At 37.1% G+C, this 288,358-nt stretch overlaps 1 protein-coding gene and 1 long non-coding RNA gene across 3 annotated transcripts; one reads left to right on the top strand and one right to left on the bottom strand.

The window, feature by feature from the left end:
• Positions 1 to 72,254: 72,254 nt before the first annotated feature.
• NECTIN3 (nectin cell adhesion molecule 3) lies at positions 72,255 to 191,622 on the bottom strand. Of its 2 annotated transcripts, XM_032478812.1 has the most exons (9): positions 191,020 to 191,622; positions 151,512 to 151,853; positions 144,753 to 145,049; positions 141,540 to 141,657; positions 137,638 to 137,789; positions 120,338 to 120,476; positions 118,124 to 118,208; positions 81,034 to 81,096; positions 72,255 to 80,222 (listed from the first exon to the last, which is right to left on the bottom strand). In XM_032478812.1, the coding sequence occupies exons 1-9, from the start codon at positions 191,180 to 191,182 to the stop codon at positions 80,043 to 80,045; spliced, it is 1,539 nt and encodes a 512-aa protein (XP_032334703.1). In that variant the 5' UTR covers positions 191,183 to 191,622; the 3' UTR covers positions 72,255 to 80,042. The 2 variants fall into 2 exon arrangements, with proteins under 2 accessions (XP_032334703.1, XP_032334696.1); XM_032478805.1 differs by lacking the exons at positions 72,255 to 80,222; positions 81,034 to 81,096; positions 118,124 to 118,208; positions 120,338 to 120,476 and adding an exon at positions 130,139 to 131,957 and having other exon boundaries at positions 191,020 to 191,606.
• Positions 191,623 to 191,699: 77 nt separating this feature from the next.
• On the top strand, positions 191,700 to 202,924 carry LOC106730669. The gene is made up of 4 exons (XR_004319560.1): positions 191,700 to 191,772; positions 197,327 to 197,443; positions 197,847 to 197,969; positions 202,624 to 202,924. It is a non-coding gene; the product is annotated as an uncharacterized LOC106730669 (long non-coding RNA).
• Positions 202,925 to 288,358: the final 85,434 nt, after the last annotated feature.

Raw genomic sequence — 288,358 nt, 5'->3', positions numbered from 1 at the left:
ATATTCAAAATATATAAACAGTTCATACAACTCAATAAAACAAATAAACAAACAAAAACCTGATTTTAAAAAAAGGGCAAAAAACCTGAACTGGTATTTTCCCAAAGAAGACATACAGGCAGCCAACAGGCACATGAAAAGATGCTAAACATCCCTAATCATCAGACAAATACAAGTCAAAACCACAATCAGGTATCACCTCACACCTGTCAGTATGGCTATCATCAAAAAGACCATAAGTACCAAATGTTGGAGAGGATGTGGAGAAAAGAGAACCCTAGTACACTGTTGGTGGGAATGTAAATTGGTGCAGTGACTGTGGAAAGCGGTATGAAGCTTCCTCAAAAAAGTAAAAATATAACTACCATATGACCCTGCAGTTCCATTCCTGGGTCTGTATCTGAAGAGTACAAAAACACTAGTTTGAAAAGATACATGCACCCCAATGTTCATAGCAGCATTATTTAGAATAGTGAAGATACAGAAGCAACTAAGTGTCCATCAACAAACAAACAGATAAAAAAGATGTGGTACACACACACACACACACACACACACACACACACAGGAATACTACTCAGCCATAAAAAAGAATGAAATTATCCCATTTGCAATAACATGGATGGACTTGGAGGGTATTGATGCTTAGCAAAATAAGTCAGAGAAAGACAAATATGGTATGTTATCACTTATATGTGGCATCTAAAAAATAAAACAAACTAGTGAATATAACAAAAAAGAAACAGACTCAGATACAGAGAACTAGTGGTTAACAATGGGCCAAGGGGGAAAGTGCAAAGAAATCAGAGTGCAAGGAGAAATGAAGAGGGAGCCAGTCATGGGAGTCACAGGAAGGGAGCACATCTGGTAGGGACTGAGAGAAAGACAGCAGCTTGGAAGGCATTCAAGTTCCCAGGGCTTGCCCCAGGATCATTTCTGGTGCTAGGGAGCAACAGCAGAATCAGGGTGGGAATACACCGCCTGCCTCATTTACCTGGTACACTCCGTAACCCTCATAGAGGCCCTAGCCAGTTCAGCTCTACTCAAGATTCTTACACAGCGTATGTCACTCAAAAATATGTATTAAATATCTATTATGTATCAGGCCCTGTACCACATTCTACAAATGCAAGGGTGAATGAACTAGACGTAGTTTTTGCCCTAATGGAGCTTACATCTAGTGCAGTGATTCTTAACCATGACCGCACATTAATATCACCAGCAGGGCTACTTTAAAATGCCAGTGCCTGGGCCTCATCACCAGAGATTCTGATACAGCTGGCATCAAATGCAGCCCTAGCGTCAGTGTTTTCTAGCTGATGTTAATATGTAGTCAGGGTTGAGAACCACTGCTTTAATCCACTGAATGAAAAGAAAAGAAACAGGTGCACACCAGTGCTTCCAAATTTGAACTAAAAAGTAACAACAACAACAAAAACAGAAAAATAAAAATCTAAACAATGGCCCGATCCAAAACTATGATTTCACCTTTGTATCCCAGTCTGAATCAACACTCACATCTAGAATGTCACTGATACCACATCTCTGGGATGGATGGTACATCTTTTTGCTGATCAGTTGGGATTACAAGCTGTATGTGTCACTTATGTTGCATTTGATGGCACAACTAGAAGTGTCTTGCATATGTCAACAGATATCAGGGCAACCTACCAAGGGTCTAAACTGCTCCAGCTGCAAACTGGCAGCGCCTTGGGTTTTTGGCTCCTGACACTGTCAACAGTAAATCAGCCTTTCTCTGTGAATTCCTGACTCAAGTGCCCACAGTATTTAATTAGTGTTTCAATTATCATTTAAATGTTTGCACATCAAGTTCAATAAAGATCAGACGGATGAATTTTTGAGACAGTGGCTGTGTCATCAATGATTTCCCCAGAGATCGCTTATTTGAAGGTTAACAATTCAAGCAGAGGGCCTTAAAAAGTTGTTAATTGGTGTAAAAACTTTTTCAGCTGCAGAAACCTGCACTGTGATCAAGTGACTAGCTCCTTTGATCTTAATGAACTAAGATGTTTTTCACGCCTCACGGAGCTGGTTGGGCCCTACACTGCAGTTACCAAGAGCACAGAGGTCATCTCCTTCTGAACAATTTTTCATATCAGCTAAATTGTAGTCGCCCTGCACATAATTAGCCATAGGATTACCAGAACAACTGTATCGGCTGGAATGTTTTTAAAATCATGCAGATAATAAAATCTGAATGGAAATGATTTGGAGTGAAGAAGCCAGCTTTATCTCACTATCAGAAGATGAAAGACAGATGGAGGACACCTGTAATCAGATTGGCTGTTCATGTTACCTATTTTTTGCTTAAGGGGTAATAACACTGCTTATAATCAAAAGAAATGTGGGGGAGACAGAAGGGAGGGAGGAGAAGGGAAACTTAAACGGCATCCCTGTCCACAACACTTCATTAGAACTAAACTGTCTTTCCGTGCTATACAGACCAGGTGAGCACATGTCAAGACCTCAACCCACGCTGAGGGAGATACAGCTAGATCTTCATGTAATTCTGAGTTTCCTTGCCTACAGGCCTAAGCGGGGTTTTGGTTAGTTTTCAACTTGGGTTCAGTATGGAGAAGAGAATGTTTAATAATCCACTCAAAATGAGATAAAAGATTTCAAAAAGTGGGAAATCCCAGAACGAAGGTAGGTTACCTAGAAATCCCTCAAAATGGAATCTCTTATATTTTTGCACAGCTTCAGGTCCCATCTTCTAAGTGTCCAACGATTAAGGAGGGAAAAGAAACCACATAATGTGTTTCAATCCCCCGTGAGTCATGTCTCCAAAACTAGGATTCACCCTTCTGTTACTAAGACATCTCAACATGTAATATTTTAGAAATCTTTCCAGGACTCTTCTAGGACTTAACCACTCAGTTTGCGGTGGCGGTGGTGACTCTTTATTTCCCCAAAGGAATCTGCCTGGTCTCTAATGCTGGCTTTTCTCAGCCAGGGACCCATATTCTTAATCGTTTGTATCACGTTACCTCTTTAATACTCCATCCATCAGAAGACAGAATTGGACAGGATCTTGAAATTGGAAGCAACCTCGTGCATCATCAAGGCCAATTTCCTTATTTTGTACTACCACTAATGCTAAAAGTGGCTGGTTGAGTCTACCAAGGCCAAATACTCTTTGGGGAAGCAATGACTGAGAGCTCCAGCTCTACGGAGTCCTATACTGGTTTAGATTCCAGCACCAGCACCTACGGATTGTGGGGCCCTGGGCAAGCTAGTTCACCTTTCTGAGCCTCAGTTTTCACATCTGTTTAAACAGAAATAGGAACAGTACTCTCCTTTTAGAAATGTGAAAAGAATCAAATGAGATAACGTATGAAAAGCAGCCCAATGTCTGACACGGTGAGCACTTGATAAATGGCGACTATTGCAATTATTGACAGAACCCAGACTAGAACCAAAGTTTCTGACTTCCAGTCCAAAGTTCATTCCTTTTTATCACATTGGACAACTTTTTCGGTTGTTAGAGCTCTACCATCCAAATTCTAGTCCTTCTTGCTCTAGAAAGAAATATATTTCCTTTCCTCTGTATTGTATTTCCTTCACTCCCATGAAGAAGTGAGTTAAGAAATTATTATTCCTTCAGGATGGCTCTTTCCAAGCATCTCAATAGAAGCAAAATCAAGTGTGGGGTTACTTCCCTGAAGGAGACAAAACCACGCTTGTTATTTCTAGCTGCACTGCAGTAATGCGACATTGGTGTACCTTCCCCCTCTAACTTGTTGCCTGTTTTCTTCCTGACCACAGTTAGCCATAGTTGGTACCTCTGCCTCCAAGAGCATCTATTTCATAAATTAATTAAGCTCTCTGAAAAGGCAACCGACACCCAGGGTACAGAAAGGTGTTACAAAATGAAGTGGCAAGGCCATTCTGCCTCCTCCTGAAAAAGCGACATTGCCATTCCAAAAGGTTATTCTTGGGACCATTCATTTAGAAACTACAACCACACCTTCATAATAAAGAAGACAAAACAAAACACTAAGCCCACCGCTATCCTTAATTACGTTGTCAGAAAGAATAGCTTCTGAAGTGTGTCAAGCATGAAAAGCTGTTAAGGTGGAACATTGTCAATTTTCGACCCTGGTTTATAGAAAATGAGTTTTCCTCTTCTGATCTGCGTCGCAGTGAGTAACCGCCACCTTTGACTCACCAACCATGCGCTGGTGGGAAGACAGTGCAGGGACCGTCGGCTGGCTCAGCTGTCACAAAGGCTTTCAGGGAAGCTCAGTGTTGTGTTACTATGGAAAACACTGAGGGAGCCAGCTCACACCACTGTCAACGCTCGGAAATAAAGACAGAAATGATCTGAGAAAACCATACTCCCAATTCTGTCAACTTGGAAGGAAAAAATAGCATAAAACTCAAACTTCAACTTTGAGATCTTTGTATCTTGGAATCTACCTGATTCCCCATTGAATGAGCTGGAAAATTATACCTCTGGAGGTTAAAGCAAAACCAAAAGAAACTTTAGAAGCCACGTTAGAATCCATGTGCCCTCTCACACCTTAGATTTCCCTGACATCTGCTCCCTTTTCTAGCTGGTTATCACATTCTGCTGCCTTCTTGTCCACATTTCTCAGAGCTGCCTGTTCCTCTCCTGGCTACCAAACATCATAGGCAAAATTCTTCAACAGTCACATCTCAATTATTTCAATAGTCTCTTTGTTGGCCTTCTTTGCAACCACTGTCTTTATGACCCAAAGCATCTTGCATTTTGCCACAGGATTAATCTTCCCTGAGTCATAGTTTTCATCACATCTTGCCTGTTTGCAAAAACACAATGGTTCTTATTTCATGCAGGTATTCACATCCCTCCCATCTTTGAATACACACAGCCCCAGTCCCAGGGCACATTCATTTTACCATGTCTGGAATTTGCCTCCTTCCTTCTTCCAAGCTATTTGTTGCCCTGTTTTCTGATGCAAAATTACCTTTCTTCATCTTCCATCCAAATATTACACTTTACTTCTTTGGTGGGAAAGTGACTTCAGCCACTTCAATATCCACCACTTCATTTTTGACTTCAGCTACTTTTCAGGAATTTTTTCTCCTCTAAAAGTATTCCACTCCTTTACCCCTCTGTCTCTTGGTTGTTCTACCCCTGCTTCCTCTCCGGAATGTGCAAGTTCTCCCAAAGTTTCCTTTCCCCCACAACTTTGTTCCTAAGCACAACCAGCCTCCTGGAGTAGCATGAAACATGCACAGGAGTGGAATACGGGGAAAAGCACAGGAGAGAGATTTCAAAGAGACTTCTGTTTTCAGCAATATCGTTACATACACAGGAAACCTAAAAATTCTGGGCAATATGTAAAAAACTTGTTTTTTTAATGCATGGTTAAAATGTGGGAAAGTAAGAGATGTCCTTAGAGGTGAGAATAAAAAAGAAATTTCAAATCTAGAAATAGACTATCAGAATTTATCATCTAGATATTAAAAATTAACATTTGTCTTTTTCCAATCCTGATGGATTATAACTTGGCTTTGGCAGACCATGAGGATGCCACTTGAGGTGGGAATGCAGATCGGGGACATCGGTATCAAGCAAGGCCCCTGCAAGTTTCTGTAGGTAAACTAGGGAAAAAACTGCCTCACAGAGAGAAGCGGTAGGATATTTATCCACCTTGGCCTTGGCTCTGGGAAAAGGGGAGAAGAGAAAATGATTCCTCTGAAATCTTAACCACAACTCTGCTGTCACACAAATTTAGGGCTAAAATGCACACTGATTGTAGGACTCAAAAAAACCACATGCTGAAAATTTAGTCTAAAACAGGCATTGGCAAGCCATGGTCCATGACCAGATCCAGTCTGCCATCTGCTTTTGCACAGTCCATGAGCTAAAGTGGCTTTTGCATGTTTGAATGGTTGAAAGAAAATCAAAAGAAGATAATATTTCACGATATATGAATATTATATAAAATTCAAATTTCAGTCTCCAATAAAGTTTCACTGGAGCATAGTCATGCCCATTTGTCTGCACACTGACTATACATCCTTCCAGTCTACGACGGCAGAACTGAGTCATTGTCACAGGGACTACACAGCCCACAATGCCTAAAATATTTACCCTCTGGCCCCTGACAGCAAAAGTTTGCTGTCCCCTGGTTTAAAGTGATTTCAAGTTGGCAGAAGCCAACACTAATGCTCTCTGGTTAAGCAAACTTGAAACACAAACCTCAAGGGAAAGTTATAAGGAATACAAGCTCGCAATTGTTTTAGGAAAAGCAGTCACTGACATTTAAGGAATAAGGTCGCATGGGTGACAACAGAAATAACTAATTAGAGAATTCTACCTACAAAGTATGTAGATACCTAAATTATCAGACACAGAATATAAACTATGTTTTCATCACATTTACCTATGTCCATCTGGGAGTCTCTGTCCAGTCATGTTTCTGTATGTATTTGTTTGTTTATTCATCTATTTTTTTACTTCCTGATTACTTTCTTTATAGAAGGTGATTGGTGGTAGTTCTTTTTTGTTTTCTACATACATTATAAATGCCATTCCATTTATAGAGCATGATATTTAGGGCTTAATTTTAAACTTTGTTTAAAATAGATCCTGGGGGCACTTTAGCACCTAGGCACAAATCCATCACTGGCATTCCATCTACTCAGAATTCAACTGCCCATAAGAGAACTGGGAAACTGGTCTGCTGGAGCACTTACCACTGAGAAGTTTTAGAATCAGCAGTGACTCCTAACCAGGACAAGTTCACAACTTGTGATCACTGAATTGAGAAATCTTCTATACACTTGACCTTCAAATAGGTCAGCCACCTGCAGACACCAACCCATGCTAGCTGAGGCTGTGAGTCATGCTCTTTGCCCAGATCATTGAAGACTCACTCAACTCAAATGTAAGGCCTTGTAAAGAGAGGCCTTCCTTAGCACTCCTTTTAAACAACCCCTACATACACATGTTGTTTTTCCACATTCTCCTATTTAATTGTCTTCAAGGTACTTCACATTACCCAAATATTACTTCAGATAGTCATTGTCTATCTCTCCCTTCTAGAATGTAGGTTACATAATAAAGGAATGCTTCTTTGTCACACACACATCACTCTTGTATACTTGTATCCCTAGGACCAAAAAAGTACCTGGCCTATGGGTATTCTTCACATTTGGCTAATTAATGGTACCTTGCCTGAAAAGATGCATGCAGACAGATCCATCCTTTGCTTGAGACAGGAGAAATTATAGAGGTTTTTGTTTGTTTGTTTTTGTCTCTCTGTAAAAGCCAGTGACCTCTGGTTTACTTTCATCTCTGCCTAAGAATGCAGGATGGCTGTGTCACACCAGACTCCAGATTTCATTTATTTTCAGCACCAAAAACCCAGAGAGAAGAGTTTATAAGTTTGGGGGTTCAACTGCTCTTTAATAGTGAACTCTGTCCTTTAAACCTGCACTCTCTCCAGTCGGCTGGTCAGAGCAACAATTATGCGGCCACACCCTCAGCTAAAGAGACAAACGACAATGAGCTAACCCCCCTGCCTCTCCCACAGTCAGAGGGCCGAGCTCCTTTTCTCAGTGGGGTCAGCATTCACCAGAGTGCAGCCCCGGAGAGTCTATCCTTGTTGGAATTAAACTGGTCTCAATCCTGGTGATTATTTCTCTGTCCTGGAGAATAAAGACACATATATATTTGTTATCCAATTACCACACAGTTACTATTGCTGTGTAACTATCTATTCCAAAATGTTGTTGCTTAAAACAACCTCCGTTTTATTACACACACAGATTAGTTAAGTACTGATGGGATGTCTTGCCTCTGTTCCACCAAGTCTGGCACCTCGTCTGAGAAGACTCACAGCCTAGGGGTGACTGGATGGCTGGGGCTGGAATCCTCTGGGGGGCGCCTTCACTCACTTAGCTGGTGCCTGGACTGCACTGATCTGTGGTCTGTCTATGCGACTTGACTTCCTCAGAGCACGGTGCCCTCAGGGTTGTCAGACTTCTTACACAGTGACTCAGGGCTCCAAAACAGAGCACTGCAGTGAACGTGGCAGAGCTGCCTCACCTCTCACTAGCCCAGCTCAGCAGCCACAGCATCACCACCCCTCACGCCAGTGGTCCAAGCAGGCCCTCCTTGTCCAGGGGAGGAGACACAGACCTGAGCTCTCAACGGAAGGGGTGCCAAAGAACTTGCAGCCAGTTGAAAAAAAAAAACAAAACTGCTACACTCTCTTTTCCTCTTAAACTTACTCCTCTCTCCACATAGCCCAGTGTATCTACCACTGAGGCTGAAAACTATTTCTCTCGCTAACAACCCATTTAAGTTTGGGTAACTCATCTTTTGTTACCTCACCTGCAGAATAAAAGGGTTGGACTTGACGATCTTTAGTTCTCCTCCTTTCAGCTTTTACCTTACATGCTTCTGCTGTTGCAGTGTGTTGAATAGTGTCATCCAAAAATTCACGTCCACCTGGAACCTCAGAACATGACCTTTTTTGGAAATAGTGTCTTTGTAGATGTAGTTAGTTAAGAACCTCGTGATTAAATCATCCTAGATTTAGGGTGGGCTCAAACACAATGACAAGTGTCCTTATAAGGAGATGACCCAGAAGGATGCAGAGATGAAGGCCATGTGAAGATGGAGGCAGACTAGAGTTATGCTACCCCAAGCCAAGAAAGCCCTGGAGCCAGGAGAAACTGAAAGAAGCAAGGAAGGTGTCTGCCTCAGAGCCTTCAGAGGAGGCAAGTCCCGGCCGACACCTTGATTTCAGACTTCTAGCCTCCAGAACTGCCTGAGAATAAATTTATGTTGTTTTTAGCCACCAAGTTGGTGGTAATTTCTTATGACAGCTCTAGGAAATGAATACAGTTACCTTCTTCCATCTCTTCCTCCCCGAAATCAAGCCTCATAGTTACCTCAGGTAAAAGCTCTTCCCTCCTCCCCACTCCCGACCTGCCCCACAGCAACGAGTGGCTCCGTGAGCACAGAACAAGATGTGAGTTTAAAGAGCAGAGGCGCTGGGGGTGGGGGGTACGCCGGTCATCTGAAGCCTTAGTGCCCGCATGTCACCTTTGAACTGCTTTGTTGTGGTTGTTGTTGACCTTGGGCATGAGCAAAAAGTGAGGCTGAGGCTGAGGAGAAGTCCTAGTTGTGCAAGACACAGACGTGCTCTAATGCAGGCTCCGGGCAGGGATGCAGGGAGCACAGGAAAATGTGTACGTTGTGTCCACTGTCAGTGCTACTCCTGGAGAAAAGAAACCCCGTATGGCACAACTGCAAGCGAACGTTCAAGATCTGTGTTCTCAAGACACGGAAGGGAGAAAGGGTGGACTGTGCAGAATGATGAAGCCAAAGCAATGCAAGCGCTTTTCTTAAAAAAAAAGAAATTGTCTTCGAAGCTGGGAAAACAAGAAATAAAAAGAAATAAATTTAATGAGGGCATAAACAATCTACAAGTAAACCATGAAAGTGCAAACGATTCGACTGTGCACATTTTGACTTCTGAGGACTTTGCAAGCTGCCGAAGGCTGTCCGCTTCTTCCCAGCTTAAAAGATGCTTTCATTCCTTCCTCTTGACTCTAATGCAGCTCTCTCCCCACCCCTACAACTGCTGAGTCCAGAAATGTGCAGCACGCTCACAGGAGGGCTCCCCTTCTCTCTCCCATACCTCATTTAAATTTCTAATTCTCCAAAGACTGAAAAAAATAGATGCCTCTAGACAAGCTGAACTCAGAAAGTCAAAGTGAATAGCAATAAGGGGTTCAATTACAGAGCACACACTCCCCTTATCTGGCTGACAAACACGCTCCTGTAATTTGAGTTCCTGCCCTCATTTTACTTTGAAAGTGATTAGAAGGCCTTAACATATTTTGAAAGAAAGTATCGTCCCTATATTCTTCACAGACCACAAGCTAAGCTAGCCTGCAAGAAGAAATTTTATTTCAAAGAAAGATTAGAGAGAGCCTTTTCAAATGCTATCAAAGCTGATGCTAAGATGTGAACGGGACAGCTAATCAGATGTTTCGAATATAGAGCCTTGCATCATTAAGAGGGTATTTTTTTTTCATTTGTGGGCAAATCATTTTTGAGTAGACTGTGAGGAAAAAGAACGTATGTAATAAGGACATTAATTTTTACTTTACAAGGCAGAGGCTCACCAGGGGAGCATCAAATGAGCTGAGCTGTTTATCAAGGGTCTTCCAGTGAAAAGCAGCCCAGGAGGCCGGCGGGCACAGCAGGCAGGCCAGTGAGCGCGGAGGCACTGCTCACAGCCCTTGTGGAAGCTGCAGAGATTAAACCTTTTTGTTCTTGCATTGTGGCCTGGTTGACTTTGCACCAGGTCGAAGCAATGATCTGTATAATTGCAAACCCTCCCCTATTACCAGAGCCTGTCACTTCAGAAAGCAATGCCTGGGCGCCGAGCCAGGTTTTGGTTTCACCTTAGTTTTCAGGATACTCTATATTGATAAAAGGAAATATATTATGGTGCATAAAGGGGGGAGGGGGGAGCAGGCAATGAGAGGGAGAGAGAGAAAGGGAGAGAGGGAGGAGGGAAAGGATGGGACAGAAAACGATAGGGAAAGAAAGAGAACAAAAACTGGGAGAGGAGGTTGGGCAAGAAGGTGGTCTGTGAGGGGGTAAAATTGTTTTAAAAAACAGCATTATCTGTGTTTGCCCGTTTGAGAAAAAGCAGTATGTGGAGGTACAGCAGATGTCCTTCCAACCAAGAGGGAAAATGGCAAAAAAGACCACCGCTGTCTCGGCATGCTCTGCTGTGCCTGTTCTGGATAACTGTCACCCTTGTTCTTAAGGTTTGCACTCAAAGAACAATTGTCATCCTAAATCACTCATCATTTATTATTTAAGTTAATAAGTAAGTGCACAGAAAACACTGCAGTGTGGGAAGGTACAATTCAAATTGTGATGGAGGCCGAGGACATGAGAGAATGACATGGTGGGATGTGATCAGAACTCCACTGAGTCATTCTGGGGGCTCATTTCTTCTGAGAAGTATTCATAAAAATCTCTAATAGAAAAAAAAAATAGCCTATCGTTCCTAGAAACTCAAATCTTCTCATAGGCTGCTGCCATCCTTCCCCTTGAGAAACACTGATCCATCTTCCCCTTAATTTTTTTGTCCCAGGCTGTTAGTTGGTCCACAATGAATGGCAGGAATAATCAGGTGATCAATACTGGTTAGTCTGTAGTAACAGGGAAAGTTTTCACAGTTACAGGCCTGGGGAAGAAGCAATAATACAATTGCCCTTCTCACTGGCAGGTGAGCCACTCAAGGAATGGCACACCAAATTTCGTTACATTCTTTCCTCTGCATCTTCACAAACACTTGAGTGGACAAGCTCTCCCCTCCGTATCCTCTGCAGAATCTCCTGGTGACCAGGTAACGTCTTCCACCCCTCAGTATCACAATTTTCTCTGTAATAGCTCCTTTCTGTTCTCAAAGTGCATTCACATATATTAGCTTACTTGGTCTTCTCACCATTCTGCTTTCTCTAGGTGAAGAAAGCCTCAGAAAAAATAAGTGGTTTGCTCAATATTGCATGCCAAGAAGGGATTTGGGACCAGAAATCCAGGTTTCTCAAATTATAGAAGAAACAGACCTGCCTAGCTACTCTGAAAACACCATTTTCGGCTGCATACTGGGCCTAAGTAAATAAATAAATAAGTTTTAATCTACAAAAGATAAGTAGGGAATGTAGTTGAAGGTAAATCTCCTGGCCCTAGGTAATAAAGCCAAACGAAGAAGAGCAGGTTAGGAATCATTAGCAGCAGAATCTCTATTTATGCTAAAACAAAACAAAACAAATCTTGGTGTCATTGTTTTTAAATTGATGGAGGGAATGAAAAAAGGAGACAGACCTTGTCTCACAACCTCCTAGCCTCACAAATGAAATTAATCAGTGCACACTTTGGTGGCTGAAATTACCTTAAGGCTAGGGACAATATATTAGTGTTTTCTAAGTTATGTCCATCGTAATTAAAGACGATTATGTGGTTATGCTTGATAAATGGGGAACAAAGCAATTATAGCTTTTATGTCCCCATTCCTATGATCTATGAAAATTAGATAATTAATAGCTTTCTGCAAGAAAGAGCCTACCCCTCATTGGCACTTACTCCTACTCACCTAAGCAAACCCCCTCAGCATTACTTAACTTTCTCCCCATCCACCTGAAACCACTGTTTCATGTATTCTCCTTCTGCTGTTGCAAACTGAAATATGCTTTTTCATCAGTACTTCAGTCAGCACACCTACTACAATATTTATTGGGAATATATCATGTTAGGTACCAAGAGTACAACCGCGATCAAGGCATCGAAAGTAATCATTCCTACTATGAGTATGGAGAAGAATATACCTGTTTTTATTTAATAGCAAAATGGCTGACTTAAATCCAACCATTTTATTTTTTACTGAAATATAGTTGATGTATAATATTGTTAAGTTCAGGTGTCCTAATAGTGATTTGACATTTGCATATGTTATGAAATGATCACCACGATAAATCTAGTAATCATCTGTCTCCATATAAAATTATTACAATATCATTGACCAAATTCCATATGCTGTATATTACTTCCCTGGGTCTTTTTTATTTTATAACCGAAGTTTGTATCTCTTAATCTCCCTCACCTGTTTCACCCCTTTCCCTCCCACCTTTGGCAACCACACTTTGTTCTCTGTATCTATGAACCTGCTTTAATTTTGTTTTGTTTGTTTCGTTTTTTAGATTCTACATATAAGTAAGATCATGCCCTTTATCTGTCTGACTTGTTTCATTTAGCATGATACCTTCTGGATCTATCCATGTTCTAACAAAAGGAAAGAATTATTTTTCTTTATCGCTGAGTAATATTAAATATTGCACATCGTCTTTTCCATTCATCTATCAATGGGTACTTACGCTGCTTCTATATGTTGGCTATTGGAAATAATGCTTCAATGAACATTGTTGTGCATGAATCCTTTAGAATTAGTGTTTTTGTTTTCTACAGGTAAATATCCATAGTGAAATTGCTGGGTTATGTAGCAGTCTGATTTTTAATTTTTTGAGGAACCTCCTTACCATTTTCCACAGTGGCTTCACCAATTTACATTCCCAAGAACAGTGCATGGAAGCTTCCTTTTCTCTACATCCTTGCAAACACTCGTTATTTGTTGTCTTTTCCAAAATAGCCATTTTGATAAGTATGATGGAGCATCTTACTATGGTTTTCATTTGCATTTCCCTGATTATTAGCGATGTTGATACTCTTTTCCTGTGTCAGTGGGCTACCTGTATGTCATCTTTGGTAAAATGTCTATTCAGATCCTTTGCCCACTTTTAATTAGGTTGTATTTTTTTTCTTGATGTTGAGCTGTAGTTCTTTGTATTTTTTTGATATTAAACCCTTCTCAAATATATCATTTGCAATATCTTATCCCATTCATTAGGTGGCCTTTTCATTTTGTGGATAGTTTTCTTTGCTGTGCAAAAGCTTTTTAGTTTAATGTAGTCTTATTTGTTTATTTTTTGCTTTTGTTTCTCTTACCTTAGGAGATACATCTAAAAAAAAATATTACTAAGACCCATGTCAAAGACTGTAATGCCTGTGTTTTTCTTCTAGTTTTATGGTTTCTGGTCTCACATTTAAGTTTATAATCCCTTTTATTTTTGAATATGGGTAAGGAAATGTTCTAATTTCATTTTTTTACGTGTAGCTGTCCAGTTTTCCTAGCACCACTTACTGAGGAGACTGCTATTTCTCCACTGTATAATGTTGCCTCTTTTGTCTTAGATTAATTGACCATAAATGTGTGGACTTATTTCTGGGCTCTCTATTCTTTTCCATTGATCTATGTGTCTGTTTTTGTTCTAGTATCATACTGCTTTGATTACTGCAGTCTGAAGTCAGGGAGTGTGATTCCTCCAGCTCTGTTCTTTCTCAAGATTGTTTTAGCTATTTGAGGTCTTTTGTGTTTCCATACCAATTTTAGAATTATTTGTTCTAGTTCTGTGAAATATGCCACTAGAATTTTGATAGAAATTATCTTGAATCTGTAGATTGCCTTGGGTAGCATGAACATTTTAATTAGTTCTTCTAATGCATGAGCATGGTACATCTTTTCATTTGTTTGTGCCATCTTCAATTTCTTTCATCAATGTCTTATACTTTTCGGAGTACTAGTCTTCCACCTCTTTGGTTGGATTTATTCCTAGATACTTTATTCTTTTTGTTGCAATTGTAAATGTGATTTTTTTTCTTACTGATAGCTCATTACTAATGTATAGAAATGCAACATATTTCTATTTATTAGTTTTCTACCCTGCAGGTTCAGTGAATTTGTAAGTTAGTTCTATAGTTTTTTGGTAGTGTCTTTAGAATTTTTTGTAGATAGTACCATGTCATCTGCAAATAGCAATAGTTTTACTTCTTCCTTTCCAATTTGGATTTCCTTTATTCTTTTCCTTATTTGATTGCTGTAACTAAGACTTCTAATACTATGTTGAATAAAAGTGGTGATAGTGGGCATACTTGTCTTGTTCTTGATCTTAGAGGAAATGCTTTCAGCTTTTCACTACTGAGTATGATGCTCACTGTGGGTTTGTCACATATAACCTTTATTATGCTGAGGTATGCTTCCTCTATACCCACTTTGTTGAGAGTTTTTATCATAAATGGATGTTGAATTTTGTCAAGCATTTTTGCATTTGTTGAGATAATCATTTTTCTTCTTCAAATTATTAATGTAGTGTATTACATTGACTGATTTGCAGATATTGAACCATCCTTGCATCTATGGGAAAAATTCTATTTGATCATGTTGTGTGACTCTTTTAACATATTGCTGAATTCAGTGTGCTAATATTTTGTTGAGGATTTTTGCTTTTATGTTTATTGGTGATACTGGCCTGTAGTGTGTGTGTGTGTGTGTGTGTGTGTGTGTGTAGGGGGAGGTGTCTTTGGTTTTGATATCAGAGTGATGCTGACCTCATAGAATGAATTTAAAAACACTCCTTTCTTTTCAATTTTTGGAATAGTTTGAGAAGAGTTGTTAACTCTTCTTTAAATGTTTTGTAAAAATTTACCTTTGAAGCTGTCTGGCTCTGGACTTATGTTTGTTGGGAGTTTTTTAATACTGATTCAATTTCATTACTATTAATTGGTCTATTCGTATTTTGTATATCTTCCTGGTTCAGTCTTGGGAGGTTGTATGTTTCTAGGAGTTTATTCATTTCTCTTGGGTTTTTCATTTTAGTGGAATGTAATTGTTCATAGTATTCTCTTATGATCCTTTGTACTTTTATGGTGTCAGTAGTGACTTCTCTTTAATTTCTGATTTTATTTAGACCCACTCTCTTGTTTTCTTGATGACTGTAGCTAAAGGTTTATAATTTTGTTTATCTTTTCAAACAACCAGTTCTTGCTTTCATTGCCATCTTCTTTTTTGCCTCTATTTCATTTATTTCACACTCATCTATATTATTTACTTCTACTGAATTTGGGTTTTGTATATTCTTCTTTTTCTAGTTCTTGTAGTTGTAACATTAGATAGTTTATTTGAGGTTTTTCTTATTTCCTGAGGTAGGCCTCTATTGCTATAAACTTCTCTCCTATACCTGTTTTTGCTGTGTCCCATAGATTTTGGAATGTTATGTTTGCATTTTCATTTATCTCCAGGTATTTTTTGACTTCCTCAATGACCCATTTTGTTAGGAGTCTCCTGTTTAGACTCCACATATGTTTATGTTTTTTCTGAGTTTTTTTTTTTAGTTGATTTCTCATACCATTTGTAGTCTCATAACATTGTAGGTGGAAAAGATACTTGATAGAATTTTAATCTTCTTAAATTTACTGAGACTTGTTTGATATATCCTGGAGAATGTTCCACATGTACTTGAAAGGAAGGTGTATTCTGCTGTCTCGGGGTAGAATGTTCTGTATACAGCTACTAAGTCCATCTGGTCTAAACTGCTGTTTAAGGCCAATGTTTCTTTATTGATTTTCTGTCTAGATGATCTGTCCATTAATATGTGGAATGTTAAAGTTTCCTACTATTATTGTGTTACTGTCAATAGCTCCTTTTGTCTGTTAATGTTTGCTTTAAATATTTAGCTACTCTTATAATAGATACATATATATTTACAGTTGTTATATCTTCTTGGATTGATCTCTATCATTATGTAATGTCATTCTTTGTCTCCTGTAACAGTTTTTGTTTTAAAGTCTATTTTGTCTGATATAAGTATCGCTACCCCAGCTTTCTTTTCACATCTATTTATATGGAATATCTTTTTCCATCCCCTCACTTTCAGTCTATATGTATCTTTAGATGTGAAGTGAATTCCTTCTAGGCAGCATATATGGATCTCATTTTTTAATCCATTCAGCCACTTTTTGTGCTTTGATTGGAGAATTAATCCATTTATATTTAAGGTAAGTATTGATAGGTATATATTTATTACCATTTTACTCACTGTGTTCTGGTTTTATATTTCTTCCCTGTTCCTTTTTTCTGCTTTTGAACTCATCCCTTTTTTAATTACTATCTTTAGTGTTATGTTTGGATTCATTTCTCTCCTTTTTTTTTTTTTTTTATCTGTTACAGTCTTCTGGTTTGTGGTTACTTTGAGGCTCATATACAACAAACTATATAAGTATCTATTTTAAGTCAATGATCTCTTATGCTCATATACTTTCTAATAGTCCTACATTTTCACTCACCCTGCTCTATGTTTTTGATACCATATTTTATATCTTTCTACTTTGTATATCCCTTAACTACTTATTGTGGATATAGATTACTTTTTTTTTTAGTCTTTCTACTAGTTTTATAAGTGACTGATCTTCTATCTTTAATGTATGTTTGCCTTTACCAATGGGATTTTTCCTTCCATAATTTTTATACTTCTAGTTGTGGCCTTTTCTATTCCACTTAGAAAAGTCTTTAATGTTTCTTGTAATGCTGGTTTAGCAGTGATGAACTCTCTTAACTTTTGCTTGTTTATAACACTCTACCACTTCAATTCTGATTGATAAGTTTGCTGGGTAGAGCCTTCTCAGTTGTAGGTTCTTTCATTTCTTTGAGTATATTGTGCCACTCCTTTCTAGTTGGAAGTTTTTGCTGAAAAGTCAGCTGATAGTTTTATGGGTGCATCTTTGTTATGTAACTAGTTGCTTTTCTCTTGCTGCTTTTAATATTCTCTCCTTATCTTTAATTTTTGCCATTTTAATTATAATGTGTCCTGGTATGGACTTCTTTGGGTTCATCTTGTTTGGGACTCTCTGTACTTCCTGGACCTGGATGTATGTTTATTTTCCTAGGTTAGGAAAGTTTTCAGCTATTATTTCTTTGTATATATGTCTGCCCCTTCCTCTCTCTTCTCTTTCTTGGACCATATATGCAAATGTTAGTATGTTTAATCCCTTATGCCATCCTTATTAAAAAAAAAAAAAAAACTTTTCATTTTTCTCTTCAGCCTGGGTGATTTCCTCTACTCTGTCTTCCAGATCACTTATCTGTCTTCTGTATCAGCTAATCTGTTGTTGATTCCCTCTAATGTATTTTCATTTTAAGTATTGTATTCTTCAGCTCTGATTGTTTTTTATATTTTCTAATTCTTTGTTGAAGTTCTCACTGTGTTCATCCATTCTTCTCCTGAGATTGATGAGCATTTTTATGATCATTAACTTGAACTCTTTATGGGTAGATTGCTTATCCCCACTTTGTTCAGTTCTGTCTCTGAAGTTTTATTTTGTTCCTTCAGTTGGGGCATAGTCCTCTGTCTCCTCATTTTGCCTAATTCTCTATGTTTATTTCTACATACTAGGTAGGTTTGTTGCTTGTCTTAATCTTAGAGAAGTGGCCTTATGTAGGAGACCAATGGGAACCAGCAGTACACTCCCCTCTGGTGACCAGTGCTAGATGCTCCAGGAGTGTCCCCTGTGTGGGCTGTATGCACTCTTCTGTTTTGGGCTGCTGATAATTGTGGATGAACTGATAGGCAAGGCTGGCCCTACCCTGGCTGGCTATGAGTCTCTGCCTCACATGGCTGCTGCAGGCATGCTGGCAGGTGAGGATGGCTCCCTACACAGCTGGCTGTGTGACCTGATGGCAACTAACTGCTGCTGGCCCATTGGTCAGTGGAACAGGACTCTGGTGTTAATAGGATAGAGGAAGGATTCCAAAGTGGCACTTGCCAGTACAAGTGTCAATGTAGCAGAACAAAATTCCAAAAATGACTACTACCAGTATTTCCATCCTCAGGGGGAACTCAGTTGTCTCCTGTCTCTCTGGGAGGCTCTTCAAGATCACCAAGTGGGTCTGACTCACACACCTTTCAAAGTACTGTCTCAAAGTGCAGCACTGAGGGTTTTTTTGTATGCTCTTTAAGAATGGATCTCTGTTTCCTGTAGCCATCCAGCTCTCCTGAACATAAGCCCCACTCATTTTCAAAGTCCAACTTTCTGGGGACTTATCTTCCTGGTGCAGGACCCCAGGCTGGGAAATTAGATGTGCAACTGGGAAGGATCCACATCAGGAAAGATCTCTGCAGTTGTGCTATCCCTCCCACTTGTGGGTTACCAATCCAGCGGCATGGTTCTTGACTAGAGTGTGTCTCTGCCACCAGCAACTCCCCTGCCCTGTCTCATTGTGACCCTTCTTTATATCTTTAGTTGTGGAAAATCTTTTCTGCCAGTCTTCAGGTCATTCTTATAGACAGTCGCTCTGTAAGTAGTTGTAATTTTGGCACGCCTTTTAGAAGGATCTTGGGGTCTTCCTACTCCATCATCTTGATCTCCCTATTTTTTATTTTTTTTAATCCATCTGCAAATGGCTATGCTCCAGGTTCAATAAAGAGTAGATACGGTGACTCTGTCAGAAGTACCACCATAAACCCTTTCCTACCCTTTATCCTCCCAAGAAGAGGAGTCAATGCTTAGAAAGTGCAAAATCTGGCAAGATTAAACATATAGGAACCCTAATTATAAGTACATAAATAAGATAGATGATGTGGAATAAAATCGCAAACTGTATAAAGTAGGTATTTGTATCTGTTGGCAGACTTCAGCTTCCTAGCAGTGTACCACAGATTGCACTTTATAGTTTTCATTCTGTCAACAGATTTTTTTTTCTGGATAGTAAGTAAATACATTGATCTGTTACCAATAATAACCCTATGGATTATTAGAACATTTTCTTCCAAGTTGTAGTCCCTTTGAAGTTTATTGCTGGTAATTTACTACAGCACATTTAGCAGAGCAAGGGAAGATGGGGTTAAGTCAGACTCACAAAAACACCCATATTTCAAACATCAAGGATGCTCTGGAACTTCTTATTATATTAACTGACTCAATAGCCTATGTGGTTCAGTAGCTATCTCATTTATTCCCCCATTTTTACTCCTCTAAATTTTATCTGCTTCTAAAAGGGATATTATATGATTTAAATACATATACTTAAAATTAAGGTTAAAGAAACAATTTAGGGGAGAAAGAATAATTTTATCCACATGTAGAATGAGATCATTACATCAATTAAACACTTATTTTATCTCCCAGCTTCCTAGTAGTCAAGGCTAATATTAACTATAATACTATACAATTATATTAAAAGGAAGGCCACAATTTCACCTGGGGGGACAGTTTCATGACACTAAATTCCTGGACAATGATTTTCTACTCCACGTCATATATAAAACAGTAAGCACAATGAAAAATAACGATTTTGGAGGTGATCATGAAATATTCTTCAGATAGTTCCTCCCTATATCAAAATTTAATAAAAACCCAACAACATAAAAAAAGCCTGACATGAATATACCTTTGTGGGAAGTTAAGACAGCATTCCAAGTATACAGCATCCTGATGATTGTATTTTTATAAGGATAGAGTTTGAAAAACCTAGACAAGTGAATAGGTACCTCTTAGCCTCTCTTTTAACCATAATTTGTCAGCTATACTTTGAGTGGATGCTTTATAGGGGCCACTTCAAGACAGATCTTTTAAACGTGTCTAAAATGCTGATTTTTTTTGTGCTGTTGACTGGTAACAGTGCTGTAGATATGAGGTGGATTTTTGCTAAATAAAATATTGGTGAGATTCCCTAATGTTTATTATAAGACAAAACTAACTTTCATACCCCTGCTCCTCTGGTGCCACAACCAGAATGAGCTATCCATGGTCAAGAGAGTGATTTAGCTCACCTACTACACTGAGCACTATCAAGAAAAAAAATTTACAATTTTAGTTTTAACACAGTATGTATTAAGCCTCAAGTCTTTGTCAATAATCCATTTGTTTTCTGAAAGACCAATTAGCTCAAAGTTACAGTCAGAGAATTGGAATCTTAAAATTGTAAAATACTCCTTCAGTGTTGGAATATGAACACATCCAGTGACAGGTAACTCACTACTAAATGAGACAGCTTGTCTAGCTTTTAAAACACTCTAAATGTGAGCATGTACATTTTATATAATGCTCTCCTATACAATTTACTTCTGCCTAACTTCTGTCTACAATCCTTTCTTCTGCCCTCTGATGCATGCAGGATATGCATGAAAAACAGGAAACATTCATTTCAAACCACTGCTATACGGGACTTTTAATTATGCCATGATCTTTGCCCATAGTGATGGGTAGTGCACGTATATCATTTCAACACAGAAAGCTCACAGCACGATTGCTTCTTGTGGTGTTAATAGTATAATTACGTTATTTTTCTCAATTGACTTAACATTTCTCTTCTTCCCATCTGTGGTGAGAACTTAATCCAAATGTTTTGTGAACCTGCCCTTCCTACAGTTTCTAAGGCCAGTGCTTTTCACTGTGTGCTTCCACCCCATCCTAGACGATGACTGGTTGGAATATGGATAAACATCTTAACCAGAGGCTACCAATTCATGACCTGAGGCCTTTGGCTTGCTTAGAGGAACTGGCCCCAAAAGATATTCTCTCTTTGAAGACGTATGTTAGCTGAACCTATTGTGGTAACCACTCCACGATACATGCTGTATGCCTTAAACTTACATGGTTATGGGTGTCATTTCTTGATAAAACTTGAAAATATTAATTAATTATTTTTTAAGGACCCTTAAATACAAAATACTGCTAGTCAACGGTGAACATTAGAGCAGGAAGATCGTGACTACTGGAGGATGTCTAAACAATTCAAGCAGCCACAGAGACGCCGGTAATGAGGTAAAACAGTACTTAAAGAAGGGAGGATAGAGAGGGCGTGCGGAGGAGGACTGGGCTGGTCGTTCATCAGGGCCTGACCAATGTAGAAAGCAGTTTTGATACCTGGTGACTTTTGCTACCAGAAGGCCTACTTACAGTGGTTCACATCCTCAGATCCCTATGTGAGCTCTGTACCCTGGCAATGCCCTCCCACCTTTACCTGATCTGATCTGACTGGGTCTCTGTTGCTTAAAAATGAGATAGCCCCGACTGAAGAGGAATGAAATTCAAACATCTCAAAGGTGCAGCTAGAGAATCTAAGTCACAGGATGAGATTTGAGCTAAGAACACAGAGAGCTATGTGCAGCACTGGCAACTGAAATCCTCCCATCTAAGTTCCATTTCATATGGGCTAATTTCAATGACAGAGATTGTTATATATACTTTTATGCATAAAAGAGCAGATAGCTGATTAAAACAGATCAACCATGACTCCACTCTGCCAATGTGGCTCAGAGAGCAAGTATACGCATACAAAGAATTAAGTGTCCTTTGCACCATAGATTGTCATCAGGAACTTGGGTCTGCTTCACATTAAGATGCTGGTCCAACATGCAACTTGCCCCAGTTCCACACTCCTGATAAGCAGGAGTTCAGACTGATGTTGGAAAGCCCCATTCCACATGAACAAAGCAAATCAAAGAGTTGATGGACACCTACTCGGGGATCCTCCTTACACACCTCTCATCTTTGGATGTGTTGGAATTCTAGGAGGAGAGGTTATGTCCAATTGAGGGACAGTGGGGCAAATGAGGGACAGGACTGGTTATGGCTGCTGTGAGGGGAAGATATAGATGACATTTGAGAACCACTGGATTGGAACATGATTCATAGAATTTTCCAAAAGGGAGCAAGTACCTCATAGCACACAATTTTACACCATGCAGTATATAATCATTTTCCAGCTCCTTCTCCATTCTATTACAGACTTTCAATGACTCATTCTTGACATATGTTGTATTGTTCTGGACACCAGTTATTTTGAAAAACAGTATGGAATAAAATGCTCTCTCATCATTCCATATTCCTACGAGATGTTGGTAATTTCATTTGGCTTGTAGTATTTCTCTTTTTTTGGTTCATAAAATATGCCATTCACTGAAGCTCCAAGATAATCATGCATGAAAATAAAAACATCAGAAAGCAAAAATCTATGTCACAAAATTCCCATTTTCTGTCTGCCCAGGGGAGGCTGTCTATTGAGAATTAGAGTGAGAAGCAAGGAGGGAGAGAGGAAAGACAAGGCCTCCATAGTTAAAGTGATTTCTAACAGGTACAGGATATCAAAAAAAATGGCAGAAATTACATTCAGCAAAACCAAAGCAAAAAGGCAGAGCAAAATGAATCACAGAAATGTCTGCTCAGAATCTGAATATTAAAATACTGCTCTGAATAGAACAGATATGATTCCCAATTGAACAATGAGCTGAAATCCAGGAAGCTTTCAAAAATAAATAAAAGGTAATCACAGTGAAGAATAAAGATAAGTGCACCTTCTCATTTACATGAGCGGACAGGAGTTCCACAGACACCTGCTTATTAAAGTGGATTGCTAAAAAGACTGCAAGGAGCAAAATGAAATGGATCATAAAGTTGCTCATTTTAATGCTATGTTCTATCAATGAAAATGTATTTTCGAATTAAGATATTACATGCAAGATGAAATCTCCCCGACATCTGAGTGATCATAGACCTGAGACTGATTCTGAAATAGCCAACAATCTATTGTTTGGGGCAAAGTGAATCTTTGTCTAAGTGACAGATCCATCATTATAATTCAAGGGCTTGTTAGGAGATCTTTGTATATCCCCCCTTATTGACAATCACTATTCTTACCTTGTCCAGATAACTGTGGCTCTGCCTCATTGCTGTAGAGTGGTTGATTTGACTATGAAGTTCCTTATCTATACACACAGGATATAAGCCCTACCTCTGATGAGCTTTCATATCTGTGAATAAGTTATTTATTGCTATATAACAAACTATTCCAAAACACAGGGACATAAAACAACTTACTGGCTTGTGATTCTGCAGTTTGGGTTGGGCTCAGCTGGCCAGTTCTTTTGCTCATATTGCCTGAGATCACCCATGGTTGCTGGACAAGAGGTGGATGGTCTAAAATGGCCTTATTCAACTAGATCTGCAGCCCCTTGGTTCTCTTCCACATGACCTTCCCATGCTCCTTACATGGAGGCAGCAGCCTTCCAAGAGAGAGCACCCCAATACTCAAGTATGTGTTAAGCCTCTTTTTGTGTCATGTTTTGGGCGGGGCAATTAGATATTTATTTATTTATTTATTTAATGGAGGTATTGCGGATTGAAACCAGGACATCATGCATGCTAAGGGCACAGTCTACCACTGAGCTATATCCTCCCCACCAGTTTGTGTCATTTTTCACTGAGGTTCCACTGGCCAAAATCACATAGCTGTTCACACAGCCAAACCCAGAATCAAAGTGGGAGGAAAACAACACAAAGTCCTGAAATTCCAGAAGTCATGATTCACTCGGGGCTGTTAGTGTAATGATATACTAAAACTCCCATTTGAGGCTGAGCATAGAATAAAGTTCAACTTCTCAGCCCAGCATTAATAGCCCTACACATTCCTATCCCAATCACCTTTCCTTTTGTCCTCCCACAGAAATGTTACAGTAGCAAAAACAACCATGTGCTTCAACTTGAAGACAAATTTGCATACCATATCCAGAATTCTCTTTTTCTGTTGCTGAAATATGCTCTTATGGTCTCCACTCTCTCCATCCAGCTCCTTCCATCTACCAAGAATCCTGGCCATCCTTCAAGGTCCAAGTTATATAGGTGGACCCTTCCGTGAACACTCCTGTCACTGTCCTCACAAATGGACATTTCTCCCTCCTCTAAACTTAGTATCAAGGGGGCACAGTGTAGTGAAAATGACTCAGGCTTTGGAATCAGGTGTATTGGGTTTCAAACCTCAGCTCTTCCAATTAGTAGCTTGTGATTATGGTTATGTAAGTTGAAATTCCTGTTTTGCTCTTTATCCTCTTATTTTGAGAATATCTCTCATTAGAATGTGAATCTTTAAAGACATAAAAGGGTATTGACCTCATTTTATTGCCCAAGCCTACCTCTCTGTCCCACCAATGTCAACCGTTCATTCAGTGTTTGTTAGTTGAAGGCAGGGAAAGAGGAAAGAAGGAAAAGTACAGAGGGAAGGATGCTTGGTATTCACTTCACTTCCTAAAGCAAAGGACACTGAGTGTAGTACCTCTCTTTGTGAAGGGGGACATTAACGATCACTGCCTGATAACTATCGAAATTGCTCAGCTGCCAAGACATATTAAGTGTCATTGTATGAAAACTTTTTTTGAACCACAGTAAGTTTCTATATGATAAGTAAAAACATCATGGATTCATAGACCTAGAATAGATGCTAAGAAGTTGATTAACCTAGCTTCTCCCTTCAGGCAGAACTGCACCCAATTCGTGAAGACAAAGATGAGGTTTTCCTTAGCACTGAAGGGACATAAAGATTCTGCTGAGAGGAGGCGTGGCAGGCACATCACCTGGACAGACTCCCACTGCTGAGACACTGTGAGGAGGATGCTGATGGTGGACATATACTTTCTAGTACGTCATCATTAAAACTGCTCACATTTTGCCCAGTCACAGGGATGTATGTATCAGTCTGGTTTGGAGCAGTGCTAGAAAGTTACTGGGGAGATGATGGGAAGCAATGAAGCTGAGAGGCAGGGAAACTTAGGACAATGTGATTTGAGTTGGAGGGAGGGAGACTTGGGTAAATGATTTAAAATGCCGCCAACAGAAGAAAGTTGTCACAACCAAATTTTCATTTCTATGTGGACTTCCAAATATCCTGATCTTACACAGAACTATGTAAAATTTTCTTAGGATATCAATTGATGCAGAAAGACAAATACTACATGGTGTCACTTACGTGTGGAATCTTAAAAAAATTCCAAATTACAAAAACAGAATAAAAAAGTGGTCTTCAGGGGCTGGGGAGTAAAGGAAGTAGAGAGAGGTTGGGAAATGGGTACAAACTTTCAGTTACAGAACAAATAAGGTCTGAGAATCTTATGTATAATGTGGTAGCTGTAGTTGATAATACTGTATGTATAACTGAAATTTGCTAAGAGAGTAGAACTTGAATGTCTTACCTAAAAAGAAAACAAAATATGGAAGTGATGGATATGTGAGTTAACTCAATGGTGGGTATCCTTTCACAATACATGCATATATAAAATCATCTGTTGTACACTCTAAATATCTTACAATTTTATTTGTCACTTATACCTCAATAAAGCTAAAAAAAACAAAAACAAAAAAATCAATCTTTAAAACATTTCAATATTCCTTATTACAAAGGTCTTCAGAAAGATATGAAGAAAATTAACTTCAAGAAAGCCTCTCTGAGATTTAAAGCTCAAATAAATTATTCAACTAGAACATTAGAGCTGATAATTTTGTCAAATATACCTCAATAAAGCTGAAAAAAAATCATTGCCAAAGCCAATGTCATGAAACTTCCCCTCTATATTTTCTTATAAGTATTTCACAGCTTTAGGTCTTACATGTAGGTGTTTAATTCACTTTGAGTTAATTTTTATATGTTGTATAAAGTAAGTGTCCAACTTCCTTCCTTTCATGTGGCTATCCAGTTCCCAACACCATTTGTTCTCTTCTTCGGCAGACTTAAGACCCCTGTTGAAGATTGCTTTACAGTATGCATGGGGCGTTAGATCTGGGCTCTCTATTCTGCTCCATTTGTTGATATGTATGTCTTTATGTCATACTGTTTTGATTACTGTAGTTTTGTAACAGGTTTTCAAATCAGGAAATGTGAGACTTCCAACTGTGTTTTTCTTTTTCAAGATTGTTTTGGCTATTTGGGGACCCTCAAGAGTCCATACAAATTCCAGAAAAAAATACCATTGAGATTTTTACAGGGATTACATTGAATCTATAGGCTGCTTTGGGTAGTATGGACATTTTAACAATATTAAGTCTTCCAATCCATAAGCATGGGATGTCCTTCCATTTATTTGTATCTTCTTTTAATTTCTTTCAGCAATATTTTACACTTTTTAATGTATAAATCTTTTACTTTAAATTTATTCATAAGCATTTTTTAAATGGTATTGTAAATGGGATTGCTTTCTTAATTTTTATGTTCATTGTTAGTACACAGAAATGCATCTGACTTTTCTATTTATCCTGCAACTTTGTTGAATTCATTTATTAATTCTAACAGGTTTCTTGTGGAATTTTTAGGGTTTTCTACATAAAGAGTATATCATCTGCAAACAGAGATAATTTAACTTCTTCCTTTGCACTTTAGATGACTTTTACTTCCTTTTCTAGACTAACTGCTCTGGTTAGGACTGCTTGTACCATGTTAACTAAAGCAGTGAGAGTGAGCATTCTTGCCTTGTTCCTGATCTTAGAGGAAAAGCTTTCAGTTTTTCCCCACTGGAAATGATATTAACTGTGGGCTTGTCAGAGATGGCCTTTATTATACTGAGGTGGTTTCTATTCCTGGTTGAGTGTTCTTATCATGACAGGGGGTTGAATTTCGTCAATTGCTTTTTCTGCATCATTTGAAATGATCATGTGGATTTTATGCTTCATTCTGCAAATGTGGTATATCACGCTGATATATGTTTGTATGTTGAGCCTTCTTGCATTCCAGGAATAAATCCCACTTTATCATGGAGTATAATCTATTAAATGTCTTACTGAATTTGGTTTGCTATAATTATGTTGAGGATTTTTACATTAACATTCATCAAGGATATTAGTCTGTAGCTTTCCTTTCTTGTAGTATCTTTGTCTGGCTTTGGTATCAGGGTCAGGGTAATATTGGCCTCATAAAATGAGTTTGGAAGTAGTCCCTCTCTTCTAATTTTTTGGAAGAATTTTAGGCAGACTGATGTTAATTGTTCCTTAAATGTTTGGTAGAATTCTCTAGTGAAGCCATCTGATGCTGGGTTTTTCTTTGTTGGCAGGTTTTTGATTACTTATTCATAATCCTTACTGATTGTACGTCTGTTCAGATTTTTTATTTCTCCATGATTCATTCTTGGAAGGTTATAAATTTCTGGGAATTTATCCATTTCTTCTAAGTTTTCTAATTTGTTGGCATATAATTGTTCATAGTTTCCCCCATGACATCAATTATAATGTCTACTCTTTCATTTTTGATTTTAGCTAAGTCTTCTCTTTTTTTCTTAATCTAGCTATGGGTTTGTCAATTTTATTAATCTTTTCAAAAAACAACTTTTAGTTTTGTTAACTTTTTCTATTATTTTCCTACTGCTTTTAATTTACACTCTAACTTTTATTATTTCCCTCATTATGCTAACTTTGGATTTAGTTCATCTTCTTCTAGTTCCTTGAAGTATAAAATTAGATTGTTGATTTGAGATCTTTCTTCTTTTTTAATGGATTTATTTACCACTATCAACTTACTTCTTTTTACTGCTTTCACTGTATCCCGCACATTTTGATATCTGTGTTTTTATTTTCATTCATCTTAAGATATTTTCTAACTTCCCCTGTGATTTCTTCTTTAACTGACTGGCTGTTTAAGAGTGTGTTGTTTAATTCCTACAGAATTGTGGCTTTTCCAGTTTTCCTTCCTCTATTGAATACTTTCTTTCTACTGTGGTCAGAAAAAATACTTGGTATTATATAGTTTGACTTTTAAAAGCTAGTCCCCAAAAATTACATAGTGCATGATTCCATTTATATAGACCCCCCCCCCTTTTCTTAGGGGAAGAGGTAATCAGGTTTATTTATTTACTTATTTTTTTAAGTGAAGGTACTGGGATTGAGCCCAGGACACTGTGCATGCTAGGCAGGCACTCTACCACTAAGCTATCCCCTCCCCCTTATATAGCCTTCTTGAAAAGACAAAATTATACAAATAGAGAGCAGATTAGTAGTTGCCAGGAGTTAGGGATGAAGGTGAAAAGGAAGTGAGTGTGGTTATAAAAGGGTAGCAGGAGGAATCCCTGTAATGGAACTGCTTTGTATCTTGACTGTATCAATGTCAATATCCTGGTTGTGATGCTGTAGTACAGTTTGCAAGACATCACTGGGGAAATTAGGTAAATGATATACAGGATCTTCTCTGTATTATTTCTTATAATTGCATGTGAATCTACCATCATTTCAAATTAAAGGTTTAATTGAAAAATCTCTAGGAAGGCAAGCATAGTAGTTCAGAGTACAGAGTTTATTGTCAGATAAAACAAGATTCCAGTTCCAATTCCACCATTAGCAGTTCTTTGACTTTGGCCAATGTCTTAACCTCCCTGAACCAGAAGCCCTTTGTCTTTCATTTAGGGTTAGTAATAGCACCCATCCCATAGGGATAGGCAAGGGTTCAATGAATTAAGGCATAGAAAGTCTTATCCCAGAACCAGGCACATGGTAAGTACTCAATAGAATGCCACTCCTAATTATTACTGCATACTTCCTCTCTCTCTCAATATAGCCCATAGTCAGCAAGCACCATTTTAGGGACACGGGAGAAATAACAAGATAGAAAGATAGGAAGACTTGTGTTTTTACACTGAAGTTGAGCAAAAATTTAGTGTGAATATCTTAGATGCATAAATTATAATGAGACACAAATGCAGTTGTAATTAAACTAAGCAATTTTATGAACTAGAAACAAAGTCACTGCCCAGGTTTATGTATCCTCTTTTTCTTTTTTTATGAAACAGAGAACCAATTAAACAGCCTGAGTAGAAGCCTGAATTAGCACTAAAAGAGGCACAAAAGTGATAAAGATAATTCCTTGCTAGTTTCCCAAACTGCTAGCAATAATAAGCAAAATCAATTAAAGTTTTCCTAAGATGAACTTTTCTGTTCATTGGAAAGAAATTTCTGAGATATTCACACTTATATGAATTGAATTCCCCAGGTTTTAGTGTTGTCTTCCTTTAAGAAGTATTCCTTTCAAAATCAGAAGAGGCTGTAAGGTACTAATGGCAAGTGAATCCTTTCTTTTCCAGAATAGTAGTGGATGAGGATAAACAGGCAACTGAAGTCCCTTGACAAAAATGTAAATCTGTTTTAGCAACTCTTTTTGTCTGAAAGCAGCTAACCATCAACCAAATGAACTGATCAGCATTTGCATGCTCAATATGTCCGATCACCAACTGCTAAAATGGGAGAAAAGGAAACACTCTAGGTCAGGATAAAACTTGAACAGTCTGTAGAGTTGAGGATACCATGCATCCTTTTTACTCTAAATCATCATGGATTCTAGAATTCATAGACCATGAAAATTGAACTATGAAATAGAGAACAAAAGAACTCTGCGTAACAGGGAGAATATGATTTTCTTAATGAGGTTTTTACTTTGTGAAAATGAATCTACTACCCTGGCAAAATAGACAGAACACGTACACTGAAATCAAACAAACTGTAGTCAAAACCCAAGCTCCACCAATTACTAGTTTTGTGACTTCAGACGAGTTATTAACCTCTTTGAGCTGCAGGTTTTTCATCTGTAAAACTGGGTCAAAGTAGCTGTCTTGCTAGTGGCTCTGCAACCAAATGAGAGCACGTGGATTACACTGCCTACCTCAGTGCCTGGCTCACAGCAGGAGCTGAGAATAGGGTTAGATCCCTTCTCTCTTTGCTCTTGTATCTTTTGCTTCTCTTGTTATTGTGTCTTATTGTTGGTTTCAAGTTACTTCCCACTTCTGATTATGAAACTGTTCCTTAAGGACCAAACTCTGACTTTTCACAGCAATATTGATGGAAGATGTGGCACCTATCAAGTCTGGATATTCCAGTTCCAGGTTATGACTAATAAGTAAATTCTTCTGAATCAACTGCAATCCACATATGCTAAATAAAGTTCACATAACATTCATTCTTTGGAATATTAAAATGGAGAAAGAAATAGGTAAAGGGAATAGAGTTTGGAGACTGAGCTCAAATCCAATGACAGGGGGCACTTCATAGATCCATAGGTTCATTTCCATAATCTTGCAAAGTGAGTGGTCTCACCCAACACCTTAAGTGAAGGCCCTTGACTCATGCAGAGAAGCTTAAAGATCTGCTTCTAACCCAGTTTCAGCCACCGAAAATTCAGGAAACAGGATAATGGGAAAGTGGTTGTGTCTTTGAAAGAAAGAAGTCAGGTGGGTCTCCCAGGGGCCAAGAAGCAGGAATGTGGGTTTAAGCCAAGGTTGGAGGCTCCTTTGATTACTCATCTGTTATGCCTTCACTTCACTTATGCCTTAACTTTTTCCTAATTGAATAGAAGCAAGGTACCATTGTAGGATGTATTCTGACATGAAAAATGCTAATAATAATGTGCATGAAATAATACTGGATCAGAAAACTGATCCTTTTATAAGGTTCTGGTTATCCATTCTGGTATATATGACAGATTGTCACAATTAACGTCCCCAACGAATGACACCTTCCTGTGTCCACTTCTCTTCACAATGTGGCCCGCCACTCCTCCTATCAAGAAGTAGAATCAACTTTCCTGTCATTTGAATGTGAGCTGGGCCAACTGAATGTAGTGAAGTAATAGCGTGTGACACCAAGGCTAAGCCTGAAGACACCTTGCAGTTTGTGGAGAAGCCCCATCGAGAGCCAACACCAACCATCAGACAAGCAAATGAGGTCATCTAGGAATGGCTCAGTCCCAAGCTCATCAACCAACTCTCCGAGAACATGTGAAGGAGTTCAGCCAACACTAGAGGAGCAAAAAGAGTTTCCAGCTGAGTCTAGTCCTAGGATACTGTGATTCATAATAAGAAATATATGTTTGGTCTTGCCCCATGTTTCTGGTAGAAGCTCCTAAAACTCTTGGAATTTCCTAAGTGATAAGAGTAACAAAGGTGTTATTTGTTATGTTAATGATGTTACTTTGGAACTGCACTTAAGGATGGAGGCTGGGTGCCAGGAGAACCAACCATGCTGGTTAGAGGATCCCACCCCCCTGACCTCCCAGGAGGGGAAAAGGGCTGGAGGTTGAATCAATTTCCAATGGCCAATGATTTAATCAATTAAGCCTATATAATGAAGCCTCCAGAAAAACCCAAAAGGATGAGGCTTAGAGAGCTTCCGGGTTGGTGAACACATGACGGTGGGGAGGGTGGCGCACTTTCAGAGAGGGCAGGGAAGCTCTGTGCCCCTTTCCCCACACCTTACCCTATGCGTCTCTTCTAGCTGCCTGTTCCTGAGATATATATCCTTTTATAACAAACCTGTAATTCAGTAAATAAAATGTTTCTCTGAGGTCTGTGAGCTACTCTAGCAAATCAATCAAACCCAAGTAGGGGATCGTTGAAAGCTTCAACCCATCCCTCAGAAAACAGGTGACAACCTGGACTTGTGACTGGCATCTGAAGGGGGCTGCAGCCTTACAGAACTGAGTCTTTAACTAGTGGCACACAATGCTATCTCCAGGGAGACAGTGTCAGAATTGAGTTGAATCATAGGACAGCCAGCTAGTGTCCGAGACTTGCTCAGTGGTGTGGGGAAAAAACCCACACATTGTAAACGGGGGCAGAATCATAAGCCCAAATTGCCCACGTACGGAATTGTGACCAAATACTCAGCTATAGTTTTAAGCTACTAATTTCTGGCTTGGTTTCTTACCCAGTAACAGATAACCGGCACACTGAGTTAAAGGACCTAGTAAACGTCTAATACAAAATTAAAGTGAAGCACAGAAAACCAGTCACCCCCACCTCCCATTTTTGCTATATCCAGCTGCCTTTTCTTCATTCTTTTTTTTTTTTTCCTTGATATTTCTGCAACGTTTAAGATGATTAACTCTCCTTTTTTTGAGACGCCTCCTTGATTTTCCCCACTGCTTTCTTGGGCACCCCCTACCTCACAGGCTCCTTCTCCTCCCCCTCACCTTCGACAGCTTCTTTTCCTCTAGATTCTCAGCATCCCAGCTCCTGACTCTCTGCTCTTCTCTCCCTGTCTCACCCCACTGGTAAACTCACTCACTCATATGGCTTTATCCTCAGAATTATCTCCTCAATTCTGAAGACATACAAGTGTTTACCTCCAGCCTTGATCTCTTTGTATCATGGGTTATCAATAAGTGAGTTGCTTTTCATATGGTTTCATATGGAAAATAAAATCCACACATTCACTGTGATTCTCAGAATTATGTATGACAAAACTGAAAAGATCTGAAAATCTCTTAAGGAGTTCTGATTTCAAGAGAGGATTTCCCACCTGATTGTGAAAGTTTGCATATTAAATTCAGGTCAAAATATTTCCCATCCTTGATGAGGAAGCCAAAAAAAAAAAAAAAAAAGTCAACAGGAGTTCAACTCATTGTCAACCCAAAGACACAAGATGAATGAAATATTCAAGGTATTAAATACTCACATGTCATTGCAGCTTAAATATCTTCTTGGGATCCTCACTTAAGTATTCAAGGATGTTTCTACCAGTTCCAAATAGGAATCCACATGTAGCTCTGGGCTTCAAAGAATGAAATAAAACAATAATTTCAATTTTGTAAGTCCTCGGAGTGAAAACAACTGACTGTTGCATGTTCCAATCCCTGCAGACCAATTAAGTTCTTTCAAAGCCCCAGCAAGGGCTTGAAGGTTAATTAAAATGTGCAATTTAGGAAAAAAGAGAAAAACCAAACTGAGAACAGTATATAGGCACATACTCCACCAGCTGCCTGGGAAGCAGCATTTAATGAAGCAGCAGTGAGGCGCGGCACCTCTTCCCCATCTCAGCGCAGACCCCAGGCCGCGGCACGCCGCAGCCTCAGCAGGTGACGCCTGCGACTGTCAGTGAATGGGCGGTCTCTCCGGTCCCCGCTCCCACTCTGCCTCTCCTCTTACACACGGATCCTGCTCTTGGGTGTCTTTATTATCCTTCTGTGCTAAGACTTTCTCCCACAAATAGTAGATCCTTCCCCACTGACCCTCCTCCAAAGCCTCACAGAGAAACTCTTCTCACCTCTCCTGTTCCCCCTCCACACACACTTGCCCACCTATTTTCTGCTTTTCATTTGGCTATTAGCTAATTGCCTGTTAATATGCTAATCCTCTCTGGAAACATCTGCATTTTAACCGAAGGGCCCGAAGGACTTGAAAGCCCATCCAGGGAAAGGGGTAGCCAGCCTCAGAGATGGCCCCAATGATCCCTGCTCCTGGAACGCACGCCCTCTATGGTCCCCTCCCACCTTTTACCGGGGTTGGTCTGGGTGATCAACAGCATATAACAAAAGTGACGGTGTCATTTCCAAAATTAGGTTGTTCCAAAAACCAAAACAAAACCTTCCATCTTAGGTTTTCTCTCTCTCTTTCTCGGTCTCGTATTGGTTGCTCTGGGGGAAACCATAGAGAAGAGCCCTGTGGAGAGGTCTTCGTAGTGAGGAATCGAAGAGCCATGGGACTGAGCTGGGAAGTGCTTCCTTCAGCCCCAGCTAAGCCTCAGAACCTGCAGACTTGATTGCTTGGCTGTAACTTCATGAGAGATACTGATCTAGAGCTACCCAGCTAAGTTGCTCCCAGACTCCTAACCTATAGAAATTGTGAGATAAATATTTTGTTTTTTTAAGCCACTAAGCTTTGGGGTCATTTGTTATGCACCAATAGATAGCTAATACAGAAACTCTGGATCTTGCCCACAGGATGGTGCCACTCGGCAGCACACAGAGATGACTTGCTGATGTAGACTGAGCTGAGCACCCCTTTCTAAGTGTTTCTACTAAGAAAAGAGGAGAGAACACACTTTCAGAAAAGTGTCCTGAGGAGGTGGGTACTGAGAGAGAGTGTTGCTGGGCAAAGTCAGCTGGCACTGGAGAAGGAATGGGGTGATGGCTCAGGAGAGGGTGTCTCCCTTGTCAGGTCAGGCTCTGGAGCCTCCTCTGTTCCACCGTTTCTCTCTTCCTCAGGCCTCAGCCACCATGAGGCTGTACACTGGCCACCTGCCACACTCTGGCAGCCTGCCCACCTCACATTACCTCTCCCAGGGTGTCTATCTCCTTTCTTTAAGGTTTCCTTGGAGGTGATGATACACGTTTGTTCCTTATGCATGAAGTGGGCTTTTGTGTGATGACTCCCAAGTCGTTCGTCAGGAGAAAGAATCCGCGGCTTGTAAAAGACGAAGATGGCAGTCCTTTTTAGTGGACTAACTAGCAGATCACATGGGAAGTTTACTGAAATGTGGACTGCTGTCCTATTCATGCATTCATTCATGTAACATATAGTCACCAAAAGGTTTCCGGCATTGGTACAGGTGCAAGGACACAGAAGTAAATGACTCACATACCCCTGCATGAATGAAACTTATAGCTGAGATTTTGACTCAGGAGATCTGACTCTTCCTTCCGTGGCTCCAACGTGCAGTCAGGCTGGTCAATCCCTGGCCTAATCCAACCTTAGACCCAATAAGGTGACTTCTTTTTTCTATATTCACTTTTTTATTATGCAATATTTGATACTTACTAAAGAATGTAACGTTATAGAATATAATAATAAAATGAATGCCTGTGAAACCACTAATGACTTACATCCTGGAACATCACTCAAACTATGCCATCCACCTTTGCTTTCACCTCTCCCCTTCTCCTGCTTCTGCCAGAGTCTTTCACCTCCTTGGCTGAGTTTATTCCTAAGTATTTTATTCTTTTTGATATTGTAAATGGGATTATTTTCTTAATTTTCTTTTTGGAAATGATGAACTCCTTATTAGTGTATAGAAAGGCAATTGATTTTTTTCATGTTGATTTTGCATCCTGCAGTTTTACTGTATTTGTTTATTATTTCTAACAGGTTAGGACCATTCAGTGATCAAGTGGGGGTTTTTTCCTAGTATGCAAGGATTGCTCAACATATGCAAATTAATTAATAGGATACACCACATTAACAGAAAGAAAACCACATGATCATCTCAATAGATGCAGAAAAAGCATTTGACAAAATTCAACACCATTTCACGATAAAAACTTTCAACTAGGTACAGAAGGAGCTTATCTCAACATGATAAAGGCCATATATGAAAAGTCCACAACTAACATCATGCTAAAAACTAAAAGCTTTTCCATTAAGATCAGGAACAAGATAAGGATACCCACTCTTGCTACCTATATTTAACACAGTACAGGAAGTCCTAGCCACAGCAGTTAGTCAAGAAAAAGAAATTATAACAGATACAAACTGGAAAAGAAGTTATTTCTACTTATAGATGACATGATCTTCTTATGTAAAAAACTTTAGACTCCACACATACACAGGCACACACAAATGTATCAGAACTAATAAACAAATTCAGTAAAGGTTTAGAATACAAAATTAACATACAAAGTCAGTTTCATTTCTATGACTTGCAAGTATACTAGATTAGTGGTAGTGGGCTACTTTGAGTAGTAGAAGGAATCTTTGGATGGAACCTCAGATGAGGAATAGGTTCCTGCCCGCCTATGGAATTTTGCAATTGGTTTGGGGTACAGGTCTTTTCTAATCTTTTGGAGGGAGCTTCAGGTATTTTAAATAAAGCATTGTGTAGTGGAAATAGCATGGACTTCAGAGTCAGGCAGAGCTGAGTTTAAGTTCTCTTCCCACCACTCCAGTTTCTGACTCTGAGAAAGCTAGTTTCTCTCACTGAGTCTTTATTTCTCATCTGTAAAATGAGACTATTAATATTTACTTCACAGATTTGTTGTGAGAATGAGATCTGAGGTGTATATGAATACAGAATGCCTAAAATTTAGTAGAGTTACATAAAATTTAGCTGTGACTGGTGGCAATGGTAGAATAAGCAGTGAACAGTAAAAGCAAAAAGCTTTGTCGCACACCCAAACCCGATGTAAGAATTCTTCCCTCTGAATGCCCAGACTCTGAGACACTCCTCCTTCCCCTAATTTCTCAAAAGTTCTGGATAGAAGAGAGGATGTGAGCATGTCAGTGTAGAAAGACAGTAACAAGGTAACAAGTATATTGACTCCCCATTGTGTTCTTGAACTTGGCCAAACTCACAGTGGCTTCCAAGTGTTTGAGACTGAGAAGCAATATAGCAGAGTTAGAAAAGCATGTTTTGGCACCAAATATTCTCTGCAACTTACTAGTGGTGTTAGGTGGGTAATTCCTCTGACCTGTGGTTTACTCATTTATAAAATGGGAATGATGCCTAGCTCATTATCTTATTGTAAACATACATAAATCACCAGACGCAGTTCTTGGCACCTGGAAAATGCTCACCAAATACTGAGGTCCCTTCTTTCTATTCTCCCATCTGAATAAATCAGAGCAACTCTAATAACTCCCAGAGATTTAGAAAGAACTCCAGGGTTTATTGAATAATTCAAGAAAAAAGAGAGGTATATTATAACCCACTTAGATGTGCCATTGCTTCCCAAGAAAGAAGACATCATTTGTATGCCCTAATTTTTATGTTATTTTTGCTCTACCTCCAGGTAACACTTAAAATACACTGGATTCAAATAAATCTACAAAACTATCCAAAGCACATATGAAGCATATGTAGATTTTTAACTGTTACTTATAGGGAAAGGACTACGTCTATGAAAAAGATTTAGGGATGAAAGGGAACTTAGAGCACATGCAGCTAAATGCACATCCCATATGGAAACCCCACCTGGAACACCTTTTAGAAACAGAATGGTACTGCACTGCCTGGATACAAACCTTAGCTCTGCTCCTAATTAGCTATGTGACCTTGTGCAACAAACTCTCTGAGCCTCTGTCTCCTCATCTCTAAAATGGGAATAACTATAATACCTGACTTTTAGAGTTGTGAGAATTAATCTATATCTATATAATGTATACTATGTAGATATAAAATATACACACATGTCAACAGTACTCACTTACACTAGTGCCTGGTAATGAGTAAATGTGAGTGGTCATTGTCATTTTCAAGTGACCACTGAACCCTAGCTTGAAACTTCAGGAAAACTCAGGAAACTTAGTACTTTACAAGGCAAACCTTCCATTTCTGGTTCTGTCCTCTGGGACAGAATAAAGCAAGGCTATTGTCTATCCAAAGAGGCAGACTTCCCGACACTCAGGGGCAGCTCTGTACTGTGCCTCCTGGCATGAAGGGTTTCCATACCCTTCATTCCCTAACTGCCCTCCTCTAATGGCTCCCCGTTTGCCAGTAATCTTTCTGGAGTGTGTTATGCAGAATTAACTCAGTATTCCAGATGCAGCTAGTAAAATGGGACTAAGATTTCCAACTAACAAAGAGTGACTCTGTACTTTTACCAACATAGAATCCCAATGTGTTATGGTTTTTCGTTTGCTTGCTTTTGTTTTTGTTGTGTGTAATATTATAAGGTCAAGCTTATTTGGTACTAAACATAGGTCTTTATCTCTTGGATTTTACCTTATTAGCTTGATTTCAGTGTTCTATCTGTTCTATCCTAATAATAGCATTTTAAATTCTATTTTTCCCTCTTCAGTTTCAGCTACAAAACTACCAACCAGACAGGAAGCTTTCATCCAAGTCACAGGGAAAAGAGCATTTTCTTAAATTGCTGATAGTAAGAAAGGAGCACTATTACATTCTAGCGCATGGAACAGAGTGAGAAGGTTGGGTATCTTTTGGACCGAATTCACCACTGTCCTGGAGTAATGTAATTTCTGCAAGGAGACAAAAGCCACTGATAACAGCAAAATTAATTATGTAATTAATTAATCACTAGGAAGGGGCCTGGAAAATAAATACCCAGGCTAAAAATCACACTGAGTGAGAAATGACCAATATTAGACACACTATGAGAAAATGTTTTATAGGAGAAAAGTGACTGGATTCCTGAACAGGGTAGGAAAAAAGTTATCCAAAACAGGGTAACTAGGAACATTCAACAGAAACTGCAGTTTGCTCACAATTCCCTGGGCTCTACTAATACAAGCAGGCTCTCTTTCCTAGGAACTTTGGAGGAAAAGACTTTTTTATCTCACAGATAAAGACTTCAGACCACAGGATTTACACCTTCCACACGTGCAAGTAACTAAGAGATACAAATGACATGGATTTCTAAATTTGAGGAAGTTGCTTTAGAATTAAGGAGAATGATTGAAAACGTGTAAACAGAACACAGTAATATGAAACAGAAACAGGAAGTCACAGGAGAAAAAAGGAAAATAGGAAGAAAACCAAAGCATGACTGAGAGCTTGTTCTGTGCTAAGTGCTTTCCATACATGACCTCTTTCATTTCTTCCTGAGATTCTTTAGTGTAAATAATTTTTATAGATGAGAAAACTGATGCTCAATGAGTTTAAGTAATTTTCTCAAGGCATACAGGTAGTCAGAAGCCAAACATAACTCAAACCAGGTTTGTCTGTCTCTAAATTCTGCATTCCTCAGTGCAATACACTGCCTCCTTGGGTTACAATCTATTTGGGGAGAGTAGATGTATACAAATTGAACAAAACAAATTATACCAGAGATCACTAAATTGATAAATTGATCATGGATAATATTCATAACTTCTGTAGCACAGATTCGAAATCGATTTGGAGTTCAAATGCAAAGAAAACCAAAGAAATCGGAAGATTTCAGAGAAGGGAGCTCCATGGAAAGGCTCACCGTGTGTTGCCCCTTCTTGACTCGATGTCGGAAAAGGGTAAGGAAAACAGAAGCCACTTGGGAGGATAAGGAGAGTCATTTCTTAAGAGAATTTGTTAACATCTATTGTGGTCCATGATAAGGAGTGTGAAGGATACAGAAGGAAAAATGACAACTCCAGTGTCATGTGGTACCACTGACAAGGGTCAAAAGGAAGTGAGAGGAAAAGATGCTTTTATGTGAATTCTTTTTAGATTTGTTGAATATAAGGTGATAGTGAATTATAAAAACTAAAATCTCAGTAGAGGAAACAAACCAAAACTGGCAAGAAAATAGGGCTTAGGGGACAGATCTGAGAGGTACTTCAATATTGAGGTAATAACTGAATTTAAAGATCTTACAGATAACAGTTGAGCACAGGACAGGAAACAGCATATTGCTGAAAAGCTATAATTGGAGGATCCAGTGAAAGGTCACCAGAAACCTTGAGTGAGTCTCAGAATAGTGCAGAGTCACCAAAGCCAGAATAGGAGTCGGTCTCAGAGAACTGACTGACTGGCTTCAGTTCTCTACATCCAGCCTTTGCCATGTCCTCCTCAGAAGTGAATGTACTCATGCTGGGTTTACCCACGTGACTTCTTCTGGAAGAGCACGTGGGAAGAAGGGACAGGGTGCCAGCTCCAGGTCTAGGCCTTAAGAAGCCTTACATGTTTCCACTCAGCGTCCTGTGTCTCAGCCATTACCCTGAGAAGAACTTGCCCCAACTTGCTCCCTGATCACAGGAAGAGGCTGAGAGCAACGTGGAGGAGAGCCCCACTGGCTGACCTTCGTGTCCAGCCCAGCCACCCAGCAACCACAGCCTGAAGCAAGAGCCACCAGTGAAACCCATCCTCTATCAGCCAAATCCTAACAACCCACAAAATGTGCCAGCAGTAACATTTGATGGTTGTTTTACATCATTGGGTGTGGGGTCAGTTTGTTATGCAGCTACGGCTAAGCATCAGGATAGCTGACTGTAGCAAATACATCAGAGATGACATAGGAAAAAAAGACTATTGAATTTGGAAACAAGGTAGTCACTAGAGATCTTTAAGAATGAACAATAATGTTTCAGGAAAATTGCAAGTGCAAAAACTAGATTTCAAGGAATAAAAACAGCGGAAAGGGTTAGGAAATGCACTGATAAATAGAGATCACTTAGTTGAGAAGCAGTCAGGTTAAAATAAAAAGGATAATTGTTAGAAGGATATTCAAAGATCACATCCCAATCAAAGAGGCTTGTGCATATTTGGAAGCACAGGGCAGGAGTCTGTGGGGTGGGCGTGGAGGGCAGGAGGGAAGCTGATGATTGTGGAGCATGAGAGCCTCAGTGTGGAGGAAAGGGTCCCCAGGAATCAGAGGGGAACAGGGTACAGCACAGAGCATAAAATTAGTGATTCTGCAGTCACCAAGGAGACATAATGAAGAAAGTGAAGTCAGTTCCTGAATCAAAAGGCCACACATGGAAGGAGTATTTTTTTCAGTGAAATTCTTAGATTGTGTTGACAGTAATTATGGGAGTGTGAGAGAGTATTACATCCTTGTCTATGAAATTTCTGATTTCTTTACATTGACTAGGATTCCGAAGAGTCAAATATCTAACCAAGAGATGTATCCAAAGAGTCCTATAGTGTTTGTGGTAAGAGAAAGAATTTGACACTTTGCATAAAATTCAAGTCCATGGCGTGTCTCAGGGGATTTCTAAGTGATCGGTGGTGATGTCAGACAGGGAAGTGGAAGTTCATGGAGTCACCACTGGGGTGGGGGGAAATGTGCTGTGTGGGTGTGCTGGAAGAGAAATATGACGCTCTGATGCTCTGAGCTGTGACTGGACCACTGCTGGCTAACAAGGGTGGCACTATCTTCATGCTTCTGTGACCCAGGAGTTCATGAGATCTCCTTTCACTGGCCTGACTTCCCAATCTCCAGCCAACTATACGAATGTATCTGTCGGAAGGCTTTTCAAAATGACGTAACAGACTGAAAAAGGCCTCTGAGTAACTCCTAGATGAGGCTGGTTCTATTTTTGAACACTGGTTTGCAGTGATGTGCCCCAAACTAGCTGAGACCAATGTGTCAGAGCAGAACGGAATAGGAGCCATCTTTCCAAGATCTATTCCCGGCCAGGTGCTGCTGACTTGCCAGGAGAGGTAGCAAGGACCATGGCAACCATGCCATCGATAGCAAGTCGTTCTGCCTCATTTCTGCTCTAATGGGGAGGCAGGACAATATTTACCTCGCCTGCTCCGACCCCACTGGAGTATTATCAAGGCTTCCCTCTGGCACAGCACTCCTTTCTGCCCTCCCCTCTCAGGCTGTGTTTGGGCTGTCAGGGAAGAGCTGAGACCTGGATGCTCAGGGACACTGGCCCTTTGGCTGCAGGCACACCTGCAAGCAACTGTAGCCACGGTTAGACCCAGAGCAGGGCCAGGTGGGAGAAGCACACTTGTCTGGGGATGGAGTAGTGCAAGAGGGCGGGGGGAAGCATCTCTTGGGTCTTCCAGTGAAGGAAAAACAAATACACTGCAATTTGAGGACATGAGAATCCAGTCACCTGGCACGCTCCTAGACACTCATTCCAGAGGCACATTTGGAAATGCTACGTGGGGCAAAGAAGAAGCATGTAGGGTGGATCTAGTGACTCCCCCTAGCTAACCCTAGGTTCAGATTTTAAAATTTGCCATTGCCGTATGCCAGGTGGCTTATGATCGGCAGGAATAGACTGTACTCACCACAAATTCCCTAATTCATGAATGAACAATCTCTGCTGGATCTTGTTTGCTGAAAATCAGGCCCTTCCTACCTTTCTAAGCTCTCCTCTGTACTGTGGGGAGGAGAGCTACAGTTCCCAGCCCTGCCAGTGGACCCAGTTAGATTCGGCCAGGGTGAAGCACTCGTGTGAGGTTCTGAGGACAGAAGAGAAGAGCCTGCTATTCCCTAAGTGGCAGCTGCAGACCAGGATGTGGTGTCAGCAGATGACAGACATGGCTGGGGATTCACCTGAGGCTTTTAGGCTTCCTCCTGAGGGGCGCTCACCTCTCCACACAGAAGTCAGCTGAGGCCACGGTGACGGCTTCTTGTAAGCCTGTTCTTGCTGGTTTCTGGGCAGCAGTCTTGCTTGCCTTCACTCTCCCAGCCTCTCAACCTCGGGCTCCAATTATGCCGACTCATGTTCCCTTTATTCAAACTTTTCCTACTTCAGATACCTGGAGCAACTTCTTTTCACTGACCAAACCCCCTGACTGATACACAGTCTGCTTGCTTCTGATTAAAGAATGTTGACAGATATTAGGATCTCTGGGTTCTTGACTCAAACTAAGCCCCAGCAAGCCACATCCTCATCTGAATTGTAAAAGTGTAGAATGAGATGGGAAACTGCTGGTTAGTTTCAAACACATATTGCTGTATACTAAAGAGAAAGCTTTATTTTTTAAAACAATAGAACCTTAACAGGTACCTCACCCAAGAAAATATACAGATGTCAGATAAGCCTGTGAGAAGACGCTCCACATCGTACGTCATCAGGGAAATCCAAATTAAAACAAGACACCACCACACCTATGAGAAAGGGCAAGGTCCAGAACACCGACACCACCAAATGCTGGCAGGGGTGTGGCACAACAGGAACTCTCCTGCGTTGCTGGTGGGAATGCAGAATGGAGCAGCCACTTTGGAAGACAGTTTGATCATTTCTTACAAAACCAAACATATGCCCCAGCAATCTTTAGTATTTACCCAAAGTTGAAAACGTATGTCCACACCAAAATCTGCATACAGACGTTTACAGCAGCTTTATTCATAATTGCCAAAACGTGGAAGCAACCCAGATGTTCTACAGTAGATGAAAGGATAAGCTGCGTTATAACCAGACCATGAAATATTCAGCACTAAAAAGAAATGAGCTATCAAGGCACAAAAAGACATAATAAGTGAAAGAAGCTCATCTGAAAATAATAATAATCATAATCTGTATGATTCCAACTATATGACATTCTGGGAAAGGCAGAAGTACAGAGATAATAAAAAAGATCAATGTGTTGCTGGGGTTGAGGAGAGGAAGGGATGAAGAGGTAAAGCAGAGAAGATTTTTAGGTCAATGAAAATATTCTGTTTGATACTATAATGGTGGATATATCTCTCTATACCCTTTTCCAGGCCCATAGAAGGTACAGCACAAAGAGTGACCTAATACAACTATGGACTCTGGGCAATAACGACACATAAATGAAGGTTCGTCGACTGCAACAGAACTACTATCTGGTGGGCATGCTGATGACGGGGGAGGCTATGCACGTAGGGGGGAGGGGGAAATGGAAATCTCAGAACCTTTTGCTCAGTATTGCTGTGAACCTAAAACTGCCCTAAAAAAATAAATACATTTAAAAACAAATAGAGCATGAGAAAATACAGACACAGAATTCTATCCTCAAAAGCCACACGACACTATACTTCCTACTGGCCAACTACTCCTCAAACACAATCTATTGGCTACTTGGCTTTTGTTTGAAAACACCAGTTTTTGCCATCCTAACAACCTGGTTTATAAAGTGATTATGAGTTCTATACCAAGCTCTTACCAAAATTTTCTGCAAACTGCAAAATAAAGGCTTAGTTCCCCAGATGGCTATAAGATAATGTTGGATTTAAGGAGAGGCAAGAGGCTAAAAAATAATAATAACTTAATGCTGAGAGAGGAAAAGCCTGTAATTTGGCTGAGATGGTATCCCTGGGAAGAATGCCCACTTGATACTGGAGACTGTCTCACTAGCCTGGGCTCCAGCACAAGAATGTGCAAGTCCCCACAGCTGCACTCCTGCTTCTGCCATGCCGAAGGAGACATCAAGACAGAGGCACCCTCCTCCGAGGAGCGCACTTCAGGTCTTAGACACTGTGCACAAATATTGTGCTAAAACAGACTCATCCAAGCCCAGAGATCCCAGCGCAAAAGCAAGCAGCTGAAACCAGCAGCTGAAAGCCAGGGGAGATGGCAAGGAAATGATAAGGAGAGGAAAGGTGGGGAAGGAGGAGAGGGAAGCGGAGGTGGCAGGAGAAGAGGAAAAGGAAAGGGAAAGGAGGATTTAGACGGTCTCCAGCAATACTTAGGGGCTCCGAGAAAGAAAAATCCTCAACAAAATGCTGGGAAACAAAGGGGAGAAAAGATAATCTGAGTTTCATTAACGGACCTCAGCCAGAACCAACATAAAGAGGAATTCCAATCTGACTTTAGAAATATGTTTAACTGAAAGGATGAGAGAGCTTATTAGAGCTTCTATTTGCTGTTTGGTTCAGTTAAACCCTTTCCCCAGTAAGCTTCTCACCTAAAGCCTCACTTTACATCTCAATCTGGATTGGCCACATTTCAAGTGCCTGAGAGTCACCCTGTGGCAAGTGGAGTGGCTTCGGTGTCGCCTCACAAGATTGCTGTGTATGACGAGATAATTTCTGTGAACACACCTTATTAGGTCTATACAGATGGAACTCGTAAGTTTAAAGACCACATGTATCATGCCGGCTATCCTGGGTTCTGTGTCCCTGCAGTACGTCCCCCCAAGATGATGACCTGTGATTGGGACACCACCGCCACATGCGGGCGTATCTGCTGCCACAGTAATGGCCTCAGGGAAAGAGCACAGATCGTGGAGTCAGGACCCACAGGGATGAGTTTTCAACCACATTTTAGCAGCCTGACTTTGGACAAGTTCGGTTTCACTTTTCAGCCTCAGTGTCAAAATATCTCTTCTACATATTCCACAAATAATTGTGAGGATAAATGAAGATAACACATGGGAGTAAACTATTACATATTATAAAATGCTGGATATTGTCATTCTTGTATTTATTAATGAAGCATGCCCTCACATAATTGTTGCTAGGGTACTAGGAACACAGACGATTACAGATCTTTCAAATTTTTAAATAAGTTTCCTATTCATTGCCTCCTCTAGGACAGAACAACTTTAAGGTCTGGTGGGCTGGGCTATGCTGTCAAATGTGATGCTTACAGATGTCCTCTCTGCAGGAGAATGAGCCCCTGTGTGGATCATTTCTGCAGTCGGTAAAGGATGGCCAAGGCAAATTCATATCAGAGCCACGATAAGAACATGGGCTTGGGGTGAGAAAGAGCTGGGACCTGCTACTCGCTCTCTGAATTGTTTTCCTTTTTGAATCTCAACTTCCCCATGTGTGAAATCAGCCACTGCCTAGAACTGTCGTGAGGCTTACCAGGGAAGATGTACTAAAACACTCAGCACTGTAGTTGGCCCAGGGTCCACCCCATTAGCTTGTAACTGCTTCTATCATTATCTCAGGATGGCAGACACCTGACGCATCATCCTGGCAGAGGGAGAAGCTTTGGTGGAGTTCCAAGGTGACCTGACCATTCATCTTGTTTGGGGGGTTTTGTGTGGGGGCTGCTGGCAGGTTTGTTTAGTGGGGACGGGCCCTCGGCTGGCACTCAGCTTGATAACTTTAAGCCATTTAGTCACATCCCACTGGGCAGACTCATTATTTCTAAAGCACTAGAGAAGCAGCTCACAAGACTGATGGCTCCTTCCAGTCCCACCGGCTCCCCAGGGCCTCCCTCACAGCGTCTGGCTTCTCAGGGAGAACCTTTCTGCTTGATCAGCTTGGGCAGACTGAGTCCTGCCTCCTGAGTTCTCATACCCGACAGGCACTCAATGGGTTTATGACAGCAATGGTCATAATTCGCAATGGTCATAATTCTGGTTGGATATTTGTAAGAAGTTCCATCAGCCCAAAGGATCTCAAATTACTTTCTAAAGCTCGCCTCTTGTGAGAAGCCTTTTCTAGGAATGATATAACCTGGGAGACAGTGAGAGCACCAGAGGGGATGGCACAGGGCCAGAGGGGTGACATGTAGCAGGTGTTTACAGCTGCAACTAACTGTGCCTTGGAGGACAGAAGCCTGGATGACCATCGGTTCCAGTTTGCTGGAGACTCAGGGGCTGCCTTGCATGCAGAACTTCTGCTAGATTCCTGAGAAGTCCAAACAAAAGGTCTCATCCTTGGGGGCAAGAAGGTAGAGCAGTGCTTCTCAAACTTCAATGCACATGGAGCCACCTGGGACCCTGATAAAATGCAGGTTCTGATTCAGGAGGTCTGAGGCGGGACCTAAGATTCTTCATGTCTAAGAAGCGCCCAGGGATGTTGATGCTGTCAGTTCATGGACCATACTTGGAATAGCATTAGTGGACCTACAGGAGGTTTGGGAAAGGCCTGGCCTGGTGTCCTGGCCACACTTTTTCCCAGATGTTATTCTTTCAACTTCACTTTCCTCATAGGCTCGACCCCCACCGCCCCAGCAGATAAAACTCATTGTCCAGACTACTCATAATTCTGTGTTCCTGATCCCCTAATCTTCCATCTCCCTGTGCAGCCACTACCCCTCACTGTCTCTTCCCCTCCCTACTTGTGCCAGTGCTCATACTTTCCTGCAGGGGGCCACACACTCGTGCTCAACAAATGCCACTTCCTCTTCCCACTCCTCACACCTTCATCAGTGGTGATTCAGGGTTAGCACAGTTAAACCCCCCTCCTCCTCAACCTTACCCCCTTCACTCTTTTCCAACATAAATGTGGATGACTTGGGTCTGAGTATGCCTAAGGACATTTTCCCACAAATGTTCCCCTCCTTTGTGTAGTATATTCTAGTTGTAGGTTTCCCTACTATGATAGGCAGAAATCTAAGGTGGTCCCAATGTTCTTGCCCCCTGATGTATACACACCAGTACACCTTCTCCCAGTGATTCAACCAAACGCACAACCATGGCTGAGGACATAGCCTGATTCCTCTCTGACCTTCCCTCTTATCATTATTTCCCTCACTTCCCCTATTCTAGCTATACTGGCCTCCTTGCTTTTCCTCAAATACATCAAGCATGTATCTGCCTCAGGACCTTTGCACCTGCTGATCCCTCTGCCTACATCACCTTCTTTCAGATAGCTGCATTACTCCCTTCCTCGTGTCCTGTAGGTCTCCACTGACATTCCTCCTTAGCAATCACATTTATGATGTACATGACTTGCGACATATGATCAGGCCTTCCCTAACCACACTCTTAAAATAGCCACCCTCCAACCCCTTCCCCACTAACACCCATCAACAAACATATACACTCTCTACGCCCCTGCTTTATGGTCTCTCCTTGCATTTTGTCTCTCCCAAGAAGCTATTAACATCTATTCAATTTATCTGTTTGCTTTTTCCTTTGCCTCCCTCCACTGGAGCATAAATTCTGGGAGAGCAGAGAGTTTGTCTATTTGTTCACTGTTATAGTCCCAATGCCCAGTAGAGTGCCTAGCATGTGGAGGCTCTCAGTAAATACTAATAAATAGATGGCTATTTAAATTGTGACATATTGGAATCTTCAATATAAGAAAATATCCAGTTAGCTAGATTAATGCACATTTAAATACAAAAAAAGCATTATGACTTTAAATCCCTTTATAAATGTGCTCTATACTACTTACAACTTGGGCTTATATATTTAAAAATGCCTAGGTGTCTACAAACTCTCACAGTTGCGGGCACACATTTATACACATACACACATGCATACACACATAGAGCTTAAGAAGTACAAATAATATGCACCATAAATGTGTTTTCTGCGGGGAAGGAGTAAATTCTCTGTGAACCGTGAACAGCCTGGCACCCACTGCCTTAGCAAAGAGGCAGAAACTTCTGCAAGGACAGGTGTCCTAGTGACCATGCTTCTTCAAATATCCACCTGACCAACTCAGCGTAATTTGGATGAATTCACCAAATCTCTGCGTCAAGCAGAAAGGCAGAGAACAAAGTGTATTTGTGTCTAAAAGGTGTCTTGACCATTTCAAAATGGCCTTAATTTAGTGTTAATGGTTTAATTTCCAGGTTGCACATCCTCCCTCCTTAAACAGCACTTAGTGTAATTGATGCCGAGGAAAGTGTCCGCAGGGCAGGAACCACATGCTGTTTTACCTGCGCTTAAAGAGGAAAGTGTCATGCCTCTCTGCAGAAACAATGCTGCCTGAAAATAGTGCCGAGTCTCAAATGAGATCTTTGAGAAAAAGCATGAAGTACAAAGTGGGAAAGAGACAAAAAATCATGACTAAGAATTAACGTGAAAATTAAGGTGATTATTTTTTCTTCCTTATATTTTAAGTAATTTCCAAAAATATAGTGGTAGTTACATATTATTTTACAATAACTTATGATACAGTGTTACACTGAAAAAAAGATGTATTATGTGGAAAGTATTCCTAATTTTAGCTGGGGCTTGTCTTTGTCCATTTGGGATGTTATAACAGATAATCATGGACTTAATAGCTTAAATACAGTAAGAATTTATTTCCCACAATTCTGGAGGCTGGGAAGTTCAAGGTCAAGGCACTGGCAGATTTGGTGTCTGGTGAGGGCCAGCTTCCTGGTTCATAAATGGCTGTCCCTGCATTCGGTCCTCATACAAGGGCAGGGGGGAGCTCTGTGGGGTCTCTTTTATAAGGACACTATTCCCATTCATGAGGACTCTTCCCTTATGACCTAACCACCTCCCAAGGGCCTCACCTCCTAATACCATCACAATGCGGGTTAGGCTTCAACATATAAATCTTGGGTGGGACACAGACATCCAGCCTATGGCAGGACTACAAAGAACTATAAGCCTCTGAGGAAGCACACTAAAATGTTAACCCTGGATATTTCTGAACAGAGGGGCTAGCTAAATTTTACCCCTCCCCTGTTTGCTTTTTATTATTTTCTAAATTTTTGACATTGAGTATGTGCTACATTTTTAATTTTTAAAAAGTTGGTTACTTTTCTAAAAATTACTACCATCCTGTTTTTATTTTTCCAGTTTTTTTTTTCCTTATTTTATTTGTCAGTTTGCCTTGGGTTTATTTTAAACAGATTTCATTACCGACTCCTGGCATTATACTAAGTGCAAGTTTTTATCTTGGAGAGGTAAAGGGAGTGTCCCCCTTAAAGTCTCACTTTTTACAAGGAACCTTGCCATCCCACCTTTCCCTAAGACCTCCTCATCGCTCGTGGAAACAGGGCAGGCAAGGGGAGCTGCACTCTTGGCCGTAATACTCATCCGAATGCAGAGCTGAGTGGCCTTGGAGATCAACCAGCCCTCCCTCTCTCACAGTGGAGGAAACAGAGTTTCCAAGAGAGGAAAGGATTTATTTGCTCAAGGTCCCAACATGCTTATGACATGATAACAAACCGAGGTCTAGAATCTCAGAGAGAACCTGTGTTTGCTCCGTTCTATGCTTATTCTTTGGACTCAGATACAGAATCCTAACAAATTCTAAGTACAGAGCATTGTATATCACAGACTCTCAATAAATGAGGGCTGGAAGAATAGAGAAACTAATTTTAAAAGTTTTGAACATTAATGATCAATACTTTACATGGAGAAAAAGAGACTGAAAAAAACCCATCAATTCCCTTAACTTGACAGGAGAAAAGAAAAAGCAGAGACAAAACTACCTTAAAAGTAGAACATCTACCCCTGTCTGCCACCCATGTTGGTATCAAGTATCTGGATCTGTCCCCAGAGAGGAAGCCAAGATGACTCTGATGATGGAAACACACCGGGAGGCCTGCACACATCCTTCTCTGGGTCTAAGAGAACTGGGAAGAAATGTAAAAATGTCTATCTCTTTCTGGTGGTTAAAGAGAAACCCTCATTCAGTGGCCACAAGGGAGCTCCAGTAAGCAGTTGATCAACGAGACTCCGGAACCCAATGGGACATCGCTCATCCGGGCAAAAACCGGAGGAGCCAACACAGGGCAAACTTCAGGTATTAAAGGGAGGTTTAAATGCACCCTGGAGGCAGTAAAAGGAACAGAAAAGAACATTTAGTCCCAAAGATGGGGACAGTTTTAGGAGCAAAGAGAACATTTTCAGGATTTAGTAAGGCGTACTAAGAGTGATGCACAGGCTTCTCCAATGACAAGCTGCACATAAAAAACACGTTTTGCTTTTCTTCTGTCACTCTGCTGTCATTCGAACCGGCTATATTCCCCTCGGCAGCCTGGCTTACTCTGCTAGGCACAGTCATTTCACACAACTCAGTAAACCACACCACTCTCAGAACACGGCAGCTGCCACAGCTGGCGGAAATTTCTCCATCATCCCCATGACGAGGGCTTCCAATGCTAGTTTTCATACTTTCCCATCCAGAGATGCCTTTTCTAAAGATTCCAAATTGTCTTTTTAATCTCAATCTTTTACCCAGGTGAACCATAACACAGATATGATAACCACCGTATACCAGCCATCCTCTCCTGGAAAGCTTTCTCTCTCAATTCTAAGGTTAGGGATTTGAATTTTCTTCATGGGATGAGAAAACAAAAGGTCACAGAAGACAATGAAGTGGCCCCGCTGTCCTGTGTATTATGGGGTGGGGGCAACGGGCAAGATATGCAAGCTCTTCCAACTTCAGTTTACTTAGATGCTTCCCTTTTGGGAGCACAGGCTCCTCTTCAGAAGATCGTCTCTATTTCTTTTCATTTGCTGAAACCATTAACTAGACTTATTAAGTAAAAAGATGGCTTTCCAGACAGAGCTGTTCAGGCTGAAAGGAAATCTATCACAGGCTCTCAGCTTTAGAAAAAGGGCTTACATACAGAAGTCACTTAATATGCAGTCATTAGATTTAAATAATCTGCAGAAGGCAGAATAATGGCCTCCCCAAAGATGTCTATGTTCTAATCCCTGAAATTTGTGGAAATGTAACCTTACATAGCAAAAAGGACTTTGAAAGTGTGGTTAAGGAGCTTGCAGTGGGGAGATGTATTTTCTTGTAGATTCAATATGATCACAAGGGTTCTTACAAGTGAAAGATGGAGGTGGGAAGGTCAGAGTTAAGTTTGAAGATGCTACACTTTTGGCTTTGAGGATAGAGGAAGGGCCCTGAGCCAAGGGACCCAGACAGCCTTTGGAAGACAGAAAAGGCAAAGAAATGGATTCTTTCCTAAAGCCTCCAGAGAGAATGTAGCTCTTCTGACACTTTAATTTTAGCCTGATAAGACCCACTTCAGACTCTGACCTCCAGAGCTCTAAGATACTAAATTTTGTGTTGTTTTAAGCCACTTAGTTTGCGGTAATGTGTTACAGCACTAATAGGAAGTTACTACATAACCCAATTGAAAAGGAACATTTGAGAATTACCCAAATTATCCCTCACCCCTTTCTATAAAGAGAGGATTAATAGACAGGAAAACAATCTCAGAGACTTCTAGTGTGGACTCTTTCACTAGCCTTTTTTAGCAAAACCGTGCCACTGCACACGTGAGCACAAGGAACCGAGACCACCCTCACTCTGGGTAACATGCATTTCACAAAGTCGTATGCAATCAGAACAATCAATTCAAAATTACAGAGCTTTTTGCTCTGCAAATCAGCTCTCTGGCCTTCTAGAGATAATCTAGAGATTATAACAAATTCAAATACCTCAGTAGCACATGAAACAAAGACACAAAGACATTGCCTAATGTATAATTTGGGAGAGAATTTAATGATACATCTGTCTGTTTTGACAAAGCACAGTCTTGAAGTATCTATTTAAAATAAAATCAGCAGATTGGCAGTGATTAAAAATGAAAGGCTATAAAAAGTTTAGGGAAAAAAATGCATTAAAGTCTAATAGCTTTTGGTTTATGTGCCAGCACTATAGTAAATATTTCCAGCACCAAATTTCTCTCTGAAATCTCAGCATTAGCTACTGCAAAAAAAAATACCACCATTAAACACACACCAAAAAAAAAAAATCCATCCTTTTTAAAGATTAAGCAATGAGTCCATCTGGGATCCAGTAAGACTGGGTATGCTTAATGTTTTAAGATATTTTATTGGACATTGCTGAGCATTATCTTTCAAACCAGTAAGGTAGGAAAAATATGCTATTATTTTGTATAAATATTGCTTTGAAATCTTTTTGATACTACACATGTTATTTTGCCTGAGCAATTTATTAAGGAATTCTGAAAGTTTGTGAGTTCAGAATATTTTAAATGATCATTTGGAAATATACTAAATAGCCATATAACATTGATATCTGTTCTCAAAAGCTATAATAGAGTTTACACCTTAAAGCAACAATGTAATGACAATCAGAGACAGCTATTACCAAGACGAACTTTTAAGTAAAATTAGTTATGCAATCACAGGAATTACCAGTGACTGACCCTTGTAAGAACACGAAGAGTAAAAGCTAGTGCGTGTGCAGTAACAGCCTCAGGCTCAGAAGCCCACCCTGAATCACACCCTAGAGTAGACCTCAGTTCCCTCCTGAGATTAATCTTCCCCTGCCTCTGGCTCCAATTATAGTTAATGTCTCTTTAGGTCCCCTGCTTCCTTTTCCTTAGTTTATTGAAATTATTGGAAATTTGCAAGAATCTAGTCCTTACCTCCTAGATCTTTCATCTGGTATAACTTCTCTTCCGCGAGCTTCTTATGCCATGTTGAAGCCTTACATGCAGTGACTCTCCCAAGAACACGGGGACTTCAAAATAATTCTATAGATTTATAAAACTAGTTAATTGTGTAAATGACTAGGATGATTTATGGTATGGAACAGGACTGTGCAAATGTGGGCCTTTAATACCCCTATTATTATAACCACTTCCTTTGGATAAAGTTAGCCAAAGCATCTCCAAGAAGAAAATAAAGAGGAAAGAATATTATCAAGGAAATTATGTTTATTTATTTAATAAATATTTATTTAAAATCTACAATTTTATTGTGCCTTGTGCTAAGTACTGAAAATACAATGGGGGATAAGATGGACATGATTGTGGCCTTTTCCCTTATGGTCTAAAATCACTGGTAGAGCTCCAGCCATCACAGATGCATTCCAGGTATTAGGATGTAGGGAGTCTGCAAGTCTCCTCCCTTTAAGGGAAGAGGTGCCCACAGTGTCCCTTAAATCTCACTGACAAAAACTTAGTTACATATTCACAGTGAGCTATAAAGGAGCTGAGAAAAAATAGATTCTTAGATGTCTGATCTGCCCAGTTTAAAATTACTGTTCTTTCTAAGGAAAGAGAAATGGATCTTCAAAGTTAACAGCATATTCTGACACAGTATTTTTATTTCTTCTATGTAAAAGCATGTAACCTGAATTCAAGCATGGGAAATTCTCCATTTGGTTTGAATATTAATCAAGTGTGACACTATAAGAAAACAGTTTTGTAATCAATAAAGTGCCACATACATGTAAAATGTTATCACTGAAGAGAAAAATCAACTAGCTGTTAATTCAGGAAATTGTTACTTTTAAAATTCAGAGTCTGAAGGACAGACAATGATCAATCCCATAATATACTGACTTTCTTCTGTTAAATTAACAGTTATTTCATTTCAGATATTTATTTAGTTACTAATTCTTGTAGAGTTGTTTCGATTGTTTTTCTTTTTAAGGTATTTATCATTCTCATATAAAACATCTGTCCTCGGGTTTCTTTCTAGGACGCACTGCATACTATTCTAATTTATCAAAATGATTCAGAAATAGATTCACTCATTCAACATTCAGTGAATGCCTACTGTGTAGCAGGCACTGTTCTAGTCCCAAATGATAGAACACACAATAAAAATAAAAAAAAAAACCCAAAAATAAACTTTCAGAGAGCTTACATTCTAGTAGGAGAAGAGAGAAAAAAACAGCGAAGAAAATCTCTTTTTAGCTTTGCAATTTCCGTGAGTGATGCAAAAAACACAGGAAGAGAACCAGTTAATACCCCTTTACTTCTATAATGACAACAAGCATAATTTGACTGTTATATAAAGGTGAGAGAGAGATTGGGAACATTTGCAGGGCTGAATGAATCAGCTGACCAGGAAGCGACTTTTTAGTAAGAAAAGGAAAACCAACTGAGGAAAAGAAAAAAGAAAAAAACTGGCAAATATTAATGAAAGAAATAAATCCCCCCTACCTTGAGACATGCCACAAACGGCTAACAGAAACGGATGACCAACAGCATTTGTCGAGCTTGTCTTACTGAACAGCAGGTAAGGGAACAGCTTGTTTTAAATAAATAAATAAATAAATAAATAAATAAATAAATAAATAAATAAACAAACAAATAAATAAATAAATAAATAAATAAATAAATAAATAAATAAAATTAAATTAAATTAAATTAAATTAAATAAATAAAATAGATAAATAAATAAACCCTCTGCTTCTAACACAACAAAACTGGCTAAAACCGGACAGAACTCATGTGGCTGATCAGAGTCTGCGCAGAATAAACCTGCTCGTCCAATGGGCAGCCTTTTGAGCCACGGCGGGAATTTCCCCTGTGTGTTTCATACCCGCTTGCCCGGAATTTGCACGTGCGACCCCGGGAGAGCCAGGGAGCCTGCCTGCGCCTGCGCGCCTTAAAGTCTGTATCCAGCCGCTCTCTCCCTTTTTCTTTGCTGCGGTGGAACCCGAGCCCTTAAATAGCCACCTCACCTTGCCGTGGGGGCACAGATTGGAGCCTTGCTGTCGGCTTGCGTGGCCGCTCTGCAGCAAAGCCTTTTGTTGCCTCAGAAGCCGTACAGTACTCGTTGGTTTCTACGCGTACAGGGCGGCAAGCCTTTGCTGGGTTACAACCTCCGCACCAACCGACCATGATAGCGCAGATAGAACACATCGCTGTTCTGCTAATGTGGGTGTGGCTTGGGACGATGTCAGTTCGAAACCTCGCGAGTCTCCTGGGTGAAATCTGAAACTGGCTCTGTACACCGCGGAAATCTCCGCACTGCCAGCCGGACTCTTAGAAGTTTACGTGTACCATCCAGATGGTCTCAGTGCCACCTTGCTCTCTCAAGGCTGCATCGTTGAAAATGGCTCTGGCTATGGGAACAGTAGGCAGAATGTAATTCTAAGGACAGAGGAGAATTAAGGAGCCTCCTACAGCCTAGGTCCAGCTCGTTGTCCAACCAGTGGTCACCTCCTCCGACAGATGAGAATGGCTAGAAATGCACTAGCTTCTTTTGCCCTGTGATACCTTAACAGACGAGGGAGCGCACAGGCCAAGTGAGCAGAGGAACGGTCACCCCAGTGCAGAAGGAGGTGAATTCATCCACTCATTCATCCTGCTGCTGGGGCTAGAGGCACAAAATAGACTCAGTCCCTGCCCTCATGAAGTGTCCAGTGTAGTATGGACATTAAATAGGAAAAAAAAAAGAAATGTAAATCCATAAGTCGTATGCAGTACACTGAAGGGTAAGTAAGAACTGTATTGAGAAATTATAACATGTGGTCCTGTGATAAATTAGATGTGAGAGGGGGCAACCCTCCCCCCACACACCCAGTTAGTTTCTTAGTGAAACTAAGACGAAAAGGATGAATAGATACTAGCTGGGGGAAGAGTAGACTATTTCTGGGAAAGCATTAAACATTAGAGGTTACTGGTGAGAAAACAGATTTTAAACACTAAAGTCACTCAAAAACTGGTCCACGTGCTGATGACTCATTTGAATTTTGATGTCTATTGTAAAGCATTTTCCATTAATTAAATTTAAGATCTCCCTAGCGCTGGTGGGCTGTGGCTAGGCTGCACTGGCTCACTAGAGCCTACTGCAAGCATCTCTTTCTGAATCTGCATTTGGTGATGTCAAAATGGTAGCTTGAAATTGGCCACGGTCAGTCTTTACATCATGAAAACTGGCATCCGAGCATTTTTTTTTGTTTCCAGAGAACTTGTTAAACATTTACCAGAACATCACTGCTCTTACGTCAACTAACGGATAGCTAGACAAGAAACACCCAGAGAAAGACAATAAAAAGCAGTAATTTAATTAAGATATCCTAATTAAAAACCTGTTAAAATATTTTGATATTTCTCTAATGGTTTAACATCTTCGTAGAGAAAGGTTATTTTGGGAACAAAATAGAATAATCACACATTTAGTTTGCTGTATCTGTAGTAAGTTGTTTAATAACAATTGTTCTAGAATTTACCTATGTGTGGTAACATCCCTTCTAAAAAGTAAGTCAGTAATTTTTTGAAAACTACAACACATTTCATTGGTTCATATTACATTTTATCTATTCAACTTTAAATTATTCAAAACCTGTTTTCTGACTACTAACAATTGTGCCAAGCTTGGCAAGGGAAATGCTGAAGGAAAACAATCATCCTAAGGCTCAGAGAGTTTTCATTGTAGTTGGAATGAGGCAAAATATTTTAAAAATTGGAAGGATACAAATTTTTTTAACATTTTTTATTGATTTATAATCATTTTACAATGTTGTCAAATTCCAGTGTAGAGCACAGTTTTTCAGTTATACATGAACATATATATATTCATTGTCACATTCCTTTCTCTGTGAGCTACCATAAGATCTTGTATATATTTCCCTGTGCTATACAGTATAATCTTGTTTATCTATTCTACAAATGTTAATGAATGGTAAAATGGAGAGAGCTAAGTACAGACAAAAATAATGAAAGAGGGAAGACGTCACTGAGAACTTGAATTGATTGGGGCTATCAAAAATGCGTGGAATGTCATTTTATTATTATAAGAGTAACCTAACATATTGCTGGTTGGAGTGTTAAATGGTCTAGTCAGTCTAGAAAAGAGTATGGAAGTTACTTATAAAACTAAATATGTACTTAGCTTAAAACTCAGCAATTGCACTCTTGGGCATTTATCCCAGAAGAATGAAAACTTACATTCATCCAAAAAGCTGTACACATATGTTCATAGCAACTTTATTCATAATAACCCCAAACTGGAAAAAAAAAAAAACAAAACTAGTTTGTCTAACCATTTACCCTTCAGTGGAATGAATGACTAAAAAAAAGTGTCGTACATCTACACCGTGAAACACAACTTGGAGCGATCTCAAGGGAATTATGCTGAGTTTAAAAACCAATATCAAAAGGTTACATTCTGTATGATTGAATTCTATTTATATAGCACTCTTGAAATGACAAAAGCATAGAGATGGAGGACAGATTAGTGGTTATGAGAGGTTAGGGAGGGCGGTGGCTGTGGCTGTAAAAGGAGAGAAGGCAGAGCCTTATGATGGAATTGTTTTGTACCTTGACTCTGGTGGTGGTCATATGAGTCTATACTGTGGTAAAACTGTGTGAAGTACAAACGCACGCACACAAATGAGTGCATGTAGAACTGGTGAAGTCTGGCTGAGGCCCATGAACTGTATCACGTCAGTTTCTTGTTTGTCACATTTTACTATTTTTTTCATGATTTTACCACTAAGGGAAACTAGGTGAAAGATACACAGGGAGCCCTCTGTATTGTTTCTTCCAACTACATGTGAATCTGTAATTATCTCAAAATAAAATGTTTATTTAAAAATTATAACATAATAGTAAACAGGAATGAGAAAATGATCTCCATAATGCCACTACACCATTATAAAAATAACGGCCATTTCTTTTATTCTCGTGAGTAGTAATTGGATAAACACACAGAATAGGATGGGTTTTTTTAGAATATCTCAAATAATAATGTATGACTCTAAAAAGACAAACAAAATCAGTCTTATTTATCCTCTGTGCATATGAAGTATGAGGAAAAAACGGCACAAAACTGCACTGTGGACTCAAGTTTCCTTTTTCCAATTATTCTACCTTTGATAAATGTATCATCCTGCCTACATCATCCTTGGCTCTTAAGAGGACTGCAATGTCAGACCATTTAGGGCAGGATACTGTATGAATGGAGTGCTTTTTTTCTTTTCTCTTAATTTTTAAGATACAGAGACAATCAGTAACTTCATAGCAGAGTCAATCCCAGAGTCTTGGCCTGCTATTGTGTTGGAAAGTAAAACTTCAGGCTTACAGTGGCAGTGAAGTATGTTTTTCATGTGATAAGGCACAGACCCATGCATTAATCTGTCTGTTTAGTTACGCTTAGAATCATAGGGCTTGGATCTCCATGTACAATACCCCACCCCCGCAACCCGCCCCACCTTCTTAGCCCCGCCACCACACACACCTACTCAAAACATACACATGTTTTAACTTCTTATGAATGAATGTAGAAAATTAGGTAGAACACAGTGCTGAATCTAAGCCCTACATTTAACATTTGAATGCTCTCTCCTGAGTAGCCCCAGGTAACATCCAAAAGCCACAACTGAATTTTAGATCCAGAGTAAAAGGTTTATGACCATGTTATTCAGACAAACACATGTTGCTGTGAAATACCACTCTGACCAGGCCATCTGTTTATCTGGGCAAATTCATTTTGTACACGGATCTGAAGGATAAATCAGCCACTTTTTTGGCACAACAGAGGCCTACAGAGAAAGCCAAAATCTGTAATTCAGTCTCTGCTCATCACTGGTCAAGCAAGAAGCCCTAATCAGAGCAGAGTGGCAAATGGCTGTTTTGAAACAGCAGGCTATGGTCTCTACTTCTAAAGCCTCTCTTTCTAGAAGGACCTTCAAGTTAGATTAGACAATTATACGTATATCTCTGGTGCTTACATGATCCAACCAGGTAACCAGGTATCATTTTGGGAATGTGAATTACATTGTTTATCCTTCCAGCTATTTTTCATGTTATTGCTTTCAACCAGACGTGTTTAAGATCTTAGGTCAAAATAAAATAGTGTTAACTGATCATTGGTATATTGTTCAATAGACATCTCATGTGGTAAATTTAATAATTATATATTTTTAAAACTAAAAATCTGGAGAGCCAGATAAATTCAGGTATTACATCGTTTGCCTGTACTTCTCCGTGGAAGGAATACAAGTCTGAAACCAAACAAGACACATTTTCAGATGTCCACTCCCTTTCGTGACCAGCTATCACTCGGGCTCGTTACTTCACCTCCCCAAACTTCATCTCTCTAAGTCCGTGTCCTCATTTGTAAAACAGGGGTAAGGAAAACCACCCCTCAGATTTTGTGAGCGTCAGCCCAATAGCTGGCACACAATAGGTGCCGGATAAATTCTCATTCAAATTTCACACTGAGACTTTCGCGGTAACAGATTTCCTTGGGTTGTTGCGAGGAGCGGCCCAGTGAGTGAGTAGGAACTCGATAAACGCTCGTTCTAGTCCTTTACTAAGATTTTGTCTGTAACAGAGTAGAACCACTGAACACGGGCTCCCGTCAGTTCAGGGCAGTGTGTGTGGTGGGGAAGAGTGCAGACCCTGAAGCCAGACTGCCCCGCTGCCAACACCAGCTGCAGCGCCTTCCGCTTATAAATCCTTGGACAAGTTACTTCACTGCCCTATGCAGCGCACCCTCCCCTCTGAAGTGTGGATGGTAATAGGACACTTACCTCATGAGGACTGAATGAGTTCATATAAAGCACTCAGAACAATACTTGGCACATGGCACGTGCTAGACAAGGGTTAACCATCCATATTATTATTACCATGGTTTGTTTGAAAACTTATATTTCATGACCTCTATATATTACTTTCAAAGACCCCCCTTTCCCCCATCAGTCATTTAATTAAACTATTTCTTTTCCATTGTTTTACGTTAAAAAGACCTGGGTAAATCTGGCCCTCTCCTTCCTGCCTCATCAAGTCTTCCTGGGTGACATTACACTTCAAGTGAGGGATCAACAACCTTTATGAGTCTCTCCCAGGAGGGGGAGCTGGCTCTAAGTTTCTTTTGAATGTCTGAAAAAAAGGTGACTTTTTTTTTTTCTGGTAAATCTACCCTCAGGGTTGACATTCTCTAGGGTTCCTTCCTGCATTAAAATTCTGTGAGGAAATCCTTTCCACTCGTGGAGATGATTAGGGAGAAAGAAACAAGTTTATCTAAATCTCCATGGGAAAGAACTGAATAATAAAAATGGAACTTAGACATCCGTACTCCCTCCTCTTCTTCAATGAGGAGACCATTGATATATTTCAAGGCCGTTCTATCACAATAGCTTAAAAAACTTTTTTTGCTCTCCATTTTTATGAAACAGCACATTTAATTATATTAAATTAAAACTTTTGCAACCCAGAATAATAGCAATGATCTCCTTTGCAGACAGAAAGGTAGTGTTGCTGTTCTTCAACAGCAGGACAAGTATTTGGGGTGAATGGATATTGGGGTAATGGATTTGCTCTCTTCCTGAATACTCTTACGTTCTGCTTCTCTTTGACCAGGGTAAGATGTCGCCTCAGTCTGGGAACATGGATTTTCTCCATAATATTGGCACAAAGTGACGCTGCCAGTCTACACCATGAAGCCCTGAGTTTGGTGGTGACAGTTCTGTGCTTTACTGACCAGCCACAGTTTCCAAGACAGCATAAGCCGGAGAGGGCAGGAGTGGCAACTCATCTCCACCAGTTTGGTTGTCTTCTAAATGGAAGGGAACCAAGACAGGGAGCTAGCATTAAAAGCACATCCTAAAGAAGCTGTGGTATATTTATACAATGGAATACTACTCAGACATAAAAAGGAATAAATTAATGCCATTTGCAGCAACATGTATGTACCTGGAGATCGTCATTCCAAGTAAAGTAAGCCAGAAAGAGAAAGAAAAATACCATATGATATCACTCATATGTAGAATCTAAAAAAAGAAGACACTAATGAACTCATCTACAAAACAGAAACAGACTCGTATACATAGCAAACAATCTTATGGTTACCAGGGGAAAGGGATGGAAAGGGATAAATTTGGGAATTTGAGATTTTCAGATGTTAGCCATTATATATAAAAATAGACAAAGAATGATTTTCTTCTGTAAAGCACAGAGAACTATATTCAATAACTTGTAGTAACCTTTAATGAAAAAGAATATGAAAACAAATATATGCATATATATGCATGACTGGGACATTATGCTATACACCAGAAATTGACATTATAACTGACTGTACTTCAATTAAAAAAACCCAAAATCCTGGGATTCTTCTCTTTGTTCCCTGAAAAAAATTCCTACATGCTCATCCTATTTCATATCCTGAGTTACATCACAACATTCATGAGGCATTGGAACCCCCTGGAACTCATGAAAGACAGTCCCCATGTCAAAGAGATCTTTCTCGGCGGTGGAGCTGACCTTCTGCAGAAGTGCTTACCCACCCGGTGAGGTTCTAGGGGCCCTGAGAAGCCCCTCACCTTCAAGTTCCTGCCTTCCTGTCTATTCCCCCTTCAGAACGTTTTACTCAGATTTTTTGCTGAGTAAATACACAGACATAAAATAATCTGTAATTTGAGATAAATTATTCCTGTCTTTCGTTAACCTTTGGAAAAATGAAACTACCACTGAAAAATAGGAAAGGATAGATCTAATTATTTTCCTGCTTATCAAATTTTTCCTGTTTTCAAAGCTTAGCAGTGAAGATACTAAGGCTACTTTAGGACTAAGCTTGGAGATGGCTGCAAACTGCTAGCCTGTTAGATCGTAGGTGGCCAAGTAACTCTGCACAAAATTCTCTTGGAAGCTGGAGCGTCAGGGGAAAGAAAACTCTGCTGCCCACTTAGGCTGGAGTAACCTGACGTGGGCTGGGCGGGAGTCTGAGGAAGGCCCCGCAGATTCTATAGCGTGTCCTCAGGACAGTCAGCCAGGAGTGCAGGGACCATAAGAACCAGATGTGCTGGGACAGCTCAATTTCATGCATTTTTTTCCCCTCAAAAGCAGCATTTTGCTAAATATAACTAAATATGACCTAATTTTTATATTGAAAGACTTTTCCAAGACAAATTGGGGAAAGTGTCCTTATCCCACATGTTCTGGTTTGAGGTTAGGAAAATGCAGCTTTATAGTAAGGAATGCATAAGTCAGAGCTGGACCACTTGGTGACGTGGGAAGAGAGGCACGGCTGAGAGCATGCGGGAGCCGTGGGGGCAGAGCCGTGCACCCCCAGCTAGAACACGGGAGGTAAAGGCGAGGGGTTCACACAGTCAGCCTGCAAGGCCTTCCGACTGGCGCCCGTCTGCGGGAACCGGGAGGACGGTGGGGCCGGGACGCAGCCTCTTACACCGCAGCTGCTCTGTGGCTCCAAACACCAAACCACACGTGCGCCCAGCCCAGCAAGGCGTCTGAGGTGTGCCTGACCCCTCACCAGCGGTCCATCCTCTTCCTCCTCACACAGAAGACTTGAGGGCAGTTTCCCTACGAAGTTACTCAAAGCTGTTTCGAGGAAAACAAGAACAAATTTTAAATAGAAGACACCCAACATTTTAGGAGTTCAAAATTCTCTTCAATCCTCCTACATACTTGCTGAGTTCCTCTGCACTCCCTGTGGTGAACGTCTCCACGGTTCAGGCCGGCACTTCGGCATCCGGGGAGCGCCCAGCACAGGGGGGCCTGACCTGCACGCTCGCCTCTGCTCCGCCGGCAAGATGCGTTGGGGACCCGCCGCTCGGTGAGCTGCTCGCTCTGAGTTCCAGCGTTTTTGCCACGTGAGGTTCATCTCCACAAACACAGATTTATACCATTATGGTTGTCATGCTCAACCCCTTAATTGTTCCTCTTGAACATGAGAAAATATGTTACACACATCAGCTGAGACGCTGAAAGGATGTAATTTCTCCAGCAACGTGACAGGCAATCTCACTGACACCTTCATGTCACTGCTCCACCTGTACGTCCCTCCTCGCAGCGCTGAGGGAGGTCCAGGCAACAGCTCCGGTAGCGAGAAATGTTCGCATTGAACTCAAGGCGAACTACCTATGTGTTTTCAATGCCGTTTTGGGGCTATAAAACTAATACATATTTACTAAAATGTAGAAAATCTGAGAAAACACAAAAACATAAATATAAGATAAAAATCTATTTTAACTGCACAAAGGAGCACTGTTAACGTTTTGGTGTACTTATCCCAGCATTATTTATATAATACGCATATGCACAAATACATTTTACATATCTTCCCACTCGTGACATAATTGACGTTATAGGATAGAGATTTTGAATCTGTTTTCACTCAATTATTATTAATTTGTTCCTATGATGTAAAATATTCTTTGAAAACATTTCAATGGCTGCATAATGGTCCATAGAATGAATATATCATTATCTATTAACTTTCCTCTACTAATACGTTGTTGTATTTTTTTCCAAATATTTGCTCTTTTAAATAATATTCACCTCACACCAGTCAGAATGGCCATCATTCAAAAGTCCACAAAAGATAAATGCTGGAGAGGGTGTGGAGAAAAAGGAATCCTCCTACACTGTTGGGGGGAATGCAGTTTGGTGCAGCCATTATGGAAAACAGTATGGAGAGTCCTCAAAAGACTAAAAATAGACTTACCATATGACCCAGAAATCCTGCTCCTGGGCATATATCCAGAAGGAACCCTAGTTCAAAAAGACACCTGCACCCCAATGTTCATAGTAGTGCTATTTACAATAGCCAAGACATGGAAACAGTCTAAATGTCCACTGGCAGATGACTGGATAAAAAGTTTTGTGGTGTATTTATACAATGGAATACTATTCAGTCATAAAAGATGACAACATAATGCCATTTGCAGCAACATGGATGTCCCTGGAGAATGTCATTCTAAGTGAAGTAAGCCAGAAAAAGAAAGAAAAATACCATATGATATCACTCATATGTGGAATCTAAAAAAGAAAAAAGAAGACGACAAATGAACTTAAATAGAAACAGACTCACAGACATAAAATACAAACTGGTGGTTGCCAGGGGGTAGGGGGGTGGGAAGGGACAGACTGGGAGTTCGAGATTTGTAGATACTGACAAGTATATAAAGAATAGATAGAAAAGTTTGTACTGTATACCACAGGGAAATATATTCAAGATCTTGTAGTAGCTCATGGTGAAAAAGAATTATGAAAACGAATATATGTATATTCATGTATGACTGAAAAATTGTGCTGTACACCAGAAATTGACACAACATTGTAAACTAACTATAAAATAAATAAAATTAAAAAATAATAATTTAAAAAACATCTTGATACATGAATTTTTGTCTGATTGCTTTTGCTATATCTATAGGGTAGATTGCTAAATGGGAAATTATCGAGTCAGAGATGGGCTTTCTTTTCAGACAGATATATTTGTTTATAGTCCTAGAAGCAGTATATGAGAGTATTATTTTATTAGCCTGTATTCAATACTGAGTATTATGATTTAAACATACTTTATTTCCATAAGGGGTGAAAAACAGCCATTTCATTGTTGTTTCAAGCCTCCTAGTGTTTAAGAGGTTTCAGTTTTCTAGGGAAAAAGAAGAGTGGTTGTGTGTAAGGCATATTTTCTTCCCAACATCTATAGTAGTTCTACCCAGAGGGTTGTCCTTTAACTGTCGCAAAGGGAACTGCTTAGTGGTAACCGTGATATTCTCAGTGCAGGGTTTCAAGAAAAACGCGCCAGGCTTTGAGGCCATGCCTTGTGGAATCAACACATAAGAGCACTGGCTGCAGAGAGGAGAGGGAGAAAGGGCAGGTCTGAGAAGCAGCCAGTTCTCAAGCCTGGAGCAGGCCCTGTCAGAGCTGCTGTAGCTGGAGGACTTTGGACCCTGGGAAAGGAGGTGCTGGAAGATAGAAAAGAGTCTTAGGCTATGAAGGTATTGAGACAAATACTGTCTAATGGCTTGTCTTATTGAGAACGTTCCTATTGAGCTGAAAGCCTCGAGGGGATGCTGGGATAGCAGAAATCATTAAATGTGGGTGTCAGATTGAGAGGCTTGCTAGAAATGGAACAAGTCAGACCTTCCCATCAGGCAGGCAGCACACAGTGGCAAGATGTCCATCCGAGAAGGCGGAGTCTGCCATCTGGAGAACAAGATGGCAGCTGTGTCCAAGCAGACAGCACTTGGCATTGGGAGTCCTTGGGCGATCCTTGGTGGGAGTCCCTGACCTCGGTAGGGCGTGGAGAGCTAAATACACTGTCAGCCCAAACGTGAGGCTAGATCTAGGGTTGCAACATGCAAAGACAGACCCCCAGTCCTGAACTGTGGTTCGGGGAAGGACTAGCAAGGGTAAGGGGACCCTGGATGATCTGAGGATCTGACAAGTCAGGTCAGATCCCCGGGGCTAGACATCTAGACAAGAGGCCAGTTTCTAGAGCTGAAAAGCAAGGAACAGGCTGGGCCAAGAGATCCTCAGGAGCTTGGACACCGACTCCATGCATTCTTGTGGCGAGGCCAGGGATTGACCCCAGACTCTGCCTCCAGACAGGTTTGAGAGGTCTCAGCTCTGGGGACCAGTGGACTGAGGTGGTGAGGAGCCAGAAGGGTCATCAGAAAAACAGGCAGAGAGCCCTGGAGGATACCCCAAATGAAACTCAAAATATTGCATTTCATTCTCACCACTCAAGTTCATGCACAACTGATCATTTCAGATGATAAATTGCAAGAAATGTATGGGTGAGGGGGAAAAATGTATTTGAAGAGGCCCAGTGGGAAATGAACAAAAACCTTAACTGTTAAACTAGCCTAAAAAGAACAACACAAGCAACCAAAATGAAGTGCACTGTGAGGCGGGGCTGAAAAGCAGGAGAAGGATTTGTAGGCACGCTTTTTTTTTTTTAAAGCCAGCTTGTAAATCAAAAGCATGAGATTCATGATGACTTTAAAATGGCAAAGGTATTGAACTGATTTTCTTAATCTGTCTTTAATAAGGGAAATGGAACCAAGCAGCCATTTCAATTAGGTGGTAACGTGGAGTTGGCAAAAAGTTCACAGCTGGTAAGAAAGCCTGGAGACTGGATAAACAGCAGCCTGGAGGGTTCTGATGAGAGTCAGTCCTGAAGTGATGCCTGCAAATAACTCACACAATGTGGGAGAAGGGAGGCAGCATGGGCAGGGGCTGGTAAAGGGAAAGGAGGGAGGGAGGGCAGCCAGCTCGGGGGGTGCCCTGCCGCAGGCTAGCTGAGATGGGGATTAGAATAAGCAGTATCTGAAGTGCCCTCATTGCAGGCCCAGAAAGCAGGCATTAAAGCATGTTACCACTCCAGGAGATATGCGTTAGGATAAAGTAGCTAGGAACACGGGGAAGGAGTTGTAGGTGGTGGTCAACATCGTCTTGTTTTCCCATGTGTCTTTTACACATTCAAGACAGTTTGCCAAATTACTCCGAAAGGCATTTTTGGAAGAGCTGTTTTAGTGTCGACGAGCTTATGTCATATTTTGTTCAATCCAGCAAATATTTGCCAAATACCTGTTAGATGCCTCACCTGTTCTGCAGGGGATGGAAGAGGCAAAAAAATATCCTATGCAGTCCTTGCCTTTGTGGAGGTTATGAACTCATGGAGGCACCAAAAACCAAATGAGAACATAGTGCAGAATGATGTAAGCTAAATTGTCGGCATGTAAGATGCAGGCAGCTACGGGCTGGGCCAGAGGACAGAGGTACTCAGGAGGACCACTGATATGAAGGGAGACGTGAAGAGGGGTGCAGCTGAAATGGGCTGTAAGGATGGGGATGATCAAGCCAAAGAAGAAAGTGTGGGCTCTCCTTGCAGAGGTTAGAGCAGCAGGTCGTGTGTGCTGGGGGACTGGCAGGTAAGCTGATGGGAACAGAGAATTCAGCTGGGAAGTGGGATGGGATCAAGTAGGTAGAAAGTATACCAAGTTGCACAGGGTTAGAGTTCTTAAATAAAGAACAGAACATGATTTGGTCAGCAGTGAGTTATTTTGGTGTTCTTGAGTAACAGAGTGACATAAGAAAGGTGGACTTTTAGAAGGAGGTCCAGCCTTGGAGGACGCAGGGAGGATTAGAGCATGGACAGATGGTCAGGGGGCTACGTCTTCAATACAAACATCACTTTTCCTGCCACCACCCTGACCTAAGCCACCACAGCCTCTCAGCTAAATGCTTGAGCTGTTTGCTCTCTGAACTGGACACCCTGCTGAGGTCTTGCCTCCCTTTGGCAGTCAGAGTGATCCTATTCAAATATGATCATAGTATATAACGCCTCTATTGAGAACCCTCTGATGACTCCTAAATCACGCAAGGAGAAGCCTAAGTCCTCATTAATGCCCCAAGGAAGTATTAACTGATCCAGTGCCCACCTCCTATCCCTTCTCAGACCTCATTTTCTACTTTTTCCCCCTTCTCATTGCTATTCCTTGGAATGTGGTGGCCATAGTCCTGCCACAGGACCTTTGCACTTTCAGCTCCCTCTGCCCAGATAGATCTTTCCCCAGATGCATGTCCCTCCACCCTTTTCTACCTTTACTTAAATATTACCTTCTCAGTGAGGTCTTCCCTGGCCATCCCATCTAAAATTTTAAACCCTATGCTCCCAACAATTCCTAATACCTTTCCTAATTTGTTTTTCATTCAGATGTATCATTTTCTAACATACAACTTTTTCCGATTGAACTGTTTACTGTCTCTCTTCCCCTCAGCCCCTCGAGGCAGAGATTTTTGTTTGTTTTGTTCATTGCCATACTCTCAGCACCCAGAGCAGAACTTGATAGGCACTCAAATCACATATATTGAATGAATGGATGGATGAATACTAAATGAATGAATATGGCAGAAAGCTGAGAAGGGCCGCAGGTGTAAAGAGGATGAGAGCTCTGAAAAAGGAGAAATGGGGGTAACTATGGAGAGCCGTACAAGGTGCCAGAGCCTCTTCGTTATCTGAGGAAGAATTAAGGAAATGCCAGTCCTCTCAGCAAAAGCCCTGCTGTCACTCAAAGTGTCTGAAACATGGGCTGATAAGGCTCAGTTTTACAAAGGGTATCATCTTTGAAGCATGATGAACATCTGACTGAGACCCATTAATCATCCTGCTACATGAAAACTCTCAACCTTTTCTTTCCAGGATATTCCTAATGAGGTTTTGAAACATGTCCCTTTTTTTTTTTCTTCTATCTTTAATTCTGCTTGATATTACTGAAAAAAAAAATCCATTTGAATACTGGTCAGAATTCTAAAATCAGTATAATGTTCTATTCACTTCAAGATATCATTTTAAAAATAGCATTTTGAGGTTTCTTATGACAAACATTATAATCCATTTTTTTACAATGAGAAATCTCTCAAAGAACCTCACATATATGGAAATTGAAAATAAGAAAGAATGAAGATATGAGATGAGTGAGATGAAGGAAAGGAACATGAATGTGAGAGTGGGGAAAAAAAGTTCTAGGATAAAAATAAGAAATGAGTGAAGTCAAGTTTTTCCTAAAGTGCCACTATAAAGAAATACTTGTAAGACTAGAGTTGAGGTTAGATCAATGCAAGAATAAGGACACGGGGTTGGGGCAGGGGGCAGGGGGCAGGGTGGGCCTAGAAGCATGGAAAAACCAATGGCCCATGTACTAAGTGAACTTGGAATGCCAGAATGTCCTTGGCAGATTGAGGAGGAAAGAATTAAAAAGCTCAGGGACGTGGACATACCAGAGTAGATAATATTAGATATTATGTGAGGCTTGTAAAGCAACCAAAGGAAGGCCTGGAGGGCATACCGTGTACCAAGGCCACCAGAAATATGCTCACGAGGGGCTTTGGCATCACTAAAATGTCCAGCAATGATGAAAGCACCACAGACGGTAGTAGAATGGTACCCCCGATGATAGACTGCCACACAGTAAAGGCCAAGCGCGCCACTACCTGCAGCAGGCCGGGTGGGTGCAGTTATCCTACATGAGCAGCAAGGCGAGAGCAGCAGCCAAGGGGGCCGGGCCTGCACAGAGTGATGGAGAAAATGTGCAGGGGTCCCGGGACTAGCAGCAGCAGCAGCTCCTGGGAACTTCTTAAAAATGCAACCCTCCCCAGACCGACAGAATCTGAAATTCTGTGGGTGAGGCCTAGGAACCTGAGTTTTAACTAGCTTCCCAGGAGATTCTGATGCAAGCTAAAGTTTGAGGATCTCTGAGTTAACAGAACACAGGTAAATTGGGACAGACTTTGGAAAACAGGACTAGGCCAGGAAACCCAGGAGGTAGGCAGTGAATCATAGCACAAAGCCCTTCACACAGGAGAAAAGGCTTTGTTTTCCCTCGTAGCCAGCAAAACAGAGCAGTTCATAGAGAAGTCACAGATTCATGTCCCTTTGCCCCACACATTTCTACTTAGGAGATCTCAAATGTGGGGAATTTGCGATTTTGAGTTCTGGGCAATGAATAGCTCTGCCCCTTGCTACGCTGAGCAAGGTAACATAATGACCATCTCTGCCCAGGAAAGCAGTGTTTTGCTTTGCTTTGCTTTGCTTTGAGCTGACAAATACAGGTCAAAAGCGTCAATCCCTCACTGTAACTTTGGGCTTTACCATCAGTAGGAAGGGAAGTGTTGAGAAGTGTTGAGGGTTGGGGGCAGGAGATTATGGTCAAGAAGGCTGGGTTATTCTGAAACACAGTTCATGAACTGATGCCAACTTGGAAACATATTAGACTAGAATTTCAAAGGGCCGGCCTGAGATACGAACTACTTATTTTCTGGATGATTTGCCAACTAACTGCTCTAGAGCGTCCTTGCAGCAATTTCATGCGTAGGAGGAATTTCTTTTTTCCTCACTATGTATTTTTTGGTGAAAGCATAAATCTAAAGTTGAGGCTTTTCCCAGAACCTCTGGGGAGAACTGAGGCAAAATACCTGATTGCAAGAGTTCACAATTCTGTGTCTTAACAGGGAAACTAATTTTACCTTTTTTTTTTTTTTTGACTCTTACTTTTGAATTCTTGCACAAACCATCTATTTGTGTGGAATATGTGTGCTCTTCTGTTTACCTGGCCATTTCCTATCCATTCAACACCCAGCTGAAATATATTTTCCAGGACGTTTTCTGGATGGATCAGAATATGGTCCCCTTTGTTGCTCTGACTTTATTCCAATACATTTTTTAGACATTCTAGAGAGTGTGCATGTATACACATTTGTGGAAATGTGGCCATGATTCTTGAGTAATGAAGACTGAGAAAGAGCCAGGCTATTTAGGAGTCTAGTAACACAGTGGGAGAGGGCAGATATCCTCCCTTCTGTTGGTTATGGAGAAGACCGATGATGGCCATGCAGGTGGCAGCTCTGATTTCTGATTACTGTACATCATATGTTTAGGTCAGCAATGTGCTAGAGTCAGCTGGTGCCAATTGTGCATGTCTCTTCCCACTTCAAGTTCAGTGGTGTCATGTCGATAGCCTAAAATTGGCCATGGTGGGAGTATTTATACCGTGGAAATCAGCAAATGTTATGAACCAAGTCTGTCTGGTCTTTTCAGTCCAGCAAGCACATGTCAGTGCCATACCACGGGTATTCTTTTTACTATTCCACGTCTTCCTCTAAACAGCTTATGCTGTCCTCTACGTTCCAGAACAGAGTGTATTTATAACACCACTTTAATGTATTTGCTTACTAATTCTACCCTCTAGGTCAGGGGTTGGCTAACTGTGGGTCAAGTCCAGCCTGCAGTATGAGCTATAAGCCATGAGCTAAAAATGGCTTTACATTTTTAGTGGGTTGTAGAAAAAAAAAACAAACATCATTAGGAATCAGAGAAATTCAAATAAAAAAAGCCATGAGCTAGCACTTCACACCTACTAGGATAGCTGTAACCAAAAAGACAGATAATAACAAGTGTTGGTGAGGATGTGGAGAAACTGGAACCCTCATACACTGTTGGTGGGAATGTAAAATGATGCAGCAGCTTTGGAAAACAGTTTGGCAGTTCCTCAAAGGGTTAGGGCATAGTGTTTCCATCTGATCCCGCAATTCCACTCCTAGGTATATATGGAAGAATATAAACACATATATTCACACAAAGACTTGACCACAAATAATTCATAATTATTTCCCAAAAGTGGAAACAACCCAAATGTCCATTAACTGATGAATGGATAACATGTGGCATATCCATACAACGGAATATTATTTGGCAATGAAAAGAAATGAATGATAGATGCTACAGCATGGTTGAACTTTGAAAACATTATGCTAAGTGAAAGAAGCCTACATGTTATATGATTCCATTTATATATAACGTCCAGAAGGGGAAAAGGCACAGAGACAGAACGGAGACTGGTGTTGCCAGGGACTGAGAAGAGGTAGGGGGAGGGGAGGCAGGGTGCAGATGGGAGTGGGTTTCTTTCTGCAGTGATGAAAATATTCTAAAACTGATTTTGGTGATGATTACACAACTCTGTGTATATTCTAAAAAGCACTAACGTTTACACGTTAAGAGGATATTATGGTATCTCAATACAATTTTGGGGTGTTTTTGTTTTAAAGTGGCTCCCTGATTTTGAGATTTCACATACCAGTAAAGCATCCATCCCTGAAATAAGATACAGGGATCCACTACAGATGCCAACTTTTGATACTTGCCCCACCACCAAGGTAAGGAAACTCTAAGATCCTTAATTTTGTATTGGTATTTCTGGGAAAAGATTTTGTTGGGAGGAGATTGAAACTATTGGCTATGAGGTAAAAAGACTTATCTGAAGAGTTCTTACATTTTTCTCCATTTCCAATTTGCATTACACTATAATATTATGCCCTTTTGGTAACTGAATGATATATTATTAAAGTAGAATTTAGTGCATTTGTGATCTTGAGCAGGTTAATGAATTATATAATGAGTATTATAAATTCAACTTTGTCTTCAAAGAACATTTAGAAAATATTTAGACTGAACTGTGGCCATCCATTCTTAGGGTGGGTTTTATAATACTTAACTAGTGTGTGGTTCTTATTCTGAATGTGATACTTGTTCTGAAATTTAAATAATAAAAATGTTTTATACATTTAAAAAATTTCCAATACGGCTTGAAATTTAAAAGTACTTCTGTTACTATTTTTAAAATCACTTTTTACAAAGGACTCCAGTATAGAAACTTACACTTTCTATAAAAGGTGTTCTTTAAATCTTGAATTTTATAGTCATATAATTAAGTTATTAATTTTTATATGTATTTTAATATTTGATTTACTGACAACAATGAAAATGAAAACCTTTAGTTGATAAAAACTTTATTCAAAACTTGTCAAGAATCATATAGTTCAAAACTACAAAAATAAAAGACAATTTCTGATGACTTAAAAATAAAGAGTATCTAAAAACAACCACATTGACATCTACTATTTATAACACAATTTCAGAATCAAAGCTAATCTTCATATTTCTCTATCTTGCTACATTTGAGCTAGAACCCTCCTCCTCCTTACCCCACTACATTGTTATGTAACCCTTTCAGTTTTAACACTTAAAACACAACTTGGCTATTTTCTGAAAAGCAGGAATATATGCTACTGATCACCTCTTATACAGAAAAATAAAAATAGGTCAAATGACTAGAAACTAATTTTCACTTAAAAAAAGAACAAGTTAGTAAAATGTTTCTTTTGAAAACAACTGGTGGATAAGCATTCTGAATTGAGCTATACAAGAACACATTTCTACTTGAGGATTCTTCAGATTATTTCCTATGCATTTATATAGTACAGGACATTCGCAAAATGCTTTTCACCACTCATTGGTCAGGACTCACGACACCCAGGTGCTGTGAAATAGCAGAATTAACCTCAGTTTACACAGGGAGAACCAAGGCACACGGTGAGAGCTTGCCAGGGCCAAAGTGAGACCTCATTTGGCTTCTGACTTCTTATGTCCAGAGCCAGAAGCTTCTTTTTGGAAGACATGAATTTGTTCAATGATGGAAGTCAGAGCACGCGGGATTTGTCGTGGGAGAATCAATTCTGGCTCTATAGGGAAAAAGTTCAGAGCGTGGATAAGGTAGACAGTACAATTTTAGTATTAAAAGGGTTAATGAGAAAAAAGCTAAAACCAAAGTAAAGACTCTATTCTGATAGAGATCACATTTCAGAAATAAAAATAGCAAAATAGGAATAGGAAAAAATAATAGCTATAGAGTTTCTCATTTCTAAGCCAAGGGGCTTTTATAAAATCACTTTAAAAGTAGGACCTCTCTTGAAGACAACCCTTAAACGTCTTATTTTCCCTCTCCATAGAACCCCTGTGAGGTGGAAAGTACCAGCTTACAGGGGGGAACCCGAGAAGTAAGGAAGTGAAGAGGTTAAGACCACATGGAGAGTGAACAGGCTGGAGCAGATGTTACGCCTTAAAGCACTGGCTTAGAAATAGAAACAGAAGGGAGAGGATAAACAGGAACTTTTCTGGATGGACAAGTGGAATAATCCTCAGATCCAGTAGCAACACCAGCTACTTAACATTTTTTCACAAAGGACTTGGAATTTCAAGTACACAGTGAAACCTAAGATGACAAATGCTCTTCTGGGTATTGAAATGCTCGTTTGAAGGGAATATAGCAACAAGTTCTCATAAGACCATGTGAAAAAACAGAGGCATTACAGCCACAGTGTGGGCAAGTGCAAACTAACGCATTTAGGACAAAACACTGCTGTCTGTAGTTAAATATGATAATGCCGAGCCTTCAGCATGGCTTGTGAGAAGAATTTAACTTAGCCTGATCAATGTGTTAGGGTGGATTAAAAAAAAAAAAGCTGGTCATTTTTGGCAAGAATAATGAAAACCAAAACAATGGTGCCCATGCGTTTGGGAAATCATGTGGAACTTTGGGCTTTATAGACCCACTGTGAGTTATTAAGGGACATTATAAATGTTTGAAGTACATTCCTAACCTCTGCAGGAGACACATAAAACACTCCTTCATGGCTGTCAGACATATTTGTAACAGGATAGGCCACAGTTCTAAGCCAGCGTAGCAAATCTGATGTTCTGGATTCCCAGGGGTGCTTTCCCTCCAGGTCTCCTCTAATCGACTTTCACAGCTCGGTCCCATGCCATGATAATAAACACAACTGGTTTAGGCCATGATACCGAGGGTCCTAGTGAGCCGCAGGAAACCTGATCATAAGAACTTTAAATGGTAAAGCTAGGAAAAATCTCATGAAGGGGACTGTTCAGTCTCCCACCTCCAGATGGGGTAAAAATTTTCAATTCCATTAGTCTATCTCCTTGGGTCCAAATGACATGCTCCCTGTGTAAATCTTGTGCAAGGGGCAACTGTAAACAACACAGTTCTAGGATGGGGGCACTTTAGAGGACACGGTGCTGCCTTCTGAAAACAGTAGGTGGATTAGTATTCTGAACTGAGCTACACAAGAGCACATTTCTACCCGAGGACCCTCCAGATTATTCACCGTGCATTTATATAGTACAGGACATTTGCAAAATGCTTCTCACCACTTATTGGTCAGAAAGAGTCACAGAGATGTTGCTGTTTTCCATAAATACTCACAACACCTTTTCCGCCTCAAACTCAGGCATTTATCCCTACACCTCAAGCTAAAGGTAACAGACATTGGATGTAACTAGAACTTTTTGGTTTCGGGAGGTATGCAATTTGATATATATCATGGCCTTAGCCCCCAAACACTGATTAGAATATTCTGGGGAATGGATCAGTGGAAGGCATTTATTCCCAACCAATGGAATGGAGAATCCTTTTATTTGCCAATGGTGGTTTCCCTTCTCCCTGAGATATACAAGGAACTTCTACATCATGCTCTCAATTGATAACGTTTGATAAAAAGATGTTTAGTGTCATCCGAATTTTTGACATTCTCTTTTATTCTAGTCTACTTGGCTGCAAACTTCCACAATCAAACTGAAAGGTGAATAGATAATAACTAACCTAATAATGGAAATACATTAGAAATAAACCTAATATTTTACATATTTCAGCTGTTAAGGTAAATATGGCTTCTGTTCCCACCACTAACCTTTTTGCAGAGATAATGCTAAAGCAAATATAATAAAATGGGTCTGAAATAGCGGAACGTTTGTAGATGTGAGCGTTCTCCTGTATGTGTGAATTGCAAAAAATTTTTTTTCAACTGTGAATTTTAAGTAGGCTTCTCTCTCCTCTGTCTGTCTGTCTTTCTCTATCACACAAACACACCTCCACCCGTAAGAAGGGAAAGGCTGCCACTAAGGAGAAATGTCAGTGAGACTATTCAGCAGGTGGCTGACATCAGAGCGGTGAACAGACCGTACCCCAGTGCGAGGGTGTGATAACACAAGGAATCCTTAACACATTTTGTTACATGGAGCGTAATTTCAATTATTTTGGCATATGTTAGTTGGTCTTAATATACACCCTAGGAGTGTTTAGTTAACACGTGAAGTTTCCTCTTTGGGACTACACCTTCCACAGTTTGTTAGTATCTGAAAAACTCACTTCAGAGTCACTTCAGATGCTATCACCACAAGAGCTCAGCACCAGAGACTTCGTTAATAAGTGATTAGTTTTGAATCAGTCAAATTAGTGGTGTTAAAGGTATGTGCATTGGCCCCGGTACTGTAGGGCACTCCATCCCTTCCAGGAACAGGGCATACAGCTCTAGTAAGCCCACTAGCCCCATGATGCCTAGATTATTAACCTGTCCTGTGTCTAGAAGTTAAATGGAATCAGGCTGTCTGGCACTGAATCTGCTGGAATATGACTGGATTCACGTCTAATAACCCTTTTGCATAAGATACCGTTGGCTTCTCTAAAAGAATAGACTGAGGACTTCTTCAATCTTATATGACAGACTATTATTACAGAATGCCCGTTCTGGTACCCGCTTGTTTATATACACGAATGACGCAGCAATTGGCTTAAAATCTGATTTCAGTGTAATACACCACCTGGTGAGACTGCGGGGAGGAGGCCTACGGCTCTCGCCCACTCTTACCTAGTAACTGTAAGTGACCAGACTGGCCAAGTCCAGCTTACAACAGTTTTCTTTAATGGAGGAAACACAGAAAACTTTTAGGGGCAATATGATTAATTCAGGTGTAGTTCACAGTTGAGTAGGCTTGCAGACAGCAGTTTCTAGTTTAATGGAAGAACTGGAAGTCCGTGGTCCTCCTAGAAAGTCTGCAAATGGCCCAAGGGCCTTGTCAGGTGAGCATGGGAACAACAGAAGCACAAGGAAGAAGCCTGGGTGGGGCCCTGACATTTCCGCTTCACGCCCTTCCTGCTCTTCTGGCTTCCTACCAAAGCCAGCTTGCTTTCCAGCTGTCCGCTGTAAGAGTGCTACCACGCCTGGGAGTTCAAGAAAGGTGAAACAAACTCAAAAAGGCAATGAGGACATCAAACTGCTAAATTGAGGAAGAGGTGTTAGTTTGTGCCCACTAAGGCTGAACCAACTGGGATGGAGCGGCTTTCATTATATGGTTGGTTATTTTTGCAGAAATGGTTAATCTAATAGATATGGGACTCTTTCTGAGTATTTTGAAAAGTTCAAAAAGTAAGTAAAGGTGAGCATATACAATTGCTTTCCTCTCAGTAAACATCTCTTATGGTTTTCTTCCATGTACCCCCTTAGACCTCTGCTTAAAAACGAAGTCAGGAAAGCCTCTTCCCGTACACCACTCCCCCAGAGCAGACTTGGAAGAAGTAACAGCAAACTGCTGAGTGGTATGATCTGGGGGTGTGCAGAGTAGGAGCCGTTCTGTTCCCACAGGGGCTCCTCGCAAGGGGACAAAACAGAAGTTTGGGTCTAATCAGTGAAATGATTCAGGTAAGGTGCTTGCCCTGGAATCCAGCGCATACTACACCCTCAGTAATGGTAGCTGTTCTCAGTAGTAACCGGTAAATCAAGAGCAACAACTGGTCAGCAGAGTTTAAAAGGCTAAAATCCAGATATGAAGCTCTCCATGTGACAGATGCTTGTTACAGTAAAAGAGATGTCTACCGCTTTCACTTGGCTGTACTCAAATCAGGTTGAACTCAAATTTTCATCTGGCACTTGGTTCTCCCTGAGGACACTATGGTACTCTAAATGCTGGCAAGGGTGCTGGGAGCTCAGGTTGAACACGCAGCAATGGTAGAGTCTTGGGCATCTTCATGTGAAGAGAACTTAACAATTTCCCATGCATCATTACTGTGTTTAACTCTTCCCCCATTTCTGAGAGGCTGACAGGGAAGGTATTATAATCTCTGCTTTAGGAACAGGGGCAACTGATGCCCTAGACAGATTAGAGGACTTGCCTAAGTTTCCATGGCTAGAAAGGGGTGAAGCTGGGACTAGAACCTGTTCTCTGATTTTTGGTATAATGATGTATCTTCTATGCCCCAGGAAACAAGAGGCTTGAAGAAAGGTTCTGTTGCAAATAAAGAATAGCAGTAGGAGACGAGTACACTGCAGGGAAAACTACACAATGAAAAACATAGTGAGCTTTAGACTGTTGTGAAAGAGGAACTAGGAAAGCATTCCCAAAAGATGGATGAAGAAACTGTACTATCTCTATGAGTAAACAAGGCCATAAAATTAATGAGGGGACCAGTTCATTTAGTTTACAGCACATTTCTTTAGTATTTACTAAGTGCATGTTACCGGGAAGCCTAGCACAGGTAAGAATTTTATAGTGCATGCCTCAAAGAGCATGGACTTCTCCAATTTTAGAACATATAAGAAAGCCCGGGATAGGGGGACCCTCACAGAAGAGGCAATAAATCACTGCCATTTAAGAATTAATCTAAATTCCTATCCCATTATGTCAGAGTAATCCTAAATGGTGCAGATGCTCTATTTCAGTGTGCTGTGCAAAGAACCTGGCGATCGGCTACTGCAGCTATAATGCACATTCCCGGAGCTTGGGCTGCCTACAAAACAGGCAGCCAAGGCCGGTGTTTAGGATGGGGTCTGCACACTTCCCCTTGAAACGCAAAGCTGCAACCATAAGTGGATAAGCACTCTGGGGATTTATTTCTGTTTCAGTGTGTTTTAGCAAACCAGTTATGGGGAGAGTATCTAGTATCAGCTGAGGCTTACATCCTTAAGCCTCACTCACTGACCTTTAAGAGTCTATTCCAAATTTAAATGGCCATCGTCAAGTAGTCTAGGCTCCAAATTTAGAGCTCATCAGGTTAATTTTGGATGGTATTTTTTGGTTGAGGGGGCTGGTTGATCAAACCCTTTTAAAGCTCCTTTCTATTCCACTCAGTATTTAGAGAGAACAGATGGGAGGCACCAGGATCACCAATTATATAGCTTCTGTGACCCAAGTAGAGGGGCCAACAGCTATAAAATCTACCAGTTTGTTCAAGAAATAGCATAGCTGACAGAAAGGCAAAGAGGATATTGAACTGGCTGGCTTTTGAGAGAGGTGTCTATATCCTGAGATTTCTTTTCTAGAACTACACTGAGAATGTGAAAAAAAAAATGCAATAGTGGGTTCTTGGTAGGGAGGGTGAAAGACAGGTCAAAGGGCTCTGAAATTCAGTTCTTCCAAATCTCTTTCCCTAGTGCAAATGATCTCTATCTCCCCTAGGTCCAGGGTACACTTTTCTGACACTAATTCAACAACCTGCTTCCCAGCAGGACCCTAGAAACCATCATCAAGGTGTAAGACATTTTTAAAGCTCACTAAAGGAGGCAATGCACCACAGTATCTCCTCCTCTGTAACAGCCAGTATTTATAAAACACCTCCTTATCAAGGAGAGCTCCGACTGGAGTTATCTTTCTATTGGAAAACAATTGCAAGAATCTCTGCACCTTCAGTTACGTTAACTCACTGATGGGATTATAAGTAATAAAGTCAGATGTCCTCTTTCTGTGTTAGCTTGCTAGCAAGGGCAGTAAACTAACTCTGAGGTAGCACAGTGATACAGCAATGATGGTGCCTGGAATTTACCCTTTGATGCCATATAACCATCATCTTTTACAGAACTGTTGGCCACCCAGGTAATTGAAGGGGGGTGGAATTACCACTGCAGAACAACCTGGATAGTTTGTCTGACAAAGCATGGCACCTAAAAAAAAGGAAACAAACATACAAGCAAGAAATAGAGGCAGCACAACATGAATCAAAACATTTCTTTGGTATCCTATGAGAAATCTATGTTAATATTCTATCCCCTTGAAGCTTAAGCTGGAAATGTGTACTATTTTATTTTAGTGCTTTATGTCACTTTCCCCTAATATATGACAAGTCTGCAGTGTTTTTTACATCTGTGACAGACCTATAATCTCCCAGAGCACAGAGTAAAGCAATGCTTTCCTTAAGATGTGCGGGAGGGTGATTGACACCTGCACGTGTACCTGTGCTCGCTCCTCTGCTCTCACCACTATAATTGCTACCTTCAAGCTCAGCAAGGAAAAGTTGGCAAAGGGAAGTGAGAAAACTCCCGACAGATATTGGCAGGCACCAAGGTGTTGCAGGATACACTGGTAAGTCAGTCAATTGTATTATTTGCACTTTAGCATCTCTTCACTCTAATTGTTTACCAGGGAAAGTAGGGGGGGAGGGATCAAGGATCACATGATTAGCACATATGCCATATTAAGGTAGGGTTTTTTTTTTTTTTTTTTTTTTTTTTTTTTTTAGCTTTTCAGACTTTCTACTTGGCTTTAAGAGCATGAGTTATTTCATGGTGATTTTCCAGCAGGCTTTTTATCTGAGGTAGATAAAACATGGACAGCAAGTAGTCTGAAGAATGCAGAGGGTAGCTGAAACCTGGGTGGATAGGATTAGTTTGAAAGAAATTTCAGTAGTGAAAGCCGAGCCTGTCACATACAACACCACAGAAAAGAGGGAAAAGGCTCAAGGCTGTCCACCATTTAGACAGGGCTTTTAGAATTTAATAGGTGGGAACTAGGCTAGTCTGGCCTGTAAAGAGCAGAACTGTGGGAACAATGACCAAGTGAGAGAAGAACCTTGGTTTGTACACAGCTAATCAAGACCAGGCAGACAACAGCAAGAAATATGCATCCCTCGGGACGACAGTGATCACGAAGGAACACATATTACAATAGCCCAAGAGTCTAAAAGCAACCAACAGGCTTGAAGGTTTATACTGCATTTGGTTGTTATTTTGGGGATAAACGGCAAATTTTGCCTCTTTCTTCCAGCCTCTTGTTTGTAAGCAGGTATTGTAATTATATTAAGCATGCCAGGGAAAGCCAAATCCCAACTAAATAATCAGTGAGATGGATTTTGAGCTCCTTTTTCTGCCTGTTTGAGTTATAGATGAACAGGCTGGACTGCCTGAGACCCAGCAAGGTTAATATTCCCAGCTGGGGCCTTTCTGTCTGGAGAATCACGGCTGTCATCCCAGGCAGATGCTCTGCTTTTAAATGAACGTGCCATTGTAGGCCAAATGTTAGTAGTTAAACACCATCATCACAAAAACACACAAAGCTAGAGTCAAGTTCACAAACACAGCTGGTGGTTAAAAAATTCTTAATGGAGGGAAGGAATCCGCTGTTGGCTCCAAGCCATTTATCACCACTTCTGATACACTTAGACCAGGTCTGCTTTATATGAGAATAAAATCATACCTACTGGCCTCAGTTTCTCTCCCCAGTCTAAGAATAAACATTTGTTAGAACACCCATTGGAAAAAGAGGATAGTCACACGTAGTGTTCCCGCGGGTTGATATAGACCCTCTCCGGGTCATGGTTTGGATGATGCTTGCCAGGGCTCTGGTCTTGGTAGCACATCTGATCGTAGAGGGGGTACATCTGCTGAATCCCATCTGCCCCCGCTGGATTCTCATCTTCATAGTCAAATCTCCTGCTATTCAGTCCATTCTAAAAATTCAAACATTGCTTACATTAGCAGAGCAGCTATTTGCATTTTTCCTAGCTCTTGGGTAAAAACAGGCAGAAACAGAATACGTTACAGTCTGTGTCCCTGATTCGTTATTTCACACACTGTTGAATGGCAAGGTAAAGTTCAACAACTTACCATTTTCCAGTCATTTGTTGCTTACGATCCCTGAAAAAGAGTGGTGACATCTCCTAAATAAAAAATGGTGACTAATGGGGACTGTAGTCAGTTTCAAGTTTTGGAATTTGGAATTGGGATCAGTTAAGGTAAACTGAAGAAGAACAAGGTTGTGAACCTCAGGAGTCTCAGCAAGGCTCAAGCTTGGAGTCCATGCATGGGGTAATACAGAGTATTAAATCAAACAACCCAAACAAAACCAAAGGGAGCCACAGGATTCAGCACTGGAGAATTAGGGAGGAGACAGAGAGAAATGATCTGGTATTTGACCATATGTCCAATGCGGGTGAAAATAAGAAATGCTGTCAAAAATAGCCTCCTGTCTTGACCTTTCTTCCTTACTTGACTTTGGGTCCCAGGTGACAGCATAAAATGAACCTCCCCACCCCAATGCCCTATGGTGTCTCTGACCCTCTGTCAGATTATTGGTTTTATAAACTTGATTACTTCTAAGAGGAATAAGCAAGCTCAAGGACTTTACAAAATCACACTACAGATGCTCAGATAGTAGAGGTGAGTAAAATGAAATTTCATGGAAATAAAATGGTATTTGAATAAACATGGTGGCCACCGGCTGGGCGTGGGCAGATTCCACCCGAGGTCTGTGTTACTTACAGAGTGCTGGAGACTGCCAACCTCTCTTTCTTTGAACTGAGTCTGCAGAGGCAAGTGTTCAGTCTGGAGGGAGAAGACAGAAAAAGACTTGTACTTTAAAGCACCAAGCACATGATAAAACAGATCAATCAGGACCACTAAGACTCCTATTTTTAAAAGAGCCAATCAAATCTTGTTAAATGTCTGCCAACTAAGCAAAATGCTCCACATGAGGATGGGAAAAGCAACTAAATTTCTTGAGAGTGTGCCTCCCTTCTGGCTCCAGACTTCTTGTAGAAGGAAGAAAATACACAGAACATCTGCTCCAGGCACTCTCGTGCAAACTGGATTACATCTTACTTGAGGGAGCACTCCACACAGAAAGTGGTTTGGGGTGGTAATGAAAAGTTATCTTTTGTTTTTACCTACGGATGTATACGTGGTCCGCTTTCTCTTCCTGCTGCCACCCCCTCTCCCCCGACCCCATACAGATCATAAAGGGGACTTATCGTTTTCAGACCTCACCCCTAAGAAGAATCTCTCTCAGCTTCCCTTTGGCTTATAAACACATACTTACCCTTCAGCCTCAAGTTCAAATATCATCTCTTTCAGGAAGCATAGCACAAAACCCTCGGGCAGAGAGAGCCGTTCCCCTTTCTGTGCTTTCACAGTTTGTATTACCACGATTATTTGTTTATTTGCTTCTCTCCTCTAGATTGAGGGTACTGGTTGGAGTATTTTACAAACATTATCTCATTTAACCTTTATAATAATTCTGTTAAACCAATGTCTTTATTTTACAGCTGACTAAAACTGAGGCTCAGAGTGGTTAATTAAAATGTCTCCAGTCACACAGCTGGTAAGTGGTAGATGCTTTGTCTGATTCCTAACCCTATATATTTATACCCTCTGCTTCTACTCAGTGCCTGGAAAAATAGATGTTCAATAAATATAAAGGAATGTCTGAAAGTCCCAGCATGTAGGCATATCTATCAACATGTTCTCCCCTTCGCTGTCTTTGCTTCTGCTGTCCTTTTGGTCTGGAAGCTGTGCCACTTAGCCTCTGGCACTTGAAATACTACCCATCTTGGCCTGACTAAAGTCTTTTTTTCCCCCTCCAAGGCTTTTCCACACTATCCATCAAAGTTAATTTCCTCCTACTTTTCCCATTGTTCTTGTTTATATGTCCATTATGGCACACATCATGGCCTGTCTGTTTTATAGTCCCCAGTGTCTGTATCTTTCAACCCCAGTAAACAATGACTCCTTCTTAGCCATCCTCCTCCATCCTCACAGCCTAGTTCCACAATAGTAAGAAGTCATTAGTTAATAACTTTACTGAAATCTCAACTATCAATTCTTATCTCATGTCATATGTCATGTTATCCAAATTACAAGTTACCTGTGGCAAATTCGTTCCCCTGTCATATTCTGCATGATTCTAGGGTGCTCCCACATGCCCAGTTGATGCAGACAGTACACACTGGTCAAAGTCCAAAGCGGGGCCTGATTCATGGACGAGTGACCAGTCACACTGTGCCTTATGCTTAGAAGGTTCCCACTTTGGGGATCAATGTTCCGTGGTTGCCATCTTAGATTTCTTAATCATTTTATTGTGAATTTGTGTTTTGTAAGTGGGCTAATGGGACAATGAGGCGTGTTTCAGGGACTTGGAGCCTCAGCCCAAGGGTGTCCTATCTCTTGCTGCTTATCTTTGATATGATTCTTGGCTGCCACTCCCCGACCTGGTGTCCCAAGCACCCCTGCCCCTCTCCCTGCCCCTGTCCAGTGACTGCTGCTGCCTTCTGCTGTGGCAGGGGCCTGAGCGCTGGTACAGGGAAGTTTGGGGTCAGGAGTGCATGCCCTCTGCATCATGGACCTGGCAGGTGGCTGGAGGACACATCTCATTCACACTCATCTAGGAACCTGGTATCACCATCTTAATATTTAAAATTTTTAAACAAGCCCTGCATTTTCACTTTGCGCTGTGCCTCCCAAATGATGTAGTTGATCCTGGTCCAATGAAAACAGACTTAAAAAAAAAAAACTACCTAAAATTAAAATTAGCATTCTCTTTAGTTTCTTTGCTATTTTAGATGAGTCATGGCTTTATGAGTAATAGTAGCATGGCTACCCTTTTCTCATGGCCTGAGATATCCAATCAGCCACAAGTGAGTGGTACACTTGAAAATATGGGACAAGAAAAGAGAGTTCCTAGGACTGAATAGGAAGAAATGGTACCTGGACACTAGGAATCATCTTCACTTGCACTGACTGGACAATAAGCAAATGCTAGGTCCTTTTCTCTATCCAATATTGTAACCCTTCATCAGCTACACCTCACATGGGCCCATGAATTTGTAATACAATGTTTTATCACATTCTTTATGTAGACAGACTCCACACATCCTAGGGATGACCCTGCGTTAGGGACCAGGGGCTATGGAAAAGCACACTGTGCTTGCTTCTGCATTGTGTGGACATCCAGCTTCTGCAGGATACATGAGGAACTTAATTTAATCTAATGGCGGTTGGGTACGCGTGCTGTCTTTCTGCTAGTCTGTAAACTACCTGAAACGTTGCATATTCTGACTTTTTTAAGAAGTTAATCACCACAGTGTACAGAAAAGTGTCTTGCATGATACCTCACGTATGTGTGGTGCTTAATGTGTAAGTACTAATTAACCTCTAATACTTTAACTGACGGATACATGAAACACATTATCCTATTATTATTGCGTTTCTTCCTAGAAAGCCTTGGGCTACCCTAAGTTTCTAACACATATTTTGATTCCCCTGCTTACATGTACAATCTTGTAGCAATTTCTACTGAGCTACAGCCTATATTCACTTTCCTGATTTACTGAAGTCATGTAGACTTTCATTCCTGACTTTCAGGTGCTAATAAAACTAGTTCTTCAAGTTTTATTACATATTATCTTAATAAATATTTTTACTTTCTCTGACTTGACAAAGAAACCAAAACCTCAACTCTTTACTATGTGTTATATTTTATCCTGTTTCCATGTAGATATTTTTTAAATCCCATAAACAGAGCTTTTAGAGTTACTAAGGCTTATTTTCAGTGATGACAGAACAAAGATTTCAGGTTGCTATTGTCAAGAAGTCTACAATAACCCTGGATACCCCGCTTGCTCTGGCAGTGGAAAAACTTCAAACTAGAGTTCCATCTGGAACCATTATCCCCACTACCAAATTTGAGCCCCGCTGGCCTTCTACATTGTTTGATAATTTTAGTCTCAAAGTGCTCCGTACTTTCTTCCTCAGGACCATGTCTTCCTTGGGCCCAGAATCTTTCATTCAGATTTATAAACCTTAAAAATTGTTCTTTTTAAACACATTCTCCCACCTTTTCATGCTTTTCTCTAACATGCTTCCTCCAATTCCTAGCCCCAACTGATGTCTGCTTCTTCCAGAATGTCCTTAAGCCTGGAGGAAGAAGGACTCCTAACTACTGCAGATCACTCCCACACCTACAAGAACTTCTATAGTGTTCTCTCATCTCTCAGCTCTCTTCTTGTTTTTTTTTTCCCCATGGATTCCTTCCTCCTGGCAAACGTGTACAACCATCTGTCATCTTAAGAGATAAATGAAAAGATAATATCTATTAAAACTTCAATGTCTTAAATTCTAAAGGTCATTAGTCTGGAATCTGGCGTGATACAAGCACATAGTACATTTTCAATAAATTCTTTATAACAGATCATCCTTGATGCAGGAGTTTCTCAGCTACAATATCCAACTGCTTACTTGTGTTCTAGTGACCGTGTTCCCTAATCCACAGAGATGATTTCATGACACTAAAGGAATAACACATGAGGGAATGGCTACCACACATAATTCACAAAATATGGATTCCTCAAGGCATAAGGGATATCACATTCCTATCTATTAAGTATCTCTCTGAAATAATTTAGAAAACATTGCTAAAACTGTGAACCAAAAGTCGATTTTCTATTTTATTAATAGTTGTGAGAGCGGTCTTCCATGTTGTCTGAGCAACAACTATAAAGATTGTGTTTTAATCAAGCAAAATTTACAACAACATTAATTAGGCACTTGTTTAACGAGATACATAATTGTTACTGTTCTCCAGGATAATTACCCGAGCTATTCACATGAATGTCTCTTATTATTATAGGAGACCCTTGGCATTCACAGATTCAACATTGCTGGTTTTAACCATTCATGAGTGGATTTTAAAAGGTTATGAAAGGCTGTAATTTGTAATTTTGTTGAAACGCAAATTTGAATCAGGACTGAGGAGGTTTTTGTCATAGAATAGTCATTTAGCTAGTTAACAAGCTTAGCAACTAACTGCTCGATACCCATCTTCCAATGCATCTTGGTTATTCTCAACTCGTGTATGAGTTCTATAAAAACCAGAGGAATTTAAGATCGTAGGGTTTCTCAAAAGCCTGCAAAGTATCCTCTGTGAATATCAAAGGGATGCTCTATTGTTAATCAGTCTTTTCCTTTTCAATTTAGAAATGTTTCTTTATTAATTTTTAGTTAATTCTTTGGTTAATAGTATCTACAATCAATTATGATCAATGCTACTGTAGATTGTTACTACACATTATACAGATTAAATGCATAAAGTCTATCTGGGTTTTATTTCCAAAGACCTGAGCTTTTATTTGCTTACAAATCCTCTTTCCCAATTTCAGGGAAAGAATGGTACACTTTTATGTTCCATCCATGCACTCCATCCTACAAATCATTTCTTGTTAACACTCTGAGAAGGTGACTGGGAGGTTTCCCCCAGACCTCACATGGTGCCATCACACAGTACACGCTCAGTGAACACTTGCAGATGTAAGTCATCCACACACAGGGTCTGTTCTGACTCCCAGTCTCAGCCAGCAGTCCCCACAAAGGTCTTGGGTGCTAGAGTTATGTTGGGAAACTTGTGCCAACTAGACTAAAAACCTGAGGGTCTGAATTCCTAACTGGAAGGAACGAGGCAGAGTTAGGTCTGGATTAGTTCATGAGAAGAGAGTAAACATCATGAAAATAGGTTCTAGATCCTTAGTACGCAGAAATCTTACAAAGAAAGATGCAGGAGAGGGTCTAAGATTAAAGGAAGAGAAAAACGGGACAAAGAAGTTGGCTCAATAATGTCAACATGGTTAAAACAGACCTCATTAGGCTCTGTTTAGGCAAAAGAATAATTGTAACTTACAAGGACTGATGAAAGAGTCTTCCCTTACTAATAATTTTTAATAATTAATAATAATTTAATAATAACTAATAATAGCTAATTCTTTAATTTCTAGTTTCTACAATCAATTATGATCAATGCAGATTGCCACTACACATTACACAGATTAAATGCATAAAGTCTACCTGGGTTTTATTCCCAAAGACTTGAGCTTTTATTTGCTTACAAATCCTCTTTCCCAATTTCAGGGAAAGAATGGTACACTTCTAATGGTTCAGCCCAGGGCTGAGCATTAATGGTCATTTGCTGTAGGATAATACATTATAACATTAATTTAGAGGGCATTTTCCCTCTTGTTTTATTGTTTGTTTATACCCTTCAGTGATATGGTTAGTACCTTAAAATGCAATGTCCAATCTTCTAATTTATAATATTAAAGACAGCAATGAGGCAATTACAAGCAGAAGTAACCACAGGATGTCCTCCTGGCAAACTTCTCAAGTGTAGGCTTAAATCATGAGACTTATAAGATAAAAGAACATTAGATACTTTATCCAATGAGGTAGCACTGGGTTTTTCTCAAGTAGCCACAGAATTATAACAGCCTAGTTGAAAACGCTGTTTTATCCAAAAAGAAGACAGTGTTCTTATCCTTGGTAAACAAATTTCATTAATTCTACTGAGTATACATTCTAAATTTTAATTTTTCAAAGTAAAATTTGATATGGCACATTTTAAAGAAATTTCTTATCTTGGCTGTGGTCTCACTTAAACCTTACCTCAAAATACACATGAAAGTGATACTTCACCTAAATTGTAATATATGCAAAGTACCTAATTAAGGTAGACAGATGATAAAGCTCATAGAAAATTATTTGCAGGCAAAGGAGACACATACAATACTAAGATGTCCCCAATCATAAATCCTACCCATTTAAAGGATACAAATCAAATGATTTTGCATTCATATGTGCTATTTTCCATAACCAATAAATACCTGCACATTGTAACATCAGAATGCTATGTCATCCTTGTCACAATGGGCATCTTTCCTCTTCAGCTCCTTGCCCTGATGCTGCACCAGATGACCTATGCATACCACTTTATCTCCTAATTTGCCTACAAGGTAAACCTTCAATTCAGAGCTGTCAGTGTATTTTCATCCATGCACAAAAACACCCTTAAAGATGTTAATTGCCTGTTATGTATCAGGTACAGCATTGTACTCCAAGCTACTATGTGCAGAAATATTATCTTATACATGCTAACATAAGAACCAAATGCTAATTTCTCTCTAGAAACTATTAAAATAGACCTTCCCAAATATCATACTTAATCTAACATTTAAGTTCCGTAACTTCTGACACTGGAAAAAGATAATTCTGGTAAGAATTTCTTTGTGGTTAAGTAAGTCATGCTATTCTTAGCAAAAGATAAAAAATGTAAAAAGAGCCTCCTAAAATCTTTACCAGTAAACATATTTTAGATTGTGAAACAAAAGGCAATACACCAAATATAGAACACCACTATTCTTTTACTCCTACCGAATGATGAGATAATACAAGAATCATTTCCCTTACCAATAAACTGATTCTATTGAGCATGTAATTAAAAGGTAGAAAATGAAATATGAATAGGTCTTTATCTGTTTGCTTAATGATTACTATCCCATAAACCATCTAAAGGATCCTTAAATATATTTAATTAATAATTATATGTATTTTTTCCTTGGGGTCTTACATTTAATTGAAGCACATTTTTCATCACTTTCCTGAAAAGAAAAAAGAAATATATATATATAGGTAACATACACTATTTTTTCTTCTAAAGAAAAATAACCTAGTAACAGTAAAGAAGGTGAGATGGAAGAGAAATCGCCTGGCGTGGAAAGCTAATATTAACCCTCAGGGACAGCAATTTTGTAAACACAAAACCAAAGTAGGCAGTTCTGTTTGAATTAGAGAAGTAGCTGTAATCCCAACTTGGCATTTCCCTGAACACAGGCACTGATGCCTTGAGGGACCTGCACAAAAACACCTTGAGCTGGAATCTGCTCATGAGTTAAACACGACCAGAACATGTCAGTGACTGGAACAGAGCTTACAGCACCAGTGGTTCAAGGAGAAGAGTGAACCAGATGACACAAAAGGAGGGGAATCCTTCTGGTGGAGATAATGGTGCTTAGCTAGTTAAAGTCAAGGATCTTTTTAAGTCTTCAATCCACCCTACAGAGTCAGTATTGAGTGTTCAAGATAGGCTCTTACTAGATGCCATTCCTCTATCAGTAAGAAACACTACTTACTATAAAAGTAAATGATAGTTAACATAGCATTTTGTCCTCATGCACACATAATTTAAATGGCCAAACAGAGCTTGGGTAGTTTCTTTTAGCCCCTAGGACAGGCTAACAACTATGAATAACAGGTCATCTACGTAGTCTGGGATTTGTAAATGCCACGGCAACTGACATTCCTTCACTGGATGCTGAAAGGAGTCAGTCTGTTAGGATTTCTTCTATTTAAAACAAAGAACTAAATGTGAACTTTCGGGAAAACAATAGAGTAAACCAAATTAAAAAATACCAACTCAAAAGGCATTTTAAATAATTCAATATTAATGGTATTAAAGATGACATAAGTTATCTACTCCCTGTCCACGCTGGAATGGCTCTAGGCTGTGGGTGACCCTGGCTGGAATCGATCCTATCTCCAGAGGCCTCCTCAGGAGCCATGAGAAGGTGCAACTGAAGCAGCAGCAGCCCTTTCCTCAGTCCTATGCAGCCAGTCAGTTCAGACTCAGTGTGTATGAGAAGTGCCATCACGTCTGGGTTATGTGGCCTGAGATCGGATGGGAATTTTGGTCCTGCTGTCTATGGGAACTGAGCTTTATGGAGATGAGCTTCAGTCTTCTCTAAACAGGCCAGAAATTAATAGTCTGTCCTCTGAAATAACCTCATCATTAGTAATACTCTACCAATGGAAATGCCAAAGAACTATGGGTCCCCCTGCTCTCCAGGAATTTACAACCTTGTTTCATGTGTCTTGTATTCCAAATAGTTAAACACCAAAGCAAGGCAGTTTGAATATAAACCACTTAAAAGTAGAAAGCCTGTCCTACCTTATGCTTTTACTTTTTCTTTTCTACCACAGTACCCGGCACAAGGACTGTAGGTACATAACCACTACTGATGTGATCTGATTATAACGTCAAATCACTACAGGTCCACAATTTCTTACCTGAAAATTTTAGAAAGAGATGTATTTTGGAATTCAGAATTGTTCAGATTTTTGGAAAGGTGACATGTACTTATTTCATGTATTTATAAACATCTCCAGAAGGATCTCGTACAGAACCCCATAGTCAAGCATATAGATTTCTGCAGTGGAAAGATGACCATTCACAATAAGCGAAGAAAGTAATGACTATGTATAACTTCATGAGAGTCAGCAGTTCAGGTCAGGTTTTGGTGCAAAATGAGTTAAAAAGTAAGCTTTAGATGCTTAGAGATTTTTAGAAATGTAGATAACAGATTGTGGACCTATAATTCACATCACAAGAGTGATCAGAGTTTAGAGGCTAGCGCAATCAAGGTAAGCTGCGGAGAGGTGGGGGTTAAACAGTATTGGTGAGAACCCGGGCTTTACCGGTGGGGTGGGAAGAGTCACGTGACCACCCTAAGGAGATGGGGTAGGTATGGGGGAGTCTGAGCACAGAGCACCAGATGGAGAGTTCCTTCAGAGCCACCTGGACCCTAGGTTATGGGAGCAACACAGTGAAAGCAAGCCTGAGAAATATTAATCTGACCAATGATGATGATCGTAATGATGATGGTGAGTGTGGCAAGGTTTTTCAGAGCACAGGAGAATCCAGGATTTAACCAGCAGTAGCAGGGAGAAGAGAAGGGGAAGTAAGAGAAGGTGGAAAACACCAACAGACCTACAGGCTTAAATCAAGTCTGCAGATGCTGCAAGCATGTACAAAAAGAAATAATTAGAGGAAAAAGAATCAATGGAGGCCATATACTTCATTAAAGGTTATTGGGACAGAAGGTATATTTGTCCATGAAAAGGAAAACAGTATGAATAACAGCAGAGATTATTATTATAGATTGAGTTGAATCATCAGAAAAAGCACATTCCATCCAGGAAAACAGAACATAGATTTTTTCAAAGCACAATAAAGGAGAAAGGTATACCCACTCCATTGTAGGAGGGAGTATATTATAGAGGCCAGCTAAGGGGGAGAATTATAGTTCTTAAAGAGAGGACAAAGCCTGTAAAATCCCACAGTGGTGAATGAGCAGCTCATGTTACAACAGTGAAGCAAATGTGAAGTTGCGGTGGAGAGGAGAAGGAACAGGGCTGCTACGCCCCGAAAAAGGTGGGTTACACTTTATGGGCCCCCATAAAAGATTAAAGTGACTTGGAGTTGAATCAAAGAATTCTGACTGAAAGGATCATGCATGATTACAGGGGAAAGAGTCAGAAGAGGTGAAAGCTGTTGGCCTGAAAATGACAAGATGCAACAGAATGGGGAGGGGTTAAATGTTATCACATGGAGGGAAACACTGCTGCGCATGCGAAGATGAGGAGCAGCTGCAGGTTCAGAAATAGCCCTTCCTTGCTCACAGAGATGAAGCATGTTGTGTTAAAGAAGAGTGGCATGCACTTGGAAGAGGAGTCATGTTTTCCTAACAGACTCAGAACGGGTAACACATCAAAGAGAGTAAGCACCATCTGTGTATTCAAGGAAAAGGCATAATGTTTGCTTTTGATTGTAGCCTGTTTTTTTTTTTAATGTTGCATTTCTATGTAAGTTATTTGGAAGAGAAGGGGAAAGGAATATACTCAATATAAGTGGCTTCAAAAGCTGCAAAAATCTTCTATCACTTTTCCTCCAAAGAAGCTCAGAGTACTTTGCTAGAATCTCATTTTCAGTTCCAAAAGGATTTAGAGGATTTCACAGTAAGTCTAGATGCTCCACTGTGTTCACGGAACAAATGAGGTCTCCAACCAATGTGCATGGTGTGTGGCAGATCAAAGACAGACACCAACAGGAAAATTATATTTTCCTGATAACAATTTGTGGATGGAGAATTTTCAATAATTGATCCTAAAGACCCACTTTGATTTTCTCCTTCTAAAATCAGTTTTAAATACCATACCATCTTATATTTAGTATAGTTTGGAGAAATAAAATTTTTTAAAAAGTACATATGGAAATTCAAATTTCTTTTCTGTGAAACAGAATCCATGCTAACTTTAGACCCTTTAAATGTGTAGAAGTCGATGGAAAAAAATCTTTTTTTATTTTCATCCTTCCTCATCTAGACTTTGGCAAGTATCCAAAAGAAAAAGGAGGTGTAACAGCACAAAGTCCTCAACTTATTTTAAAATATCATTATAGTTGAATCTGCATTTAGTTCAAAACAAGAAGAGATGGCTCAGAATATTTAGATGATTAACGCCAGCAAATGCCTGAATGTCTCCCTATTTCGTGAAATGTTGAAAGAAATCTATCTCAAGTATTTGGCTACAAATCTGTGCAACAGACCTTTAACAGGGCAAGCTGGATGATGAAGTGAGTTGTTCTGAGAAAATGCATGTACTTCACATAGCAGCTAAACTTCTTTTCTGAACTTACTAGGAGATGACATATATACATTTCAACTGTTTTTAATTTAAGAGATTTTTCCTTATAAAGTTCTACCCATATGTGCCATGAGGTCATATGATATCCTCCTTATAAATAGCTTTCAAATGGCAATCTGCACTGGAGTACAGTGCTCTGTTCTGTGCAGATGCAAAGGCACCTGATGTGCTGGGAAAGGACGATGAATTACATCGCAGCAGCTGAGCATCTTCCGGGTACAGTCTCAGAGGCTGTGGGAAAACATAGCTGCTAAAGTCTAAGATTGTTCTTAATAACTGATGAATCAGACAGAGCAGACTGGCTTAGCCCCTTTCATCTGAGGAATTCTAAAATGTTAGTGCAAGAAGAGCCTCAAGAATTACCCAGAAACAAATGCCCTCTTTCGCATATGAGGGAATGGAGTTCCAGAGAGGTAAAGGGATTTCCCCAAGGACTCACCCATAACAGAACTGGGACACAAATCCAGATCCACATCTCTTGACTCCCAGGCCAGTGATCTTTCCAATGTTTGCGACAGTGTGGACTCGAGTTAGACTGCCTGGGTTCTGACCTCGGCTCTCATAGCAGGGGACACTGGTGAAGTCATTTAATGCACTGAACTTCAGTTTGCTCACATGAGAGGTGAGGATCGTGCAAGAAAGTGCCTCACAAGGTTGTTATGAGGAGTATGTAAGTTCATACATATAAAGCACTTAGGACAATGCCTTGCGTTTAAGTGCTAAATAAATATAAGATCTAATTAGTTAACATTAACATATACTCTCTCAGTTGGTAGGCAACAGTGAACAGAAGTTAAGAACCCAAACCTAGAAGCCTTTCACTAGAAATAACCTTGGGGAAATTACTTAACCCCCTGAAGCCTTAGTTTCCTCATCTACAGAACAGAGAAAATAGTAGTTCCTACCTGTGAAGGTGACTGTAAGGATTAAATGAGACCCTTCATGTGAAGTGTTTACAACAGTGCCTGGCACACGAGTAGTGCTCAATAAATAATAGATATTTTCACAAACCATAATTCAATGAAAACATAACTTTCTATCACCAACCTATTTCTTCCCTACTTAATACTGTCTCTCCCTCTACCTTTCACCTTTTTCCATCCTTATGCCCAATAAGTAAGAAAAGAGTAGGGAATTTATTTTTCAACATTAAAAGAAGGAAGGAAAAAGTTAAAATGAAGGAGGATTTCATTTAATATATAAATGGCCAGATTTATCCAAACATAACATTGGGTGACAGCTGACACTCTAGAGAGAAGAAAAAGTAGATGCATAAGGACACTGAATTCACCACATACCATTCAGGGCCTTAACCAAATATAGCAATAATTTTGTTAAATGCAGAATAAGCTAGTAAATGAACTAAAAGACATGCTTTCTCTCATATGCTGTCACTGGCAATGTACATTGGTATGAAGTATAAATTTGTGGGCAATAACCATAAAAATAAAAATCCATATACCCATTAATTTCCACTTCTTAGGGATTCATCTAATAACTATGCTTCCAGGTATGTAAAAATTAATAGTTGCAGCTGAATATAAAACTGTTTTCCTAATTCTTAGTTCAAGGTTCTAGGTATCTTTCCAGTACCTAGTCATATGTACCTATCATTGAGGATTTTAATGGAAAACTGATATCGTCACATTAGACCCTATATTCCGGTAACCATGCTGATAATCTATCAATTTTCTACAATACTGCATTTTTACTCACTCTTGGGCAGAGTCTGCTAGGGGACAAAGTGCTCATTGATAATATCACAGTATCATGCTGGATTATGCTTAATGCCAAATATTGATTTTAATTTTGGGGGGTGATAGCAGTAAGATGGTGGAGTAAGAGAGTCAGTCCAGCCTCAACCCCCCAACAAAGATCAACAATGAGACAGCTAATCAAAAACAAAAACATGTCTCAGAGAGCTCAGGAGTCAACTCAGGAACTTTCAGCAAAAAAGCAGAACAAAGAACCCTGAGCATCACTACATGAAAAGGGAAGGAAGAATAATTTCATTTTGCTGCCTCATTCCATCCTGAGCAGGGCCAGGAGTGAACTTCCAGTTAGAAAGAGTTCCCTTTACTGGGAAAGAGAGAGTTGGGTGAACCACCAACTTCTCCAGCCTTTCGGCGCACCACATGAAGGATCTGCCTCGGATACACCCCACGCGGAGACTGGCACAGCTGAGATGTATAGGGATGGCTAGGAACAAGGAGAAAGAGCAGGAGCTGCCAGCATCAGCCACACAGTGGAAGTAACCATGGTTTCCAGTGACCTGCTCTGCAGATGAACCCAGCAGCTTTTGTCACTGAAGAAACCAATGGTCAACACAGCCACCATGAAATCTCTGCAGATTTCACCAGTTTTCATCCCAAAATATTTCCGTTTTCAAACCACTAACCACCTGAGTCTTACCCTATTCCGTCCCCTCTCTGACTCCTCTGTAGTCCAGGATCCTCACTGGCAGCCAGCCCGGACTTCTGTGGCTGCATGGGTGCAAGACATAAGCCTAGACACCCCATGGATAACTCCTACCATGTACACATGCTTGGGCCAGTTGCTCTGGCTATGCACCTGCACACCACCAGCCTAGGCCCATTACTGGCCTCCACTGCCATGTGTGTTCCTGTAGCAAGATCCTGCAATCACAGAAGTACACACTGAGAGCTAAGGCCCTCACAGCTGCTAATGTGCCTACAGTTAGCCCCAGCTGTGGCTGCCTGCCATGGCCCCCACCACTACGTGTGTGTCTACAACCAGTGTCCTCTATGCAGGAATCTGCAGCTGGCCCCTACAGCCTGGCATATGCATATGACTGCCTCTGGCCACCACTGCTGCCTGCCCTGGTCCCTAACTGCTGGACCTGGATGTGCTGCTGAAGATCTCAACAGAGCTGTCCATGGACCACACAGTTGTCAATGCGGTGGACTCAAGTGGACCTTAGCCAAAGAGACATCATGCCCCATCTGACTCAGGGCTACAATATGCCCCAACATTTGGTTCCCTGAAATCAGTGAGCTTGAAGGAAGATCAATTGAAATTATTCAGAGGAGCAAAAAAGAATGAACAGGAACTGAGAACGTCTACAGGACTTGTGGAACACTATTAAGAGAAACAACCTATGCATCACTAGCATCCCAGAAAGAAAAGAAAGGGAGAAAGGGGCAGAAAGCTTATTTAAAGAAATAATGGCTGAGAACTTCCCAAACCTAGGGAGAAATTTGGACATCCAGGTTCCTGAACATAATGGTTCACCCCATAATTTCAATCCAAAATAATTTTCTCTGAGTCACATTATAATAAACTACCTAAAATTAAAAAGAGAATTGTAAAAGCAGTAAGAGAAAATTTTTTTCTCATACAAGGGAACTCCTTGTAATAATGCTGTAAGTGGATTTCTCAGCAGAAATTTTATAGGCCAGGAGAGAGGGAATAATAATATTCAAAGTGCTGAAAGAAAACAAAAGAAATTGCCAACCAAGAATACTTTACCAGCAAAGTTATCCAACTGAAATAAAGGTGAGATAAAACACATAAAAATATACAACACTGGTAAGGATAAGTATATAGTCAGATTTAGAATACTATTGTAATATGATGGTATGTTACCACTTAACTCCAGCAAAAAGGATAAAGGGCAAAAGTATTAAAAAAATTTTAGTTACAATTTCTTAATGGATTCACAACAAAAAAGATGTATATTTTAACTAAAATCATAAGATTAGGAACAAAACAAGAGGGAAATAGGGAGTGGCTGATAGGAGAATACAAAGTTTCAGGTCAGGTCTGAGGAGCTAACATATAATATGGTGGCTATAGTTGATAATACTGAATTGCATAGTTGAAATTTACTAAGAGAATAGAACTTAAGTGTTTACACCAAAAAAAAAAAAAGAAGAAGAAGAAAGTAAAATGTGAGGTGATGGATGTGTTAATTAACTCAGTGGTGGGAATCCTTTTACAATGTATACATGTATCAAATTGTCATAGTGCATACTTTAAATATATTATAATTTTATTTGTCAGTTATACCTCAATAAAGCTGAAAAAATAAATAAAAGCCATGAAGGCAAAAAAAAAAAAATCACCTAAAAAATCCTACCTGAAGATAAAAATATATTTTTTCATTATATACTTATGTATGCTATATATAATTATATATAGATATGGATGTAACTTCAGTATCGGAAGAGCTTTTAAAATTATTTTATTCAACACATTTGTCTACAAGTCAGACCAAGTGATTTCCCAAATATTGTTCTTGAAATATACAGTATCTTAATCATTACAAATTTCTTATTCCATAACTTTTGTCTTCCATTGTGCAGCTAACAAACTTATGAAGCAGTGATGTCCAGTCAAAGTAACCAAGTTACTTATTTGTGTAAGTTACTATTTTTTTAAATTTCACAAGCATGTGTGAAGCAGTCAAATTAGCCCTCTGGGACAACCACAATTTCAAAGGCTTCCTCTGCTCTGCCAATGGCTAGTCAGTCAATTCTTCAAAATAAACAGGAAATATGGGTCAGTTTCAAACATTCTGTCCATAGGTGTATTATTATAATTCTTTTAGGAAAGCCATTTTGAAGAAATCCCTCTCATTCTGTAAGTAATAAAGATGTAACAAATTATGTGAAATTTGTTTTGCTTGAAAAATTTAATTGGCAAAGATACCAGGATATCCATATGGTGGCATCTTTGCCAAATGAACAATGCTAAAAGAATTATCTGCTTCTTGATTGAGGTTAAACTTAGCTGTTTTAATAGTAAAAATTTTGACAATAAAAGATGAAACATGCATAAAATGTCCCATCACTTAAATATTCCTTTGCTTTAAGTCCAGTACCTGACTGTGACCCTATTTGGAAATGGGATCTTTGCTGATGTAGTCAAGTTAGAATGAAGTCATATGGGATTTGGGTGGCCCTTACTCCAATGATTGTTGTCTTTATAAGAGGGGGATTTGGACACAAAGGGAGAACATCATGTGAAGAAGACTACAAGCCAAGAATTGCTGGTAACCACCAGAAGCTAGTGGAATGGTATGAAACAGGTTCTTCTTTAGAGCCTCCAGACACCTTGCACACACACATTGATTTGGGACTTGTGTCTCCAAAACTGTCAGAGGATAAATTTCCATTGTTTAAAGACACCTAGTTTATGGTAACTTGTTAAGGCAACCCTAGGAAACTAACACACATAGTCGGATACCTCTACTTCAGTCACAGTAGTTGTCAGTGGTGGGAATGTGGGGTAAGAAATCCCCTCTGAAGGCTGACTCTCCAAGACTCAGGGCAGTACATGATCGTGTATAGCTCAGAGAAATAAGACCAAAGGACTCCACATGGGAGGTGGCTTCAAGACATAGCATATAAATGTTCAGTTAATATAATTTTATTTGATACAATTAAATATTAAATTTTATGTAAATAATAAAGTGTCATGGTAACTAGACTTCTAAAATGGTAAATGGATGGATACAAGTTTCAGATTCAAAAAAAATAAGTACAAGGAACAACAGACTTTAGATTTCTTTCTTGGAACTATGGTATTTTGCTAATTTTCTAATATTCATTCTAGTTTCATTAACTTGATTTCAAGCCCAATTACTTCTGAAATATAACTACCTTTCCCACTTTGTACTTTTGTACTTAAGTTTCTTTTTTGCTTTACAGACAGTAATTCTTTATTCTTATTGGACTTTTTTTTTTTTAAAGATTTACTTTGATAGTATTCTTAGTTTTTATTTGTTCCACTTCTTCCACTGGGCAATCTTTTCCTGATTTTGAATTATGCCATTTATTCTTACAGATCAGATCCCTTCTATCTGTGTATGAAAAATAAGAAATCCTCTTTCTCAAAATATCTATCCATGTAATTGCAGTCATGACACTACACAGAAAAGAAAACATCATTGTGACATGAAAATAAGCATGAATGAGTGAATTCCTACTGAGACATTTTTTTCTTACTTAATTTTTTCTCATCAGCATTAAAGTCTTTGCCTTCAGTCTCTCATTGGTTATGAAATGTTGTGACTATCCAACAATGTATGGCAACTACAATGCAAATATAATGTAAACAGATTGTAAAGTGACATTACAAGTCTTGCAAAGATTTACATTCCTATATTGATATCTACTGACTTTTAGTTTTATATTTATATCCTTCAAGAGGCTCTGATACAAGAGAACACATAAAGGAAGCAAACTGTATTTTCCAAAAATAGCTGAAACATTACTTCCAGTCACATATGCTTTAACAGAATATAGTTCCCCAGCAGTCCGTGTCACCACCTTACCTCATAACCCTGAATCTTGAGCTGCCATGTAAGAAATCTAGCTGCCCAGAAGCTATGGTGGAGAGTATGCAGAAAGAATGAGAGAGAGGGAGAGAGATCTTTGGGGGCAGGAGTATAAACTGTTCCAACCTCCAACTGTTTTGGAGTCTTCCCACCCCTGCATCAGAGCCTTCAGATGTCTACAGTCCCAGCCACCATCTGACTGAAACTTTGCGAGAAACTCTGAGCAATAACCACCCACTGGCACCTAACTGCTCCTAGAACATGATAGTAATCAAATGATTATTGTCCATTTAAGCCATTAAATTTAAGTAGTTTACTATGCAGCAACAGAAAAGCAACAGATTTTGCTAGCTGGAAATGAGAGGCTGTATAACAAAACCTTAAAACATGTGGCAGTGGCTTTGGGACAAGACTACAGGCAATAGTTGGAAGGGCACTGAAGAGATAATAGAAGCTGGATGACCTTCAAGGAGGCTTTTGGTGTGCATTTAAAGAAAGATTAGGAAAATGCTATTGAAGCTGAAGGAAAGGGAAACTTATAGTATAGCAGGATAAAGTTTAGAAGCACTGCTGCCTGTGATGATGTAGAAAAGAATTATATAAATAATGGAATGGTAGATTTACCTTAGGTGATGTCTAGGCAGCACTCTGTAGGTGCCAGCCAGCTATTTTCTTTTAGCTGTATATGAAAGATTTTTTTTTTAAAGGAATTGTTTAAAATTCTTCATCAACTTACCTTAGGATAAGCAACAAAGTGTGCCTCCACCTCCCAGAAATGGCAAAATTTTGTCAGTTTACAGAGATAGAAACCTTCAGAACCTATGTGGAAATAGATGCTAAGGGTTTTGAATCAGGTAGAAAGAGTATAATGTTGAGCCGAACAAAACATCTTTAATACAGATGTACTAAGTCAAGATTCTTGATTCAGTATATCAAGTGGCTGGCAATAGTAGCTCTAACAGCTTGGTTAGATGACTGAAATCCAGGCCCAAAAGCGGACTACACTAAAGGAAGGTGAAATTCTAGCATTTCCTTGGTATACTATAAAGCAAAGTATCCAAATCTTAAGGAGACCAAATGTTAAGGTGGACTTATCATGTGAGGCCTGTTTAGCGATCACCTAACTGTGCCCTCTGGGAGAGTCCTGAGAACAATCTCTTGACCAATTCTGTATGAAATGCATTCATGAGGGGGGCTCTGGCATCACTGAAGAGCTCTATCTCTGTAAGCCAAGAATGACTAGGTACTGCTGTCAATGAACAGGGCTTCTAAATTAAATGGAGAAAATGGCATCCTAGGATGGCAGAGCCAAGTGGCAGCACTTAACCACTAGAAAAAGGTGGGTGTAGTCCCAGACTAACAACCTTTGGGCACGAATTTTTCTTTGAAAGTCCAAATAAATACCTTCTGAGTATAACACATCCTTCACCATCAGATTGTGTTTGAAAAGCTTTAGAACCCATACATATTTTATTTCCTCCCCACTTCACTTGTATTCTACAACTTCACAGTTTTCCCTACTTTCAGGATTATCAGAGATGCAAGTTCATTCTTTCTCTACTCTTGTTCTCAACAATTGCTTTTCCCTATACCCCATTCTATTTTTTCTCCTAATAGTTTTAATTTCTTAATTATAGATTTTAAAATTAGAAAATATGAGCCCATATTTTGAAAAATCTACACAGTATAAAGCATATAAAGTACAAAGAAAAAAAATGACATAAAAAAGTGTTGATATGGAGCATGGGGAAAATAAGCAGTACAGAGGCATGAATGTTACAATAACTGATTTTGATGATCCAAATAGATCTTGACATCTCATTTACTTATTCTAAGACATATCACTTCGGTTACCTATTTCTTCTCACACCAGCTCAGGGAATTAAAAAAAAATCACAGTTTCTGAATTTTTATTATATTAGTTAAAAAATCTGCAATAGATTGGAATTTTGATCTAAAATAAAAGTTAAATTTAATGGAGAAAAACATAATTAAGTTAAGAAAAATCAATATAACTGAAAGGAAGATGTTTGGATTGAAAGGACAATCCTTTGTGGCAGGCTGTCAAACATACACACACACATGAATGAAAGCAGACCATTTTAACAGATGTACAGATATTAGACGAGAAGAGGTTATAGTCCAAATATATTTGGCACTTACAATCCTGGAATATTGCATTTCATTCCAGAAAACATATTTCATGAGAAATACTAAATTAGAACTTTCTCAGAGGAGAGGGACCAGAGAGGGAAGATAAACTGTATCATACAAGGAATGACTGAAAACCCTGTAAACACTCAAGTTGGTTTTTAAACATACTGAGAGCAAGTCAGAAGAATTTACATATTTGAAAAGCTATCAAACAATTTCTGAAGGGTTGTTGTAAGCATTTGAGGTGTGTAAAAAAAGGATCTGGGGTAAAAGAAATATGTTCTTAATAGCTGCAGCTTAAAAGGCCTAAAAGAATTTTAAGTATTATAGAAATCAGAATCGGGACTAACTAAGTTGAAAGGTAGCAAGATTTCTAATTTTCTAGCAATGTTAATTATCAAAAATAAAATATAATGCCTCGGGAGCTAGTAAAATTGTTAATGCAAGTGTAGCAGGTTAGGTAACCCATAACATCACATCTTTGTTTTTTTAAAAAACTATGTACTGTGGATCAGTGGCAATTAGTACATTATGGGAAAAAAAATACTACCATCAAGAACAGGATTACTCAGTTGCAGAGAACTTTAAAATAAAAATATAAACTTGAGTCACTTCTTACAGCATCCAAAACTGTATTACATATTCGTTATAAGTCCCTGTATACAAGCATTGTAACAGGAAAGAGAGTATACACTCTAAGAACAATTTTGGTATTTGGACTTCAAAGTATATACAGTACTTTGAGACATAAGGACAGAATAATGAAAATTAACCTAGTAGAGCAAAAATGGAAAATAAATTAAAGGATAAGTTGCTTTTATATAAATTAAACAAATACAAAAGTAAGCTTATAAAAAGTGAAGTTCTAATTGGCCATTAGTTTATCTTCTTTGATGAAAAGTCTATACAGTCAGCCTTTCATAACCACAGGCTCCCTATTTGAGGATTCAACGAACTGTGGATCAAAAAAATTTGAAAAAAATTTCCATAGTTTCAAAAAGAAAAACTTGAATTTTTTAACTCTAATAAATCTAGTTTATACTTTTTCCCTTTTCTATTCCATGTTTTTGTGTTCTAGTACGATTAAATTGTTTTGCAAATTGCGTGCGTGCACACACACACACACACACACACACGGTTTTACAATTTTACATGTAGTTTATACCTCAGCAGGAAGTAACCACAGCAAAATTTTTCAACCTTGTCGCTACCTTTTTTGAATACAGCCTGCAATTTTTCAAGTTCTGCTTAAAAGTGAAGCCATTACTTTAACATATTTCTAATGGGGTATTTGTGGTTTCCATGGGAACACATACATCAGTAATAAGGCATTTAAATGATTCAAATACATTTACATGGCATTTCTTTCAATAAACAGGATTGATAGCTTAAATAATTGCTGCCCGACAAACATTTGAAATTGAGATTATTACCTTTGTAAAGCACCAATGAATTTAAAATAGGAATCATTATAAAGCTAAGTATTTCCTTTTAAAGAACTTTAACAATTCTCTTTCTTCCAAAGTTACTTATGTGCATGAAATATTCTGCAGTTAGCAAGTTTTATGTCTCATCTAACATTCACTGTAGTTAAAGGTACTGTAAAGATTTCATTCAAAGTGTATTTTAAGCTTTAGTATGTATGTGAGCAGTCAAACGGTTATAATGGTAAACCAACCATAAAACAATGTATAATTTGCATTTTAAAAAGAAAATCTTTTTATTCTTTAAAAAAAGTTTAAAAACTTTAAATAATTTTTGCTTATGTCAAATTGATTTTTATGAATACTCAATAATATTATATGAAAATGGTAATAGATCTTGAGATTAAACTCAGTGAAAACACGCATAGAATAGTCAGTTACTTCCAGTCTGCTTTTAGTAACTCACTAGCTGACTAATCAATTATTTAGTTAAATATTACACTCAGAATCACACTGAATTATCTGTGTAGGACATTGGTCCCAAGTAACACCGATTATTTTTCAATCTACCATCAGTATTATTTTCTCAGGGGGAAAAAAAAAGGTCAAGAGATAGAACTAGAATGGGCCTTAAAATTCAACTTTATTCCCAATGCAGAAATGCCTCCTCCAGAAATACAACAAAAGACAATAGCTGAGTCCTTTCAACACGGCCAGTTGGGAAACATGTACTAGATATCAACCCCTTTATCAGCAGACCCAACTACTAGAGAGGTCTTCTTTATACTGAGTATTCAAATCTATGTTCCTGTGTCCTTCACCTTCTGGTCCTAGCTCTGTTTTCTAAAACTATAAAGAAAAATTATACTCCCCAAATCAACAGGAAATCATCAAGGAGTTCAGCTCTGTGGAAAAACTAAACAGCAATTATGTAATCACAGAAATACTAAATGAACTGAAGCTGGGCTCTTGAAAACAAGAAACAGACCTAAAAGAATTCACCATAAGAGCTCTTGAGTGTGTTACACATGTATTTGCTCGTAATCAGCATATAAAGGTAAAGAAAGTTGTGCATTTCTGTAAATATGGAAATGATTTTAACCGCTTTGATGATTTCCAAAAAATATTTGTAAGGTAGCCTCAATGATTCAAACTAAAGTAACACTCCAGATAAGGTTCTCCCCCCAACAATGAGTCTTACTAATTCCTCACTAATAAAATACTGTTTAGTCTGATCATAAGTTTAACTTTTCAATTTACATGCCCAAGGAAACACATATGTCACTTTGGGGCTTATTTCTTTTCAGAATCAGATTCCCAAATAGCAAGCAATCAATATATTAACAACACTTAGTCAACAATAGGATAGTTGTTTGCCCTGAATATATTTCTTATTAAGCAAATACCAGTAAAGCAAACAAAGAGTACATAAATTTGAGGGACCAACATCTTGGTTTGAGAATATGTGCCAAAGAATCAACAAAATAAATTTGGAATCATGCCACAACCGAACTTAACCAGTAGTGACAGCATGTCTCTGGGGAAAGAAAGTGGTAACTGTGTCTACTATCCTGCCTAGAAACAGGAAATCGGTACTATGGTAGCTTGGTAACTATGGAAATCCATCTGACAAACTGCCAAGACAGTTTAGGTGAGTCTCAGACTCACAGAAGAAAAATGGAATAATTTAGTGGCACTAGGTCAAACGACTAATGTTAACTCACCCAAGGAAAAGCTAGAGTCAAATCCCTTGGAATGTTTTTTCACCTATTAGATTTTTTTAAATTCTTGATTTTTGGCATTGTAAAGATTTCTAAATCAATAAACATCTTGAATTTAATTTAGTATTTCTAACTGATTTTTAACTTGTAGCACTTAAAAATATATGGCCGGTGTGTTATCATTGAGGTTTTTTTTTTTTTAATAAACCAATGGACTATCTAAAAGGGTTTAAGTTAGTTCATTCAAATATGCTTTCTTCAGATTTAAGAGGTTTCAAACTTAAAATTTTATGTTACTGAAAATGTTCATTCTAACTTCATCTTATTTAAGAAACTGGAATCAATTCAAAGCAAAAGTGTGTGAAGTATTCAGTAAATTTGTCATTAAATGAACTGGTTTTATATTAAGTATCAACTACCCATTTTCTGACTCCTTTCTAAATGTATCCTATGCTGTTTTCTAGTTACTCCATTATTTTATGAAATAGAGAATAAAAATGAAATATTAAACAATACATAGCAAATCATAACATTACAACTCAGGTTACTCTCCACCTCTTCAAGTTCTATAAGATTAATGCCTCCTATTTCACTCTCCAAAGTGACTATCACAGTGATAAGTACTTTTACTACAGTTCACATGGGTATGTTTTATTATAAATTAGATATTCTTCTAATTACCTTAGGAAGATTTTTCAGAGGTTGTGATATATGAGCCATTTTAATTACGGGAGGAAAGTATTTTAAATAGGAATGATCAGAAATGGAGAAAGAGGCTACTAAGAGATTGGAGAAAAGGCCTGGGAGTAGTAGAGAAGTCAGAAGTACAAGGGAAGTCTCTTACAGAAACAGCAGTCTCAAAATTGGGGCGGGTGCACTATTATATACAACCAGACACTGAGGAATGAATATTTGATATCAGGGTCATCCTGGAAATTCTAGGATAAAAGATTCTTGTAACAATCAATATGTCAGGAAGGTTTTGATAATAATTAATAGCCTGACATGGTCTCCCTGCAGTGTTTTCATGTTAACAGGCAGTAACAGATTACTAAATTAATCACTACTAATCCCCATTAATCTCTATTACTATTATTCTCTGACGGTAAGTCAGGCTCTGTGGCAGGCATGGAGGCCTCACTGGCACTGCCCCCAACACAATACGAAAGTAACTGCCTAAAGCAGCGCTCCACTTAGGACAGCTTAATTTAACCAAGGACTCCGTAATGAATCTACTTAAGAAGAGTCTAAAAAACCTCCCTCAGCTTGGCTCACTATAATTCACTGAATGAACACTGTAAGTTTAGACATATTGGTACTTACCTAAAATAACATATTATTTATATTATTCCCTCAAAAGTCCATTTGTGGCCTTTACTGTTTTTTAATTTTTTTTTTATTTTTAACATGTTAAAAAATTCCAAAACAACAATTTGCCAGGACTAAAATTAAGACTAAGTAGCCAAATTCAAAATAAAGTTAGATTGGTAATGTCTATGTAAAATTTAGTTCACAAATAAGAAGTCTATTCTCTGAAAACAATTTAGTGAACATTTAAAATAACTCAGCTCTCTGTCCAGACTGCTCTATACTTAAAAAAAAAAAAAAAAAAGAACTGCTCCCAATAAAGAACATGAAAGCTTTTAAATAAAGAATGCTATTAGGTCCCTTAAAATCTGGAAGGAAATTTCATTGTTCTTAGCTTACTTTGTTTAACTTCAATAGTTCTTTTACTTCTTATTATTTCTGAGTCAATCAACAGTCACCTCTAATCAAGGCTTATAGCTCCCTGATGGCAGTGTGAATTTAACACAGATCTCAAATAAACCACTCAAAATTTAATGTTCTGATTGTGTCTTAAGTATGAATAGTCTAAATTTAATTCTTTAAAACCCTAGGGAAAACACACAATTTATGTGAATTAATGGTTAGAATAATACCTTTTCGCAGGAGTTCCCAAGTAGCATTAAGCAATTAAAAGTTTTTATTTTCCCAAAGTTTAGCATTACATCTGAGTTAATGTTTCAGACTTTACTTTATAGCACCTCATAAACCATGTTAAAGTATTTTGGTAGCAACTTTAAAAAGATGAAGTTCATTTCCAGTTACTGTACATTGACAGTAATTAATTCTTTCGAAATGATAAGATATTATAGATTGGTACCTAATTACACCATCTTATTTAAAAACAACGTTGTACTGGTTATAAAATTTCCAAGTTGTTTAAAACAAAATTTCTAGGTGTTACACAGCCAGAAGGATGAGGTGACACTGCTATAGATTCTGATGTCCTGCTTGTTCCTGCCAAATGCCTGGAATAACCTGCTAGCTTGGGAAATTGTTTTTGTAAAGAATTAATTTCACTATCACTGCAACTCAACAACAATTACTGAGTAGCCTCTGTACAGAGCAGTTCATTAGTTATCAAGGAAGGTTACAAAGGTAGTACCATGGTTTCTGTTTCCAAGGGCTTATAATTAAGAAAATAGGAAAATAGAGGACTCACAAATACACATCTATTAAGTACAAATAATGAGTATATCATTTTTATAATGAATCAGTTCTTATAACTTACTTATAGATTCAATGGAAGAAGATGAGATGTTCTTAACAAAGATAGGACCAAGTGGAATTATACTATAGAAAGTTTTATAAAAGATGTGAATTAGATGTTCTCTCTGGCTCACTCAGAACATCTCAAAAGACCAACATTTAATTCTTTTATTTTAATCATCTACTTTTTTTTTTTCCAGTATTGAGTATTGGTGATTGGGATGAAGCCAGCTCTTTTTTTTTGTTTGTTTTGTTTTTCATTTAATCTGAGTGAAATAATTCAGTCTGTATTAGAAATAGTTCTGAGGGAACTATTTTGCATAACTTTTTTTTTTCTTTCTTAAGATAGTCCTAACTTTCCCACTCAGGCAGTTAAACTACAAATCAGAAACAGTAAGAATCAAGGTCAGAGGATTTCAACTCCTTCCTGAAAAATCACATAATGCACTGATGTTGCTGATACATTAAAAATACTGAAATGCAATTATACCCAGAATCTTTATTGACTAGAAATCATCACTCCAGGATCCCCAGATCAGCACTGGTTTATATGTATACAGTAAGTCTAAAATAAACTTTCTTAGAGTATTTCTATGATTTACTTAAGTCAAAATAACTGAATTTGAATCTTCTTATTATAACAAGATTGCTAATCTCATCTGATGCTACTAAAAATAAGAGTTAACAACATGACTCAAATATTTTTCCTTCATGTACCACTTTCTTAATATCTATATTTCTTGGTGAGATGAGAATTACTTACAGTATTTATATCTCCTGAGGTTACTAGATATTGGAGCAACTCTAGTGACCACGAAAAACTACTGTCTTTGAATTAATTCATTAAATTTACTGTCAATGAAGCTTATATAGGAAAAATAAAATGATGTATCATAAAAGTATATTAACCATATTAATAGAAACAATAATAGGTATTACCACCCCCATTCCAGAGAGAAAGTATGGCATTGCATTGCAATCATATTAACTGGATTTCATCAAAATTAAGAAATTCTGCTCTTCAATAATCACTGTTAAGAGAATGATGAGCAAGTGGAGAGGGTATAGCTCAGTGGTCGTGCGCATGCTTAGCTTGCACAAGGTCCTAGGTTCAATCCCCAGTACCTCAATTAAAAATTATTTTTAAATAAACAAATAAACAAACAAACAAACAAACCTAATTACCTGTCCCCAGCCCCCCTTAAAAGAGAAAGATAAGCAGGAGAATGGGGGAAAATGTTTCTAAATGATATTACCTAACAAAGGACTTGTATCCAAAATGTCTTATACCACTCAGGTTGCTATAACAAACTACCATGGACTAGGTGGTTTAAAGAACAAACATTTATTTCTCACCGTTCTGGAGGCTGGGAAGTCCTAGACTCCTATATGTCTAAGATTTTGGCTCTTGGTGAGGGCACTCTTCCAAATTTACAGTCAGCTATCTTCCTGTTGTAGCCTTACATGGCAGAAAGAGAAATAATCTCTCTCCTGTCTCTTCTTATGAGGGCTCTAATCCCCTCATGAGAGCTCCACTCTGGTGACCTCATCACCCATAAAGGCCCCACTTGTTAAATACCATCACACTAGTGATAGGGTTTCAATGTATGAATCGGAGTGGGGCGGGGGAGGGCAGGGAGAGGGGACACAAACATTCATTCCATAACACAAAAGATATAAAGAACTCTTAATCCAGTAAAAATGAGCAAATGCTTGAAAAGAGACTTCACTAAAGAGGACAAACAGGTGACAAATGAGAAAATGAAAAAAATGTTCCACGTGTTAGTAGCTAGGGGAAAAAGTACAAATTAAAACCATACTGAAATAACCACACACCTATTAATGTCTAAAATTTTAAAGGTCTGAATATAATAAATGGTGGTAAAGGTATGGAGCAACTCATACATTGCTGGTGAAAACATAAATGGTAAAAACACTTAAGATGAATTTGGCATTTTTTTTTATTAACATTTTTAAAGTTATGTTTACCATATGACCCAGCCATTTCAAATGTAGGTGTTTACTCAAGATAAATGAAAGCATATGTTTACACAAAGGCATACATAAATGTCCATAACAGCATTGTTTATAATAGCCTAAAAGTGGAAATAATGCAAATGTCCATCAACAGGTGAATGTATAAACAAAATGTAGTCAATCTACAAGTATGCCTATCTAAAAGGAATGAATTATTGATAAAACAGTATGAAGAAATCTCAAAATTATGTGGAGTGAAAGAAGCAAGACCAAAAAAGAGAACCTACTGTATGATTCTGTTACATAAAATTCAAAAATGTTTATTAAAGTAATATATAGAGACAGAAGGCAAATCAGTAATTGTTTCCCTGGAGATGGGGAGAGGGAGCAGGGGCAGGACAAGAAGGGGAAGATTTCACAGGATTCCCAGAAAACCTTTGAAAGTGGTGAATATGGACATTATGCTGATTGTGGTGATGTTTCTTGGCTATGTGTATATATGTATATGTTTGTGTATATATAAAATACATCAAACACATTTTAAATATGTATAGTTTGTTGTATGCCAATTGTATTTCAGTAAAATTCTTTTTAAAAAAAGAAAAAAAGACATCATCATAGGCATGTATCAATTTGTCCCTAAAATATAATCTCCATAAAGATAATACTTTAAAAAATTCTGTTTCATTAACTATGCATTCCCAATACTGACACATATTAAGTACTCAAAAAATAGCTGTTTGATAAATGAGTAACAGAGAAAAAAACAGAAATATGAATCAAAAATTATGGACTCCATTTTAATTTCATTTCAAGCACAACTAAACTTATAATAAGAGTATCAATGATTTCCAAAAGAAATATATGCTGGGTTTACATGAGTCAAAGTAGTATAAGTTTTACTCTTCTACTGAAATAATTTCACCGCTTTGTCTCTTTAATTTTTTTTTAAGAATTACATAACTTCTTTTTAAATAACAATAATAATAACAGAAAACACAGAGTATTTACTATATGCCAGGCAGTGTTCTAAGGATATAAGATATGGTAATTTATTAATCCTTATAAAACCTTATAAAGTAGGTTTATCTTTTCCTCATTTATAAAATTTATTAGTAAGCGCTTTGATTTAGTAAAAATACTAATCCTTTACACTTCAGATGTTGCACTGATATTTTATTTGAATACATTATTTCAATATTATTTTATGTCATTATTTCATTTAAACTTTGTTGATTACAAAACTTCTTCCCTCCTCCGACCAGAACAAGGTCCTACAATTCTTTCACTACTTGTCTCAGTAACTACCACTACCTATTACCTGAAGGCAATATGCAAGATGAAAACTTTTTTGCTACTCGAGGGCAAAATCATTCTAGAAATATTCAGGATTCAGTTACTAAATATTCCACTTAGTCATACAGTTTCCTCTAATTTGGAATAAAAATGTTAACTCTTGTAGCACCTTCCTCCCTCCTTTCTTCCCAAAGCCCACAACTACTGGTATCTGGTATCTAGAAACATGTTAAAATATTCAGATCCTGGGAGAAAAACAGACCACTGATGATAATTAACAAAAGCAACTTATCTAAAAATATTATTGAAAAAATGGCAGGGATGTATTGGAAAGATAAGTTTTGAGAATAATGAGACTCTATAGAATTATAAAGAGTAGTAGGGTAAATAGGTTTAAGAAAGCCTTGTGCGGGGGTGGGTATTAACTCAAGTAGTAGAGTGCATGCTTAGCGCTCTGCTGGGTTCAATCCCCAGTACCTCCATCTAAAAAAAAAAAAATTAAATAAACCTAATTACCTCCCCCCACCAAAAACAAAAAGAACAAAACAACAACAACAACAAAAAAAACAAAAAACAAAAAACAAACAAAAAAAGTAAATCTTTAAATGAAATATGGTATTATGATATTAAGATACTTGGAGGACATATCTCTAACTCCGTAACTTGATAAAAAGTAGGGCCACCATATGTTTCTAAAACCATACAGTTTGATAACATTTGAGCTCTAGTCATAACATAGTTTCTTAATTTTTTAATCTTCTTATTTTATCATGTAAGTCTATGGGAAAACATGATTCATCTTACTTAACTTTCTATACCACAAATTTAGATACCAAGGAACAATGTACATATAATTCATGCTATATATACATATGAATCAAAACAAAAAATTTTCATATCTACTTATAAAATGCTTAAATAGCACACAAAAGAATGACAGTTTGCAGGAGAAAAATGACCCTTTAACCACTTGAAAAGATGCTGAAACTCACTAATAATGAGATTGCAAAATTGCAATGATATATTTACTACTTTTCACCTATCAGATTACCAATAATTGGGCAGAATACATATGCTTTTCGTGAGAATGTGGAGAAGCAGGTGCTTTCAAGCATCGCTCATAGGAGTGCAAAAAAGTACAATATTTATAGAGGACAATTTGACAATACCCATCAAAATTTTAAACACGTATACTATTTAATGCAGCAAGTTCAAGTCTAAAAATTTCTCCTGCAGATTATACCTGTGTAGATACAAAATATCATATATACAAAGCTATTCACTGTAGCATTATTGGTTTATTAAAATATTTTGACATTACAAACTATATAGTATATACATGTTAGAATCCTGCGTGGATATACAGAAGAGTGAGAATTCTCTCTTTCCCAATAAAGAAAGATCTTCGTATTTTAGGAGGAAACGGCAAGATGTATAACAGAGTATGTATGTTGCCTTTTGTTTGAGAAGAGATAAAATGTGTGTGTATTTCCTTGCCTTATGTTTTATATAAACCATATGAAGACAAAAGAAATTTATACAAGTAATTTTTTGTAGAAGGTAGTGAGGGTAGGATAGGAATGGAAATGATAGTGAGATTTTAGAAAATACCCTTTTATATTATTTTGTGTGTATTATCCACTCAAAAAATGTAAAAACACTCTGCCATGAATATTTATAAAAATTTACTAAAAAATAAGACATATGGTAGTGAATTATTGGGGAAAAATCATAATTTTCCCAGACTGATGAAACATTCCAGTGTAGTAATTCAGGTTTTCAACAGATCTACATTTTACTCTGCTAAAAGGTCACTGACAAAGGAGAGAAAAAGCATGGCAGAAAAATCAGAAACTATAGAAAAATAGAATATAAAACGTAATATTCACTGATAAGCCTAATATACAGATATCACAGCTAACATTTTGGTGTATTATTATAGGGTCTCTTGTTTCTTCTGCTCTTTTTCATACATGATATATTGAAATCTGATACACTGATATTACATAATATTGACATTAAATATACTGAAATATATTATCTGAGAATCAGATATTTTAGAATAAACAATGCAGAAATTTTCAAATCATAGATTGAAAAGAATATAAAGTGGGGCTTTATTCTTTCTTTCACATATTCATTAAAAAAAATTTTATTAGTTACCTACAACGTGCCAAGCTCTGTGTTGTGCCCTGGGACGACAGTACCAAGCAAAGGTCTCTGTCTTCATACTACTTACAGTCTACAGCAGAAGCTCTCTAAGTTTGGGCCTTAGGGCCTCTTTAAACTTTAAAATTTTGAGAACCCAAAGTACTTTTACTTATATGGGTAGTAGCTATATTAAACATTAAAACTAAAATATTTTTAAGATATTTAATTGATTTAAAGATAAACTCATAATATGTTAATATAAACAGCATCTTTTAAATGAAAAATAACCATGTTTTTCAAAACAAAAGTTAGTGAGAAGAGTGGTCTTTTACTGTTTTGGTTTTTTTATTTTTTTACGTTTGTAAATCTTTTTAATATCTGAGTCAAAAAAAGAAAGCTTGATTTTCACATCTGCCACAGCATTCAATCTGTTAAAATATGTTGTTTGGTTGAAATATAGTTAGAAGAAATGGCCTCACACAGATACATGGCTGGAAAAGGGAGGAATATTTTAATAGTCTTTCCAGATAAACAAGTACTGTCAGTTGTTTGTATTGAGTGACAGTTTCACTTCATTGATTTTTGAGAAAATGTCTGCAAAATACTCAAGCCTGAATAATCATAGTTTGGTAGTCATTCTTTTAAGTAAAAGCAGTGTTTGACAAAAAAGGAAATTAGTTCAGCTTGGAATTCAGTCATATACTTTATGCATATATTCCATTTCATCCCACAGATTAATATACACATGTTTACATGTATATAAAAGAAATATTTTAAATAATGAAAACTGTCCTGTGTATTTTAACACCTGAAATAACATTCATAATACATTTTCAAGGTTGTTAAAAATCAAAAATTTACCAAAAAAAATCATCTGACAGATAACTACTTCTGAAAATGTGGACATCAAGGGGGAAGAAAATCTCACGATAGTTGAAGAGATTACAAAGCTTTGTGACATGTCAGCGCAAAAATAACTTCCAAAGCCATATTCCCTACAGTATTGCTTCTTGACTGAAATTCCTGTTAGGTTCCTTAGTAGAGTCAAGTAATGTTATTTATTTCAAATAGTCACTAGTCCTGACTTCCAGAGAATAAATGCTACCTCAGGCTGAAGCAGAGCATTCTAAAAGATTCACATTTACATTCAGATTTTTTCATATTAAAAATAAAACTGTATACATTAAAAATATTTTCCCAGAAAAGCTCCCTGGATCATTTTAGCTGGTTTGGGAAATAGTTCTTCACATCAGAGTATACAACTCTACCAATACAAGGCTAAAAAATAGCATTATACATAGAATGCACAATGTTGTCCAAAGTTTTAATACAAAGAAATTTTATATCAGTGTCCAGTATTTCATGCTGGATTTGAAGCTTAATGAGATTAAAAAAACAGTCCCCTACAACTGTCAGCATTTAGCACTCTGTAAAATCACTGCAAAAATAAATAAATCACAGTGAACAAGGAATAAAAAAGATAACTGTTGTTTTTTGCAAGCGAGTAGATTATATATCTAGAAAATTCAAGAAAATAAACTGAAAATCTATTAGAATGAATAACAAGTTCAAGAAAAAAGCCTAGAAACTTTTAAAAAAACTCAAAGCATTTCTATATGCTAATAACCAACTAGAAAAAGGCACAGAGCATACATCCAGAAGAAACTCTAATTTGAAAAAGATACATGCACCTCAATGTTCATAGCAGCACTATATATAGCCAAGACACGGAAGCAACCTAAATATCCATTGACAGATGACTGGATAAAGAAGTTGTGGCATATATGTATGTCACACACACACACACACACACACACACACACACACACACACACACACACACACACACACACACACACACACAATGGAATACTACTCAGCCATAAAAAAGAATAAAATAAGGCCATTTGTAGTAATATGGATAAATATTGAAGAAGACACAAATGAACTTATTTAAAAAACAGAGACAGACTCACAGCCACAGAAAACAAATTTATGGTTACCAGGGAGGAAAGGGGGTGGGGAAGGATAAACTGGGAGTTCAGGATTTGTAGAAATTATATATAAAATAGATAAACAACAGGGTCCTACTGTATAACACAGGAAACTACATTCATACCTTGTAATAGCCTATAATGAAAAAGAATATGAAAAGGAATATATATATGTATAAATGAATCACTATGCTGTACACCAGAAATTAACATAACTTTGTAAATCGAATATACTTTAATAAAATAGAAATAAAATAAGAAAAAAAAGAGGGAGGTAAAAGCCAAGATTCCGCCCCCCCCAAAAAAAGCCACAGGGGATTAGAGGAAAACCTATAATCAATTAAAATACTCAAAATGCCTTTAATAACTGTAATAAGAAATGTGGAAAACATATACTAAAAAAGACTTTATCTAGTACATAAAAGAACCATAAAGTAGAAGCTTATCTGGTTTCTGGACAGAATTAACATTACAAAGTTGACAAGTCTCACTAAATTAATAAGTTCAGTGAGATTTTTATGGAACCTGGGAAGCCAATTCTAAGGTTGATATGAAAAAAAGCCAAGAAAATTTTGGAAAGGACGAACAGAGATGAGGAAATTTGCTTCACTAAATACCAAATCATACTATAAGACAGTAATTAAAATAGTGTTGTTTTGCTTTAAGGAGAGAAACATAGAACAATATAACAGAATTAAGAGTTCAGAAATACACCTAATATCCATGGGAGTTTATTTTAGGATAAAAATATCTTCAAATCATGGAAAAGGACAGATATTCAATAGTTTTTGGACAACTTGTTATCCTACTGGGGAAAAATTAGGTTATTACCTTATACCATAAGCAAAAATAAGTTTCAGATTAATTAAAATAAAAGAAATTCCATAAAACTATGAGAGTTTTTATATGATTTTTTAAAACACTTCAGATCAGGGGCAGAGGGGGAATGGAGAGGAAGTCTTTTTAGATAATGTATAATTTCCAGAAACTATAAGGAAAAGGACAGTGATTTTGACTACATAAAAACTTAAACTTTCTGTATAAGACACTATAAAGTTAACAAGTAAGAAGCAAATATAAGACAAAAGATTACTGTCCATATCAAAGAGCTGCTAAAAAATTAACAAGCAAAGTTTAAAAAACTGATGAAAAATGATGCAAATAGGTAGTTTACAGAACTACAAAAAGGCAATCAAGTATGAAACCTCTTCCAGGAATCTACAAAGCTTTTAAATGAACTATTTTTCCAGTTTTATCAAACTGACAGAAAAAAAAAGTTCTATTAAACAATATTAAAGAGGGAAATGGATTTTAATATACTATTTATGGGAATATAAATTAATATAGCTAGTTTGGCCAGCAATATGACACCTATTTAAATGTAAAAATATTCACAGTAATTCTATTTCTTTGCATATATTTTATAAATACATGTGCACAAAAAGTACCCTCACTGCACAATTATTGTAATAGGGAAAAAAAGGAAACAACCTCGGAAGATCATTAGGTAATTTGTGGTATATCAACACAATGGAATACTGTCACAGCCATTCCAGAATGAGACAGAGAGACAGTAATAGTTCTAAAACCTGAATATGCATTAGAATTCACCTGGTGAACTAGGCAAAATGCCCACTGTCTCCAACCCCTGGGATTCTGATTCAGTAAACCTGAAACTGTCTTCAAGAATCTTCATTTTCAATAACCCAGGGAATTTTGATAAAGGTGGCAACATTACTCACTCTGAAAAATACTGGTTTGTAACAGAGTGGAAAAAACAATTTTTAGAACAATATGTACTCTGTGACCACATTTATGTTTCTAAAAAATTATCTGTAGATGTAAATGTGGATGATGTACACTTAAAAGTAAACTTGTGAAAAAAAGTCTGGGGGGATATTTAAGTTAGTAACAATGGTGATCTCTGGGGAAGGAAATAATATATTCAGGAACAGGGGGATGAATGAGAATCTTCAACAGTTAACTCTATAATTCTGCAGTATTTGATTTTTCTTTGTACCAAGAATATACTTAATGCATTACCTATAATGTTAAGAAAATAAAACATAATAAAAAGGTAAAAATACATTTTAATGTCATGAGTTCATGTTGTTTCCTAAATGAAGACTCACTTTTGTAGGATTTATCAACTATGAATCTTTGCAATATGGTAATAGTTCCCACTCAAGGAAATCGCCTCTTTGCAAAACCAGGCTTCATTCTCATAATTAGATTTAGAGGGAAAATTCTCAGGTATGAATTTTGGCACTACAACCACAAAAATAATGTGTGAGTAGCAGGAACCAATGTAAGTAGTGAAGAACTGTTTGTTTCTGTGGTTTCCCAAGTGCAGAGCACTGATGGGTAGAAAAGTGGGCTCTCTTCTGTAAAGCCATGGTAGCATTTGGGAGCATGGCCTAGCTCACTAGGCCACAAGACCTGGTTATGAAGGCTGAAGACTAACTGACTTTTAAGTAGGAATTAACCTCATGAGCTTAAAATTGACAAGTTATGTAGTGAAGTGGAACATTATGAAGGCATTTACCATTATAGCATGCTATCATTGCATGAACTAATTAGACAGTAATTACACATGTATAGATCTCTTGGTAATCAGGAAACAGTTCTACGTATTTTGCATTTTGATATCACATCATTAATTAAAACACAATCATATAATTAACATATGACATAATGCATGAATCATAATAAATTATATTACTGTTGGATAATGATTTCAGTGTAAATTATTCCTAAAATCTTTATAGAATTAAGAATTATTTCATCTCCAAGTTTTGACTCTCCTAAGCAGTATGACAGCAACCAGCTCATTCTTAGCAATATGTTATAGACTCAGTTTTACAGCAAGAAGAGGGAAAAAAAAATCAATCATGTTTTTCACCTGCTTAATCTTACAGATGAGGAGAAAATTACAATGTTACTAAATGGTCTATGACTCCCAAAGTCCAATGCTTATTATCCACTGCAGATGCTGCCCATCAATTTCCTTTCTAAAATTTCCATTACTTTTTCATTTCCACCTAGATTTATGCTTGGGATTATGCAATTTGCTCTAATCAACAACGGAGTAATTTTATCACACGCATCAAAACTCCTACTTCCAAAACTGATCCATCCATGAAGACTTCTCTGACTCCAAGAATACTAAAACTTGCAGTTGGTACCACTGTCAAATCATTCAAGAAAAATCATCCCTTTGTGTTCATTTAGCAGTGCCTACATACTATACACATACATATATACACAATCATATTTTAACTAAATTCCAGGACATATGATCTGAGCCCAAAAAATTTTTTCCCATTCATAAGCTTTTGTAAATATTTAAATTGAAAATATTAAATAACAACAAGTGACATAATAAATTGATTTTACAGAGAAGAATAAAATTACATGCAATTACGGTTGTCCTAAAAAGTTACTATAACAATGTTTTTAAAAAATTCCCAAACCTGAATCTAGAAATCCTCTGGTTAGTTACTAGCTTTGGAGAAGGAGGAAGACAGCTATCCTTCTGCAGCAGTTAACAACACCTCTAGCTAAATATTTTGATGACATTTCACACTACTTGTCAAGTTAATTTATTTGCCAAGAGATATGAAGCTATACTCTTTATGTGAAAATAAGAGTTCGGAAAAGATGGCACATCTTCACCCCTAAGACGTGAAACTTGTGTTAAGACGACAAAGTTGGTGCCCACTGTCAGTGAGTGCACATGCCAGGGAATGCTCCTCCCTGCCCCACTCTTGAGCAGTAGATTGGTTATGTGGTCATCCAAGGAACAGAAGCTGAGAGCATCTTAACAGATATATTCTCCCGCAGTTTTTCCACCAAATTAAATAAATTAATTGGTGAGCAAATGATTTGCCTTATTTAAGCTGAAGATACAGCCTTGTTTTAGGAGAAAAATTCTATAGAATATTCCCACAGGTAATAAAACCCCAATATAGGGTTAGAGCCCCAGTAAGCTGAATGGGTGATACAGGGAAAAAAAATAAAAACAAAGCAACTAAAGCTAAGAAAAAAAGTATTCAAACATTCTGATGGCTTAAACTTTCCCAAGCAGAACATATTAATCAAGATATAGAATCCAGGACAGAAGCACTGAATCAATACTTTCACATAAATTACTGTAAACTGATTCCAAAAGAAATAGTAAATTATCATAAATGTAGAATAGGCTTAATAGCCATACCTAGAATTTTAAATTGGAATATAAATCTTTTGTTGCTAAATAAAGGAAGGCTAAAATTTAGACCTTGAGTATACTGAAAAGAAACAAAAATAAAATACATATGCCAAGGAGAAAAACCTCTCCATCATGCATCATACCCTACCACTCAATTTTTCCATCTTCTATTTATATAAAAATGCATAGTTCATAATGAATCTGTATGTCAATAAAACTGTATTAACAGTAAGTCTTTAGACATAGGCTTTTAGTAAAAAATGTGTACCCCTAAGACAGTGTTGATTTGTCTTAGCTACATTGGACATAACTTCTTTTCTTACTAATTTATAGACAAAATTTGATCCCCTAAATGTTTCAGAGAATTGATTATGTGTTATTATGTGATATTTAATACATAATGAACTAGATAATATTTTGAAATAAATCATATACATTGCTTAGTAGTTTTAATTTTACTTCACTTTATTTTAAGTATACTCAGGAACACTTACCTGATATAGAAGATCTTTCTGAGGCAAAGGAGGGGATCGCTCTTCATACACAGGAGGTGGTTTATGTGTGGGTGGAAGGTCGATCCTGCATTAAAAAGTTAAAAAAAATTGCTGCAGTTAGCAAAAAAAAAAAACAAGGGGAGGGGTACAATCAAGGTTCTCCTAAGTTTTGAGGACACTTTCCTCATACTAATATTTATATTAGTGTACTTATTTAATTCAGTTCTTCCATTTCCATTAGCCTATAATAGATGGGACAAAAAAGTAAACTAGTTTTAAAGGTTCCAATGTTTAGGACCAATCTAAGTAATTCATATTTAAAGAAGCAACTCAAATAGAATCATTTTTTTAAAAATTATTATTAAGAAAGTAATCTAGTATATGACCAAGTATTGCATATAAGTATTGCACATTTTTACATGTGACTATGCTTACCAACATTTTAAAGATAGTCAAACGTGTGTAATAGAAAGCACTTTTCTCCAAAGTGTCATAAAAGTGATTTAAAAGACTGTTGTTAAAATAATGATGAAAAATAGTTTATACTATATTTTGGAAATATTCTGTAACAAATTTTCAAAAGCCATGATCACTTTTAGAATATTTATCATGTAAATTAACATTTTCAATCTACAAACCATTATAAATCCTGGCACCTGAAATAAAGAGACCATTACATCCTTAGGGAATGCATTTATTTTTGCCAAAATTACCTAATCCACTAAAAAAAGTATCTTCATATATTTTAAACATTGTTGAGTTACAACAAAAATAGAATTAAACATATCTCATAGCTCTCTGCAATTTAGAAAATAATTTTTATAAACTCTTACTTTTGAAGGTCAGACAACTAATTTTCAGTAATTGAGATTATAAATCAAATAAAAATTTTACCTTTATTAAAAGATAAAGAGAATGAAATCTATAGAGGTCAAAATAATTACAATTTCTCAGTGGTCTAATAACTTTTGGACAGAAAATATTTTAAATGAATAGAATTCAAATAATAAATGAAATGGTTACACGGACATAATTACTAGCCTACTAGTAAATAATGTTTTTGAAATTATAGAAAAACTTGAGATAATTTGGGAACTAAGATGATGTTAACCACAAAGTACTTACTCTTGAAATAGTAAAAAAAAATCTGGTCTTACAGATATTAGAATGAAAGAGTACTTTACAGTCCTTTTATTTAAAGTATTTTCTTTAATGTAGCAAAAACCACAGCAAATTTATAGCTCCAAGGTCCCAAAGGTCATTAAGGTGAGAAAACCAAGGTTCATGGAGGTGATGTGACATTCATAGTCAGACCACTAATTTGATCTTAGAGCTGAGGCTAACACCCAGGTTTCCTTAATCCAAAAAAATTAGTGCTATAACTGGGCCAGATTAGAGAGGCAGAGACATACACAAAGCACTTAGGAAGACAGAGGAAATGCATTTGAGAGCCAGCCTTATAGCCTCATAAAAAACATTAATAACTACACAAGAAATAATGCCATTTGTATAGAACGAAACTGTTCATAAATGACATCATCTTATTCTATTCTTAACACAACAATGTAAGGTAAGCAGGAAAAGTATTATTCACATTTCACAGATGAAGCAACAAAAACCACTGATGGAATTTAGTGAACTGAGACATTGGTCTTTGGATTATACAGCAAAGTGCAATTTCTATTTCCTAATTCCATCTCAATGATTAGGCCCAAAACATTGCTTTCTCTTGAAGAGGCATATTTTATAATTTACCGAAACCAAAATTGTTTATAAGCTTTAAAACTCAATGTATTTAATAACTCTCGGCAGTTGAAAGTTAAGTTATACCTGTACATAAGACAGGCATACACAGTCTGAAGAAGCAAGTAAACTTCTAAGATTCTTTATACCTGTCTTTCAACTACTTCATCGAAGACTTGCATTTTATTCAGAAGGCAGGACAACAAAAGTGTCATTATGTTACCATTTGGAAAGATGTAATATATGGTAGGTTAAAAAAAGGTGTCTAATATATTTGTCTTTAGTAGCCCATTGACACTGTTTGTTTACCAAAATGTAGTTTGATACCTTCTGACAAAACCATGGTCATCTTACAAGACCTAACAGTATCAACTGCTGTCCCTCAGACACTTTTCATACGAGTAACTATAAAGATACAGACTGATGAATACTGAATATTCATAGTTGAATCCAAGCAAAACAGTTACCTACACTTTGTCAAGGTAGGATGGTCTCTTTTTCCGAGGAGTCAGCAACACAGTCACAAAGATGGCAATGATGAAAAGGGCAAGGACAGCTCCAATTACAGCTCCAGCCACAGCTATAGAAGAGGTCTGTTTAAATGGAACATCTGTAAAGTAACAAAAATTAGGTTTTTTAAACAATTTTAAGAAGAGTTCTTGAATCTGTATCCTTTAGTTTCTAAAATGTGCAGACTTGACTAAAATATGTTAGCCAACCGCAAGCTTAGTGAACCCCAAATTTGATTCATTACTTTTAGTAGCATTACACTAACACCCTTATTCTTGGCAAAATGTCGCCTTAGTTCTCCAGCTTTGCTTTTTTAAAGTTTTGAAAAGAGCATACCCAGTTAGACATCAATTAGTGAATCTATGTTCTATAGTCAAAGAATATCTGGAGGAGAAAAGAAGATAAAGGATGAAAACGAAGTTCTTACTCTAAAAGGTGACAAAACAAAAAAAATTTCAGTATTCTTTAATGGAGTTAGCCAACAATATAGACATTTACCATTTTTATTCCATTAAAAGAGATTATATTAAATAAACCAAAAACTTCAAGAAAGGGCAAAATAACAATACTAAAAAACAGAAAATATCCCAGATCTAATAAATGCAATCAAAAAATGACATGGAAAAATTTTAAAGTAGTTTTTAAAGCAGACATTATTAAAACAGTCTTTGTTGCAGATAATTTCCCTTAACTCGCACACATTTAATACAAAGTACACTTAAGACAGTGTTTCATGTAAACAGAAATTCTTCCCTATTTCCTGGCTATAGACACACTGTAACATTTTTGAATACCAATTTCTCTTCCCCTGCCTGCCCCACAAATACTGTAAGAAAGGATTTTTAAAGCATATTTAGCAGTTAGCATTTCACACAATTCTATAAAAAGCTACCCTACTTTATGAACTCCCAAGTGAGGGAATTCACAAAAATTATGTTCAAATATGAGTATTATGGATATGACAAAACTATTAATCCTTATGTGTAAGTTATTATTTTGATAATTTCAGCCATCTTAAATCCAGTAACTAAATTTTGTGGGGTGACCCATCAGTTACAAAGTACCCTCAATATACATGATTTCATTTTATCTTTCTAACCAATAAGAAAGACATTTAAGGTAACATTCTATAAATGAAGATACTGCAGTTCAAAGGTTAAATGCTCTGCCCAAGGTCATTCAATCAATGAATAGGAAAGAACACAGGGTGAAATAAAGCTAGGTTGCGGCAGGATTGAAGCCTCCAACGGTATGCCCCTACTGGGAGAGAATGATTTTTCTCAATGATCACAGTGATCCTTTTGGGTCCCCATCTGGAAATGTAGACCTCTTAGTTTTCAATTAATTGGCATTCACATATACTCTTAAATAATTACAATTACTGTTGGAATCCAGAGGTGGCCTATTTAAATAGAATGAAAGCAATATTGGTTTTGAAATATGTTTCACTTAATATCATAGTATTTCCTAAAAATACATATTTAGAAATATTTTCAAACTGTTTTGATTAAAATGTGAGTCACATAGTATTTTAGATTGCTAAAAAGAATGTTTTATTTTCTTTCCAATAATGAAAAATTCTTTAGAAAACTAATGATCCTGGGTTTGTTTATTAACGGGTCATTTTATTAGTCTCATTCTAGACTAAAAATCTTATACCAATGAGTGCATTTCAATTATCTTTCAAACACTTAATAGAATCTAAAAATATAGTTATTTAAAATAACATAACCCGCTTTATTATTCAGGATGTTATCCCTCATTTGCTAATACTTGTCTGGCTTGTCTTCCTACTCATTTCTCTAACCACAACTAATTCCATTTGAATATGTGCTACATGAGAAAAAGATTTAAAATCCAAGCCAGTCAAATATTACTCTACTCTTATAAATGTAGAAAAGAGATTTGGGATGACTTAGGGCTAATCTTGTCTTCTACACCTTGTCATACACCTTGTCAGTGGCAAAAAGAAAAAATCCCAATGTGTCAAGTGTGTTACCTATTCCATACTAGTTAGTCTAAAGGTTTTCACTTAATGGAATTTTTTCTTTTGCTAAGGAATAAAGTGTCCCTATCATTTTTGCCCAAACATGGAGAATTTAAATTTGAGTGTTATTTTGATGATAATGACAAAGTAAGTATTATATTTATAGTAATACTACTGAAATTTTTTCAAAAACTCAGGTTACTCTTTGAATATAATTAGCCATAATTAATATTCTTCAATGTACAGATCATTATAAATTCATTAAACCTCATAGCTCCTCCAAGAAAGTCTTTCATTTAAACTTAGCAATAATATTCAATTGGTAGTGCTTTGTAAGTAATAAACAACATCAGACTTTTAATATCCTAAGCAATTCCCATCTCTGAATATATACTTTTTTAATATCCTGAGGTAATTCTCAAGTGTAAATAGATACTATTTTTTTAAACATTTAAATTATGGTCTACTTATCCAATTCTGTCCTGTTAGTTTTGTAATTTCTAGCTCTAGAATTCTATAGCTGAGAGTTCACTGTATATATAACCATAATTTTTCCTTCTGTCTTAATTTGAGCATATTTACTTCACCTGGTTCATTTTTATCATTATCTATCCTCTTTTTACACACTTCTTCTTAGTATCAGAACAGGCTAGTAAGTGCTGAAATGAGGAGGTAGAAAAAAGTATAAGCCCATTTACTAACTGGATATCCTACTCTACATAAGTTAAACTATGTTAAATACATATGACATACATTTCATATTTTCTTTTCTGATCTTCTAATTGAGAAGATAAAAAAATATTTAAGAGTATTAAGATTTTAAAGGTATTAATTGGTGATAAACCCTAGTATAAAATGCAAAGAGCTGAAATTTCTTACATTCAAGTCAAAGAATTTTGATGAAAATTGAGAATTTAGCCCCAACATGGCTTCCCCACATCTCTGCCCATATAATCTACACACTCTATATTCCAACAAAACTATTACAAGGAGAAAAAAATTAAGTAAGCAGATGTATAAAAATTTGGCATTTTTAAACATTAAGCAAGTTTACAGAGTGATTGACAGGAAGCAACATTGTATCACCTAAGGAGGTGTTCTACTAAACCTAATTATATGCTTACAAGCAGCAGAAAACAAAAAGACAAAAGCATTAAAATATTTAGCATCAAGGACTGGTGAACGTCTCCTAAAAGAGACGTTCCAGTTATCAGAGCAGCTTATTAACCAATATACATTGGAAATTCACCTCCTGAAACAGAAAAATAGCATCCCTCAACACAACAAAAGTACACTATCCATCATTAAAGATACCATGCCTGTGTCCTGAGGAGAATGATCAAAAATCAGTTACAAATGATGCCAAAAAATTTTCATTACTTCTTGAAAAAATGTAAATATTATAGAAATTGAATTGAAATAAAGTTTTTGTTATTACTCTGATACAAATGAATAAAACGTATGTAAAAGCTATTCAACATGTTCTCACCTAATTCACATCTAAAACTGAGGCATTATAATGTTTTTAAAAGTTAACTTTTCTACACAATAAAATACATGTTTACAGTAATTTGCTAAAATCATTTAAAATGCAGGGGGAGGGTTATAGCTCAAGTGGTAGAGTACAAGCTTAGCATGCATAAGGTCCTGGGTTCAATCCCCAGTACCTCTTCCAAAAATAGGTAAACTTAGTTACCTCCCTCCAAAATAAAATAACTGAATAGTGCAATAAACTAATTAGAATGGGTGAGTATAGAAATCTATAGTCAGTCCCTTTTCATACTTACAAATACCAAGTCCTAAAAATTAATTGAAACATTAAGCTTCATCCCTCTGTTTTTCTTCATTTCCTTCACTGAAACTTCTGTAATACCATCACATGATTCACAGATTAATGTGATACCCTACAAACTTATCTTCTCACCTTATACTTGGGAGTAAATACATGTATTCCCATAATACATATCACTGTATTACCAGTTTTTCCCCACAAATATATCCCACACTTATTTTTCAATAACCTTTTAATACTTATCTTTTCAACATGACATCTAAGCCTTTATATTCATCCATATATTTATCTTACTACTTTTTAATAAAAGTCCTCTACTTGGGTCAGGTCAGTTTCCTCAGCCTCCCATCCAGCAAATTACCAATAGTAACCTAACGTGTGCTAGGGCTTGTGCTAAGTGCTAGGAATGCAAGAATAAATTTTATGCAGTCCCTGTCCTCACAATAGAGAGACAAATCCCTAAAGTAGGGTCAGAGAATCTATAAAATATTTATTTTCCAATGAAGTATAAAAAGAAATTATCAGTAACCTAAAAACAGAGGAGTGAGCATTAAATAAAAATTAATGTTGTATTATAGGACATGGACTGGCACTAGGAACCCTACCTGGTCCATGTGTCAGGTATCTTCTGCCACACAGGGCACCACAATATCCTACGAGAAGTGTGGAGTGGGACAGTTCCAGAATGAAAGTGAAAAGACAGTTCCATCTTTACTTGGTTGTCCCTCTCGGCATAGTCAGTATCTTGTGACACATTGTGACTTATGCAAGCTCAGCTGAATGAACTAAAATCTTACCTAGATTTAACTAAAAGTCAAAGATACACAGGAGGCATGACATGGGTGCTCTGTGTGACAGGTGAACATCTGACACATAGACCAAGTGAGGGTATCAGTGCAAACACGTTATATACCAGCAAGCATTTATTCCTAGTAAATGTCATTCCTGCAAACAACTGAAAGAATGAAGATAGTATCACTAATGTAAGCACAACAACAAAATCCAAGCAAAGGCAATGCAAGTAACTTATTTCTAACACCAAAATTTTACCAGTTACTTTATGAAGTAAAACCATGGCAATCTAATCAGATATGACAAATCACGCCCCCCAAATCAAATACATTCAGAAACCAAATAAAATACAGATTTATATTTACTTTGGTTAACAATAAACCTTACACTAAATGTATCCTGTGCTGAAATAACCTAATGTGAGGGAAGAAGCTATTCTGATTAGCAAGACATTGAAAAACCAAACATCTTGAACATGGAAGACTAGCTCTAAAAACAGGAGTTGGGATGAAAACTATCAAGATCCTCAACAATGTACTTCTTCCATTTAAATTTACATGTTTTCTAAAGTAGCATTAGCTTTCATACCTAAAAATTAGTATCAAAATATACTGAATATGGACTTAAACCTTTGAATCACTGAATCAAACACAAAAAACCAAAATTAAAAAACCAAATGAAGCACATTACATCATGTGGTTTCCTGAAAAATGTTTTAGTGAGGAAAAAGTTAACTTTTTAAATGAAGCATAATCACATTGTTTACCTAAATAATACTGTTGGTGAAAAACATTTAATGTTATTTCATGACTTAAACATTTCTAATTTTTCATGTTTGAGTATCTTATAGTATATATAGCAAACCTCTATAGGAGTACATATAAAATTTATAAACTTACACACATTAGGAATACAAACTAACTGACAGGTAGTCAAGAGTGTTGAAGACCACTGATCTAGACTAGATAAGAACTAGAATGAAATGTGGTTATATTAGATATAAATTGATACAAGAATATGGGCAGCAGTTATTAATTCTAAAGGAAAAAGAAAAGTTTCATAAAGCTATAGTTTGAGCTGGACTTTGATTGAATATGGACTAATTTCCCAGTGTGGCAAAGGGAGGAATTTCAGGTAAAGGGAGCAGCATGGACATAATTATTCAGACATCAAAGCACATGATATAATAAAAGAACAGTTAATAGATCTAGACATTAAATAGGTTCCCTGTTAGAGGGTCTATGCTTTGAGCATCAAATGGCTGCTAATACTGAAAGAAATCATTTACTATGTGCCTTCTGATGAAGGAACATACCACCACTGAAGAAGTAACCTTGTCCCTTCCGCCACAGATTAAACCTTAATCTTATCAAGGTTCTAGATCTCACTGTCAACTTACAGAAAATACAGAGGTATAATTGGCACAATGCAAACTGGAAAACTGCAGGACAAATGAAGCTTTCTTCACCAGATAAACTGCATGGGAAAAAATGAGGATGGGGAAGGGCATACAGAGAACACATAGATTAAAAGAAATTTCAATCAACCAATGTATAGGTATTTGGTAACAGCTAAAATTGGAAAAAAAATTAGAAATTTGAATGATACTTGATATTAAGGAATTACTCATTTTTGGTGTAGTAATGAAACTGTGGTTACTTTTTCTAAATGTTCATCTTTTAGAGCTATATACTGATGTATTTACAGATGAACTAAAAGCAGGAGGGATTATGTGGTAAGAGTTTAAATGAAACAAGACTGCCCAAGAACTGATAACTGAAACAGGTACGTGAATATTAATTTCATTATCCTATCTTACTTTTGCATAATTTTTCATGTTTTTTAAAAAAGGAAGGCCAAGGCCTCTAGATCTCATTACCTCTAGTTTTTAGATCAACCTCTTTTCAAGACTAGGTTTTTCCCGAAGTATTTCTCATAACTGAGACTGTGAAATTAGGTATCATGTCTATACAGAAGTATTATGTGTGAAAGGAAATAAAGCCCTGAATTCTCTAACTTTGAGGATTATTTATACTTTATTCTAATAAACTCACTTTCACTAGGCCTCAGCCGTAGCACTCAGCCAGAATAAACAGCAGCTATAAATTAAGACCAAGTGAAACAAAATACCCAGAAAGTGACTTAAGTTTTAGCCTTCGAAGTTGAAATGAACATGATAAAAAACTGTCATCAAGGTTCAAAGAAAAAAATGACCCCTAAGGATATACACAGCAAAAGCTTTGGAAAGCAATGTTTGGTTTCAAGCTCGCTTCTGATGGATTTTACTCAAAGTAGACAGGTACTTGAAAAAAGTGCAGCTTACTGGAACATAACAGAAGAAAACTGAAAAGTTGGTATATCGTGTACATCATTCCAAAGATTCTTACAGGAATTTTTACTTGGTGTAACAGAAATGAAACCAAACTTAATCCAGTCAAATTATGTGATTTGAAAAAAAAAACTGCTGCTCACTCTAAAATAATTCAAAGTTTAGGAAAAAGTCATAATTTTCAGTGTCAATAGTACAGAAAAGGGAGAAGGTGATTACAAACAGTAAGAAACAATGTCATTCCTAGTCAAGGCAGATCACAAGCAGTAAGTGAAAGACACTAAATGTCAAACTTAAAAACAATCTTATGTGTTAATTCCAAGCTGAAAGCTAATACATAAACATTTGATTTATGTCCAAGTCACAGCAAAACATTTAAAATTTGTTTTAACTGCTAGGGCTACAAAGATAATTCAGACTGTGTAGAATGTTACTCATGATATGTGTATGAGATAGGAATTAAATGGTTAATTAAAAGCAAATTTTATAATGGTTAACATGCCAACTTAGATGCTTCCTTGAACATTACTTAACTATTTAACTGTAACTTTTGCCTGATACACTCTTGTTTGGGAAGAGAATTAAAATAGGCTTCTAATTCCACAAAAACATCATTAATTAAAGGAAACTAGGTAACACACACACACAGTCTCTCTTTCATTCCAGCAAATATGAGGACAAAGATGGTAATCCAGAGCTACAGGCTTATTATAGAAACATGCCTCTAAAGAATTAAAAAACAAACAAACTTTTATTTAAAGATTTGTCACATGGCTATTGGGGCTACCACCTGATAAGCAACTTAGTTAAAAAAAAAAAAAAAAAATCACTGGTACAAATTGAAATTAAATCCAATCCCAATATTCCAAAAATTTGAGAAAGGAGCTCTGCATGGGTGATACATTAACAAGTAAACAGGGAAAACAATTCAATCTGTAAAGCATTCCTGTTAGAATTAAAAATTCAATAGGAGTACTATTTCTTCCTTTCTTATACTTTACATTGATTACTTCCACACATTGACAACTTCTTATTCATATTCTTTGTTTTAGCAGTGTTTACCAAAAGCAAAATCAAACTCAAATCAGATGTTTTTGTTACATTTCTCTCAGTTTTTACACTACACATTATACTTCCTATAGCCCCTTATACTAACATTCAGCCTGGGTTATCAATACAAAACGTTCCTATATATGGCTATCAGAAGCAATACCTATTACTGAAAAACCTTAATGGTTTCTTTAATGTTAAACTTATCAAATAGAAACCTTTCAGGCACATGGTAAAATACAAAATCTTTCAACTAGAAAGTACTTCTCAAATACCACTTTTAAAGTTAAACCCTAGCCTATTAAAGTTTCAATGTATTTTAATAAAAATGTTAAAAGGGGAAAAATAAAGAGTTGCATTCATCTCTATCATATTATTGAAATATTTTAACCAGTGTGAAAGAGACTCTAAAGTGAATACAAAAATGAAAAATCAATTCAAAGCACATAAAGGAAATAAATTAAAACACTGGCCAAAATACAGTAAAACTATTCTTCCATCTTTTCAAAGAAGAGAGTAGGATTTCATCTATACCCATCAATTAGCTGTGCACATCACTGATATTCAAAAATTTAACAAAAATGTTTATTAATATGACCATTTATGTTTACAAACAAGTCTCTATGAACAGTAAACACATAAAGTTCCAATAAACAACAGTGCAATGCTTCAAAAAGTCTTAAGCACTAGTATCAGATTCTTAAAATTCTGAAGTCTTTTAGCTTGCCAAATGGTCTAGATTAAGGATACAGAATATATCAAATACTCCCTTGCAGTTTTTCATGTCACCCTCTACTGCCAAAACCAAAACCAAAAACCAACAAAAACTAAACAAACAAAAGAACCCTAACCACACAATGGCCATAATACAAAAGGAAGACAATAATCACTAAGTAGGTATTTATATTTTAAAAATAGTTTCCGAAATACATTGCTGATCTTAGACTCAAACTGAGATTTATACAGTATTCTAAATGAATTGCTCTTCTCAGATTCATACAGCATTTCAAACCACTGTTCCAAATATGAAACTTTGATTAAAAAATTCACAAATTTACATCTTCCATAGCAAAAGCTTTTAGACTCATCTTTCTTATGGCCGTATCATTGCTGACATTTAAAATAAAAAAATAAAGTCACAGGGTATGGATCAAGAAAGTTTTCCTTCCAACGATTTGGACCAAAGAGTCTTAATATTTGTCTATCAGTGGTTAGTTATATTTAAATCAAATATTTCTAACAAGGTATCAGTGAGCTTAACCGTATCCTTGACTGGTATTTTAGTGTTATACTAAGTGGGAAGAGAAATAAAACAGGTTTCTAACTTCCAAAAAAATGGTTAAAATAAAGCAAATTAGTTTATAACCACGTAGAATAAAGCCTTTACTACTTGCAACATTCTATGAACATGTTAGAACTTTGCTTTATAAAAACATTTTTTGGATCTGACGAGGATCGGGAAGAAGGTGGTTGGAAGGGTGAAAAATAAAAGTACCTACTCTGCCTTTTTAATAACAAAATAATTTATTTAATTTATGATTCTCCTACTTATGTCTACTTGAATTCCCTGGCAAAACACCTAAGGCAATTCTACACAGTTCTTTTTTCAAATGAATCATCAACAGAAAAAAACATTTTCTTTGGGCTTCAAAATAGCTGTCATTACAATTGTATAGGACTCCAATGCAGAAGCAATCTACCTCACAAAAAGATCTACATTTGAAGATTTAGTAACATTCCTTTTTCAAAAGATACACGATTTTTGGAAAGCATATACTTAATTAATTATGTATAAAAAACAAAACAAAAAACCTCATATTTCCAGTTTTAATTGGAAAAACAAAAATCTTGAAACACATACATACATTTAGGAGGAAAAAGGGGATGGTTTGCCAATATCCATCAGCAAATGTTAGTGATTAGTTCTATAATTCAGATTTTTCTTGTTCAGTCTCAAATTTCCAAGTTTACTCTATTTTTTCTATATATTTACCCGCTTGAACATCAATAATAAATGACTAAAACAAGATGATCTACAAAATTCTTTATATAGATTCTTGGCTGAAACATTTGTTTCATTTCTAAAACTGGTACTCCAATGCTTGTTTCCCCATGTTTTTCTATATACTGAAATGCTCTCTCTGTACTATATTTAACTATGTACCATTTTTCCATTATTATTCTTATATTTAGGATATAAAGCATCAAAACAAAACTACCACTTAATGCACCAAAACTCATTTTCACATGGCAATATAAGCATTGTCCTCCAGAGATGAAAAAAACTGTATTATCATGTTTAAAAGGCATGTTTTTATTATTCTTGAATGTATTTCAGACAAAAATATTGATCAGCTAATTATGCTCTTCCACACATCATGTTCACTGAGTTTACTACCACAGGTTTTAGTGCAACAAAATACCTTTGAAAAGCCACTCTACAGTAATTATGGCAAGGCTCATTAAAATGCAGAGGTAAAGATTCCATTTGTATAGAAACTTAGAAAATAATGTTTGAAAAGAAAGGTGTTTCATTAGGCTGGATATTTTTGTATACTAAAAATATAAACATTTCTTGAATTAGTTTTGTAGTCAATTCTGATGTTATATCATTTAGTGGTGATAAATTTTGAGAGGTATTATGTTTAACAAACATTATAATTGAGATTATAGTCTTAGGTAGACATTTAATACACAATGCCAAGGTAGTTTCCTTTTTTTTCTTTTTTTTTTAATTTTTGTACCAAAAAAAGTCATACATTAATGTTGACATTTCTTCTTACCTGTGTGCCTCAGACCAATAAAGTACTCTGCATTAAAATTTAAATCTTGAGACAGTAGTACAGCATTGAAAAAAAAAATTGTAAAGCAGCTCAGATATATTGAACCCAGATTTTACATTTCCATTTGTCAAATTAGAATATAAAAAGTAAGCTTGAAAATCAAGTTGAAAAAGCTTATTCTTCCTCAAGAAAAAGTATGAACAATCTGAAAATGATCAACTAGTATGAATGAAACATTGTACATAGTTAAGTCACATTTAGTGGTTGCTAAACATACCACTCCCTCCTGGAAATTACAGAACCATCTACATGTGAAACTAGGTCATCTTCATTTTCGTCATAATGTTCATCGCTGACGAACTTCATTCCCATTTTTAGATCTTCATAATAATCCATTGGTCTTTCAAATCTATTGAGATTTTCTACATTGTTCCACTGCGTTTTTTCAGGCTCTTCTAAATAGTCTTTCCGTATTAGATTGTTCACTGGATTTTTGTTTTCTTTTTTTACACTGTCTGGGTAAGAATCAAGCTCATCTTGTTGAAGAACATCTATTTGTGATTCTTTTTGCATATCTGATGGTGGAATGTAGTTCTTGGCAAAGTAGTCTCCACGAAACGTCCGCCTTCTCCTATAGCAGAATATTCCAGCCAAAACACTTACAAGTACTATGAAGAGAGCCCCACCCACTACACTAGCAATGATCGTGCCAATTGTGTCATCCTTAATTGTTGCCAAAGTTGACAATGGGAAGGGCAATTTTTTTGGTTCTGTTGCTAGATCCTCGAAGTCAGCAGTTGAGGGATGCCAATGAACTGTAGGCTGAAGGGTGGTAGTAGTAGGAGGATCTGATGGAAACAGTAAAGATAGACAAGACACAGAAAGGCAAAGAATGTCAATGCAGGCTGATTCAGCAGCAAGTTGAAAAGACAGCACAGTTAATGAATATATATTCATAGTAACAATAGTTTTTCATTCTTAATTTAAGATTAGAAGGTAGTGATGCTTATATATTTTTAAAAAATAACAAAACTGACACTTAGTCAGTTACAAATTATGCAAAGGGAATGAAAAATTATGTATGGTGTAAATCCTAAATCATTCTATTACAAGTTTAAGCATGATGTTGCACTCCATGGAATACTTTTTTAAATGAAGATTATTACTTAAGTGTCGCATATAGAGCTGGCTTAAGAATTATCATTACCAAAAATTTAAATCAAATCATTCAAATGTACATTTTCTTAGCCAGTAGTACAAGAAAACAGAAGAATGAAAAAATTAAAGTATGTTTTCTTAATATCCATCTTTACCTAATAGAGTTTATTTTTTATAAGATTTGAACTTATCTTTAAAGAATGAAAAACTATAGATTCTTGTTAAGTGGCCATAGTATAAGCTGTTGGTTTAATAATTCTCTCAAAAATATTTTCCTTAAATAAAGAAAACTCTTCAATTTTTAGAAAGGATATATGTAGTTGATACCATTATTTAGTGATTTAAAACATAAAAAGCATGTGTTTAAACTGTGTTAGCCAGATGGGCTATTATCAAATGAGACTAATAGACAAAGACAAAGTAAAAACATACTATAAACTATAAAGTGTTATAAAAAATGTCATCATCATCTCTATACCCCATAGGTAAGATATCTGAACATTTAGGAAACTGAGGAATTTCAACCACATCTGCAAAATTTAATGTCACATTGCTTTAGGATGGAGTCTCAAAAAAAAAAAGGCAGCTAATATTTTAGAGAGAACATTCTAATGATACTTAAAATTAGATGCAAATGATCCTGTGTATTGCCATTAGATTACAGAGTAAATAGCCATTAATATTAAAAAGCAACTAAACATAAATAGTAAAAATTAAAGATTGGTTAATTATCAATAAAGTGGTATCTGTAGGTCATGTTACACAAAATTCTAGAGTTTGAAGAAAGGATGAATTAAAAATTTTTGAAGTTCTTCATTGATAAAAATAAATGACCCAAATGGTAATCTCCTAGAATTAATTTTTAAATGAGTGGTACTGACAGAGCTTTCAAAAAATGATTGTTAGAAAAATACTAAATCTACATGGGTAAGTTATTCTAAAATTACAAGCTAAAGAAAAATACTTACTGAAACAGGTTTCATCACGGAATGCCATACGTACAGAATGTGGTAAAAATTTAGCAAGTACAGTATAAAATGTAACAAGTACAGTATAACTAATTTCCTATGAGTTTAAATCAATATTAACAGGCAATCCAGTCAAGTACCTTGAAGTGAATATTAGTTATCATATTATATGTAAGTAAGTGAATCAAAGAAGAGTTAATTTGTGAGAACATATTCACTAGCTGACAAATTCAATCTTAAAAAAAATGTTGAATTGTAGGATCATTTCTACTATAAAAGTAGTAAAGACTCATATAATCCAATCTCACAGAACCAGGATATTAAAGAAATAGACTAAAAATTAATCATTTGTAAGATAACTCATATTTTCTGAAGGAAGAAGACTAATGGAAAAGTCAAGTTTTGGGTATTAAATGTCATCTTTACAATGATTCTCAAATAAAAAAAGTATTACAATAAACAAGCAACAGCAAGTTTTAAACAAAAGCACAAATAACCTGCACAAATCACTTGAGTAATAATTTAAAATTCATACATTTCTGTGCACATAAAATTTTTAGTTTTTGATAGCTCTTAATGAAATGGTATTCTTCTCAGGACAGTACATATACACCTGAGAGCTCATATAAGATACATAACTGAACATTTTTACCAAGTATCCTTAAAAAAAAAATCACTGACATTTATTTCTACTTACAATGTTCTTTATTGGAACACAGATGGATGTCTACTATCTAACTGAGATATAACAAATAACGCTTTCAGAAAATTTAACTACAAAAAAAAAAAAAAAAAGAGTAACCAAAAAAATCTGTTTGAAAGTCTTACTTTGCCAGTGGTCCTAGAAACTTTTTAACCTACTGTCCCTTCCTCAACCAGTGTTAAAAATAGCTTAGCCTCACTGTGAATATGATTTTGTGAAAGAGGGACTATTGTTAAACTCTATATTTTGTATTTTAAGCAATGGACATATGACAATGTATATATGACACTTATTCATGCTTTCTAATTCTTGCTCCAAGATAATTACAATGAAAGTCAAAATCTGGATAAGGAGACAGGAGGACAACTTTCTAATCACTAATAGCTACTTATTTATCATGATTTAAAAATCCTTCCCAATAGCATTCCTTATTCAGTCATAATTTTTTTATACTTTACCGAATGTGTGATAAGTAAGTATATGATAAACATAATAAACTAGTAGACTCTGAGTTCTCCACACCCATATGAAGAATTTCTTAAGTTTCTTTTTCAAATTAATGAGCTCTGCCAAATAGGAAAATAAATAGCCCAATAAGACCTTTGTAGCTATAATGCACATTTTAGCCTAATAATTACTATGCTAAAAAATCAAACGCATTTGTTCCTTTTTCTTTTATACTATATACATTGTTTAAATAAACAAAATCTATGAATTTTAAAGTTTAAGGACTGCTAATTTAAGTGGGTCTGATAGTATGTCTAGATACTAAAATCAGTATGATTTGAAATTCAAGGTTAGCATAGGAATATACATTGATCTTTAGGCATGGGAGAACTTAAGTGATACGTGAAAATTTAATTCTCTATTCTCAGAGAAGTAAGAAGTATCAGGGTAAAAACACACCAAAAACTAGAAAAACACAATTCCCACCAGTTGGTTAGTACTGGACAAAGAACCACCACTGTACCACCATGAGTAATAAATGAACTTGAATATCGCAATCTTGAACCTTGAATATTGCATCTTTTATCCAGAAACTTATGCCAATGTGGGAAATGTGGAACTAATTATGAACGATGTCCCACAGAGCTACCACCTCTATTCTGTTTTGGGTGGACCTTTTTAGTCCCCAGTCATAAGTTACATTCCTTTTACATATATTTTAAAAAATCATTTATGAAACTTTATTACTGAGATAAAAATGTCTTCCTAGAAGAAAAAAGGATATCTATAACTTACAATAAAAAGATTAACTTTTTGATCGCTTACTGTGTGAATTATGGCCTTTCACTGTGATAAAAGCCTACTAGTAGGCTTTACTAGTTATTTTGGGAAGGCAATATTGTATCTAGGGTACTTGATATACTCTAAGCTCTTAGAGGAGTTAGCTATACTCAGAACAGTGTACTGTATAAAAGACTCTGGGTAGAAAAATAAAGTCTAATTCTTGATGATTACTTAAAGAAAACCATCTCATATAATGCCATCTTTCCTAGAAGTACCTAGTGGTTATTAACTGTGATTTTTCGTATTTACTTAAAATTTGACTTCCCCTTTTGTAAGAATTAGTAGATGTTGATCAAAAAGTATGTAAAGTTTATCACCAGTGTTACATTAGTTCCCTTGTCAAAAAAAAATTATAGTTACATACAAGCAGATTCTGGATTTTTAATTCTTTCCTGATTGTTTTCTTCTCAAACAAATGTATTCATTCATGCAACAAAAGTTTACTGAACACTCATTGTGTGTTAAACATTGCTGTAGATGGTAGGAATATAGTAGTGATTAAAGAATACAAAAATCCTGCCTTCTAAGGACATATGTTCTAATGGACGTAAAAACAGGCAAGCATATATATAAAATAAAACATGTAGTATGTCACATGGCAATATATACCACTGGTAAGGTTCTGTATACAACATAATAAGAGAGCTCACATCAACTTGTTGATGGATGGGGTATAAGAGGAAAATCAAAATCAAGAATAAATATCAAAGATTTCATACCCTGAGCAAATGGATGGAGCTACAAATAACTAAAAGGACAAAGACTGTTGGAGGAAGAGATTTGGTGGCAAAGGGCAGAAGAAAGATGAGGAACTCAGTTTTGAATGTTAAGTTTTAAATGCATATTATACTTCTCCACAGGGTTAATGATCATTAATAGATAGATGGACACACAAGACAGGGGTACTGGGAAGTGGCCCCAGAATACCAAAGATATAAATTTAGCATATCGCCGAAAGATAAGAATGCCAAAATTGAGACGATATTTTAATGATTACATACTTGTAACACATTGAGCCTAGGATTTACAAATAATATCCCACACCAAATTTTGCAAAACAGAAAGTAAGCAGTCCTTAGGTAACTACATTTTAAATATGTATTTCCTACAGCTTTAAGATTCCTTTTTTTTTTTTCCTTCTTTTAATATAAAAAAGCCTCTTAGGGAAGAAACGAAGACTAATACATGAATATTTAATCTCATTTAGATCTCCACCAAAGCACTGCTGTTGGCAGAGAGGGCTAGAAATGTACATAGCTCTAAGCTTCTTATGAGATTCACGCAAAAAAAATTTGTATCCCTATCATGTGCCAGGCACTAAGTGCTGAGAATACACTGATAAAGCAAACACAAACTGTTTAGATATAAGGGTAAATAAAAGTGAATAAATAAGCATACAACTACAAACTGCGGTAAATGCCATGAGAAAATAATATGGGGAACTGTTCTTAGATTTAGTCACCACAGGACTGAGAATGTAACACAAAAGCAAGCTTAAAATTTCTCTAAAATTGCTAATTTATTTAGTTTTAGATTGTACAGAGATACAAATTTTAACTATCTATTATCTAACTACCATATAAACCTACATTTCTCAAGGTTCTCTTCCTTTTCCCTTTCATTTTCCATTTGTTAGATATGAAGAGTGCTACATTCTTACACTCAGGAAGGAGATGCTTGAAATATTTATATAATTTTTATAAACAAGCATTCCATTGATAATTTATTATTTATAGCCTTACCCAGGAAAAATATATTTTTAGCTTTAACTGTATTTTGTAAATACTCATTATACTCAGTCAAATTAACAAAAACATTCACAGTGGAACAAATGGAATGTGAAAAATCTAAGTTCTTAGTGGCTTAAGGACTGACCATAAAAAACATCTTAAATTTTATTTCATTAGAACATTTTCAGTAGTATTCCTACTTCACCTCTTAATAATCCAATATGGTATAGTCCCATATTGAGTGACAATGATATTTAATAAGAAGGTCATCAAAATTGATATCCCATTTTATTTATCACATTTGTGTGCAGAGTAGCTACCAAAAACTAACAAAAAACTCAATGCTTATTCTTTGTGTAAATATGAAAGAACCTGGAATGGTACACACACTACCTAGAAAAAGAATACTATTTAACCAAAAAAATTCACTATATGCATGGGTCTTAAAATGTATATAAACCTATTGCACAGACATTTTGCCATTTCACTAAATAAAGGAGTGTCATTTTATATATGTATTTCAGTTAAGGTTACTTCATTAGATATCTTTTAGATTATTTGTAAAATCTCACAGTGAGGAATATGTATTTTCACAAGTATAAATTACCATCTAGATCACATAGTATTATTGTTATGACTGTTGTTACAGAAATAATTTTGTGAGTAGATGGTAACTTACCTGAAATGTAGATGATCTTTTGATCACTTCTTTGACCAAGGGAATTGGTCACTTTACAGACATAAACACCAGAATAATTAAAAGTCAGTGGGTGGACAAAATGAAGAGTATTGTCTGAAGCCAGTAAACCATCAGGCCACTGTCCATCCAACCTAGATTAAAAAGTATGAAATTATTTTAAATAGCTTCAGATTCTATTCATTGACAGCTGTTCAAATAAGGTATTACACTTTTGAGATGTCAGTAAAAGAACCAGCATATTTCAAGTAAAATACACTATGAAATGAAAGCATGTAATAAATTATGAATTTTCATTTTAATAAAGATGAAATAATAAAGTCCATTAAGAATATCCATTCTTTCAAAATATCAGTTCATTTAAGTATAGCTAGGCTAACATACTGGAGAGGACATGAGGGAAGAAGAGAAAAAAATTATGTGATTTTAAAGAAATAGAAAATAGAAAATTAGAAATACATATTATCTGAAGACACACCCACATCACTGAAAGAATTAAAATAGTTCTCAGTGAATTGTGGATCTATTCATGATATATCTTATCTACAACTTTCTTAATGAAAAGTCATCTCATTTAAGTACATGATAATGTTATAGCATCCTCTGTAATATATTTAAAGAGCATCCTTTAATACTGAGCAATACTTTATGTGTCATATCCAAAGATGGTTGGTTTCTAAAGCACTAACAAGGGTCTTCTTATAAAATAATTTCATTCGTAAGATGGGCATCTGTGATAATAAAAACCAAGGCACCATTTGGTATCAATAATAACTCTCTTTAAATGGTTTCTATACTCATTTAGCTAAGAGGTCCTGTCTCGTGTTACGTATTACTATAAATAACAACAAGAAAAAAAATCCCACTATAAGAACTCTAGAACCATTCAGTGCAGTGGAACTAAGTATACTGCGGAACATCATTTTTCCAACGTTAGGGTATCTCCTGTAAAAAAAAAAATATTAAAAGTGCTTTTATAGCCCGTAAATTATTTTTTAAGAGGATAAAAAGTGAAGTAAACTCAGGCATCTAACTACTATAGTTTGAGCTAAGCAGATTTTCAAAAAATTCACTCAGCCATCCATTATTTAATTACTAGGAACTTACCATCTACCATACCCTGATCTGCTGTTGTAGCTGAAATGCACAGGTAAATAAGATTTAGTCCTTGTTTTCAGTGATCTGAGTACATTAGTAGGAAATCAACAACTAATTACAAAGGGAACGAGAGCAAAGAATAATAAAAAAGTAGAAGCAAATCAACAATGGAGAACAGAGAGAAGGACTGCTCTGGGATCCCAAGAGCAGTGGGTAAAAGAACAATCAGTAAAATCTTCTACAGTTGCTACGACTTTAATTTAGCATTGAAGGATAAAGGCAATATTCTTACATGAGTTAAGAAACAAAAACAAAAATCCCATACCTTCTTCTTAAGAGGACTCTGGAAAGAAAATTTTTATAAGCATCAGCTTTCAAAAGGTGAACCCTTCTGCTAGAAGTGAATAAGAAATCTATATATCTTACCAATTAGCTCTGTACTTTGGGCCCAAAGTTCTAATCTCTAATTTTGATAAATATAACAATGGCTTATAATTCTTTAAAGTTGTTTATTCAAATAAGCCACAGACAGAGAAACCTAAGTATCATATTAAACTCACAACAAATGACATACTAAACACCTTCTATGTTTATACCTATGTTACATGATTTATATTCACTGTCTGTCTCAACCCTCATAAAAACTCTGAGGTACTATTATCAATGAGGAAACAAAGGATTAGAAAGGCTAAACAACTCTAAAAAGACATCTCCAAGTACAGAAACCAGGATGAGAACTCAGAATTACATGACTTTTAGAAATACCCTATCAGTAAATCTTAACCAATGCCTGCTTCTGCTTTTAAGAAAATATAAATGGAAGGCCTTTCTACTTTCCAAATTATATTATTGCTTAAAGACAACAGATTGCCCAAATACACTGTTTCCTTGCTCCCACAATTAAAAAGCTATTAAAAACCAATGAGGAGAAAGAGAACAGGAGGCAGAATTCATCATTCACAATGTTTCAACAAACTTTTAGAAGACAGAAAACAGATGAAGAAAATATATGCTTTAGGCCAGTATTTCTCAATCAGGAGTGAATTTTTGTCTCCAGGGGACATCTGGCATATCTTCGTACAGTTCTGGTTGTCACAACTGGGAATTGGGGGAGCATGTGCTACTGGCAGTAGTGCAAACGCTGAGAAATGTGAATGAAAATCTCAGACCAGAGATGACACTAAACTTTCTACAGTTCACGGGACTCCCTCCAACAACAAAGATTTATCCAGTTCAAAATGGCAATAGCGCCAAGGTTGAAAAGCTCTGCTTTTGGCTGAAGAAGTGCTTGCAGGAGGCATATGGATAAGAAAGCAGCCAATCTGGTCCAAAAAACCCAAGAAAGACTTGGAACTTGACTTACTGTATTATAGAAGGCCAGAGTGAGGCAGAGGACTAGAAATAAGGAGGTTAGTTGAAAGCTGAAAAAAACAAAACAATAGACTCCTCTCAACTCTGTATAGATACCAGAAATTTATGTTTTAGGCAAAAAGGATGAAGGTTAATTCAATAAATAAATTGAATGGCCAGGAAAAAGAGTACTCCACTCTTCCATAAGTGAGATCTGAAACTTCTCCAGGGAAATAACCTCCTCTCTACCTCATCACTCTAAGTAGAATCTACCAATAAGTACTTCCCACTACAGAGTTTCCACTCAGCATTTTATTTTAAAGCACCACTGTGAAATGACTGGACAACTAAAAAAATTAAAGAATATCTACAAAATGAAAGACCAAACAAAAAACCAAAAGAGCTTGGAGGAAAAAGGAAATAATATGTAAGAAGCAGAAAACGACTCTGCAGAGGAAATAACTCTCGTATCCTTAGTAAGAAGATACTATATCCATAAAATAAGAAAAGGATGCTATAAAAATGAACAGAGAATAAGAAAATGCTCTTAGAAACTGAAAATATGCCAAAAGAAAATTTTCAATCAATGCTGGGGGAGGGTGCAGAATCAAAGAAATCTCAGAAGAATATTAAAAACTGAAAATTATGAAAGAAAGGATGTTTAGTATACAATAAATAGGAATTCCAGTATGAGCAAACAGAAAAGAAAAGGCAGGGGAAATAACAAAAAAGAAAAGAAAAAAGGAAAAGAAAAAGAAAAAGAATCCACAGTTCACAGAAACAAGTCTCTAGATTGAAGGAGGCGATAGTGCAAATTGAGAAATGTGAATGAAAATCTCAGTATAAACAGTTCGAAATTCCACAGATAAAGAGAACTGAGGATATCCAGACAGTAAACTACACAAGTAAAAAAGAAGCAATTATTAGTCTCATGGAAATCGAAGAGCTTTAGAACCAAAAGAAAACAGAATTCCACTATACCACTTAGCTCTTTGCAAATATTTACCTGTCATAGGGAGGCAATGATTACACAGTTTAACTAAATTAGCTTAATTTCATCAGGACTATGAAGGGCAGGAATAAGTATCCGGGTATGTTTATGTGTGAAGGGGTAGATATAAAATTAAATTTTCATCTTGCATAGTAAGAAGTCCATAGACAACATTAAAAATTAGTAAATTAAGAAGCAGCAGTTTAAGACCTATAATGGTAAATACCAGGAGAAATTGCTAAAATTGCTAAAGTATACTCTGAGGAACAGAACTACAGGGGCAGGAAGGTAGGGAGATGTGGGACAGAAGAATATCTAGAAACCCTTTATTTAATTTCCAGCTATTACTATAGTCATGTATTACATTGATAAACACAACTTTAAATATACATTTAAGAATACTTTGACTTTTAAATAATTTCTCTTTAGAAATATCTAACATTACCTGCTCCACACAGACTTGAAGGGTGGTGGATTTGCGTCAGCATTACACTTGAGATTAACACCCTTTCTTCCAACAAACCAGTTTCCATCATAGCCTGTTACTGAAACCTCAGGAGCATCTATAAAATAAATGTATGACAGGATAGATTATCTTTTGTTAATGATAGGTATAATATACAAAAATAAAGCATTAACATAATACACAACTTTAGAAGAACAGAAATGATTTTCCTTCTCTCATTATACATAACCAATAAGGAATACAGTACTCAGTAGGTACTGGTTGACAAAAAAAATGAGTGACTGAATGGACAGTGAACAACAAACACTGGGCAATTATAAGCATGTACAATTCTAGTTACTATGGACACTAAGTGTAAGAATATTCACAAATCTATAATCACCAAAAGCAAAATAAAAGAGTCCTATTATAAAATACGTAAAGAAACATGAACAAAGAAAACACAGTAGTTAATTTGATAATGAGACACAGCATTTAAGTACCAAGTCACTATGTAAAACTGTCTTTAAAGAAATGTTTAATCTGAAAGGAAATATACTCTAAGAGATACCAAGTCAATTACAAAATTAGATTCCTTATATTACAATTAATTAATACCCTTTGGACATACAGAGATGTGACAAACTTTCTAAGGCTATAATTACAACTTAAGTAAATTATCTGAGACCTCAACTGCTCTAAAACATGAACTTTTATCCATTCAATGTACCCAAAGGTCTTTTAGTATATGTGCAATATAATTAGTTAAATGAGCAATTATCCATGTTTACCAGTATTATAAATTTATACCTTCAAACTATAAAATTTAATACTTACCAACCATTCAACTAACATTGTTTAGTACCTAAAAGTGACAGGTACAGTTTTAGATGTTTGGTACACATATAGACTCTGTATTCATAAAATTTATATTCTAATAGTAACAGGGAAGATTTAACTAAAACCTGTTATGAGGGCCAAGAAGGAAAAGAACAGGATGCTAAGAGAGAAGGTAAAGAAATGTTATTTATGCAGGCACAGGGACCCTCCATCTTTCTGTGAGCTACATAGTAAACTAGATAAATACTACATGGCCAGATGGGAAGTTAGGGAGAGGCCAGATCAGTCTCTAATTCTGCAGGATTGACTGTCAAGCACGGTTTACAAAAACATGATAAAAAATTACTCTTTATACTAAGGACAATTACTTCAGTAATTAAAAAAACAAGCTCCTGCTCTGAAACTACCAAGAATTAACAAACATTTTTCTAACTTAATGTTGGTAACTAAAAAATGTTGCTGAAAGAACAGTACAGATATCTGTGAGTTTAACTTCTTTTAAAAGGAGGGGGTAAGTGTTAAAGTATCCCTAAAGAATACCTCTAAAATTTGAGATATGAATTTTGGACATAAGATCTTATCTCCTTAAAGTTTGTTCAATGTTTTATAGGTCCCAATTAAAAATAGGAAAAAAATTACTCTAGGAACACTTTAGGAGCAAGCCAATAAATCTAAGCCATAAGTATAAAGACTCACATCAGAATAAATATTTTTATATATTTAGAATTGCATTCAGGCAAACAAAAAAGTAACAGTACACATAGCTGAAGAAAATTTCAGTCATTATTAGACACAGGGAAGAAAAAATATGTATGAGAAAAATATCAATGGTACTGGGATTTAAATTGTGTAAGAAAAAGGGAAAAGTTAAGAATATGTAAAAGCAACGTAAGAAAAGTATAATGAAAAATTTTAACTGGGTTCTCCAGATTAAGTGAGGAGAAAAGAAGTTACATCAGCCCTCTGTATCCTAGGGTTCAGCATGTGTGGATTGAACCAACTGTGGACGAAAAATATTCAGGAAAAAAAAATTCTAAGAAGTTCAAAAAAGCAAAACTTGAATTTGTTACATACCAGCAACTATTTCCACAGTATTTACATTGAATTTACAACTATTTACATAACATTTACATTGTATTAGGCATTGTTAGTAATCTAGAGATGATTGAAAGTATACAAGAGGATGTGCACAGATTTTATGCAAATACTATGCCATTTTATATAAAAGATTTGTGGGTCCTTGGATTTTGGTATCCACCGAAGTGCTGGAACCAATCTCCTATAGATAAAGAGGGACTACTATGATTGTATCAGCACTCAAGAATACAACGGCAATAACCTTCACATAAGAAAGCTTCTCAAGTTTAACTCTATAAATGCTGGAAAAGATCCTTAGAATTACCTTTAGAAATCATTACAGCAAGTGTAATGAATATGTGTAACTTAAAATTCCACGTATGTCATATCAAAAAACAAAACAGTAACAATGAAAAATACAACATCTCCTTCAAAAACCTGTCTAGATTTATGACCTGTGCATGGATAGAAATGACAGCAGAACCTAAACACATCTCCTTATTTTATCTTTAATCTGCCTAATTTTCATTATCCTTGCTATAAACTACCTGCACACTTTTATTCTCTTGCTGAAAAATTTTAAATGCTACACAAAAAATGTATCTAAAATGAAAAACTTTGCAGAAAAGGGAAAAGTATACACACACATGTATATCCACAAACACACATATACACAAGAGAGTAATCTTAACAAAAGAAATAAAAGCACAAGAATGGCCAGTTTTGAATCTTATCTATAACAATTATTATCCCAATGATGACTTTAAAATATTGTGTTACCTTTATGAGGATCTTATAACATGATCAATAAAATCAGATTAGAAATAATATTGAAAAAATACAGACTTTCAAACTAATTAAAATGCATCTACAACATAAAAGATTTTTGCTGAAAATATCATGGGTAGCATCAATAAAAATCAGTAAGAGCTAAGTTAACTGGATTGGAGAAGCAGCTGTTATTCTCCAAGTATTGCAAATTTTGAGGTATAAATGTCCACAATTTACCTAAGTCCAGCCTATTTTTAAGGTTTAAAAAGGACAAAGTTGAATAATTTTAAGTTGGACAGCAACTTTAAAGTCATTATCCATCTTTACAAACTGAAAAAAAAGTTCTGGTTAAATGAAATTTCCATGAAAATATTTTTTTAATTAAGAAAAAAATGTCAACAAGGAAAATCTGTAAGAGTATCTGAATACTAAATATTCAAACTAAAAACAGTTTGATACAGGATTATGTCAAAGAAAGTTAAAATGCATGACATGTTTAAAAAGCAAATGTTATCGTTTACTTACACTGTATATCTAATATGAAAGAATATCGAATGTCCTTTTCCAAGGCTGGATGTTTGACAACACAAGTAATTCGCCTTCCTCTAGCAAATCTGGTAGGAAAAAGCTTGTATTGGCTGACAATTGTTGCTGTTTCATTTGGAAAAGAAGTCGTAGTGGATTCCATTTCGCCAAGATCACCTTCCCAATCAATATGTGCAACTGGTTTTCCAGTGGCTGCGATACAAATGGCTGCTACTGTTTCATTTCCTCCATCAATTAAAGAATCTGGCCCTTTTATCAGGCTGACAGTGGGTTCAACTGTTTAAATTTAAAAAAAAATGAGTTACTTTTCAATTAAGAGTATATCTACATCCTTCCAAGCCACATCTAACCATATTTCATAAACTTAGAGACAACTGCTTATAAAAAATACACACAGGTAATATCAACACCAAATGGATTCTTACAACAAGAGAAGATCATGAGCCAGGACAAACAAGAAGCCAATAACCATTACAAAGATGGCTCTCTCTGGTAGAGATATACTTTTCTTTACAAAGTGAGTTTTCCCCCAAATTAGTATATAATAAAAATTCTTGTGAATTTGATCATTTCCATTATGAAGTTAAGGGTACTATTACTCTGAAGAGAAAAAAATGAAGCATTTAATATAGAATGCTTCATTTTGCAAGAAATTGTTTAAAACATTTAAAATAGGTACTGTTAAAATATAATGTCACTAATAGTTATGTCTATTGGAATTTACATGCTACCTATCTTTTTTCTAGTATGAAAGCTCCTCAGCAGTGGAAGTAACCTTAATGTTAGACCCTTCAATCTACCTGCCATATATCCTAGCTATCTCCTTACATTTTCAAGCAAATTTTTAGAACTTCTTTCTATATAAATTCTTCAGTACTCACTTCATGAATTCTTTGGCTCAAGCCTAGTTTACTGCATACATTATGTTTTTTATCTGAAAGACTTTTTTCCATTTCCAAGATTCCAGTTGGTTCTTTCAATGTCATCTGTTCTTGATTGCTATCTACATATTTGTTTCATAATATATTTTAAGGGATATCCTCCTTAAGCATTTCCTCTTTTTAAGATGTATTATTATAAAAGTAACAAAAAGAAAAGCGCTTGAAACACATGTAATGAATAATTTACAGCAAATGTTCATGTAACCACCACACATCTTAATAAAAAATATTAGCACCTCCCAAGTCCCTCATATGCCCCATCTTCATAATAACACCCTGCCTGTTCAACTGTGAAACCATTATACTAACCTTTGGAAATAACTTTTTGCTTACTTTTCATGAAAGTTCTACAACTAGCAAGTGCAAACCTAAACAACAATTTCATCTGCTTTTGAACTTTAAATGAATAGAATCAGACACATGTATTGTTTAATGAAATCAGACTATATTTTTTAATATTTTTTCTTTGACTCAATTTTGTGTTCCTGAGATTCATTTATGTGGGGGCATTTAATCTTAGTTGATTACTTTGCAATTCATTTTCTTAACTTTTTACTTTTAGGTCATTTAGATTTGCATGTAATTGTATAAATTATTAGTTTTAACTATTGTATGATTCATTTACTGTTGGACATAGGTGCTATTTCCTGTTTGATACAGTTTTATTGGAAACATTCTTATTGATACTGTGTATTTTGGTATATTTGTACAAAAGTTTCTCTAGTTTTTCCCTTATACTGAAACTGTTATGACTACTTTTACTTTCAACTTTAGCAGATAATGCCAAAAAGCTTCCCAAAGTACCAATTTACTCCCAATCTTAGCACTCCAATTGGTCCAAAACACTCACTACAGGTGATACTGTCAGATTTCTCAATGTTTGCCAATCTTATAAGTAAGTAACAGCATATCATTGGGATCTTATTTTTAATTTCTAAGATTAAGAATGAGGTTAACGATCTTTTCATGTTTTGGGGCCATTTGGAATTTCTTCTGCAAAATAGCTTTTAAAGCCAATTTTTTTTTTCTTATTGATTTGGGAGAAGGGGGCCTTTTCCAATTATATGTGCAAATATCTTTCACCAGTTTAGGGCTTGTATCTTTACCCAATGCTGTGTCTTGATAAGCAGAAGTTTTCATTCAAATCTATAAAACTCATCAGTTCACTGCCTTTATATACAGGCATGCCTTGTTTCACTGCACTTCGCTTTACTGTGCTTCACAGATACTGCGTTACTCACAAATTGAAGGTTTGTGGCAACCATAAGTTGACCAAGTCCATCAGCACCATCTTCCAATAGCATTTGCTTACTTTCTATCTCTGTGTCACATTTTGGTAATTTTCACAATATTTCAAACTTTTTCATTATTATTACGTTTGTTATGACGATCTGTGATCTTTGATGTTACTACTGCAAAAAGATTATAACTGTCTGAAGACTCAGATGATGGTTAGCATTGTTTAACAACAGTTTTCTAAATTAAGGTAGGTACATTTTTTTAGACGTAATGGCATTGCACAGTTAACAGACTACAATACAGTAAAAGCATAATTTTTATAACACTGATAACCAAAAATTCATGTGATGGTTTTACTGTGGTACTCCCTTTATTATAAAATTAGCTTTATTGAGGTGGTCTAGAATTGAACCCATAATACCTCCAACATACACATGTACTAAGAAATACTTCTCTATTTCAAGGGCAAATTAGTATATGAATTTTTTTTTCATGTATAGTTTCCTATTCTCTGCAGAAATTTTATAGATTGACTTATCCCTTCAAATGGCAAGCACTGTTGTTTAATAGTCTGTGTCCAGTAATGCCAACATCTTACGCAGGCCTGTTTCTGTTGTCTTGTTTGTGCCGGCTGCTGCTTGTGGGGTCTTCTTTACCTATATGTCTGATTATTCAAGCAGATGATAAGCCTGTGATTGAATAATTAAGGTAGAAATAATTTGAGGCTTAGAATAAAGGTATCATTCTTTCAGAAAAGATTTGTGTTTTCTTCTGCTAAGCTAGCTCCTGAGAAACACTATCCAGTTCAGGATCTTCCTAATTTCAGACTACTCAAGTGATATAAACCAGGCCCCGAAGTCTGTAAGAAGGCTGGTTTGCTGCTGGTGTACTACAATTCTGAAAATATAAGCCTTTCGGTATCAAGAGAATATAAGAAGGGTTATTAGACATCCTACCTTGAGTAGAATTGCGTTCAGATATTTGTCTCTCTTACTTCTCAGGGATCTCAAAATCTTAGCTCATCTTAGGTGTTTCTTCTGAATTGTCAAATGTCCCCAAGGTTGAATACAGATTTCAGCTTTCAGTGCTAGGCTTATTTCCATGTTTTAGCCTTTTCCTAGATTTTGGCCTAGATATATTCCTCACTACTTTGCTACTTCTTTGAATTTTTCAATGGTGTTTTTTATATTTCATCCCCATCCCCCGCCCCACCATGGGAGAGTTTGTGTGACCAACCTGTGCCATCATTAGAAGCTTTTGTTGGAGAAACTTAAACTATTTCTACTACTTCTAAAAGGAATCAATCTCCTGGTTGTAGAGGTTATTGGCTTTATAAAGTTTCTTTTCTCATATACCTCAACATTTTAGTTAATTTCTCTGTAACCTTTCCTGTCCCCTTCCCTGTCTAGCAGTTCCGCTGTTGCTTCCGCTTAAGATGCTACCTATGCCCTGTATTCTCTGACTGGGAGGAACATGAAGTTTTCCCAGCCCTGTATTAATGCCAGGATTGTTAAGCCTACTTCTTTCTGCTGGTTCTTTCCCCTGCCTCAAAAGTTTCCTCTCACATGTACTAAATTGGTACTAAACCAATTGGTTTATCTGATAAACACTACTACCTAGGTGATCCCTAATTTTATTCAATTTTGATATAAAACTTGACTCTATAGTTTCTAACCGCCTATCTGGGATTTTTTTCTCTATGTATCCTCAAATTCAATAAACGAAATACTGAACTCATCTCATTCTCCCAATCCCCAACATCTGTTTTTCATTCAAACTTGCCCATTTAAATCAATGGTAACAATTTACTCAATCGCCAAGGTTCAAAACTTGTTATTGTTCAAACCTCCCTAGTTTCTTATATCCAGTCAGTTACAAAGTTCTGCTACTTTTTCCTTTGTAATAGTTCCCTTCCTCACTCAAGTGGCAGAAATTAGAAAATTAAGTTCAAGCTTTCATGGCCTCATGGCTAAAGCATTACAATTTCAAGATCTCTTTTCATTTTAATCCATCGAAAACACCAGAATGATCTTCCCAAATCACAACTTTCATCACATTACTCCCTACATCAACTCTATGAATTAGGCACCCCTCTAATCAAGGTGAGAAGACAGTCAAAGCAGTGTTTCTCAAACTTTAATGTGTGTACGTATCACTGGGGAGATCTTCCTAAAATGTAGATCTATTACTCAACAAGTCTTGGAGGGGTCTGTAATTCTATATTGCTAATGAGCTCCCAAACGATGCCATTGCTGCTGGTTCACGAACCATACGTAAAATCGCAAGAATCTGAGAATAACAGAAGGAAGGTGAGAAAGAGCACAAAAGTGTATACCAAGTTTTCATTTCAGTAAAATAAAGCTCAAATTCCCCATCTTAATATTCAGGTCACTTTAAAGCGGTCCTACTCTACCTTTCCAGCCTTTAATTCTTGTATTTTATATTAGTCCTTTCAACAATCAAGAGTATTCAGTGGTCCACCAGAAATACGTGCCAATGTCAGGGAGATATTCTAAGTTGAACAAATGAGGAAAAGTGCTACTAGCAAATAGCGGCTAGAGGCCATGGATGCTGCTATATAGTCTACAATGGACAGTGCAGCTCACCACAACAAAGAATTCCAGCCCAAAATTTCAACAATGCCAATGTTGAAGAAACTCTGCCTTAGTATGTACTGTTTTCTGCCTCCCTGCATTGGCTCACTTACTCTCCTTTTGGCCTACCTAAAACCTACCCACCTTTCAAGGGCTTGCTCAACTATCTTTTTCTACAAAACATGTCTAAACTACCAAATTTACTAACCCATTCCTATACCCTCCTTAAACATTTAGTGTATGACTGCTATATATCAAGAACTCTTACAGGCTTTAGGGATACAAAGTTAAATTTTAAAGTGTAGAGTTGCAGTGTACTACACGTTTATAGTGGAGAGGACATATAATATGCATTATGGTAATTTCTACACTAAAAAGAAGCTCAAGACACAACAGTAAAAGAGTGAAAAAAATCCATCAAATTGCAGAGGAGTAGTAGAAATTTCAAGAATGACTTGGAAAAGGATGTGGTTTGATGAGTAGCAGTTGAGCAGAATGCAGGAGGAGAAAGGGGGAAAGGTGGCAATCCAGGCATAAAGGAAAACACACGTAAAAACATAGGCGGTAACAGACTGCAAGTAATTAATTATGATTAAAAAATCTGAGATGCTGGGAAAAGTAAAGCAAGGAATAGTATAGATGAAGTTAGAAAAGTACACCCAGGTAAAATCATGACTAGTTTAATAGTATAAACATTCTTGAGTTTTATATATAACATTGAGTATTATATTAACTTATGAGAATTACTAAAATTTAAAGCAAAAAAATTTCATTCTCATGAGTTCTCTCTTCCACATGCAAACTATTATTTTCTTGACATTGAATTTTTTGTGACTTTTTTTTACCTTGATGGCTTGCACTTGATTTTTCAGATATTTATGCCTTCCTTGCCTTCCAATCAATTCTCAAAAGTATCAATTTTGTAAACATAAGTTATAGTTCCCCACAGTTCTTAGGGCAGGGTCTTAAACATACAAAGTCCTCAAATATTTAATTTTTATTTTTAAACAGTACTTTTCAACACACAAAAAAAATACAGCAAATTTGAGGAAACAATGCTTTGCTGTACTTCAGAGACCCTGAAATTATGCCATTAAATATTCGGGGCTGTGTGGTTGTTTGGTTCTCTGGAAGCAGACACTGAGATCAAGTGAGGTGTGCAAAAGGCTTATTAGGAAACAACATCCGGGAGAAAAGTAAAGAAGGATAAGTGGGGGTTGGGGGAGCTATCTGCAGATCTGACAAAGTCCCTGACAGGCAAACAGGCAGATTCAGAGCAAAGACTGTCTGTTAAAGGAGCCTCAGCCTGGGTGGAAATGGCTAAGATTGCTATTATTCTTAATTCTTGTTCTAGTATTCCAAAAGTACTCACCAGCTATTCCAAATTGGTTTACCTTTCACTGCAGGTGGCTATCTTAATGCTAATAAGCTCATTCTAAATTCCACCATAAACTTTAATAGTTATCAGACAGGAAAAGGCCAAAGATCAGTCAATGCAAGCAATAGCCCAAGATTCAAACAGCTATGCGAATCCGCAACAGCAGAAATAAAACCTGACTTGAAAAACAAACATGAGATGTCAATGGCTCCAAGGCCACAGTCACTTAAAAAAATGGAAAAGTTTATTTAAAAGTGGTAACTTAATTAAAGGTTGAAAATTTGAGGGAAAACAATTAAAAGTTAAAGAAACTCAGGACTTGATAATATAAATAAAAGAACCTTTCACGAAGAAAAGTAAAACACCTATAAACTATATAGCATTACAGACAGGTAGCTAAAGACAACATTTTGTTTACACTGAGAGTCTAGAATCACAGAATTTTAAGACAGAACGTGAAAAATAATGTTTGAATTTTTATTTAAACCTGCATTTATATATAATTTCAATCATTTTAATTTCTTGAAAATACTTTTAATATAATCCTCACCACTACCGCCAAAACACATGGTTTAAGTATACCTACCTAATACAGTTACAGTTGTAGAGGACTGTGCATTTCCAAGCGGGAATGTAACAGCTTTGCATATGTATTTTCCAGAATCAGAGAATCCTATGTTATGTAGAGTAATTGTTGCATCATTAAGTGAATAGTTTTTAAACAAGACTCTTCCCTGATACTCTCCTTGAACAGAGAATCCATATTGAGGATGATGAACTGCAACAGTCTGTGAACTTTTGCCATGTATCTTCTCCCATGAAATTTGTGTTATAGTTTCATTTACTTCAATTAAACACTTCAACGAAACATTCTTTCCCCAAACTGCTGTGACATGTGGCTCCACGATAATTGGTCCAGCTAAGGCACCTAAGGAAAGAAGAAAAGCATAGTTCTTAAAAATAGAAAAAAAGTTATGCGAACATATTATCAAATTCCCTCCCTTCCTGTCTTCTTTTCTCCCTTCTTCCCCTCCTACAAGTATACACACACACACACACACACACGACTGAATAACAGAGGACGTTCCTAGGGTTGGATTTAAGACCCACAGAATGACTCCTAAATAAATCAAGTAATCATCAATAGTGGGAAAAGCACTAGATTGGGGCAAAATAAAGCTCAGGAGCAGATCCTTCCCCAGTCACGTCTCCAGATAAAATCCTAGCCCTAGTTGTCACCTGTGACTGTAGCCTTGGGAGACTCTGAAACAAAGGACCCAGCTGAGTCATGTCTGGATTCCTGACCCAAAGAAATTGAGAGATAATAAATGTATGCTGTTCTAAAACTACTAGGTTGCAGGGTATTTTGTTATTCAACAATAGACAACTGATGCATTTAGGATGTCAAACCACGTACAATACCAAAGTTATCTTCTTTTGGAGGATTACTCTACCAAAAAACTATGAAACTCTTCATTTTTAAGATAGACCAAATGTCAGAAAACATTAACAAGAAAACCAAAAGCCACATATAAATGTGAAATCAATTTTTTTCCATTTCATGAAGAAAAAACTTTCACAAACAAAAGTTAAAATAAAATAGTATCAAACGTCACCCTTATAATACTGATTTCCTTCCTAAAAGCAGTGGACCAAATCTAAGTAATTTTAAGGGAAACAAGACTAATATTCACTCATACTAAACTCAAGCAATATACTCCTCATTGACAAATATATGAGAACATACATAACAAGTCCATGGAGAGTTTAAAACTCACATATATGTTCTGACAAAATAAATCCTCAAACCAAGAAGTAAACCAGTATAAGCATTTGGATATGGAAACTATATAAATACCTTTAAATTTCAGAGTTATGTTTAATTAATATCATTAGATAAACGCAAAAATTCACAAGGGTATCACCTTAAATGGTTCTAAACAACAACAAAAACTTTACACAATATTATTTTCATTAACCTTTTTGGGAGAAAAAAACATAAATGAATATATTTTAAAAAAAACCCAGATATATAGCTAGGTAAGAAGGAAAACTTTACGATCCAAGAGATGACTAAGGATATTCCAAAAAAAGACTGAAAATTCATACTGACTACTTAACAGCTATGGGGTAAAAAAAAAAAAGTTTTTTTTTAAACTATTCCACTAAAAAAAGTATCAAGTCCAAAAAATTTACCATTCATGCCCTACCATGTGTTCAAGTGTAGATAATTAAGAAGCTTTTAACATTAATCTAAGACATATATAATGTGTAAATATTCTAACGTACTTTAGCAATCTATCATAAACCTAGGACTACACTAGAAAATACACAAATAAAAAAGCAATATATAAATATTAAAAATTTTATACATTATAAAATAATACACAACTCTGTATTTTAAAAAGGACAACGATCAAGCAGAATATTCAAGAATGTAAGAATACTTTCAGACTATTCATCACAGTAAAAGGTCACATCTGAGACTGAAAAGGCATTTAACAAAATTTGGTATGTGTTATTTGATTTAAAAAAAACTAACAAGTGAGAAAAAAGGATTTTTAATAATAAAGTAGATTCTTCTCAAATCAATGGCCATCATAACACTAAAATAAAAAGGAGAGGCATGGTTATTTAAGAAAGATCAAGACAAGATAGTGCACTATCATTATTACCATTCAACAGAGCCTGGAAATTCCTGTGGAATGAGACAAGAAAACAAAACAGGGGAGAATAAATATTAGAAAGAACAAGATAAAATTATTATTTGAAAAACCTATTACTAGAAAAATCTAAGAAGGCAAAGTAAAGGGCTATTAGAACAAATAATGTGGCTGCTTGCAAAACATGAAAAATGTATACAAAATGTATACTCCAACATGTTATAATACATGATAACCTTTACAAATTTAGTGTAGAAAAAGACAATGAATATTTGCAGTATATTAATATTCAAAACATCCATGAATAATGTTAAGAACCTACAGACTTGAGCAACTGACTTGAATTAATGGAAGATATGTCATATTTCTGAGAAGGAAAGCATAATACTACACAGATGTCCAACTTCCCCATGTTAACAAATTGAAAGCAATTGCAGTGAAAACCATGAAAAAATTCTGGAAACTAGAATAAGGACAATATGTTTTAAAATATTACCAAAAAAACCCCACAATGGCACAATAAGGGGGAGGAAAAATACTAAAACAAAAATTATAAAAAGCTTACTAACAGTACCTTAAAATAACTGAAGCATACAAACACACATATAATAATATAGAGTATGTAATATGTTTTATGAGTGGGGAAACAATGAATTAGTCAAGATATGCTGAAAGGACAAGAGCTAAACATTTGGAAATAAATCCCTGCTTTATACTAAACACACACACAAATCCAGATGGACTGGAGATCTAAACGTAAAAAAAATAGCTATATATGCCTCTACATATACTGATAGTAAATTTTTGTATATTCTGGAAGGTAACATTAATTACTCTAAGGAGTGGAATAACTAAGGATTAAAAGAAAGGACTTTTAGTTTTCAATCTGTTCCTCTAGGATGTCAGAATCATTTACAATAAGTAATGTTCATACTAAGAGGAAATTAAAAATAAAAATAGAATCATCCCCCTCAGGTGGAGGCAGAGAAGAGGTAAGTATTACAGACTGAATGTTTGTGTCCCTCCAAAATGTATATGTTAAATACCTGACCTCTAAAGCCATGGTATGTGGAAGTGTGGTAATTAGGTTTATATGATGTCATGAGGGCAAGGGCCACGTGCTGGCATTAGTGTCCTCATAAGAAAAGGAAGAGGCAGTCCAGCTCCCTGTCTCTCTCCACCATGTGAGGACAAAGCAAAAAAGTGGCCATCTTCACTTTAGGAAAGGGTTCTCAACAGGAACCAAATCTGCCTGCACCTTGATCTTGCATTTCTCAAACTCCAGACCTATGAGAAATAAACATCTGCTGTTTAAGCCACCTAGTCTACAGTGTTGTGTTATAGCAATTCCACATAAGATATTAAGTTCCAGAATAAACTGTGAAAGATAGTTTTAATTGTATCTCCTTACAACGTATAAGAATCATGGCTTATGGAGTAACACTACTCAGATGAGACAGAATAGACTTTAAAACATAATCTACAATAAAACAAAGAAAGGTATCATATAACAATAAACAGGTCAATCCAAGAAGAAGATGTAACATTCATAAACATACATGCAACTATTAATATAGGATCATCTAAATATATAAAGCAAAGACTAATAGAGATAAAAGAAGGAACTGACAGTAATACAATAATACTAGGGGACTATAATAGCCCACTTACATCAATGGGTATATCATCCAGACAGAAGATCAATAAGGAAACAGTGGCCTTAAATGACACATTAGACCAGACAGACTTAATATATATCTACAGAATAGATATCTCATTCAAAAATAGCAAAATACACACTCTTTTCAAGTGTACATGGAAACTTCTTCAGGACAGGTCACATGCTAAACCACATAAAAAGTCTCAATAAATTTAAGAAGACTGAAATTATATCAAGCATCTTTTCCAACCACATGATGAAACTAGAAAACAATTACAGAAAGAAAAACAGAAAAATACACAAACACGTAGAGACTAAACAACATGCTACTAAAAAAAAAAGTTCATCAATGAAGAACTCAAAGAAGAAACCAAAAAAATACATCAAGACAAATGAAAACAGAAACACAACTTTCCAAAATCTGTGGGACATAGTAAAAGCAGTTCCAAGAGGGAAGTTGATAGCAATACAAGCCTACCTTCAGATACAAGAAAGATCTTAAATACACAACTTAACTTTCCATCTAAAGGAATTACAAAAAGAATAAAGCCCAAAAGTAGTAGAAGGAAGAAAATAATAAAGGTCAGAGCAGAAATAGAGACCAAAGCAAAATAATAGAAAAGATCAATGAAATCAAGAACTGGTTTAGATGAAACTGATAAGCCTTTAGCCACTCTTCAAAAAAAAAAGGGGGGGGGCAAATAAAATTTGAAATGAAAGAGAAGTTACAACCACTACAATAAAAGTACAACAATCACAAGAGAATATTACAAACACTTGTATGTCAACAAATTGAAGAACCCAGAGGAAACATAAATTCCTACACATTACAGTCTTCTAAGACTGAATCAGGAACAAATACATAGAAAATCGGCACAGACCAATTATCAGTAATGAAAATCAAATCAGTAATCAAAAACTCCAAACAAAAATTCAAGACTAGAAGGCTTCACAGGGTAATTCTATCAAACATTTAAGGAAGAGTTAATATCTATCCTTCTCAAACTATTACAAAAACTGAAGAGGGGGGAAACATTCTGAAACTCATTCTGCAAGTTTCAGGCCAGTGTTACCCTGATACTAATACCAGAAAAAGACACTACAAAAAACAAAACAAAACAAAACAAAACTGTAGGCCAGTATCTCTGATGAATATACATGCAAAATTTCTTAACAAAATATTAGCAGATAGTTCAAAAGACATAAAAAGAATTATACATCATGATCAAGCAGTATTCCAGGAAAGCAAGAATGGTTCAATATCTACAAACCAATGTGATACACCAAACTAAGAAAATGAAGGGTAAAAAGTACATGATCATCTCTACAGACACAGATAAAGCATTTGAAAAAATTTAACATCTATTCACAATAAACTCTCAACAAATTCCGTATAAAGGGGACATACCTCAACAAAATAAAAGTTGTTTACTGACACATCCACATCTAACATCATACTCAATGGTGAAAAGCTAAAGCTTTTCCTTAAGATAAAGGACAAAACAAGCATGCCCACACTTTCACAGGCTGGAAGAATTAATATTATTTAAATATGTGAACTACTCAAAGCAATCTATAGATTCAACGCAATCACTATCAAAATTCCAGCGGCATATTTCACAGAATTAGAACAAATCATCTTAAAACTCATGCAAAACCACAAAAGATCCCTAATAGTCAAAGCAATCTTGAAAAAATTAAACACAACTGGAGGTATTACACTCCTTGACTTCAGACTATATATACTACAAACTACAGTAATCCAAACAGTATGGTATTGAATAAAAACACATGATCAATGGAACAGAAAAGAGAGCCCTGCAAACAACCCACAGAAACATATAGTCAAGTAATCTACAAAAAAGAAGTAAAAAATATACAAAGGGGAAAAGGCAGTCTCTCCAATAAGTGGTGTTGGGAAAACTGGACAAACACAGAAGAATGAAACTAGAATACTTCCTCACACCTTATACAAAAATAAACTCAAGATGAATTTAAGCCCTAAGTATAAGAGCTGAAAACATAAAACTCCTAGAAGAAGTACAGTCTTAGCGATTTTTTTTTGGATCTATCTACTCAGGCAAAGGAAACAAAAGCAAAACTAACAAATGGGACCTAATCAAACTTGAAAGTTTTTGTCACAGTGAAGAAGAACAATTAAAAGACAACCTATTGAATGGGAGAAGATACTTGCAGATGATAGGGCCAATAAGAGGTTAACACAAAAACTATATAAAGAACTCATACAATGCAATATCAAAAAACCAAACACGTCGATTAAAAAATGGGCAGAGAACCTGAATAGGCATTTTTCCAAAGAAGAAACAGATGGCTAACAGGCACATAAAAAGATGCTCAACATCACTATCAAATACAAATGCAAATAAAAACCACATGAAATATCACCTCACACCTGTGAGAATGGCTACCATCCAAAAAACAAGGAATAAGTGTTGATGAGGATGTAGAGAAAAAGGAACCCTAATGCACAGCTGGTGGGAATATAATGGTACAGCCATTATGGAAAACAATATGGAGGTTGCTCAAAATATTAAAAATATAACCACCATATGATTTAGCAATTCCATTCCTGGGTATTATCTGAAAACATAAAAACACTAATTTGAAAAGATATGCACCCCAAATGTTCTTAGCAGCATTATTTACAACAGCCAAGACACAGAAACAGCGTAAGTATCCATCAACAGATGGATAAAGATGATGTCATACACACACACACACACACACACACACACACACTGAAATATTACTCAGGTATAAAAAAGAATAAATTTTTGCCATCTGCAACAACATGGATGGACCTGGTGGGTATTATGCTTAATGAAATAAGTTAAGACAGAGAAAGACAAATACTCTATGGTTTCACTTACATATGAAATCTAAAAATAGGACAGAAGAAGACTCACAGACAGAGAGAACAAATTAGTGGTTACCAGAGAGGAGAGAGGTGTGAGGAGAGACACAATAGGTGAAGGGGTTTAACAGATACAAACAGATTTTAAGTATAAAATAAGTTACAAGGATGTAATGTAAAGCACAGGAAGTATAATCAATATTGTATAATAACTCGGTATGGAATATATCCTATAAAAACATTTAATTAGTATGTAGTGCACCTAAAATTAATATAATGTAACTCAACTATACTTCATTTTTTTTAAAAAAGAGGGGGTTTTTTTGAAAAAAAGAAAAAGAAAGAAGAACCATGGCTTGGTGGGCTACCATTAGTAAAGGGAGTATTTGGAGATAGAAAAAAAAAAAATCTCCACTGAATCAAAAATATATTTAAAATATTCTACATTATTTAAATAGGGAAAGCCACTCTCAGTTTAAGAACAAAGACAGAAAAACCACCATGGAAAAGGTTCATAGATTTGACCAGAAAAACTAACCTCCTAATGAGAGCTTAAGCAGGTATTTTTTAAAAAATCTATAAATGGCTATTTTTAATGTGTTCAATTTTACTAGTAAACAAATATTAATGTTCCTATCAGGTTTTTCTTTATTTGTTTTAACTTTTAGGAGGTTATGAGTGATTTTTTTTAATTCATAATTTTTCTACAGAAATATTCCAAGTAGTTTTTGCTTGCTGAAAAAAAGAAATTTTGGTGTAATTTTTTTGTTTCAACCCTTACCAAACATTTGATCATGGTTTTATCCTACCCCTTGATTACTGATATTTGGCTCTCCCTTAGATTCCATGAGCTTCTAATGACCTATCTACTTGTTTGTGTTTCAGTTAGCCAGAGCAGGTTTCTGTTAATTGCAAACAGGAGTGTTTAATACATTTCCCAACCCTAGATTAAACCCAAATTTAAAAAGCACTTCTGAATATTTTCCCCACAGAATTTTAAAATCATGGAGAAACAGATTTTTCATTGTGGTTCTTGGACCACAATCAATACTAGAATGTCTCACCACTCTAGATCTCCCTAACATTGAGCCTACTTTCTCCTCCTACTTTCCCATATGAAGCTGAATTTGACTGGAGAGCATAAGTGTGCTGGAGAAACAACTGTTTGTTACTAAAGACCTAAATTATTTGAAGTTCTTCAATAATGGTGACATAAGCCTACAATATAAAGAAGCTAAGAACAGCAAAGAACTGAACCTTTCATATATGACAAGACCCCAACTTAGTCATATCTGGACACCTGCACACTTGAGGGGCCAAGGAAAACCACAATAACATACAATGTTCTGTTCCTGCCTTGTGTGTCTATTGGATCTTCAAGTAAGTTTCATAGCTAGTTAATTAAATTGAACTTATTATCCTTTCAAAGAGAAAAGAGACAGAAATGATTGTTTTCCCCTACTTGTGGTTCCCTCCCCCCCCCAGAAATACCACTGCAACCATGAAAAAACAACTCTGGAATTTTCATGTGTATTTGAATAGCCATTCAGTGAAGAGTGCCCAGAGGATAGAAGACATTAGGAAATACATATATTGAACAAGAAGCTTGTGACCACCCCCCAAAAGGAAACATAATGACTCATATAACTTCTATGGATTTTTAAAAAACAAAAATAAATAAAAGATGAGAGTCATATTAGAGATCATATTTAAGAAAAGTGATTGAAATGGAAGTTTGACTAAAATGGCAATAGTTCACTTTCCTCTCCCACTCTGAGCAATGAATCAAGAAGTAAAAGAAGTTACTACAAATCTATCTTTAATACTACCCTTTTTGATATTTTAATGCTATCTTTTACATCTTACTTTCAACCTATAAATGGCAAGCATCTTGGACATTTCAGGCCCCAGGATCTTTCAAATGTCAGGATCTACAAAATAGATACATACAAACATTCTACAAATGAAATATTTATTGTATTATGTGTCCAACTACAAACAATACCTCCAAACATCTCTAAGGTATGGATTATTTCAGACTCCTCAGAATTTAGAATAATTTTTAAAGCAACAACTGAAATAAATATCCATTTACAAGAATATAGTAAAATCAGAGCATAGGTATCCTCAACAATTTCAGTACCCTTAAATACATTTTAGAGGAATCAATTATCACCCAGTGCATTCAGTAATGAGTTTGAATTGTTTTAAACTGATGTTTGCCATGACACCTTTCAAAACGTAACAAAAAAGTCTTTTTAACAATAACCCCAAACAATACTCAAAACAGAAATAAGCATAGAAGAGTACAAAGTGACTAATAAAATACGAAAACTATTTATGAACTTAAAACTCAAATACTAATAAAGTATGAAAGAATCTCTAACTCTGGGATCACAGTAGATCACATATTCTAAGGAAAAAACTGGATCACATATCAAACATGTTTGAGAGTATCCAGGACATTCATTCTATCATTATGTATCAAGTAGGTACTTTGTTCCAGGCACCAGGTACTGGGAATAGTATTGAACAGACGCCCCTGTCCTTATGGGGTTTACATTCTAATTGGAAAGACAGAATTGACAAGAAAACAAAAAGATACCAGATAGATATATCTGTTTTTGTACCAATATCATGTTGTTTTAATTACTGCAGTTCTGTACTATTGTCTAAAGTCTGGAAGGGTTATTCTTTTTCTTCAGTATCGCTTTGGCAATTCTTTTAGACAGGCCAGAAATAAACCCAGACTTTTGGCCAATTCATCTTTGACAAAGGAAGCAAGAATATACAATGGAGTAAAGACAGCCTCTTCAGCAATCGGTGTTGGGAAAACTCAACAGCTGTATGTAAATCAATGAAGTTAGTATACTCCCTTACACCATTACACAAAAATAAATTCAAAATGGCTTAAAGACCTAAACATAAGACAAGATACTATAAACCTCTTAGAAAAAAACATAGGCAAAACATTTGCTGATATAAATCTTAATGTTTTCCTAGGGAAGTCTACCCAGGCAATAGAAATACAAGCAAAGATAAACAAATGGGATCTAGTTAAACTTATAACCTTTTGCACAGCAAAGGAAACCATAAGCAAAACAAAAAGACAACCTACAGAATGAGAGAAAATATTTGCAAATGATGTGATGGACAATGGTTTAATTTCCAGAATATGTAAGTAGCTCAGACAACTTAGTAACAAAACCGAACAAAAAAAAGCCCAATCCAAAAATGGGCAAACCTAAACAAGCAATTCTCCAATGAAGACATGCAATAAGCCAATAAGCATATGAAAAAAATGCTCAATATCACTAATTATCAGAAAAATGCAAGTCAAAACTACAATGAGGTATCACCTCACACTAGTCAGAATGGCCATTATTCAAAAGTTCTCAAACAGTAAGTGCTGGAGAGGGTGTGAAGAAAAGAGAATCCTCCTATAACTGTTGATGGCAATGTAGTTTGGTGCAGCTGTTCGGAAAACAGTATGGAGATTCCTTAACAAACTAAAATTAGACTTACCATATGATCCAGCAAACCCACTCTTGTGCATATACCCAGAGGGAACTGTAATTCAAAAATACACATGTACCCTAATGTTCACAGTAGTACTATTTACAATAGCCAAGACATGGAAACAACCTACATGTCCATCGACAGATGACTGGATAAAAAAGCTGTGGTATATTTATGCAATGGAATACTATTCGGCCATAAAAAATAAAATTATGCCATTTGCAGCAACATCGATATCCCCGGAGACTGTCATTCTAAGTGAAATAAGCCAGAAAGAGAAAGCAAAATACCACATGCTAACTCTCATATGTGAAATCTGAAAAAAGAAAAAAATGAACACATCTACAAAACTGAAACAGATTCACGGACATAGAAAACAATCTTATGGTCAACAGGGGAAAAAGGGGTGGGAAGGGATAAATTCGAAGTGTGAGATTTGCAAATATTAACTACTATATATAAAACAGATAAAAAACAGATTTCTTCTGTATAGCACAGGGAACTACATTCAATATTTTGTAGTAAACTATAATGAAAAAGAATATGAAAATAAATATATGTATAGGTATGACTGAAACATTATGCTATACACCAGAAATTGACACATTGTAACTGTCTATACTTCAATTAAAAAAAAAAATTACAGGAAAACAGTAATGGCAGATACGTAAAGGAATGCTGGGTAATTCTACATCTAAAGAACCCTAACAAAATCTCGAGGAGACACATTAAAATTTCTTATTCTCAGGGAATCCAGGACCTAAGATGAATATAAAGACAAATGGGACTTTGTATATCCATTTTTAGGGAGAGACTAAGATTATTTTTACGAAGGCAGGCACATGAATGTATTAAACAAAGATTATATGTGAGTAGAAGAGAAAAATAAATGCCAGGTTTTGTTAACCAAAAAAAAAAAAAGTATGTGGAGAAACAAAAGACACAGAATAGCCAACACTACTGAAGGAGAACAAAGTCAGAGAAGTGACACCATATTACTTCAAGGCTTACTATAAAGATACAGTAATCAAGACAGTGTGACATTGATGAAAGATCAGACAAACTGATGGAACAAAACAGAGAATCCAGAAACAGAATGTTTTAACTATAGCCAATTGATCTTTGACAAAGAAACAAAGGTAATATAACTGAGCAAATAGTCTTGTCAACAAGTGGTGCTGAACTGGATATCCACATGTAAAACTATAAATCTAGACAAGACTTTACACCCTTCACAAAAATTAACTCAAAACAGATCACAAACCTAAATGTAAAACACAAAACTATAACACTTCCAGGAGATAACACAGGAAAAAAATCTAGATGACCTTGGTATGGTGATGACTTTTTAGATTACAACACAAAAGACATGATATATGAAAGAAATAATGGATAAGGTGGCCATTATCAAAATTAAACATTTCTGCCCTGCAAAAGACATTATATCAAGAGAATGAGAAGACAAGCCACTGACTGGCAGGAAATGTTTGCAAAAGAAATATCTAATAAAAAACCATTATCCAAAATACACAAAGAATTTTTAAAACTCAACAATAAGAAAACAACTCGATTAAAAAATGGCCAAAGACCTTAAACACCTGATCAAAGAAGATATATAGATGGCAAATAAGCATATGAAAAGATGCTCAACATCATATCATTAAGGAATTGTAAATTGAAACAAGAAGATATCATTACACATTATTACAAAGGCCAAAATCCAAGCACTGACACCACCAAATCCTGACAAGGATGTGGAGCAAAAGAAACTCCCATTCACTGCTGGAGGGAAATGGCAAATGGTACAGCCACTCAGCCACTTTGAAAGACAGTTGGGTGGTTTGTTACAAAATGAAATATACTCTTATTGATCCAGCAATTGTGTTCCTTGGTGTTTACCCAAATGAGCAGAAAACATATGCCTACACAGAAGCCTGCATGGAGCTTTATTCATAATTACCAAAACAGAGAAGCAAAGCGTCCTTCAGTAGGTGAATGGATAAATAAATTGTGGTACATCCAGACAATGGAATAGCACTCAGTGCTACAATGAAATGTGCTATCAAGCCACAAAAAGACATGGAGAAACCTTAAATGCATATTGTTAAATTTTAAAAGCCAATATGCAAAGGCTATATATTAAATGATTCCAACTAATATGATATTCTGCAAAAGGCAAAACTATGGAGACAGTAAAAAGATCAGTGGTTATTAAGTGTTAGAGGGGATAGAGAAAAGAATAACTGAAAGAGAATTTTTAAGGCAGTGAAACTACCCTGCATGATATTTTAATGGTGGATACATGTCATTATACACTTGTCAAAACCCACAGACTGTACAACATCAAGAGTGAATCCTAATATTAACTACAGTCTTTGGGTGATTATGATGTTACCAATGCATGTTCAATGATTGTAACAAATATACCACTCTGGTAGGAAAAGTTGGGGCAGGGAGAGTGATACACACATAGACCAGGGGTTATATGGGAACTCTGTACATTCTATCCAGTTTTGCTCTAAAAATTAAAGTCTATTAAAAAATTTAAAGAGAACACTCTTAAATACACTCAGCAATAAAAGGAAATAAACTGATACATGCAACAATGTGTATGAATTTCAAAATAATTATGTTGAAAGAAGACAGAAAAAGAGTACCCAGAGTATGATTCCATTTATATAAAACTCTAGAAAACATAAGCTACTGTTTAGTGACAGAAAGCAGATCAGTGCTTGCCTGGAGGAAGAGGGTTAGTAGGAAGAGATGCGATGGATGGTTTATAGAGGACACAAGGAAACTTTTCAGGGTAATCGATAACATTCACTATCTACATTGTAGTGATGATTTCATAGGTATATACCCATATGAAAACTTATCAAATTGTACACCTTATACCCAAAAAGCTGTTTTATATTTAAAAAAATGAGACTAGGAGAGGGACTGGAGAACATTCAATATATAGGTAACTTTTGTAAGGATTTTTACTATAAAGGCAGGCAAAGAGATCAGAAAGAAGCTCAAGAGAGAGGATAGATTAGGGAGTGTATTTTTTTAATGGGAGATGTTATAATATATTTTTATGTTGACTTAAATGATAAAAAAGAAAAATGTATGAGACATGAGAAAGAAAAACTGTTGAAGTGTTATCTTTAAGAAAAGACAGTATGGGTGAGAACTAGAAGAGATAACTTAGTCCTTTACTGTAGATCAGCTATAGTAGGCAGAGTCTACCAGTACAGATAGGTAGGCTGATAGATATGGTGGTGAAAGTTCTTTTCTGACTACTGCTTTTTGCTCTTTAAAATAGAAAGCAAGGATTTCATACAAAAATAAGAGAAGAAAAGATTCCAGAGGCTTAAAAAGAAAGGTGTGAAACAATTGTGGGGAAACAGTAAATTGACTGAAGCACCAGTACTCAAAGTGAGATCCTAAGAGTACTCAAGACCTTTTCAGGTGGTTAATGAAGTCAAAACTATTTTCACAGTCATACTAAGATGTTATCTGTCTTTTTCATTCTCATTGTGTCATGAGTATATAGTGGATTTCCAGAGGTTACAAAACATGATACTTAGCAAACTGAATGCTGAAGTAGGCATGAAAATCCAGTCATTATCTATTATGACAGATATTAAAGACACGCAAAATAAAAATACAATGCCATTCTTATCACTAATTTTTATAGGAAATACTTGGTTTTCATAAAAATATGTTAATTATAATGGGTTTATCATTTCTGAAGGAATTAAAACATTTTAAATTTCTCAGTTTTAATTTTTAACCAAATAAATATTGACAGAGAGATTGAACCAAGATGGCGAAGTAGCAGGACCATGAACTTGCCTCTCCTTGTAACTACAACAAAACCACAACCATCTTCTCAACAGCCATAGAGAAAAAGACTGGAGTCTAGCAAAAAGGATCTGCTTCAACTGGAACCACAACAGGAAGGTAGGAGGGGTGAGATCATGATATATAGTTGGGCCCCATATCCTCTGGGTGGGCAACCCACAAGCTGAAGAACAATCAAGTCACAGATGAGCTCCCACAGGAGTGAGAGTTCTGAGCCCCACATCAGGCCCCCCAGACCAGGGTTCCGGGAGTGGGAGGAGGAGACCCCAGAACATCTGGTTTTGAAGGCTCTTGGGGCTTAACTTCAGGAGCCCCACAGGACTGGGAGAGATAGAGACTTAACACTCTTGGGAGGTGCACACGGGATCTCGACTGCACCAGGTCCAAGGGCTGCATAGGAACCTGGGCCAGACCAGCCTGCTGGTTTTGGAAGTTCTCCTGAGGAGTTAGGGGACTGCTGCAGGTCACCCAGGGGACATACAAGCTGGTGACAGACATTCTGGGAATGTTCATCTACATGAACTTCCCTGGAGGCTGACATCTTGATTGGATTAATAACACCTAAGACACAGCCCCACCAAACAGCCTGTAGGCTTAAGGGCTGGCAACCCTCAGGCCAAACAATATATTGGGTGGAAACAAAGCTTCATCCATCATCACACTTTCTGAGCCGAAAACACCTCTAGGCAGGGCCCTACCCACCAGAGTTTCAGGCCAAGCTTCACCCAGCAGTGGGCAGACACCGACCCCTCTTATCAGGAAACCAACATAAGCCTATAGCCCAGCCTCATCCACCAGGGGGCAGATAACAGAAATAAGAAAACAATAGCCCCAAGCCTGTGGAAGGAATCCACAAACACAAGCCAGACTACACTAGGAACAGCTTGACCCTGCCCCTTGGGTGATAAGAGAAGAGTGTACTGTTGGGACACATAGGACATCTTCCATAGAGGGCCACTTTTTGAAGGTTGAGAATCATAACTAGTCTATCTAAAAACACAAAGAGAAAGACAGACACAATGAGGCAGCAAAGGAATATCCTCCAGGACAAGACACAAGATAAAATCAAAGAAGAAATAAGTGATGACAAAATAGGCAATTTATCCAAGAAAGAGTTTGAAATGATGATGGTGAAGATGTTCAGAGAACTCAAGAGAAGCATAGATGCACAAAGTGAAGTTTTTAGCAAAGAGCTGGAAAATATAAAGAATACCCAAACAGAGTTGAAGAATAAAATTACCGAAATGAGTAACACATTAGAAGGAACCAAGAATAAGCTAAACGAGGCAGAAGAATGGATTAGTGAGCTAGAAGACAGAATAGTGGAAATCACCATTCCAGAACAGAGAAAAAAAAAAAAAAGAATGAAAATAAATGAAGATAATTTAAGAGAACTCTGGCACAATGCACAGTACAACAATATTCACATTATAGGGGTCCCAGAAAACAAAGAAAGGGAGAAAACAGCTGAGAAAATTTTTGAAGAGATACTAACTGAAAACTTCCTTAACTTGGGAAAGGAAACTCTCATCCAAGTCCAGGAAGCTCAGAGAGTCCCACAAAGGATCAATCCAAAGAGGAATACACCAAGGCACATACTAATCAAATTCACAAAATTAAGGATAAAGAGAGAATATTAAAATCAGCAAGACAAAAGCAACAAATAATATACAAGGGAGCTCCCATTAGGTTAACAGCTGATTTTTCAGCAGAAACCCTTCAGGCCAGAAGGGAGTGGCATGATATATTTAAAGTGCTGAAAGGGAAAAACCTACAGCCAAGAATACTTTATCCAGCAAGGCTATCATTTACACTTGATGGACAAATAAAAAATTTCACAGGTAAACAAAAACTAAAAATTCAGCACCTCCAAATCAGCTTTACAAAAAATATTAAAGGAACTTCTCTAGTCATTAAAGCACAAGAAAAGAGAACAAAAAGAAAGAGAGAGAGAGAGAGAAAGACCTACAAAAACAAACTCAAAACAATTAACAAAATGGCAGTAAGAACATACCTATCAATAATTACCTTAAATGTAAATGGATTAAATGCTCCAACCTTAAGACACAGACTGGCTGAATAGATACAAAAACAAGACCCATATATATGCTGTCTACAAGAGACCCACTCCAGAGCTAGAGACACATGCAGGTTGAAAGTAAGGGGATGGAAAGAGATATTCCATGCAAACGGAAACCAGAAGAAAGCTGGATTAGCAATATTTATATCAGATAAAATAGGTTTTAAAACAAAGACTGTTACAAGAGGCAAAGAAGGGCACTACATAATGCTTAAGGGATCAATCCAAGAAGAGGATATAACAACTGTAAATATATATGCACCCAACACAGGAGCACCTCAACATATATGGCAACTTTTAACAGACACAAAAGGAGAAATTGACAATAACACAATAGTGGGGACCTTCACACCTCACATACACCAATGGACAGATCATTTAGACAGAAAATCAGTAAGGAAATACAGGCCCTGAATAACACATTAGACCAGACGGACCTAATTGATATCTATAGAGCATTCCCCCAAAAAACAAAAGAATAAAATTCAAAAAACAAAATTCTTCTCAGGTGCACATGTAACATTCTCCAGAATCAACTACATGCTGGCCCACAAAGCTAGCCTCAGCAGATTTAATAAAACTGAAATCATACCAAGCAACTTTTCAGACCACAATGCTATTAGGTAAATAATCAACTACAAGAAAAAAACTGCAAAAACTGCAAACACGTGGAGGCTAAACAATATGCTACTACACAATCAGTGGATCATGGAAGAAATCAAAGAGGAAGTCAAAACATACTCTGAGACAAATGAAAATGAAAACACAGCAACCCATAACCTCTGGGATGCAGCAAAAACAGTTCTCAGAAGGAAGTTTATAGCAACACAAGCATACCTCAGAAAACGAGAAAATCTCAAGTAAACAACCTAACCTTACACTTTAGGCAGCTGGAGAAAGAACAAACACACCTCAAAGTTAGCAGGAGAAAAGAAATCATAAAGATTAGAGCAGAAATAAATGAAATAGAGACTTTAAAAACAATAGAAAAGATCAACGAAACTAAAAGCTGGTTCTTTGAAAAGATAAACAAAATTGATAAGCCTTTAGTCAGACTCATCAAGAAAAAAGGGAGAGGGCCCAAATTAACAAAATCAGAAATTAAAAAGGAAAAGTTACAACCGATACCACAGAAATGCAAAGAATCATAAGAGGATACTATGAACAACTATACTCCAACAAAAAGGACAACGCAGAGAAATGGACAATTTCTTAGAAAGGTACAATCTGCCAAGACTAAACCAGGAAGAAATAGACAATATGAATAGACCAATTACCAGTACTGAAATTGAATCAGTAATTAAAAACCTCCCAACAAACAAAAGTCCAGGACCAGATGGCTTCACAGGTGAATTCTACCAAATATTTAGGGAAGGGTTAACACCTATCCTTCTGAAACTATTCTAAAAAAAACTGCAGAGGAAGGAACACTTCCAAACTCATTCTATGAGGCCATAATCACCCTGATACCGAAACCAGCCAAGGATATCATAAAAAAAGAAAATTATAGGCCAATATCATTTATGAATATAGATGCAAAAATCCTCAAGAAAATACCAGCAAATCAACTCCAACAATGCATTAAAAGGATCATACACTATGATCAAGTCAGATTTATCCCAGGGAAGCAGGGATTTTTCCATATACACAAATCAATCAACGTGATACACCACATTAACAAATTGAAGAATAAAAACCATATGATACTCTCAATAGATGCAGAAAAAGCTTTTGATAAAATTCAACACCCATTTATGATCAAAACTCTTCAGAAAGTGGGCACAGACAAACATATCTTAATATAATAAAGGACATATATGACAAACCTACAGCTAACATCATACTTAGTGGGAGAAACCTGAAAGCATTCCCTCTAAGATCAGGAACAAGACAAGGATGCCCACTCTTACCACTTTCATTCAACATAGTTTTGGAAGTCTTAGCCATAGCAACCAGAGAAGAAAAATAAATAAAAGGAATTCAAATTGGAAAACGAAGAAATAAAACTGTCACTGTTTGCAGATGACATGACACTATACATAGAAAACCCTAAAGAAGCAACCAGAAAACTACTAGAACTCATCAATGAATATGGTAAAGTTGCAGGATACAAAATTAATATACAGAAATCAGTTGCATTTCTATACACTAACAATGAAATAGGAGAAAGGGAAATTAAGGAAATGATATCATTTACCATCATGCCAAAAAGAATAAAATACCTGGGAATAAATCTACCCAAGGATGCAAAAGATCTAAATGTCGAAAACTATAAGACACTGATGAAGGAAACTGAAGACAACATAAACAAATGGAAAGATATACCACGTTCTTGGATTGAAAGAATCAATACTGTTAAAATGGTCATACTGCCCAAGGCAATTCACCGATTCAATGCAATCCCTATCAAGTTACTAAAGCCATTCTTCACAGAGCTAGAACAAAAAATGTTAAAATTTGTATGGAAACACAAAAGACCTCGAAAAGCCAAAACAATCTTGAAAAAGAACAATGGAGCTGAGGGAATCATGCTCCCTGACTTCAGACTATACTACAAAGCTACAGTAATCAAAACAGTATGATACTGGCACAAAAACAGACACATAGATCAATGGAACAGGACAGAAAGTCCAGAAATAACCCAACACACGTATGGTCAATTAACCTATGACAAAGAGGGCAAGAATATACAATGGAGAAAAGACAGCCTCTTCAATAAGTGGTGCTGGGAAAACTGGACAGCTACCTGCAAAAGACTAAAATTAGAACATTCTCTAACACCATGTACAAAAATAAACTCAAAATGGATTAAAGACCTAAATGTAAGACCAGATACTATAAAACTCATAGAGGAAAACATAGGCAGAACACTCACAGACATATATCACAGCAATATATTTTCTGAACCAGCTCCTGGAGTATTGGAATTAAAAGCAAAAATAAATAAATGGGATCTAATTAAACTTAAAAGCTTTTGCACAGCTAAGGATACCATCAACAAAACGAAAAGACAGCTTACAGAATGGGAGAAAATATTTGCAAATGATGTGACTAACAAGGGACTAATTTCCAAAATACACAAACAGCTCATACACCTTAATACCAAACAAACAAACAACCCAATCCAAAAATGGGCAGAAGACCTAAACAAGCAATTCTCCAATGAAGATATACAAATGGCCAATAGGCACATGAAAAAATGCTCAGCATCATTAATTGTCAGAGAAATGCAGATCAAAACTACAATGAGATATCACTTTATACCAGCCAGAATGGCCAAAATTGAAAAGTCTACAAATGATAGATTCTGGAGAGGGTGTGGAGAAAAGGGAACCCTCCTACACTGTTGGTGGGAATGTAGATTGGTGCAGCCACTATGGAGGACAGTACGGAGGTTCCTTAAAAATCTGAAAATAGACTTACGAGATACAGCAATCCCACTCCTGGGCATATACCCAGAGAAAAATAAAATTCAAAAAGACACATGCACCCTAATGTTCTTAGCAGCACTATCTACGATATCCAAGACATGGAAACAACCCAAATGTCCATCAAAAGATGACTGGATAAAGAAGATGTGGTACATATATACAATGGAACACTACTTAGCCATAAAAAGAATAAAATAATTCCATTTGCAGCAATACGGATGGACCTGAAGACTGTCATTCAAAGTGAAGTGGGCTGGAAAGAGAAAGAAAAATGCCATATGACATCATTTATATGAAGAATCTAAAAAATAACAATAATAATGACACAAATGAACTAATTATTATTTTGATTTCTTGAATATGTGTAAGCACATCTGACTGTCCCTTATAATTGGCTTACCACATTCTGTTGATTCTTATTTTATACTTGGCTTTATTCCTTTGATAATTATGTAAGTTTAAAAAGCTAAAGATCTAATCTGTTCTTAGAAACAATAATTACTACATACATGAAAACTAAAAAATGTGCAATGTACTATTTATATGTATACTTACATGCAATATAATGTGCATGTGCAGTTGAACTGTAATAATTCTACATAATAAAACTGGAAAAAATTAAATAAATAAATACATACATACATACATACATACATACATACATACATACATACCGACAGATAAGATCCACATTAAGAAAAGCTCACTGCAGTCCTCGATAATTTTTTAGAGTACTAAAAAGTCCCAAGACCAGAGAGTTTGAGAACTGTTAACTAGGAAAATATATGATTTCAGAACAGTACCAAGAGCCACTTGTACATACTAATCTTGAATTACAGTAACAACAAGCAGCATTCGGCTGCTGCCTGAGTGGAGAAATGGAGAAGGCAAGGAGTAAAGATTGGGTGAGAGATTAACCAGGCTAGCAAAATTAAAAGAGAGATGAACAAGCAGTTGATTGATGTGCAGGCAAAGAAATAATTTCAATGGCAGACTACAGACTTTAGTCAAGAAGGAAATAAGGGTTAAAGGATTACAGAAACAAATGTAACTAAACAATTACTGGAATTGAAGTACTAAGCAAAGTGAGGCAGAAAATGTGAGACAATGGAAAAGTCAATCTCTCTGAGACTCAGTTTTCACAATTATAAAATATCTCACTACTTTACAGTTGTTATGTTCTTGAAAACTGTTAAAGAGCTTTCATATACACCATTCATCTGATCCCCATATCCCAGCTCTTCCTCCAAAAAAACCACATGGTGAGGTGCACAGATAATTTTTTTTCCATATGAGCGATCAAAAATCAAAAGGGTTAAAAGACTTACTGCAGGTCATATAAATAGTAAGAGACAGTACCATTTGCCATAGTCCAGAGGATCAGGGAAAGCTTTCCAAGAGGTGGCATATAAGCTATGTCTTGAAGGCTAAGACTTTCATTGGCCAGAAGACCATTCCAGGCTAAGCAAAGATCCAGTATGAGGACAAAATACAGAAATAAAATAAGACTGGAGGGAAGGCTGGGTCCAAAATGGGTAAAAGCCAGTTTCAGAAACGACACAGTAGAGAACTAGAACTGAAGTTTTCTAATTCCCTTCTGGCACAGTGCTTAGCTTTTTCATAGAACAGCACTGTCCCAGCCACTAGTCACATATGGCTATTTAAATTTAAATTAATTAGAATTAAATAAAAGTTACAATTCAGGCTTTTAGTTATACTAGCCACTATTTCAAGTGCTCAATTGCTACATGTGGCTAGTGACTACAGTATGGAAGAGTACAGCTTTATAACATCTGCTTCACTGCAGAAAGTTCTAGCCAGCACAGTTCTAGAATGGAATTCAATCGTTAACTACAGGTCTGAGTTTTCGAGAAAGCTTAAATATATCAACTTCAAAGAGTTAATTTTTTTAAAGTTTAGATTTCTATAATGATTTACATATAACCAGCACAGGAAATAACAGGTTCAAGAGATAACAAACTTCTACTAGAATATTCATATATATTAATACTAAATATAAATTTCATCCCACTGTACATCATCTTTACTTCAGTAGGAATTTCAGTCTTTATAAATTGTTCCTTTTAAAATGTTTCCACCCACTATTCTCAATCACTACCTTTTAATTTCAAATAAACATCTTGATTTAATCAACCTACATAAAAAAAGCTTCTCTTTAGTTGAATCTGCTTCATGCTTATAAGTAGATTACTTCATATTTTCAGAAAAGAAGCACAAAATCTTAGAGTAGGAAGAGAATTTACAGTACATCTGATTTAATCTCATTTTACAGAGACAGTGAAGTGATTTGCCCTTATCATACGGCTAGTGGCAAAACACACAAGAAGCCTCTTGGCTTTGAGAAGTAAACTTTCCAACTCCATCATGCTGAGAATGTTATGAATAAATTCTAAACATTTCAGAGAAAGAAAACGTAGAATGTCTATTAATGGAGATATTCAAAAGCTCAATGATTTTCAAAATAAAAAAGCAGAGGGGGGCTGTAGTTCTTAAGTCAGCACTACTTCCACTAGAAGTGAAACGCGTAGAGAATGGGTATTCATAACAATTACAAGACTTCACTCTCTCCATTCCTATTTCAAATTGTGAAATTGTAACAATTTTTAAACACTAATGAAATTATGAGTTTTAATCATAATAAAACATATTCCCCAAAATACTGTAGTAACTATATTATCTTAGGCCTTACTGTTATTCCAGAAGTAAAATTTATACCCAACAGTAAGCAACTTTCAAACAATGGAATTGTTTTTTAACCATACTAGTGTATTTATTTCTGATCCTTAAATTTACTTTAACCTTATTATTATAACTGACACATAAAATCTAAAGGTCTGCGAACATGTAAATATTCTCAGATGAAGTAGACACTGCAAAGAATTAGTGCTTTGAAAACACTTACCTATTATCAATTCTCATGATAGCCCCCTATAATGAATGTTCCACCTAAAAATTTATATACACATTTATACAACATACATTAATAATCCAAAAATCTCTGTTTTAAAAGAGGCATCTCTAAACAAGTACATGGAGCTTATGGTTCTTCAGTATAATACTTCTCAGACCTAAAAATGAGACTTAAAATTGTTAATGGTAACAGAATGGAATAAAAAAGCAAGAACTTTGGAGCCAGACTAATCTAGATTCAAGAACACACCGATCTCTACATTATTACCAGAGTGACCCTGGGTACTTGAAAGCCTATTTTATCACTTACAAAATGGGGCTACTATTACCTAATTAACAAGGTTAGAGTAAAATTTTTAAGAAAAAATTCAAACATGGGAGCATGTACTGACTAAACCAAAGGAAAATTACTGAAAAAAAACCTGAGATGCAGTTGAAGCTAAACCCTGATTCTATAATGGTGCCAATCTTCATGGTTATATGATTTTTTCTCCTCAAGTCCCTCTAGTAGCTGAGAGGTAAGCATAAAGAATTTGTACAGCTGAACTGATGGAGAGTTAAGATTTTGCAAGGCTGCTATAAATGAAAAATACCGGGGCAAAGGATTAGAAATTACAAGATAAGTCTACGTTGAAAAAATAAGTGAGTTAATATCAACAAAATAAAAGTATAAGTATACATGGCACATAGTAAGAGCTCATTGTAATATTTACTGTATTTCATTCACTGAATATTAAGTACTAAGTATTACAAGGTAGAAAATAGTATAGCCTGAGACTTCCAAGAGCTGAGGATCTAGAAGAGAAAATAAGACATTCAAGGCAATGGATGTATGGTAGAGTGATCATATAATTTGTTACCTAAGCCAAAACATCTTTTAGAGTGAAAGGGAAGCGAAGGAGCATTATTGATAAATATGCCAGAATAACAGTTGTAAGCCTAGACATTCTAAGGCAAAATAGGTTAAATCACCTTTATGAAAGCCACCATAGTTGAGGGTGAAAACTTAGAGATTTGGGAGAAGGAATGAGAGAAGTGTGTACAATGAAAAAAGCTGCATCTAGAAAGTAAAATTTTCTTTCAGCTAAGCCTAAACTAGCCATTCTAATTTTATTTGGTAAATCTGTGGGATAGCAGAATTTAAACTGAATCTTTTTTTTGTTTTTATTTTTTAAAATTGAAGTATAGTCAGTTTACAATGTTGTGTCAATTTCTGGTGTATAGCACAAAGTTTCAGTCATACATGAATTTACATACATTTGTTTTCATAAGCTGAATCTTAGGCAAGGTGAACTGTAGAAGAAGCACAAAAGTAAAAAGATTCACAGAAACATAAAATGCAAGAAAAGTTTGGAGAAGTAAGAAAAATCCAAGTACTGGTAACAACAGAGATGAAGTCAGAAAGGCAAATTCTTAATTCACTTTGTTTGCACATCCATTTTTTTCACTAACACTTATTTATCACCTACCTATATTGACCAGGGGCTTATCCTTCAGGAGCTTAAAAGCTAGTCAGGGAAAGTGTAAATAAGCAAGAGGGGAAAAAAATAAGTAATACTGTAGAGTGAGAATACAGGAAGACAAAAAATTAGCTAGGAAAATTCATCTAGCAAAAGTTCACATATTATAGTGGAAAAAAAATAAAACACAGATGCAGACACAGTAATTAGGAGGTGTGAACCTGTGAATGTGACCTTATTTGGAAAATATATAGGCTCAAATGCATATATAAGAAAAAGAGAAATGCTAAAAATCAATAATCTAACTGTTCTTCTCTAGAAAAAGAAAAAGAATAGAAAATAAACCCTCCCTAAAAGCAGACTACGAAACAGGTAATAATGAAAAAGAAAACAAACAATAAGAGTATCAACCATGAGTCAAAGATGGGTTCTTCAAAAAGTCTAATAACATTGGTAAACTCCTGGCAAGACTGATATAGAAAATAATACCCAAAATACAAATACGAGGAATGAGAATGGGGGCATCACTACAGATCCTCCAGGCACTAAAAAGATAATAAATGAACATCATGAACAACTTCATGTCACTTCATGTCAACTGATGTGAAAGCATGAAACTGACAAATTCTATAAAAACACAATGGCACAAGAAGAAAGAAAATCTAAACAGTAGCATAATTATTTAAAAATTGAACTGTAACTAAAAATTCTTCCCATAAAAAATACTTCAGGCCCAGATGGCTTTACCAACAAATTCCACCAGTTAAAGGAAAAAGAAAATCGTACCCATCTTAAACTCTTACACAAAATAGAAAAAGATGCATTAATTCTCAATTTTTTAATGAATCTAGCATGACCCTGATACCAAAACTTGGCAAGAGCATTATAAGAAAGGAAAATTAAAGGAAGGCCAATTTAACTAATAAATGTAGATGGGGAAGAAAAAACAAAGAAAATAATAGTCAGTTGAATCCAGTAACAGAATAAAGATATATTCATCAAAACTAAACTGGAGTTATTCCAAAAATACAAAGGTGGTTTTTACTGTAATTCACCACTTAAAAAAAAGCTCATAATATCAATTCAAAATTAAGATAAAGCATCTGATAAATTAAACACCATTTATGATAAAAATTCTGAAGCAATCTAAGAACAGAAACAAATTTTCCTAATCTGATAAAAAGAGTTCTATTTAAAAACAAGAAACCTACAGCAAACATCATACTAAATTTTGAAATGTTGAACACTTTTTTACCTCTGAGATTAGGAATGAGACAACAATGCCTGTAGTCACCACTCTAATTCAATATCATAGTGAAGGTCCTAGCCAGTACAACAAGCAAAGGAAAAGAAAAAAAAAAGTATAAGGACTGGAGAGAAATAAGGCTTTAATTATTCACAGATGGCATGACTGTATACATGGGAAATCCAAAAGATTCAACAAAGTATTAGAAATAAATGAAGTTATTTAGCAAGGTCTCTGGATATAAGGTCACAATATCAAAAATCAATTATATTTTTATATGCCTGTGAAAAACTAGTAATATTTTAAAATATCATTTATAATATAAAAAATTACTTGAAATGTATAATTAACTTAGACTAAATTTAATCTAAAATGTATAGTTATGCAAGACATCTACATATAGAAAAAACTAGAAAGTTTAATGGAAAGATAGTAAAGGGAATCTCAGGAAATGGAGAGATAAACCAGGTCATGGATTGCAAGATTTAGTATTATAAAGATGTCAATTTAGCCCCATATGAATTCATATGGATTTAATGCAGTAGCACTAAAAACCCCTGCAGATTTTTTTGAAAATTGATAAACTGCTACTAAAATTTACATGGAAAGGAAAAGGGCCAAGATTAGCTACAATAAACTTAAATAAGTAGGTGGACTTCACTGCACCCAATACCAGGATATATTATACAGCTATAATGAGACATTGTGATATTTATGCAAAAATAGTAAAATGGACCAATGAAACAAAGAAGAGAATACAAAAATAAACCCAGACATATATGGCTACTTGATTTATTATAAAAGCAGTATTGCAAAGCAGAGTCTTTCCCATAAATAGAGAGTAAATGAAAAAAATTTGGACCTTACTTCATAATTACAAAAATAAATTCTAGATGTTATCATATTAAAGGCAAAATAATAAAGTTTCTAGGGAAAAATGTTTTCATGATGGTGTAATAGAGATTTTGTTAATAAGACACAAAGAATTAATCATAAAGAAAAAGACTGGTTTTTTGACTACATGGATAGATTTTAAGGTGTTCGTCTACAAACACTATTAAAACAGTGAAAAGGTCAGAATGGAAGAAGATATTTGCAATACAAACAACTGATGTGTGGTTCACATCCAGCAGCCAAAAACAACTAGAAATCCATAAATGACAATCCAACTAAATAAAAAGGGAAGAGAATTAACAGGTACTTCACAGGAGGATATTCAAATAGTCCATAATCCTTAGATCTCAGCCATCAGAAATATAAATATAAATTACAATCACAATGTTATTTATACCATTACATAATGATCAGAATGGATAAAGGAAAAATACTGATATTACATTGGGCTGGTGAGGCAACAGAGCAACTGAAACTCTTATACGTTACTGGTGGGAATTATAAGTTGTTATAAACACTTCGGAAAACTTTTTCAACAAAAACTTACATAAAATGAACCAGCAATTTCACCAGCAAAAGAGCAGTACAGATGGTCCCCAACTTACAGTGGTTCAACTTTATTTTTTGACTTTATGGTGATGTAAAAGCAACATACATTCAGCAGAAACTGTACTTCAAATCTTGAATTTTGATCTTTTCCTGGGCTACCAATAAGCAGTAGGATACTCTCATGATGCTGAGTAGTGGCAGCAAGCTGCAGCCCCCAATTAGCCAAGCCATCACAAGGGTAAACAACCTATACACTTACAACCATTCTATACCAATACAATCATTCTGTTTTTCACTTTCAGTACAGGAATCAGTAAATTACATGAGATACTCAACACTATATTAAAAACAAACTTTGTGCTAGATGACTAGTCCAATTATAGGCTAATGTAAGTGTTCTGAGCACGTTTAAGATAGGCTAGGCTAAGGTGTGATGTTGTTAGGATAGGTGTCTTAAATTCATTTTGACTTAAGATATTTTCAACTTATCAGGCTATAACCCCCTCGTAAGTTGAGAAAGACTTGTACAATGATGTTCACAGCAGTACTATTCATAAAAGCCTCGAAGTGAAAATAAATCAACTGTCTGCCCAACATTAAAGCTGATAAATTATGGATTAGTTATGGAACAGAATACTGTACAGTGGTGCTAAAAAAAAAAAACTTCTGCTACATACATACAACATGGATGAACCTCACAATATCAGCAAAGAAATACTATATAAAGTTCGAAAACAGGTAAAGCTAACTTATGATGTTAGAAGTCAGAACTGTGGTTATTACTGGGGAAGAGAGGATTCATGATTGGAAAGGAGTGGGAGAGGGGCTTCTGGAGTGCTGTTAAAGATTTATTTCTTGACTAGGGTGATGGTTTCATGGATATGCTCACTTTGTAACATTCATCCAACTGCACATTTACTATTTATAGTTTTCTGTGTGTATGTATACATATGTATAGCTAGCCAGCTAGATAGATACAGAAAGTTTTAATATTTCCTAAATCTGTGTCTCAAGTCTTGTTCAAGCCAGCCCATACTTCACATCTTCAAATGCTATTATTTACCTGGCACTTTGACTTGAATCAAGCCTCAAATCTCACAATTAACATGGTCAAAACCAAAACTATTACCCCTTTGTTATGAGGTGTTGCATCTCCTTTAAAAATATGCTGACGCCCTAACTCCGAGTACCTGTGAATGTGACCTTATTTGGAAATAAGGTCTTTGTAGACGTAATTAAGATGCAAATTAAGATAAGGTCAAACTGGATTAAGGTGGATTTAATCCAATATGATTGCTGTCCTTACTAGAAGAGAAACACACTTAGACAGAAACAGACAGGGAGAACGGCACATGATGACAAAGACAGTGACTGTAGTAAGCAGCTGCAATTCAAAGACCTAGATGCTGGCCACCACTGGAAGTTGGGATGAGGCAAGGAAGGATTGTACCCAGCGTCTTAGACAGATCATGGCCCTGCTGACACCTTGATTTCAGACATCTGGGCTCCAGTACTGTGAGAGAATAAAGTTCTGTTATTGTAAGCCACCCAGTTTGTAGTATTTTGTTATGGCAGCCCTAGGAAACTAACACATCCTTCCATGTAATATCTAATTCTTACCTCAACCTCCCTTTCAGCAATACTTACAGCATTCTTCTATCTGTCTAATGCAAAATATCCAAATGCATGAATTTTTCCCCATTACTCATATCCTGGGATCATCAAGAAGTATTATTTTGCCTTTTTATTATCTCCTGTTTTCAAACTCTTCCCTTTCTTTTCTACCATTATCATCCTCATTCAGGTCTTAACTCTACATTCAGATTAACCTGCTTGTGATAAATCAGTATTCCTTAAATACTACTTTACCTATATCATATTCAAACTTCAGTAACATCACATATTCAAAACCACTCAGTAGCCTAGCTCTAGTCTACCTCTTTCAAAAATAAATATAATTGGTCCCCTAAGACACATTTTATCCTTTTATCAGCTATTTTTTTCAGAGTAACTAGAATAATCTCTGGTAGACACAGTGGTCAATTAAATACTAACAACATCCAATATAAACTTATTACCAGCTCCACATCATCATTCATATTTTACAAGTTCATGTTATGCCAACTCATGGCTTCAATACTGATCCATCATTTTATTCATTCTCAGTTGATGTCTTATTCCATTTTTGCCCAAAGGTTCTACTACTAAGTCTCAGCATCAGCCTGCATTCATTTATTCTCAAAATTTATCATTTAAATCACTAAAGATCAAACTTGTCCGTAACTTCTATCTCTTTTACTTGAAAGTGTCTCTGTACTTGCACGTATTATTTTCTTTTTCCCTGTCTAGTAGAAGGAAGAGCCTCTCATCATTTCTAAGGCTAGCCACTCTCACCTGTGTTCGTAATGTTTCCATTACTTTCTGTTCCTATACCTTGCCATATGAATGTGCTTTTCCCATCTATCCACCTCCCAAAGACAGAGAAGCCTCATCATAAAAAGCAAAAAGCTTTTCTTCAACATTCTGTAGTGGACACCATGGAAAATATATTCTCTTGGGCTATGGCAGTAACAGTATCTACTTTCTAAGAGCAGCAATGCCAATTTAAGAGACAAAGCTATAATACCCTGTGTCTCAAGGGGCAGCGAGCAATGACCTTGACAGTCTGCCCCTAGACATTCTCCTGGCTATGATTCTGGATATTGGTTCTGGATGCCAAGCCTCCTTTGGTTCTTCATTTCCATACCTGAACCACTCAGTATTCTTCAATAAATTTTCTTTTAGCCAAAGTTAAATCTAAAATGTTTGTAATTAAGAACTCTTATTTCTTTCTTAGCTCAGGCTGCTATAGTTAAATACCGCAGTCTGTGTGTTTAAATAACATTTATTTTTCACAGTTCTGGAGGATAGGAAGTCCAAGGTTAGGATGTTAGCATGGCTGGGTTCTGGGAAGAACTCTCTTCCTGGCTTGCAGATGGATACCTTCTTGCTGTATCCTCAACATCACGGAAAAAGGAAGCTCTAGTGTCTCTTCCTCCTCTTACAAGGGCACTAATCCCATTATGGACGTTTCAACCTCAAGACCTCATCTAAATCTAATCGCCTCCCAAAGAACTCTTCCTGATACCATCACATTGGGAGTTAGGGCTTCAACACAGGAATTTTGGGACAACACAGTAAGTCTATAACAACTGATACATTATTCTTTCCCCTCAAATTATTCACTCATCTTCCTCTTTCCCAAGAGCAGACCCTTACACCCTACTACTTCTTCACTATCCCCTTAGTTAGCTTTTTGGAATCTGACTTTTCTCCTAACCACTTTTACTAAATTACTGAGTCATCAATGCACTCCACTTAACTATCAAATGCATTCGTCTATTTATCAATATTTTGTTCCTAGATTATTTCTCCTCTCCCTCCCTCTTATCCAATCAAATTACCTCAGTCTTTAAAATTTTTCCCAGTCTTCTGCCCCAACTACCCCTTCCTCCCTTTTCTCTTCTTCTTCCCTTCCCTTCTCCCTCTCTGCCTCCTCTCTCTCTGAAACAGCTCATGTATTACAAATACTTCAATCCTGATCATTCCCAATTCCACATCCTACCCTCTCATAACAAATTTTCAACTATAGCTCCAAAAAATATGCCCCAGAGACATCAAAATTAAAATGCCTCCAAAAAGTCACTAGATTGACTCATCAATTCTTTAACCGTCCTTTTCTAGTCATTCAAGAGAGAAACCTAAATTCATATCCAACTCTTAGCTCCTCACCCATGATGCTATCCAAACACCACATAATCTACTTCTCACTATCATCCCTCCCTTCAAATTCTTCTGCCAGATTGCCATTTACCTCCACAATCCTCTCTTCCCATGGACAATCACAATGGTTTTCCCTTTCACTTGCTTCTCATATCTCCCATACATCTTTTACACTGCTATCAGAGGTATCTAATATTCTTAAATCACAGACAGACTCAGTAGTTACCTGCTTCCAAAACTTTCTCCCTGCCTGCCATACAAAGTCTCATCTCCTCGGCATCAGCAAAGAATTCAAAAATCTATAATTCCCCTCCATGAAGCTCATGCTTGACCCACATGAAAACATTAATTCCTTCCACAGAGTCCTCAGTCCACTGCTCTTTTCAGCCTGGAATGCCCTCTTTTTTCACTGACCTTCCCTCACAAAAGGAAAACTCTTCCTTCAAGGTTCAGCTAGAAAATTAGCTCTTCAGTTAAGTCTTCCTCCATTCCCAGTTAAACCACTCTTTATTCTGTAATCTCAAGTCACTTTGTACTTCCAATATAAGACAATTCATTTTCCCTTGCATTATTGGTATTTGTATTTGTAAAGCACTTGACTGCCATTCATAAGGATTTCATTTAATTTTCACAGCAATGCTGCAAAGGAGGTATCATTTAGCTAAGTGTATAGGGCATGAAACAGGCAGAAAGTTAAGTAATTGGGTTTAAAATACACACACACACACACACACACACACACACACACACAATTTTCTAATTCCAAATCTGCTAACAGTTAAATTTTAAATTTCTTAAGAGCAAAGACTCCAAGGGACCTAACAGTCCTTTCTGTGGAACAAAATGCTTTGTGTTTTAATATTCTCTTCCTTGTCTGAAATAACCCTGTTTTACCTGTCTGAACTCTCATCCATTCCTGAAGACATAGCTCAGAATTATCATTTCCTCTAATTAGCTTTCCCTGACTCTTCTAGGACTTATCGATCTTTTTTTAGACTGTATCATACTACTTGGTATGTTATTATAAATAACTTTCGTGCATATGTATATATATATATATATATATACACACACACACAAAATCTAACTTGCAGTTAGTCTTACCAATGGGTTTATAAGCTTGGGAGCAGTCACCACGTCTTATTCCACTGGGGTATACTCCATATTGCCTACTACTTGGTTGGTGCTCTATCATCTGTTTACTAATGCTCAGTAGCCCACAGTCCATCCCCTGCTTTAATTTCTAAGCACTGTATTTTTGGCATTACCAGTATAGATCAACTGTTGTGACTAATTAAAATGTTATCACATTTTAAGGGTAAATATTATTCAACTCACTCTTGAAATTTAAAGCTCACACAAAGGTCAAGGAAGTATTTTAATCATCTGAAGGAAGAAAAGTCTAGAGTGACTATTTTAGATGACTGTAGAGGGCAGCAAAGCAACAGTAGTATTCTCAAAGAAAAATAATATATTTTTCTTAGGGAACTTCAGATTTGTTTTTATATTTTAACAGATGCTGTTAGGATTAAAGCTTTTACAAGACAAGAGACTTTTTGACATGCTATATAAAAATTCCACCAGTACATATATGTTTAAATATTTTCACTATCAGTTACAAATATAACAAAAATATATCAATGCCCAGATCCTTTCATACATATATGGAAAAATAAGTTTGATAAACAATGTATGGTTTCAAAATAGCCACCATAATTGCTAACTCTTATGAATCTAAAAATTGACAATGTTTTACACTGAAAAGTGTAAAAATAATCTTTCTTAAATACAGAAAAGAGTGTCAATAGTCTAACTAAAGTGTTATTTCCTGCTAAGAAAGATGTCTTCATTAGTATTACTAATTCTAGCCCTGACTTGCCTTTCTTTTTGTCATTCAAAATCAGTCAACTGTAGGGGCTATACCAGCTTTAAAAGAAAAATAATGAATCTTTGACACTGTACTAGTTAGTGTATAAAAAACAGAAGGTAACAACTTGAAAGAGGAGTATCTTACTGTTATTTCAATATTAAAGTTCATTCTGGTTTTAATTTGGACTAGGTAAATGAAACTGTATCATGACAATATTCATATATTTATAATCTCAGAATTGTTTATAGGGATGAGGTAGCTACGATAAAAGTTGATGTTCAATACAACTGCATTATTTGCATGTTTCCCAAAGCTTTTTTTGATAATTTTTTACCTCTTTTAAATTCAACAAACAGAAATCAGGGATTTAAAGTAACTGCTACAGCAATTAACATACGCAGACTCATGGGTTTAGTGAAAAATGTTATGACTTTCTAGCCCAGTGCCCTTAGTAAGCACAGAACTGTTAGCTATGTACCGTCTCCCATTTGAATCTCTTCAATTAAAGAAAAAAAAATTAAACAAATTGAGACGCTTTAAAAAATTTTTGCGTTTACAATAAAGGAACCAGGGTATCTCTAAGGAAATTTAAATACTAGATAGTTTATTGTCTAATTTAGTCAAATTTAAACTGAAATTATAACCATGAATGATTATCTCTAATCTAAATCAAATTAGAAGGGATTTTGGCATTCATAATGACAAGGACACTTGTGAAAGGAAATCTTAATATAGCCCACAATAGTTATGACTAAATTAAATATAATATTAAGAAGTTTCAAAAACAATGACCTCAGATATTTTAGTAATGACAATCATGTCTATCATGGATAACTCATAGGAAGAATCACTATATGCAATTCATCTTACCATAGTTTTCCAATACTAACTTTTGATTAATATTCTTGTTTTTCCTCTGAAATGGAGCCACAGAAGAGTCAAGCACACTCTTTAACTGCATACAATGTTCTCAAACGCTGAGTTGGAGTCCTAGCTGTACGCACCTTTTTCATATCTGCATCAATTTTTTTCATGTTCTTCCCAGTAACAGCACTGGTATAGCTCCATTACAAAACAAAACAGCTTTCTTAAATTAAACCACTTTATTCCCAAAACTCAAGCCCAGACTGAGACATGTTATGTATAAAGTGAGGTGTCCCACCAAAGCTGCTTAAACCACATATATTCTAGGGTAAATAATATACTGCTGATTTTGCAACACCAAAGAAGAACCACCATATTTCTCCTAGAAGGTCAATTCTGCAAAACCTCAGATTCAAAATGGGTAAGACAATGGAGAATAATGAGACAGAACTAAACAAAGTGAAAAGAACTTTTAGAAAAAGGAAAAACCAATGAAAAACTTCCTCACCAAGCAACATCTTTAAAACTTATCAACCTTTTCCAGTTTACTAAATAAATAAATACTATATATATATATGTATATACATATATATATACATACACACCCCCCACACACACCCATACTCTTCCCCTCTACCCATTTTGGAAGGTAGGAATAGGAACAATGTCAAGATAGGAATATTATCAAGTATACAAGCCTTTCTAAGGATAGAATTCCTATAGTGTCTTCTGTACAATATAAATATAGCTTCTGCAACATAACAGGTTGTTTAATTAGGCTGCAAAAAAGGATCGTTTACTCAAGAATTTCTTAGACCATTAATTAACTAATGTACACCGTGACTTTCCAAGAGGGAGGGGGTTACATGGTTAGTTTTTCCCACTCCTAAATGTATTCAATTATGGTATTTTCTTCCCAAAACATATCTTCTGAGACTAGCATTCTGTTAAACACTTTGGCAAACATTGCTCTAAATCTAAAAGCATGAAAAAATGAATAGAATTTGCTCCAGGGACTAAGGATTTGAAAGATACCTAGGATCAGACAGGAAATGAAGTCAAACTTAGAAGAGTTTTTGTAGTTATTTATTACAGCTATTATTCTGTTTTATTATTTTATTTCAACATGGAAGATGAAATCATAAACCAAGTATTCTCTTGATTTCATTTTGTTCTATAGCAAATTCCTTAAACAGTTATTAAGGGGGGAAAAAAGCAAATGTTTGTAGGGGAGCAAAATCTGCCACTCCAAAACATATCTTTAGTACACAATTATTTCAAGCTGAAAACAATCAAGGCCCAAAAGTCTCAGGAAGAAACTGTGACCTTCCCTCTAACTGCCTAAAAAAATTTAGATAGCAGGGCTGTTCTACAATTAAGCTATCATCAGAGATATCTGCAAAGAGTACAGGCTAACTGTGGTGGGGGAAACTCAGCAGGGCCTAGAGATCAGAGTCCACTCTGCGTCCCATTGTTTCTACAAGGCCCAGAAAACATTTGTTTACCAAACATTTGCTTTTCCACCTTCATGTGAATTATCTTCCTCTCCTCTGAAGTCCCAAATCACTACCCCCAACACTCTCTTTTGTCTTTAAGGGAAGATAGTATTTAAGGTGAGAGTTTTGGCCATTTTGACACGTTAATTTTCCTGGGTCTCTTCCACGTATACATGCTATTAAATTTTGCTTGATTTTCTCCTGTTACTCTGTCTCATGTCAATGTAATTCTTAGACCAGCCAAAAGAATCTAGAAAGGTAGAAAAAAATTTCTTCCTCCCTGACATGTTAAAACCTATATAGTTTAAAAAATTAACATGTGTTGATTCTGTGTATTTGCTATGATACATACAGTGAAGCCTGAGGCAAGGTCTTTACTGCAAAGAGAACACATCACAAAATAACTTTTAATTAAATACTAAACAATGAACATATAGAGTAATTACTTCAGGAAGAAGAAAAGCTGTATATAGACTTACAGGAGACAGGTCTCACTAAAATTTTGAATTCATGACCTATAATTGTCATTTAGGAAAAAACTTAAAGTTCAACCTGGATAATGATTCACAACAAATTTTATTTACATAAATGATTAAACTATATCAGAGTCTATTGTAAAAATAAAAATCATAAGCTTTCTGAAATTCAGGAAAGGATACAGGTTCAGGCTTGAAAGGTAATTTTACATAAAAATATAAAAGGTAATCAAAAGTTATGAAATAAATGGTGCTTAGATTTTTGGATCTGAGTGTCTGGCACACAAAATCATTCCATCACTTACTTAAAAGTTATTCGACTTTATCCTACATTTACATATTAATAGCCATTATTAATTAAGTATCACATCTTTCACAAACCATACAGTCCAGACTGTCACTCTTTACAAGGACTTTAATAGATTACAGAATATGCTATAGCAATATATTTTTAACTCGCTAATTTTTTAAGGAGTAAATTATAAACTGTCAAAATACTCTATTTTTTAACAAGGGTATCACTGACAGGTTCTCTTCAATGATTTTCAAATAATAGGCATAAGCCATAAGTTTTATTCCTTAACTATACAGATGCAAAATGTATATAAGAGCTGCTGAATCATTAAATATATATATAAGCATAAGTGGCATAAACAAGATAAAACAGTAAATATACATACACCTACAAGTATGTAATTGCTCAGCTTTTTCCAATTCCTTTTTCTGACACTATAGCTAAATGCAAAAAAGGGTCTTTTCTGATTGCTTTTAAATTTGGTTCACTTTCCATTTGTATCTGTTTAGGATTCAGAAAGATTCATATGGGCAGTAAGTATTATAGGCTCCGACCTGATACCGCTAGTAACTTGATAAAATAGAAGTGAAACTGTGAATACCTCTTCAACCCCACATTTTCAACTCCACATTTTTCAAATATAACCACTAACATTCTAACTGATCATATGCAACTGCCAAGTCCTAAAATGTATTCTACATCATTAAGGGAAGATTCAACTAGGTTCCATACAATTACACAGTTGAGGTAATTTCACCGTATTCTAACATTCTTAAAATCGGGCATCTGTATATTTACCCAAGGTAAATTTTAAAAATATTTAAAAAGCACTGACTGGGCTATATACATTCAAAGACATAAAGTGCAAATACAACAAGTCAATCAACTTGAAAACTCAACTATTCAGGTCATCAAGGTAGAATTTAAGAACAACAAGTATCAGGTTAGTTGGTTTATAATATGCAATATAATACACGCTAAACATTTGAAGGTATATTTCACGCTCTCTGCTAAGTGTTTTATTCTTTCATTTAATCCTCACAAGAACTCTACAGGCAAACTGATACTATCCTTTTCTGAAAAAGATGAGAAGCCTTAAGTTTACTGAGGTTAAATAACTTACCAATGATTCACACAGCTAGTAAGTGGCAGTCTTTTTTCAGAATCAAATTCCCTATTTAGGCCCTAAATCATAAACTGGGTGAGAGAACACAAACTTATACCACCTACCACAATGTCTAAGTCTCAATAAGAAAATCTGACTCAACTGCTTTTTTTAAAGTAACTTTTTTTCTCGGTTTACACTCATATCTTTACCTAGTAGGTTAGGCATCCCTCTTCTGCGTAACACATAGTACACCTCATACAGACCTCTATCATATAAACACTGAGCTGCCTTATAATCATCTATTTACTTTATGTCTACCATAATGCTGTAAGCTCCTTGAAGCCAGGACTCTGTCTTATTCATGTTTTATGTTCCCAAGTGTCAGGAATATAGGAAGTTCTGAAAGTGCTGTTAAAGGTTCAATTATTAGATCTTTTTTCCTATTATCCTCCAAATATCCATTTAAGATAAAACCTTGTTGAAATGAAAAAAGTTTTAGCTCTCAGAATTTCATATCTAATTTGACACGAGGGTTTTTTTTTTAATAGTAATAAACTTAACATGACAAAAATACTATTTTGTGTTAATAGATACTGTAAAAGTTTAGCATAGTTAGAACCATGTTAAACATAAGCAGTATATCAAAAATAGTAGCAAAAAGAAAAAATAATTTGTATGTTATAAGATAAGCATTCTGATTAACAAATCATCAGAGTCACCTTTTTAAAGCCTACAGTTCTTCTCAACTCTAAAACTAACAACTCAAACATCAGTACATGCCAAACCTTGTAACCAGTACTATGACTGTTAGATCAGAAAACAGGTTACATAGAGAAAATTCTGCTTCCATACTTACGAAGTACCCATAAATCAGGACAACTGTGCCCTACTCAAAGACTGAATTCTAAAATAAAGGTTGATGGAAAAAACTTGTCATAGGGTTCACAAATTAGGGTGTTATAACACTATAAGCCAAAAAAGGAAGCTCTTTAAATGAGCAGTGCACAGCAACACAAACCTAGCGTCTGTCTCTACAACTACAAGCAGAGTTAACTCTAAAAACTTTAATTTACACCTCTTCTAAATCACAGTCCATTTGCCTGTACTGCTTGAATTTTTAGGATTCTAAAATAAAGTATCAAGTCCCTCCAACAGCACATTATTAAAGAGGTTTTTTTAAACTTTTTTCTCCTCCCATGTGAAAACCAATGTGTTCCTTCAAAAAGTAATCAACATTTCACTTACACAATCACTGTGAAATTATTACTCAAATCCTATTTCCTTTTATTACTTGCACATATTCCTTGGCTTAGTCTTCTGTGGGGCTTTGCCTAGCTAGATAAAACTTTATTGGAGGTACAAGTAATATTCTCTTAGTCCTTAACACAATCTAAATCAGGATAGTAAACTATTAACATCCCCTCCCATTTTCCTCTCACCCAATTGTAATCCACAATCCTCTTTAATGAAAAAGAACAGTACACAAATTCAATCTAGAATCTTCCATCAACTTAAAGAAGTAACAGCGTTAGGAACTGTGCAGTGGAACCAAACATCTGGGGAGTGGGACTATAGAAACAATGTAGATTAGATAACATGCCATTTATCATACTGTACTCCATTAATTAGAAAATGTCATTACAGTGCTTGAAACGTGATGGTGATCTGGTAGTGGAAACTGTCAGCCTATAAGGGGCACTCAATCTCTTGAAAACTTTGCCTCCCTCATAACCAACAACCCTGACACACCTACAGGGTACAGGATTCTCTTTCTTCTAAATCAAACCATCCAAGAAATCTGCACACATCTCTCTTTGTAATAAATACTGGTAAAACTTACGGTTTCATTTAAGATTTCATTAAACACTGATCTCTTACAGCAGACTTGTATACCAGTAAAAATACTTAGGTAAACCACTCTTTCAGCAAGCCTAAGTTTTGTTTCTCCACTTTCCTCATCAAGTGAGAGTCATCGAATGAATAATGTCCTGCAGTGTTTAGCTGTTACCAAAAGACAGATCTAGTCCCCAAAGACTAGGGGCCTCATTTTCTCAAACCACGGCCTTCTATTAATGATCACTTACGTCCACTTCTCTTGCATGAGAATGCAATATTTTTTACACGATCCCCAACAAATAGGCTTCTAGTCTTCCCATACCTAGAAACTGATTACAAAGAGACTATCTCCCAAATGTGACGACGCCCCCGCCCCAAACAAAAAGTCTGTAACACAACAAGAAGGAAGAAAGAGACAGGGAAGAGGCGTGGGACTTGTTTTGATCAGAACAGCCGGGGACACAGTCAATGCATTCAGGTATTTAACACATAAATATATCGAAGTCCTGAGCACAAAAAGGGTTTGATAAAATAAACATGGACAGTGTGATAGATGTCCCAAACTAGAAGGCAGCGACCGGCTCGAAGCAAAGAGATCCAGAGGCTGCCAGGGCAGAAAGGGGCCGGAGGACAGAAGGAAACTGACTGGAAAGGATGCTACAGGGTGGGCTAACATGGTGTCTTCTCCAGCGTGTAAGGTGATGAGGGGTGGGTATTCCGAGGGCTTCATTCCGTCGGGGTCTGGTCCCTAAAGGTATCCAGGCTCACAACTTAAGTTTCACCCGGGAAAAAAAGAAGGCGGCAAACGAGCATCCCGGCACCTCAGTCCCCAGCACAGAGGTCCGCGCTTTCAGCTTCCTCCGTGAATGAGGGAGGAAGTAACGGTCCCGGGAGCAAACACGGAGAAGCCCTGATCACCAAGCACTCGGCGTCCGGGCGGAAAGCACCTCCGCCGAACCCCGGCCCGCAGCGTGGAGAGCGGCGCGGCCCCGGGGGAGGGGAGCGGGCGGCCAGCGCCGCACTGGCCGGCCCCGGCCCCGGCCCTTCCCCGGCCTCGCCCCGGGCGCGGCGAAAAGTTTCCAGCCAAAGTCCGCGGCACCCGCTCACGCAGCCAACCGCCGAACACAACCGCCTCCCGCCAGGGAGAGCGGCCCGCGCCTACCGGGCCGCGGCGCCGGGACCCTCGGTCGCGCCTCCCTCAGCCCGCGCCGGCCGCCGAGGTTCACCTACCACAGAGCCGGGAGAAGAACAGCAGCGGGAAAAGCAGCAGCAGCAGCAGTGGCGGTGGCGTCGGGGGCGACAGCAGGAGCCCGGCCCCGGGGGGAGAAGCGGAGGAAAGTTGTGCTTTGCCGCCTCCGGGACACAGCGGAGCCAGCCCCGGGGTCCGCGCCATCCCCCACCCTCCCCCCGGCCCGCTCGCTTGCCCGCCCCCTGGCTTCCCCGGCCCCGCAGCCTCAGGCTCTGGGCGGCGGCAGCAGCGGCCACGGCGCGGCGGCGGCGGCGGCGGCGGCGGCGGCGGAAGGTCCGGTGCGCGCGTCCCCAACTCCCAGTTCTTGAGCCGTCGCCGCCGGCTGACACTCAGCCGAGCGCTCGCGGCTGCCTCGACTCCGCCGTCGCCGACGCCACTGCCGAGGCTGAGGCGGGAGCCGCCCGCCGCCGCCACTCCCCTCCCCCCGGCACCCGCCAGCCTCCCGCCCGCCTCGAACTCCTGGGAACTTGGAACGCACCACCCCGCCCCGCACGGGAGGGGGAAAGGAAGCCGACCCTCAGAGCGGGAGCTGGGACTCGCCCGCCCAGCCCGCGCAACTCGCGCTCCCGTCTGATCCCGGAGTGCAAGCCGCGCTCCTCCCACCCCGCCCTCCCACACACGCTCCTCCCCTTCCCCCCCCCCCCAAAAAAAACCCAAAAAACTCTTCACTCCTCTTTGATAGCCAGGTTTCTTCCAAAGCAGGGTTTTAAAGAGGACTGGAAAATCTGGAATAGGTTAGTAGGCCCCGCCCCTTGCGTTCCTGCCTCGTCCCCCCCTTCCCAGCCTTTCTAATGGTCTCGCCCACTCCGCCCCTCGCGGGTCCACCGCGGCCCCGGCGCAGACTGAGGCGGAGGGCGGCGGGACGTTTCGTGCTCCCGGCTCGCCTCGCCCGAGCGGCGCTCTCCCTCTGGCTGGGACCCGAGGAGAGGGGGTGGGGAAGAGAAGGCAGGATGGGGCTGCCCTTCCGTTGCCCATGCTAAAGGTTCCTGTGTGGGACGCTGGACGTAGCCTAATGGACTAGGCATCTCCCTCCTCGCCGAGGGCTGAAAGGAGAGACTTTCTCCTTCTTCCTGCTTCCCGGGACAGCTGTGATCTCCGAATCCCTCCTTTTTCCCCTCCCCACTTCCCCCAAACCCGCCGAGGCACGTTTGCACAGGCGTTTTTTTTTTCTTGCTCCTTTCTCTGGGAGGGCGGTTTGGTGAAAGGGTCAACAGAGCCGGGCGAGGAGAGGGGCCGCGAAAGATTTGCTTTCTCACTCTTGCTTCTTTGGCCGCGGGGCTGTCTGCTATCCCCGCTGGGCGACCGGCAACAGGAGGCCATGGATTTCCCCCATCGGATCGCCTAGAGTGCGGTGGTGTTTTCCTTTGGTTTTGTTTCATTTGCATGTTCGCACGTGTAATTTTATTTTCATTGCCTGTTTTCTTGTGAACTGATCGCGGAAAAGCGACCTCGGGAAGTAGTAAACATTTGCCCCTAAGAGGAGAGTCTGTGATCCACCACAACCTTCCCTCACCCCGATGTCCCCTCGCCCTGCCCTCTCCATTTGCCTGCCACACACAGTCCTGGTGGTTAACCTTGGAGCTACAATCACCGGCGGTTCTGCTGGGTGGTGGACAGTTTCGACTGTCCCGAGAGGGGCTCCAGTGGAGGCAGAGGACATACGTTCTCAATCCATTAATTTTACGTTGGTTCTGCCATCTCCATCAGATAGCCACAAATGTGCTCCAATAAGAAGAAAGTCGAATAAGGAGCCAGCCGCCGTTAAACTAATGCTTGTCTGCCGCCAAGATTACGCTGTCCTCCCCCTTCAATCGCTAAGGTCTCCCCAGCCTCCACCCACTGGCTAACAAGGTTTTACTCACCTCCAAGACTACACACAATTCTACCCCCTGCCCACCGCTCTTTTTTCTTAACTTCCGCCTCCCAGCCTGTCGTCCAGTGCTCGGTTTAAGTACCTCTTTCCCTCCACCTACTTTTCTCTCCCCTCTCTGCCTGTCTGCCTCTGTCGTCCCCTGTAAACCTGTCTCCTGCAACACTCCTTTCCATCACCTATTCTCAGGATGCACTTATGAATAAACCTTGTCCTGTATCGCTCTGGGAGATGCCCTGATGATGATCATAATTGACGAAATGTAGCCATTGTGACATTCCTCAGCTGTGCTGACACCACCGTTTCCCTTGAGAAAATTTCTTTTCCTATTTTCTCATTCTCTAAACCTAATGTCACAGCTAAATTTAGACAGAGCCCACTGTGCAACGAATAGCTAATTATCTGTTTAGGTAGCACTTTAACACGTTGTTGAGACTCAGTTAAATGTTAAACAACCAAAATTTTAATATCGCTAGCCAGTTTCATTCCCCTAGCCTTTCCCTGGTGGTTCTAATCTCCAGGAAAAAAACAAAAGTAATTTAGCCAATATTTGAAAAGGTGCCAAAAGCTTAATATGGGGGCCATTCATGCAATTGCTACAGAGACCATGAGGGATTAACAGGTTTAGTGCTTCTCAAAAGGATGATATGGAGCCTTAAAGGATACATTTCCTCCATATTCTGAGAATTGGATTAGTTGCAAGCTATGATTATATTCTCTTACCTAAAGTGGAGAGCATGGAAGAGCAGTATTTGTACATGTTATATAAGCATTAAAAGAGCACCATGCTGGTGTTTTTGTGCATACATGCATTATGTTTTAATAATAATAATTTGTGTAGATATAGCCTCTTCAGCCAGAGATGTCAAAGCACATGCTTACTTCCCAGGGAAATTTGCAATTACCATTATCCCTACTTGACAGCTGGAGGAACAGAGGCACAGAGGTTAAGTGCAAATACTACAAGCCTGTGTGGTGGTTTCCCTGCCAGAACCAAGTTCTTACCTTCCAGAAGACACCACTGACCTCTCAAGATTTCTTTTAAAGTTAGAAAACAAATTGACCGAGGTAACTCAAATGTCTACCTTCTAAGTGTCCAATCTCAAACTACTTTCTCCTCAAATGAATACATACCTACCTTAAGCTTTCATATTGGAAATTATTACTAGCTACAGAAAAAGATTTTACATTAGTGTGGTACAACTCATTTTTTTCAAGGACCAGAATTACTGTCGATTTAAAAAAAAAGAAGAAAAAAAACCTTTAACATGAGAGTATTACCAGGTTTTACACCATTTTCAGTCGCCTAACTTTACAGATAAGTTCGTCTTTATTGTTTGAGTGACAAACTGGTTGAAGGAATACTTAATCATAGCTAACTTATTAATACTTCTGGCACTATGGAATCCAAAGTAGGCATGCTTTTTCCAAGGCAAAAAATTATCTGAACAAAAAGCAACATGATTCTAATGCCAATAATGATTTCATTGTTTGGAGTTAAGAGTACTGATGATGTCCATCCCACTTTTTGCCTCAAAGACTGTTGATCAACTACCGAGATTCATGAACTCTTAACTGAAAAACAGAGGTTGACATCTTAATAAAAAAGTGATTATGTACAGTGCCCGGCATTTTATATTTACTCAAATAATCCAGATTAAAAGTTTGAGACTATTAGAATTTCATAGCTGATTCTGAAACAAAAATTATTTTGTAGTAGAGGTAGACTATTATGTACATACTTCAGCTAGTTCTTTTTACCATCAGCAAATTTTTTATAACCCACTGCGTGAGGAAGTATAGCTTTTCCCTTATTGGAAGAGATGAGCAATGCTTTGTGGTATGTTTGAGTTGGTACTCTAGTTGACAATAAGTTGATGTTACCCAGTTAGAATCACAGTCTTCTAAAGCAGAACTATGTAAATAGTTTAAAACAAACTGCAAACCAACAAAAAAGTCCACCCACTTTTATCAAATGCAGCTATTTCCGACTGCAAAGATCTTCCCTCATATATTCATACTGTGTTTTTCCCTCATATTTCCCTTGGGCCCTTGCTCAAATTCAACTTTGTCATTGAGCTCTTCTATGGCACCCCCAGATGAAAGAGCTGCCCCCAACCCCAATCCCTATTCCCCTGACACACAGATTGCTTGATTATCTCTACTGCACTCACTATATCTTTATTTATTGTCTGTTTTCCCTTCACTAGAATGAAAGTTCCACAAGGCTGGACAGGGATCTATTTATTTTTTCACTGTTGAAACCCAACCACCTAAAACAGTATCTACCATATAGCTCCCAGTTTGGATGATTAAATGATAACTACAGTGACATAGCATACTTGAGTGCACCTCTAATGACAGACAAACCCAAGAGAATAATATTAATTTTTTAAGATCTTGATTATATGATCTTGTTGAGTTTTTGAAGCTGGAAGATGGTTACTCTAACTGATCATTGCTTAACATTCAATTTAATTGCTTTTAGTGTTACTTATTAAGCTGTCGTCTCTCTACTCCATATTCACACATACTACTGGGGCTGGGGCTCTGCAAACATGTCTCCTTTGCCAGCTGGCTTCCTAGTAGGTTCTATCAATAGGAGCCCTTGGAGAGAGGATAGAAGGTAAAAGTGGGGGAGAAGACACTTGTTCCTTTCTCCTTGCTTCCTGCTTCTATCAGCATCACTTCAGCAGTAAAAGCCCTTCACCCCATCGTCAGCAGTTGGTTCCAACCTCCCACTTTATACCCCAAGAACTAGACCCATCACAACACCTCAGAGTGACCAGCACCAGCTAGGCTGTGCCCACTTCTCAGAGTTGCAGGCCCTAGTCAGCAGGAACTTTCCTCTGAGCTTCTCAGTTCTAAAAATCCAAACTTTTCCCTTTGTTTCCCCAGCTTTAAGACGGTAATAGCTTCCCACATTACATATCTCTGAATCACTTCAGAGTTCTTTTTTGGGTGGACCCCCCTCCTACCCCTGTGTAACAATACCCTATTATTAAGTTCCCTAGGTAACATGGTATGATTTCTTTTTCCTTGATTGGACCTTGATTGATGCTCTATTTTCAGTGACTATTTCCCAAAACCTTCTTTGTAACAGTTATTTTTCTTTAAGTCAAACTGTTTAAAATCACAGAGTCAACATCAATCTCAATATAAGTAAAAGCAATAAAGCAAATGAGCAAAATTTGTTCTATTTCATTGACAGCAATCCAGGTTAAGCAGAGATGGGTTTGAAATAAGAAAATTTGGAGGTAATTATGTTGGTGTCTTAGTCATATATATATAGTTTTTTTTGGTTGATGTTCCTAATCTAGATAATGGAAAAACAAATAAAATTTTCTAATGTTAGGTAATCTAGGAGATTTCTTTATTTTACTGACCTTAATTACCCTTGAAAATCATTATGAAACAACAAGGTCCCTGTGTAAAGCACAGGGAACTATATTCGATAACTTGTAATAACCTATAATGAAACATAATATGAGAAAGAATATATATGTATAACTGAATCACTATGTTGTACATCAGAAACTAATACAATATTGTAAATCAACCACACTTTAATTAAAAAGAAAAAGAAAGAAAGAAAATCATTATGGAACTGAAAGATAAGAGGATTACTTGGAAAAAGAATTGGACTTCTCTCATAAACCTAAAAAGAAAACAAACATACATTTCACACAGCTATCTAAAGGCTAACTCTATTTATAATATACAACTATTTTGCAAGAGGCACTAGGGTTCCAAAAACATAGTTTGAGGAACTGATACTCAGGCAGAAAGAAGAGCTAAGCCATAGCATTATGGTAGGTTAAATAAGAGGGTAGGTTAACTGAGCAAAGATGATTGAGCTACTATGTGCTAAAATTTATGTAAGGTGTTGGGAATGGAAAAACTCAAGTCCTGACCCCAAATGCCAATAAAAACATTATTGCAAACAATGGAGTGATGTACAATATAGCAGACAACAGAGGATGATTCCCAGGTTTGCCTAAAAGAGATTGGGAATGCCTAACAGCAAAGGTAACATTTGAACAGTCTCTTTTTTTTTTTTTTTTTTTTTGAGGTAAAATTGTTATAGAACATTTATGAGTTTCAGGTGTATCACATTATAATTCATCTGAATGCACAAAAAAGTGATCACCGCCAAAGGTCTAGTTATTATCCATCACCATGCAATTGACCCCCTTAGCCCATTCCTCAACCTCCTTCCCTCTGGTAACCACCAATCTGTTCTCTGTATTTATGAGTTTGTTTTTTTGTTGGTTTATTTGTTTTGTCTCTTTTTTTTAGATTCCATATATGAATGAAATCATATGGTATTTGTCTTTCTCCATCTGACTTATTTCACTTAGCCTAACATCCTCAAGGTCCATTCATGTCACGAATAACAAGATTTCATTCTTTTCTAGGGCTGAATAGTATTTGAACAGCCCTAAAGAGTGACTAAGATTTTGCCATACGGATAGGATAAAAGCAACAGAGGGAATATGAAAATGACAGATGGAAGATTACAGAGGCATGGCAAGGTATGATGAAACCACAAGTATTTCTGTGCTGCCATAGGGTAACATGCAAAGGGGAATTAGGAGAAAAGGCAAAAATGAAGTTAGATAAGTAGGCAGGGATCTTTTTTTTTTAACCTTATAAAGAAGTTTGGATTTTATCTGGTAGGTAATGTGAACAAGTGAAGAATTTTGAGTAGTGGGATGACAAGATTGGGTTTGCTAGAAAAGTCAAATAACTGGTAGAAGTGAGGATGGAAGGACTGTCAGGGGATTTGGGAGAATTATAAGAAATTTAGTAAGGAATTTGTTGTAAGGAGAAGAGAGAATAAAGGTCTGAACTTGAGCAGTGATCAAGCGAGTAGAAAGGAGAAAATGAATGCAGGAGAATTTTAGTATTTTAACACAAAATGCTTTATTCCCACAGTGGTTTGAATATGTGTACATTCAAATAGTCATAAAGTCATAAACGTTGCTGAGGGAAGTAGGAGGCAAAAGACACGTGAACAAAAGGATGAAAAAGGATGGAAAGAGAAGCACTCAAAAGAAGGTAATGAAAATATGAGTAGAGGCAGAGGGATATTAAAAGAGAGAACATGGAGAAGAAAATAGGTGGAGGGAGATCAAATGGTAAAGCCTGCAATACTCTAATTGATGGTTTTAAAATTATTGGACAAATTTTATAATTTACTTCCACTGTATATTATTCATTTGATTCTTATATGTATATCTCAGATTCCTGCAATATCCAGTACAGTTGCTTTTGAATTTTATTCCCGTTCTTGTCCTACCCCTGTTCTGCTCAAAACTGAAGGGTATCAAAAAGAAAAGGGGAAATTGACATCCAACAGGATCCTGCAGGGCCCTCCTGAGTACAAAAGCCCCTCTGTGTCCCCCATTTCTTGTCTGTAGAAAAAGGCTTTAGTCTCCTATGCCTTCCCTGAGTTCCAAAGAGCAGACTCAAGTAGTTACTAACTAGGGAAGTGAGGAAATGCAGAAATAAAGGAAAAGCAGTCAGGCATGAAAAGTAATGCTAGCTTAATAGTTCAGCAATAAAACAGTCCTAGTTCCTTCTCAGGGGATATATATAACAATCTAACACATATCTTTGAGTCGTTCTGTAAAAACTTAGACCCGTTTTCCCCCCCAGGTGAAGGATGGTGACTACATGCTGGTCACAAGCACTAGACCCCAGACTGGTTGAACCAGGTTGATGACTGAGATTCCCACCCTATTACCTCACCACCTAACCAATCAGAAGATCACACATCCTGCAACACTTACTCCCAATGTTACCTTTAAAAGCCCTTCCCTGAAAGCCATTGGGGAATTCAGGTCTTTTGTGCATAAGCTGCCCATTCTCCTTGCTTGACACACTGCAGCGAACACTGTACTTTCCTTCTACACAACCCAGGGTCAGTAGATTGGCTTTGCTGCCTGGTGGGCAAAAATGATCAGAGAGTGCAAAGTTATTAGCTTTGTAGGTAGAGGAAAGGAGCAATAAGCTAAGGAATTTGGCAGGGTTTGGAAGATGGAAAAGGCAAAAACATGGATTTTCCCCTAGAGCCTCCAGAAAGGAATTCAGCTCTGCCAATGCCTTGATTTTAGCTAGGTAGGACCTGTGTTAGACTCCTGATCTAGAGAACTGACAGATAATAAATTTGTGTTCCTGTAAACCATTGTCTGTGGTAATTTGTTATAACAACAGTAGAAAACTAATTGTGACAAAATGAGAACTATATATTTGATCTTTCTCTAGTTCCTGGCAGAGAGCTCCTATAACTCTCGGAGTTTTCTGAGTGATGGGGTGAGAGGAGCATCTTTTGTTATTTATAATAAATCCCTTTCAACCACATATATGCTTATGTTAATGAGATGACTCTTGGAAGTTAAGGACTAGTTGCCAGAGAAACCAACCAAGTGATTAGAAGGTTGAAACTTTTAGCCCCACCCAACTCCCAACCTCCAGGGGTTGGGAGAGAAGCTGGAGATTGATTTCACCATCAATGGCCAAAGGCATAATTAATCACGTGAACTTAATGAAACCTCTATTAAAAACTCTAAACCCTGAGAGCTTCCAGGTTGGTGAATACATGAAGGTGCTGGGAGGCTAATGCGCTCAGAGATGGCATGGCAGCTCTGCACCCCTTCCCACAGATCTTGCCCTGTGCATCCCTTCCATTCTGCTATTCCTGAGTTGTATCCTTTATAATAAACCAGTAAATTTAATTAAGTGTTTCACCTGAGTTCCGAGAGCCCTTCTAGCAACTTACTGAATCCCGGGAGGGGGTCATGGAAACTCTCAATTTATAGCCAATTGTTCAGAAGTCCAGCTGACAACCTGGAACCTGTGATTGGCATCCCAAATGGGGGCAGGCTTGTGGGACTGGGGCCTTAATCTTTGGAGCCTGTGCTAACTCCAGGTAGTTAGTGTCATAATCCAGCTGTAGGAAAATTGGTCTGAAGAGCTGGAGAATTGTTTGATGTGGGAATCCTCCCCACCATACTCGGTATCAGAAGCTGGCGCAAGTAGAGCAGAAATGAAACAAGAGTTTTCTTTTACTGATATACCTCCCTATCCTCTTACCTTAATTCCTTTGACCAACACTCAAGAACCTTAACACGAAACTCAGCATTACTTCAAAGCACCTTATCTAGCCTGCCCTACTAAGACCCTAGGCCCACTCCATTCCTTGCCAGTCTGTTTTTTTCATGAGACTCTAGGACACCTGTTTCATCATGAACAAACATCCCCATATCCTTTTAATATTTCTACCTTCTATAACAAAATAAAACAGGCATATTGCTCTAAAATTTAAGATTCGTTGCATTATCTCATATAGAAAGCTTATGTTTCTTTCTACTTCTTCAATTCATGCTGCCTGGAGCAGGGCTGGGTGTATCTACTTCTAGATCATTGTTCTGTAGACTTCATTTAACAACCTGTCTTCTTTGAATTTCTGTGTACACTTTTTTATTCTGCTACTTGAAGTCCCTGACAACATCAATACTTTGTAACCTCCTGTGGACCTCTGGTCTCAGTGGGAATTTCTCACTAAAGAGCTCTTTCTAAACTACCCTCTGGTTTTCCTACTAGTTTACCATCATTGTTGAATTTATTCTTCAGCTTCTAATTTTTGTCTTCTAACACTTATCTTCAAATCCATTATTCTCATTCTGGCTTTTTTGCCTTCCTACCGAGACTGGACTCCACGGTAAACATCTCAATAATACACTTGCCAGCCCTTGTTTGCTTTGCTAACCCTCACTAACAACACTCAGCATTCCTGCTGTAGATCAGGAGTTGCTTGATAAAATCTCAACAGGGCACCAGCTACAATTCCTGAAATTTCATGGTATCAAAATTCCCCTTGGTTCTCAAAGCTGCTCAACAGTTCTTATAATCATCCTTCTTAAAACCTTTACAGTGATGGCTCCAAATTTTTTCCTTCCTCCTCAGACCTCCATCCCTTCCTTAGCCCTTGCATTCTCTTTGGATAACAATGCTTCTTATCTCCCTGGAAAAATCGTAGCTCTTCTAGATGAATTGCATTAATCTCCTTCTAATTTAACTTATCTTGTCACCCTTTCCTCTCTCTTGCAATAATTCAAAAGTTTGTTGACACAAACATCATCTCTACCCTCCCCTACCTTCTAACAGTCAGATTGTTAGACTCTAAGCACCTGAGGATTGCAGAACATAGATACTACTCACCTCTTAGAAAATGACCAGGACATGTTACATGTTAGAATTCTTAAAATCAAATTTCAAATCAGGAAACCAGCTTTAAAGACAGCAGGCAGCTCAACATGAATGGACCTAGAAAATATCATACTAAATGAAGAAAATCAGACAGAGAAAGACAAACACTATATGATACCACTTATATGTGGAATCTAAAAAATAATACAAATGAATCTATACACAAAGCAGAAACAGACTCACAGCTATAGAAAATAACTTGTGGTTAGCAAAGAGGAAGGGGGAGGATAAATTAGAAGTATGGGATTAACAGATACAAACTACTATGCATAAAATAGATAGGCAACAAAGATTTACTATATGCACAGGGAATTATATTCAGTATCTTGTAATAACAGATAATGAAAAATAATCTGAAAAAATACATGTAACTGAATCACTCTATTGTACAACTGAAACTAACACAATATTGTAAATCAACTATACTTCAATAATTAAAAAAAAGAAAACAGACTGATGGTAGTTCTGCTGCCCTCTTGTACCCTACAGTCTTTCTGTTATAGGAATAAAATGCCAAACAAAAGAGTTGACCTAATAAAAAGAACTAAATTAGAAAGCTATAAGCCAGCTTGTCATGAGAATCATTTCTATCCTTCTCATGATCAAATATTTTAATGCTAAGCTGTTGCCATTCACTGTTTGAAAATGTCATTTTGGTATAAATATATGTGAATATTTGGGTATATAAATGTTTTGTGTATTCAGCCATAAAAACTGACAACATAACGCCATTTGCAGCAACCTGGATGTTGCTGGAGAATGTGATTCTAAGTGAAGTAAGCCAGAAAGAGAAAGAAAAATACCATATGAGATCGCTTATATGTGGAATCTAAAAAAAAATAAAAAGTTTTGTGGTTGTTTTCATATGTGATTCTGTAACTAGGTGGCTAGAACCTCAGGATCTATGGGGATGGGGGAGTTTTTGCTTTATAACTTTCTTTGTCTTTTTTACTCTGCCCTTTATATATTTCATAAGAATTCATCTTTTAATTCCTTATTTTGTATTTTCCTATCTATTTCCATAACTATCTCCAGGGTTACTTAAATTACTGTGGAATATACTACATTATTGAAAAAGACCTAGGTATTCATATTTCTAATACAACTTATGCCAGAGAAACTAATGTGTCATTTCTGCCAGTCTCTGTATTTATAACATGAGAGAAATCCCTGGGAAACTGACCCTGTAGCCTAATGATAAAATAACCTTTCAGAACTATTAAATATTTTATTCTTACAGGGATTATTGACAATGAATGAAGGAACTACCCTTTTGAATGCTATAATAGAATATATATTTCATTTATTCAGTAAATATTTATTCAGATCAACCTGTGGGGCCTTCCCAGGACAATCTCCTCCCACATATCCTCTGCTGTAGCTCCACTCTGAAGTACCTAGATGATAATGTCTGATGCACATTACTTTTGTTGTTTTACAGATGCTAAAACCACCACCAAATGGAAGAAATTAACTACTGGGTGATCATGAGCATGCAGCCCTCAGACCTACTGGCACTTAAGGTTGATAATGTTAACCCTTGTGACACTGCCCTGTTACCTCACCATCGACCAGTCAGAGAACTGTGCATGAGCTGATCATATAACCTGCAACCCTCCTCCCTCACCTGGCCTTTAAAAAAAAGGTTCAGCCTTTGTTGAAACCCTTCATGGAGTCTGGCTATTTTTTGAGCACAAGCCACCTGTTTTCCTTGTGTTGCTGTCTTACAATAAATGCTGCACTTTCCTTCACCACAACCCAGTGATTGGCTTTACTGTGTGCAGGTGAGCAGACCCAAGTTTGGTTTGGTAGCACAAACTCCATGCAGTGGAGACGTAGCAATAAAGAAGACATATCAAAACTACAATGGGGTATCACCTCACACCAGTCAGAATGGCCATCATTTAAAAGTCCACAAATGATAAATGCTGGAGAGGGTGTGGAGAAAAGGAACCCTCCTACACTGTTGATGTGAATGTTAATTGGTGCAGCCACTATGGAGGACAGTATGGATGTTCCTTTAAAAATTAAAAATACACTTACCATATGATCCAGCAATCACACTCCTGGGCATACATCCAGAGAAACTACAATTGGAAAAGACACATGCACCCCAATGTTCACAGCAGCCCTACTTACAATAGCCAAGACATGGAAACAACTTACATGTCCATTGACAATAGAATACTACTCAGCCATAAAAAAGAACAAAATAATGCCATTTGCAGCAACATGGATGGACCTGGAGGTCATCATTCTAAGTGAAGTAAGCCAGGAAGAGAAAGAAAAATAACATATGATATCACTCATATCTGTGGAATCTAAAAAAAAAAAAGAAAAAAGAAGACACTGATGAACTCATCTACAAAACAGATATAGACTCGTAGACATAGTAAACAATCTTATGATTACCAGGAGGAAAGGGGGTGGGAGGGGGTAAATTTGCGAGTTTGATATTTGCAAATATTTACTATATATAAGAATAGATAAAAAAAAACAGATTTTTTCAGCATAGCACAGGGAACTATATTCAATATCTTATAATAACCTTTAATGAAAAAGAATATGAAAATGAATATATGTATGTATATGTGTGAATGAGACATTATGCTATACACCAGAAACTGACACATTATAACTGACTATACTTCAATTTTAAAAAAAAGAAGACATAGAAGTCCTTCTCTTTAATGACTTTTCAGTTTAGCAGGGGAGGACAGATATTAAATGAAAAATTATGCAAATTTTTGGTCACAATTTTATTAATATTGTGAGGAAAGTCACAGAGTGCCCAAGAGTAAATATCAAGGGACCAAAATTAATATGTGGAGTGAAAAATAGCTTTATTGATGAACTACTGTTTAAGCTAAGACCCAGAAAATGACCTGGTGTTAAACCCTATAAAAACCACATGAGCTCATATGTGTGTCTTGAAAGGATCCAATGTAAAGTCCACATGTGCCAATTATTTGTGTGTAGCTCTTAACTCCATTCCTGACCTTCTGTGTTCTCTGATTCACAAGGGCTGGAAGCTGGCAAACTACATTTTGCAGACTCCTTGTCAGCACATTAATTTCTATTACTTTCTGATACTATGCAACAGTGGCAGGACATTTAGAGCAGGAGACATGAAGAAGTCATTTTTTTTCTGCTTCTGGGAGCCTCAGGTATCAGCAACAGAAGTGGTAGAAAACTCTGGGCTCTAGTAGTCAGTAAAAGTTTTTAGCAGCATCTGTAAAAAGACAAGCACCTGTTTAGTTCCAAGCATAGTAGAAACAGGCATATTTCCAGCACATCAAAGAGAAGTGAAGGCTAGTGGGCTCCAGCTCAGGAAAGGCAGCAGCTTCCTGATCTTCAGATGATGTCTCATCACTATAATGATCCTAGTGTTCTGTTTTCCTGGCTGTATACTGACTAATGAAGAATAGGAGAATGGTATAAGGGCCTAGAGAGGTAGAATGGGTGCAGGTTAAAGAGATTCTTTTAGTTGTGTTAAGTATTTTGGACTTTCATTCTAACGGTAATGGGAAACTATTGAAAGATTCTCAATAGGGAGATGACATGATCAACTTTCCATTTTTAAAAAGAGCAGTTTGACTACCATAGACAAACTGGATTGGTACATAACTGAGCAGGAACCATGTGGGGCCTTCCAGGCTCAGACTTCTCGCCCATTTCCTCTGTTGTAGCTCCTCTCTGATGTACGCAGATGATAGTATTTCAGGCATATTTTGTGAGTCTTTCAGATGCTAAAAACCACCACCAAAGGGAAGAAACTAGTTGATGATCAAGAGCACAGACTTTCTGGTGCCTAGGGGTTGACAGTGTTGACTGCTATGTTACTTCAACATCAACCAATCAGACAATCGTGCATGAGCTGGTCAGTACCCTACAACCCCTTCTCCCTCACCTGGCCTTTAAATATGCTTTGTTGGAACCCTCTGGGGAGTTCAGGGTTTTCCTGGGCATGAGCCACCGTGTCCTCCTTGCTCAGCCCTGCAGTAAACCTTCCTCTGCTCCAAACTCTTACTTTTCAGTTTGTTTGGCCTCATGGTGAGTCAGGCACGTGAACGTGCCTTCAGTAACAGTAATAACAAGAGTAAATTCAATGATCAGTTAAATAGCTATAGGAATTTAAGTAAGAACTGATGATAGAGAAAAAAATGATAAAAATAGAGAAGTTGACTGAGTTGAAAAGAAATTGATATGACTCGGGGATGGGTTGGATTTTGAAGGTTAAGAGGAAAAACGTCAGGGATTATTCTGAGTTTCTGACATGACTACTGAGTAGGTAGTGGTGCCAATCACTGAGATAAGACATTTTAGGGGCAAATATTATACCTTTAAATTTGAGGTGCATATGAAACATCCAAGCAGATTTGATGAGTACACAGATAACCAGATACAGAACTCATAGCCATTGGTCTGTACTGGAGAAATGAAAGGAAAGCAGCAAACTGATTGTATTTCAACCTGGGTACATATATGAGTTCACTTAGGACATGAGTATAGTGTGAGCAGATAAGGCCTAATCCTGACAAATGGGGATATGTAAATAACATTTGGAAGAAAGGACAGCTCTGGCAAAAGACACTGAGGAGTTGTCAGAGAGGAAAAAGGGCAACTACAAATGAGGTATCATTGAAACTAAGGGACAAAATGTTTCTAGAAAGAGGGAATCATCAGTTAGGTTGAATGCTACAATTAAAAGGAAGACGTTGGTAATCTCCGGAAGAACAAGCAATAGAAACCAGTTGTGGCTAATAGAAGCAGAATTTATTATGTTACTATAATAACATGATATAATATATTGTATTAGTATAATAATGGAATTTATTACAAGGGTATTGGGTAGTTCATTAAATCTCTGGGAGGCTTGGTAAACCAATTGGAGACTAGCAGCCAGAAACAATGTCCAAAATCCCACTGCAGGGGTGACCAAGGTTTGGACCATACATTAGATGTGTAAGAGAGGAAAAAGTTTTCCTAACTGCTATTAAAGTCCCTGGTTGGGTCTGGAAAAAAACTGACAGAGACAGATTAACAGGAGAAAAGTATACGCATGTATTTAATACTGGTTTTACCTGACAGAGGATGCTTTATAAGAAATTGGCAACCCAAAGATACTGTTAAACCTAAGTATTTTTGTCCCAAGTTTGGCAGAGTGGACAGTCACAGAGAAATATGATAGGGCAAAGGGTATGTGGTAAGTGCAGTAAACTGGAGGAAAATTATCAAGGCCTGTCTGATTCTTCTGGGCATCCCCTTGTCTTCAGAAATAAGGATGCTCCTCTCCTCCATGTATAGGGAAGGCATCTCTCACAAGAGGGACTTGTGCTTTGGGGAGAAGAGTAGGGGAAAAGTCAGAGAGACCTTCCTGTTTCTGCCATTTTCTCAAACACCGTCGACTTAAAATATTCAATATGTCAAGGTGCCTTATTTTGGCACAATGGGTCTAAACCCCATCAGACATCATCTCTTACTCTGCTGTCACTGTTACGTCAGAAACTCAGTCTTCTGACAACCATGATCATCATCAAAGAGTTTTTCAAATACCACATGGTTCATAGGTCAGCGCATCTGATCTGTCTAGTGGTGGAAACACAAGCTAGGCTGGAATCGATGGAGGAACGCATGGAAGAGGAAGATCTGAGATTTGAACAAGTATAGATAACTGCAAAGAAAATGAAGGAGGGGTAGCTGGAAGGCAATGTGGTATCCACGGACAGTTTTTTAAGATTAGAAAGACCTAGAAGATGTGGAGAAGGCTGATATTAGGGAGTTAAAAGATAATCTATAAAGTGAGATTACTTGAGTAACAGGACAAGAATGCCTGTGATCACACTGTTGTCTAACATTATTCTGGGGGTACTAAACAGGGAAAATGAAAAAGAGAATTTTAAGGTTTAAACATTAGAAAAAGAGAAGTTGAATTATTGTTATTTGCAGGTAGTATAATTATACACCTAAAAATCCCAAGACAATTAATTAAAGCCTGTTACAATTAGGGAATTCATTAAGGTGACTGACAACAAAATTAATATATACAGAAATTAGTAGCTTTTATATATTGAAACCAGTTAGGAGATCTAATAAAACAGAATCCACTTAAAATAACTAAAAGTGATAAAATATCTAGAAGTGATCTTAACAAGAAATATGTAAAATTTGTATGATGAAAACTTTAAAATAGGAATCATAAAAGTAGTAGAGAAAAATCATAAGAATTTTCTTTCCAATAAACTTGGAGTAGGGAAAGTATATTACAAAAATCAGAGGCCTAAGAGTAAAACTTTAATAAATCTGACTAAGAAAAATTTTCTACATGACCAAAAAGAAAAACTTGCAACTCGAATTACAAAAGCTGTCTTTACATGTAAATAACTTATACAAATCAATTTTAAAAACACAACATGGGAAAGTAGAAAAAGAATATGAACAGAACTCTTAGAAAAATACTTACAAATGGCTTTTAAATATTTGAAAAGATTGTCAATCTTTCTTATGATAAGTGAAATGCTAATTAAACTTACATTACGAAATCAGCAAAAAAAAAAGTTTGTGATGCCCTTCTGTTGGTGTTGGGTAAATATTATGACTCATACCTTTTTGGTGGGATTGTAATTTGGTTTGTCATCTATGAAGGCTCATTTGGTAATATCTATCAAAATTACAATTGTGTTTACTCTTTTACTCTGAAATCCCATTGATAGGAATTTAATCTATAGGTAGATTATATAGATTCATATAAATTTCTATATATGATATGTGGAGTAATATACAAAATTATTTTTTGCAATGTTGTTCATGATGCTAAGTGTTTGGAGACAAGTTAAATGTCCATCAGTGAGGTAAGATTAAATAATCTATGGTACATTCATAATTAATGCTACTTATTTAAAAAAGAATGAACTAATATTTTATGATTTAATATTATCTCCAAGGTATATTTGTAAATAAAAAAACAAGATATGTAACAGTGTATAAAGTGTATTGTTTTTTTAAAAAAGACTTAGGAAAGAATATGTTTGCATATATTTACTTGTCAGAATATCTCTGACAGGATAATTGACCCAAGGAGAACATAGGTGACTGAAGCTAGGGATGGAAAAGAGACTATTCACCATATTCTCTTTTGTAACTTTTGAACTTTGAACCATTTATATATATTGCCTAGTCAAAATAATTAAAATCTGAAAACAAAATGCCTATGAGTTTCTTGGAAATATAGAAGGGAACATAATTCATAGAATAGGTGGAGAGGTTGGCCTTGAATAAAAAGCCCATTTATTTTTACAGGTCAAAAAGAAGAGAGGGGAGAAGTAGCATTGACTTGGTGGCACGAGATTGAAAGCTGAAGAAATTTTTTTTTGAAGCTCTTAAAAACAATGTTTACTTATTTATTTTTTAGAGGAAAATGCAAGGCCCTGAGAGTATAAGGCGTATGGAAGAGGGTGGAACCTGAGAAGAGTAGAGTTGGAAATAACTGTTGTGGAGTTTAAGAGGAAAGCAAGCTGATCGCGTTACCAGGGCTGCTGCCCCAGAATCTTACTCTACCCCTCCCTTGAATAGAAACCAGTTACTCTTATCTAAGTTTCAGGAGGAAGCTGCAGAGAGAGAAGAACCAGAACTGGCTAGAACCAACTGGTGGAGAATTTGACTTCCAGTAGAACTTGAGCCTCATTATACGCTCATTGTAATCCATTAGCATGCTAAATGACACACCCACCCCTACCATGACAGTTGACAACTGCCATGACAACAACCCGAAAAGCCTGTACAAGGACTGAAAAGGAGAGTTGCATCAGTTCTGAGTCTAAGGAACATCCCTGTTCTCGGATAAATCATGAATATTCCTCCCATTCTTTCCAATTCTCCCCCTTTTACCTCGACCCTCCCGTATATTTGGTATCTCCACCTGAACTGGGTTGAGAAAATGACTTGTGAACTAGGTTCCTGCTTTTCCATTCTTTGCCCACTGAATGAAGCCTGTGTTATTCTAGTCTCAGCATTGGTTTCGTTATTGGACAGGGGGTCTTGGCTGGGCTGGGACCTGACCAATTCGGTGACAATCACAGGAATGTAGTTAAAATGCAAAGCAGTATTATTGATGGCCAAGTAGAGGTTAGTTACTAGAGTTCCAAACTATCCTCTCAGTTGTCCGATTTGTCTCCAACGGGGAGAGGTTAATGAAAGTGAAATGTCTACTTTTTTGCTTTTGGTTTCTTGCTGATCAGGAAGACTGAGGAAGAGATGACCTCTGTCGGTTAGAGAACACCCTAAGGGTGGGTAATTAAGCTGCCTGGAAATGCCACCTCAGTAGGGAAAAGTACCATTTTACTGTTTACCATCGTCTGTCAAACAGAGACAAGAACAAATTTATAAGGATTTGCTTCCACAGAAGCAACACAAATTCTATTTGATTTTCCTAAGTTCTCAGAAATTTTGTGAGATTCTGACTAGTTTAAGCTCCATCTATAAAAACTATAAACAAGTTGTCAGCTTAGTGTAAATTCTTTTTTACTTATTTATTACTCATGTTAAATCCAGTATAATATGAATCTGTTTCAAAGTTTTTAAAAGAAACTTAAAAAAAGAGTAGCATACTAAACTGAATCTTTAAAGTATTTTACCATTTAAGCCAAACTTAGAAGTAGAGCTATATCATGAATCACGCTGATTTATAACTATTGAAATGTTAAGAGCAGAAAGACTGTGTGTATTAGCTATTTTTGACATATTAACATGTTAAAAAATTGAAGCACCTAAAAGTCATAACACATCGAGTTTTTCACCCCAAATGTTATACTCTGAAAGATTCTGCTCACCAGAATTGCTTTTTAAAAATTCTAATTTTTAAGGCTGCAAATAAATGTAATTTCTCAGGAATTTAATCTTCAGACAGAGCTAAGACCCTTCTGTCATTTAAAAGTCAAAATTATGTGTGAGAAGACGCAATAGTTTTTATTATGATAATATGGTCTATTGAAAATGAAGGTAACATTCATTACTTGCAGGTGTGCTGTTACAAATCTACTTAGAAAGTGCTTTTGAAATCCCTTACTTTCATTCTTTTGCCTTTGGAGATTTTTTCAGTGACCAAGCATTACCTCCCATAGTGATCTTTAAATAGCAACAATAGAAAGACTTTTTCTTCAAAATTGTCATTGGAAAAGGTATTTTCCTTGTGCTGAGCTCAGAGTAAGACTGGATTGATAGGCATTTTGTAGTTAAGTCTTAGTCCCCTTAAAATAGATACTCTTCAGTGATAGGCCAATAGTTACATAAGTGTTTGTATGGGCAAGTATAAATTGTGCATTTTGGCTTTCCCTATGAGTCCAGTGGAGTATTCCCATTGCATTGACTAGGATCCCCACTTATGAAGTATTATGAAGACACAAAACACTTTGCATTAAAGTGATATAACCATTGAAACAGTAAACAACAGCAAAATATGTTTAACATATATACTGTTCCATGTCTCCATGGCTCTACAGAGATAACGCTAATTATAAAATGCTAATCTATAAAATAAAACAGAAGCTTGAAATGAGTACAGTACTTTTTTGTAAAAATTTGTTTCTGAATACGATAGGGCCAGTGTACTTTTTGAATCAGAGAATTCTTAGATCTAAAAGGGTTCAACCTTCTTATATTTTATACACAAGGAAACTTAGTTCAAACCCTTTAAGTAACCTGCTCAAAGCTACACAGTGTTACCAGCTGAGTATCTTCAGCTGCACATTACAGATAATCTCAGGTACACTTGTTTAAACAAAGGGATTTACTTTCTCTTATAATGGAAAGGATGGAAGTAGCCAACTGCTGGTGTTAGTTCAGCTAATGAACAACATCTAAGGCCTAGACTCTTTCAGTCTTTCTGCCATGGTCTCCATAGATTTCTGGCTCTTCACCCTCATAACCTCAATGCTCAAGGTCATGAAAAGATTACAACAGCTCCAGGCATTATAGCCAAGTGAAAGGCAAGAAGAAGGGAGAATTCAAAGTCAACAACATCTCTTCAACAGTATATTGAAACTCCTCCCAAAAGCCTTCCAAGAGATCTCCCTCATGTTTCTTTGGCTAGGACTGGGTCACGTGCCTGCGCCTAGGATGGGCCTTTCTAGCCTTCTGCAAGAATCATTTTAGAGATGATTGTAGGGTTGGCCAACCAACAATATCAGTCCAGCACAACTATTATGATTTTAGAAATCCGTTTTTCTTATACTTGGAAATTGGCTATATCCCACCTAAATACTCCAGGATGAAAAATAATTCAAGGATACTTCAGCTGCCTAAAGTGGCATTATTTCAGAATAATGGAGACAAAATAAGGAAAAGGTGTCCTATTTTCCATACTGCTATTATTATTATTATTATTATTATTATTATTATTACTATTACTGCAATTATTACCATCTTTCTTGAGGGCAGGAACTTCCTTTTCCTTAAAGTTTGAAATTATTGGGACATACGCACCTCTTTTCAGGATTTTAGGTCTCTAAAAAGCAAATCAGGCTTCTGAAGAACCCGCTCCTCTAAATATTGTTCTGGGAGGAGATGTTCTCAGCATGCTTGCAAGTTCTCACTTTATGTAGAGACTTCTGTCCCCTTTCTTTTGCCTCTTTATGAAAGACACTCATGGAGGAAATGTGGGTCTTACTTGAGCCAAGTTTGTTTCTACAGGCGCCAATCATAAAGTGCCTCAAAAGCATGTTAAAATTTAGGATTTATCTGCCCTTTTGCTTTTGAGTGTGCGATCCTTTAATGGATCTCTGAAGGAAACTAGGATGAAATGAGGTTGTGACCCCTTGCTCTCCATGAAGTGGAGAAAGACGGCAGAATCTGATTGTTCAGTTGCCATTTTACTGTATGAAATCTGTCTGTCACTCCTCTCCAGACAGCCTCAGGGACTCTCTGATTTACAGTAAGGCTTAGCAGTGTGATTCAGCAGCAAGACCACAGGCTTTGGTTTCAGAAAGCCAAGTTCTGAAGCTCATTCTCCCTACTCACTAATTTGCTATGAGTATATCACCTAAACCCTTGTTCTTTTAAATGGGGATAGTGATGATACTTTCCTCAAAGATCTGTTTTGAGAATCAGGGGGGATGTTAATAAAGCATTATATCAATGAGAAAACAAGTTATAAATGCATTATCTTGGTTAATTCAGTAGTTCCACTGAAGGTGGTTCCAAAGTGGGCCTACTCTGGGGTAGACTGTATTTCATGGATTTATAACAAAGTTTTAAAGTTTAACCAAGATAGTGCCTAGAAAAATTCCTCCTTTCTGTTTGTGTGTTCTCTGTTTCCTTTACATTGCTTGGATTACAAAGGTGTAACCCAAGAAAGGTTTGAGTCTTTACAGTATTAAGCAGACTCCCCCATTCATATTGAGATTATAAATTCTCTCCTTACACATCTAAAGGAAAGTATATATGGTTCACTGCTTTTGCCTTTACTCTACCACTTTATTTAGTAAGCCCCACTGACATCAAATAAAGAACTATTTTTATCTGAGCTCTTCTCTCATAGTACTAGAAAATGCAAGTTTGCTGGATGAAACCAATTTCAACTCTAGAGAAATGAGAAAAATGAGTAGACCTCTACTTACAAATAAATTGTTTACAGCTTTCCATTACATTTATTTTGCAAATATGTAGATACGCTCAAGGATTTTGATTTAGTGTCAGAAGAATATACATTTCATTGTGACTTTCTCTATTTTGTTGATTACTACATACATACCCAGCACTTAGCTAAAATATAGATGTGTTCAAAGAATATTTCTTAAAGGAACAAATGAATAAAAGCAAGGAACAGAATGCTTTTCATGAATATATTCTATATTTATTCACATATTTCCCCCTTCTATAAATTGAGAGGCTGAAAAAAGGTAGAGAGAGAAGAGAAAAAGAGAAGAGTGGGAAAAACAATTTAAAAAACATCTTTGTATGGAGATTTCCCTTTCCTATGCTTTCAAGTTTCAGATCACAAACTTGAAAATCTGGTCCAGAGAAAGTGGTGTCAAGCAGTTCCTGAATATCCAACTTAATTGTCCAGTGTTTATGGCAAGGTTAGAGACATCTTTTTATTGAATTATGCAAATGGTCCAAGTTTAGAAGGACAAGACAAATAAGGTAAAAAAAAATAGTAAGAGGCATCTGGGAAGCAGGTGGGAGAGTAAGTGCTGACTAACTCTCCCCTCCCGCCCTTCCATGGAGAGCAGACTAGCTCACTCTGCTCTCATCCTCTCTGTCCAGCTCCCTTTGTCTGCCCTAGTGAGAACAGGGGCACATTCTACCTCATACAAAGTGTTCCCCAAAGAAAGGTGGTGCTGCTAACTATGAAACTGATTGATGCTTTTGAAGCTCCCAAGAAGCCTGTCCTGGTAGCTGTGGTTATTACCTTGAAATATAAAAAAATAAGTGTATTTGAAGCAGTATTTTCTTGATTTTTTTTTCTCTTGAAGTACATGTGTGTGTGCATGTGTGTATTGAACATTGTGGAGTGAGTAGAATTAGTAATTTTTTTGCAAGTGTGATTTCTAATTGTAGAAACCATAACTCTGAGTTACTTTCCTAGGTTTATACAATAAACAATCTCAGATATGTTAATCATGAATGGAATCCTCTTTAAAGAATAGTTTCTAGATATTTAAGAATGGTGCCTCCAATTTTATTTTGTCCCTAGGATTCTGGATTTCCTGTTACTCTATACAAAGATTATAATACTTGATGTTTCAGGCATATCTTTGTTCTGAAGAATTTCTGCTGTATGTAGTCTTTGGCTCAGGGAATAAATAGGAAAGTACATGTACCCAAAGGTCTTCTCACAAGGCAGGGCAGCCTACAGTGATCTACTGTGCCACTTATCTTCACAATTCAAAGAGGGACACAGAGAGGTTAGAGCCAGAAGTTAGAAGCTAGGAATTGCCTGTTGGCCACAGGACAGCAATTCAGCTCCTGGCAGTTTGTTTTTCTCAAAATTAGAGACTATATTGAAAAGGAGTCTCCCTTGTACAAGGGAAATACAGGCCACAGAGTTGAGGAAGTGCAAAAGAAAGAATGATTTACCAGTCTTTCTAACACTTCTCCAGGATCTTTCTCCCAGGCTGAAACGAAAATGAGTTTATCATTCTAATTGACAGAAGTAAGACGGCCACAAAGAAGCTATTTAATTTTTACAAAGGGATTTATCTAAAGCTATATTCACATGAAGCCGGAATGACCATTCTAATAGCTATTTCATTTTGAATGCTCTGGAAACAAGCACAACTTTAAGATCTAGCATTTATGCCAGTGTGTATATTCTGTTAACTAAAACTCGTGCTTCTTGGGGAGTATTTGGGTGAAAGGTGAAGGTGAAGGTGGAGGTAACCTACCTGCAAAAGATGAGACATTATGAGAGCCTCCCAGTGCCTGCAGTGACAGACAGGGTGACCCCGGAAGTCATTTTTTGGACCAGCTACAGTCTGATTTCCATAGGCTTGTTGGATCAAATATATTCTGTTTTCTTGTTTGCTTTACAGTTAAAGCGAAGTGGGAGGCAGGGGGAAGAATGGAAGCCGAATACTACTACCTTTTCCCCACAGCCACTCCCACCCACCCACACACAGTTTCCTAACAGAGTCTTAGAGCTGGAAGGGTCTGCAGACATCATCCCATTTTAATATATTTGCTTTTTTGTTGACATAAGCCAAGAATACATAGAACTGAATCAACTGACCTAAGTTAGTATGTTGTGAGAGGAAGGATGCTGTCTGTACAGAACAGGAGAAACGGATTCAAGTCCAGGTCTCTCCCTCTCTGTCTCTCTCTCTCTCATCTCCTCCCCACCCCCCACCCCCGCCTATTATTTAAGCAATACTGTTTTTATTCCCAGTGGTGGCTGGTTGATAGGGCTCCCGTGTGATGCACGCACCTTGGTGCTGCTCTCCCACCTCCCGCCAGAGACACACTACTGGTGGTTAATAAGCAAAGCAAAGCAAAGCAAAACAAAACATTCCATCCATACTCCGTGGCCTGAGTTCAACAGCTGACCCCGAGTTCGGCAGAGGAGCTGCGGGCGGTCATCATGCTTGAAGCACTTGGTGGAGGTTTCCTGAGGCTGCTCCCTGCACGGTGACCTGTCCTCCAGCTCTGAGGAGAGACTCGCAGTCACCTCCAGTGGCCGAGCTGTGGTTTCGGGGTAGTGGGAGTGGCCCCAGAGCGCCGGACCAGGGTGCCCTTCGCGGACCCATGCACTGGCTGCTCCACCCCCTAAGGCTTAGTCAGCCACGTCTCCTGTTGCCATCCTGCCTCGCACCCCACCTCTCATCTCTGCAAAGCACTCTGTGCATGCTGGGGAAAGGTGAGGCATGGTCCCCCTCCCGACCGCCTCAGTGCCTGAGGGTGGTCACCCCGAAGCCCCAACTCGGCCGCGGCACATTGCCAGCGCGGAGCCACGTGGTCACGCACAAGTCCCAACAAGCACGGCGTGGCTGGCCGTCCACCACCCCCGGCTCCCCAGTCTCAAAAGCGGCCCCTTCCCAAGCGGCACCGGGCTCCGGCGGAGGAGGCGGTCAAGCTGCCGGCTTCTGCAGGCCCTGAGGGCCCAGAAGGTGAGTGTGAGGGTGGTCCAGGACTTGAGGCCCGAGCCCCACCTGAATGGCAGTGATGTATTGGACGCCGCAGGCATGTGGGATCCATGCCCAGCGCAGCGTCAAGCTCGTCAGAGAGCGGGGCAGACCTTGTGGATAGCCCCTTCGGAAACTTGTCTATCCCCTGATTTTCTGCAGTCAGGCCATTCCCCTCTACTAATCATTACATACAGCACTGACGGGTTAATCTCCCTGAAACACTACTTTTATCATTGCATGCTTGTGCTCCATGCTGAATAGGTTCCTATTTTTGCCATACTAAGCATCAAATAATAATTCATTTGCTTCTCTTGGGGAAGAAGTTGCAAACTTAAATGCCTATACAGGCCAAGAGAATATATATCTTAATGAAAAGGAAGTTGCTAAAACGTGACTTCCTCAGACGTCTGCCACGTGGGAAAGCAGACTCAGTGATGCCAGACAGACCTTTCAATATTTCAAGAGAAAGGAAATTTAGATTCTTTGTAAAATATCTCCATTTTTTAAAATGTGTATAGCTAAATCAGTTGTTTTCTTTGTGACTTCATTTTGTGTTGTGTCAAAACTATGCTTCAAAGTCAAAGCAATATTACAAGTTACATTGACAAGTTATATTGCTCCCATCTCTGCCCATGCCACCCTGTTTTGTCCCTCCCCTTATAAGTAACTGCTTTAATTAACTTTTGGTTTATCCTTCCATCATTTCTTTTTGAAAATATAAATATTATGCATATGTACTCATATTTCTTTCAATTTCTTACACAAGCAATAGCATCCTGTAAACACCGTTCTGCCCTTGTTTTTTTCATTTACCAATTTGGATCCATATCAGTATATAGAAATTATCCTCATTTCTTTATCTAACTTTATAGGGTAACATTGTGGGGGTATACCATAGTTCTTCCAGGGATTGACAAACTACAGCCTGAGGGCCAAATCTAGTCTACCATCTGCTTTTGTATGGACTTCCAGTCTAGAATGAGTTTTATGTTTTTAAGTGGATGAAAACAAAATCAAAAGAAGAATAATACGTGAAAGCTATACAGAAGTCAAATTTCAGTGTCCACTAAAAAAGTTTTATTGAAACACAGCCACATTATCATCTATGACTGCTTTTGTGCTAGGATGGTGGAGTTGAGTATTGCAATAGAGACCATAAGCCCACAAAGCCTAAAATATTTACTACTTTTATAGAAAAAGTTTGTCAACCCTTGTTTATTCAGCTACTCTGCTATTAATAGAAGTTTTGGTTGCTTCCAGCTGACTGCTATTCTAAAATATACTCATAAAGCATTGCCTTGGACATAAGTTATTTTGTATTTTGCCAGTATGTCTTTACAATAGATGCCTTGAATTGGAATTGCTGTGTCAAAGGGTAAATACACATGTAACTGTCCTAGAGTTTGTCAAATTCCTCTCTGTGGGAATTGTGTGATTTATTTTTCCCAAAAACAGTGTACAAGTGTAACCAGTTAGTCAGTCTCACCAACAGAGCTTGCTGTCAAATGCTAATTTAAGTCATTTTAACACACTGGGAGATTGCAACCAGGTATGTCTAAACAGGAGATGCAGCTGAGGATTCACTCATTTCAGATCTGCAATGTATTATTGGTCAGGTTGTCATATGCATGATGGTGCCTGGCCCCGGGCATGCAAATAGAGACTGAAAGCCATCCCTGTCCACCTAAGTTTGTGCCCTCCTGCAGGCCTGCCCGCCTTGTTGGAGGAGAGGATGCCCTTACCCGATTGGTTCAGCCAGAGACAGTTGCCATGTTCTAGTGGACTGATTGGAGGTGACTTTTTGCAATTTACTGCTGCAGAGACTGGGCGGCAGGTCAACAGTAATAGTGGGTGGGAGACTGGGGAGGGAGTTGGCTCCACAATTTGTGACCTCTGTTGTCAGTTGTTTAGACACAGAACTCATTTCACCTATTTATTAAAAAATAAATATAAATATAAAATACTCTCCCCTTATAACCACTCTCCAAATCCACACCACCCTTGAAGGACTAGCTAAGTTCAGATTCCGTCTTCTTAGCAAACTGTTTCACTGTCACTCCCTTGATCCCCCATATATTTATCCACTTATGCATTTGGTCAGTCAGTCAGTCACCCTGTGTCTTACAGCCGGTCACTAAACTGGTTCATTTTTCTTGATTATTTTCTCTCACCCACCGTCCTTTGTCCCTTCCCTCTTCCCTAAATCAGCCTTCTCTCCATCTTCTAGCCCCCTCCCTCTTAGATAATAGAGTGCTAGGTATATAATAAAATGTTTAATAGCCATAGTGGCTAAGAGTGAAAATATACACTGTGAAGAAATGCACAAAATTTTCCAAAATTGCACCAGAAAGCACTTGACGATTCTGAGTTAGCTGCTGGGGTGGGGTGTTGCATCTTAATGGGATCTGCACGTCTCTTCTCTCTGATTAACAGGAGCAGATGTTATGTTCGAGGGAACTGTGGGTTGTGGTTATGACAAGAAGCTGAGGTCAGACCCACCAGAGCAGCAGCAGATATCAGGAGATGGGGGAGACATCACGAGGTGGGGAGTCAGGATGGTCTGACTGGAGGAATGCTGCCTGCTGCTGGGTGATCTGTTTCCAGAGAGGGCGGCAACAATGTGAGGGTGCTAGCATGGTTTCTTTGGGTGGTTGCTGTGTAGTGAGAACTGAGGACATTTGGTCTAATGGGGGCCAGAAAACTTTTAAGTTCAAGATAGTAAATATGTAGGCTTTACAGGCCACAGGGTCTCTCTTGCAACTACTCTGCTGCTACATAGTGCAAAGGTGGCCACAGACATTATGTAAAAGAATGGGCGCGTCTGGGTCATGATAAAACCATGTACGCTGATTAGTAACTAATTTAGGATTCGGACACCAAAACAGAGAATCTGTACACACTTACCATTGAGTACAGCTTGAAATTGGATAAAAGCACAGTGTTTTAATAGGGACACCAGATAAAACACAGGACAGAAAACTGTAAATCATACTCTCAGTTACCACCTGTGTTTCACAACTTAAGACAGATACAAGTGCTGACTCTAAAATTCTAACTGTAAGGTGAAATTAGCAGAAAAGTTCCATTAAAAAGTCCATTATTTTAGGGTTTCAGATTATGATGTCATAATCAATGAGTTGTAGCTTCTCTGGTGCAAAACTCTAGTGTTGGAGTGGCTCTACAATATATATTTGAAGCTATGAATGTCTATATGTCAGTCATCCAGCCATAAACCAGGATACAGTGAAGCACACACCAACCTAACACTTTCTATCAATGATACAGGAAAATACTTAACGTATACTTACTCTTCTTTACACTACTATGATTTACATAGTACTGGTACTACACATATATTATTTTTACTGTGTTATATATAACTCCCCACAACCCTGGATGGTTGGAAGGACAGATATTATTATTCCTGTTTTGTAAATGGGACTATAAGGCTCTGTGAAGCTAAGTGAGGAATTGGAGACTAAGGAGATGGTCTATAGAGCCAGATCTTAAACTGGGGCCAGCTGCACAGGTGTGCTATCTGTGCAACTGCACAGGGTCCTGCACTTTAAAGGCCCTCGTGCTTTGTTTAATGCTCTACTGTCATGGCTTTGAAAATTTTAATTTATTAACAAAGGGCCTCACATTTCCATTTTGCATTGGGCCCCTCAAATTATGCAGCCACTCCTGCCTTAAACCAAAATCTTGTTCCTGTGTAATCTATACTCTTCTTTTGTTCCCTAAGAATTCTGAAGATGCTTATGTATGGGGCTGGCCATCAAGCTAGACCATGGTATGTTGAATCTATTACCTTTCAGTTTATTCATAGTAAATCATTTATTATCTTTAGAAGACAACATAAAAATCCTTTCAAAATTCTGATGGAAAATGAGTTTCTACCTAGAATTTTATACCTAGATAAAATATCTTTCAAGTGTGGGGTAGAAACTAGACGAAAAATATTTTCAATCAGCAAAGACTCATAAAATTTGCCTCTAGTACTATAGGGAATAATAAGGAAACAGAAAGCCATGAAATCCAGGAAATAGCGGCTACAAGCCAGGAGAGTAGTCAAGATTCATCCCAGGATAGTGATGCAACAGGTCTGGAGAGCAGCAGCCCCAGGGGAAGCAGAAAGTTGAGATGGAAACTTTTTGTGGTTGGGGTGGGAGAGAGAGGGGACTCATTTCATAAATACCTCGTATGATGGGACTTCAGAAAAAAATAAGCATGGTTATAAGAAGAACTGCAAGAACAAAGTAAAATAATTGGGAATTCTAGGAGCAAAACTAAAAGTCTGTGTAAGAAAGAAAATGTAACCATAGTACAACTATTTGACTGATAGTACAACTACTAGACTCCACAGTGAACATTTATATATACTCAAAATACTCTAAACACTGTTAGGTGATTTAATTAAAAGTGATATATCTCTAGTGGAAGGAAAGGAGGAGGGGTGGTGGTGGTTGTGTTGTAATAGCCAAATCCTCATTTATCACAGAAGGTCATAAACAGTATCTAACATTGGTAAATCAAGAATAGCAATATAAACATACTATTTATAAATACAGAAGCTAATAGTTAAAGCAAGGTTGTCTCTGGGAAACAAGACCTGGGGTTGGGGAGATATGGAGAAGGAAATTGTTGATATTCCTGTAGCCTTTCCAGTCCTATTTGATTTTTGTAAGCATATGCATGCATTACTTTTATGTAAATACAATTTTAAAAAACTATTTTAAAATTGGAGTTCCACAGCAGTCATTAAGATGATGGAAATGAACAGATTGTGCCGTGATCTTTTCAGTTTTACCCTGACAGATCTAGCATGAGCCCCTATTTCTTAGCTAGCATATGTAGTTCTAGTCCATGTGTTCTAATTCTTACTCTACTGATGGAGGTGTTTTAAAACTTAATTAGCTAATGCCTATAAAGGGATTTCAGGTGCTTGGATGAAAGGCTTAGTCAATGTTGAAGCTATTTTTTTATACTGAGAAATTTTAGGGTACATTTAGCTAGGACTTTTATCTGACATCAAATGACAAGGAAATACAGGAAACTGAACATTAGAATTACCACTGTAACAGTCTATTATAGTCTGCTTTACTTTTAAAACTCTAGATATTTTTAAAAATCAAGGAAAATTAGCATTTTTACACTTCCTAGAGGTCACCAAAATGAAGGAGGAATAAAATATAGACAATAAAGTTGAATCAATTTTTAAACAAAATTAAATGCACTCTGAAGCCAAATATAAGATTAAAAAGTTTAATGACTTTAGCATATCTCATGACATTATCTGGTATTAAAGAAGGAGAAGAGTACCTGATATAAAACTTTAAATAACATTTATTGAACACCTACTGTATACCAGACCTTTTAAAAGTTTCTTTCAAATGCATAATCTCTTCCAATCCATTTCATCTCCATTGTGCAGAAATGCTTAGTCATATGTTCAAAATTAGACAGGTAATATGGTGGGAAGCACCAGCAGGGAAGTGAGGAAGTGAGACAGAGAAGGGAAGGTGGCCAACAAGAGTACTTTATCAAGCAAGTTACCACATGGTAAAAGGAGCTGGATACTGCTGGAGAACTCTGGAGCCACTGGAGAACACAGAATTCTCCCACCAGCTCCAACAATCAGCCGCTAGTTAAGGATGGGGTGAAGGGAGTGGAGTAGAGATTCATTCTCGGGCACTGCTGGTCTGCCATGCCCACGGGCAGAGAGAGTTCCACCGAGTCAACTACTGGATTTGCCTGGCCCAGATCACAGTGAGAATGTGGAGCTCATGCTCCAAAAGCCAGAAAACTGCCTCTCTCTCTCTCTTATGGTGTGAGTGTGCATGCATTTGTGTGCATGTGAGTAAGTGTGTGTGTGTGTTTCTGTTTATTTAATGTCATCCTCCCTCTGGCACAGGGACACTTACCAGGGCAACTGCAGATCCTCACAGTTGCCTAGTCCCACCCTGAACGCATCCCACAACTGGGCACATGGGATGTGTTGATGTGTTGTATGCATGTGCCTGACCCTGATTCTCAACTTGTGTCCAGACTCCCCTGGCCATAAGCAGAAGGTGGCAGAAGTCACTGCATCAGGGTAGGGAAGAGGCAGGAAGCAGCAGGATGAGGGAGTGCATATGAGTGGAGGTCCCAAAAGCCTGTGCATGTTCTACTATCCCATTGGAGTTCACTTGCAGAACACAGAGTTAAACTTACTAAGAATTTCAGTATGGCAGCAGCAGAGAATTAAATCCCAAGCATGAGATCCTCTTCTGAGTCTAGGAACGTGTAAGACTGCTCTGGCATACCTCAAGAAGCCAGCCCTGACAGGATCAGCCAGATGAGGCCCCTGGCAAAGAGATGAAGATACTGGTAGCTGGAGAACAGAGGGGACTACAATGTAAAAGCTGTAGGGATATGGCTGGGACACTAACATGCTACTGGTGCCTGCTATAGGTACAAAGATGTAAACTGTAGATAGCTTTTCCTGTAATTAATGTAACTTTTCAAATGAAATCATAAGAAGTTTTTTAATTGGCTCTGATGAAGGTTACTCCATCACTTCCAGATAATCTTCCCTTTCCGCTCACTCGCATACATCGGGGAGTACACACACAATAGCGTAGTTATCGTACATCTCACATGTATGGTTTCCTAAACAGGCTCAGTGATGTATGAGTATGTTTGTTGAGCTCCTATTATGTGGCACCAGCGATGGTGGCAGGTGCTAAAAATATAGAGATGAACAAAATCAATAGGCTCTCTACTATAATGAGGATTATGTTCCAAGTTTCACTCAAGGAACCTTCTACTTGTGTCTCACTGAAATTCTCTCCACAGCTTGGAAGCACTGCTACTGTTTGGAAAGGAGAAGTGATATCCTTACTTCATGTCAGTTGCATCCCTTGAGAGTTATTCATGAAAATGCAATAGCTACATTTGCCTACCTTTTAAATCCATTTAGAATCCTTGCTAGGCTATAAATTCAGAGGAATATCCCTTGGGCTAATTACAGATTTTGTAGAAATAGTTCTTTCTATTCCTTTTCACAATGACAAGCTCACCAGCATATGAGCCAGGATGAGCACGTACGCGGTTGTTTTTAACATACTTTGGTTGCTAATTGTTCCTAATTGTCATAAGTTTGCTCCAAAAAGCAAAGCTTTGTAATAAGTCATCTGTACTCCCCCACCTAACTCAGTGTTCACTTTTTCTTATCAAAGTGAATTAAGCCAGAAACTCAGTTTTCCATTTGGGACTTCATCAGTTATGATCTTAACACTGCTCCTAAACATTTTGATCTTACTTTCTCTTCATCATTCCTTTAAAATATGAAAATAGTGCTAGATTGATGGCTTCTCTCTCTTTTTTTCACTCTTATCTTTGGTGTGAAGAAAATTTTAAGTAATAACTCCTCCACGCCAACAAGGCTTTCTGAACTGTGAAAGAAAAATCACATCATGAAACAAAATAATTCTCACTTTGTTCCTGGAAGAAAATGGTCATTGTTTCTTATCTCTGAGGTAGTTCTTGCTATGATGGGTGAAATGGCAAGAATAATCGAGAGAAATAGCTGTGTGTATTACAAAACCAAATGCATCTTTCCTATTACATAAATAATCATCAGCTCTCACTGACTGTTATACTGTACAGTCAGAGAAGAGGTGTTTATATTCCTAGATATAATATGATAAAACCTCGTATCTCTCCTTCACCATATTTGGAGTGATTTAAAATACCAGTTGCAGCATGCACTATATATAGTGTCTACATGAAGATGTAATATATCTTAGAACGTATCTATTTCGAATGAAGCTGTTGGTAAACTATCTTTATACATTCTAGAAAATCACAGATAGCTTACAGAAGAAATATCAAAAGAAGTAATATCACATAGAAATCTGATTTTTTTCTTATTAGGGTTGAAATATATACTGATAGTTGTAAATATCTTTTATTGATAAAATCATGTGGAAAGAAAGGCTTTAGACATTTTCAATGACATTTTTGTGCCACTTTCAAACTTTTATTTTCTCTATCATATAAAATTAATTGCAAAACATTCCACTAGTGAAAAATGGCAGCAATGAAAGCAACTTCCCATTTCTCAATTATAAAAAATCTCTAAAACCGAATAAACATGTAAGCAATCTAGATTAGCCAAACTTTATTTAAATGAAATACATATTACACTCACTTTAACCTGTGTTTTGGTGGGTCTTTTTCACATCTGCTGTTGCAGAACTTCCAGCCCCCACAGTTATTTCAGAAGATTCTCTGGGGATGTTTTATCATAATTCCCAAGTTCTGTCAGCTATTATTATGTGGTGTCATCCATTTTCTTTATCTCCAGTTTCCTTATCTCCAACTCTGACCTACACCTGAGGATGCCTGGTGCTGAAGGGTGTGTTGTCTACAGGCCACATGAAGGTGGCCCAGGACAAGAGTCTCTGACTCCCACAAATGCCCTGCTCATCTCTTGCAGGCTGTTGTGATAGGAGTGGCCCTCACTCTTTCTGGACACTGCTCTCTCTTGCCAGATTATTTCCTTCTCCTGCTGGGTTTTCCTTCTAGATGTAACAAGTCTTCCAGAAGTTAAAACTTCCACTAGTGATGAAGTACCTTCTCTTGTTCCTGCCATAAGTATCTTCTCTGCTGAGCTTTCATTCTTCTAGTGCTCAAACTGCAAACCCTGAATCATCCTTGATTCCTCTCTTTTTTTCACATTCTACATCTAACTCCTAAGTAAGCCCTCTTGGCTCTACTTCTAAATATATCCAAAATGGGATCAGTTTTCACCCCATCTACCTCTACCATCTTAATCTAAGTCTCTGTCACACCTGGCTATTACAGTGGTTTCCAATGTATGTCCTTGCTTTCAACTTTGCCACTAATACAGCAACCAGAGTGACTATTAAAAAACCCATGTCACACTTCTGCTTTAAACACTTTAATGTTTTCTATCTCATTCAGAATGAAACGCAAAGGATCTACTTTGTTTCACACAGTTCTTGGTGATCCTGTTCCTTGTTACCCAGTACTTATTCAACTCCCCCTCACTTACCACTCACTCTCAACCCATATGTTTGTTAAAGCTCCTTCCCTTTCTTAATTTTCTGCCCTCTGCAGCTGTCACCTTCTCAGAGAAGCCTTTCCTGATCTGACTACCTTGTAAAAAAAAAAAATGTAGTTTTCCCTGTCCACTTACATCCCACTCATTTTCTCATCCCTTAGTTGACTTTTTCATCTCAGCACTTTTTTGTTGTCTGATACAGTAAATATTTACTTGATATATTTGTTTAGGATCTGTCACTTCATGTAGAAAGTCAGTTCTATAAAAGTAGTAACATGATTTGTTTTGTTCAATACTATATCCTCAGAACCTGGCAAGTAGTAGGTGCTCAGTAAACATGTATCAACAAAATAGGTGGGTATGTCACATTTCCAATAGTGAAGAGTGGCTACTGGGACAAAATTCTAGTGTTTTTGGATCTTTGATGAAATATTATAATAATTGCTTTATATCCTGCTATAACTCAGAGCTATTATATCCAATGATAATACTATCACCAGTGATTAAGAAATATATATTTGATACTGAATAAATGACCTCAAATGTTTGGCTATCTTTTAGGGAAAGTCTGGCTGCAAGTCTGGGTAGCTGTAATGAGACTATCTTAAGGTATGTTATATCTAAATTATATTCATCATAAAATTTATATAACAGACAATTTTAGCTATTGATTTCTAATTCAATAATAACTAAGGTTTTTCTCAAGTTATATTGTATATATATTTTCTTTCAAAGTTAAGTAACTGAGAATATATATTCAAGAGAAGTAGAAATCTAAAAAAAGAAAATTTCTTATTCTATTTGTAAGCCTAAAAAGGAAAAAATTGTAAATGAACAGGACTTTTTTTCTTACATAACTTATATAGTTTTTTTTAATGTAACTGTGAATATATTGCCTTCCTGCCTTTGTCTTCAATGTCTTTCTCCTTTCTAAAAGTAAAAATTTATTTTTTGTATACATAAAGCCCTCCGTCAAAATAATGTAATGTAAATGAGGCTATTTTAAAATTGGCCATTTGCTACAGGAAAGCTTGATTAGGCCTAAAAACCTATCGAAACAGATTTTTTGAAAGTCTTGTAAAAGTTTTGTTACTGTCTTCAGTAACTCAGATTGGTTTCCTAACATATAATTAGTCTCATTAATCCCTGGACAGTATTACTAGCCTCTAAGTGCTCTTGTAGACCAGCAAGGGTGATCTGAAAAGCATGAGAGAGAAGTAGGAAAAAGAAACAAGAGTAATTAGGCCATAAAATAGATAGTAAACAATTTCCTATGTTAACTAGCATTTATAACATCCTTTGAAGTCCTCAGAAGTTTCATGCCTGGGAAAAATACAGAGGTGAGAAAAATAAGATATGAATAAAGAGTGATTCTTTTGGAACATGAAAAGCCAGTATAAAAGTCTTTAGGCCAGGGGAAAACTAACTCTGAAAATTTCAATTCAAGTTTTGAATTAGGCAACCTCATTAAACAAACATTCTCAGTCATTACCAGAGTATCATTTCTGCAGTGCGATTACAGAGAATGCCATAATGAGAATATTCACTAGCAAAAGAAAAATTATTGTAATACTATTGTAATACTTTTCACCTAAAAATGGAAACTTGCTTTCTTTTATCTAAAATAATGTAATGCTTAAAGGCTGCTGAATTGCAATTATTTTGGTTAATCTTTATATCCCAGGCTGAATGATTAATCCATCAAAGCTTAAAAATACATTTCCAGGTGTTTTGAAGGGGAATTCATATGTGTTAATGGCCTAGATTTCCCCCCCTGTTTTCAATAAAGGTCATCAGAGTAGAATGGTTTAAAGCTGCGATTCTCAGACTTTACTGTGCACATGAGTCATCTGGAAGGCTTCTAGAACTGCTGGGCCTTTCCCCCAGAGTTTCTGAGTCAGTAGGTCTGGGTGGGGCCTCAAATTTTGTATTTCCAAGAAGTTTCGAGGTGGTGCTTATGCTGCTAGTCTGGGAATTATACTCTGAGAACAGTGAACCACTAGTTTAAACTAAGGCAAGTGGTTGCCCCACAAATCATTTTGTTTGAATTTATGTCTATTCTTTAACTGGAGACTTGTTATTTATCATGCAAGGAAAAATATTTAAAATAGATTGTTCAGACATGATTTTTAAAATGCACTGAGCTCTCTACTTTGTCTTACTCAGTCTTACTTGGAGCTTACCAACAGCACATGTCCTCAAGATTACGGGCCTATGCCAAGTCTGAAGTTCTAGCTGTAGCAAAGAATCCGTGCACTTAAAAAAACCATTTGTCCATTACTTCCATCTCCTAATACCAATCAAATTAATTGACTCAAGAGAGGTATAGCTAATACTAAATAAAAATCTTCTAGGTTAGATTATATTCATTGATCATCTAATACTTTACTTACACTGAACCAGTTTCCAGAGGTCTTTATGAACGCATGGAATCTCGCTTACTGCAAAAGAGACTTTGATCTAATCTGTACTTTTTCTTAGCTCCCTTGCTTAAATTTTTTTTTTTACTTGATCAGATGTTCAATGCCAAGCTATTAATATATGATTCACGATGGATATATTCTCATTGTCAATAAATTCCTCCCATCTCAACTCTTTTTTGTTCAGTTACATGTCCAGTTTGAAGGAAGTTTCTGTGGAAATAAAGATGAGAAACAAAGGAGTAGAAAATCCACATCCAGGGTCATAGCAGTAAAAATGATCCCCTCAAAAGATTTTTTTCCTTGATTTGATCCGATTGCATTTTGCTTCTCTATACCTAATACTGAAACTTTTCAACTTTATGTTAGAAAATGGTTTCTACTGCTCATTTTGCACACATTATCTTCACTAAAATACCTACTGTTATGACTTCTGCTTTCAGCCTGTCTCTCTACCTCAGACATTCAGCAAAACACCAGGGATGGTCTGTCTTGTCTCGAGGAAACTGGCATCATGTCCGTGGACATCCTACCATTAAGGTTATCTGAATTGATGACCTGCCATCTTCTTCTATTGCTCCAGGGTGACTTTTGTTATTTGCACCCTTCCTGATAGTGCAGGATGATGTACTGCTATTTTATGTTCACTAGGCTTCTCCCAGGGTTTGGAGTTTGCAGAGATGCTTCTGATTTATAAAGCAACCAATATCCCTTTCTGAGTAATTTTGATATAAAGTTCCATGGATAACTAGTCTGATGAAAACTCGAAGATAAAATAAAAATCATATATGAATATTAGAAGTAAATGACATTGACCCTTGGACTATATGGGGTAGACAATATATTCCCCAAAGTTACACCCTAGCAGGTCATTATAAGGGTTTAGGATACTTTAGAAAAGATGCTATTTTTCCCTTCCTGCCCCACATTCCATCTCAGAGAACGTGTTCACTTCTCATTCTCAGAGCTCCCATCCATCCCTGTGAACTGGAAAAATGAACATGTAAATCTAACACTCTGATACAGATGATTGACTTTAGAGAGGCAGTCTGGGATTTGAAAACATGATTTAGAATTTGTAGGGACTTGGCTGTAGAAGCTAGTCTTGGAAAATAATGTAGCTTCAGAGATGGAGGACACTATTTCTATACACATAGAGAAAGAGAAGAGTAAGGCAAATAAGCACAGAGGAACAGGGAAAAGAGAACATTTGAGCTGGAGAGTTCCTGACCATCCCGGAGGTACTTCCTTATCCTCTGGAATAATTTTGCTTCTGCTTGCTCAAGTGAATTTCTATTTCCTACAACTAAATTATGCTCGACTAAGACAACACTTATGGTTAAAAGTCCGTTATTTTCAAGTGGAGGGATAATAGAATAACAGGGATAACAGTCAATATCAGAGCCACCATGCTGTCCAGTCCAAATGTTTCCCATTACATTTTTTCTTCATTAATAATTTAAATCAGAAAAGCAAAAAGTAATACATGGTCAATGTAAAAAAAAAAAATCAAATAACACAGATGTACAGAAAGTTTAAGATTCCTAAGTCTCACTGTCTCCCGGTGCTATTTCTCAGAAGTAAATTCTGGTTAACCATTGTTGCATATCCTTCCAGATTTGTGTATTTACAAACAAAAACCAAACACACATTAATGTACACTTATATATTTCTGTGCATGTATGTATGTATGTATCTGTTCTTGTTCAACTTAAGTACGATGTCTTGTGTTTATTCTTCTCCAGACACAGGAAACATCTGTTCAGGGTTCTCCTGTATAAACCCTTCATGAGTTTGAGGCCAGCCATCAATTGTTTTTAGTTTTCTTTTCCCTGGGTCAAACAATCCCGATTCCACTTTTTCCTTGGTAAATAAAAGTCATTTTTTCTTTTTCTCACTACAAAAGAAGAACTGGTCTCTGAATTCAGTGCTCTAATAAAAAAATTTTTAAAACACTAATATTATAGTTCTAATATTGGCTGGCACTGTATCAAAGTCTCACCATCTGTATAATGGGATCGTTGACTCATCCAGTCAGTTTTGAGGCTAAATTTTGCTTGGCATTCATTCAACCAATTACTCTCAGCTAACAGATATTAGAGTTGTGTATAGTAGGGTATTATCTCAGTTAATTCATTGTCTCTTTTAAAATTTACGCTAACTAGAAATATGGTTTCTTATTTAACAAGATGTGGCTATCTTAAAGCCAAAGATGGTAAACATATTCTTTGGAGATGTTCCTCATTTCTCTACATTCTCTGCATAATAGTGAGTATCTAAATTACCCATTGTATATCAACATCTAAATACTTACAAACCTAGAGAAAGTTCTTATTCAGTAGAATATTTAAAACATGTTTTATAGACTTGGTATTTCTGAAATGCCCAAATAGAAAAAATATCCCCCAGTGGCTTCCCTTCAATTATTTTTTAAACCTCTCTTTTAAAAATAATTTTTGAAATATATCATACCTACAAAGAGGCATATAAAACCTATCTGTAAAGTTTAAATAATAATAAAATAAATATCTCTGTACCCATCACCCATCTTAGGAAACAGAACATTATTGGTACTTCCGAGACACTTCGCCAAATGTATCCCTTTTACTCTCTTTCGGAGGTAACTGGTAACTCTATCCCAATTTTTTATTACCTTTGCTTTTCTTTATAACTTTGCCACCTAGATATCTATCCTTCAACATTACTATATTTAATTTCCCCAAACCTTAAACTTTACACAAATTGAATGAACTCATGAATTTTTCTATGATTACAACCAAATGATTCTGAGATTCACTCATGTTGATGAGTATAGGTTGCATGCATTCATTTCAGTGATGAATAATATTTCATTGTATGAATATTCTACAATTTATTTATCCATTATACTATTGATGAATTTTTGGGTTGCTTCCAGTTTTTGCTGCTATTGACAGTGTTCATGGACTTCTTAGATATTTGCCTAGCAGATGGACTGCTTGGATATGACACAGGAAAACAGATGTGGGGCATGGGAAGGGCTATGTCCCAGGTCTCGGTTGAGCCCCAGGGATGTGCCCCACCAAGTTTGGATCCTTGGCTTTGCGCAGGAAAGAATTCAAGAGCGAGCCACAGTGGAGTGAAGGTAGATTTATTCAGAGAGATACATTGAACGGCAAGAGAAAGGCAACAAGGTGTGGGGGTTGGGTGCTCAGATTAAAAGTAGGTACATATTCTATAGACAGAATGCTGGCTGTCTCCGAAGAGGGAGAGAGAGGGGTGGCCACAAGGCACTACCGAGTTGCTAGTTTTTATGGGCTTGGTGGCTTCATATGCTAATAAGTGGAAGGACCAGTCTAAGAGGAAGGGGCTGGGATTCCCAGGAAAGTTGGCCATTTTCCATTCTTTGACCTTTTGTGGCTAGCCTTGGAATTGCCATAGTGCCTGTGGACGTGTTATTCACCATGTTAATATATTACAGTAAGCATACAATGAAGCTCAAGGTCTACTAGAAGTTAAATCTCTCACCATCTTGAGCCTAAGGGCCTACTGGGGGTTGAATCTTTCACCATTTTGATGTTAATTGCTGTACCATTCCTTGAATGGCTGTGCCCTGCCCCCTTCCTGTCTCAATTCCATCAAAAAAACCTTTTTTAATACAAAGCAAATGTCCTTGCACATAGTAGGACATAAGAAACACTTGAGTGAATTAATTTCAATAATTCAGTAGTTGATTTAAAGTCTTTTAAATATTTCCTAGCAAACATGTATCTAGGAACAAATATGAAGAATATATTTGTAGATGGAATGTAAGGTGAGGACTTAGTAATTGTTTAATTGGATTTACCCATTCTGGAAGGAACTACACCCTTGCTGAAGAAAACACAGCACCACTAGAAAGGATAACTCATTTCCAACATGTGTGTTCTTTGCTAGTCTACCAAGCAAGAACACATTTGCCCAGCTAAGTAAGCCCTCTTAAAACATACTGGGACAAAACCAGATAGAAACAAGTAAAGTAAATCAAATATTTGCCCAGCTGACTTTTTCTTTCAAGTTGGTATTCTCAATATGGGTGGCAAGCAATTTTCCCTTCAAGTCTCCTTCTGGCCCTTCTATTATCATCCAAAGCATTCTCATTCCCATCAAAAAGCATTTATTAAACACTTAGTTATTCATTGTATTGCAAATAAATTCATGGTTGCAAAGTGGATTAGTGCAAAAAGGGCTGTATGCTTTGTTACGGAAGAAAGCTTAATAACTTTGTTTAACTTCTATCGTATGTTAAGCCTGTAGTTCTAACATCAATTCTTTCCAAGCAGTTTGAATGATTTATATGCCAACAAAGGCCTAGACAGTAGGAACACAAGGGTAATTATTATAATGTCCCTGCAATCACCTGCAGCCCCAGGGAGCCCTGATTTTGCTTATCATCTTCCCTTTTGGCAGGAAATATTAAGAGGTCAAGTATTCCTGCCTTGGAATTAGTCTTTTCTATATTTTATGGCAGGGTGTTGATTATGACACAGTTGTTTAAATTCCAGATTTGCTTGCCTTAATTGACATCAGTAACCTATCTGATTTTTTTCTTCTTACCTAAATTCCTAGCTTAAAAAGCTTGGCTTATTTCTTTTGTTTCTTAATCATCATGAAGAAGTCACAAATGATTCTTGCAGATGCAATTTGGGGTGTCACAAATTACAGTTGAGGTATGAATAACTGCCCCCAGTAGTGAACCAAGTTTCCAAGTATTATATTTGACTTTACCCACTTAGACAGCAGGTTAGCAAGAAATCCAGTTTCTTTCCTAGACGATCATCTCCCTCCCAAATTCCCTTTCATGTTCCAAGGGCCAGTCTTGCTTGTTCTTGTCTTCTTGCCAGCTTTATTGCTGTTATATTTCTTGCAATTAAACAATGCCTAACATAATTCCTATGGCTAAAAGTTCTTCTTCAAATTAAATTTTTAGGGACTTCTAGCTCAAAGGTATTAGGACACTTTTTACTAGAAGAGTGCCTGAGGCCAGCTGCCTTCTCCCCCCACCCCTCACCTTCTTTGTAATATCAGCCTGCTGAGGCATTAGAGCTGCTACAAGGTCTGACAAAAATGTTTCCCATTATATTATTTTATTTAGTAACATTTCAAGTTAGAAAAATGAGAAGTAATATATGCTTATCTTGTTACAGTGGGGATTTGGACTCATCACCTTGGTGCGATTGCCAGATAAAATATAGGATTTCCAATTAAATGTGAATTGCAGATAAGCAATAATTTTCTTTTAGTAGAAGTAGGCCCCATGCAACATTTGGTACAAACTTTTACTAAAATATTATTTGTTGTTTATCTGAAATTCAGATTTAACTGGGAGACCTAAATTTTAGTTTGCCAAATCTGGCAACGCTACCCCTGGAGCTGGTGGACTTCCAAACTGCCAGCAGCTGCTGGTTGCTTGGTAAAAAGCTATCACCTCCTCCAACACTGTGCTACAGACTTGTGGCTGGTGTTGCCGCCAAAGTTGGAGGCATCTACAAGTTCGGTAATCATTAAGAATGGCTGGTGTCCAAGAAGATGAAGCTTCGGATAAACTTTATGCTCTAGTAGCTTTTGCATCAGCCAGTGCAGATCATTGTCTGCTGGTTCTTCAAGATTTCAGAGAAGGATCATCTTACTCCCCAATACCTTCCTCAGCATTCTACTAGGAAAGTGGTGTTTCATAGCAAAATTACCATGAGGTCCTTATATTCTAGCTTTTAGATTCATTCACATAATTACTTCAGGAAGACATAGCCTGCCTGTGGAAAAACTGATTTGGGATGGGAGAAGAACCTCTCTTCTGTCAGCCACGCCATTTGTCCCTAGCGTTTACTGCCCCTGTGGTGGCTTTATTTCTATGGCTTTTTGGCCTTTCCTTGTTACTGGGCTTCTATTGGGGTTATCTTAGTCTATTCTAACAGATTCCAATAATCTTGGATCTTAGGGCAAACTAGTTTGAGCTCCTGTACTCTTATACCTCAGGAAGCTACTAATCTTATGGAAATATAGTTCCCTCAAGAAATACCAAATATACTGAAAATATGTTTGGTAGAATTCCCCAGTGAAGCCATCTGGTCCTGGACTTTTATTTGTAGGGAGGTTTTTTATTGCTAATTTGATTTCATTTCTAGTGATCAGTTTGTTCAAGTGGTCAGTTTCTTCTTGATTCAGTCTTGGTGGACTGTATGTTTCCAGAAACTTGTCCATCTCCTTTAGGTTATCCATTTTGGTTCCATATAGTTTTTCATAATATTCTCATATGATAGTCTGTATTTCTATGTTATTTGTTGTAATTTCTCCATTTTCCTTTCTTATTTTGCTTATTTGTGCTCTCTTTTTTCTTCTTTGTGAGTTTGGCCAGAGGTTTGTCAATTTTATTTACTCTTTCAAAAAACCAGATTTGGTTTGATTGTTTTTTTTTTTCTATTTTTTTAATCTCTATTTTATTTATTTCCTCCCTGATCTTTATTATTTCCTTCCTTCTGCTGACTTTTGGGTGTTTTGGCTCTCTTTTTCTAGTTCTTTTATCTGGTGGTTTAGATTGTTTATTTGAGATTGTTCTTCTTTTTTGAGGAAGGCCTGTATTGCTATAAACTTCCCTCATAGCACTGCCTTTGCTGTGTCCCATAACTTTTTTGTGGTTGTGTTTTCATTTTCATTTGTCTCAAGGCATTTTTAAATTTCAACTTTGATTTCATCATCAACCCATTGGTTTTTTTAATAGCATGTTGTTTAATCTACATGCTTTCCTTTTTTCTCCTTTGTTTCTCTGTAGTTGATTTCTAGTTTCATGGCATTGTGGTCAGTAAAGATGCTTGAGATAATTTCTATCTTCTTAAAATTGTTGAGGCTTCTTTCGTGCCCAAGTACATGATCAATCCTAGAAAATGTTCCATGTGCACTTGAAAAGAATGTATATCCTATTTTTGGGGGGTGTAATGCTCTGAAAATATCCATCAAATCTAAATTTTCTATTGTATCATTTAATTTCTCTGTTGCCTTATTTATTTTTTGTCTGGAAGATCTGTCTAGTGATGTTAATATGGTGTTAAAATAACGGACAATGATTGTATTCCCATCAATTTCCCCCTTTATCTCTGTTAGTAGTTGTTTTATGTACTTAGGTGCTCCTATGTTGGGTGCATATATATTAATGAGTGTCATATCCTCATCTTGTATTACTCCTTTGATCATTATAAAATGTCCTTCTTTATCTTTCTTTATGGCCCTTGTTTTAAACTCTATTTTGTCTGAAATCAGTACTGCTACACCTGCTTTTCTGGCTTTTCCATTTGCATGGAATATCCTTTTCCATCCTTTCACTCTCAATCTATATGTGTCCTTCTCCCTAAAGTGGGTCTCTTGTATGCAGCATATTGAAGGTTCTTGCTTTATTATCCAGTCTGCCACTCTACATCTTTTGACTGGAGCATTTACTCCATTAACATTTACAGTAATTAATGAAAGGTAAGTGTTTATTGCCATTTTGAACTTATTTTTGCAGTTCATTTGGTATTTCCTCTTTGTTTCTGTCTTCTTCCTTTTGTGGTTTGGTAATTTTCCTTTGTATTATCTTGGATTTTATTTAGTTTTTGTGACTCACTTGTAAGTTTTTGGCTTGTGGTTACCCTTTTTTGTAAGTCTGTTAACCTATTACTATAACTGTTTGTACTAAACAGATAGTAATATAATCTCAAACCCATCCTACTGAGACAAAAAAATTTTTTAAAAAGAAGAAAGAAAAAAAATTCTATATTTTCTTGCTTCCCTCTCCCACTCTTAATGATTTAGATGTCTTCTTTTACAACTTTGTGTTTATTCTATTTTTAATTCATGGTAGTTATCATCTTTCCAGTTATGAGTTTCTCATTTTTGTAGCATCCTGCTTCTTTTCTATTTAGAGTAGACCTGTCAATATTTCTTTTAGCATGGGTTTAGAACAAATTATAATAAAATTTATATGGAACTACAAAAGACCTAGAATTGCCAAAGCATTACTGAAGGAAAAGAAAGAGGCTGGAGGAATAACTTTCCCAGATTTCAGACAATACTACAGAGCTACAGTCATCAAGACAGCGTGGTGGTATTGGTACAAAAACAGACATATGGACCAATGGAACAGAATAGAGAACCCAGAAATGAACCCACAAACTTTTGGTCAACTAACCTTCAACAAAAGAGGCAAGAATATACAATGGAATAAAGACAGTCTCTTCAGCAAATGGTGTTGGGAATACTGGACAGCAGCATGTAAATCAATGAAGCTAGAACACTCCCTCACACCATACACAAAAATCAACTCAAAATGGATCAAAGACTTAAACATAAAACAAGATACAATAAACCTCCTAGAAAAAAATATAGGCAAAACATTATCTGACATACATCTCAAAAATGTTCTCCTAGAATAGTCTACCCAAGCAATAGAAATAAAAGCAAGAATAAACAAATGGGACCTAATGAAACTTACAAGCTTCTGCACAGCAAAGGAAACCATAAGTAAAACAAAATGACAACTTACAGAATGGGAGAAAATTTTTGCAAATGAAACCGACAAAAGCTTGATCTCCAGAATATATAAGCAGCTCATATGACTTAATAAGAAAAAAACAAACAACCCAATCCAAAAATGGGCAGACGACCTAAACAAGCAATTCTCCAAGGAAGAAATACAAATGATCAATAGGCACATGAAAAAATGCTCAATATCACTAATTATCAGAGAAATGCAAATCAAAACTACAATGAGGTATCACCTCACACCAGTCAGAATGGCCATCATTCAAAAGTCCACAAATGACAAATGCTGGAGAGGCTGTGGAGAAAAGAGAAGCCTCTTACACTGCTGGTGGGAATGCAGTTTGGTGTAGCCACTGTGGAAAACTGTGTGGAGATTCCTCAAAAGACTAGGAATAAACTTACCATATGACCCAGGAATCCCAATCCTGGGCACATATCCAGAAGGAACCTTACTTCAAAATGACACCTGGTCCCCAATGTTCATAGCAGCACTATTTACAATAGCCAAGACATGGAAACAGCCTAAATGTCCATCAACAGATGACTGGATAAAAAAGAAGCTGTATATTTATACAATGGAATACTATTCAGCCATAAAAACTGACAACATAATGCCATTTGCAGCAACATGGATGTTCCTGGAGAATGTCATTCTAAGTGAAGTAAGCCAGAAAGAGAAAGAAAAATACCATATGAGAGCGCTCATATGTGGAATCTAAAAAAAACAAAACAAAACAAAACATAAATACAAAACAAAACATAAATACAAAACAGAAACAGACTCATAGACATAGAATACAAACTTGTGGTTGCCAGTGGGATGGGGGGTTGGAAGGAACAGACTTGGATTTCAAAATGTAGAATAGATAAACAAGATTGTACTGTGTAGCACAGGGAAATATGTACAGGATCTTGTGGTGGCTCACAGCAAAAGAGACTGTGACAATGAATGTATGCATGTTCATGTATAAGTGAAAAATTGTGCTCTACACTGGAATTTGACACAACATTGTAAAATGACTATAACTCAATAAAAAATATGTTTAAAAAAAGATACTGAAAATATCAGTAGTTCCTCTTAAAAAGGAAAGAAGAAAAGGAGGGAAGGAAGGAAGAAAGGGCAAGAGATGGGGAGAGGAAGAGATGAAGGAAGAGGGGAGAGAGAGGAAGAAGAGAAATAAAAAATAGAAAGTTCCCCTCCTTAAGGGGCATTAAAAAAAGGAAGAAAGAAAAAGATTGAAGTTTATCGGGCACAGTTAAATCATAAAATGCGATACATTCTTAAATTAGGGGAAATAAAGGAACATTGATCCCCAAATCTAGCAATTACCCCATTAGAATCTTTGGCCCTCCAAAGATTTTTTCTGTGTATGCTTGTGTGTGTGTGTGTGTGCGTGTGTGTGTGTGTGTGTGCACGTGCATGCTTGTACATTTCTGTGGGAGTGTATACATAATCACACCTACAAATGGATTCGCACTCTACAGTCTACTTTCATATCTTTTTTCACTTAATATTATAAAGATTTTTTCATATAATTAAAAATACCTCTAAAATATTATTTTAATATCTGTGAATTATGCCATTGATTGTAATGCTTAATTGTATTTAACCAATCACCAATTTTGTTCATTTATTTCCAATTAACTTCTTACAGCTAAATCTTTGCATACATCTTAAACTATTTTCCTTAGAATAATTATCAGCAGTAGAATTTCTGGAACTGGGTGAGGGGGATTTTTCCCATATAGTTAAAAAAATTTATTTTGAATAATTTTAGATTTGCAGAGCAGTGGCAAAGATAGTACAGAAAATTCCTACATACACTTCAACCAGCTTCCCCTAATGTACGTCTTACATAACCATGACACATTTACCAATACGAAGAAATTAACACTGGTAAATACTAAGCTGAGTTATCGCATTAACAGTTTTTTTTCTGTTCCATGTTCCAATCCATATAACTATGTTGCATTTAGTTATCACGTCTCCTCAGTTTCTTCCAAATTGTTTTTCATGACCTTAACACTTCAAGAAGTACCATTTAACTATTTTGTAAAATGTCCCTGAGTTTGTATTTGTCTGATGTTTTCTTATTATTAGACTGTTTAATGTGACCATATGGCTTTAAGGTTTTTGACCTATACATTTGAAGTATGTGATGCATATCACAATATAAGTGATAGGTTAAGTGAAAGAAGTTGTTTAAAGCAGAAAATATATTTAAATGATACAAAATACCTTACTTATTTTATTTGATTTATGTACCTTCACTTGCCAATATTTTAATTGTTGGGCCAAAGTTTTGTATGTTTTATTTTCTGCTTTTAGTACATTCTATTGATTGAATTTCTGAATCCCTTTTATTTCATAAATCACAACTAGAATTATATTTTATTTAAGATTTTAGTTTCACTGTGCTTAAAATGGAGAGAGAACTTAAAACATTGGAAAAGCAGCTTTTCAAAAATTCTACAATTTCTTCTGCATTTGACTCACCCTTATCTAATTTGACAGCAATTTTCTTTTTCTTTAAAAAAAATTATATTCATTGAGTCTTTTCAAAGCACTTGGTTTCCATTGAAAAAAACAAACGACTTTTATTTCATCACACTATATAATATTTATTAAATCACAATTATAATAATGAATAGAAGTAAAATGGTAAGTTTATAGAAAACACTTGATAGACACTCTTGATAAACCCCTTTGGTTACCAAACATCGAGAAAGCGGCAGCACTTAGGTGAATTTGAGAGAAGCCCCCTAGCTTCAAGCACTTGGTGTGTGCATAATACTAGACAGTGTGCTTTGTAGAGCGCATGATGGGTGGTGTTTAGCTCAGAAAACTGGTTGAGAAGAAGCTAGTTAAGGAAGCTGCTGATGTATTGCCAAGTTGCCTTCCAGTAAAGTTGTAACCTACGTATGCTCCCAATTACATAATAGGAAAATTTCTATTTCCCTGCCTTTGGTAACACTAGATAATAGTATGTTGAACTTGTATATCAAACTATTATAGAAATATAGAAATAATCTATATTGATAGTAGAAAATTATATCTTGGTGATTGCTAATGAGGTTGAATTTTCTTTTTTCTCATTTTGCTTATTGATCATCTGTATTTCTTTATTTGTTTATGATCTTGATGTATTTCTACACAGTTAGGAACCCAGTTCACTGATCTGCCTTTATTTTAGGGTTTCTAGACTGTGACCTTTTTCAATTATCTGGTAACAGGTGTTCTATTAACTGCTGTATTACTAATCTGGGACTGAAACTATTGCCTGCCTCTCTCCAATCAATCCCTGTCTGGTGACTCTCAGCATGAACATTGTAAGCATCTCCTTTATTTAAAAAGTTAGATACAAGAACAGAGGGATCATTCACCAACAGGAGGGGCATTCAGCATGGAGATTAGAAACAACATGTCCGGATAAGCCTTGCTACATGTATTTACATGATCTGCCACTTCTGTCCCTTGCCTCCCTAATAATATCCACTCCTACGACTCTCCTCTTTGCTGGTCTTTGCAATGTTCTTGGAACACAGTGAGCACATTCCCACCCAGGCCTTTCTGTGGGCTGCTCCCTCTGCCGGGAACATTCTTTCCCCAGTTATCTGCATGGCCAGCTCCCTTACCTCCTCCAATTCTTTGCTCCAATGTCACCTGTGCACTGGAGTCTAAGCTAATTACCGTACTTAAAATTGTAACTTGCCACCCAACCACCCTCACCACTTCTGACTCCCTTTCCTTTTCCTTTTTTTTTTTTTCTGTAGCACCTACACATTTCCTTATTCTGTATCATTTACTTATTTATCTCATATATTGTTTAATTCTGTCTCCCACTGCTAGAATGAAAACTCTACATTAGATGTAGGGATCTTTGTCTGTTTTGTGTTCTGATATAGTCCAACATTCCAGGGCAGTGCTTGGCATATGGTAGCACTCAATAAATATTTGTTAAATGAATGAATTAAATTTAAAGGAAGGACCTCGGATATGCAAAGGAGAGACACAGGAAAGGGAAGTCCTTACTAGGGTGCTGTCTGGAAAACTATGGGTGTTTTATTCTGAGCCTCTTGAAGATGTTACTGCCCTCTTTGTTGTCTGTCCCACAGGGGTGACTTTGGATCTTCAAGTCACACAGGTCCGTTATTTGTAACTCTTCAAATGGCTTGGTTCACCCCCACAAGCCTGTGCTGAGGCTATACAAAAAGCCACTCCAAAACTAAAACCTCTCTGGGTTAGAGTTTCCCACACTCCAGTGACAAACCATAACAGTTTTCACTGGTCTAAGAAATTTCCCTTGGATAATTCTCGACTGCTCGATACAGGATGTCTAAGCTCAGGTTCCTATAATAAAATACTAGAGACTATGTGGCTGAGACACAGACATGTATTTTTCACAATTCTAGAGGCTAGAAAGTCCAAGATCAAGGTGCAGGCAAGGTAGACTTCATTCTGAAGCCTCTTCTCTTGGCTTGTAGGTGGTTACCATCTTGCTGTGGGCTCACATTCCCTCCTCTTTGCGTGCTTGAAGTTGGGGGGTACAGCAAGCTTCTCTGATGTGTCTTCTTGTAAGGGCACTAATTTCACCAAGAGGGCCCTAAAAGCCCCATCTGCAAAAATGATCCTACTGAGGGGCAAGGCTTCAACGTATGAATTTTAGGGCAGCATAAACATTCAGTTCATTACCCTGCGTGATCAGGACCCTGAGTTCTGCAGACCCAAATGTGAGAAGTTTTAGGGAATCCATCCCATTCCATTTTTCTGAGCTCACCAGGCAGATCTTTGGCCTAAGGCAATAATAATCTTTTTTCTCAACCCTTGGAGGAGGAAGCCAGAGAAACTGCTGCAGGCAGAAGCACTGTTGGTTCTCATTTTCTTTCAATTCACTGAGACTATTATGATTTTTTTAAAGTTTAAGGAATTTTTAAGGGTGTTTTGTTTTAGACAATTCTACTTTTGTTTAGGACACAGAAAGTCACACACACACACACACACACACACACACACAAGTTGCTCCTATACTAACAACAGGAAAAATCCACATAGTCTAAAAGAGACTATCTTTTCTTAAACCATCAGAGAACTGAAGTTGCAGGGCAGCTAAGAGAACTTTGAATCCCAAAGAGTGATGAGTCCTTTTGAGGAGGGACAGGACATATGAACTTTTTTAATAACTTCAGCAGAGCAAGAAGAAGGCAACTTCCTGCCTTCAGGAAAGCAGGCAAGAAGAAATCAGCTAAAATGTCAATGAATTCCTAGAGGCCATGTGTAGGCTAGCATATCAGTTTAGGATAACTGTACACAAGGGGAGTTCACAGTCTTTTGCAAACTCTCCACCATGGGCTTACCCTGGATGCTCACAAGAAAGATTGGGGTCAGGGCAGAAGACCAGATAGAGCCACTCTTGGAGCCTCAGAAACAGTAGAAACTCTGGTTGCCATGGGGATAGAGGCAGGAACACTGAGAAGGCCCCATCCTCAAGTCCCAGGTGTACAGACTTTGCCAAACTCTAGGGCTGGACTAGAAGAATCAAGAACCACCCCTCAGTCTCCAGCAGGAGCCTGGCACCAAATAACAAGCAACAGCCATCTACTGCAGAGGCGGGGCAAGCACTTGGAGAGAAATGGCCTCTGAGGTGCAGGCGTGCAGGGACTGATGAAAGCTGAGGGTAGAACAGGAACACTGGGAAAAGCCCTTCCTGTACCTCAAGGCCTCATACTAAGCACGGAGCACCACTGGAGGACGATGAAGACTGGTGCAGGGAGATACTGAGAGCAAAACCGAAAGTCAAAGAGGACTTGTGGATGGGTTGTAGAAGGGCTGAGAAAGCACATACCTGATGATACACCTTTTCAAGATTTTCTGCCTCGCAGCTGGCTCAAGACTTTTGATCTTCAAAACATGTGTTTGAGATTTTTGGTAACTCCACTGTTGGCAACCACGAAGCAGTGAAGGCCCTTCCATAGCGTGGTCCAAGTAGCCAGATGGTGAATAGGAAAACAGAGGGTGTGGGGAGGAGCAATTAAGTAACGAATTAAGTAATTATTCTGCTGCATTCATCTCTTTGCTCTTCAGATTTACCAGAAGCTGTACCATTCCATGATTTTATATCAAACTTTAGAGCAGTTATTTGTTCTGCCCACGTGAAGGAAAGAATCTAATTCTGGGAGTCCTATGCCTGCTCCCACCTGTTGTTATGGTTGCTGTGGTTTGATTAGTACCCACCTCCTGGTCCCTGTACCAACATTCATGCTAGTGCAGCCAGACTAAGTGGCTATGGCCAGGGTGAATTATAGGAAAATTCATTTATCATTCTTTCCAGGGGGATAATTATTTTCAAATATTACACACTGGAAAATGTGTACAGGCAATTTGGCTTTATGAAATTTCAGCTAAAAAATCAATATAACATAGATGATGTTAAATGTTAAGGTTATTTTTTTAAACAACATTTCCTTAGATTCTCCAGCACATTCCCTAGCAATTCTTACATGAACTCTATAAACATCAACAAGAGGACATAGCATAGTTGAAGAAACAATTCATTTTTCAAGGTTAAATTTACTTATAACTTCTTAGGAGGCCTTCTACTGTATCTTCTACAGGTAAACATAACTGCATAGTTAGGAAACACAAACTTAAATATGTTGATTACAATATAATTTCTATCACTTCGTATATGAGGTGCCCCAAATTTCAACTTCAAATTTAAATACAACACATATTCAAAGGAGAAAAAAAAACAGTAACATTTACTCATACTATTCTTTAGAATTTCAACTGAAACAATTTTCCCCTGATTACTGAATCAAACTTGGAATTCAAGATTACCTTGAATGTGTTACAGATGTAATTTTTTTAAAAAAAAAGCAGCCACCACCTCAAACAACTGTTTTTATCTAAATATGAGTTAAAAGCAACTGACAATTTTGTTTATAAATTATATAGATTTGTTCTATGAAAAACAGAAAAAAAAGCCTCAATCTTGATTTTATTTCCTTCATATTCTGGAGGAGCTAGAAAAAAGATAACTAAGCAAGTTAACATTTCTTTTGTTGGTGATGATGGTCCTGAAAATAAAGTCAACTGCTGCCTACGTTAGAGTTTTGATGCAAGAATCTGATGATGTGTCAGCATTCCGGGGAACAGTCTGAGGCATGAGACAGGACAACAGGAAAGCCCAAGGCGTCCATTGCTTCTGAGCTCCAGTCTTCAGATGCAAGCTTTCACCGAGAAGGTGTTGGTGGGGTTGTACACTCTGCCTTTCTTGTGTCCTCCACAGGGCAAGGATGGTCTTTTTTATGTCCTTTTTTTTTTTTTTTCCTATTCTTTGCAAGCCAGCCCTGGGTCTTCTTAAGGTATTTTAATATGTAGAAAAATACAGCAGGCACTTGGATTGATTTGCTGGAGCCCTCACAGTAGTTCAGAGCTAGCGCTTGCGACAAAGGCTGCTTGCTTCAAGAGTCAGTTTGTTACATGCTTTCTGGATTAATAGAACTTCAACTTCATTCCAGTATAATTTGAATGCCTAACAAATTCTGTATAAATTTTTCCTTAGTTTTTTTATAACAATTTTATCTTTTTTTTCTGAACACAAGAATAATACATGTTCATTATATAAAACCCAAATGTTACAGAAATATGTCTCCTATAAGCTTTCCCAAAGACATTAATAGCTTAGGCCAGTGGACTTTTCATCAACAGTCTGATGATAGTCTATGTTACGGAGAAAGAGAGTACGTATGGACAAATAGAATGCAGTTAGTTTTCTCAATAGTTACAGCAAGATATGTGGCCCTAAAGTTTAATGTATTTCTTCTGAGCTTTTTTACGCCTCATTCTGAGTCTATTCTCTTGTTATAAATTATGATACCACCATTTTAACCCAATTTCAAACCAGTGAGCTCCAGGCTCAGCTCAAAGATCCACTGATGCTGTTAGCAGTTGCCCAAAAGAAATGCATTTTGTTTGAATTTAGTTAAAAATATCTTTACCTTCCAAATGATGAACAAATATATAGGCCAAAAAGAAATTAGAATTGAAAAAGTTTTAGTTTAATTTCACTCATTTAACATTTACTAAAGGTTAATTAAATAATATTTAAATAAATTATGTTTAAGAATTTTATTTTTCTGCTTCTGTACAGTAACACCTTACCTATCTGGAATTTAGTTAACCAGCAACCTCACCCACCCCAGCATAGCTTGAAACTAAAAATAAACCAAAATAGATAACATAAACAAAAACTCTTGCTCCGCATTTGTAATAGGCCTTCTCAGGCCCTCTCTCAAAACTAATTTACCCTTATGTAGCACATATTTTTTACTAAGCTTTACATAGCCTGTGCTTTTAATAAACTTGCTATCTGGCTTATAACCCCCTCCTAGGTTGGGAGAGACATTAGTAGAGGGGAGAGGAACTTCTACATTCATACACTGACAACTATGAGAAATAAGAGCTGTGAGATTGAGGGAAGGAAAAAAGAGTAAAAAAAAAAAATCTATAAGTAACAGACTTCATTATTAAAAAATTTCAGGTTAGGTTTGGAGTAATAGGTCCTTGAATCCAAAGAATCACAAAAACCTCCCTTATACACCCAAGGTCTTTGTAGAACAATTCATCAACCTGATTAATTTGACTGCTACCTTACTCTTATTTTGAAGGTAAAATCTCTTCCAGCCTCTCTCAACCTTCTCAGTAGTAGGTACTATACAGTCCTACTCTAGTCTCTCTGGGTCTGGGAGTAAATTGTCCACATTTTTGACCCTCAAGTCTCTCCTCAACCGGCACCACTGTTCCTTCACATACCCTCTCACTCACCACCCAGGTTATTCGGCTATTAGTATGATATATATTAGTATGGTATGTTAGTAGAAAGGACACTTTTGGTTTAAGCAGATATGGTTTTGAATCCAGCCCCATCATTCACAGCTCTGTAACCTGGGGCAAATTATTTAACTTCTATGAACTCCAGTTTAACCATCTGTGAAATGAGGATGAGATACGAATATCATAGGGGTGCTATGAAAATTTAATATGAAAATGTCTCAACCAGCATAGAGTATAAAACCATTACGCCATTATAAACTAGTACCCTCACTCTCCCCTAGTCACTCTAAACTACTGAATTTCTTTTTTTTTTTTTTTTGGACTCCTACAGCTTTTTTTTTTGAACAACAATATAACATTTTTTATTGATTTATAATCATTTTACAATGTTGTGTCAGATTCCAGTGCTGAATTTCTGATTATTCCATAACCATGGAAGCTTTGGCACCTGGCTCACTGGCTTCCTTTCCCCTTCAGTGCCTAACAGCATACAGTCAATATTCCTAGGCCATTGTTACTTCACTGCTTTTCAGCTGCCCATTGTCAGGGTTGACTTGTGCCTTGGTATCAGTCAGGACTGTTTTACCTCACTATTTCCTAGGTCTGCTCCACAATCTGAAATTTTAAATTCCAAGTAATGCTCTTTCTGATTATATTCTCATTGTTCTCCACTCTCATCCTTTGCTTGTATCTGTATTTACTCTCAGAAAGTATAATCTCTGGTCAAATAATTGCTTAATTGTCTTCTGATGTATCAACTTGACTTTCTTGCTTTTTTCCCTATCCAGTCTACACCTGGTGATCCAAGACTTCAGACACTCACACAGTACTCTTCTCTCTTGCCCCTTGTCCTTCCAATGTACCCACTCCAAAAATCCCTGATCTGTGTACAGTCTCGCTTTTCTGCTCATACAAGTCCTTTATCAGATATACTTGTTGCAAATATTTTCTCTCTCTGTCCTGCCTATTCATTTTCTCAAATAGTGTCTTTTGATGAGCAGAAGTTTTAAATTATGAAGTCCAATTATCAAGTTTTTGTGTGTGGTTAGTGCTTTCTGTGTCCTAAGAAATCTTTGCTTATTCCATAGTAATGAATTTCTCATATATTTTCATTGGAAGTTTAGCTTTTACACTTAGGTCAGAAATCCATCTCTAATTAATCATTGTACATAGCGTAAAGTAGAGGAAAAGGTCTTTTTTTTCTATATAGATACCTTGTTGTTTTGGCACCATCTGTTGAAAAACTTCTGCCCCCATTGAATTATTCTGGCACCTGTATGGAAAATCAGTTGATCAAACATGTGCATCTCTTTATGGATGCTCTATTCTATCACATTCATCTATTTGCCTATCTTTATGCCCATACCACTGTTAGAAAATACATCTCTATGAATTCCTTGCATTTCTGCATGTCTTGTGAGCAGAAGTACTGATGGCCTGTGTTCTGGAATATCTTTTTAAGGGTAAGAGATAGTGTCTCCCTCTAGAGTAAAAGGCAGGCTTGTTTATTGTCCATTATAATAAACATAATAAAGGTAATGTCTTCCTCCTAGGCAAAAAAGTCAGGTATGCTCACTGCCTATTATAAAAAGATTTGAGTTCCCTAAACTCAGGGTTCCTCTCCTGTAAATGCACTCTACTGTGTGTACGGTTATCATCTGACCCTTTTTCTGGCGTCCTGTGGGAACGAGTGGTCAGTGAACTGGCACTAATGCTGCTGATACTTTGGCTATAGCTGTTGCCATGAGTAATAAAGTCCTTTATCTCTGACTCTGGAGTGTTGTCTTCTGCCAGCATCCTTGAAGCTGTGGCAAGCTATAAGGTCCAGCATGTGCTCTGTCTTGGCAAATACTCATGTTTCTTTGCAAAGAATGTCTCTTCTCCCTTTGTTGAATGTAGTGTTCTATAAATCAATTAGTTTAAGCTGGTAGCTGTTATTGTTCAAATTTTCCATGTAGTTACCTTTTCCCTCATTCAGTTGTTCTATCAGTGACTTAAGAAGTTTTAGAATCTCACACTCTAATTTGTCTATTTCTATATCATTCCTTTAGTTTTTGCTTCATATATTTTGAATCTCTGTTACTTGGTGCATACACATTAATGATTGTGATGTCTTTTTTAGTGAATTAATCTCTTTTTAATTATGATATGTCCCTCTGTATCTATGGTAATGCTTCTTGTCAAAAGTAAAAGAATATCCCATTCTTTTAATGTTGTATCTACTTATTTCAATAATATTTCCTTTGAAAAGAATATTTTTTATTTTACTTTCTTACTGAGTTTGACAATCTCTGCTTCTTAATGTATATGCTCAGTATTGTTAGTTTTAATATAATTATTGACACTTTGGTGTTTAAGTCCACCATTCATTTTTCATTTTCTATTTGTCTTGTTCTTTGTTCATCTTCCTCCTTTCCCCCCCTTTTTGGGTAAATTTAGTATTTATAAGTATTCCTTTGTATGTCTTCTCTTGGCTTTTCACTATAACTCTTTCTTTGTGTGTGTGTGTGTGTGTGTGTGTGTGTGGTTTCCTTAGGGTTTACTATATGCATCCTTAACTTATCACAGTCTACTCGGAATTAATATAATATCATAGGATACATAATTTAAGAATCTTAGATATTAAACTTGCACTTAGCCCTTTTCAGATGATTGTGCCATTGCTATTGTCTGTTTTAATTTTACATTTATGATGTTCCCCACAATTCAATTTTATTACTTTTTCTTTTAAAAAGTATACTGTCTTTGGAAGATATTAAGAAACAAGAACAAAAATGTTATATATTTGCCTAAACATCTACTATTTCTAGTGCTTTTAATTCCTTGGTGTAAGTTTGAGTTTTTGTCAAGTTTCATTTCATTTCAGCCTAAGGAACTTCCTTTATGATTTCTTGCAGTACAGGTTTGCTTATTTGAAAAAAGTCACTTTAGCTTTTGTTTACTTAAATTGTATTTGTTTTGCCTTCATTTTTGAAGGTTTTTTTTTGGGAAAGCATGAAATTCTAGATTGATGATTTTTTCTTTCAATGTTTTCTAGATTCTACTCCATTGTCTCTGGTTTATACTGGTTCTAAGGAGACATCAGTGATTATTCTTGCTGCTGGTCCTCTATATATGTCTTATTTTTCTTTTCTTTTTTTAAAAATCAAAGTATAGTTGATTTAAAATATTGTATTAGTTTCAGGCATACAGCAAAGTGATTCAGTTTCTTTTCCATTATAGGTTATTACAAAATACTGAATATAGTTCCTTGTGCTGTCTTGTTTTCCTTGGTTGCCTCTAATATTTCCTCTTTATCTTTGGTTTTCAGCATTTAGATTATTAGTGATCTGTTGAGTTTTGGTTTTGTGGGTTGATTTTTAAATTAAATTTGGAAAAATTTGGTCATAATTTATTTAAATCTTTTTCTGTCCAATCTCTTTTTCTTCTTCTTCTGAACTCTGATTACTTAAATGGTAAACGTCTTGATAATCTTCTCACAAAAAAACAGGTCACAGGTTTTTTTTTTTTTTTTTTTTTTTGTCTTTTTCCTCTGTGTGCTTCAGTTTTTAGTGACCTGTGTTCAAATGTACTGATCTTTTTTCCTGCAAGGTCCAATTTGCTGCTATGACTAGCTGGTGGTTTTTCTCCATTTTACAAATATTGTAATTTTTGAGGTCTAAGATTAATTTCAGTATTTTTTAGCATTCCCATTTATCGGTTGAGATCCTCCATCTCCCGACTCACTATGTCCATGTATTTTCCTTTTAATCTTTGAACATCTATTTATAATACTTGTTTTGAAATCCTTGTTTGGTCATTCTAACATTTTTATAATCTCTCGTTCTGTTTCAGTTGCTTTTTTTTTTGGTGGAGTAGGAGTCATGTGTCACATTTTCCTGCTGCCTCATATGTGTTATTTGATTGCTTGATGTTGTGGAAGATACACGTGGGGAATCTGGATTATGTTGTCTTTCTTGAAAGAGTGTTGACCCTTTGAGGGGTGAATTAATTTAGTGGCAACTTTTCTTGCTAAATATTTATTTTTATTTTAGGCTTTATTAGGATGTATCTAGAGCAACCCTTACTTTAGGATTGGAAAAGCCCTACTTCGAAGCATGGCCTTTCTGAGACCTCAGAATGGCCAGAGTGTTTAGCAAGGTTTCATTAGTTTGGTTGGTCTTGACTGCAATATCTTTTGTGCTGGGACATCTAAATTCAGTTCATAACTTCCCAATACTTGTTCTTTGTTAGGTTTAATTACTCTTTTTCTATGCTTGTACAGCTTAGGAAATAGCTAAAGAAGGAAGGGGAACTCTACAAATTTTGGCAGCTCTATCACTACATATCACTACCCTGCACTCTGGTTCCCTGACTGACTAATTCCAGCCACCTTTGCATTTGTGAACTTTAATCTCTCTTCTCACCAGCAAGATAATTCCTCTCTATGTTGACTCCACTTATCTGTGCTACAGTTTGGAAAGTGTCTTCAGCCAGAAACCTGGGATGAATGTAAGCTTATGTCATCTATTTCCTTTCTAGGATTACAGCTCTTCTCTCTCATCTAAAGCCAGAAAAAAATTGCTTCATATATTTTTCTAGTTTAATAAATACTTACAGTAGAGAATATATCCAGCAGCCCTTACTCTGTAATTGATCAGGCCAGAAATCAGTTCTGTTCTTGTCTCCTGGATTCTATTCTTAACTCCCAGACTTATCCATTTCTTTTTATGCCCACAGCCATTATCTGACTTCCAGAGTCATCAGGACCTGCATCACCAGTAATCTTGGAGAAGGCACCTAATTTGTCCTTTTACCACTGGTCTCATTTTCCTGCTATAATTCTTCGCATTTCTGCTGGAATAATCCTTCCAAAATATGAGTCTGATCATCTAAGTCTTCTTAAAGTCTCCAATGGCTAATAGCCTTCATGATAAACATCAAACTCTTAATCCTGGCATTCAAAATTCTTCATTATCTGGTCTATGCCTACCTCTCTATTATTAAATATCTTCCAGTTCTGCCACCTGCACCCCTTTATTGTGCCAAACCAAACTCTGCTGTGTTCATAGAATTCTCTGTGTCCTTTCCTCTTCCCTAGCTGGGTAATTTCTCTTTATGTTTTGGAAATCACCTGTCTTCAGGAAACTTCTCCTATCCTTTATCCCAAAGCATACACTCCTGCTTTGAATTAGGTACTTCATTTCTGAGCTCCTACAGTACCTTGTGTTTATCCACAGCACAGTTACTGTAAAGGTGCTCTATAACTTTTATTTTCTTGTCTGTCTCTCATACTACAGTGTACATTCATCAGAAAGGGAATTTTCCTTTCATCAAAGTACTCAATAATTGTTTATTGAAAGAATGAATAGAGCATGACTCAATAGTTGCTCACAGTGAAGATCATGGATCATCACAAAGATTTAAAATTATATTTTATATACTCTAAGAAGCCAGGAAACATATAATATGGCATACAAAGGCTTCTGTCCAAATTATTAACATTTTAAACACGATGCATATCTTCAGAAATGCAGAAAAACTTGTTATCCAGAATAATACAAGTTATGAAGATTTGTTTTTAGCTCTGTAGTTTTAGTAATAGCAAAGGCAACTATTTTTAAAATACAGAATAAAAAAACACACAAAAAACTTAGGTTACCAGCAGAATTACAAATTACTGTTGAAAATATGGAACAGCAAGGAATAGAGCAGATTTTTCCTGAAGAGGTCTGTCAGAATCTCTCTTCACCTAAATGCATCTCCTTCAAGACAGGCAGATTCCTGCCTTTTTGACCAGGGACCAGCAATTCTTGACTTATTAACTGCTACCTCTGTTGTACAAATTAATAATGGTCTCTGTTTGTTATTTGCCATGATATGTTGCCTTTACTTATATCAATAAACTGAGAAGTGAAGCAATTTGCCACAGATTAAACGGCATAGAGTTAGCAGACCAGTATTTCACTTCAAGCCTGTGTGAATAAAACCTGCAAGTATCCTACTAAACACCCTGGAGTACCAGAGCCCTTTCTGTTTTCATACTCCTGATGGCTGTTAACCTAGACACTGTCCTAATTTTGGTGATAACCATGGATCATAAACACAGAACCTATTGTAAGTATTGTTGCTACCTGTTTTAGAACAAAGCTTTCTTTCTGGTGAATAAAACCTCCATCAGACATTCCAATTTTCTTATCTGTAGCATTTTATTGATAATCATTCCTGTGGGAAGAATAAAAACTCTTTGTAATAAAAGTAATGTCTGGTATTTGTAAGATATGGTAAGACATTTATAATTTTTAATATGTCGTATAAAATCCTTTGAGCTGCCTGAAGAGGTGTGCAATATGAAGGCAAGTTATTAGTGATTGAAATGTGTTTTCCACAAATCTCACCAGTTGTTTTAAATGCAATCTCATGGTAACAGTTTGTTCAGCCAAGATTAACATAAGCCAATATACACATTTGTAGAAAAATTCAACCCAATTACTTTGAGAACCACTGACATATTTTAGATCAAAATGCCAAAAACCTCATAATTTTCTTAATAATTAATTTAAAAAATAACATCTTTTAGAGAAAAACTGTCCTTTAAAACACCTCTATGCCCTTATGTTACATCTATTAAACCAGATACTGAGTTACATAAATGGGCAAAAATAGGAAAAGCAACTAATCTCAATAGCTATAGCTCATGTTCCCCCCCCCCCCATTTGACATATGAGGCAAATTGCCTTAAAGGTCATTAGCCACGTGTTCTGCAGATAAATCTGACAACTGTTGCTGTTTAACTTGGCAGGGCTGTAAAATATTACAAAGCTGTGATTGAAATTCTGAAAGTTTCTGCGTAGTCTTAAAACTTTAAAACCTGAAGCTATGATAGAATTTGTTCATTTTTTAAATTTTTTTATTTTGTAAAATCAAACACCAGCAACTTCTGGCTCTTTTACCTCCTCAGATACAGTTGCAAGTATCTGTTTCTTGATCTAGAGAAACATATCTCTACATATATACCCCATAAGAATTCAACGTATATATTGAGATTTTTATTTGGACTTTGGGAGAATGGGGGGAAAGCTATCAGAAATATACCTATTGTATTACTTTATTTTTTCAGTCAGAAGATCAAATTAAAAATAAGAGACTATAAGGCTGGATGAGTAAGTTATAACAAAACATTTTAGAGATGAATACTAAGCAGGGACTAGCTAAAAATTATTATTTTTTCAGATGCTGTCTGCATGAAAAATTTAAACTACAATATTACATGAAGTCAATTAAAGCATTTTAGGAGTTATGTATGCTAGTGAGTAGGAAGAGGAACTTTGGGGATAGATTAGTAGGTTGAATAGACTTCAACCATCAGTATAAAAAACGTAGTGGAATTTGGAGTTATTATTGTTCTTATTCCAACCCAACTGGGTACACAATCTTTCAGACACTTATTTCTTGAGTTTCCTGGGCCTGGGACACAGTCCTTTCTTCCTAAATACCCAGAGCCTATTGATTCTTCAACATCAATGTCATATATCACTCAATCTTTCATCTAAATAACCATATTACTTCTTGTCTGTACCATTCATTTGTACTGCGTTGTGGCTATTTCAGAAATAATTATCTTAAAATGCAATTTAATTCTTAAGATCTCCAAAGCAGAAACTAAATTCTTTACTGCTTGGAATGCCCCCATCAGCCTAGGGTAGTTTAGGTTCTTTAGAATTCAGTGAAATTCACATGTCAGGTAGACGTGGTTGATTGAACAAAAGTGTTCATCTTTGCTCCTGCCCAAATTTCTAGCAAATTTACAAGAATGAATAAAAAGGTACTGATTTATACAAGAAAGACAATGAGAATGGGAGAGAAGATCGCAGTGGACAAGAAAAATAAAAATTGGGGGAAATATGGAAGTGGGTAGAAGAAATACTTAAATAGGGCAGGAGAAGATGAATCTTAAGGGCAAACAGAGGGAGATAACAAAATACAAACCTATTCATTTGTCAAACTGTAGGAAGGCTCAGATATTAAGAGGTACCAGTTAATTAGAAGAGGGGGATGCTACAGTCTGAATGTTTGTCCCCACCAAATTCATCTGTTAAAATCCTAACTCCCAAGGTGATGGTATCAGAAGGTGGAGCCTTTGGTTTGTGATTAGGACTGGAGAGTGAAGCCCTCATGAATGGGATTCACGCCCTAGGCAGCATCCTTGACACTTCTACCACATGCAACACAATGAGAAATCTGCAGCCTGGAAGAGGGCTCTCACCAGAACCCACCCAGGATGACACCCTGCCTGTAGAACCCATGCTGGCACCCAGCCTCTAGAAATGGGAACAATAAATGTCTGCTGTTTATCAGACACCCGGTCGATGGAATTTTGTTATAGCACCCCAAATCACAGGTACAATGGGGAGTAAAAACAAATGAATTGGTTTAAGGTACAAATTAGGCTCAGTCATCTAGGTCCCCACCCCTCTCTGATGCAGCACCTGCCCACCTTGCTGCCACCTCCATAGGAAATAAAGTGTTTGGGTTCAGAAGAAATTTAACCATAAGGACTCTAGATTTGTGGTTGTCAGGCACAAAGATGAATGTGGGTAAGGTGGCTAATTCAGAGAAGAACAGATTAAGTGGAAGTGTATATAATGAATGATGAGAACACACCCCTCCCCACCTTCCCTGCTCAAATCCCAGAAAACCAGCTGTTACCTCCTCCCTGAGGCAAGAATTGGGAGGATGTTTCTCTGAGGAAACCCAAGAGACACACAGAAAATAACCAATGATACATTTTTGTATGAGCTCGCAAAAAGGCTAGTTAGCCACCCACTCCCCACAATGAAGAGCTCACTCTCAACAAGAATTTGCCACAAAAGAAGTTTCCAATAAGTCTTACAGTATATCACTTTCACATATGGAAGAGTCATCAAGGATCACCTCCCAGCTGAGGAATTCTTCCAACATGAAAGAGAGAAAAACAAACAAAAGGAGCAAGGTAAGAGGGGTCACAGTGATTTCCAGAAAAGCACAGAACTGATAGGTATTTTAAAAAAGAGCTTGGACTGCGTGGAAAAGTGAAACAAGAGCCTTGTGGAAGCTATGAGAAAAACTAGCAAGATTATAAACAGACAAACAAAAAAACCCTCAAAATGGAAAAAAAGGGGAAGAAATTGTTAACTACAGAGGAAAATAAAATTTGGTTAAGAAAAAATGTAATATTATGTGGTTGGGCAGAAAACATTCATGTAGATACTAAATGCTGACTTAATAAAAAGTTTGATATTTTTAACTTTGTGGGATGGGGAAAGAGAAAGCACAGTAAACCTGCTAATGTCTTCAAATATGAAGAAGTTAAGAACTATTGTTTAAATTGATACATCTAGACATAACAGATTAGGTATATTTTTCAATATGAAGATTAAGTGCCAGAAAAAAAGTCACAAAGTTTAAAATGACTGTGTTTGGTAGCAGGGTAGGTCCAAGACAGGGGACTGTTGTTTCTATTACAAGCCTTTAAAACTCTTCATATGTTTCTATGATAAATATAAGAAGTAACAACTACTTTTTGAACTTTGAGATTAACTTATTTCCAGTGAGAAAGCTGAATCCATTTTACCTTGATGTTTAAAGTGTCCAAAGGTCTCTGGTACCCTACAGAAAGGGTGAAAAAAGAGCACCTTTTCTCCTTTCACACCAAAACGTCTCCTGGAGCAGAAACTACATGCTTCCGAGGTACCTGCATACTAGTCTCAAAGATAAGCCCAAAGGGCCCTATCTTCTTTCAAATGTTCTTAGTAAAGGCAGCTGTCATATTACTGTAATCACATATTACAGCCAAGAGGCGAGCCTGAGTACCCCGTTGGGAGGAATCCTCATTTCCTGGTCCTACAGTTTACCGGAGGAAGGCGTTTCTCTGAATGCTTCCGTTACTCTCTACCCGCCCCTTCATTGGATCCTCCCACAGCAAGGAGGAAGGACTTCATCTTATTGGTGGATTTGACAGAGGGGAGGGACAGGGCGTGCCTGGTGCTGCGGCTTCGGCTCCTCTTGGGAGCGCTCACCCCTAGGCTTATGAACATCGAGGCCAGCTCCTCCTTGCCTACCAGGTAGAGTCTTTCTTTCTAAATAGGAAAGTGTGGCCATTTATTCAGTGCTGCCAGCAACCGCGTGGGGTTATTCTGTTCACGGTTAGGAAGTCTGTTGTCCCACATCTCTACTCAAGCTTTCAGAAGTAGCAGTAAAGGGGATACTTTGGTTCCGTCAGCCAACTGTCCTGTTGTCTTTAGTTGTTATTTATCAGGCTGAATCTAATTCAGCATTAACTCTGTCAGATGTCTGGCTGTCGTGCCTTTGGTTTTCTCAGTTCTGAGGGGTTTTCTGTGGTCAGCCTGGTGGCAATGTATAAATACTGTTTATATAAATACTAAATTTAGTGACCTTATAAAATGCTTTCTTGCTTTAATTGTGTAATAAGTCAACTATATAATGAGAAAAATGAAGAGATTAAGTTAAGTTTTCTTTATTTGCAATGTACTCTCATTGAAAATGTAAATAAAAGTTGTCAGTTGAGATAAATAACACTTTATTCTTCTGGGAAAACATGGAAGTTAAGAATATGAGGATTCAGTAAAGTGAAAAGCTGATGAAAATGACGTATACTTTCCCGTTGTATCCTAAGAGAATGAGTTCAATTCACATTAGAAAATAGATTTATATAACAAACATGCTTTTAACATAAAATTATTGAATATCATCTGTGCGCCAGTCAATATTTTAATGCTAGGGATACAGTCAACAAAACAGGTGAAAACCCCTACCCTTGTGGAGACTACTTCCTTTTTTTTCATTTTTTGAGATGTAATTAACAAATGAGATTACTTTCTAATGGGCAAGACAGATAATGAACCATAAATAGGTAAAATATATGTTAGAAGGCAATGAGTGTTATGGAGAAAAAATAAAATAGGAAAGGTGAATGAATATTGAGTGTTGAGGTTGAAGATCAGAATTGCAGTTTTAAAATAGTGTTATCACTTGAGTAAACACCTGGAGGAAATTGAGGTGACAAATCATATTTTTATCATCTTTCAATGTTCTATTTATGTTACTCACTAAGGGAGTGAGTGAGATGGAGAAGAGGTCAAAGGACTGAGCCTGGGGGCACTCCAACAGTAAGTGTTGGAAATGAAGTGAAGAGAGATGAAGAAGAAACAGCAAAGCAGTTGGTAGGAAATGTAGAAGCCACCATGAGAGGCCCCTCACCATCTGGGCATGTGTGAATAGAAGGAGGCTCAGGAAGATTTAATGAAGGTATTAACTGAACTTGGCATTAAAGAGTAAGCAGCACATAGATGGGTGGGTTATTTTAAACAGGTAAAATTGAGCACAGAGGCAATTACTGAGGCATGTGAAAGAAAATCAGATTTGGAGATGGATGACTATTTCAGTGTTTCTGGAAGGAGGGTTGGTTGGGGTAGGAAGTAGGAGCAAGGTTTGCTGGGGTGAGTTGGGAGAAGAAAGATGAAAACTGGACGTTGAGGCGATGACTATCTTTAAAGAGTTGAGCATCCCATGATACTGACTGAGGAAATTTTGAATTAAATCAAATAAAGACAAAAGTCTCCAAATGGGACTTTTCCAGGGAGATGCCAAATAAATCTAATAGTGGCAGTTCTCTGGGATGGGGCTTTTCGGGGAGTTCCAAACCCATTTTGTTTCCTCCAGTGGCTTCTAGGCTGCTGGTTTTTATAACTACCACAGTTCCAAGACCCCTGGTTTAAGGACCTATCATACAGCTGGGAGAGAAGAGTGGGAATGGCACAAGTTAAAGTGTTCTTGAGATTCAGCCATTTTTCTTGATGCAAAGTGTTACTTTCCAGAGTTCCAAAAAGTTGTTATTTGTAATTTTTACCTGTGTTCTTATTTTTTAAGAACTTTTATGGAAGAGTAGATTTTCAGATGTCTTTACTTTCCTATTCTAGACGTGCTTGTGCTTCTCTTGGCTGTACTTTTTAACCACCAGTTTTTTCACAGAGCCAGGAAGGATCCCAAGCAAAGATTTATCATCTAAACATATACAAGCCTTGAACAAGAGAAGACCAACCTGCATATGATTTTCTTGAGTGTTTAAAATTTTTGTTTACATTATGTTTATTAAAGTTTTACCATGCAACTTTTATGCCATGATGAGCAAATCACAATCTTGGCTTTCTTCTAGGGGACAAAGAATAGGTAAGGTAACTTTAGATAAGAAAGACGATACCAAGTGAAGAATTTTGAATGTGTAAGACGTCAGGAAGCAGTGGAAGATTCCAAACAGAAAGATACAACTGGGTTTGGTAATCAGTGAGGATGATTCAGAATCATGATTGAATATGGTGTTTGTAGAAGCAAGAAGACTCAAAGTAGCACACTGACATTTTATATAGCTACTTTTATGCTAATTAAAGATCTTTTGAGGTAATGTGAAGGAACTGTTTTTTTAATGCCTTGTTTTCCTAGCCATAGATAAGGAAAAATTTTGGATTTAAAAGAATTATATGTGAAAATGCTGGCTTCTGCTGATACCACCTATAGTTAGTCAAGACATGCGAATTCAAATATGTCTCAGATATGTGACACACCTACTTTTAAAGTGAGCCTCATTCACAACATGAGAAAAGGTTTTCTTGTTAAAGACAAGATGAATTATATAATGAATAAAAGAAGAATCCAACCCAGCAAACAGTATATTTCTATGCTATTCCAAAATAAAAAACACTTAAATACATTCCTTTTTTCCCCTATGGTGTAACTCACCTATGGAATTTAAAATCTTTTACAGGCATTAGTGGAGAAAACAAGTTAATTTTTAATCTCAATTCTGATCCTGCTTCCATACTGCAGAATGAATCTGGAGAAAGTGACATGGCCATATTGATTACTCTATTACTGGGTTTCTCTGTAGTTGTAGATGTGCCTCATAGTTCTTCAGTAATCCTTTATTCATCTAAGTTGACACCTTTTCATTTTTATGCATTTGGCCATACAGATCTTCTTTTGCTCTGCCAAGTTTGTATACTCATCCCTGATTGTTTAACTGTGAATAGACACAACTGATTAACTCTTAACTAAGGAAATTGTACATATTCATTATGAAATTTCCCAACTTTATTTCCTTCTAAACTATCTTTGTGGTTTTATGCATCATCTAAACTGTCTTTGCAGTTTTATTTATCTTCTAATTTTTCCTATTTCAAAAAAAATGTTTCTTCTCTTCTTTTTTTTTTTTTTTTTTTTTGTTTGGAGCACAGAAAAATCTATTGCAGGGCCACGCAAGGAGGATGAGCTGATCATGCTCGAAAAACCCTAACTCCTCTTTTCATTTTCAAGACTGGTCTACTTTTTGTGCCTAGGATCCTATAAACTCCATCTTTTTGGGGGCCTTGTCTAAGCAACCACTCTCTCCTGCATTTTTTAACCACCTTTTTTTTTGAAATTTACTTTCTCCTAGACTTAAACATTTTATGAAATTTCCCCTACCCTAAAATGTAAGCAAAGAAATACAAACAACCACTAACACAAAATGTTACTCTCAATTGTTTCATTTTTTTTGCTTTCTTTCATGGCCTAATGAATGGTATTTATTTGTAATGAGTTAATATATTGATACATATTTAAATTATTTCCAGTTTTAACTATTGTAAGTAATACTTAATACTGGAAGACAATTCTTATACATATTTTTGTACATATACTTATGATTTATTTAGAATTAGTTCTTACAGGGTGTATTTCTAAGCCAAATTTTGCAAAACTGAAGGTTTGTAATTGTCTGATAAATTCTCTTGAATGGTTGTATTAGTGCACACTTTGTTCATCTGTATATAATGTATCTGTGTGTGTGTTTTCTAGCAATCTTTTCAAAATTGCATTTTAATATTAAAAAATCATTTCCAAGTGAGTAGGTAAAAGTATTATCTTTATTTATTCATTTTTATTATCTTTATTGTTAATTGCATTTCTTTGATTATATGTGAGGTTTAAGGATCTAATTTGTATAACTTAATTCTTCTGTATTTGTTAAATTACCCAGAACATCACCTATCTTGGTGAATGTTCCATGTGCTTTTGAAAATCGTGTATTTTGCTGTTATTTGGTAGTGTATTGTATAAATATAAATGAGGTCTTTTGTATCTTTATTGATTCTTTGTTTAATTATTCTTTCAAATAATGAGAGGCATAAATCCCCAACTGTAATTGTGGATTTGTTTATTTCTCTTTTCATTTGTATTAGTTTTTGCCTTGTGTATTTTTAGATGTGTTGTTAAGTGCATAAACATTTTGGATTATTATGTCTTCTTGGAGAATTAACCTTTTATTGTTATTTAATATTTCTCTTCATCCCTGATAATATTTTTTGTCCTCACGTCTACTTCGGTATTAATATAGTTGCTCCAGATTTCTATCTTTTTTTTTTAATTAAAAAAATTTTTTTTATTGAGGGTTAGTCAGTTTACAATGTTGTGTCAGTTTCTGGTATACCCCATAATTCTTCAGTCATACATGAATATACATATATTCATTTTCATATTCTTTTTCACCATGAGCTACTACAAGATATTGAATATATTTCCCTGTGCTATACAGTATAAACTTATTTATCTGTTTTATATATACCAGTCAGTATCTGCAAATCTCGAACTCCCAGCTTATCCCTTCCCACCCCCACCTTGGCACCCACGAGTCTGTATCCTATGTCTGTGAGTCTGTTTCTGTTTTAAATGTAAATTCATTTGTCTTTTTTTTTTTTTAGAGTCCACCTTTAGCATTTGCGTTATATATCTTTCTCTATCCTTTACCTTTAATCCACCTGTGGCTTTATATTTATAGTGAATATCTTGTAATCAGCATATAGTTGTATTGTGCTTTTTTTTTAATCTAATATGACAGTTTATCTTTTAAATAGATGTGTTTGGACCCTTTACATTTAATGAAATTATTTAGATGATTGGACCAATATCTATCATTTTGCCAGTTGTTTTCTATTTATTACTTTCCATTTATTTTTACCTCTTTTTCTTTCTTATTTTAGACTATTTTTATAAATCTGTTTTAAAATCATTGTTGGCTTATTATTTTTTTTATCTTTCTTAAAGAATGTTTAATGGTTGCCCTAGCAGTTACAGTGTAGTCAGAGTCTGTATTACAGCACTTTGCATGTAGTGAAGGACTTTACAACAGTATGTCCCCAATCTCTCTCTCTCATCGTGTTATTGTCATACATTTTATTTTTAACATATGCTATAAGCATACAATAGATTGCTACTATTTTTGCTTTAGGCAGTCATTTATCACTTAAAGCAATGAAAAATAAGAAAAAATAAAGTGCATATTATATTTTTATTTATTATTCAATTTCTAGTGTTCTTGATTTATTTGTACATCCAAGTTTGTGATTGGTATCATATGCCTTCTGTCTGAAGAACTTTCTTAACATGTGGTATAGTGCAGGTCTGCTGGCTGTTAATTCTCTCTGACTTTATTTATCTGAGGAAAGTTTTATTTCTCCTTTATTTTGATAAAAATTTCACTGGGTTTAGAATTATGGATAAGAGTTTTTCTTTCAGCACTGTTAAAGTGACACTTAACTTTTTTCTTCCCTGTATTGTTTCTGATGAGAAATTTGCTGTAGTTCTTAACTTTGTTCATCTGTATATAATGTATCTTTTTTCCCATCTGACCGTGTTCAAGATTTTTCTCTTTTTCTTTGGTTTTCAACAGTTTTAATATGATATATGTAGTTGTTTTCTTTTGTATTTTTGTATTTACCCTGCTTGGTGATTTCTGAGCTTCTTGGATCTGTAGTTGGATGTTTGTCATTAATTTGGGAAACTTCTCAGCCTTTGTTTCTTTAAATGTTCCTTCCTGCCCTGTCCTCTCTCTCCTTTGACATTTTGGTTACATACATGTTAGACTGATAGTGTTCCATGGCTCTTGGATTCTCTGTTCATTTTGTTTTAGCCATTTTCTTCTTTGTTTCATTTTGTTAATTCTTTTGACTTATCTTAAATTTCACTTATTCTGTTCTCTGCTGAGTCAAGTCTGTTGTTGAGCCCATTGAAGGCATTCTTTATGCATGTTATTATATTTTTATTTCTAGCATCTCTGTGATATTTTTGTTATGGTTTTAGCTTCTCTACTGAAATTACCGTCTGACTTTACATGTGGTCTACCTTTTACATAAGAGTCTTTTATATAGTAATCACAGCTATTTTTAATTCCTAGTCTGTTATTTTCAACAGCTATATCATATCTGAGATTGGGTATCTTTATTGCTTTATTTTTTGACAATGCATTGTTTTTTATTTACTTTGATGGATGCCTCCTAATTTTTTGTAGGCATTTGAACATCTTGTGTAGGATAGCAAAGACTGAGATAAATAATTTTTATGCCTGAAGATGACACAACATCTTTCTTCTGTTAGGCCTTTAGTGTAGGGGAGGTTGGGTCAGTTAAGTCAGGAGTTGAACTCTATTTGCATTTTATTGTTGCCATGGATACCTTCTGTGCAATGCCAACTCTGAATCCTTTAGCATTACCTTCTGCTCAGGGTGGAGGCTGGTTTGTCAGGTTTTTCTGATGGCTGCTCTCCACCTTCTGCTTTGGATCTTCCCTTCGAGAGATCTTCCGTGGTCTTGCTCTTTTCCCCAAAGTGGACCAGTGTTCCTTGCTACTCACCTTTGGTTGCATGATGATTGCGTGTGTGTGTTTGGTTGTGGTGGAGTAGTCTCTGTTGTTTTGATTAAGATTTAGTTTTAGGCATGTTTTGCAACTTGAGTCATGGGAGTGAGATCTTCTCATGATATTGTTGCTCACCCAGCTGGAGAAGAGGTTTCATGGTCTGGGCCCAGCACTTGTTCCTGCCCCTCCCCTAAAGGTAGAGAGTTTTTTTCTATTCCAGCCTCTTAGCTACAGTGGGTTTCAACGGAGCCCAAAGGGAAGGGAGAAAGGGCTTGTTTCTCTTCTTCAACAGTTGAAGGTCTTTTATCGTAGGGGAGATAGGAGAAAAGGATCCAAGTGGAGTATGCTTTTGCGGTAGAGACTGTTCCTTCACCAGGACTGCATCTCAGCAGGCTTAATTAGTCTTCTCACCAGTGTTTTTGTGAGCATTTAGCAAGGTCTGTGCACAGTGGGTCTGCAAGTGGGAGCAAGTGCCCCTGTGTGTGCCGCCCTCAGGTGCTTTATTCTCTGGCTAGCCAACAGTTGGCCTGCAGCAATTCTTTAAATATTTTAGATGAATTCTTATTACATGTATCCAGCAGCATCTTCCCCAAGTCATCAAATTCTTGCTTTCCATCTATCCTTGGAGTGCATTTTTTTTTTTTTTAGATTTCTGATCAGTTTGTTGCCTTGCAGCCTCAGCTGAATGATAGGTTTAAGTATTGTAGATTTTCTATCATTTTATTGTTGTGTACTTAGTGTGAGATTACATGGAACTTACATATTGAACCACCACACCTTGAGTATAGAATTGAAGCAGGATATTGAAGCCATAAGGACACAAACAGGACAGCCAATCTATACTGTTGTTCTATTCATAGCACTTGGCTATTGGAGTGCTCCCAAACTGAAAAGTCTTGTTCCATTTCTGGTAGAGAATATACACCTATTTAAGGCTCTATATCTAAGAAGCTGGAATAGAGATTCTTGACTCTTTAGAGTAGCAAAATGTAGTAAAAGAGTTGGATATTGCAATCATCCTTGTTTTCAAGTACCCTTGATAGATGATTTTTAAAAAGTAGAAGAAAGACAGAAAAATGTTGAAAAGACAGCTGAGCTCAGAATAGTGCTGAACAGTGCCAGAAAACCTGCTGGCCATCCCAGCTCTCATATCGTGGCATCCATTTACCTGTAATCTTAAAAGATATTTGATCAATTTAACATTGCTAATACATGGTGAGACTGCTGACTTTTTGGTCTGTACATTTACATCGTCTGGTTACACAAGAATGGAACCCTGTAGGAGAGGATGGTACAGCTATTATTTACTGCATAAGATTTAGCCATCTCATTGTATGTGAATGATACTCAAATTGTCGGAGTATCAAGTACAATAAAAGCTTTATCTGCTTTCCTGTCCTTCCTGCCAAATACACATGACAAACACACATTTCACTTTAGGAAAATGCTTAAAAGTACTCTGAGGTGAAAACTATTCAAAGGGAGTTTCGGGAGAAAGAACACACAACAGCAAGGCAATTGCAGATCAGACTGATCTTCAAGGTAACAGGATACCCTTTAAGTCCCTTGAACTATGTCTCTTTTGTATATAACACTACAGAATTGTCAGAGAAGAAAAGAGAGAATCCCGTAGTACCTTTGAACCTAAAGTTTAAAAAATCTAATTCATTTTATATTCAGTCATTTAAAAATATAGGTCCTTAAATCCTGATCTGTAAAGTTTTCTTGATGGGATTGTGTTGCCACTGAACACTGCCAGCGACTCTGCGTAAATGCTAGTCTTCTTTGTTCTGCTTGCCCTCTCTCCCTTTTCTGTCTCACCAAGGCCCTTCCTTTGTGGCTTAAAAATTCTAGAAAGACTCATCATTTTTATGCAGCTTTCACAGATAGATGGCTCCCGGGCCTGGTCTCTCAGCAACAGTTCAGACCTCATGTCTGATTCTTTGCACAGCTGAAACTAGCTGTGTGTTTTACTATGTGTTTTTATATATTCATATATTTATGTTTACCCTGTAAGCCGTTAAGTGATATATTTATCAAATGTGGAAAACATATCTACTTCTCTCACACCTCTTTACAACATCTAGTATACGCTTCTGCTTTTTAGTGTTCCTTTGAGTTAAGATTAGAATGAAAAATAAAATCAAGCTACGAAAGTACTGACATTTGAAAAATCTTACTTACCAACTATGATTACAACTGGTTGGGGTGATATGCAAAGGAAGGATGCTAACTTTCATTGAGCACAGGGTTATGGACCAGGTTATATTTCTCTTTAAATTCTTTCTTTCTTTCCGTATATATGGTGTATGTGTGTGTGTGTGTCATGCAGGCTTAATTATTCTAATTCTTATATATAGATGGAAAAATGAGCTCAGAGATAAAAGAGAGAATTTTAACACAGGAGTATCTGGCTGTAAAGCCAGTGCTGTAGTCAACAACTGACTCCCCATATAAACTCACCAGTGATTATCTTGAATAACCCATTGACTACCCTCCAGGGTAAGACTTTGACACTCTTATTTAAGTACCAATTTTATAAAGAGCCCATATCAGGACACCAGTTATAGCACAATCTCCTATTGGTCTTATTATTGAGACCTGATGGCTGAAAAAGTACAGCTGGTTTTAGAAATGCCTGCTAAAGATAATACTTACAGGTATTATTGTATTGGGTCTTTGCAAATAAAAGTCTTTTGACAATATCTAATACTTATTTATTAAATAGTTGTCCTAGACACACAACATCTTTAACTGGGATGAAAGAACGCTGTTTAATATAAAAGCCAACTACCAAAGCTTTTGCATACAAGGGGAGCAACTAGATTCATTTTGGAGAGATGACTTTGGTTTGGAAATGGAAGAGATGACAGATACGACAGACTCACTCTTCCTGCATTCATGGCCTAAAATGGGTTTGGAAGCTCCTATGATACTTTAAAAATCTTGGTGGCTGGGGCTAGGGTCCAGGCATCAGTTTTTAAAGCTCCCCAGGTGATTCTAGTGTGCCACAAGTTTGGAAACCACTGGTCTAGAATCTTGCTACTCAAAGTGTGGTACTGTGCTTATTAGAAATACAGAATCTTTGGCCCCCACTTCAGGTCTACTGAATCAGAATCTGCATTTTAACAAGATCTCTTGGTGGTTTCTATGCACATTAAAGCTCCAGAAGCACTGGGCTAGAAAAAAAGTTTTCAATTATGGCTCTGCATTAGAAACACTTGAGGAGCTTTTAAAATATAATGATATTCTGGTCTTAGCCACAGCAGCTCTAATTCATTTGGTATAGGGTGGGACCTGGACTTTAGTATGCTATATACTTCTCAGGTAGTTCCAATGTGCAATCACTATTGTGAAATAGAAGACGAAACTGAGCACTGCATAACTTTGCACAGAAGAAAATCTGGAGGTTACTCAGGTAGCCTGGGAGGTTAGGGACACAAAAAAAGGTGAGATGTAAGGATGCATATGCTGGGTGATGCACCAGTGTGTTAGGAAGCAGGACATTGTGAGGAAAACCTTTCCAATGAGAAATTTCCATGATAACAGGGAGGGAAGAATAGAGGTTGGTTGAAGGACTTTAAAAACACAGGTGTAATACTTGATTTTAGGTTGTTGTTTTTGTTATGAAGCAGGATGAGGTGAGCATAACATTTGACCCTACTAGTTCTCAGAATTCTTGTGAAATGTATAAAATCCTCTGAGAATTATGTAGAATGAAGGCTTGAGCTACTTAAAATATAAACTACAGGAAGAGTAACCCCAAAAAACTGGAGAACTTGAAGATGGAGGCATCTTGTTTTTGGTCACTTGGGAAACAAACATATCATATAAGGATAGTTTATCCTTTGACCACCAACTGCTTTTTCAGGAATACATAGTATTTCTCTAGTCTGATTCTAGGTCAGTATATAATTCTTGCTTTTTGTTGTCTAGCCTTCTTTTTGCTCACTCATGCTGCCTTCTTCTAGTTTCATGTCATCCGTTTAGTTGGAGGGACTTTCAGATTCTCATGTCTAGTTCTTAAGGCAGTAAGATTTTTTACCCTTTTTAAAATTGAAGTATAGTTGACTTACAGTATTATATTAGTTTCACATGTACAACATAGTGATTTGATATTTTTATGCCTTATGAAATGATCACCAGGATAAGTCTAGTTACCATCTGTCACCATACAAAGTTATTACAATATTATTAACTATATTTCCCATGCCATATATCAAAGCCTCTTGACTTACTTATTTTGTAGTTGGAAGTTTGTATCTTTTAATCCCTTTTACCTATTTCACTTATCCACCCCCGACCCCTTCCCCTCTGGCAAGCACTAGTTTGATCTTTGTATTTATGAGCCTATTTCTGTTTTGTTATGTCTGTTCATTGTTTTTTTTTTTTTTTAGATTCCATATATAAGTGAATCATAAGGTATTTATCATTCTTTATCTGACTTATTTTACTTAGCATTATACCCTCTAGTTCCATCCATATTGCTGCAAACATCATTTTATTCTTTTTTATGGCTGAGTACTATTCCATTGTATAAATATACTACAGCTTCCTTATCCAGTCATCTGTCGATGGACATTTAGGTTGTTTCCTGTCTTGGCTATTGTATATAGTGCTACTATGAACATTGAGGGTATCTTTTCAAATTACAATTCCCTGTAGATGTATGCCCAAGAATGGGATTGCTGGATCATGTAGTAAATCTATTTTTAGTTTTTTGAGGAATCTCCATATTGTTTTCCATAGTGGCTACATAAAACTACATTCCCACCAACAGTGTAGGAGGATTCCCTTTTCTCCACACCCTCTCCAGCATTTATTGTTTGTGGACTTTTTAATGGTGGCCATTCTGCTGGTGTGAGGTGATAGATACCTCATTGTAGTTTTGATTTGCATTTCTCTATAATTAACGATACTGAGCATTTTTTCATGTGCCTATTGGCCATTTGTATGTCTTTATTGGAGAATTGCTTGTTCAGGTCTTCTACCCATTTTTGGATTGTGTTGTTTGTTTTACGTTATTAAGTTGTATGAGCTATTTATATATTCTGGAAATCAAACCTTTGTCCATAATTTGCAAATATTTTCTCCCATTCTGTAGGTTGTTGTTTTGTTTTGCTTATGGTTTCCTTTGATGTTAAAAAACTTATGATTTTTATTAGGCCCCATTTGGTTTTTTTTGCTTTTATTTCTGTTGCCTGGGTAGACTGCCCAAGGAGAACATTGTTAAGATTTTTGTCAGTGAATGTTTTTGCCTATGTTTTCTTCTAGGAGGTTTATAGTGTCTTGTCTTATGTTTAAGTCTTTAAGCCATTTTGAATTTATTTTTGTGTATGCTGTAAGGGAGTATTCTAACTTCATTGATTTGCAAGCAACAGCCATCATTTTTTAAGATAAGTTTTCTGCCTCGTTCTCTCTTCTCCCTTTAGAATCCATATAATGCAAATGTTAGTACACTGATGTCCCAGAGGTCCCTTAAAATATCCTCATTTTAAAATTATTTTTTATTTTTGATGTTCTGATTGGATAATTTCCACTATTTGTCTTCCAGGTCGCTAATTTGTTCTTCTGTATCATCTAATCTTCTGTTGATTCTCCCTAGCATATTTTTCATTTCATTTATTGTATTCCTAAACTTCAGTTAGTTCTTTCTTATATTTTCCAGCTCTTTGTTGAAATTCTCATTGTCTTCATTCATTCTTCTCCCAAGTTTGGTGAGCATCTTTATTACCATTATTTTGAACTCTTTTATCAGGTAAATTATTTACCTTTGTTTCCTTAGAGTTTTTCCCTGGGATTTTTTATCTTCTTTCATTTGGAATGTAATTCTCTGTCTCCTTGTTTTGTTTGACTTCCGTGTTTGTATGAATTAGGTGAAACAGCTATGTCCCCCAGTTTTGAAAATGTGATTTTCAGTTTGAGCATCCCCTGTGTAGACTGTATGTCCTGGGCAGTTTTAACAGGCTAGCTGGAGATGGAGTGGGTGTGGGCCATGGAGGTCCTGGGTTGCACTGCACCAGGGCCGTCCTTGCAGGATGGCTGAAGCTGGAGCAGGTGCATGATGGGGGATTCTTGGGTTCTCCATGTCACAGACACCCTAGTGAAATAGCTAGAGCTGGAGCAGATACAGGCATGGGTTCTGGGGGTGCCCCATGCTAGGGCCATGTTTGGGGGATTGCTATAGTTAGTGTTGGCCAAGGGCCTGGGTTGCACTGGGGCAGCCTTGGCAGACTGGCTTGAGTATGGACCATATTCTCACCATGCTATCGAGGTGGAGGGGGAATGCAAAAAATGGTGCTCTCTGGCACCTTTGACCCCAGAGAGAGTTCCAGCAGTTCTCCACTTGTATGGCAGATGCTCTGGGGTTAGTAAATGGATTTCCTTCATGTATAGTCTAGGTACCCTTTGAATGGCTGTTTTTTCACTATTTCCGAGGGTGGATGAGTCTACAAGCTGACCCCTTAGTGATATCCCTCCCTAATGGAGGTCACTTTGTTGGGGGTGGATTCCCATTGGTACCATGTCTGTCTTTCCTACCCATCTCTATGTCGTCTCTCCATTATTTGTTGTGCAGAATCTGTTCAATCAGCCCTCAGTTCTTCTTTAGGAAGAACTACTCTATAAGTAGGTATAGATTCAGTGTGTCCGTGAGAAGAGGTGAATTCATGGTCTTCTACACCATCCTTTTTGTATCAGAAAACCCAGGACTTTTCATTCTAACTCTTTGTGTCTGATTCTTCATGATTACATCCAGACAATCCTAATAAACTTCGATTGCTGAGTGAAAGACATATCCCTTTTAAATAATGAGACAAAAAAAAAAAAAGCCAATTGATAAACCTAGAACTTTCTTTCCCTCTGAAATAAGAGGAGTCACTTATCTACACCCACTAGTTTCAGAGGGAAGTATACAAAACCCCCCTTGAAGCATCCAGGTCATTTGTATTAAGCTTGGGTACACATTCTGTGTTTACTGTGACTGTATCTTATACAAGACATTAAATCCAAAGAGAATGTTAAGCATAGTAGCAAGAGTTTAAGATATTGAGCCATCAGGTTCCCAAGGGAGGAAATGCTTACCTCACTTCATCTAATCTCTCCTGCCTCCTTTCTGAAAGAAGGAAAGATGGACAAGAAGTAAGAGCTATAGAAGATTTTGTGTTCAAGGTGGTGACAAGTTTTCCAAAAATGCTATTTTTATGTATATCTTATCTTGGAGCACATTACAGAGCAGGGCTTCTTTGGAGCTTATGCTCCTGCACAGAAGTGTCAATGTAAAAAGTTGGAAAATGATCAAAGCTGGGTGTGGGCAGTCTGTGCAAGGGTGAGTGTAAGGGGGAAGAGCCAGAGTTGAGAGAAAGCAAGGTGATAATACCAAGGCACTCACTCCCCTTAACTGTCAAGTAGTATATAATTTTCACTACCAAAATTTAGTGTCAAATTTCTCTAAATCAGAATACAGCCCATGCACGAATCTCCTTCATTTTACTATTTAGCAAAGTAGAACCATATTTTTCCTTTGTGAGTCAATATGACATTAAATAACTAAAACTAATTTCCCTCTATCAGTCTTTACTTGATGTTAGGTTCCAACCAGAAATTGAGCAAAGGATGTCTAGGAAGCCAGCCTCGGAATAAAGGAAGAAACATTAAATAACTGGAGCAGCAAGCAATCTGAGGACGTTTAGTGAAGAGGCTGCTCTCCATACCTTTGGACTTGCCGCATAGGAGGAGATGCTAAAAATCTGCATCTGGAATAGATTAGTAGGGGGGAAGAATTCAGTGAGTTCAGTCTGAAGTCTCCAATTTGCATGCAACATCTGGAACATCAGCCCGATGCACATGATAAGCACTCTGTGTTATCAAGAAAAGGGTAAATCCTTTTGTGTACGTTATTTGAGCAGGGTGAAGTGATGTATCTCAGTGAGATTTTCAACAAAATGATTACATTGTTTGTAATTGGACTTAAAGGGTTAAAGCTTTCCTTGTTCTAAATATTCACTTACTTGGAAGACCTGCCCCCCCCCCATCTTCCTGGACACCACTTTGGATAACTTAGATGTCATGATATAAATATTTAGTTCTCTCTTAGTTACCAAATAGTATGCTTCTTCCTCATCTAATCTTCTGCTTGCATCTGTCCTTTTAACAGTGTATTAATATCACCATTGCAAGTTAATTTAAAATTATATTTATTTGGTTGCTTATTAAAGTATGTTGGAATGAACTTCTCTCTCTTTCCTTCCCTTTATCAGTCACTTAGCCCACTTTCCCACATACTTTTCAAACTCCAACCAAACATAATTTGATCAGAATGTCCCCCTACCTACCGCCTCTCTAGCCTGTCGGTTCTGTTTCTCATCTCCTATGTTGAAACTAACACCTAGAGAGTTTGTTTCTCTGTCATTGTCATTGCTCACCTCCAATTTTAGCTCTTCAGATAATATCACACTTCTCTCTCAACACATATGCAACTAATTCAGCTGCTTGACATGTTTACTCCTCACATTTATACGAAAACACATTTAAACTTTCACTTTTCATTTGCATCTGCATTTCATCCTCTTTAGAAGAAAAATCACACAAGAGAAGCATCTGCCAGTTTTTGTTTCAATTTCATTGTACTTATTTTTTTTTTCTTTCCTTTTTTTTGACTCATGTAGTAATGAGAGGAACTATACCACGGTTGTGTAATACTTGGCTCTTACCATCTCAAACAAGGAACTGGAATCTCAGTAAATGTATATGTATGTAAATATATTTGGGAGCGATATTCTCTGCGTGTATGTATTTCACTTGGATGGATGCACAAGGTCATGTGTATAATGTATATTTACAACAAGGTTAGAAGATTGGCAGCTTAGCTTTCAATTCCTATTAGACAGGAAACAAACCAGTCTCTTCTCTAGCACAAAACCACCAAAGAGTTAGTGCTGTCTGGCAGCTGCTTTCAGGTGAATGATCAATTGTTCCTTTGCTTCTAGTTCTACTGGTGAAATTTCTATCCTGGACCAGAAATACTCTAAAGCCACATTTTACCCTTTCAGTACTTTCAGACTCTAGGTCAGGCCTTAGATTTTATCTTAAACACTCATGAGTTTTTTTGTTTTTCATTTAATTGTATCTGTATAATAATTTCTTGGTCTCTACTTCAGAATTTGCTCGAGTTTAATTAAATAACTGCAAATGATGCTGCTGCAGGCAGTATCAGGGTAAGCAGACAGGCTGGTTTGGTAGCTAAGCAACGGGCCTGGAAGTGATAATTTATAATCTGCATTGCTTTGTGACCTTCAGCTACTTTTTGCCTAGTTTCATTTCTGGTAGTGTGGGCTGATAGTGGGTATTGATGTGGTTTATATTAAATAACTAGACAAGATATTGTATATTTCTTAAATCATAGAATCCCTCTTTCCTCTAATCTTCGGTGGTGCTTTCTCAGATTATCTGGATTTTATGTTCAAGGTTCATCTTGTGGCTGAAGGATACCTAAAAGTCATCCTACCTGTCATGGTTTTCTTCAGGTGTAGAGTTATCCATTGATTCGATCTGCTATTAACCTCATCATGTGTGTGACCTCAGGAAATTCATAAACCTGTCTACGCCTTCGGGCTGCTGTAGCTCCTGCACAATGAAATATACAAATCAGTCTTTTTTTTTTTCTGTGTACTTGCGTCTATTCATTTGTCTTTCAGAGTAGCTCAGTTTCTCTTTTCCCAGCTCTGCAATTGTTCAGAGCCTGGCTAACTTGTTGACTTCTGCACCCCTTCATAACATACGAAAAGAATCTTGTGCTTGGTCAACATAACCTGTTAGTATGAATCTGTGTTACCAGTAATGATTGTACCCTGCCTTGGTTTAGAAGAAACGGTACGTTTTGGAAATGCAGGCACCTGATAAACAAGAATTGTAGTGAGGGATTTTTAATCATTTCACACCAATGGTATTAATACAGGTAGGAAACACTCCTTTAGCTGGATGGGAGTAAAAGTGCCCCAATAAATCATGCTGCACTTTTCTCCCCAGGAAGCTCTTGTGCTGTAGGTCACCGAGCCTTTCAAACATGGTAATGTGTCTGGAAATTTCAGTTGACAGAAAATACATCAGTTAATCAGCAACCTCAGAAAGTGAACAAAGCTGAGCCACAGAGAGTGATTGCTGAGCAGCCAGTGTGGTTCTTTGAGGTGGTGTTAGGAGAGGCCTACCGAGACTAGATAGAGCAGCAAAGATAACTCTCCTTATCCTGGGGGAAAACTGCCCTCCAGCCACTCCCAGAATGCTGTGACGTTCAACGCGTGCCTGTCTCACTTAGCTGGTAGACAATGTACCTTCCTGCTCTACACTTGGTCATCAGAACCCTTCCCATCTTTCCCCTCTTCTTTTTCAATTTTGAAAAGTTACACCCCTACATATACACATACACGTCACCATCATCATCATCAAACTATAGAGACTAATATAACAAATGTCTGTGTACTTTCCTGGAATTTAAAAATGGGGCCATTTTCACATTTCACTTTGAACTGAAAGCACTGGTAAAATTGACTTTCTTTTCTCCACCTAACCAGTTCCATTTTTCTTCCTACTTCCCTCACAAAGGGAACCATTTTATGAACTTTATGTGATCTTTCTAGTCAGTTCTTTAAAACTACTTCTACATGCATCCCTGAGACAGCATAAATTTTTTGTATAATGTACATTTATGTAATTTTGTGTAAAAATGTACATAAATGGTAGCCTTGTGTACTTCACCTAACCAATTATTTCCCTGCTCTCTATCCCTATACTTTTGTTGCCCTTTCTTTTTTTTTCCTTGCACATTCTTTCTCCTATTTACACTTGTATCTGTCTCATTCCATTCCCTCACTTTTTTTCTTCATCTTTATGCTGTTTTCTTAGTTCTGACACACACACACACAGCCATCTAAACTGTAAAAAACCCAAAACTGCCTAGCAAGCGCTACCCACCCTCTGGCTGGTGGACCTTCCCATGTGTACTTTAGAGCGTTGTGGTCCTCTCTGCCACAAAAAGAGCAGTAAGTCTGCGCCACCAAAAAGAGGAGCATGAAGGAGAGGAGCATGAAGTCTTTAACCTCTTGACTAACTCAAGTGTCTAATAATCCTCTTATGGAAAATGACCCCTTTGATATATATATGTGATACATATAAGCCTTGTGAGGATTGACCACTGCGGTGAATAGTGCATTAAAATTAATGTGGCTGCCTTAATCTTCTCTTAACTTGCTTCTTCCCTGATGATGGAAGCAGCTGAGTTTCTGACTACAGCTTGCACAGGGTTATCAGGGATTTGACATCTAAAAGGATCTCACTTTTCCCCCCATAGTTTTGTGATTAGATCTTGGAATTTCCTTAGAGAATAATCTCTTTACTATATATACACACCTCCTGTTGCAAACTTCTGGTCTACGTACTTAACTCCCACTCTGATCAAAGGGCCATATGTATTGACTCACTAAATTCTTGACCAACTCCTGCCCTCTCCTGGGTTACCTGATGCTTTTACCATGTGTCTTTTTTTTACCACATGTTCCTACCCTCAGTCAAAGACTGACACTCCCTTCTATTTACTTGTACACTTTTGATTTACCTCTTCCTCTTGCAAGAGAACCAGAGAGCATGCTTACACTCAGACAAATGGTTAAACCTCTTCCAAGGTGCTTGAGTCATTATGAATACCCTGCTCTTCATTTTCACAAAACTTTCACGTGCACAAGGGATGTCGAAGAGAGGAGGCAGAAAAGTGAGGTGTCCTTTCCCCCGCTGATTTGATTGTCTTAGAACACTTCCATGGGGGTAGTCCTTGATTGATTTGCAATATAGTTTCATCTGCCCAGGTGGATTACTCTCTTTGAGGGGAAGGCTCATGGCTATGTTTTCCAATGTATTTTGTGAAGCGGGCCATACTGAAGAAGCTCTCTGTGCCACAGGCATTCTGAACTTTTATTTTTTTGTTCCTTGGATACAGTATGAATATACCATAGGCCCCTCTACACACAGTTAGCCTATGCTTAGAACATCTCCAATAAACCCTTTCCCCACTCCGACTCCCATCCCAGTCCACCCCACATTTTCGTCTAGACAACTCATCCTCATGTGGTGTGACTCAGCTGAGACGTTGCTTCCTCCAAGAGACCCTCCTAGATACTCCAAGTCTGAGGCAATCTCCTCATCACTTATCACATTCCATCCTTATTGCTGATTTACTTGTGTACCTTCCTGATGAGATTGCAAGCCTATGTCCATCAGGTTCAGGTTGTACCTTGAATGCCTGGCGCAGAGTCTGCTACATAGTAAAAATCTTTAAATGACCCAGCGGTCCAGATAGAGTGAGCTCTTACTTCCCCCGCCCAACGATCTTGTAAAAACGTTAACTTTTCTCCACCTCTCCATTTTTCCTTTCCTAGACGGATTTCTTCAGCAAATTACAGAGGAAGGAAAGTTGTTTTGCTCTTAACCTGTCTATGAGTTAATACATTCCACATCTGCCCACTTTCCAGGGCAGGAAAATATCTTTACACACATTTTTGGCTACTTGAGTTTGCCTGGTTAAAACTTTGAGTTTCACGATTATGAAACATTCTTTGCTAAAATCCTCATCTTAAGGAATATGAAGCATCTTCAGCAGAATCCATATTTCAGCTTAAGAAAACTCAAATAATGCTCCTGATGACACATTCACCAACATCTCATGTGTCTAATATATAGCCTTTTTATCTTAGGATTTCACATGGCTTTATCAACACTAATTAACCAGTGGAAACAAGGTCTCATGTGTAGAGGTAAAGAGATGGCATCAATAGCTCCTTTTATCACTGTGAACTAAGAGCCCCTAGATTTTTATCCACTAATGAGAAAATACACATCAAAAGTTGTATTAGTCCAAGGCATTCTTTTATCCAGGAGACTTTCCTGCCCTTTGACAGTCATTCCTAAAGAAACGATCCACTTCATAATTATTTGAAAAGTTTTGAAACTTTGACCCCTGAGTGGGTAGCCAAGCTGCATAACTTCTCCAATGAGTTAAATAATTATTTTTTCCATCCCTTCCTGCAAGGTCCTTCGTATGTGAAAGGAAAAAAAAATCTGGTAACTCATGCCAAACAAGTAAAGAAAAATGGCCCTGAAATATACAAAATGGCAGTATACTGACTCATCACATTTACACTTACATTATAGCTTATTTTAATATAAATTCAAGCTGCTAAAAATTACTCCCACAGGCAGCTGTGAAAAGTCATTTTTTCCCCACACATTTCCTTGTAATAAACGAAGTCTTAGAGTAATTCCTTTAAATAGCTCTAGAAGAGAAAATGAAGATTGTGTACCAATTTCCAAATTAGGAAACTTCACCTCGGTGTGGTGACTGTCTCCTGAAGGGGTACTCCAGAGAGCGGAGGCTCCTCTCACCTGGGAGGTCCTGTCCCATCCAGCGCTGAGGCCTGGCCTCCTGAGAGCTCAGTCTCCTTACTGTGTAGACTAGGCGTCCTGGGGGAGCCTGGCACAAAAGTAGGTTCTGGAATCAGAGAATATTTACTCAGGTATTCTCTCTGCTGCCTCCTAGCTGTGACCCTTTAATGAGTTATTTGTCACTTCTGCTTACCTGCCAGGCTTGCTGTGAGGGTCATATTAGTTAATATACGTGAAGTGGGAAGTACTCTGACTAGCATAGTAGTTACTCATTACATGTTAGCTCCTTCTTCTTTCCTCTGTTTGTGACTTTGCACATTCTCTTTCCCTCCAGATATATTCTCTTCTATCTTTTCACCTTCAAGGAGCAGCACTTACAACACTTACTCTGAGGATTTCTTTATGATTACAGTCCACACCGATTCACACCCTGCTTTCAGATGCTCTTAATTTTAGTTGGGGTCACTGGTTTGTTATTGCATTTTGCTAGTTGTACGTGTATACAAAAATGTCTGTAGACTTGTGACATTTTATTTTTATGTAGCTACCCTAGTACCTAACATTGTGGGTAGGTAACCTAGGGGTTCCAAACAAAAAGAATTTATTATTATTATCTAGGACCGAGGCAGATATATGAGACAGCAAAAAGGCTAATCTCTAAAAAGATAAATACAGCGGTTTACACACTTTGGGGTTTCAAGCTTCTAGTTAATTAAAGAGTCATCCTTTCATTCTGTGAGCTGACCTATTTTTTATAATAAACTATCAGCAGGTTGGCTTTTTTCCCCCACATATTTTTTTCTGCAAAAATCTAAATCAAAACTTCTCACTCCATTATTGCTTTTGAATTTCAGTGACTTTGGATAGCTAAGCAACTATTGTACAGTCCCTTACTTTATTCATAAGGATTTAGGTGATGGGTTTAATTTTGGTGGCATGAGAAACAAGATTCAGGAATGAAATCCAGTAACATTCCTGCCAAACATGGTCAAATACACTGAGAAGAGACAACATATAGTTCTTTGGGAGCTTCTAACCAACATAAATTGAAGATGAGATTCAGACTTAAATGTAGCTAAGTCTTTCTATTTATAAGTGCTTGAAAAAGTTCATAGCAAAAACAGTTGCAGATAAACTGAAACATCCCAACACTTATAAACAATTTCTTTCAATTGTTTATTGCTCTGAAGAATTCATTATCCATCATTAAATATATAACTCTCTCTGTGCCTCACCCTAGAGCACCTTACATGGAGTTGCCCATTTGAGAAGCAACTCAAATGCAAAAAAATACTTGTGATTCAAGAGCCTGATACTGTGATTTTTCCCCTTTAGGAGTAAGGTGACATTACAGTTTGTCAGGATAGTGCTGGGTTATGCCTGTTGTCCTGGCATAATCATTCATTGCACTCACTTTCACTATCAAAAGTATCTTAGTTTGGGCAATAATTTTTTAAATCTTTTTAGGATCGTAGTTGCAGCTCTATTCGTTTCCTATGTTCATAGCATCTTATGGCCTAGGGCCTATTTTTCCAGATGGATATTTAGTGCCTAATACAGGTGAGTTATCCACCCATGTTGGTTAATGGTTCCTGTTTGTTGAATTATGTCCCTCCAGAAGATACTTGTTAAAGTTCTAATCTTGGTGCCGCATTTGGAAATATGACCTTACTTGGCAATCATGTATTTGCAGATGTAATTAAGTTAAATGAGGCAATACTGGATTAGGGTGGGCCCTAAATTGGGTGACTGGTGTCTTTATGAGGAGAGAGAGATTTGAAGACACAGAGGAGGCACAAAGAAGGTCATGTGAACAAAGAGGCGGAGGTTGTAGTTATGCTGCCACAAACCAAGGAATGCAAAGGACTGCCAGCAACCACCAAAAGCTAGAAGAGGCAAGAAAAGATTGCTCCCTAGTGCCTTTAGAGGGAACGTGGCTCTGCCAACACCCTGCTTTCAGATTTCTAGTCTCCAAAACTGACAGAAATTTTTCTGTGTTTTAAGCTACTCAGTTTGTGGTACTTTGTTACAGGAGCCCTAGCAAACTAACACCTTTCTTCAGTTCACCTGTTCTGGAAGATGACAGATAGGTACTTGGGGTTCACAAAGTGAAACTTGTGTGCTTTGTACAACCCGAGTCTTCAGTCAGACCATCCCAAGTATATACTTCAAATAAGGTGAAAATACATCCTCAGTTTTGGCTATCTTAGAAAGTCTCCCAGATTGAATTTTGCATTTGACACAGAGTCTATATTTCAGATCATCTCATCATACCCTTCAAATTTGGTGAGAATCTCATAAAGTATAGCAACCATAAGTAAACCGACAAATTGTCAGAAACTCTTTAAAAATGTTTGTATAGATAGGTGAATATGCATATAGATTTATCTATTATAACTTTTTAGGCAGGGTATCTGTCTCATTGTTGAAAGTGTTTATGTCTATGTAGATGCAGCTGTACATACGGATCTCTAGCTATATATACATATATCTCTTTATTATGTCTATATCTCTATCTATATGTGGCATTTTTCAAACAATTTCTATCCATTTGTTCGTTTGACATTGCTATTTATCTGTCAGTTGATAGATGGATCAATGGATGTTGACAGATATCGATATAGATGTAAACATCATTGACATATTCAGGAAATGCCATGAATAAAGCCCAGCTTTCAGAATACTTCACAATTGGACCTTGCTCATTTATATTGTGTAACGATATTGTACCCTTTCTGAAGCTATCTTCCTTCTACTGCCATCTTCTATTCTATGGGAATAAAATTGACATGCTTTACTTATCTGCTGTTAGGATTTAGGGAAAACATTCAGGCCTGATGGCACTAATGGCAGAGAGACCCAGAAGGGTGGATGCTGCTGAAACCCTGCTGGGGAATAAGGAATGGGCCATCTGGACCTCCAGCTGAGGCCAATTGGATCCAGACAAGAGCTGCCAGCAGGAATGGTCTGGATCTGGATGACAGCCATCCCTGCCTAAGGAAGTGGGCTGGCCCGGGAGCAGAGGGAACGGGATGCTCTTCTCAGGAGAAAGGCTGTGGAAGACAAGTTCTCTCAGAGGTCACAGTAGGGACAGACATATTATAATTATTAACACTGACTGAAGGCCAAGAAGATGATGAGTACTGTTGAGAACATAGAAGCATTCTTGATTTCTGTCCAGGGGATTATTTTTTCTGGTAAAAAAAGTCAACTTTTTGGTGTTCTTGTCCCTTATATTTTGACTCTGCAGAGGAGTCATTTTACTTGAACCAAAAAGATCAACCTTTTTCTTCTATTACTCCTACTTCAGATGTTATGTTTCCATTGAAAATTTCTTCCTTCTGGTGCTATTACTCTCATTCCTTTACTCTCAGTTACTTTGGTATCAACTCTAGAAGAAAAGAAATACCCCCTGTTTCATCCACATCGTTTCTATTAGTATCTACAATCTTTTTAAATGATGTAGTTTAGCAGAATCATTGCTTCACTTTTATAGATTATCTAGTTACTAGATTTGTATAAACACCTCTTTAATTTTAGAGCAGGCAAAGGGTAACACTTGAATGAATTCTCATTATCCACTGTAGTTTATTCATTGAGTTTGCATAATAAGCTCTTGGCGAAATTTTATTTAAATCTGTGATTTTTTAAAGTCTAGTTTAGATAAAAGGTGATTGAAAGTGATTGCTATATTTATTGACTGACCTGTTCTTTCGCAGAATGAGTCTGTGGTGTTAGACACTTCTCTGTGCATTAGTGTTAGGAAAAGCATTGTAGCCATTACTGCCCTGAGCACCATGACAGAGGATCCAAAAGGAAAAGTCCTGCCAATGAATTTTTGTTCTTTTAACTACCATAAACCATTTTATTCATTTTTCTTATCAAATGAATTGGTTTGGGTAATATCTGGACAATAATTAAGGAATGGTTTATTATTATCAGAAATGTACATCAGACCCCCTTGGAGAGTTTGGTTGATTGTTTTTAAAACACTTGTGTCTAGGCCACCTCTGGAGCTTTTGAATCATTTGTTCTAGGGTAGATACCATCTATGTGTAATTCTGCAAAACTGTCTCAAGTGAACCTGACACATATCCCTGAAAAGAGACATTATTTTAAAGAATGTTTTGCTGTATATCATACACTCTGCAACCCAAAGGTTTCAGCACCTCCCAAGTTTTTGTCTCATTCTTTTCTTTCTCAGATTCTAAGTTATACTCCGTATGTGTTGTCCCTGTACACATGGACCTGCAAACTCAAGCCCATTGAAGTGGCAGTCAAATGTTTCTGTAACCGTGAACATCAAATACCTTTATTAACACGAGTGTCTTAACCTTGTGCCAGATTTGATCTACTAGCAATAGTAGGGTGGACTCATCTAGATTTAGTCTTTTTTGTTTCCTTCTTTATCCGCTGCTGAATAGTAAAAGGGCCAAGAGGGAGGCTGGCAGTAGTGAACTAAAGCAGGGCTCCTCATCACTCACATAATTAGTCACTGGACATCCATCTCTTGGGTAATGGAGAGTGGACTGAAAGGCTGAGACAGGTGCAGTAAAGTGAAAAGTGTGGTAGCTAACACAGCCTGCCTCAGCTTCAAACACAAAACCAAATAAAAGAGCAACAAAGGATTGAAAAAATAAGAGAGGGTTAAATAGTATTGTAATAGACTATATTTCATTTGAGACTGTTTCTACTGGAACATATCACGAGCCTAAATTGGAAATAAAGGCTATTAAGTTTCAGTCAACCCATGAAATTATTACTGCAAACATTCATTATTTTTTGAAGCTGCCAATTGACAGCCCCTTCTTGCCTGAAGAAAGAATTATATACCCCAGTCACAGTGTAACACAATCACTGAGTTTCAGATTATAAATTCATCACTGTGCTCATAAGCCCATGCCATTGTTTCAAGTAATATTAAGGTAAAATATATGTACATTTTTAACTTTTTTTTTTACCCTTTTGGTGAGATATATTGTCTGATGGAAAGCATAATGCTGACAGTCAAAATGTGTCAGATTATTCACAGAAGCCAAAGTTAGAATATCTTTGTGTATTAAAATACAGGCATACTTCGTAGATATTGTGGATTTGGTTCTGGACCACCACAATGAAGTGAATATTTGAGTAAAGAGAGTCACACAAATTATTTGGTTTCCTAGTGCATATAAAAGTTATGTTACACTACACCATGGTCTATTAACTGTGCCATATTGTTATATCTAAAAATACTGTACATACCTTAATTAAAAATATTTTATTGCTAAAAAAATGCTAACCACCTTCTGCACCTTCAGCAAATCATAATCTTTTTGCTGGTGGAGGGTCTTGCCTCCATGCTGATGACTGCTGACTGATCAGGATGGTGGTTTCTGAAGGTTGGGGTGTCTTTGGCAATTTTTTAAAATAAGGCAACCACAAAATTTATTTTTACATATGCTGTGAGCACCTAGTACATTGCTTTAGGCAGTCAGTTATTACTTAGAACAATTAAAATAAGAAAAATTTATATTTTCATTCATTATTCAGTTTATAATGTTCTTTATTTCTGTAGATCCAAATTTCTGACTGGCATCAAATATCTTCTGCCTTAGAAGTCTTGACCCCCTCAAAATCATCCATAAGTGTTGGAATCAACTTCTTCCAGACTTCTATTCATGTTGGTATTGTGACTTTTCCCCATAAATCACAGATGTTCTTAATGGCATATAGGATGTGAATCCTTTCCAGGAAGTTTTCAGTTGACTTTGCCCAGATCCATCAGAGGAATCACTGTCTATGGGAGCTATAGTCTTATGAGTATATTTATTTAATAATAAGACTTGAAAGTCAGAATTACTCCTTGATCCATGGGCTGCAGAATGGATGCGGTGTTAGCAAGCATGAAAACAATGTGAATCTCGTGACACATCTTCATCAGAGGTCTTAGGTGACCAGGTGCACCGTCAGTGAGCTGTAATATTTTGAAAGGAATTTTTTTTTCTGAGCAGTAGGTCTCAATAGTGGACTTAAAATATTCAGTGAACCACATTGTAACAGATGTGCTGTCATCCTGGCTTTGTTGTTCCATTAATAGAGCACAGGCAGAGTAGATCTAGCATAATCCTTAAGGGCCTTAGGATTTTTGGAATGATAAATGAGCACTGGCTTCAACTTAAAGTCACCAGCTGTATTAGCCCCTAACAAGAGAGTCAGCCTGTCCTTTGAAGCCTTGAAGCCGGGCATTGATTTCTCCTCTCTAGCTATGATAGTCCTAGATGTCATCTTCCAATATGAGGCTGCTTCATCTACACTGAAAATATCTTGTTTCGTGTAGCCGTTTTCGTGAACTATCTCACCTAGGTCTTCTAGATAACTTGCTGCAGCTTCTGTGTCAACACTTGCTGCTCCATCTCGCACTTTAATGTTTTGGAGTTGGCTTCTTCCCTGAAACCCCATGAATTAATCTCTACCAGCTTCAAACTTCTCAACTGCAGCTTCCTCGATTCTCTCAGCCTTCATAGAATTAAAGAGAGTTAGGGCCTTGCTCTGGATTAGGCTTTGGCTTAAGGGACTATTATGGCTGATTTGATCTTCCATACAGACCATTAACCTTCTCTATATCAGAACTTTTGCTGTATTAGCAACAAGGCTGTTTCTCTTTCTTATCATTTGTATGTTCACTGGAGTAGCCTTTCAGTTTCCTTCAAGAACTTTTCCTTTGCAATCACAACTTGGCACAACAGGCCTTGCTTTCGGCCTATTTCAGCTTTTGACATGCTTTCCTCATTAAGATTTTTAATGTTTTTAAAGTGAGAGATGTGTAACTCTTCCTTTTACTGGAACATTGGAGGCCATTGCAGGATTTTACTTGGCCTAATTTCAATGTTGTTGTCTCAGGGATTAGGGAGGCCTGATGAGAGGGGGAGAGAGATGGGGGAATGGCCAGTTGGTGGAGTAGTCAGAACACACACGTTTATTGATTAAGTTTGTTTCTTATATGGGCACAGTTTGTGGCACCCCAAGACAGCTCTAATCGTAACATTAAAGATCACTGATCACAGATCACCATAACAAATATAATAATAATGAAAAAGTTTAAAATATTGTGAAAATGTGACACAGAGACATGAAGTGAGCAAATACTATTGGAAAAATGGTGCTAATAGACTTGCTCAATGCAAAATTGCCGAAAACCTTTGATTTGTGAAAAAATAAAAAAGAAGCACTATATATGTGAAGTGCGGTGAAATTAAGTTAAGCATAATAGAACGAGGTTTACCTAAATAGGATAGGGAATAAACAGGTCTAAAGATGCAATTTTGGATGTATGTACAGAATGCTCTTCCTATTATAGGAATAGATATTTATCAATTGTCACTTAGTCAATCAAATAAACATTTATTGGGCAGGTACTGTGTCCCAGATACTGACCTAGGTAATGGGAAAACAAAACTGAGTAAGTAATGGTCCTAATTCTTCTTAAAAACAAGAAGACTAGTGAGTCAAAGACTATAGGATAGAGTAAGTAATCGCAGCTTTGAAGTTTTGCATCAGGGGCTATGGCAGCACAGAGGTGAGATATTTAAATGGAACTTGGTAGTTAAAGGAGGGCTTGTCATGGAGGTGACACTTGAATTGTCTTAAAGGGACGTCTTATTCCATATTATGCTTTGGTGTACATGGAACAAAAGGCAAGAGGGAGTGAAAGAAAGTTATTCTAAAAGAAAGTTAGATGAAAATTAGATTCTTAATCCCCTTTTAAATCTCATACAAGGTCAAATAGACTTGATAGAGGAGCTAATCTTGGAATTTGAATATCCATAATGCCTTTGTATTCTTGATCTTCTGGTCTATGAGATTATACCAAATCCATTTTTAAAGTTGTTTTTTAATGTTTATTTCTGAAGAGTGTATTTTTGAGAGTGACAATTTTAATGAATTATCTTTTGTTATGGTCTATCTTCAGAGAGATTTATCAATTTAGTAGGATGAAAAAATTATACTTTATTCATTTTGAGTTTGGTGGAGTACCATATGCTGCAATGCAAACTGGAGAATGGATGGTTCTCTTGTGTAAGAAGGACTTTATTAAGTGATCTGATACATCAGTTCTGATTAGAACAAAGTAAACTTCAGTTCAAGCTGAGCTATCCATTTACATAGGGCTCCTATTTACCAGAGCAAGACAAATACTTTTTACAGGTCAGTGTACTTGTAGAATAGAATTTGATACATTTTCAGCATAAACAATCTTAAGAGCCTTTAGATTTCTGTCTTACATTTACTGGGTCAATAGAAACCCAGTAAATTTCTGGATTTCTCTTTGACTTGGTGGGGAAATATGGAAAGCACTTTTGTTTGATATTTTATGAAGATAATAAAGCATATAAATAAGAACATCTATATTCTTCGAGCAGTGAGGTAGTAGTACTAAGGGGAATATATTTATATTCAATTCTTTGAATAAAAAACAGTCTTTAAAAAGGGAATATTGGGCGTATGCTGATTTAATTTGATTATCTTATGAAGAAGAATCTAATGTAGTGTAGATATGGTTTATTACAATGATCACATTACACTAAACATGCATCTTATAGACCACATATGTGGTGTGATCATAGCCTGAGAATAATTGAGTCAAGAGATGAAGTATTTTGAGAGGTGTAGGAATTAGGCTGAATTTGAAGGTTCCATATAAAGTTCAGTTTCTGGCAGCAACCAAGGAGATTATTTCTCTGATTTTTTTTTTGTACAAATTATGTACACCAAATGCCTTTCTTCCTCCTACCCTGTTTTATAAAACTTCAGCAGCAGGTTAACATGTGCCAGTGATAGAATTTCAAGTGCTTTGAGGACTATATAAGTACATGTGGATTCAGGATCACCTGTGGATTTGATTTCTCTAGGCTCTTATTTTCCCATTCTGATCTTCCTCCCCTCTTCCTTTTCTTTCTTCAAGTCATATAATGAGTCAAACTTTAAACTATCCCATCATTTCTTACCTGATTGTTAGAAATAAAATAATTAAAAGAAAAGAATCACAATTTTAGCCATCCAGTGAGTATTGAGACTCTTAACATACACGTCTCCAGCATAGCGAAGTTTTCTTAAAGCAAGAATGATCTGAGGGAGAGGGAGACATAGCTAAGCAACTGGGAGAGTAACCTATGATTCATATTTTTTTAAGATTTGAACTTTTTGTATCTCCATTTGTCATTTTAAAATGTTTCCAATCTCATTTTCTGTATCCACCCGTGTGTTTGATTCTCTAACCTCATTAGATTTCTTGAAGTTCGCCAAGTTTGCGGTGCACTTCCACTCCCCTGTGTCTTGAATCAGGGTGATTGCTCGGTCTCCGTTTGCTAAAACCCTTCATATCTGGATGGATCGGCTCCAGGGTCACTACCTTGGTAGGGTGGAAGGACACGGCATACAGAGGCCTGGGCACAAGTTCTGTCTCTCACAGCTTAGCTCTCTTGGGAGTCTTTTGATCCCTTTGGGCTTCAATTTCCTCATCTGCAAATTGGGGATAATGTACGATTACTAAGTGAGAAAAAAATGTTTTCCTTTTCCTCCTTCTCAGCCTCTTTCTTTGTGAACCTTTTTCTGATGACTCTCACCAGAACCTCATAGTCAGAATCCTTCCTTCCTGGGTGTTGATCGTGCTTGTTTTGCCTCAGTTATAAATGTACTCTCTTTTATTATAATTGGGTGTTTCTATGACCATTTTCTCTAGTAAGCTGAAAGCCCCTTGAGGGCAGGGACAACATTTTGCCTAGTACATACTAAACATTCAGTAAAAATATGATGATGTTTCAATAAAATGGAAATTACGTGATTCTTCTGCACAATTCCTCCCCCTCCCAATTTTCTATACCCAGAATCATCTTTAGGCATTTTCCAAGATCTGATGTTATAAATACATATGACACTGAAGTTGTAACAGACAGTAGCATCATCTCAGCTCAGTCTGTCTATTTGGTGTTTTTTTGTTTTTGTTTTTGTTTGTATTTTGGGGTCAGAGAATTGAATCATTCCTGAGTGTACATATTCCTGTATTGTTCTTACATTTCAAAATGCTTTAGTTTTTTGTGGTTAGGTTTCTGTCTATGATTGCTTACAGGTAGATCTAAATTAGGTACATTTCTAGGGCAATGATGAAATAAAAAGCATGACTGGCCTCTTTCCTGGGCCCCACTTATGGGGAGCTCTAACACTGCACAGCCATAAAGTGTTCTTCCTCGCTTTGCCTATGTAGGCCCCTCCCAAGTGCTGTGCAGGAGAAAAGGTGTGAGTGCATGTGTGTTCTGTGTGTCTGAGAGAGAGAGAGAAAGAACAAGCACTGGGTGATGCTGGTGACAAAACATTTGGCATGCTTCTACATCTGTTGGAAAGAGCCAGCCAAGCCACCTGTTGTATTTCAATTCTCCATTCCTCAGAGACCTGGCGGCTTGCAGCAAAAGGTTTAAGATAGCAGAAATCCACAAGAATAGAGAAGTTATAGGTCACCCAGTTCTTTACCCCGGGGATCCCCATCAGACCATTCTCTACCATGGGCTCTTTAACACAATGCAGAACATTTCTAAAACAGTGCACTCTTTGTCTAGCTGAGTTTAAACTTTCTAAGGAACAAAGGTTTCACTCTCTTTTAAAGGAGACGAATCTGAAAATCCCATTGTTTACAAGGTCAAGAAATGTGTCCCTGACCGTCAGCCAACAGTCACTTTCAGAACTTCCTAGCATTCCCCACCTCACTCTTTTTGAACATCAGGTCTTGAATGGAGAAGGCTCTGATTTATCTTGGCCCATAAAATGCCCTGCAGGATGTTTTAACACACTGAGGAAAGGTTTAATCTATTTTTGTTAAAACCTGGAGAAAACCTTTTACTCCTCTCCAGGAGCTACTAACCCTGGGACGCCTTCCCTCTCTCTCTTTTGTTTTCTGTTACCTGTTCTACCTTTCTTACAGTCACTGCAGTCCTGAAGCCCTACCTCCGTTGGTTTATTTAAAAATTTCTCTCTTACTTTCTCTTTCTTTCTCTCTTTCTTTCTTTCTTTCTTTCTTTCTTTCTTTCTTTCTTTCTTTCTTTCTTTCTTTCTTTCTTTCCTTCCTTCCTTCCTTCCTTCCTTCCTTCCTTCCTTCCTTCCTTCCTTTCTCTTTCATTTTCTTTCTGTTGCTTTTCTTCTTCTCCTTATCCCCCCCTCCTTCTTACACAGTAATGTTTTACAGTAAATATATATACACAGTACATATAAAAGCTGTTTTCCCAGTTTTCTAATTCAAAGTCTTTCTTAGTCAAAGAGAGAAATTCAGAGGTGAGCTGCTCCAACTCCCTCAGTTTATAACATAGGAAACTGACATTCAGAATGAGGAAGTAATTTTCTTCTTTCAGGAAAAATCAGGAAAAAGAATTCCAATCCCCCAGAGCCTAGCCCAGAACGGTACCAAGAGTGAGCCTTCCTGCCATGCAGAGGCTGTGACACTGTCCCACCCCTCCTCTGTCCACATGCAGGGGATAAGGGCTCCCCCAATGTGCTAGCCTCTGTGAGCACTTGCCATGACGTCTCAAAGATGGTGTGGCAGCAGCTGCAGGAGTTGTCAAGAATCCGGCACCTGCCCCTGCTGGTCTGGCTGGACGCCAGGCTGGCTGCGCTGGGATGTCCCCTTACTAGGTGATGGAGATTCCCCAGTCCTGATCCTCACCTTGCTGTAGTGGATTCTCAGCTAATGTTAAATGGCTGCACCAATTCTGGCCTTTCTTGGAGCAAAGAATTTTCATTTAGCTTCACCACCAGCCCTCCCGGCTCTGTCCAGAGCACAAACAAGTAGCCTGTACACCTTAATGGTTACTCATCAGGTTCTGGAACCTCCCAACTTGGATTTGAATCCCCAGGCTAGCACTGATGAGTTTCTAGCCTTGGGACCAATTACTTAGTCTCTTTAAGACTCAGGTTTCTCAGCTATAAAATGAAGAAAAGATTAGGAGCCTCATAGAATTGACTTGAGGATCAAATAAACTTGTAAGCAAAAATCACTGGCATGTTCAAGGCACTTGGGAAACATTAACCATTTTTTTTTCCTAGTTAAGAGATCCTGAGTGAAAATGGGGTCACTTTGATAGTTCTACCATATCTCATTGGCTGTCACTGGTCATTGCTGGACTCTAGACCTCTACACAACTTTATTGCCCCTGCTCAGGTATCTCTGAGAAGACAACAAGGGTGTTTCTCCCTTGTGCTCAGTCTCAGCAAGACTGGGCATTTATCCTGTGGCACATTTGCACGGTGCTCCTGCCTCTTCTGGTGCAGGTGCTGCCGTCGATTTCTCCTGCATTGGCCTCTTCTGCTGGGGTTGCTGCCGCCGCGGAAACTGGGGCTTATTCTGTAGTGAACTGAGGTGGGGGAAATGCCTCTCTCCCCTTTTAAGGGGCTATCCTTTATTAGAAGATCTTCCAAAGTAGTTGTAACTTGCTTTCCAATGCCTTTTAGTTTTGACTCAGAGCTTCTGTCTGTAGATCTGAGTCCCTGGAGGGCTGGAATGGCAGAAACCAAGCTGGTTTCATCAGCGGAGCCTTTGGATCTGACTCCTACTTTTCTTAGGAAGAATTATCTTCCAAGAAGTTCCAGAATCCTTTGGGCCAATAAACAGTTAGTAGCCAGGTGTCGAGTCCATAAGATTTCCCCAAGCATGTTTGAATCTCATCTATGCGGCCCCTGTTAACGTTCATTTAATTTGAAATGGCAGAATTCATATCAGTAATACTTAAGGAAGATATTAACTCATTTAAGAGGAGGGAGTAAAGCACAGTGTGTGTGACCAGCCACCACCTGAGTCACAGTTAAAACTTTTCCCAGGCATTAAAACCTGCCACACAGGAAAGCTATGGACTTAACTTTTTCATCTTAACAGCAAAATCTTATATCTGTTTCAGAATGGCTAATTTAAAAATCTGGTCTGCCTAAGGCCTGTCAGTGTTTAAGTGACTGGTATTGGTTCTCATTTTTGGCTTCAACCTTCAGCATCTCTTCAGCTGCCACTTACTAAGGGACTAGGTGTGGGAGATGCCAGGGATAACAAGGAAGTGATTTGTCAGCTTAAGGAATGTCACTGGTCATCAAAGAATCTTTTTTCTTTGGTATGAGCTGTAAAATCTATCCGAGTCACCAAGTCAGACAGGTGACACTTGGTACATCTACAGAAACTGAACATTTATGCCAATTACAGACTGTGTATGAGGGAGAACAGAACTGATTTAGCCACTAGACAGGTAACTCACCTTAGGGCTCTGAAAAAAAGAGCTTAATGTTAAGTAACAACCAAAATAGAAGCTAAATTTGACCTTACTAGTTCCAGTCTGCTGCCATCACTCTGTTTTATTTCTTTTAGTGTCATGGATTTAGGGTCAAAGCCTTATAAAGGAGTGGATTTCCTAAAATAAGTTAATTAGAATTTTTTGAGGCAGAAATATGAATATTTATATACAATATAAAATGTATAATATTATGAATGTAAATTTATAAGTAATAAGAAGTGCCACAAGGGATTAACAATATATACATTGTTTGTTCCTACTTGCAACTTTCTACATT

The sequence above is a fragment of the Camelus ferus genome, chromosome 1 (assembly GCF_009834535.1).
Source record: "Camelus ferus isolate YT-003-E chromosome 1, BCGSAC_Cfer_1.0, whole genome shotgun sequence".
Taxonomy (NCBI): Eukaryota; Metazoa; Chordata; class Mammalia; order Artiodactyla; family Camelidae; genus Camelus; species Camelus ferus.
Note: the sequence above shows the minus strand (reverse complement) of the source record. Positions and strands in the feature narration are given on the sequence as shown.

Bases quoted from the DNA above. Each gene is read 5' to 3' on its own strand.
- NECTIN3 (XM_032478805.1), bottom strand. From the start codon at position 191,182: ATGGCGCGGACCCCGGGGCTGGCTCCGCTGTGTCCCGGAGGCGGCAAA. The intron at 137,790-141,539 runs GTAATGTTAGAT...TTTTTAATCTAG, and splicing joins TTCAAGTCTGTGTGGAGCAG to GTTGGATGGACAGTGGCCTG. The intron at 131,958-137,637 runs GTAAGTTACCAT...TGTTTCCATCAG, and splicing joins AAAGATCATCTACATTTCAG to ATCCTCCTACTACTACCACC.